This window comes from Vipera berus (assembly GCF_964194415.1).
Source record: "Vipera berus genome assembly, chromosome: 3".
Taxonomy (NCBI): Eukaryota; Metazoa; Chordata; class Lepidosauria; order Squamata; family Viperidae; genus Vipera; species Vipera berus.
Genome location: NC_138204.1, coordinates 207,310,146 through 207,598,503, shown reverse-complemented (window position 1 = coordinate 207,598,503; position 288,358 = coordinate 207,310,146). Strand labels below are relative to the sequence as shown.

Here is a 288,358-nt window from a genome sequence, read left to right as displayed (position 1 = left end):
ATATATTATATCTATATCTATTATATCTATATCTATATCTATCTATATCTATCTATCTATCTATCTATCTATCTATCTATCTATCTTTCTCTCTATATATATATATATACTGTATATATAATAGATATGGATGGATGGACGGACGGACAGACAGATAGATACATAGATAGATGATGGATGGGTAGATAAATGATAGAACAAAAACGAAAAGTGAAGTTTCTTCTCCTTCTCCTGGTGATTTTATGGACATGTCCATATCATATATTTTTTCAACTAAGATGGACTAACATAATTAGTCTTCTTGTAACCTAGCCTTTTAAGCATCACATTGTAACATTTAGAATAGAATAGTCACACTTTTCAGTGACAATACAGAAGAAATACTAATCAGTGTGGTTGCAGGTCTGTCTGATTTTGCTAATGTATCTGCATCTCTTTCTCTTCCCCACATGCACATAGATATTCTAATTAGGGTGTAAATTAAAATTCTTTAAGGTGCAAATCACCTGATTAAAATAGCATTAAGATATGTCATCAGAGAGCAGTAATTCCAGAAATCCTCTTGGATTAAAATCACGTTATTCATATTATTAATTATTTATCTAGATCGCAGACTTTTTTTATTCATTTGTTGATTGAGCGAGTGATACATGTCATTAAGTTAGTATGGAATGTCAGCAACACCTCCGACAGATTGTCTCTAAATACTCTGCCTCAGTCTGGACCTTCAGATCTTCCAGTAATGCTGTGGTTTGCCCAGTAGCTGTGAGTAACTTATATGGCTGTCAGAAATGGCCATAAGGAAGGCTGAGTGCTGAAGAATTGATGCTTTCCAAGGAAGGAAGGAAGGAAGGAAGGAAGGAAGGAAGGAAGGAAGGAAGGAAGGAAGGAAGGAAGGAAGGAAGGAAGGAAGGAAGGAAGGAAGGCAGGCAGGCAGGCAGGCAGGCAGGCAGGCAGGAAGGAAGGAAGGCAGGCAGGCAGGCAGGCAGGAAGGAAGGAAGGAAGGAAGGAAGGAAGGAAGGAAGGAAGGGTAGTCAGTCAGTCAATCCTAAAGGAAGTCAACCCTGACTGCTCTTCGGAAGGACAGAGAGTTGAAACTGAAGCTGAAAAACTTTGGCCACCAAATGAGGAGAAAAGATTTCATTAGAGAAGACCCTGATCGTTGGGAAAGATTGAAGGCAAAAGGAGAAAGGGACGGCAGAGGAGAAGATGGCTAGACAGCGTCTTTGATGCAACGAACGTGAATTTGGTCAGACTCCCGAGAGGCAGTGGAGGACCGGAGGGCCTGGCGTGCTGTGATCCACGGAGTTGCGAAGAGTGGGGACATGGTTTACTGACCGAACAACAACAAAAAGCGACTGCTGCTGTAACCGAGTCCATCCACCTGGCCTTGATACGTTGCATCGTCATCATAACCTCTCCAAATTAAGCTTAGCCAGCTGAAGTGTTTGGATTATTTCTGCATCAAATGGCATAGTTTGTTGTAATGGTCTGTGGGACCGGCCTTGGGAGAGAGGAAGAAGAGCTGAGGCCTGGAGAATGGTCCAATAAATGAAAACTCAGTCTAAAGAATTGGGGGGCGGGGGGGGGAAATGGAGAAAGCGTCTCAGAAGGGAGCCCCTCTAATTTTCAGGAGAGTAAAAATAAAATAAAATAAAATGGGAGGGGTACTTTCAAACTTGCAAGAGTCTACTAACGCAACCTTATGACAGAGTTAGTGCTCGTGGTTGTGCTTCCGGTCTGAGCTACCTCAAAGGCTAATATTTGTTGGTGTTGTGTGTTTTTTTTGTTTTTAAAAAAAAGGCATTTCAACTTGTGCTACCCGAAGAAGTAAAGCCAGATAGCAGCACTGCTAAAAGATCTCAGACTACTGGACATTTGGTTATCAGCATGCCAAAGGTGGGGCAAAGATTGAACAGAGATATTAAAGTGCAGTTTCAACTTTGACCTATTTGCACAAATATCCTCCTTTGCTGCCCGCCCTCCCTCCCTCCCTCTCTCTTTCTTCTTCCTTCCCTTCCTTCTCCTATCCCTCCCTCCCCTCCATCTCCTTCCTTCCTTCCTTCCTTCCTTCCTTCCTTCCTTCCTTCCTTCCTTCCTTCCTTCCTTCCTTCCTTCCTTCCTTCCCCCACCCATCTCCCTTCCTTCTCTTACCCCTCCCTCCCATCTCCTTCCGTCCTTCCTTTCCTTCCTTCCCCCACCCATCTCCCTTCCTTCTCTTACCCCTCCCTCCCATCTCCTTCCGTCCTTCCTTTCCTTCCTTCACCCACCCATCTCCTTTCCTTTTCTTACCCCTCCCTCCCTCCCACCTCTTTGCTTCCATCCTTTCTCCCTCCCTCCCTCCCTCCCTCCCTTTTTCTGAATTTGTTCTGAAATGTGATTCCTTATCCAAGTTGTATGTAGCCAACTTCCTTCAAGTTTTCGCCATCTGTCTTGTCTTGCTGGGTCCCTCATTAATTCAAGCAGTGCATCTGCAGTGACAGGTTTGCAGCCTCATCAATGGCTGGAATCCTGCCTGAATTTTATTCTTTTGAGCAACATCCCGCTTCTCCAAAACAAATTTCATTTAAAATCCATCCCTATTAGTTTCAGAAGAACCACTCTGGCAAATCGGTGTGAGCACTTTAGCATCCTTTGCAGAGATTTTGAAGATTTTTTCCCCCTGACAATTGAATATTAATCCCAGTTGATTTATATTCTGGCTTTTCATCTTTAGGAGGAAGCTTATTCCATTTTTTCCCCTACATTATCATGGGATGTGTATATTATTTTCCATCCAGAAAATAGGCCAAAAATCCCAAGGGAACGCGTTGTGATGAAGCAAGTCTCATGGAGCGTTTTCATTAGCATTTATACCCTCAGAAGGTCTACCTTTGGGAAATCATTGATGAATTACAGGGAAGAAATTGTCAATACCGTTTTTTCTGCTTATTCATTTGAAAAAGTGTTTTAAGGACCATGTATGGCCAACTAGAAGTTCTCCTTTAGCACACCGGAATTTTCTTCTACTTTCTTAGGATCCCATTCTTGACTAGAATCTTGTTGAACGTACAGTTGAATTTAGAGTTATGTCATTTATTTATTTATTATTAGGTTTTTATCCCATGTTTATTACTTTATAAGTAACTCAAGGTGGTGAACATACCTAATATTCCTTCCTTCTCCTATTTTCCCCACAACAAAAACCCTGTGAGGTGGGTTGGGCTGAGAGAGCACGACTAGCCCAGAGTCACCCAGCCGGCTTTCATTCCTAAAAATAACAGAACAACAGAGTTGGAAGGGACCTTGGAGGTCTTCTAGTCCAACCCCCTGCTCAGGCAGGAAACCCTATACCATTTCAGACAAATGGCTGTCCAGTCTCTTCTTAAAAACCTCCAGTGTTGGAGCATTCACAGCTTCTGGAGGCAAGTTGTTTCCAGCCCAAAGTCATCCAATCAGCTTTCATGCCTAAAGTGGGATTAGAATTTATAGTCTCCTGGTGATTGGCCCAAAGGCATCCAATCAGCGTTCATGCCTAAGGTAGGACTAGAACTCACAGTCTCCTGGTTTCTAGCCCTGTACCTTAAATATTAGACAAAAATAGCTGTGTTCAAAAGGGATGATGCTAAAATGGGGAAAAAAACATACAGTAGGCAGCGAGGCTGCATTGTGAAATCAGCAGAATTTTAACAAGGACGAGATTTTGAATATAGACATCATTCATTCATTCATTCATTCATTCATTCAATTTTTATAGCCGCCCAACTCAACCAAGTGAATCTGGGTGACTTGCAGTTCTAAATTATTATTTTTAGCCCAGTCTTGCTTCTAGAGAAAAAGCCAAGGAACGAGAGAGATAGTAGCGATGCCACAGAAGGTCAAAGAATGCCAAAAAGCAAATCGTTATTGCTTCAGTGATTATAAAAAGGCCTCTGGTCGTGTCAAATCATGTCCAGCTGTGGAATGCCCTTAGGAAAATGGGAATCCCAGCGTATCTTTTCATCCTTACAGAAAATGTACACACAGGGCGGCAACATGGCAGAATTACCTTGTTCTGTGTTGACAAAGGAGTAGTCAGGGCTGTATATTCTCTCCTCTTATTTTTGCAACCTACACGCTGAATGCCCTTATATATATTGTGGGAAGCCAGATTGGGAGAAGATAAGAATAGCATTACAACCGAAGGAAGAAACATCGATAACCTGCCCGATAGTGAAGACTTCACTTTCTCAGGGTCTTGCGGAAGAACAGGGTAGAACAACGGCTAATGACCCTCTTTTACCAGTCTACTATAGAGAGCGTCCTCCTGTACTGCATTGTGGTTTGCTATGCTGGCTTGACAGCCGTGGATAGGAAAGTATTACAGAGGGTGGTGAGCACAGCACAAGACATTGTGGGCTGCCCCCTGACACCACTGGATGACCTCGCCAGGGCTCGCTGCCTTGGAAGAGAGAGGAAAATTCTCAGGGACGACTCACAACCTTGACGGTATCTCTTTACTCTCCTACCATCGGGTAGGAGATACAGGAGTATAGCCAGCCACACCAACAGGCTGAAAAACAGCTTTTATCCATGGGCTGTTAGGCTTTTGAACGGGAAATAATTTTATAAACTTTATGCATGATTGGCTTGCGAGGCTGGTGCGTTGTGCAATTAGCTCACACGGTGTAATAAGATGGAGGGTTTGTGTCACTGTGAGTTGGGGGTGGGGGCACGAAGGGAGGCTCAGCCAATCTCAATGTATACATGGTTGTACTTTGACAATAAAGGTTCATTCATTCATGATAGAAGTAGTCCTTGTTTGGTGACTGCCATAAATAGAATACCCTATGCTACTAGGCTTGAAATTCTTGGCTTGGGTCGCTTCCAACCTTGCGGTCAGACTTAGGTTTTGCATACAAAATTGTACAGAGTAATGTTTTACCTGTAAATGACTTTTTTTTAAACTTTAATCGTGATGTAACGCATGCGCACAACCGCTTTAAACTTAATGAAAGCTGACTGTAGACTCACTTATCGAAAATTCAGTTTTTGTAACAAGAGTTGTCAAAGTTTGGAACGCCTTCCTCCGTTAACATTCACAGTTTTAATTCTAACTGAATTTCTGTAGACCTCACTCCATATTTAAGAGGTCCCTAAGGGGGCATGCATAAGTGCACTAACGTGCCTTTTGTCCCGGTCACATTTATTTTTTTATTTTTATTTTTTCATTTTGCTGGTTGAATTTGTAATTTTCATTTATGATTCCAAAAATTAGATAGATAGATAGATAGATAGATAGATAGATAGATAGATAGATAGATAGATGATAGATAGATAGATTTAACAACCATTGATAGTTACAATGGTTATGAATGGTGATAAAAAGGGAACTTTGTGACTAAGCTTCATATTTATGATTGTCGCAAGTCTTTAAGGCAAAGGAAAGCTGATCATAAGTACAGTCATAGTTTCACTTAGCGACTGCTTCAATTTATGACGTAGGAAATGAAGCCGAAATTGGGCTTTGACAAAACTGGACAGGAAGACAACTGACTCAAGAAAGGTTCCTGTGAATACAATGGACAGCCAAGAAGATCAGTTAAGGGTCTGAGTACACAGGTATCCAAATAGAAAATGTGGACATTTTGAATAGGTTATTGATCCAGATTCTTAAAAATTAATACCGGAAACACTGTCCCACATATTTGCTTTTTTTAAAAAAAAAATCTTCTGAAGGATGGTGTCTGCTAGATAAATAGGATTTCTACTGTTTAATCTGTCATTTTTACTTGGCATCTTCTCTCTGAGTTTTCTTTGATCTTGTCACAAGATCCGTCATTGTGCAAAAGCTGTATTTCTCCCTATTTCCAGTTTCTAGTCTCCATTTCGTCTTTCTTTGGGTTTAAAACTGTATTTTTTTGCCTTTCTGGCGACTTTGTGGTGCCAGAGATTATAGAGAGAATAAATTTCTACATCAGTTAAAGGAAAGGTCTTTTATGTTTTCCAGACAGACTTCTGTTAAGCCTGAAAATTAATATTCCTCCTTGTCTCAGAGGAAGTGAAAAGGGCAGAAAAAAGTCGTAGATGAATAGAACTAGGCACTTTTCATCATTCAGCAAACCAAAAAAAACCCCCAAGATTTTAAAATTTGTGCAGGGAGATATGCTTATATATGTAACCACAAAGCCAATCTAATATTTGCGCCATTCTTGTAAGCATCTTTAGGACTAGGTGAAAAGCAGTATTGGAACAGTTTTTTGCACTGTTTTATTAACTCAACTTCTATTGATTACATGTGAATGAGTTGCTTTATAAGATCAAAGTAATGATTTTTTTTAGTTGAACCCTATTTTTTTAAAAAAAAGAGTATGCCAAATTGTAATTGGGACTTATTCATTGGATGAATGTGTTCATTGCCAATCCAATGGAATTTCCTATTGACTTCAGTAGAAAAAATAATTCACAAAGTAAAACTCTACCAATTGAGAAACTGAACTTAGGTCAAATCTGTACCCTGTTATTTTGGGAAAGTGCCCACTGTAGAGTTCCTTCCTTCCTTCCTCCCTCCCTCCCTCCCTCCCTCCCTGAAATATTCTATAATATGAATATTCAATTCAACTGTTTAGTACTTCTGGAAATGATTATTAAATTTGTAGTCTAGATCTGGAGAATATTCTACCAGATATAATTCAGACTTAAATAATTTTCATTTTAGTCTGTATTATAAAGATTTTTCAACCAAATGGAGGAATTCAAATTTCTGAAGATTTGAAACGGGAAAGCGTTGAGCATTTCTACGAAGGTCTGACTGAAATAGGTGCCTCTAGAGTGGGTTTAATTCTGGCTAGATAGCATTTTATATACTTTTAATATACAAAGAATTTGGAAATAATTTTGGAATCATTACATGTTATAGTGTGCTGTCCCACTCACTCACTCACATAACAATGTTAATTTAGTGTGTTTATTAATATTCCCCAGCAATTCCCTTCACCAAAACCTCAGAATTGTCCCAGTTAAGTCCAGCCAAAAGCAGACCAATGCTAGCCCATAGAGCAATGGCTAATGAGTCCACAAGTCCCTTGAAAGTTTTCCAAACAAGACAAATCCACCAGGCAAAATTAAATCCACAACACAAGAAGGTTCCCAAGTTGAGAAAAGTCCAGAGTTCACAAGGCACAATCCAAAGTCAAGGCACGGCGTCAATCCAAAGCAAGGCAGGAATCACAACAACCAGGAAACACACAGCTAGGAAATGAACATATTGTTCCCAGCATCATCACCTCCATCTGTCAGCTGTGCTAAATAGCCAGCTTCTGGTGCAACCCACCAAGAAGGATGAGGCTGCCTCCTCGCGAATAGTCGGGATGACCTTCGCTGCTCCTGCCTTTTCTCTGCCCTACGTGTTCTTGGATCAGGTGCAGAAGGCAGCTCTTCTTTCCCCATTTGAAGCCTCAGGGCTGTCCTGCTGCAGCTATGCTTAGGCCAAATCCCTCTGAGCCAGCTGGCCATCCAGTTTCTCTCCCATCAACCACCCCCACGGACTTGGACTCACAGCTCCTGCCTCAGAGCCATTGCCCAATTCACCTTCTATCATTCCTGGGACTCGCTCATCCTCCAAAATGACATCCGGAGAGGCATCTGGGCAAGTCTCGGGGGGGGGGCAGTCATCACATATATGTAATAAATTCAAATATACCTGTTTGGTGGGGATGGAGTATCGTTTCCTGTACTTGTGCACTCAGATGTTCTTTTCAGTGTTTGGTTTCCTTCCCAAATATTGCTTGCTTAACAACATTTTATTCCAGTAAGATGAAAGGTCACATTAAGTAAAATATTTGTGTCTCCATTCCCCCACCCCCGTTTTGCTAAAAGCTGCAACAAAATAAGGAAACCAAATTGTTATTCTCCCCCAGGTGAAAGATGTGGTAGTAACTAGCCCCAAAGCATCCATTTCTGAGAAAACATTGGATCCCAGGAAACTGCAAAGAAATCTAAGAAGGTAATAGTGATTTTTTCCCCCTCTCCTTTAGCACCTCAATTTCACCTCAAGCTGAAAATAGAAGATATATTGGCAAATATGGTCAACCTAAGGCAGTTTTGAGGAAGAACAATAATTGTAAGGTTGGTTATTATGAAACAAAGTTTTACCTGAAGAGTGCTGAGCAACAGTTTGTCCATTGGGAACCTGTGTAAAATTCTCTGCTTCCCTGCCTGAGTTAAGAAAGTTCTTACAACTGTAGGGAAACTATTATTTTTTTATTGTTTCTTCACCTTGTTATTGATTACAAATCCCATTTCCCTCTCTTCAGGCCAATATTGAATTTTCTGGAAAGGGTGTTAGATTAGGGTGGGCAACACATCACACATAGGGGTTGGGGGCGTCAAGACAGTAAAAATCACAGTAAAAAATCACCTCATCACAGTAAAAAATCACCTCATCACAGTAAAAATAATAGTCCTCTGAATGAAACAAAAAAAATCAGTTGAATTCTTTATTTAGACTAGTGAAAGCCTAGCCTAAAGTGGGGTTTGCTCTCTGTTTGTGTATGAGTGGTTTGCCCTGTCAGGGAGTGTTGTTAGCTTGTTTGTCTGAATTGGTAATTCCTTGATTGGGGAATATTGTTTATTTCTAGATCAGGGGTAGGCAACCTTGGCTCTTTTATGACTCGTGGACTTCAACTCCCAGAATTCCTGAGCCAGCCATGCTGAGGGGAAAGGGAGAGGTTTCCAAGCTGAGCCATGCTGGCTCAGGAATTCTGGGAGTTGAAGTCCACGAGTCATAAAAGAACCAAGGTTGCCTACCTCTGGCCTAGGCCTAGGCCGCTTTATTACTTGTGGACTTCAACTCCCAGAATTCCTGAGCCAGCCATGCTGAGGGATGTCACTTCGTGTTTTTTTAGTTTTGCCAGCTTCGCTCATTTCTATCTGTACATTTTCCCCTGCTCTCTGCACCTGTGTTACTATCTTATCATGTAACCATACTGACTCTCATATGTCCAGCTATGTTATGGTTTCAGACTGTTTTGTGCGCATGCCTAGAAAAAGTTACTCACAGTTACTTCTTATTTTTCTCTTCTGCCTGATGAGAGAATGTAGTCAGTTTAGGTCTTTTGTTTTCTCATTAAAGGTTTTACTTGTTCCGCAACAAGGGAAAAGGGAGAGGTTTCCAAGCTGAGCCATGCTGGCTGAGGAATTCTGGGAGTTGAAGTCCACGAGTCATAAAAGAGCCAAGGTGGCCTACCCCTGGCCTAGGCCTAGGCCGCTTTATGACTCGTGGACTTCAACAGGTTGCCTACACCTGTTCTAGATTGTTGGTCTAATATTGAACTTGGCATTGATCTCTGCTTATCTAGGTGTTGATTGCTGGTGAGGAGGTGTTTTGGTCTTTTTGTTTCAATTTTTCCTTTCTGATTGTCTCTTTTGAACGGTTTGGAGATGTTATTTATCTCGATGTGCCTGTTGTTGGCTTTTTTCCAAGTGAGACACTTATTTATTTATTTATTTATTTATTTATTCATTCGGTTTATATACCGCCCTACTCCCAAAGGACTCAGGGCGGTTTACAAGGCAACATTTAAAAACAACTCATGGATTCCATGCTGTGTCCTGAATGCCAAACTATGACAACATACTGTATATTTTTTAAATTATGCAAAGTAGGTAGAATCTCACAAAACCTCATGGGAGCAATCATTCTTCTAGTTTTAGCTATCTGGTGTAATTTGGGCCATTTTTAATGCTCCAGTATTTATAGGAATGAGATAGCCAGGGGCATCACATAGGTCACTCCACTTGTGGAAGCTACTTGGCTGACCCCTTTCTTCAGTCTAAAGTACTTGCTGTAAGGTGGACTAATAGTTGCAGTCTCATTTCAGATGTATTTTAATATTCCTGCATTCAGTCCTCTGCTTTCCTTCGTCCTGGCTCTTGTTGCAAAATTGTGAAAAAGGAAAGGTGGTCTAAAATATATATATAGGGACGTGGTCTTTGCATGCGTAGCTGACTTCTGCTTGCAGTAATTTTAACTCTTCAAAGTTCTTTGCACAATCTAATTTAGTGGAAGCAATTTTGTGGGATTTATAATGAATCGGAGTGGTTGTAATGCACTTTCAGATGTTAAGAAGGTTGAATAGATAAGTACCAAAGAGCCCACTCTTAATTAAAGGCATGATAAAAGTATCCAGCTGTTGTTCTGATGGGAGACTGTGGAATTTCACAGCATCCCATAATCTGCAGAGGATGATTTCTTAAAGGCCTATTAAACAAATGCTCTGGACATGATATTGGCATGCGCTAACATTAGGGATAATATTCAGGGTCCCATTTTCAACATAGGTTGAAAATGTTTATTTGTTTGCATCTTCAGCTAGTGGGGAGTTAGTAAAGGTAAAGGTTCCCCCGCACATGCGTGCTAGTCGTTTCCGACTCTAGAGGCCGGTGCTCATCTCCGTTTCAAAGCCGAAGAGCCAGTGCTTGTCTGAGGACGTCTCCATGGTCATGTGGCCAGCATGACTAGATGCCAAAGGTGCACGGAACACTGTTACCTTCCCACTGTAGTGGTCCCTATTTTTCTACTTGCATTTTTTACGTGCTTTCGAACTGCTAGGTTGGCAGAAGCTGGGACGAGTAACAGGCGCTCACTCTGTTACGCGGCACTCGGGATTCAACCCGCCAAACTGCTGACCTTCTGATCGACAAGCTCAGCGTCCTAACCCACTGAGCCACCGCGTCCCTTCAAGTGGGGAGTTACCGCTATGCAAAATATCGACTATAATGAGACCAAAAGCCTCATTATATAGTAGCAACTTTCTGTATTCCTAATGTTGAATATTGGTCCCTCACTGGTTTTTTTTTGTTACATATGCAATAAACTGCTTTTGTCTCCATATTACAGCATAACATTATTATCTGCTGGGCTCCAGAGTAACAAACAAACAAAGAAGGAGTTGAGATCACTAAAGGGAAGAATGATTAATAAGCTAATTCAGAGTCACAATACAGTTTTTGCAAATGTCTCAGGGAGACAGCAGTTAATTACTTTCCAGGGCTGATAATTTGTACAGCATTTTCTATAATATTAAATTCACTTTATCAAACAGCTTAATAGCAGACCAAGACCTAGCTATAGAGAGATAAAAAGAGAGAGAGAGAATAATCTCCCTGACTCACTAAAAGCCAAGCTAGATACTACTTTAATTGCATGAATTTGGCAATCACTTACATTTTTATTATATAACCCTAAGTAGCTTCCTTAGGAAGACTGAGCAATTTCTAAACTGAAGCAGAGACAGAGGTTAAAAAAAAGAGAGATGGAAAGGATTAAAGAGAAGATACTGGAGAGAAACAGTTCAAATGGTGGGAAGATGTTTCAACTTTCTTTCTAATTACTTATTCCTTCAAAGTCTCAGCATTAAATGAAGAACATACTTCTAACAATTCTCACTATTTGTGGTGGGGGAGGGAGAGGAAAAGAGGGAAGCTAGCACATTTATCGTGCATTTTCAGCAGGTAACAACTGAACTCTCTTAAGCCTCAACTATGCTGACACAATTAGTCTTAAAAAGATTTTCAGCAAAGTTCCCACAGGGTAGAAGTGACTACAGTCCGTATCTGCAGAAAGATGATTATATTTCCCATAGTTGGGAGGGACACATTCTAGGAAAAAAATCCCTGCAGGACTGTTACAAAATAAATAGAACTAGTTATCAAAGGAATCTTTTTCCAAATGTTAAGCGTCCATGGGAACAAGGAAGGGGGGAAATTAAGAGTTTCAATTTTGTTTTGTTGAAGCAGAATAAGAATCGGCTGACTTTGTAAACCAGGAGTCTAAAGTGTTTGATTCTTCAATTTCTTTCAATGCTGCCCACCCTTAACCCCTTCCCCATGCTTGGCAAAAGAGGAAAGTCATTTGGTGAAGTTCCAAGGACTTGAGATATGTGTGTGTGTGTGTGTCTGTCTCTCTGTGTACACGTATGTATATGTGTGTATCTCAAGTTTCAGAAGTGTCAAGGTAATGATTTAGATAATTTGTATGTACTAAGGAAGCAGCAGGAAGGTTGTGCACGAACATTCGCAAACACTCCCAAGCATGGTAACTGTGTACATTTGTTACACAGAAGGTTAGGACATGTGAATTTTAAAGTGCTGCAGAGGATGCCAGACCTAGCTGAGGGACTAAAAATTAAAAAAATGCAACACATATTTAGATTGTGCTATTTGCAGGGAGTCAAAGTCTAAGGTGTATCCTGTAAAGAAGTGTTGAAGGAAAAGTCTTCATCAGGGTCCAGTCCAAGCCGGGAATAAACAACATGGCGACTGCTTTAGAAAGAAGGTTGCAGTTTATTGAAGAGGAGAGCCAGACAGAAAGATGGTTCTGGTAGAAAAGAGGGTGAGCACATGTAGGGAGTGGGTTTTTATACCCTCTGGAGCCTTTTGTTTGGAATTGTTTCCTGTTCCTGTTTGAGGCTTTGTATTTCCTGTGTCACGTATTCTGACCTCAGTCTGGGTGTGTCCTTTGGCATCTGTGAGTTAATCCTATTATGTCCTGTCTTAAGAGTTTGGGACTCCTTTCCCAATTTTGAACCAATCAGTGGTTCCGTGTCCAGTTCTCACTGTTGCTTCTTGGCCCACATATAGGTTTCTCAAGAGACAAATAAGATGGTCTGGTATGCCCATCTCTTTAAGGACTTGCCACAGTTTGTTATGATCCACACAATCAAAGGCTTTAGCATAGTCAATGAAGCAGAAGTAGATGTTTGTCTGGAACTCTCTAGCTTATACTGTATACTGTCGCCTTGCCTATTTAACTTATATGCAGAGCACATCATGAGAAAGGCAGGGCTAGATGAATCAAAAGTTGGAATTAAGATTGCCAGAAGAAACATCAACAACCTAAGATATGCAGATGATACCACTCTAATGGCAGAAAGTGAAGAGGAACTAAAGAGCCTCTTGTTGAGAGTGAAGAAGGAGAGTGCAAAACTTGGGTTGAAACTAAACATTAAGAAAACCAAGATCATGGCATCCGGCCCTCTCAATTCCTGGCAAATAGATGGGGAAGAAATGGAGGTAGTGACAGATTTTATTTTCCTGGGCTCCAAGATCACTGCAGATGGGGACTGTAGCCAAGAAATTAAAAGACGCTTGCTCCTTGGGAGGAAAGCCATGGCAAATCTAGACAGCACACTAAAAAGCAGAGACATCACCCTGTCAACAAAAGTGCGTATAGTCAAGGCTATGGTCTTCCCAGTTGCAATGTATGGCAGTGAAAGTTGGACCATAAGAAAGGCTGAGCGCCAAAGAATTGAAGCCTTTGAACTATGGTGCTGGAGAAGACTCCTGCAAGTCCCTTGGACTGCAAGGCGATCAAACCGGTCAGTCCTGGAGGAGATCAACCCTGACTGCTCTTTAGAAGGCCAGATCCTGAAGCTGAAACTCAAATACTTTGGCCACCTAATGAGAAGGAAGGACTCACTGGAGAAGAGCCTAATGCTGGGAAAGATTGAGGGCAATAGAAGAAGGGGACGACAGAGAATGAGGTGGCTGGATGGAGTCACTGAAGCAGTAGGCGTGAGCTTAAATGGACTCCAGAAGATGGTAGAGGACAGGAAGGCCTGGAGGAACATTGTCCATAGGGTCGTGATGGGTCAGACACGAGTTCGCAACTAACAACAACAAGAAGAAGAGTTTGGGTGGGATATGTAGATTTTAGGTGTCTTTGTCTTCCTAACCTTCTAGCTGGAGGGCTACAACCTTCCTGAATGGATTATCACACTGCATTTCTACAGAGCTAGTTTCTGCTTGGGGGAGGGAGACTTGGGGCTATTAAGAAAAACTGGGCATGCTTTTCGGCCTCTTTAAGATCCTTTAAGGAAATATAATATTCTGCCCTTTTAATATTTCCTTCTCTTGGGGGAGGGGCTGATTTCCCACAGAAGAAAAGCACAAGGCAAACTAACAGGGTTTTGCAGTTTGTGCACGCTGATTTAATTGGTCCTATGGCACCCTCTCTTGGAGGAGCGAGATATGTACTAATCTTAGTAGATGATTATACTTCCTATACTTCCTATACTTCCTAGCAGTTTGTGGTCAAACATTGTAGAACATTGTAGAATTGGGTATGTCTAGTTTAATGAAGAGAAGGGCAAGGGGGGACATGATAGCAGTGTTCCAATATCTCAGGGGCTGCCCCAAAGAAGAGGGAGTCAAGCTATTCTCCAAAGCACCTGAAGGCAGGACAAGAAGCAACGGATGGAAACTAGTCAAGGAGAGAAGCAACCTGGAACTGACGAGTTAGAACAATTAAACTTTGGAACAATTTGCCTCCAGTGGCTGCTCCAACACTGGATGATTTTAAGAAGACATTGGACAGCCATTTGTCTGAAATGGTGTAGGGTTTCCTGTCTGAGCAGGGGGTTGGACTAGATGACCTCCGAGGTGCATATTATTATTATTATTATTATTATTATTATTATTATTATTATTATTATTATTATTATTATTATTATTATTATTATTATTATTATTATTATGGTAAAGGTTCCCCCACAGATGCATGCTAGTCGTTTCCAACTCTAGGGGCCGGTGCTCATCTCCGTTTCAAAGCCGAAGAGACAGCGCTTGTCCGAGGACGTCTCCGTGGTCATGTGGCCGGCATGACTGGACGCCAAAGGCGCACGGAACGCTGTTACCTTCCCACCGTAGTGGTCCCTATTTTTCTACTTGCATTTTTACGTGCTTTCGAACTGCTAGGTTGGCAGAAGCTGGGACGAGTAACAGGCGCTCACTCTGCTACGTGGCACTCGGGATTCGACCCGCCAAACTGTCGACCTTCTGATCGACAAGCTCAGCGTCCTAACCCACTGAGCCACCGCGTCCCTATTCATTATTATTATTACAATATAAAGCAAAAACAGAGCAACAAGACTAACAGCATTGAAACTAAATAAACTTGGAAATGAAGCAGCCACAAGCATCGTTAGTTAAAAGTCCAGGAGGATCTGGTGATTTTTTTTTAACCAATGGAGAGAACTGGAAAGCAAACAAGCAACCTCTCAGGAAGGAAAAAAGCAGAGCGCAACTTACAGAATTCCTTATTGCTTCTAAGGATCTACTTAGCTGATCCCTCTGAAAGGGAGGCTTTACAGCCCTCTCTAAGCAGTTGGCAGAGCCAGCATATTGCCCACAACAATCAGGGTCTTCATTTTACTGACCTCAGAAGGATGGAAGGCTTGAGGCATCCTTGAGCCGGTCAGGATTGAACTGCTGGCAGTCGGCAGAATTAGCCTGCAGTACTGCATTCTAACCACTGCGCCACCACAGCTCATCGTTATGGATATTGACAGGTTTTCCTTGCTTTGCCTTGGTGACCTGTGGCCCGAAGCACCTATCATCCCCTTCCTGATTCTGATTTACCTATTCTAACAATATAAACGGAGTAGCAAAACGAGCCCCAAATGTACATACTGATATTAATCTTGGATTCAGTTTTCTGTAGATGATTAGGTTATGTGAATGGTCTTCATGCAGCAAGAGCGCTTAGACTTATATACCGCTTCACAGAGCTTCACAGCCCTGTCTAAGCAGTTGACAGAGTCAGCCTATTGCCCCAACAATCTGGGTCCTGATTTTAACGACCTTGGAAGGGTGGAAAGCTGGGTCAACCTTGAGCCATTCAGGATCGAACTGCTGGCAGTCGGCAAAATTAGCCTGCAATATACCGCATTCTAACCTCTGCGCCATCACGGCTCAGTAATACAATGTAATACAGTGTAACTCAGCAATCATGTAACACAATGACAGCTTTGGGTTCAAGGACGTAGGTGTTCTGGTTTTTTTTTTACTATTTGCATCTCTTTCTTGCCTCACAATTTTTGTTAGGCAGCCATAGTATTATTTGTTCCATTCTTAGTTCTTTGCAGATTTAATCACTATTTTTCACTTGCCCAGAGCTGGAAAAAGCTTAGCCAGCATTCTTATGTCATCTGCTGAAGAGCAGAATCATCGTGTCCTGACCACCATCAACCGTAGCAGAACCTAATATAAGCAGTTGGGCAGGCCACCTTCTGAGCAAGCAAAAAGTTGGACGCGAACATTACACAGGTAGTCCTTGACTTACGACCGCAATTGAGCCCCACATTTTGTTGTTGTTAAGTGAGACATTTGCTAAGTGAACTTTGCCCCACTTCACGACCTCTCTCGCCTCAGTTTTTAAGTGAATCACTGCAGTTGATAAGTTAGTAAACCCGGTTGTTAAGAGAACCTGGCTTCCCCATTGACTTTGCTTGTCAGAAGGTCGCAAAAGGGGATCACGTGTTCTTGGGATACAGCCCACGGTCATAAGTACGAACCAGTTGCCAAGCATCCGAATTTTGATCGCACGCTCGTGCGGGATGCTGGAAAGGTCGTCCCTGTGAAAAAAAAGGTCATAAGTCACTTTTTTTCAGGACCGTTGTAACTTTGAACGGTCGCTAAACGAACTGTTGCGTTTGGAAGAGTACCTGGACAGGGGAGAGTGGCGTGCTACGGGGTCGCAAAGAATTGGACACAACTTAGCTGTTCAGCAACAACAACAACAACAAAGGCAAGCCATTAAAACCTGCCTTCTTTACTTTAATCCTGGTAATGAACGCGAATTCATTTAATTTAATATTGGTAACCAATTCCGTGCCACTGGATCCAAAACATCCCCAAGCAGCATATTAAACATTTCCTGTGGGCTCCTTCTTTTGATGAAGCAGAACAAACTTCTATGGGAAGTCCGGTTCAGCAAATCTCTTTTTTTTCCTCCTCTTTAGAAAAGAAAAAAGAAAGAAAGGCCTTAAATGGCCTTTTCAGTGGCAGCGGTAAGCTGGTTGAGGAAGAGGCTTCAAAGAGGCTTAATGATAACACACACAACGCACACTTTTTGCAAAGAGTTGGGAAGACAGCAGCCCTTTGCCTTTGCGGAGTGGCCATTTTCTGTCATTTCCAAAACCACGTTATTAAAGACCTTAATAGCATGCGAGCTCTAGTTCTGGAGCTTTTAAAAAACGAATACTCCTCAAACTTTCTGAGCCTGTAATTTCTCACTAAAAGCCAAACTGGTGGTTACGTTAATTGCATGAATTCAGCAGGCATTATGTTAATAGCAACACTGGGGAAACCTGAGCAACCTCCGGGCTAGGTGGGTGGGGATAAAAATAAAATAAAATAAATATATATGTGCTTTTCTTCTTCTCCTGGCCATCTCTCCTTTCTTCCCACCCCACAAAAAAAAATAATATCTCTGAAAAGCCTCCTTGCATGTCAATGGAAACTTCCACTGATATGGCTGGAGGTTTTTTTTTTTTTTAAAAAAAATATTTTCAAAGTAAGTATTGTTAGTCCTCTTCTTCCAACCATTCATTTAACAACCTTTCAAAGTTACAATGGCACGGAAAACAGTGGCTTATGACCAGTTCTCACACGACCTTTGCAACATCCCCATGGTCACGGCATCAAAATTCAGCCGCTTGGCAAGTGATTCATATTTGTGACGGTCGCAGTGTCCCTGTGTGTGTGTGTGTGTGTGTGTGTGTGTGTGTGTGTGTGTGTGTGATGTGATCCCCTTTTACGACCGGCTGATGAGCAAAGTCAGTGGGGGGAAGCCAGATTCGATTCACAACCGGGTTGTGCAGAGATTCACTTAAGAAGCCAAGGCAAGGAAAGTGGCCAAATGGAGCAGAATTCGCTTAACAACTGCCTCGCTTAGCAACAGAAATTTTGGGCTCGGTTGTGGTCGTACGTAGAGGACTGCCTGCACTTTCCAGTCAAACCTATTGGTAATTATCTGGTGTCTCCCATCCAAGTTGAGACCAGGGCTGAGACTGTTTAGCTTCTCAGGAACAGCCTGTTCGAGAGAAGTTGCTGGCTCCTAATCTGACATTCTGCATATAAGTAGTAATCTTCTTCACTTATATGGGTACGTTCAAGGAAGTTGGAATTGATTGATTAACCTTTCCCCCCACCCCCCAAAAAACACCTTCCTTTGTTTCCTTGAACATGGCAGCGGCAGATCGCCAAGGAGATACGGCACAGGGCTGGAAGTCAGGTCAGGAAAGAAAGGCAATTTCTGGGGGGAACGAGAATTTCTTTCCTTACCTGCCCCGCTTGTTCCGAGGCCGCTTTCTGCTCAGCCGCGTTGCTCTTGCCAGTGGCCCGACCACCCACTTCAGCGCCCTCCCTCCCCAAGCCTCCAGCGCTCCATGTTATGTACTGGGCTTTTGGTACCACACCACGTGCGTTGCTGGAGAGCTAACAGCTCTCCAGCAACCCAGACAGGACGTCTCCGGTCCTGCAATTGGTCAACCTCAGGCGGCAAGCATGGGTTCAATCTGATTGGTTGCTACCATAGGGTTTGGCTATATATTGTGGTGGGGTGCGCCCCAAGTCCTAGTACAGTTCCAGCTTGATTAAAGAATGAGTTTCTCTGTACTCAGCTGTGTGTCTTCATTCCTGCTCACCAGAGCCCACGACTTAACACTCCACCTGCCACACTGGTGGCTCTGTAGGCAGAGCTGAGAAGTTCTCTCCTCTGTCAGAGAAGAGAACTTCGCCGCTCTGCCCGCAGAGCCACCAAAGCTGTAGCTGAATGGGCAGCTGAGGGGGGAACCTGCCCCACTTGTTCCGAGGCCGCTTTCAGCCGAGCCGCATTGCAGCAGAAGTATTGGGCGCAATGCGCGAGGTGGCAAACAGCCGCACCATGCCGAAACCGGCCGTTTGCCGCCTCCTTAGCAATGCCGCTGTCATGAGGCTGCGAAACAAGCCGGGCGGCAGTAAGAAACCAGTATACCGGATCTCCCCTCCCCTACTCCGCCTGCTGATGGAGGGCTGACCTGGTATTCACAGTGAGCTGCGGAGCCCCAGAGTGTGCCGGTCGAGGGGCCGGCAGGCTGTGGCTGCTGACGGACACAGTTGGTCCCCGTGCCCTGGTCCCTGCCTCACCTTGCCTTGCCCTGCTGCAATGGCACCCCTACCCTGTGCCCTGCCTCTCCTCGTCTCACCCTGCAGGTTGAGCCTCCTGCCCACCTTCCCACCCGCCAGGGAACCCTGCCCGGCCCCCACAGGCGTCCCTCCTCACGAGCAACATCGAGGTGGCCACGGCCACACCGGCCATGCCCACCCAGTCTGCCATGCCCACTGCAGCCACGCCCACCCGGCACCCAACGATAAATAAGTGGGGTTTGGGTTGGAGTTTGGGCACTCGGTCTCTACAAGGTTCACCATCACTGGTCTAGTCTCTTCTTAAAAACCTCCAGTGATGGAGCGCCTACGTTTTCTGGAGGCAAGCTGTTCCACTGGTTGATTGTCCTCACTGTCAGGAAGTTTCTCCTTAATTCCAGGTTGCTTCTCTCTTTGATCAGTTTCCAACCATTGTTTCTTCTCCTGCCCTCTGGTGCTTTGGAGAATAGTTTGACCTCCTTTTGTTTGTGGCAGACCCTCAGATACTGGAAGACTGCTATCATGTCTCCCCTATTTCTTCTTTTCTTTAGACTAGCCAAACACAAGTCCCGCAGCTGTTCTTCCTATGTTTTAGTCTCCAGGCCTTTGATCATCTTAATTGCTCTTCTCTGATTTTTTTCCAAACTCTCAACATCTTTTTTGTGATAGATGATCAAAATTGGCTGCAGTATTCCAGGTGTGGTCTTACTAGGGTTTTATAAGGTGGTACTAATACCTCACATGATCTTGATTCTGTGCTTCTGTTTATACAACCCAGGATGGTATTAGCTTTTTTGGCTGCTGCTGCACACTGCTGGCTCATAGTCAAGTGATCGTCCGCTAGGACTCCGAGGTCCCTCTCACAGTCACTGTTTTGAAGCCAGGTCTCGCCCAGTCTGTATTTGTGCCTTTGGTTTTTCCTGCCTAAATGTAAGACTTTGCTTTTCTCCACACTGAAACTCATGTTGTTGGATAGGGCCCGTTGTTCAAGTTTGTCAAGATCTTTTTGGATCCTGAGCTTGTCTTCTGGGGTGTTGGCTACTCCTGCCAGTGTGGTGTCATCTGCAAATTTGATGAGTTCCCCTTTAATTCTCTCATCTAGTTGAAATTTCCCAGTCTCCCTTCCAAATATTTGCCAGGCTGCCCCCTGCTTAGCATATTACCTAGAACTAAGGAGGAATTTCCTGACAGTGAGAACAATTAATCAGGGGAACGATCCAACCTGAGGAGCTCGGCAACCAGACTGTATTTGTACGACAGTTGCAGCATCCCAGGGTGGTGTGATCGCCCTTTCCGATCTGCCTAATGGCCTTCTGACAAGCAAAGTCAATGAAGGGGCTAGATGACTGCACCAGTCACTTAACAGCTGGAGTGGCTCACTTAACAACTATGGCCAAAGGCCACAAAATGGGGCACGTCCCACTTAACAACTGCCTTGCTTAGCAATGGAAATTTTGGGATCAGTTGTGTTTTAAAGAGAAACCCATGCAGTTGCTTTGCCCAATGCCCTCCCACTTTTTGCTTCTTCCAAACAGCTCTAGGCAGGATTTTTTTTTCTCACAGAGGCCACAGCCCATATTTCGCTGCTTGGAAGCTACCTGAGCATCAGGCAAGAAAAAGGATTCTGCACCCGATATCCCCAAACCGTTGACGAAAATGACATGTAAGAGAGGAAACACTTTTGGGGGAAATGGGGAAAAAATTTTGTGGGGGGGAGGGCAAAGCACGGAGAGAAAGGGGTTGGAAAGCACATTGTTCCTGTTTGGAACGTGGCTCAATATCCCAAAACAAACAAACTCACTTGGAATTCCAGCAACAAAGTTTTATTTTAAAAAGAAGCGTTTGCAAAGGCTTGTGGAGCTGAAACCCACACATGAGTTCAGTCACACCTTACGGAGCTGTTTGACACATTTTTATACCCTATCCGTGACGCAGATTCCCCCCTCTCCTATTGCACTCAACGCCCCTTCCCTAATCATCCGATAAACTATCCGGACCGCCTAAAAACCACTGTCCCTCTTCCCATGTTCCAGGAAGCCCCTTTGTGCACATCCTATCTATCACCATCTAATTTTCTGTTAACAAAGCTCGGCTCCGATAGTGATTTCCGCATTTCCTTTCCTTGCCGTTTAGGTTAGCTGGCGTTTTTCAGCTTGTCACATTTGTACTTGTCAACTTTTAGATGAGATAGAGAGACAATCGTTATTACTTAGGATGTCCAGGTGGGGCTTCTTCTAATGTCCTTTAGACTCATTAGAAATTTCTGAATAATATTTTATTCCTTTCATTCCTTTCCCTTCCCTCCACCTTTTCCTTCTGCACCCCATTCCCTTAGTTCAGTGGTTGTAAGGCTGTGGTCCGTGGAACCTCTGTGTGTGTGGGGGGGGGCAGTGATGCCGTCATCACAGGGGGTCCGCGAAGGCTTGAAGAAATGTTGTGGTTTAAACCTCGAATTAGGTTTTGGTGGCCTGTGGCCCCAAAAGGTATTTAGGTGGGTCTGTGATGGAGAATAGGTTGAGATGTCAGCTATGAGGACAGTGTCAGAAGTAAATGCATAGTAACGTGGTTCCAGCAGGATTTGTTTTGGCTTTCGTTTGTTTGCCAGGAAACTGTCCTACTATCAAGGCTAAACATCTCAGAGCAAGGTATGTTTCGGTGAATGCAAGATAGGAATGTAAATTTAACAAGCCTAATGTAATTTTACATCAGACAATCTGCCATGGTAACATCTCAGCAAGCCAATAAGTGGGGACCTGCATTATACTGTAAAGTTATAACTTTCCAGCTTCCAGTCTTTGCTTACTCATCTCCCCAGTTTCATCAAGCCTAGCTTACATGCTGTTGAATACTCATTTTAAGCAGCATAAGTAGACTCAGAATTAGACACCTCTTTCTACTGTCTTGGCAGGAAACTTAATATTATATATTCAAGATGGACAGTACTTAATATTTTATTGTTATGTATATGTAGGGGAGGGACGCGGTGGCTCAGTGGGTTAGGACGCTGAGCTTGTCGATCAGAAGGTCGGCAGTTTGGCGGGTTGAATCCCGAGTGCTGCGTAACAGAGTGAGCGCCTGTTACTCGTCCCAGCTTCTGCCAACCTAGCAGTTCGAAAGCACATAAAAATGCAAGTAGAAAAATAGGGACCACTACGGTGGGAAGGTAACAGCGTTCCGTGCGCCTTTGGCATCTAGTCATGCCGGCCACATGACCACGGAGACGTCCTTGGACAAGTGCTGGCTCTTCAGCTTTGAAACGGAGATGAGCACCGGCCCCTAGAGTTGGAAACAACTAGCACACCTTTACCTTTATATATGTAGGGGTGTGGGTCTTTACATATGTTGCATATACTATGTTTTAGGTGTGTGTCTTGTATGTGTTTCACTTTGAGAGCGGGCAACTAAATTTCATTTTTGATGTGTGCCGTTGTGCCCACAGTAAAAAAATGACAATAAAGTTTATCTTGTCTTGTCTTATCAGTTTGTAGAGTTCAAGGTAGTTAACCATATCTGAAGACAATCTCCAAAATTATCGGAGTGAATAGCGGTAGAATTTGATTTTGGTGGCAATTTTTTAAAAAAAAAAAGGAATTAAAAACACATCCTGTTTTAAACTCTCGTGCTATATCTGGACTAAGGATGAGCTTCCAGTTAGACTTGTAAAAAATGGCCTTACTCGGAAATAAAAGGCAACCAATGTTCTTAGTGTTAGTTCTTAAGAAGAACATGAAAGGAAAATCGGAGATTGAGAAGGAAAACGTAAGAAACAGTAGCAGTGTTTGCCCCTTAGGAGAGAAGGTAGAGGAGAACCTTTATCTTTATCTTTATCTTTATTAGACTTATATACCGCCCTTCTCCCGTAGGACTCAGGGCGGTTCACAAGGTTTTTAAAATAACAATACAACAATTACAAAAATTAAGAACAGTTAAAATAATTATATTTAGACCTTGAATAAATATAAAACCCCAATTAAAATCCAATTAAAACCCCAATTAATACTCTCAGTCCAGGCCAGAAAGCTCAAAGAGCCAAGTCTTCAGGTCCCGGCGGAATGAACAAAGGTCAGGGGCAGTCCTAAACTCTGCGGGCAGCTGGTTCCAAAGGGCAGGCGCGCCCACAGAGAAGGCCCTCCCCCTGGGTGTTATCCGCCGGCAATCTTTTACCGGCAGTACCCTCAGAAGACCCTCCCTGTGGGAGCGCACAGGATGAAGGGAGCTTGATGCCGGCAGCAGGTGTTCCCTCAAATATCCCAGACCCAAGCCATTTAGGGCTTTATAGGTCATCACCAGCACCTTGAATCTCACCCGGAAGGCAACCGGAAGCCAATGCAGCTCGCGGAGCAGAAGTGTTACATGGGAGTATCGGGAAACCCCCATCACAACCCGCGCGGCTGCATTCTGCACCAGCTGAAGCCTCCGAGTGGTCCTCAAGGGCAGCCCCATGTAGAGAGCGTTGCAGTAGTCCAATCGGGAGATCACGAGCGCATGATAAAACCATATTCAGCCTCCTACAGATCTTTAATAAAACCATATTCAGCCTCCTACAGATTTTATACACCAGAAATGAGCAAAGTGATAATTAGAGATGAATATTATCAAAGAGTTCTCAAGATGCCACTTAATCATCAGAATGCATTTCTAAAGCTCTGGGGAGAACAGTGGAACATCTTGACTAGAGAACATCTAAAATTGTGCTGGGATTTCTGCAGCAGCTCTTGATAGCTGAAATCTTTCCTGTAGCAATAGCACTTAAGACTTATATACCGCTTCACAGTGCTTTTACAGCCCCTCACTAAGCGGTTTACAGAGTCAGTATATTGCCCCCCCCAAAAAAAAAAAATCTGGCTCCTCATTTTACTGACTTCGGAAGGATGGAAGGCCGAGTCAACCTTGAGCCGGTGAGATTCGAACTGCCAAACTGCTGGCAGCCGGCAGTCAGCAGAAGTAGCTGGCAATACTGCATTCTAACCAGTGCGCCTCCACAGCTGTGCCACCATAGCTCGTATCCTGCTGATAGCAATACATATTGGAAGGCTTTTTTTCTGAATCTGATCTGTTTTATATTAATGCAGATTAACGTCCTCTTGTTTGTTTCTTTGCTTACTATTGCAGAGACGAGGGTCTGGAGATGTTGGAAGTGGATCCTACCAAATATTCCTTCCCTGACGTGACAAATATTGTCCATAAAAAGGGTTGGATGGGACAAGGACCTTTAAGGCTTCCACAGCCCAAAGTTGTAGACACCGAGAACTTGAGCTTTGAAGATAACCCAGAAGTTCCACCTTTAATTTAAAGAACTAATAGTGAGATAGCTTCTTTTCTGGTTAGAACATCATTAAGGTGCACAACTTTTATCTAGTATTCCTCTTTAATACACATACACACATTCACCTCTTCACTATTCTGGTCGCTGGTGGAAATTGAAATGCTTGCCACAATTTGTATCCAGCTCTGTTAAATGGTATGTCAGGTCAGGATTATTCGCATCCTGTTTTAAAGTGTTTTCTTTCTTCAAGCTTGTAGGAATTGTTGCTGGGACGAGGGTATCTATCGCAATAGTTCCTGGTTTCAACACGGCAACCAACCAGGCGATTAAACCCCTGCTCCTTTTGCAGGCAGGCAGGTAGTGTGCATGATGCACATGAAAAAGGAATGGGCCTTTGAGTGATCAACTGCACCCTCAACTACGAAGGCAGCAGTCATTTCCGTGAACCGTGCAGAATTCTTTTTTCTTGCCTGATGCTCAGGCTGAAATTAAGAATTGTATCATTACTCTTTGTAGTCAAAGGTCATCACAACAAACAGCAGTGAGCATTCCTGAAGATTTTTTTCCCTAGACCAGGGGTAGGCGACCTCGGCTCTTTTATGACTCATGGACTTCAACTCCCAGAATTCCTGAGTCAGCTATGCTGACTCAGGAATTCTGGGAGTTGAAGTCCATGAGTCATAAAAGAGCCGAGGTCGCCTACCCCTGCCCTAGACTATGATTCCAACAAAACGTTGGAGAAACCTACACAAATAGAGCCAAAGGAAGGAAATGTAAATAAATTTAGCAGGTGAATGCCATGCTTTTCTTCCTTGTGGGTTCAAACCCTTTAGTTTGTTTCCTCACTCCTTCCATTTTTCCTTATCTCAATTTTAAACAATTTCTATATACACAACTTTCTTCCTTTTTTTAAATTTTAAGCATGTTAACTACAGTAGAGATGAAGGAAGTGCCGGCCTTCTTTATGCCGAGGACACTTATTAACTACATTAATAATTTCTTCCTTTTTTTTATTCCTATCATCCTATCCAAGTTAACTCTTAATAGCTCAGTTAAGATATAGCCCTTGTAAGCAATACCGACAGCATTTTTTCCCCCCATTTCCAATACAGCCTTTACTGATTTACCTTTCTGGCTTGAAATATTGGGTCTCATTTTTGCTAGAATTGTATGCCTGGAGCCATCTCACTTTAAAGCTACAGATATGGTTCATGTTATCAAATGTTCTCCTGAGTTCCAGAGAAGGGTTGTAAGATGGTATTTGTAGGCATCCATGTAGAAGGAAGCGTTGGCCTAGAACTGCACCCGATTATACAGGCCCTCCACCTTGAAGTTTGAAAGACAGATGTTACCACTTCAATGAAAGGCAGGAAACCAAAAGACAAAGTGTTTGTGTAAAGTATTCACGTACCAAGCAGCGTATCTTTTCTACAGGAAACTTATTTTTTCTATATTGGAGGTGAAAATCTATGTATCCGGTATGGTAGAGCCAGGAATAAAGATAATTTTGAGTTACTGCAGCAACGTCGTTCTTTTGAAATTTGTGCGTTCTTGGGGATTCGGGGGAAGGTTTCCAGGATGCAGGACCTGCCCTTTTTATCGCTTTCACACAAGGGTGACTGCACCACTTCTGAATCGTCTTTGGGCCCATCGTATCGCAGCTGAGTCTGTCGATTTTTCAGCTCAGCTGCAGATCAACACAAAATGATGAATCCAGTTTCCAGTTGAGGGGCTGGAGCTGTGTGGAGCTTAGATAACAAGCTATTTTCCTTGGGTTGGAAATGTTGGCTTATCTTTCTACCTGGCTGCTGGTTCTGCTTCTATGCACACACACAGGCGAAACGTAACACACAGAGAGGCCCAAGTTAAACTATCATAGTATTGTAGCATTATTATTATTATGGTTCACCACACGGTCAGCCAGATGATCAAACTGGATTTTAAATTTTTTGACTGCCTCTCAAGTCCTTCCCGAAGGCCTGGGATAGGCAGGTGTGGATGTCTGATGGTGTTACAGATATCACCGCAGGATGTGAGCTGTTCCATGTAAAGCTGCATTTTGCAATTGACTGGTGGCAAATTTGTCAACACCGATGGTGTTCAAGTGGTGCTCCAGTTGTTTTGGGAATGCAGCCGATGCCTGTTTACTATTGAGACTAACTTTGCTCGCTTTTGCCACAGTCGTTCTATTTCCATTTGCAGGTCTTTGTATTTTGTTACCTTCTCCAGGTCTTTCTCTTCTCTGTTGCTCTCTCCAGGTACTGCCACATCCACTTATTTATTTTTTTTGTCTTACTGACAGTTGTTAAGTCTGGCATGTTGTTGTTGTTATTGTTGTAGATATTGTTATTTAATCTTCAATTTGATTCACAGTCTGGGACTGGTAAAAACCTAACAGTTCAGGTCCTAACGAAGGACCTGTTAAGAGCTGTTAAGGTAAGATCTGAGTATACAGATATTATTATTATTATTTATTATTATTATTATTATTATTATTATTATTATTATTATTATTATTATTATTATTAATTATTGCACAGTCAGCCAGATGTTCAAACTGGATTTGGCATTTTAGTCTACCTATCGAGTCCTTACCAAGGACCTGGGATAGGCAGATGTGGATGTTTGATGGTATCACAGTTGGAAGCAGTTCCTAGTAAGGCCACCTTTTGCAATTGACTAATGGCAAATTTGTCAATGCCAATGGTGTTCAAGTGGTGCCCCAGTTGTTTTGGGATTGCACCCAAGGCGCCTATTAGTATTGGAACTACCCTTGCTTGCCTTTGCCACAGTCTTTCTATTTCTATTTGTAGCTCTTTGTATTTTGTTATCTTCTCCAGTTCTTTCTCCTCTATTCTGCTGTCTCCAGGCACTGCCACGTCCACTATCCAGACTTTTTTGTCTATTATTATTATTATTATTATTATTATTATTATTATTATTATTATTATTATTATTATTATTAATTTGTAATACATTGAGCAGAGGCATGGGGCCTTGCTGATGTGACATCTGCATATTTTGCAGACTCCTTCAGTTTTCAACAATTAGGTGCTTTAAATAACACACACAACAGCCAGAGATGGAAGTATGGCATTGTTTGAATTATTATTGAGAAATTTCCTAACAGCGAGAACAATTAACCATTGGAATGACTTGCCTTCAGAAGTTATGGGTGCTCCATAACTGAAGACTAAAATGGTATGGGGGGCGGTTTGGACTAGCAGAGCTCCAAGATCCCTTCCAACTGTATTATTCTATGTTCTATAAGACGTAAGGTATTAAATGGAACACCGCTTGAACCAGCCCTGTCACTGCCCTTAAAAACCAGATCTCCTAACAACATACATTACACCCGCTCTGAAATTCTGTACCTTTATAGAGAAATGACCTCCCCCCCAAAAAAGATTTTTTTTTAATAAAGGGTGCTATAAATTTGGATCACCTCAAAATGGGGCATGTTTTTCAGCCTGATGTGTTTTCTGTGGCAAGCATGAATAAAGGTCAATGAGGAATGATTTATAGTGTTTTCTTAGTGGTGTCCTCTACAAGGATCTCTTCAATGGATCTATATTCCCCTAACACTGGATTTATTACTGGCAGTCTGTGAGGTGACTCAGACCTTCTCTGAGATTTGCCCTTGAAGGGGTAGTTGGGGAAGTTGGCAGGTCGTTTTGAAAAGGGTACTTAGCTCACGGAAAGATAAACGTGATTTTTATGCTGAAGGATATTGCAATCCCTGGATGACTTCATTTTCTAAAAATAGCCATCGAGTAAGAGTGGCAGGATTGGATTAACAAAAACTAAGGACAAATTAGCTGACAAATTGGTTTGTGGGGAAAGAAGGGGTGGGGGGGTGTTGCTAAGCCTTATCTTGGGCTGTGTTTTTAACCTAATGAGAAAAATTGCAGGCAGTACATTAAACATGGAGAAATAACAGCTGTAGAACTGAAAAACACAATAACAAACCCGCAAACATCAATAATTAAAGACAGCCCAATTAAAAGGCCAACCAAGAAAAAAAAGGAACGATTTAAAAGAAACAAGAAATACAAATCAAAAACTAAAATGGCCATCCAACTCACACATAGCTGATTCCGGATGACTTACAGCAGTTAAAAATCTACCCCATGAAATGGCATAGGGTTTCCTGCCTGAGCAGGGGGTTGGACTAGATTGAGGCAGGCTATAAAGAAAGATACAAAGAATACATCAAAATCCTGCGTGTCATAAATGTGAGGTAGGACACAAAAGTGAGGCATGAAGAAAAATGCGTGTATTAGTTAGAAGAAGAACAAGGAAATGGAAAATGTCAAACCACAAGTTCACCTGAGGGTCACATTTAGTAAGCTAGCACACAGTTCAGTTGCAGCTAACCACATATGTCTCACTTGTAGCTAACCACATACATGGTACAGGAAAACTAGATGCTAGCAAAGAGACAAGGTTGCAAAACAATTTAGCAATGCAAAGAGGGGCTAAAAATGAGCTAGAAGGGGGCCTGTAATTCATGTAACCAATCAGAGCTCATAAGTTACATTTCCGTGTTTTGCTACTTTTGGAGACTATATATGTACTTGCTTTTCCATGACAAGGTGTTCAGACATTGCCTTTGCTTTTTGCTCTGAACCTTTTGCGCAAAATAAACCAAACTTCTTTTGATTCCGAGGTCTGAGTCTCTTGATTCTGCAACAAGATGACCTCCAACAACTTCTTCTTCTTCTTCTTCTTCTTCTCCTTCTTCTTCTTCTTCTTCTTCTTCTTCTTCTTCTTCTTCTTCTTCTTCTTCTTCTTCTTCTTCTTCTTCTTCTTCTTATTCTTATTATTCTTATTATTCTTATTATTCTTATTATTCTTATTATTATTATTATTATTATTATTATTATTATTATTATTACATATAAAGCTATATATATAAAAGAAATCCACATCCCATTCCAGTAACAGCACAATCAAATCAACCATTTAATTGGTTCCATCTCTATTCAGGATCTGCCATATTTTAAGGCCTTTCAGAAAAGCAGGGGGGTGGGGGGGCAACCATACCTTTGAGACAATGATATTCCAAGAAGAGGGCCCTTTTTCGTGGTCCCACCAGATGTACATCCCTAACTAATGGGACCCGTAACATGCCCTAGCCGGCTGGGTGGATGTAATAGGGAAGTGGCGGTTCTTCAAATAAGCTGGCCCTAAGCCAGGTAAAGGGACGCGGTGGCTCAGTGGGTTAGGACGCTTAGCTTGTCGATCAGAAGGTCGGCAGTTTGGTGGGTCGAATCCCGAGTGCCGCATAACAGAGTGAGCGCCTGTTACTCGTCCCAGCTTCTGCCAACCTAGCGGTTTGAAAACACGTAAAAATGCTAGTAGAAAAATAGGGACCACTACGGTGGGAAGGTAACAGCATTCTGTGTGCCTTTGGTGTCTAGTCATGCCGGCCACATGACCACGGAGACGTCCTTGGACAAGCGCTGGCTCTTCGGCTTTGAAACGGAGATGAGCACCGGCCCCTAGAGTCGGAAATGACTAGCACGCATGTGCGGGGGAACCTTTACCTTTACCTTTTAAGCCAGGTAATGTTAGATGATTAGTGCCAGCCATTGGCAGTTCCCCAAAAGGGTCATCAGATGGAGGCAAAGAGGCTTCTTTGCTTCCACTGATGAGCCAAGGGTCTCGGACCCGACAGCCCCATTGGTGAGAGAGTTTTATGGTCAGGGAGGGACCAAGACCCCCCATAAATACCTCTGCACCAGGGGCTGCTCTTTGTTCTAGTCTCCTTTTCTCCTTCTAGTTCCAGTTCTCCTCTCCTAGCTCTTAGTCCTTCTGTTTTAGTCATGTAATGCTAGCTTGTTTTGTTTTATTTTATTTCTCTCTCACATGCAGGCATGAATGCTTTCATGCCAAGTATTTCTTTCTCTTTGATCTATCATTGAATAAAGCTAATATGATTGCATCTCTGCGTGATGCCTTTACTTGGAAGCTCCTTTAACGATTCATCGTGAGATCACCTCACAAGTTGGTAGCCATAGGATGGTTTAAAGGAATGCTTCCAAGCCAGCCAGGATCTATGCCACAAGATGTCTGGAAGACCCGGCTCAAATCCACTTATAACAGATGGCAGGACTTCTCCTATCGTGACCAGAAGTCATCGATCAAAGACGGCGTCCCTTCCTACATCCAAGACTTCAGTCCCTGAAGCAACCTCAGCTGCAGATGAAAGCACAAATGGCCTTCATCCCGTCAGAGGATCCAGCAGAGCGTCTAGGACCCCTTCACATGTCTCTCTACAACTGAACGCCACAGAGGAGAGCATAGAAGGCTTGCAGACTGCCCAAGACTGCTCAGATGCTGCAGAGACGGACCTGGCTGAAACCAAACGCCGTGTGAGTAAGCTGACTTCACAGGAACGTGAAGAGCTGCTTAAAGAGATCTTTGCAATGCAGGGGAGGGGGGAGGCAGCCCAGGAAACAGCTCAGAAAGCCTCAGAACCCCTGGTGAGCCTTTCCTTATCGACCACGAGGCTTCCAAATATGGCGCCCGCCACCCTTAGTGACCCCAGGACCCCAGGGTTTTTGGTGCGAACCCCCCCGCCCAGCTGTGAGCTACAGCTTCCTGGGGCAAGCGGAAACAAGATGGCTCCGCCCACATGGTCTGGCACAGGAAACAAGATGGCGGCCCCCTGTAACCCCACACGGTCTAACAAAGACAAACATTTTTTAAGCCTGGAAAGCCAGCAGTCCCTGGGATCCAGCCGAAATAGCATGCAATCCCTGGCATCCGGCCAAAGCAGCATGCAAATTCCTGAGTTCTCCCCCCCACAAAGCCTAAAGTCCTATGATGACAATGAGGTCTGTCCAGCCAAAACTGTTACAACGGCTCTCCAGACAGCCATGCAAGCCCTGGCCACAGCCTTAGAGGCCAGCAAGACAGCGGCCCCAGCATCGGGGGTGCCCAGTCCCCCCCCCAGGCCTCCTATCCTCTCCCCAGGGCCTAACTGCCGGGGGGGGTCCAGCCTGGAGCCTCCCAACGATCAACCCCCGCGGCCTCCTACCTTCTCTTCAGGTCTTCAGGGCCAGCGATGGCAAAGCAAATCAGGCAATCCATGTGCTTGCAATTCTCAGGACCAAATGCCGGCTGGCAAATCTGGGCTCCGCCCCCCCAATGCCTTACAGGAAAAAGGGAAAAATCCTGAACAACGCCCTTCCCCGGATCACATGGTTTCCGGGCACGCCCATCTGGAGTTACTAAATAATCAACAAGAAAAAATTCCCTCCTTGACCACTAGAGGGATACCTACACCATTTATGTCTATGGACACTTCTGAAATGTATCAAAGAGGAACTGAACGGGACTTCCCCACATCAGCTAATCTTCCAAACAACTTTAAAAAACTACAACTTGGGGGCGAGAATTACGACAGTTGGAATAGAGACGTCCAGGTGTGTCTCTTAAAGAATGGGACTCTAGAGATGGTAATGAAAACTCCTTCTTTACCCTGGGAACCTCGAGAAGAATGGATGCATCGCCAGGCTTTCACCACGCTACTGGACTCTTTGGATGGCAACTTGTACGCCAGCATCCCAGATGGACTCAAGGCTGGTGAGGTTTGGCAATTATTACGCAATTTATTCCACAGCGATACCCTTGGTTCACTCACCAGACTCACATCTGAGCTGTACAACACAAAACTGAGGTTTGGTGCTAGTATGCCTGAACATCTCACAAAATTAAAGGCACTCAGAGCAGAACTAATACCCAGAAATTTTCCACTGTCTGATGCGAACATGGTTGCTATCATTCTAGCTTCCCTAGACAGGAGTTGGAGCAATTTCATTGTTTCACTGGAAGGGGCCAGGAGGGAAGACATAAATCTGTCCTACCTCACAGGGAGACTGATCGAGGAGGATAGAAGGAGACGAGATGCCGGAGAATACGCCAGAGTCACCACTCAGCAAGCCAGAAAGGGGCGCCACAACTCAGAGCAAATTAATGCTCTACTTAAGTGTTTCATCTGTGGCTCTGAGGAGCACCTCAAGAAAGACTGCCCCCATCAACATCAAGCCCCTAAACGTGGTCCCAATCAAGTAAGAGGCAAGGGGCAAGGAAGGGGGCGTGGCAGGGGCAAGGGAAATTCTCTGCATACTTGTTCCCTCACCCCCACAACAAAGGCTGATAGCTCCACTGACTTATGGTTACTGGACTCTGGAGCTTCTTCTCACATTACTAATATGAGTCAAGGTTTTAAAAGGTTAAAGAAAATTAACTCATCTGTCAAGGTTGCAAACGGTGATACTGCTTCAGTTGTTGGGGAGGGGTTTGTTTCTGTACCTGGTCTTGGGAAAGTTGAAGGTGTCTTGCACGCTCCCTCCATAGCCAACAACCTATTAAGCATTACCAAATTGTGTGACAATGACAAAGTGGAAGTTTTATTTCGCAAGGGGGGAGGTCATGTCACCCGGGACCAGAGGGTCATTGGAAATATTTCCATCATAAATGGCTTACCATATTTTTCTCCCAAGCCACCACAGCCTGCCCCAAGGCTTTCCAAGGGCAGTGTGGGCAAGGAGCCTGAATCTCAGCAGGCACCTACAGCACCACTCAAAGCAACTAGAGCCAAGAGGGTGTCAGTGGGGAAGCGGCTTCATGATAAGTGCGCCCACTTATTGCACAGAAGGCTAGGACATGCAAGCTTCCCTGTAGTTAAAAAGATGGGAGAGTTTGCTGAGGGAGTCCAGCTCAAGGACTGTGACGTGTTTCTGGACTGTGCCATTTGCAAGAAAACAAAGAGGAAGGCTGCTCCTATCTCAAAGGTGTCATTACGCAAGACTCAATACCTGTACCAACTAGTACATGTTTATTTGGTTGGGCCTTTCACACCATCCCTAGGAAAGAAAAAGTATTTTCTCACTGCCGTTGATGATTTTTCACGATACGGCCACGTGTATACTCTCACAGAAAAATCTGAAGCCTTTGACGCCATAAAGTCACTGTACAACTTCGTAGAGACCCAGTACAAGACCAAGATCGCACAATTGCAGAGCGATCGTGGGGCTGAGTTCATGTCTCAGAAGTTCCAGGACTGGGTAAGGCGTAAGGGCATCCGCCATTTTCTAACTGCACCATTCACCCCATCGCAAAATGGTGTAGCTGAGAAAAGAAATGGAATCCTGCAAACCATGATGCGTAGTCTGATTGCAGACGCAGGTGTCGCAGAATCATACTGGGGAGAGGCGGTCCATTACGCCAATTACACCTTAAACCGCACCTGGAGCAGTGTTGTGAACCAGACCCCATATTTCCTGGTTCACGGTAGGAAACCAAATCTGGCACATTTGCGTGTGTTTGGTTCCTATGCATGGGTGCACATCCCCAAGCAGCTGCGGAAGAAGGGGAGATCTGTTTCCCAGAGACTAAGGTTCTTGGGCTATGCTCCTGGTTCCAAGGCCTATCGTTTCCTGGCAGAAGGGGGCAGGCCTGTGACTTCCCAATCTGCCTCTTTCGAAGATGATTCCAATTGGACCCAGATCCACTCAAATGATCTGAGCCCATATGCCAACCGACCCAGCAAAGGCACACCGACCACGACATCACCTGAGACGACCACATACCCTGCCACCGACGAAAGTGAGGAACAAGACGAAGATGCGTCCAGTCCCATGGAGGAAGACACGCCATCTTCACCCCCAGCGACACCTCAGAGACCCGCGGAAGAAAAGAGCGGTGAGTGGCAGAAGGTAAGGAGGTCAAAGCGGTCCAACAAAGGGGTCCCGCCAAAGAGAATTGACATTGGCCACATCGCGTCTGTCAACAGCGTTGTGGTCACCCCAAAATCCTTCTCTGACATCCAGGAGCTGCCCATCGAAGAGCAGGAGAAATGGCAGCTCGCGATGGAGAAGGAGATGCAGAGCTTAAAGAAACTCAAAGTCTTCACCCCCCAGCAACCACCAAAGGAGAGGAAAGTCATTGGCACAAGGTGGGTTTACAAGGCCAAACCACTTGCCAATGGCCTCTACCTATATAAGGCCCGTTTGGTAGCCCAAGGCTTCGCTCAGCGTTATATGGAAGACTACTCGGAGACTTACTCTCCAACCGTCCAGGCAGAGAGCGTCAAGGCCGCCCTCGTGACTGCAGCCGCTCTGGGAGAAGAAGTCTTCCAATTTGACATCCAGACGGCTTACCTCCATGCCAACTTGGACCGGCAGATCTACGTGAGGGCTCCTCCTGGCTACCAGCAAGAAGGGGGAAATACATGGTTGCTTCACAAAGGGTTATATGGTCTTAAGCAGTCAGGGAAATTATGGTATGACTGTCTTAGAAAGAGTTTAGAACAAGTTGGTTTCCATACATCTCATGCAGATCAATGTGTTTTCACACGCAATTCCAAGGGTACCACAGAACGGGTGTTAGTTTATGTGGACGACCTATTATATGTAGGGCCTGACAAGGAAAGGTGTGATGAATTTGCCAAGGCCCTGGAAGAAAAGTTTACTCTGAAGTCTTTGGGGCGGGTTGACAAGTACTTGGGTGTGCATATTTTGGCCACTAAGGGGGGGTTCGCTCTATCTCAAAAAGAAAAGATAGAGGAATTACTGGCCAAATGCAAAATGACAGAATCTAATCCTACGCATAGCCCAATGCAAAGCGACTTTTACAACCACACCCATAAGGACGGTCCTGAGTTCACAGATAACACGCTTTACAGATCTGTGATTGGCTCCTTGCTATACATCAGCAATTGGAGCAGACCTGACATAGCTTTAGCTGTGAATCTATTGTCCAGGCACGTGGAACACCCAAAGGAATTCCACTGGACTGCTGTTAAAAGGGTGCTTAGATACCTAAAGGGCACAGCTGATGCTCTCCTTATGCTAGAACCAGAGAAGGGGAAGACGGCCCAGCTCTCCGCTTACTCAGACGCATACTGGGCTGGCGACACCAAAACTAGACGGAGCACTTCTGGTTTCCTCATATTGCTAAATGGCTGCCCAATACATTGGCATGTTAGGCAGCAAAAATTTATTTCTTGCTCCACGGCCGAGGCTGAATATGCCAGCCTGTCAGACACGGCCAATGATTTGACTTGGTTCAATGAACTGATAACAAGCATCTGGGCATCTCCCCCTCTGCCCATCCAAATTCTAGAGGACAACACTGCCGCAATTGCAATCTCGGAGGCTTATGCAGTAGGATCTAGATCTCGCCATATAGACATACGCTATAAAAATGTCAGGCAGCTTACCAAAAAGGGTTTTATACATGTTGAGCACTGTAATACAGCTGACCAGATAGCTGATCTGTTTACCAAGCCTGTTCCCATTGACCGGCACAACCTTCTGTGTAAGCGTTTGTGTTTGGCCTTCTGAATGTTTTCATGCATGTCTATGACACCTGCTCGCCCCTTACATACATTCACTGGTCCCTGTCATTGGCTGGCAAGAAGGGGAATTGTTAGATGATTAGTGCCAGCCATTGGCAGTTCCCCAAAAGGGTCATCAGATGGAGGCAAAGAGGCTTCTTTGCTTCCACTGATGAGCCAAGGGTCTCGGACCCGACAGCCCCATTGGTGAGAGAGTTTTATGGTCAGGGAGGGACCAAGACCCCCCATAAATACCTCTGCACCAGGGGCTGCTCTTTGTTCTAGTCTCCTTTTCTCCTTCTAGTTCCAGTTCTCCTCTCCTAGCTCTTAGTCCTTCTGTTTTAGTCATGTAATGCTAGCTTGTTTTGTTTTATTTTATTTCTCTCTCACATGCAGGCATGAATGCTTTCATGCCAAGTATTTCTTTCTCTTTGATCTATCATTGAATAAAGCTAATATGATTGCATCTCTGCGTGATGCCTTTACTTGGAAGCTCCTTTAACGATTCATCGTGAGATCACCTCACAGGTAAGGCTTTAATGGTGATAAAAGAGAGGAGCCCCTGTGGATTTTATTCCGCTATTGCAACCAACTATAGGGGCAGCATTCATCTCCGTTTCAAGATCCACTGAGCCAACACTATCCGAAGACATTTCAATGGTTATGTAGCCAGCATGACGTTGCGGAGCGCCATCAAAATGGTACCTATTTATATACTCGCATTGGCATGGTTTCAAACTGTTAGACGGGAGTTTACCCCATCACATGATGCTTGGGTCTCTAACCCGGGCTGTGGGCTTTCCAGCCCCCAAGTCCAGCGTCTTAACCGCTGAGCCATCACACCACCCTTAATGGTGATAACCAACTCCTTTATCGAACTGATACACAATTCAAAGCATCTATACCGCTTCACAGTCCTTTACAGACCTCTCTAAGCAGTTTACAACTTCAACATATGGCCACCCAACAATCTGGGTCCTCATTTTACTGATCTCAGAAGGATGGAAGGCTGAATCAACCTTGAGCTGGCCAGGATCAAACTCCTGGCAGTGGGCAGAATTAGCCTGCAATACTGCATTCTAACCCCTGCACCACCACGGCAGGAGCTGGAGTAGGTTAAATATATGTAGAGATTTCAAGAACAAGCAAATGATTCCAATATTACAACTCATTCAGTCCTGGAGGTTCAATTCAAGACGTTGCATATGAGGTTTTTAGCTCTCATACACTGTCAGATTAATACAGCACCTCTAATTTGCCCATGAACCTTTTGTCGACTTGGAAGGATCAGTTCATTTTTTCCCATTTTTCAAAGATACTTTGAAGTTTCTGTAGACAAGTCTAGCATCAGGGTTCCTCCAAGGAAAGCGTGGCACTTGCAGAAAGAAAGTCCTTTGTGGAAGCAACTGAGAAGCATTTCATAACTCTGAAAAATGTTGAAATCAATCTTTGCCGGTGGCATTGATTTTTTTTTCCCAACAGTACTTCGGAAAATACATTTTCTGCAAAAATGATGCTTCGGTGAAAGAGCTTTACACTGTCACAAAATCATAAGGCTAATTGGAAGGAGAACTCTATTCCAATCCCCATTCTTTTTAGCCATCTGTGATTTTCCTAATTAAACACATCCAAACTACACTTAGAATGCATTTTGTTTAAAAGAAACAAAATGAAGATATTAGCAAAAAAAAAATGCTTAGGATTTTAATAACATTATGGTACAACAGGGCTAGTTTAATTTGGGAAAAAAATGTGGAAGATACATTTTATTTTCATTGGGTTTTTTCTCTCTCTTCCTTATAACAATTCTAAGTTATATTTCCAATTCAAAGCAAATGTTGGCAGTGCAATCGAGAACTACCTGTAACCAGCTATATGGAAAGGGAAAGGCAATTATGATTCCATAAACCTTGGCAAAATGGGTATGTTTACTTCAGCACCTGATTTATTTCTAAATTTAGTAGGGCGCAGTGGTTTCGATCCTTTTGCTAATCACTTACTGATCCAGGTAACTATCCTTTTTCCTGAACAGGAAGAATGTGCAGGCGTTCTTGCATGGGCAACGTTGTGCGGATCTTCTTTCACAGGTTCTGCAAAGTTTATGACCGGAAACTGAACTGTGGCTGTTTTATTTTGACCCTTGGTTAGAGGAGAAACAAAGACCCATTCTTTTCCTTAGCTTGGTCCACAACAATTATTATTATTATTATTATTATTATTATTATTATTATTATTATTATTATTATTATTATTATTATTATTAACAACAACAACAACAACAACAATAATAATAATAATAATAATAATAATAATAATAATAATAATAATAATAATAATAATAATAATAATAATAATTTTATTTGTATACCGCCCTTCTCCCGAAGGACTCAGGGCGGTGAACAAGGCAGTACATGTTAAAAGACAAAATACAAAATTTAAAAGAGATTAAACCAAATGCCGACAACTCTTACAATAGGTTAAAACACTTTAAAAGTAATAAAAACCCAACCCCATCCCATCAGGCCAGGCCAGCTTGTTCGAATTGAGAACACCAGGACTGTTCGAATTGAGGAGAACACCACGTGCTGCCTTGCTAAAATGGTGGGAAAGCTGTCAGCAATTAGAGAAGCTGAGTTTATGTCCCTTTGCTTTTCTAAAATGGGCAGCCCTGCAATTTTTCCATCTGGCTAGGCTGGAATGTAGAATTAGTGCTGATGAAAGCGTCCCCTTGTGCTGTTCTCACATGCTACTTTAATCATTCTGCCTGTTCACAAGTGTCATCACTTCGGTGCAGCCTGGTTAGTGCCCTTTATGTATTCCTCTCCGTTTTCAGTTGTTATTTCCTCCAACCTTTTAACCTCTGTGGGAGCTGTCATTGCTATCATCTTATTCCTTATTAAACAGCAGTGAAAGCTGGACCATAAGAAAGGCTGAGCGCCAAAGAATTGAAGCCTTTGAACTCTGGTGCTGGAGAAGACTCCTGCAAGTCCCTTGGACTGCAAGGCGATCAAACCGGTCAGTCCTAGAGGAGATCAACCCTGACTGCTCTTTAGAAGGCCAGATCCTGAAGCTAAAACTCAAAGACTTTGGCCACCTAATGAGAAGGAAGGACTCACTGGAGAAGAGCCTAATGCTGGGAAGGAACAATGTTCCTGGAGGAACATTGTCCATAGGGTCGCGATGGGTCGGATACGACTTCGCAACTAACAACAACAACATTTTCCAATGGAGATCTGCCTGTTGTTCTTCTTCTAGAGGAGATGGAACTTCAAGAGAAGCTGCTGATCTCTTTGGCTGATGAGCTTAAGTTTCATTCCTGATATCAGGGAACAGAGGCAGTGCCCCCATCCCTGAAAAACAGCTTCTAAGGAACATCAATAGGAAAGGGCCACAAACCTCCCCCCTGCCTGAAGTCTGTTGGAGACACTAAATTGGCCAAAAGAAAGCCAGACTAAAGGCATCTACATAAAATGCAGCAGGGCGTCCCTTGTGTTTTTAATCGGCAGAATCTGCCAATTTCCCCCCACCCACCCCCATTTATATAAAGGATTTACATTCTGGTTTTTTTAGATGACAGTACTTCCTGAACAGCTTGGAGAGCTACAAAACACAGCGCAGTTCCTGAATTTGGGCGGCTGTTCTAAAAAAAGGCATGGCACAAAAAGAAAAAAAAAGAAGAAGAAACTAAAAGAATTGTGCAGGCATTAAGGATATTCCCCTTCTCCTTTCACTAGCAGAGTAACAGAATAATGGAATAAGTTGGAAGGGACCTTGGAGGTCTTCTAGTCCAACCCCTTGCTCAGACAGTAAATCCTGTACCATTCCAGACAAATAGCTGTATTTATCATGTAATGAGATGTAGCACCAAAAAAATACAACAAAAGGATTGTAAACTTAACATACCTCGGCTTACATCCAAAGTCAATGGGGGAAGGTAGATTAATTAATGACTCCTTTAACAACCGCCTTGCTTAGCAATGGAAAATCTGTTCCCAACTGTAGTCATAAGTCGAGGATTGCCTGTATGCTCTTCGGGGCAACTTCAAGATAGAAGATCTTCAACTTCCAGAATTTCCAAGACAGCTCCCAAAATTCTCAGGAACGGTCATGAGAAGTTCTGGAGTTGAAGGCCACACATCCAGACATTGCTCAAGGATGCTTTTCTTTCTCAAAGAAATTTATCTTATAGTCTTTACGCCCATGAAAAGACTCCGAGGACTCCTGCAGCTATAAATCATTAATTCTGATTCTTCCAGGTTTCAAGTTGTACATTTTTATCTGGAATTGCACTCTTACTTCCAGAGAGGACTGTTGAATATAAACACTAAGAGGATGTGATTCTTAAACTTATTGAGATCAAAGGAAAGCTCTACTTTGATTCAGGAGCTTTTGTTCTATAGTCTAAGACAGGGGTAGGCAACCTCGGCTCTTTTATGACTCATGGACTTCAACTCCCAGAATTCCTGAGTCAGCTCAATTATGGTCATAAGTCAACAGCTACTTGTATTGGCCCCTGTGCAATATGGGATGTGTGTGTTTGCAGTGGCTCAGCGGTTAAAGACTGAGCTTATGACAGCCCCTGTTCAAGACCCAAGCGCCACGTGACAGGGTGAGCTCCCGTTACTTGCTCCAGCTCCTGCCCACCTAGCAGTTTGAAAGCATGCAAATGGGAGTAGATAAATCGTTACCACTTCGGTGGGAAGGTAGTAATGTTCTGTGAGCCCTTGGCGTAAAATCATGCTTGCAGAAGTGTCTTCAGACAACACTAAGAAACGGAGATGACCATGGCCCCCCTAGAATTGGACACGGCAAGGGAAACCTTTACCTTCATCTTTATGCCGTTGGAAGTCATGGTTTATAAAGTTTTTAGGCGAACGAGGTTATTGCTCGGCCCATGAAAAGTCGCTGCAAACGACAATGCTTGAACTCAACACATGGATTAGCCCTTTGAGGTAGGCCAAATCAGGAAATAGATGAGAAATACGGGAACCCTATTTTATTGATACGGGCTGTAGTTTCAAAATCTTGAAAGCCTGGTAATATTTCCTCTTCCCTCCCTTCTTCTTACACCAAAGTGGAGTCGTGTTAAAAAAATTTCTGCTGCCTTTGCATTCCTGTTCCAAGGTCACGTCTGTGCTTCTCTGCCTCACGCTGCTATACTATACTGTGGCTGGTTCTTATTTTGGTAAGGTGATATACAAAGCCAGCTAATGCTGTTCCCCCCAGACACTGAACACAGAACGATGATAGAAGCGATATGGCTGGCTGCTGGATGCATAAGAGTTATATTGTGGCCTCAGCACAGTTCGTTATTTCCAACGGTTTTATTTTGTTTGCAGCCTAGAGTTCCTTCTGGGTTGATGGGCAGCAGTATGCATTTGTTTAATAAATCAATCAATAAAGTTGTCTTTCTGAATTTTGCAGCCGCCTGTTAAGGCAACAGCCTTCTGGAACAGGAGATAGAGCGGAAAGCTACCTTTGCCGGGTCCCTGAATTTAAACATAAATATCCCCACCCTTGTTCTGCTATCGGGAATTGTTCTTATCTTAGTAACAGCCGTGAAACCAGAAGACACACAAATCAATCCAGAGAGCAATAGAAATAAGGTAGCCCTCTTAGGCCTCTGAGCTTACACAAAGAAATGAAGCCAATAAATTGGCTGATCCATACAACAGCTGCCAAAGATCAATAGCCACCCCAGCTGTAAATTGTTGAGAACAGATTCTTAATCAATTGGGGGGGGGGGCGTGTCTCTGGAGTCTAGGATAATAACCTCTTGCACTGCAATCTGACTTGCTCTAATTCCTTTTGACATCCTAAGAAAAAACTACAACTGCTTTTTAAGAGTTTCTGATGGTGATAGATTCCCACCCTCACAAAGGTCAACCAGGGGTAGGCAACCTTGGCTGTTTTATGACTCGTGGACTTCAACTCCCAGAATTCCTGAGCCAGCATAGCTATGCTGGCTCAGGAATTCTGGGAGTTGAAGTCCACGAGTCATAAAACAGCCAAGGTTGCCTACCCCTGGCCTAGGCCAATCATGCCATTAAACATTGTTTTTAACCACCTTAATGGTTGCTTTCACAGCCCGCCAGGATGACCTGGACGTAATGTCTGGATCAGTGGTGGGATTCAAATAGATGAACAACCGGTTCTCTGTGTGGATGCCTTTTCCGGAAGTCCATTCTGGGCCTGGGCAACAAAAAATTAGCTACCGGTTCTGCTCAAGTGGTGCAAACTGGCTGAATCCCACCATTGGCCTGGATCCACCTTTGATTCAATCTCCCAAAAAGAGCCATTATTTAATTTTTAATACCCGGGCCGTTTCACACTAAAAAGCAGAGACATCACCCTGCCAACAAAAGTGCGTATAGTCAAGGCTATGGTCTTCCCAGTTGCAATGTATGGCAGTGAAAGTTGGACCATAAGAAAGGCTGAGTGCCAAAGAATTGAGGCCTTTGAACTATGGAGAAGACTCCTGTGAGTCCCTTGGACACCAAGGCGATCAAATCGGTCAGTCCTAGAGGAGATCTACCCTGACTGCTCTTTAGAAGGCCAGATCCTGAAGTGGAAACTCAAATACTTTGGCCACCTAATGAGAAGGAAGGACTCACTGGAGAAGAGGCTAATGCTGGGTAAGGTTGAGGGCAAGAGAAGAAGGGGACGACAGAGAATAAGGTGGCTGGATGGAGTGACTGAAGCAGTAGGCGTGAGCTTAGATGGACTCCAGAAGATGGTAGAGGACAGGAAGGCCTGGAGGAACGTTGTCCATAGGGTCGCGATGGGTCGGACACGACTTCGCAGCTAACAACAACAACAACAACAACAACCTGACCCTGGGACACTGCAACCATCGTAAATATGAGTCGGTTGCCAAACGTTTGAATTTTGATCACGTGACCATGAGGCTGCAAAAGTTGTGTGAAAAAAGGGTCATAAGTCTCTTTGTTCAGTGCTGTTGTAACTTTGATTGGTCACTACATGAAGCGTTGCTGAGACAACCTGTATCAGGATTTAAGAATAAAAAAATGAAGAAGCATGGATGATACCATCTCTGCCAGCCTGTACTCCCTTCTGGTCTTCAATTGTGTGGATTCATCCAGGTACCAATCAGAGCATTGTCCTGTTTTTTGAGTAGTCACTTCTCTATTCTGCACAGTTCTTGGCTTCAGTAGTAAAAAAAAAAAGGGGGGGAGGAGGAGGAGGAATTGGGCAAGTTGGGAAATGTAGTGGTGGCAAAGTCTTAAAATCACCTTGAGAGAAATCAACCTTGCACCCTTGTCTCCCCCCCCCAACCCAAAGCAAGTTCCTTATTTAGACGTGGGATTACCATCTGTTATTTTGAAATGGGGGAAAAACTAAAAAAGATGAAAGTCAATTAAGACTTGGCTGAGAGCATGGGGAAAGCCTACACCATGCTCCAATTCTCTTTGCCATCTGGCAGCCATGAGAAGTTGGCAAGGGACCATTTATTGATCTTGAGGAGAGCAACAGCTCTCGAGCGCGTTCTTCTCTCAACCCTGGTTCATCCTGTGAGCTATTTGAGAGCACCACTTAGACACGAGCATAGAAGCTGCAGTCCAAGGAATTGGGTGATTTCCTGATGGTCCAAGAAATCCATCTAGCTTGCATAATGCATATCTAGCTCCCACAGAAGTATTTGATGGGAAAAGAGATCTTGATTTCAGTCCTGAACCCTTGTTAGAGGCATTAAACAGACAAGGTCTGAGATAGTTAGGCGCCGTTGCAATGCCGCATAAATGAGCCAATGATCCAGCTCAATGATCACACACACTTGGCTGAACCATAATATGGATTATGGCTTAACACAAATCCAGGCTTATCATAGAATTGGAAGAGATCTGTGAGTTCAACAAGTCCAAGCCCCTGCACACTTTGAGATTTACTTTGAGATTTACTATCTCTAGTAGATTACTATCCGGCTTCTGTTTGAAGATCTCCGGTGAAGAGGAAGCCTATCTATGCAGTAACCTATTTGACTTGAACGTTCTTCAAGATGTTCTTGCTAATCTTTATAAAGGATAATCTTTATCCTTTATCCCATTAATCCTACTCTCATCCTCTGGAACAAGTCCGAACCTTATACCAGGGCTTTTCAACCTTTTCACCCATTGTACCACTTTCAGGATATGGCAACATCCGAGTACCACCAGTCGCCTAGCAAGGTGTCAAAAACTTGATGACCAAAAAAAAAAAAAAAAGGGAAAAAGTGATGAAGTACAGGTAGTCCTCGACTTACAACAGTTCGCTTAGTGACTGTTCAAAGTTAGAATGGCACTGAAAAATGTGCGCCCCAAGCCACAGCCAAGCAAGACACACCTGCCTGCCCACCCGGCGGCGCTCTTCCTCCTGTCCGAGGTTTTCATTGTTGTCAACATTTCTGTTGAGGATTGGCAGCGGGGGTGGGGTGGGGTGGGTCTTTGGTTTTTATTCCCCCCCACTCTGCTGGGTGGTTGCAGCAGGTTTTAGTCACTTCACATGACCCTGGGACACTGTGACCATCATAAATATGAATCAGTTGCCGAGCATCTGAACGTTAAATCCAAGACCCTGGAGATGCTGCAACATTCCAGCTGATTCATGCTTCTTCTGGGCTCAGAAGCGCCAGGATCAGCACCAAGCTCCAGCTGGATCCTGGCGCTGATCCTGGTGCTTCTGCTCAGCCCTGACAGCCCTGCAGCTCCAGCTGTCTCTCGCTCAGGCTTGTGCGGTGCTGCCACCGGTTCAGCTCATTCCCCTCCCCTGTTACTTTTCTAGGATGGTCGCATACCACCTGCCAGGTGCCAATGTACCACAGGTGGTACCCGTGGTACTGGTTGAATGGGATGTTGTCCATCGCTGGAATAATGTGTTGGTGTATCTCCAACCAATGCTGGTTTATCCAGTAAGCCATAGTTCATCAAATTAAATTTTAATGCAATGTGCAAATCAAGCCAGTTTCTCTCTTTCTCTGAGCTCAAGTTGGATTTCCTCTGTGGCCCTTGGATGAAAGACAGAAAGAATATTGTGTACTTGGTGTTCAGACTTAAGGGGTGACAAAGCGCATTCTCGTCTTTGTGTATCCTCTCAAGCATGCTTCCCAACTCCATGTGAAAGAATCTGAACCAAGGAAGCTAGGAAGATCACCAGCTGTGGACTCAAAAGAGTAAATGCTGCCTTCTTTGACAGGCCCTGCACTGAGCATCTGAAATGGGAAGATTGCCAGTTATAAAACATCTGTTCAAAAAACAGGCAAGGGAGCTGGAGAGAGGAGAAAGGATGCTGCTTAAGCTTGAACAATAATAACAACAATAATCATCATCATCATCATCATCATCATCATCATCTATGATTCATTTTATATTGTAGCAACTGTGTCTGGAATGGGTTAACTATTTGAAACTCTGGCATTATTTTTTTTCTTCTGGGTTCCTGGTATGTTTTCTACAGAAAGACAGGAGAGAATCCATCCATTTGAATTTACTAGACCTCTTTTCTATTTGGCTTAATAAATGGGTCTTCAATTTGTTTTGGCCAGGGGTAGGCAACCTTGGCTCTTTTATGACTCGTGGACTTCAACTCCCAGAATTCCTGAGCCAGCCATGCTGAGGGGAAAGGGAGGGGTTTCCAAGCTGAGCCATGCTGGCTCAGGAATTCTGGGAGTTGAAGTCCACGAGGCATAAAAGCGCCAAGGTTGCCTACCCCTGGAAGAGGGTATAGAGCAGGGGTCTTCAAACTTGGCTCTTTTATGACTCGTGGACTTCAACTCCCAGAATTTCCTGAGCCAGCCATGCTGAGGGGAAAGGCAGAGGTTTCCAAGCTGAGCCATGCTGGCTCAGGAATTCTGGGAGTTGAAGTCCATGAGTCATAGAAGAGTCAAGGTTGCCTACCCCTGGTTTTGGCAAATGTTCGCTGGAGATTAGGGGCAGAACTATCATATCTTTGCCACTAGGGGGCAACAGCTAGTTAATTCCCCCACCCCCCCCAAAAAACAAAGCAGGTTGTTTTTTTGAATGAGAGACCAAGAGGAAATCTCAGACAGATAAGATACAGATGGAAATAAATAAAAAAAAGAAAGTCCTAAAGCGAATGGCAAACCATCCCCATACTATTGCCCAAGAAAACTACACAAACATATTTATATAGGCTTCAGCAGCCCAAATCAACTCAAGGGAGTTTTTAACTTCCTTTCTCATAAGAGAATTAGAAATAGAATAACAGAGTTGGAAAGGATCATGTAGGTCATCTAGTCCAACCCCACCCACCCACCCAAGCAGGAGACCCTACACCATTTCTGACAGATGGCAGTCCGGTCTCTTCTTGAAAGCTTCCAGTGATGAAGAGCTGATAGCTGCGTAGCTAATTTGGAAAGCTAAGGTGAGCTGAACATAGCTTGCACTTGAAGGAGAGAATGCCAGAAAATCTCAGAGCAGTACAATAGATTGGGAGGTGAAAAAAAAAAGAAAACTATAGGTAGTCCCTGAATTAAGACCACAACTGTGCCCCAAATTTTTCATTGCTAAGCAATGAGTTTGGCCCGATTTTATGACCTTTTCTTGCCACAGTTGTTAAGCAAATCACTGCAATTGTTACCTGACCCATGCAGTCCTTAAGCGAACCCGGCTTCCTCCATTGACTTGGCTTGTCAGAAACCGACTGGGAAAGGTTATAAATGCAGATCATATGACCTTGTGCAACTGTCATAAAATACATGCCGGTTACCGGCCCCCTTGGATTTGATCACATGACCGTGGGAATGCTGTAACGGCCATGAGGGTGAAAAAAGGGTCACAAGCCACGCTTTTCAGTGCCTTTGAAACTTCGGACAGTCACCAAACAAATGGTTGTAAGTCAAGGACCACCTGTTTTGCTGAGGATGACAAGAGACCACCATTTGGCTCAGAAAAACCGCAGGATGTGTCCATGCAGTCACCAGGAGCCCATCAAGGAGCCCTAATATTTTGACACCCTAAAACAGGGGTCCTTCAACTTGGCCACTTTTAAGACGTGTGGACTTCAACTCCCAGAATTCTGGGAGTTGAAGTCCACACCACTTAAAGGTGGCCGAGTCTGAGGACCCCCCCCCTCCTAAAAATTTCACCTACCAAGAAAAGAGGGAAAACGCTTTTGATCCCAGAAAGGACGGAAAAGCTCAGAGACCCAGTAGATGCCTTTGCAGGGGCCTCATCTGCACAATTGGAAAACACACCCACACCTGGTGCGTGTATTTCGACCCCTAAAAATTCCACCTGCCAAGGTGTGTGTGTGTGTGTGTGTGTGTGTGTATATATATATGATTAAGTATTTGTCAAGGCTTTTTGAATATATATGTGTGTGTGTGTGTGTGTGGTGTGTATATATATATATGTATATATGTGTGTATATATATATGTATATGTGTGTATATATGTATATGTATATATGTGTGTGTATATATATATATGTGTGTGTGTGTGTGGTGTATATATATGTATATATATATATATATATATGTGTATATATATACATACATACATATACATATATATATACATATATATACACACACACACACACATAGACACTTTTGATCTCAGAAAGGATGGAAAAGCTCAAAGAGAGCCAGTTAGATGGTGGTGCGTTTCCAGGAGCCTCGTTTGCGCAACTGGAAAACAGCCCCCCCCCCCGCGTGTATCTTGGGGAGCATTTATCCACAGATTATCCACACAAACACACACACACACACCCAGCATCGTGAGAAGAGTCCGCGGGACCCACGCCGCCCATCCGATCCCCTTCCGGATGGAGAAGCCCCGAGCTTCCCTGCCTCCTTCGGCAAACGGGGTTTCTCCTCCCGACAGCCTCCATTCCCACGAGCTGCTTTCCCCCCCCCGCCACCCTCCCCCTCCCTCCGCCTGCCTAGCGGTTCCCCTCAGCCGGCAGAGACAGGCAAGCAGGCCGGCCGGCCGGGAGAAGGGATCCTCTCTCTCTCTCTTTCCCCTCTTCCACCCGCTTCCCCGCAACCAGCTGGTCGGCGGAAGGCAGCCGAGGAATCCCCCCCCTCCCGCGGGTCGCCCTCGCCGCCCAATTGCCCGGGGGCTTCCCCGCCGCGCCTAGACCTCGAGGGAAGCAGAAGGGGAGACGGGGGTGCGTGTGTGTGTATGTGTGTGTGTGTGGGGAAAACCCCTCAGCGGCCCCGACCCTGAGGGACGCTGAGCACAGGCGGCGGAGAGAGAGAGAGAGAGAGAGAGAGAGACGGAGGGAGGGAGAGAGAGAGAGAGAAGGAGGGAGGGAGGGAGAGAGAAAGAGAGAGGGAGGGAGGGAGAGAAAGAGAGAGAGAGATAGAGGGAGGGGGAGAGAGAGAGAGGGGGGCAGGGAGAGAGGGAGAGGGAGGGAGAGAGAAGGAGGGAGGGAGGGAGAGAAAAAGAGAGAGGGAGGGAGGGAGAGAAAGAAAGAGAGAGAGAGATAGAGGGAGGGAGAGAGAAAGAGAGAGGGGGGGCAGGGAGAGAGGGAGAGGGAGGGAGGGAGGGAGGGAGGGAGAGAGAGAGACGGCCTCGCGCGCGCGCGCGCGAAAAAAAAAGGGAAGACCCCCCACGCGGTTCCGAGAGCAGCCACGCCCGACGGTGAGGCGGAGCTGAGGGGGACGGCGTGGCGGGCGGAGGGGGGAGGAAAGCGGGTTGGCGAGTAAGAAAGGCGGCCGCGGTCCAGAAGCCCGCGATGCTCCCGCCTTCCTCCTCCTCCTCCTCCTCCCTCAGGGCCAGGCCGCTCGTCCAGGTGTGGCCGCTGCCGCCCTCCCGCCGGAGCTGATGCTCCCTTCGGGCCAGGCGGCAGCCCCGAGGAGGCCGGGGGAGCGCCGCTTCCCTCTCGCCTCCGGCCCCGCCCTGCCGCCGGGGACCCCCCGCCGCCCCGGCGGAGGGAGGAGGAGGGCTCGGACCATGGCCTGGGGCTCCCCCCCGCGGCCGCTCCTCCTCCTCCTCCTCGCCTTCCCGCTCTCGCTCACCCCGAAGGAGCCGGGCAGCAGCGGCAGAAGCGGGCCGAGCCGGCCAGGGGCAAGATGGGCGTGAAGTCCCGCAAGGCGGCGGCGGCAGCGGCAACGCCGACCGCCGACAGCCCGGCGGCCCCCGGCGAGGACCTGGAAGGCAAGACGGCCGGAGGGGAGCTGGCCTCGGCCGGGGACCTGGAGCAAGGCACGCTGGCTCTGGGCGCCTCCGGGGCGGACCGGGACGGGGCCCTGCTGCTGGAAGGGACGGGCCGGGAAAGCGGCGGGAGGCGCTCGGCGCCCGCCATCGGTTTGCTGGCTAAAACCCCGCTGAGCCGGCCGGTCAAGAGGAACAACGTCAAGTACCGGCGGATCCAGACGTTGATCTACGACGCGCTGGAGCGGCCGCGGGGCTGGGCGCTTCTCTACCACGCCTTCGTGTGAGTGGGCCGGGGGGGGGGGCGGCCGGGAGTCGGGATCCGCCTGCCAAGCACCTGCCTGACCTGAACCCGAGCCCGGGGGGCCGCTCCGCGGAGGGCGGCGTGGGCAGGGTGGCTGGCTGGTTGGTTGGTTGGTTGGTGTACGGTCTGTTCTGACGTTCCGGGCGCAAGAAACCCGAGTTGGTCCCCGGCGTCCGATGGGGAGCTGCGCTTTATCCTGACTCTTGTATGATTATAACCACCCTTCAAGAAACGCTCCGTCACATACCCAGGTGCACATCTGCATTCAGACATGCTTCGGACTGACAAGTGCATTCTCTCTCTCTCTCTCTCTCTCTCTCTCTCTCTCTCTCTCTCTCTCTCTCTCTTTTCCCCCTTCTCTCCTTTTTTTCTCCCCTCCATCTCTTCTGAAGAAGGCTGTGTTTACACCCCTTACCATAAAACATGGTTGACCACACTATGGGCTTCATTTGGGCTGACAAGTGCATTCTCTCTCTCTCTCTCTCTCTCTCTTTTTTTCCCCTTCTCTCCTTTCTTTCTCCCCTCCATCTCTTCTGAAGAAGGCTGTGTTTACACCCCTCTACCATAAAACGTGGTTGACCACACTGGGCTTCATTTGGGCTGACAAGTGCATTCTCTCTCTCTCTCTCTCTCTCTCTCTCTCTCTCTCTCTCTCTCTCTCTCTCTCTCTCTCTCTCTCTCTCCCCCCCCTTCTCTCCTTTTTTTCTCCCCTCCATCTCTTCTGAAGAAGGCTGTGTTTACACCCCTCTACCATAAAACGTGGTTGACCACACTATGGGCTTCATTTGGGCTGACAAGTGCATTCTCTCTCTCTCTCTCTCTCTCTCTCTCTCTCCCTCCATCTCTGTCTCCTTTCTCTCTCTCTCTCTTTCTCTCCCCTCCCCTCTTCTGAATAAGGCTGTGTTTACACCTCTCTAGGGTAGAACGTGGTTGACCATCCTATGGGCTCCATTTGTCTTGTGAAGATTACAATCCTCCTGCAAGAAAAGTCCCATCACATACCCTGGTGCACATCTGCATTCAGACATGCTTTGGGCTGACAAGTGCATTTTTCTCTCTCTCTGTCTCTCTCTCTCTCTTCCTTCTCTCTTCCCTCCCCTCCTGTCTCTTCTGAGGAAGGCTGTGTTTACACCCCTCTATGTTAAAACCTGGTTGACCATCCTATGGGCGCCATTTGTCTTCTGAAAGCTATTAGTTTCCTTAATTGATGGTTCGGTATTTAGGTATTTGGTTAGTTCAGGAAACCATGATGTCCTTATGGAGCATTTAGTGTGTTCTTAGAACAGGGTCTGGCTATGGTGAAGATGGCATGCTTTGAAATACATATGGCAGAACCACACCGATCCTTGGATTTGGGCAAAGATTCCTGGAATCTAAACTCGGAATAAGCATTCTACATATTTGGAAACCCCCCCTCAACCCCCACCTTTATTAGAAAGTGTATCCTATAGAAATTGCAAATCATTACGCTGAATCCCAATGGATGAAATGCTAGTTCAAGATGTCTAAGAAATTGCTTTCCCCCCCCTTACCCGAATAATAGATTGCTGCCTTTGGCAACGGAAGCACATGGTTTTTATTTGCTTCTCAAAAGCAGAGTGCTTGAGAAAAGACCAGGTGTGAGATACAAAGGTTATAATAATGCCCTGCTATTGTGGTCGCATGGCAATGAGCATGTTTTCATGAAAGTCTGAAGCACATAAGGTGATGTGAGGGATTTACCATAGAAACCGGGGGGGGGGGCGTTCAATATATCAGTGTTGCATTATCACTCCGGATTGAGCCCCTGGGCAACTTGTCAACAAAAAAAAAGAGAAAAAGAAATACATTGGGAATTTCCTAAGGAGCCAAGCCATACTGGTATGAATGAAAAATAACAACAGTAATAATTGCTTTCCATCATTTAAATCCAAAACAGTTTCCTCTTTTTTTCCTTTTGTTGTTGTTAGTTGCGAAGTCGTGTCCGACCCATCGCGACCCTATGGACAATGTTCCTCCAGGCCTTCCTGTCCTCTACCATCTTCTGGAGTCCATCTAAGCTCACGCCTACTGTTTCAGTGACTCCATCCAACCACCTCATTCTCTGTCGTCCCCTTCTTCTATTGCCCTCAATCTTTCCCAGCATTAGGCTCTTCTCCAGTGAGTCCTTCCTTCTCATTAGGTGGCCAAAGTATTTGAGTTTTAGCTTCAGGATCTGGCCTTCTAAAGAGCAGTCAGGGTTGATCTCCTCTAGGACTGACCGGTTTGATCGCCTTGCAGTCCAAGGGACTCGCAGGAGTCTTCTCCAGCACCATAGCTCAAAGGCTTCAATTCTTTGGCGCTCAGCCTTTCTTATGGTCCAGCTTTCACTGCCATACATTGCAACTGGGAAGACCATAGCCTTGACTATACGCACTTTTGTTGACAGGGTGATGTCTCTGCTTTTTAGTGTGCTGTCTAGATTTGCCATGGCTTTCCTCCCCAGGAGCAAGCGTCTTTTAATTTCTTGGCTACAGTCCCCATCTGCAGTGATCTTGGAGCCCAGGAAAACAAAATCTGTCACTACCTCCATTTCTTCCCCATCTATTTGCCAGGAATTGAGAGGGCCAGAGGCCATGATCTTGGTTTTCTTAATGTTAAGTTTCAACCCAAGTTTTGCACTCTCCTTCTTCACCCGCAACAAGAGGCTCTTTAGTTCTTCTTCACTTTCTGCCATTAGAGTGGTATCATCTGCGTATCTTAGGTTGTTGATATTTCTTCCAGCAATCTTAATTCCAACTTTTGATTCATCTAGCCCTGCCTTTCTCATGATGTGCTCTGCATATAAGTTAAATAGGCAGGGTGACAGTATACAGCCTTGCCGGACTCCTTTCCCAATTTTGAACCAATCAGTGGTTCCGTGTCCAGTTCTCACTGTTGCTTCTTGACCCGCATATAGGTTTCTCAAGAGACAAATAAGATGGTCTGGTACTCCCATCTCTTTAAGAACTTGCCACAGTTTGTTATGATCCACACAATCAAAGGCTTTAGCATAGTCAATGAAGCAGAAGTAGATGTTTTTCTGGAACTCCCTAGCTTTCTCCATGATCCAGCGTATGTTAGCAATTTGATCTCTAGTTCCTCTGCCTCTTCGAAATCCTGCCTGTACTTCTGGTAGTTCTCGATCCACATACTGCTGAAGTCTAGCTTGTAGGATTTTAAGCATGACTTTACTAGCATGAGAAATGAGTGCAACGGTGCGATAGTTTGAACATTCTTTGGCACTGCCTTTCTTTGGAATTGGAATGTAAACTGATCTTTTCCAATCCTGTGGCCACTGTTGAGTTTTCCAAATTTGCTGGCAAATTGAGTGTAGCACTTTTACTGCACTGTCTTTTAAGATTTTGAATAGCTCAGCTGGAATACTGTCACCTCCACTAGCTTTGTTGTTGCTCAGCTTTTCTAAGGCCCACTTCACTTCACATTCTAGGATGTCTGGCTCGAGGTCAGTGACCACCTCATTGTGATTATCTGGGACGTTAAGCTCATTCTTGTATAGTTCTTCTGTGTAATTTTGCCACCTCTTCTTAATCTCTTCTGCCTCTGTAAGGTCCCTACCATTTTGGTCCTTTATCATGCCCATTTTTGCATGGAATGTTCCCTTCATCTCTCCAATTTTCTTGAAAAGATCTCTGGTCCTCCCTATTCTATTGTTTTCTTCTATTTCTTTGCACTGTTCATTTAAGAAGGCATTCTTATCTCTTCTAGCTATTCTCTGGAATTCTGCATTCAATTGGGCATATCTATGTTTTTCTCCCTTGCCTTTCGCTTTCCTCCTTTCCTCAGCTATTTGCAAAGCTTCCTCAGACAGCCATTTTGCTTTCTTGCATTTCTTTTTCTTTGGGATGGTTTTGGTTGCTACCTGTTGTACAATGTCGCGAACCTCTGTCCATAGTTCTTCAGGCACTCTGTCTATCAGATCTAATTCCTTAAATCTATTTGTCACCTCTACTGTATATTCAACAGGGATATGATTTAATTCGTACCTGAGTGGCCTAGTGCTTTTCCCTACTTTCTTCAGTTTAAGCCTAAACTTTGCAAGGAGAAGCTCATGGTCTGAGCCACAGTCAGCTCCTGGTCTTGTTTTTACCGACTGTATAGAGCTTCTCCATCTTTGGCTGCAGAGCATATAGTCAATCTGATTTCTGTGTTGACCATCTGGTGATGTCCATGTGTAGAGCCGTCTCTTGGGTTGTTGGAAAAGAGTGTTTGCTATGACCATCGTATTCTCTTGACAAAATTCTATCAGCCTGTGCCCTGCTTCATTTTGTACTCCAAGGCCAAACCTGCCTGTTATTCCAGTTATCTTTTGGCTTCCTACTTTAGCATTCCAATCCCCCATGATGATAAGGACATCATTTTTTGGTGTTACTTCTATAAGGTGCTGTAGGGCTTCATAGAACCGGTCAATTTCATCCTCTTCAGCACTGGTGGTTGGGGCATAGACTTGGACTACTGTGATATTGAATGGTTTCCCTTGGATTCGAACTGAGATCATTCTGTCATTTTGAGGATTGTATCCCAGTATTGATTTTCCTACTCTTTTATTAACTATGAAGGCTACTCCATTTCTTCTGAGGGATTCTTGCCCGCAGTAGTATACCTGATGGTCATCTGAATTAAATTCACCCATTCCTGTCCATTTTAGTTCGCTGATACCTAAGATGTCGATGTTCAATCTTGTCATCTCTTGTTTGACCACGTCCAGCTTGCCTTGATTCATGGATCTTACATTTCAGGTTCCTATGGAGAAAAAATCTTTACAGCATCGGACTTTCCTTTCACCACCAGACACATCCACAGCTGAGCGTCCTTTCGGCTTTGGCCCAGTCGCTTCATTCTTTCTGGCGCTACTAGTGCTAGCCCTCTGCTCTTCCCCAGTAGCATATTGGACGCCTTCTGATCTGAGGGGCTCATCTTCCAGCGTCATATCGTTTTGCCTTTTGGTACTGTCCATAGGGTTTTCATGGCAAAGATACTGGAGTGGGTTGCCATTTCCTTCTCCAGTGGATCACGTTTTGTCAGAACTCTCTGCTATGACCTGTCCGTCTTGGGTGGCCCTGCACGGCATAGCTCATAGCTTCATTGAATTACGCAAGCCCCTTCGCCACAACAAGGCAGTAATCCATGAAGGGTTTTTTTTTTTTTTTTTTTTTTTTTTTTCCTTAGTAGCTAACTAATGAAGGTACAAATGGGTGCAAATGTTATCTTGTCAGGCTCCAAAGACAAATTTTATCTGCTTCCAGAGTCAAAAGATAATTGAAAAAGGTGCCTATTATGTTTATATTAAAGAAAATGCCATCCACGGAAATCTACATAGTCTACATATAAATTTACAGGCAAAACACAAGATTTCATTTGTGGTCAAACAGCTCGGGGGAAGAAGCTGTTCTGTTTGCAGTTTATCTTGTCTACTGCTATTGTATACGGAGGCTGTCTGTACTTATCATGGATAATTAGTAATTAAGTTGGGGTCCAGCTCTGAGAACTCAATACTGTATTAAAGATTCCTGCATCTTTTATACTTTTCAATGGGCACAGTGTAGGATTTTGGAGAAAGGAAGGTTGAAACCAAGCTAGGGCACTGTTTTTCAACCTTTGGCAATAGAGATTCTTCAGTGCTATAACTTTCTTCATCCCCATAATGTATACAAAGATGAAAACAGCTTTGATCCAGCAGTGCCTGGTAATCCATGTCTTCAATTGTGTGTTTCGTTATTCCAGGGTTTGTTTTTTAATGTGTGTGATAATTTTACATCAAGAAAGTGATGTGTCACCTAGGCGAGATATAAGGATTAGCAGATTAGAATTTGTTTCTGTGGGAGCAATTTATCTCAACCTGGAGCCCACGATCATGTGGCTTGCAGTTTTGGAAAAATGTAGTTCCAGCATGACCACAGAACTTAGTTCTTGGAGATCGGTTGGGTTCAGACATTGTGCTAAGGCAGGGGTCTTCAAACTTGGCCCTTTTATGACTTGTGGACTTCAACTCCCAGAATTCCTCAATTCTGGGAGTTGAAGTCTACAAGTCCTAAAGTGGCCAAGGTTGGAGACCTCTGCTCTATAGATCCAGTTATCCTGGTTTGACTCAATGCTGCAGACTTTCTCAACCAGTATTGTTTGGAAGTTGTTGGATTACCAGTCCCAGAATTCAAATGCTTATGGCCACAGGATGACTAGGAATTCTGGGAGCTGCAGTCTCAATAATTATGTATTTTATTTGTAAGATTTATGTTTCTCCAAGAGATATAAGGTAGTTGTCATATCTAGGTTTCATACATAGCATCCCCTCTTCTCACTCTTCCACAGAACAATTTCAGGGGATAAACAGAATAGAATAGAGCTGGAAGGGACCTTGGAGGTCTTCTAGTCCAGCCCCCTGCTCAAGCAGGATCACCTATACCATCTCAGGTAGGTGATTATCCAGTCTCCTCTTAAAAATCTCCAGTGATGGAGCACCCACGATTTCTGGGTGGGTGGGGGGTAAGCTATTCCAGTGGTTGATTGTCCTCATTGTCAGGAAGTTTCTCCTTAGTTCCAGGTTGCTGAGAGAGACTGAGAGAGTTGGCTTGGCTGATATTTGGTCCGTGAATTCAAGAGCAGAAGATGGAATTTGACCGTAGTCTTCCCAGTTCTTGACCAATGCGTAACTACTATATCACCCTGGCTCTCATTTGTGGGAGGCTAGATTGAAGTCAATGTATTATTAATGGGAGGATTATGGTATCCAACATTGTTTTCTCCCATAATTTGAATATGTGAAACTCAGTGGAATAGGTCATTAACCTAAGCTTGGATTGTTACTTGAGCTGCACTGGGTTTCAGTACTGGTTTTCCACTTGGCTGTGACTACTTGCAAAAGAAACAGCAGCCCCGATAGGATATAGGAGATAGCAATAGCACTTAGACTTATATATCACTTCACATTGCCTTACAGCCCTCTCTAAGTGGTTTACAGAGTCAGCATATTGGCCCCAACAATTTGGGTCCTCATTTTACCGGCCTTGGGAAGATGGAAGGCTGAGTCAACCTTCCTTTAGAGAGCTTCAGTCCAAACTGTTGAGAGCCCTGGAACAACTATGGCTAAATGGCCTTACTTCAAAAGACAATTGATTAGATCCATCCAGTAAATGTATGAATGCTACATCCTAACCAGAACATATCATAAAAGCATCCATATCAGAAATAATGCTCCATAAAATGTCCAAGAGCTCAGTAATACGCAAAGTGGATCAATGAATAGGTAATCCAGAAGACAGATCCTCTGGATTACCTATTCATTGTCCTAAACCTTCTCTGACCTTGTGTCCCCTCATTGTCCTACCGTAGTATGATCATGTTCACTAAGAATCCTAGCTTGTATAATGCATATGGAGGGCACCAAGTAAAGGCAAGTGACCAGGAGATATTAGAATCTTCTTGATATTATGACAGCTGGTGGACCTTCTCTGGACCAGGAGCTAAGTAGGATCAGCCTGGGCTAGTATTGGGGTGAGTGACCTACAAAGTATTAGCAGGGTGGGAGGCTACGTTGGAACCTGAAAAATTTTCCTGGAAGATGACTTTCTTGGTTTATGCCAAGGATACTACGTATATGTGTCCATGAAGTCACCAGAAGTCTACTTCAACTTGGAGAAGACTTTACCTTTCATGACAGTGAAGATGTTTTGTCTTGCTTGCCAGCATCAAACAACGATGCTGGCAAGCAAGACAAGACTAGATTTTTTTTCCACTTTCCTTTACACAGCTTTGTTCACACTGGCAATTTAAGTGAGAAGACATCTTTGCAAGATAGTTTGCATTTCTAATTAAAAGCTAAAGGTAACTAAAGGTTGTGCTGCACGTGAATTTAAGTATGAAACAGTCATTAATGGGTTGTTTTGGAAATCTTTGTTTTACGATTGAGCTTTTAACCAGGGAATTAGCATCTTTATGGGAGAAAAAATCTATGCCCTTCCATTTTTTTCAACTACCTGCTGATTAGCAGCACTTTTGCTATGAAAGTAATTAAGTTTGTTAAATAAACGATTATGTAATTGTATAAATGCGTACTCAAAAATAGGGTAACTCTGCTTTGTTCCTCCTTCCCCGTATGCTGCAGTTTCAATATATGCCTCTCTCATATCCAAAGGAGGACAGAAGATTATTAAAGAGAGATACAGCCTAAAATTAAGGAGAAATTTCCAGACAGAATAATTAATCAGTGGAACAGCTTGCCACCAGAAGTTGTGGGTGCACCATCACTGGAGATTTTCAAGAGTAATCAGACAGCTTTTTGTCCAAATTGGAATAGGGTCTTCTGCTTGAGCATGGGGTTAGACCAGAAAGCCTTCAAGGTCCCTTCCAACTCTATTATTCTAAATCAGATGTAAATGACATGTGGGAATGACCTTGAGGGGTGAAGGGAAGAGATTCTGACTAGGAAATAATCAGATAAAAGGAGGAGTTGCTCACAAATGCTTAGAGGGCAAAGAAAGTAACTTAATTGCCCTAACTCACACTGGGAGATTGGTAGTTAAGATTCTGTTAAATATAGTCTGACAATAAAGCAGAATTAACTCATTTGGTTATAGTTCCTGTCCAGTTTATTTGGGAGGGCGGACATCATATCACCAAACTCAAAAAATCCCAGAATTGAGGATCTGGATAAAAAATTGGGAGGGTGGGGATTTGCTCAGCCATACAAAGCAACCCAAAGACATATTTTAAGTCAAAATTCCATATTTCTTAATAAACCCATATTTTAGAAACCATATTGCAGTTATGTCCATCAAGATATTTAGTTTCTCCGAAATCACAAAAAAACCCACCCCAAAACAACAGATAGTCCTCAACCTATGGCCACAATTGAGCCCCAAATAGTTGTTGCTAAGTGAAACATTTGTTAAGTGAATGTTGCTTTCCTTACACAGTTGTTAAGTGAAGCACTGCAGTTGTTAAATTAGTAACATGGTTATTAAGTGAATCTGGCTTCCCATTGACTTTGTTTGTCAGAAGGTTGCAAAAAGTGATTGTGGGACCTCCAGACACTGCAACTGTCATAAATATGAGTCAGTTATCAAGTGTCTTAATTTTGATCATGTGACAATGGGGATGCTGTAACGGTCATAAGTGTGAAAAATGGTCATAAGTCACTTTTTTAGTGCCGTTGTAACTTTGAATGGTCACTAAATAAAATATTGTACGTTGAGGATTACCTGTATTGCCACCACTACTACTGTATTAAAAATTGGAATTTCTGATGTCAGATTCCAAAAATCCCTAATTAAGCAAAAATCCCATTTTTTGTTTGCCCCAGAACAGACGGTTGATTTATGAACATTAAATTTCATGCTTTCACTAGCATCTTATCTTACATAAGAAGAATAAGAATAAGAACTTTATTGTCAGTTTGAATGTACACTAATTGGCATACATTGAAATGCAATTTCATTGCATACATCTTTCAGAGGGTCACCACCTCTGATATACACTACATAAATATGAGAAAAGTAAATAAATACAGAATTATGTATATGCCCGCGTATATTATATGATACAGAGAAACCACAGTCTAGTTCGGGTTATGTATATACACATGCATGGTGAGAAAAATGAATCTTGCAAGTTTACCAGATGGATGGCATAGGGAACCAAGCTATTACAGAATTGGGTAGTCCTGCTATAAATACTTAGAAACCTCCTCCCAGAGGGGAGCAACAGGAAGAGACCATGCAGTGGGCGTGCGGGTCTCGTAACAATGATACAAGTGCTTACAAGCAGCATCCTGAATACCAGGAGTTCATCTTTTTGCCTCCTCCATCTAAAAAAACAAAACAAATTAACATTCTTCCTCTGCAACCATCACGATTTATGTGTATCAACATGTTCTTGCTGCCACTGTAACTTCTTGTTCTCTGTTTTCTGCATTCCCCAGTACTATATTGTCACTAGAGACAAAGTCTTATGTGCTGAAAACACCACCTTGGAGATTAAACTCTACAGGTCACAGCTAGAGGAGATGAGATCCCACTCCTGGTGCAAGCTTAATCATCTTGAAGCAGGATGAGATCATGCCTGTTTTGCAATCCAAGGAGAAGAATGAGAGAATCCTCCAGACAGCAGCTACCAATTACATCACATGTTGGAGAGGAACACCAGAGACATCCACATTTGTTTATTTTTTTCGTGTCAGAAGCATTGCAATCAAAATAAGGCGTACTAGATGACACACAATTTAAAATATAAAATACAAGAGTAAAATATGTACAAATTAAACAGCCCTTACCCAGAAACTAGCAACATTAATTGCATTCTGTCGTGCTGCCATGAGGTCCTCAAGTATACACTGATCGGGACACACAGGCGTTGTTGTCTGCATGTCACCACAGTCGCATAGAGCAGAAGTCACCAGATAGCCCCATTTGTTCAGAGTGCCCTGGATGTTGTACCCATCCACAGTCTATTCAATAGTATAGAGCTATGGTGGAGCAGTGGTTAGAAGGCAGAATAATAATAATAATAATAATAATAATAATAATAATAATAATAATAATAATAATAATAATAATAATGATGATAATATTTTTTATTTTTATTTTTTTTAATTTTAATTCCATTTATATCCCGCCCTTCTCTGAAGACTCAGGGCGGCTTTACAAACTTAGCAGTAGCCTTCATTCTATGTATATGCCTGCTTATTAGGGCTTTCACACACCCCCCCAAGCGGCATTATTACAAAGTCAGCTTAATTGCCCCCAACAATCTGGGTCCTCATTTTACCTACCTCGGAAGGATGGAAGGCTGAGTCAACCTTGAGCCTGGTGGGATGCGAACCTGCACTAATTGCAGGCAGCTGGTGTTACTTAAGGAGGCATTAGCCCACTGCTCCACAAAGGCTAATAATAATAATAATAATAATAATAATAATAATAATAATAATAATAATAATAATAATAATAATAATAATAATAAACCTTTATTGTCAAAGTACAACATGTGTACATTGAGATTAGCTGAGCCTCCCCCCGTGCTCTCTCCCCCCAACACACAGTAACAACAAACCCTCCATCCTACCACACCATGTGAACCAACTACACCACACACCGGCCTCCCAAGTCAATTCTGCATGAGATTATGTCCCATTTAAAAGCCTAGCAGCCCACGGATAAAAGCTATTTTTCAGCCTGTTGGTACGGCTGGCTATATTCCTATATAGTATTGCAGGCTAATTCTGCTGATTGCCAGTAGTTCAGTTCTCACTGGCTCAAGGCTGGCTCAGCCTTTCATCCTTGCGAGGTCAGTCAAAATGAGGACCCAGAATGTTGGAGGCCATATGCTGACTCTGTAAACCGCTTAGAGAGGGCTGTAAAGCATTGTAAAGTGATAAATAAGTCTTAAGTGCTATTGCCATCGTTATTCAATGATTTCCATACTTCCCAGCTTTCGTCAGACGCAGGTACCAGCTCCTCTGTTGGTGCCATCCAGTCTTGGTTCTTAGTAGTTTTCCATAGGTCCTCTTCTCTGCTTTTGAAATTCTTCAAGGTCTTCTGTAGATCTAAGGAAGATTTTCCTGGATTTTAATATCTGATGTGCTGGTTGTAACACTTCAGTCATCCTGGACCATAACCTGAAAATGGAAGGAGGTCCTCCTAAATTAAGTGCATAGCAGCCTCAATTTTTTGTTCATCCTGTACCTTATATTTTCCTTTATATCTTCTTTGGGTTATCTTTTTAAAGTCCTGTGACGTGAAGGACTATAGATTTTATTGACCTTGCTATTGATGTTTTGCTTGTGACTACTTATAGCAAGCAAGGAATTTTAACACTCACTCACTCTCTAAAATAAAATTTTATTTTACTTCTTGTGAGATGGTTCAGTTTCCCAAAATAGAGGGGGTGGGGGGAGAAGAGGGAGCTGAGTTCCCTAGCCCTATGTCTCAATGCTACAGGGTCATGTGTGGCATTATAGAACCTTTTTTTCACATTTTTTTCCCTTTCAATATGTCCCACCAGCCCCTCACCCCTCTTCTGGACTATAATATGCTCTATATTTCTTTATTCAGTATATCAGGAAGTTATACATTTCAAAATTTGGTCTCTACTGAAAGGATATGCTTACATACGGTATATATACCTCACTTTTCAGGAGTTAGTAAGTTTAATAGCCCAAGGCTCTTCTCCTGGACTGAGTCCACTAGTCCAGAGCTTTTCAAACTTTTCACCCATTGTACCACTTTTAGGATATGGCAACATCCGAGTACCACCAGTCGCCTAACAATGTGTCAAAAACCTGATGACCAAAAAAAAAAAGGAAAAAACTGATGACGTACAGGTACTCCTCGACTTACAACAGTTCGCTTAGTGACTGTTCAAAGTTAGAATGGCACTGAAAAATGTGCCCCCCAAGCTACAGCCGAGCAAGACACCTGCCTGCCCGCCCAGCGGCGATCTTCCTCCTGTCCGAGGTTTTCATTGTTGTGAGCATTTCTGTTGAGGATTCGCAGCGGAGGTGGGGTGGGGTGGTGTTTGGTTTTTATTCCCCCCCACTCTGCTGGGTGGTTGCAGCAGGTTTTGGTCACTTCACATGACCCTGGGACACTGTGACCGTCATACATATGAATCAGTTGCCAAGCGTCTGAATGTAAATCACAAGACCCTGGAGATGCTGCCACATTCCAGCTGATCGATGCTTCTTCTGGGTTCAGCAGAAGCGCCGGGATCAGCGCCGAGCTCCAGCTGGAGCCTGACGCTGATCCTGGCGCTTCTGCTGAGCCCTGACAGCCCTGCAGCTCCATCCGTCTCTCGCTCAGGCTTGTGCGGTGCTGCCACCGGTTCAGCTCATTCCCTTCCCCCGCGACCACTTCTCTAGGATGGTCGTGTACCACCTGCCAGGTGCCAATGTACCCCGTACCGCTGGTTGAAAAGCCCTGCACTAGTTGTATTTCTTCCCTTCAAGATTTATTTGCATAGTTTCATCATTAGTTGAGCATAATTGACCTGTGGAATTCATTATTGAGTGTGTGATGATTATCCTAACTCAGATGACATGAAGAGGGTTGGGTGAATTTATGAAGAAGAGGTCCTTGACGGATATTTTGAAGAGTCATCCTGCTTTCACAAAGGCTTGGCAACCTTTTTTGAAGGTCACATCTTCCCTGGGGGAGAGATGTTCTTTCATTCCCATATTGCCTCAACCGCTTGCCTTTTAGATGGACAAAAAGTTTTGGCCTGTTGAAGAATAAAAACCAAAAGAAGTGGAAACAGGCTGTAGAGAAAAAGGAGATGGTTCCAAGTCTCCCCAGTAGCCTCAGAGAGAACTGACTGGTATTCCAAGAAAATGAGTGGAAAAATCCAGATATAGCTGAAACCGAAAATTTTATTCCTGTTAAATGACTTTGAAAGGATGGGTTTTACAAAGTTCAGGTAGAAATAATGCATAAGTTTCATTTTTATGTTGCCCTTAAGCCTATTAGTTTAGCTTTTGTATATCTATGTTCTCTCTGCAAGCTCAGAATTGTGTTTGATTCAGCTGGGAAATTCTTTATAGCAGAGATCCTTCTAAATTAAGCGCAGACCAGCATCAATTATTTGTTCATTCTGAGCCTTATATTTTCCTTTGTATCTTCTTTGGGATATGTTTTTAAAGTCCTATGATGTTAAGGACTATAGATTTCATTGACCTTGCTATTGACGTTTTGCTTGTGACTACTCATAGCAGTCGAGGGATTTTAACACTCACTTGCTCTCTAAAATAAAATTTTATTTTACTTACTTCTTGTGAGATGGTTCAGTTTCCCAAAATAGAGGGGGGGGGGAAGAGGGAGCTGAGTTCCCTAGCCCTATGTCTCGATGCTACAGGGTCAAGTGTGGCATTATAGAAACTTTTTTCCCCCCACTTTTCCCCCCTTTTAATTTGCCAGAAAAGAGGAATCCTGTCTGTCTTCTGCACTGGGGCAGAATTATGTGCTCCGTTGAAGATAGACAACATAACAAAAAACTCTAAAGTGCACACTAAGGCAGGAGGTTTAGCTAGGAGGTTGTGTAGACCTAGACGAGTTCTGTAAAAGGAGGTTTGTAATTTCTAGTCTTTCTCCCTAAGAAATGAGTGTTGCAGCTAGAAAGAGCTTGAGCCTTTAGTAAATACCAAGTAGTAAATAGGGTGAACTTATCTTGTGCTCCAAATACAGGTCGACTTACGATCGCAATTGAGCCGCAAAATTTCTATTGCTAAGTGAGACGGTTGTTAAGTAACTTTGGCTCCATTTTACGACCTTTCTTGTAACAGGTGAGTAACTGCACTGCACTGTTAGTAACATGGTTGTCAACTGAATCTGGCTTCTCCATTGACTTTGCTTGTCAGAAGGCCACAAAGGACACTGTAACTGTCATAAATATGAGTCAGTTGCCAAGCATCTGAATTTTGATCACATGACCATGGGGATGCTGCAAGGGTCATAAGTGTGAAAAACAGACATAAGTCACTTTTTTGGAGCCGTTGTAACTTTGAACGGTCACTAAAGAAACTGTGGTAAGTCGAGGGCCACCTGTACTACATGCAGGTGAATTATATCCCTCCATCTCCTGCCTGCGAGCATCCAAGAGACATCGGATTGGTGCTTATGAGAAACAGAATATTTGGATTAAGCCAGGTCTTGGCCTGGTTCAGGAGTAGGCAACCTTGGCTCTTTTATGACTCGTGGACTTCAACTCCCAGAATTCCTGAGCCAGCATGGCTCAGCTTGAAAACCTCTCCCTTTTCCCTCAGCATGGCTGGCTCAGGAATTCTGGGAGTTGAAGTCCACGAGTCATAAAAGACCCAAGGTTGCCTATCCCTGGCCTGGTCCATCAGAGTAGCTCTTTCTTATGTGCCTCAAGAGTTTTCCTTTACCCATTTGCTGCTTTGCAAAATCTTTAATGCTCTAGGAATTTTCTTCCTATTCCGACAAATTCTTGGCGCCAGCCTCTCTTGCTTTTGCCTAACAGAGCAGTTGGTACATTGGCGAAGACCAGACATCTATCTTCTCAGATCAGGGGTCTTCAAAGTTGACAACTTTTAAGATTTGTGGACTTCAACTCCCAGAATTCCTCAGCCAGCATGGCTGGCTGAGGAATTCTGGGAATTGAAGTCCACAAGTCTTAAAGCAGCCAAGTTTGAAGACCCTTGGCCTGGACAGTTTCTTCTTGCTCTGGAGTCATTTCTGTGAATCATTTATGCTTTCCTGGGTCAGCCTAGCTTTCTTTGAAACCGGAGGGTTATTGGCTATTAACTGTCCTCCGCTTCAAGGCACATTGCCTTAAGCCACCTAAATTGATCTCGCTTCCTGCCGAAATAACTTAGGAATTATGAATGGCAAAAGCTCTGTTGCCAAGTCATAATTATGTATCTTCTGATGGAATTGTGATTGTTGTTTTTGGCTGTGTCTATAAGTATAATATTTATTGGTTTGCAAAAATGAAAATATAGGTCTGTTGACCGGATAACGAATTAATTTTCCGCAAAAGTATTTTTAGCTTTTGTATAAACTGGGGTGGTGGATTGCAGCAGAGAGGTAAGTACTCCCAAAATGACATGGAAGAGTTGCTTAGCCTTGGCAGGTGGTTGATGGATCACCCATTAAGAAGCAATACCACCCCCATCTTAAAGGTAAAGGTAAAGGTTCCCCCGCACATGCGTGCTAGTTGTTTCCAACTCTAGGGGCCAGTGCTCATCTCCGTTTCAAAGCCGAAGAGCCAGCGCTTGTCCGAGGACGTCTCCGTGGTCATGTGGCCGGCATGACTAGACGCCAAAGGCGCACGGAACGCTATTACCTTCCCACCGTAGTGGTCCCTATTTTTCTACTTGCATTTTTACGTGCTTTCGAACTGCTAGGTTGGCAGAAGCTGGGACGAGTAACAGGCGCTCACTCTGTTACATGGCACTCGGGATTCGACCCGCCAAACTGCCGACCTTCTGATCGACAAGCTCAGCGTCCTAACCCACTGAGCCACCGCGTCCCTACCCCCATCTTAGGAAGGAATAAAAATTTAGAGGAAAGCAACTGTGCACAATATGTCAGTTAGAGATGAAGGAAATGTAACAAAGCTTATTTAGACATAGATAGGAAGTTAGAAGATTTGTCGACAAGAAGAAAAGCAGAAGAAACTGCAAGTAGGGACGAGGACATGTAAAGTTGAAGCAAAATATAACTCTATAGGCCTGACACGTACGCTCAGGCAGGGTGCAACTCCATAGACAAATGGACTCGTAGACTAAACGCAAGGTAGAGCTCTAAAAAAAAGGTAATAGCTTTATGAAACGTTATTTCCCTATTTCTGGAAATCCAGTGTATAAAAGAACCTGCCATGTGGTTGCTCAGGGTCTCAGCTCCCAAACTGGACGGGGTCCCTTTTGCTGAAGCACTTCAATAAAACTTTTGCAAAAGTCCGTCTCTCGTGTCTGGCTCTGATTGGCTTCTGTGCCAGGCCGAAACAATTTTAGGACAACGTGGTGGCATCTGCCCACAGGGAGAAAATCGGGGCTCACCTTCTAGTTGTGATAGATACGGGATGGGGCAGTGTGTGGTAGAACACACTGATAAAAAGTGAACTTTTTGAGCTTTCTGTAGTCTTCAACTTGCAGCCAAAATTTCTCTTAGCAAAAACAGTTGTTAAGTGAGTTTCCCCCCATTTTGCGACCTTCCTTGCAGCAATTGTTACGTGAACCACTGCAGTTGTTAAGTTAGTAACATGGTTGTTAAGTGAATCTGGCTTCCCCATTGACTTCGCTTGTCCCAACAGGTGATCACATGACCCCAAGACACCACAACCCTCATAGATACATGCCCGTTGCTGATTGTCCAAATTTTCATCATGTGACCATGGAGATGCTGCAGTCGTCGTTAAACATGAAAAACAGTCCTAGGTCACTTTTTCCAGTACCGTTGTAACTTTGGACACTAAATGAGTGGTGGTAAGTCGAGGACTTAAGCTGAAAGGTTCAGAGTTATCGGTCTTCCCTGAATGTTTCAGCCCTGCAGAGAGAAATATCTGGATTAAATAGGTTCCCTGATTGATTGACAGTGACAAGTTGTTGTCAGCTCTTAGCAACCACATTGATAGATCTTCTCCAGATGGTCTGCTTACAGCCATCCATTTCGCTTCTGGTCCTGTCCCAGCATTGTAGACTTCTCCAGATAATTAGCTCTTTACATAACAGGTTCAAAGCAAGATGATTTGAATCTGGTCATTTGTGCTTCAAACAAAAAAACAAAAAACAAAAAAAACCCTCTGAATAGATATGCAGATGATACCACTCTAATGGCAGAAAGTGAAGAGGAACTAAAGAGCCTCTTGTTGCGAGTGAAGAAGGAGAGTGCAAAACTTGGGTTGAAACTAAACATTAAGAAAACCAAGATCATGGCATCTGGCCCTCTCAATTCCTGGCAAATAGATGGGGAAGAAATGGAGGTAGTGACAGATTTTATTTTCCTGGGCTCCAAGATCACTGCAAATGGGGACTGTAGCCAAGAAATTAAAAGACGCTTGCTCCTTGGGAGGAAAGCCATGGCAAATCTAGACAGCACACTAAAAAGCAGAGACATCACCCTGACAACAAAAGTGCATATAGTCAAGGCTATGGTCTTCCCAGTTGCAATGTATGGCTGTGAAAGTTGGACCATAAGAAAGGCTGAGCGCCAAAGAATTGAGGCCTTTGAACTATGGTGCTGGAGAAGACTCCTGCGAGTTCCTTGGACTGCAAGGCGATCAAACCGGTCAGTCCTAGAGGAGATCAACCCTGACTGCTCTTTAGAAGGCCAGATCCTGAAGCTAAAACTCAAATACTTTGGCCACCTAATGAGAAGGAAGGACTCACTGGAGAAGAGGCTAATGCTGGGAAAGATTGAGGGCAATAGAAGAAGGGGACGACAGAGAATGAGGTGGCTGGATGGAGTCACTGAAGCAGTAGGCGTGAGATTAAATGGACTCCAGAAGATGGTGGAGGACAGGAGGGCCTGGAGGAACATTGTCCTTAGGGTTGCGATGGGTCGGACACGACTTCGCAACTAACAACAACAACAATCTATTTGTTCGCTTCTTTATTTACTATTTTATTCTTTTAATTTGTATCCCCGCCTCTATTATTTTTTTTTTACAAATAACTCAAGATGGTGAACATATACAATACATCTTCTTCTCTCTATTTTCCCCACAACGACCTTGTGAGGTAGGTTGGACTGAGAATGAGTGACTGGCCCAAGGTCACCCAGTTGCCTTTCATGGCTAAGGCAGGCCTTGAACTCACAGTCTTCTGTTTTCTAGCCTGGTGTCTTAAGCACTAGACCAGGGGTAGGCAACCTTGGCTCTTTTATGACTCCTGGACTTCAACTCCCAGGATTCCTGAGCCAGCCACGCTGAGGGGAAAGGGAGAGGTTTCCAAGCTGAGCCATGCTGGCTCAGGAATTCTGGGAGTTGAAGTCCACGAGTCATTAAAGAGCCAAGGTTGCCTACCCCTGCACCAGACCAAACTGTTTGGTTTCTAAGCTAACCGTGGATTGCTCAGGAATCTTCTCCAAAATTGATGTTTAGAAGCACTGATACTTTTTCTATCCTGCTTCTTTAAAGCCCATAAAACGTCATGGGGAAAAACACTTGAGTGCATGAGTTTGTCCTTTGTAAGTATATGTTCTGTGTAAATATATCACATCACCTTGTAGCAAAGCCTAATAAGTAGCTTCGATACATTACAGATGGCATTGTAATACAGCTCTCTAGGGAAATAGCAAATAGCAATAGCACTTCCACCCCATAGTTTGATGATGATGGTAATGATGAAGATGAAGTGATTTGTCTCAGAATGGGACTAGATAACCTCTGGCCCTCTATATATGGATATAAGGAAGTGTTTATGAGCGCCATTGATTGGAGAAGATGGGAATGGAATTTTTCTACTGTCTCGAACACCGTCTGCCTTCTAATTCCTTTGTTAATTTATTATTGCTTATTATGCATTTATGCTTTTATCTATCTGTTAAGGAATTTATTGTGCAGAGGTCTCCTTGTGCTACCAAAGAGTTGCACAGACAAGGAAGGGCACTGAGAGCAGTAAAAGTCACACACAGAAATACACTGAGTTCTAAAAGCAAAAAGTATTTTACTTTGAGGTGGTGTAAAAACAAAAATGCACAGTCAAAAAATAAACAGTCCAAGGTCATAAACAATAGCAACAGTCCAAGGAGTAATCCAAACTACAAAGTCTTCTTACCGGTCCAGAGGTCAATACACAGTTCAGGTTTACAACAGTAGTAAACCAACAGCAGAGCAAAAACAGTAATAGTAGAGATCAGTGAATTCAGAGAGAGAGAGAAGCTACGTTCCTAGCTTCCTCTTATGGCCATGAGAACACTTACACACCCATTGGCCAATTAACTTCTTAAAGCCATAGCATTATGGTTAATATATTTTCAACCCAACATTGTAGGCTAACACCATATGCCTAACATTCTCCCCTTTGGGTAGAATAATATATAACTCTTACAATCTTATGCACATTCTTTCACAATTAGCATTGTGTTTCACAGCACTTTGTACCTTCGTAAAATGGTCTGCAATATTTACATCAGATGGACAATACTCTAACTGTATTAATTTATCTTTGACACATTGTCTGACATTTAAATAACGAAGATCAGTATGTTTAGATCTTGTTCTTACTGCAGCATTATTAGCCATCTTTATCGCAGCTTGATTGTCCTCATACACAATAAATGGATCATTTACATTTAAACCCATATCTAACCCCAAATAGTGGCTTATTTTCCCAAGATTTCTAATTGTGAATTTATTTTGCAATCTTGAAATGATAGTTTGTGCTTCTAACTCAGTTTTTGTTATTATTGCAATATCATCTGTGAATAATAAAATAAAAGATAATGCTCCGTTGTGTTCTCTTCTAAACAAACAAGGATCAGCATTACTGGCTACAAAACCTATTGCACTTAACTCATTAACTAAACATGTATTACACTCATAGCCTGATTGTTTCAATCCATAGAGGCTTTTCTTTAATTCCCAACAATCATGGTCTCTATCACTGGTCAATCCTGGTGGTATTCTTAAATAAATAGTATGTTGCAATGGAGCATGTAAATATGCAGTTTCAACATCTACATGATTAACCATATATTGGTTTTTAGCCGCCCATACTAAAGCTGCTCTTAAAGTAGTTGCCCTTAGACTGGGTGCAAACACTTCGTCATAATCCTCAGTAGTTTGGGCAAAACCTTGTGCAACCAAACGTGCCTTATGGGTTATAGTTCCGTCTACACCCTTCTTTAACTTATATATCCATTTACAACCTATAGCTTGCTCACCAGGTGGCAGTTTAGCTTTCACATAAACCTTAAGATCCTGCAAAGACTTCAACTCCCTGTTCATTGCAGCTTTCCATGATGCTTGTTCCTTTTCAGGATACATCCTGATCTCATCATAGTTAGATGGCTCTACACTAACTTGACATACTATACTAGCTTCATAGCGATCAGGTGGATGTCTGATACGCATTGAACGCCAAGGAATTACAGGGCTTTGAGTTTCTGTCTCCTTTCCTTCCTCTGATTCATCTATTATCTCCCCTATCTCCTCTTCATCTTTTATATTTACAGGAGATGTATTATCATTACTAGTTACGTTATCAGAGGAGTCCTCAAACACTAGAGGATCAGTATTAACAGTTACTTGCTCTAACCTATCCCAACCAACGTGCTCAAGGAATTTTGCACTAGCACTGTTATATACATTAGTTGTGCCTCGTTCCCAGAAACGATAGGATCTGTGATTAGCTTCGTAACCTACGAAGTATAATTGCCTAGCCCTATGTTGGCCTTTACTCCTGAGTTGTGCAGGAATGTGGACCCAAGCTGGGGTGCCAAATGTGTGCAGGTAATCAAGGTTTGGTCTTCTACCATGCCATATAGTATATGGTATTTTACCAGTAGAAGTATTAACAACTATATTCAGAACATGGTTTGCACATTTTGCTGCCTCCCCCCACAGTCTATCTGTTAAGCCAGAATCTCTTAACATCGTTCTCATCATGGCTTGTAACGTTTGCCCACGTCTCTCAACAAATGCATTATGTTGAGGCCTATATGGGGCTGAACGTTTATGCTCAATACCAGCTGATTGTAACATATCAACAAAACGCTTATTTGTAAATTCAGTACCATTATCAGTAATTATGCACTGAACCTTTCTCTTTGTTTTTCTCTCCACGAACTTCAGCCAGTTTGCAAATTGTTGGAAAGTATCTGCCTTTGACTTAAGCAGATAACAAAAACCATATCTAGAGTAGTGGTCCAATATACTTAAAATATAACATGACCCTCCTAAACTTGGTTTCATGGGTCCAATTAAATCAGCAAACACAACTTCCAAAGGTACAGTTGTTTTGAAGCCGTTTATCCTGTTTGCAGGAGTTGCCTTGCTCTTTTCCTGATTACAGGCATTGCAATTCAAATACTTACTACATGGCTTCAGTTTAACTCCCTCTACTAATTCCACTGTTTTACGTAGTGAGTTAAAGTTTACATGCCCTAACCGCCTATGCAATAAATGTATACATTCATCATGTGGCTTCTTGTTCTCACATATCGAGTTAGCTTTAACTGTACTAACCTGGTTACTTGTGAGAATGAATAAACCATTTTTCAAATTAGCAGTTACACAGGTTCCATTCCTCTCAATAGTGCATTGCTCCCCTCTGAATGTTACCACAAACCCAACCTTAACCAATTCCCTTACAGATAACAAGTTGAATCTTAGTTTAGGTATATATAACATAGGTAACTGTTCATCAATGCATGGACAATAGGAATTACCTTCACCAGAGGCCTTCATCCTCCAACCATTGGCCAGTGAAACATATTGGTTGCTGTTTTTCATATTAATAAACCTCTTTTTCACTTTAGTAATGCATTGTGAAGCCCCACTATCAACAACCCACAATTCATTATTTCTGGATGTTGGTTTACCAGAAATAGCCAAACCAATGCCCTTCTTAGCCTTCCCACTGCTATTTACATTCTGTTTTCTACCCTTTCTACAGAATTTGGCTATATGCCCTCTAGCCCCACAAGAATAACATTTCTTGACGTTGTAAGCAGTGGTGAATTGCTGCTTCTCTCGTGGCTGTGTCTCTCTCAGCTGGTCTCTGTCACGCCTTCTTCTGGACTCTTCCAGCAGTCTCCCAGTAATGTTAGTCAATGTCAGTTCCTCTCTGGTCAGGACTTCCAAAGAAGAAACATATCCATCATAACTCTCATCCAAAGATGACAGAATAATGTAGACCTGATGCAACTCTGAAAAAATCAGCTCCTTTTCATGAAGCTCTTGAAAAGTTGCCTTCATGTAATTTAAATGGGTCAGCATATCTCCATTCGTCTGCAGACGAGCCCTAAACAGCTTACGTGTAAGGTGTATATGTGCACCCACACTGTCACGAACATAAAGCCTTCGCAAAACATCCCAACACCTAGCAGCAGACTCCTCACCACGAATATGGACAAGCTGCTGGTCATTCAGTGTTAGTCCAATAATGCAAAGAGCTTTCTCATTGCTTCGTTTAAAGTTGTCTAACTTCTTTGCATCCTCTTCGTCATCTGGATCCCAAGCAGTAGTATCTGGTGGGTTATTTACAACAGCCCATAGTCCTTCCTTGCGCAAAAGCAAGCAGCATTTTGTGGACCAGGAAACATAGTTTGTCCCATCCAACCGGGTTATCCAGGAGATGCCTGACAACAGTTCCTGTGCCATTTTACACCAAATACAAACTCAGCTAGGAATACTGTGTGTACTTACTCTCAGTACAGGCCTGGGCCCATAACCAGTGTTAAGGAATTTATTGTGCAGAGGTCTCCTTGTGCTACCAAAGAGTTGCACAGACAAGGAAGGGCACTGAGAGCAGTAAAAGTCACACACAGAAATACACTGAGTTCTAAAAGCAAAAAGTATTTTACTTTGAGGTGGTGTAAAAACAAAAATGCACAGTCAAAAAATAAACAGTCCAAGGTCATAAACAATAGCAACAGTCCAAGGAGTAATCCAAACTACAAAGTCTTCTTACCGGTCCAGAGGTCAATACACAGTTCAGGTTTACAACAGTAGTAAACCAACAGCAGAGCAAAAACAGTAATAGTAGAGATCAGTGAATTCAGAGAGAGAGAGAAGCTACGTTCCTAGCTTCCTCTTATGGCCATGAGAACACTTACACACCCATTGGCCAATTAACTTCTTAAAGCCATAGCATTATGGTTAATATATTTTCAACCCAACATTGTAGGCTAACACCATATGCCTAACACTATCTATCTATCTATATTTTTATTTATCTATTTATATCTATTCCTCCTCCTCCCCCCCCTCCACCACCACAAACCCCACTACCCTCTAACACTGATGTTGCGTAGTTTGGGTCATGAAATGTTTGCCAGAAAACAACCAAGCTCAGAGAGCATCAAAACCCCTCATGTCAACCCTGAGCTACAAATATTCTCCTTTATTGGTATGGCATACTGCAATTATGATTACAGAGGTAGGTTTTTTTAAAAGAAAAGCATGTCTATCACAGATATCTGGGATTAAAGCATCTTTTCCCAATTTTTCCAGATGTTTTAAAGTTAACATGATATAGGTTCTCCTGCTTGAGCAGAGGGCTGGACTAGAAGACCTTCAAGGTCCCTTCCAACTTCTATATTCTATTCTATTCCATTCCATTCCATTCCATTCCATTCCATTCCATTCCATTCCATTCCATTCCATTCTATTCCATTCTATTCTATTCTATTCTATTCTATTCTATTCTATTCTATTCTATTCTATTCTATTCTATTCTATTTTCTATTCTATTCTATTCTGTAATTCTGTTCTATTCTATTCTAATTCTATTCTGTAATTTCTATTCTATTTTATTCTGTAATTCTGTTGTATTCTAATTCTATTCTGTAATTTCTATTCTATTCTATTCTATTTTATTCTGTAATTCTGTTCTATTCTAATTCTATTCTATTCTATTCTATTCTGTAATTCTGTTCTATTTTAATTTTATTCTATATTCTATTCTGTAATTCTGTTCTAAATTCTATTCTATTCTATTCTATTCTATTCTATTCTATTCTATTCTATTCTATTCTATTCTATTCTATTCTATTCTATTCTATTCTATTCTATTCTATTCTATTCTATTCTTCCCAATGAAAGCCTTTGGGAGATCATGAGCCAAACATAAAGGGTCAAGTACTACATGGCCATGGGAATTTCTGGGAGCCACGTAAAGCCTGCAGGCTGTGACTAGTTGCCTCTATGTTATAACTGAATACTAAAATATGTGTAATGGGGGGATTCTCGGGTAATGCTATTGTCCATGGCAATGGGGGCCTCTGGGGAAGCAGCAAAGAGAGATTTTCGTTAGGGGTGAGCCATGGAATGGCCCGACCTGCAAACTAATGGAATTTAGCTAGGCGTCTGGCAATGCCTTGGCCTTACCCGGCACCATAAAAATGCATTAGCAAAGACCTTTGCACTAGGTTCCTGTATCTGGTTTTTAATTATTGATGGTAGTACTTCAGGCAGCCTGGATAAATATTCGGCAATGGGCTTTGTAAAAGTAATGAATTCTCAGCAATTGAAGGCCACACCGCAGAGGTTGTGCTAGGAAAACCTTTTTGCAAGTGTGTGAGTGTGTGTGTGTGTGTGTGAGTGTGTGTGTGTGTGTGTGTGTGTGTGTGTGAGAGAGAGAGAGAGAGAGAGAGAGAGAGAGAGAGAGAGAGAGAGAGAATGCACATGTACGCAAGTATGTATGTCTGCACAGAGCATGGTGTGTCCTGATCGCTGCTGGATGCCTGGTCAGGTGTGCAGAAGACTTCTCCATGTCATGCCGTTGGGATGGATTTTGGAGCACTGCAGAGCTTGAAAAAGGGAGTAGGCAGGAATTTCTTTCTCCCATAGGCTTCCTTGTTTGCTTAGTTACCCATTGGGATCCCCATATCAAAACAACTTACCTTATGTCCGGCCAGAACTTGAAAATAACATTTAACGTAGCACAGTACCTAAACAAAATGGTTCAGTTGAGATCTGCATATGTAGGACTGACTGGGGTAGATTGCAAGGGCGACTCCGAAATACAATTTTATCATATTTTATCTGTATCTTAAATCATTGTACGCTATTACAATTTCATTTTAGATTGCATTTTATTACCATTTCATTTTAAGTTGTATTTTATTCTAATTCCATTTTAAATTGTATTTTATCAAATTCCATTTTAAATTGCTTTGATCAAATTTTAGTAACAATTTGTGCTGGAACTTTGTACTTTGATATGGCCCAAAGGCTAATCAATAAAGTCAATAAAGGTTGTTTGCTTAGTTCTGCCCCTCAATTCTCCTCCTCCTCCTCCTCCTCCTCCTCCTCCTCCTCCTCCTCCTCCTCCTCCTCCTCCTCCTCCTCCTCCTCTCCTTTTCTTTCTCTTTCTTCTCCCCCCTTCTTTCTTCTTTCTTCCTCCCTCCCTTCTCCCCTTTTCTTTACTGGTTGGCAAACCTTTCCTTCTGGGGTCCAATGATGACTTGTCATTTGAATTGAAAGTATTTTCTCCGGAGAAAGAGAAGTAGGAGTTTGGTAAGAAGAGGATAATTGATCCGCCATTTCCCAAAGGCCTTCATGTACAGTATCCTCCCGAGGTGACATCTGTTTGGACTCTTTCTTTGGAAGACATTGTTTCACCTAACATAACTTCTGACTTTAATTTTTACCATCATGATGTTCTTCTTCCTCTCTTGGTCATGAGCTGCTGGGATGGGAGGGCTTGACAGTCATACTAAAACCCAGTTCCAATCACATCACGGACTGACCCAAGCTATACATTTTACTATTTGTGTAGACGAATTTTGAACTCTGTCAAGATCGGTCTGGATTTTGAACCTATATTTCAAAATATAGGCGCGATCTAAAGACTTATCTCTTTGAACAAGCTGGCCTGGCCTGATGGGATGGGGTTGGGTTTTATTACTTTTAATGTGTTTTAACCTATTGTAAGAGTTGTGGGCATTTTGTTTAATCTCTTTTAATTTTTGTATTTTGTCTTTTAACATGTACTGCCCTGTTCACCGCCCTGAGTCCCTCGGGAGAAGGGCGGTATACAAATAAAATTAATAATAACAATAACAATAACAATAACAATAACAACAACAACAACAACAACAATAATAATAATAATAATAATAATAATGTTGAAGAGTACTGGAGCTAAAACGGAATCTTGGGGTGCCCCACTGCTCACTTCCCTCCATGTAGTTGTAGTACCATTGAGGACTACTCGTTGAGTACGTTTTGTCAGCCAGTTACAAGTCCATCTGGCGGTGATTTGTGTTGCAAAGACTTTGGATTTTTTTCACCCTGGCCTGAGCTTATCCCGTAATTCCAAATATCTTTTTCCTCTTTCTGTCTGGCACTGACCGAGCATACCTTGTTTTGCACCTGTCTGTATTTAGCTGATATTATGCTTTTGGCTAAAAAAAAACCTGTTCGCTGGTGTGAGAAGGAATGATGCATAAGCTTCTTACTACTAATAGCGTTGCATGAAGCTTTCCCAGCTCTCCAGATAGTTGGCCTTTTACTCTAGCTATCGTGAGCTATTGGGAAAGGGACAGGCTTAAAATCCATGTAGTGCTGGCCTTGGTATTATCTGCAATTTCCAGAGGAACATTTCTATCTTAAACCGGCTGTTATTATTATCAGTTTAATGAACTGTCTAGCTTCAATTCCCCTTAAGCAGTCTATGCATGGCTGCAAATACCATCCAGCTGTTGGAATTAAGGAAGCACCAAGTGACAGTAGCAGCATATCTGCTCATCCACCTCAAAAAGTCTGCTTCGCAAGCTTGCTATTTGATGTTTCTTTCCCCTTCTTTGGCTGTTTAGGTCCGATTGCAAGGAAGGGTAATTCTGTGATGTTCTCACTCAGCTTCCTTCCTTTGTGTTCCAGAGATGCAGTGAATATTTTCTTTTTTTAAAAAAAAAATAAGCTACTCTGATTATAGCTTGCGAAGTTCTTCAGCCTGGTAGGTCCCCAGTAGATTTAGCTGACCGTCAATAGGCCGCAGCATCTGCTGGTCAAGAAGGATGGCAAACTAACTAGAACATGCTAGGTCAAGAGAATGTAGACTAATAGAAAAGGATATTTGTAGCTCGGGGTTGAATTGTAGGGCCCTTGATGTTTTCTGAGCTTGATTGTTTTTTGCAGACGTTTCGTTGCCCAACTAGGCAACATCATCCATGTAAGAAGGGAGTGAGGTTTGCCATCTGTTTATATACAACTGGTTTGCCCTGTCAAAGGGTTGGGGGAAGTGTTCTTGGTAGTTCTTGATGAGGCTGTTATTTACTCTTTGATTGTTTGTCCGAGTAAAACCCTACTCTTACTGATGATGTTATTTAGTTGGGTAATTAAACGTCTGCAAGAAAACAACCAGGTTCAAACAGTAGACAATAGTATACAATCAGATGCATAGCTTCATATGACTTCGGAACTCAGGATTGCTAGGCTTCACACAACTGCCGTTCTTCATAGAGAATTTTGCAAATGGTGGAAGGATGGGCGGGGCATGTCCAGGCTCCTCCCCTCTTATTTTAGGGCTCATTCCTTTTTTTAAAAAACAAAACAAAACAAAACCAGACCTGATTTGGTGATTGCTCCAAATAGAAGATGCCCCTTGACACTTTGTACAACTGCTTTTATAAAGCAAAATACCAGATCCCGTAATAATATTTATTAGGTCCTTAAAACTGAAGGCAGCATAGAGAAAGAACAAAAAACAGCAGAGGATACAATACATATATTCAGTCGGAATTCAATCAGAATAAAATTGGAAGGGGCCTTGGAGGTCATCTAGTCCAGCCCCCTGCTCAGGCAGGAGACTCTATACTATTTCAGACAAATGACAGTCGAGTCTCTTCTTAAAGACCTCCAGTGATGAAGCACCCAAAGCTTTTGACAACAAGCTGTTCCACTGGTTAATTCTCTTCGCTGTTAGGAAATTCAAGCATCTAATTGTATTAGATGTTTTGGCTGCTGCTGCACCCTGCTGGCTTATATTTAAGTGATCATCCACTAGGTCCCTCTCACAATGACTGTTTTTGAGCCAGGTTTCGCCTAATCTGCACTCGTATCTTTGGCCTTTCCTGCCTAAATGTAAAACCTTGCAGCTCGAGGTGTGCTGAAAGTGCACCTTCTATCTCCAGGAATGCAGCAATTCTGCAGGAGAAATCCCCCCACCTGGGTCCATGGAAAAATTGTCTTCCATGAAACTGGTCACTGGTGCCAAAAAGGTTGGGGACTTCTGGTGCTAGAGGCTCCTGGTCATGCAGTGATTCCATTGGATAGAATTGGATAAAATATTTCAGGATTTTTGAAGGTAAGTATTTCCCCTTTTTGAAAGGGGAAATTCTTAAAATCTCTTAAAATCTCCCCCCAAAATTATCACTGTGACCTCAAATCCAAGTAGCAGAGTGGCTGGATTTCAGTGATGGTATATTAGTTTCTGTGATTGGAAGGACCAGTTTAAGGGATTTCTCCAGCTTTCTTTCTTTCTTTCTTTCTTTCTTTCTTTCTTTCTTTCTTTCTTTCTTTCTTTCTTTCTTCCTTCCTTCCTTCCTTCCTTCCTTCCTTCCTTCCTTCCTTCCTTCCTTCCTTCCTTCCTTCCTTCCTTCCTTCCTTCCTTCCTTTCTTTCTTTCTTTCTTTCTTTCTTTCTTTCTTTCTTTCTTTCTTTCTTTCTTTCTTTCTTTCTTTCTTTCTTTCTTTCTTTCTTTCTTTCTTTCTTTCTTTCTTTCTTTCTTTCTTTCTGGATGTCCTTCAAACCATGCTGCCCAAAATCAGCTGTTTTGCTATTAAGTTTAGCTGATGTGATCTCCAAATGTCTGAAGTGTTTCTGCCCCTGTTTAATTGAAACAATTCAACCGTCTAGCAGGTTTGGTCAAATCTCATCTGTTCTTTTTCCCATTGAGTCCTCCCATGCGGACAGGCAGGTCTTAGCAGAGAAAAGCTACAGCTTCTTTGTGTTTGTGATGTGCACTGACTTATTGACAGCCCAGTCATGCAGCCAGCTTCCACTACCTTCCTATGAACTGGTCTATGATTGTGGACTCTGGCGGGTTTTTTTTTTTAACTTGCCCTGTTTTCATGCTGTAGTTGGTAACTCCAAAACGGCACAATTGCTTGAATTTTCTTCTTCGTGTGAATGGATTGAAGTTCAGCCAGGAAGTGTAGAAGAAGAATAGGCTGTGCTGGAAGGTGAAGCTAAACATGTCATTAGTTTGGAATCGTTGCATTGCCACAAGAGATCCAAGTGCAGCCCCCAGTGAATTGCATGGACACTTATCTTACACCAACTTAGCTTTGATCATTAGTTGATTAGATTCTTGTGTATCGGGAGTAACATTAAATTCTCCTGGGCTTGGAACTCAATGAATGCTCTTGATTTGGTCACCACGATGTAAACAAGATGTTGAGACTCTAGAAAGAGTACAGAGAAGAGCAACAAAGATGATTAGGGGACTGGAGGTTAAAACATATAAGGAACAGCTGCTGGAATTGGGTATGTCTAGTTTAATGTAGAGAAGGACTAGGGGTGACATGATAGCAGTCTTCCAATATCTCAGGGGCTACCACAAAAAAGAGGAAGTCAAGCTCTTCTCCAAAGCACCTGAAGGCAGGACAAGAAGCAACGGATGGAAACTAGTCAAGGAGAGAAGCAACCTAGAACTAAGGAGAAACTTCCTGACACTTAGAACAATTAACCAGTGGAACAACTTGTCTCCAGAAGCGGTGAATGCTCCAACACTGGAAGTTTTTAAGAAGAGACTGGACAGCTATTTGTCTAAAATGGTATAGGGTTTCCTGCTGAGCAGGGGTTTGGGCTAGATGGCCTCCAAGGTCCCTTCCAACTTTATTATAAAAATTTTATTCATAAAACATGAAACTCAGTCAGCTGAACACTCAAATTGACTGGCACTAATGGTTGACACGGGTTGCTGCCAACATCCTAGGTATCAACCAGGTATCTCCTTAAAATGTAAGATGTTCCGAGTAGCGCAGTTTTTTGTAGCTTTGCTGGAGTTATTGCAGGAAGCTGCAATTTTGTCTGAAATGGTATAGGGTTTCCTGCTGAGCAGGGGGTTGGACTAGATGACCTCCAAGGTCCCTTCCAACTTTGTTGTTGTTGTTGTTGTTGTTGTTGTTGTTATTATTATTATTATTATTATTATTATTATTATTATTATTATTATTATTATTATTATTATTATTATTTGTGCCTGACTGTACATTGCGAGATAGGTAGACCTAAGAAGCTTTTGGACAGGTTTGTACTTACAACTCCAGGGAAGGAATCCTAGCAGCTCACCCACATTGTCTGAAAGTACATCTCAATCAGGATTGGCCCTGGGCAGTTTCAGATGATCAGACCTTGAGGCTAAAGGACTGAGCCACGGTCCCTTAGCTTCCCTTCCAGCATGCCAGTAGAGAAGTAAAACAGAAAAATTAATAATGTGTTTAGTTTCAGACTGATGCCATTCTTCCCATAACTTACGAGTGGTACAGGGCCAGCAGGCAAGCTTATAAGAAATTATATGGACTATTGATGCATCGTTGTTGCCTTTGGTTTATTAAATTCCGAAAACATAAATCCCGCAGGAGCTGGGCGGGCAGCTAAAATGAACTCTTTGCTACTAGGCAGTGTTTTTCCTTTGTGCATTAGAGCTTCTATTGCTCTATGATATGGCTGTCTTCCCTGTTTAGCAACAGAAAGCGTCAAACTCTTCATTGTGTAATCCCATTAATAGTGCATTAGTAAGATATTTCAGTGGTAACCTCAAATGGTTGGAAATGAAGAAGACTGCTGTATTTGCAGATTAAGTTTGTCTTGGACATATCGTGTAGGGCAGGGGTCTTCAAACCTGGCCCTTTTGTGACTTGTGTAGTTCAACTCCCAGAATTCCTCAGCCAGGCACGCTGGCTGAGGAATTCTGGGAGTTGAAGTCTACAAGTCACAAAAGAGCCAAGTTTGAAGACCCCTGATGTAGGGGGAAAAAAGAGAATTGGTTTATTTTTTAAAAAATGCCCAGGCTAGTCTCTGGTCTAGGGAACTCCTCATGGTCTCCCCTCCAAATTCTCCAGATTTGTGTATTAGTGTTTTGAGTACGGTGATGATGCTGACGCCTGTTTGGACTTTGTATGACTACCATGCCTGCTTTCATCAGAGGTTACAATCTACTTCCTTTCAAACTTTTGAAATCTATCTGCAAACTTACAAACTAAAAGACAACTTGTGACGACGTAGCTTAAATCGTTGGACCAAGGTTTACTCCTAGCTGTTGGTTGTCACAATCCACAGAACTGGCAAGACCAGTGAAATAATGAGCCACACTGATCTCAGGAACGTCTCTTTAATACCTGTTTGGGACATAATCTTGTCAGCTGTAATAGGAATTTCCCAATTTAAGTTATAGTGGGTTAATGAAAGGCACAGAGTCTCTCTGAAGTGCTTTTTCCTGGATTACTCAGCACCTGGACTGGGTCACCATTTCTGAGATAATCATTTGACTGGTTCTCTCGTCATCTTTTTTCTCTTTTTTTCCTTCCATTCCTTTTGGTCTCGGAGACCGCCAAGACAAGTCCCTGCCGTTTTCTGGGCAAGGTTTTTCAGAAGCGGCTTGCCATTGCCTCCTTCCTAGGGTTAAGAGAAAGGGGCTGGCTCAAAAACCACCCAGCTGGTGATTGTGACTAAGGCTATTGTGCCTAAGGCAGGAGTCGAACTCAGGTCTCCCGGTTTCTAGCCAGATGTTTTCATCACTACTCCCTTTAACCCTCTTCAAATCTCTAATGCTGGGACATGGAAGATCTGTGGTAATTGACTGGGACGGACCCTTGAGGAACTGGATCTTAGAGAACTGAATCTAAGAGGCGTGGTGGCGCAGTGGTTAGAACGCAGTATTGCAGGCTAGCGCCTGGAGTTCGATCCTGGCTGGCTCAGCACTTCCATCCTTCCAAGGTGGGTAAAATGAGGACCCAGATTGTTGAGGGCAATGTGCTGACTCTGTAGAGAGGGCTGTAAAGCACTGTGAAGCAGTATATAAGTCTAACGGCCATTGCTAGAGCTATCTATGTCTAGAATTAACTACATACATGGCGCTCAGCTCCATTTAACTTCAAAACAACCATGCGAGATCAGTTAGGCCAGGAGTCCCAAACCTACGGGCCGTGGCCCACTACCGGGCTGCGGCTTCTTGACCAATGGGCCGTGGAAATTGCTGGCCAGTGAAATTGCTGGCACTCACACTAGTGCCTGCAGCCCCATTTTCACATGCACGTGGGTGCAAACGGGGCCGCTAGCCCCATTTGCACATATGCACGCACCAATTTGGAAGCTGCTGTCCTTCCCTCTGGGCAGCGAGCCTGGAAAGATTGGAGACCTCTGATTTAGACTAAGAAATTGTCATTTTCCTCCCAAACTCTTAGAGAGCTGTCTGCCTATGTGAGGATGTAAAGCTGCAGCTGGCTCTAATCCTTATATCACAGTGATCTCCAGCTTCTTAGTACCCATGGAGCTTAAGAAAAAGCTGTTCACTCTTTTTCGTAGTTTGAGGTCCTTCAAAGTTGGAAATGCATACATCGTTTTACCTGTATTATCTTTGTAAACTAAGACAGCAGTATATAATGGTACAGTTATCAGAAATTAGGTCAAAGTTGATGGGGGTGTATTTGACTTTCACTCTTTCTCATTGTATATGGGCATGCCGGTTGAGTCATACCAGACTTTAAAATGTGGAAGACGCTACAAGCGTACCAAGACTTCAGTCTTTTTAAGAGAAATCATGTATGGTATCCTTTGTAAGCCTTGAAAGAGCCCGTTTAATTATAAATGTTGTCTTTGTTACCATGTCGTCTTTGATTAACTCTTTGAAAACTGTAGTTTGCAGATTCAGATTTGATTTGAAGTTACGTTAAAAATGCAGCGCTTTATGCTTTACGTTCTCTGGCTTGTTGGAAAAATATTTCTCTTTTAATGTCCACTATAACAGAATAACGGAGTTGGAAGGGACCCTGGAGGTCTTCTAGTCTAACCCCTTTGCTCAAGCAGGAAACCCTATGCCATTTCAGATTAGTTTCCATCCATTGCTTCTTGTTTTGCCTTCTGGTGCTTTGGTAAATAGGCTGACCAGCCTTCTTTGTGGCAGCCCCTCAAATATTGCTATCATGTCACCCCCCCTAGTCCTTCTTTTCTTTACCGTGTTTCCTCGAAAATAAGAGCCAACCAGAAAATAAACTCTAGCATGATTTTTCAGGATGCTCATAATATAAGCCCCACCCCCGAAATAAGCCTCAGTTAAGATTGTCAGCCAGAGGGATGCATTTAGTACCGTATTTCCCCAAATATAAACCCTAATTGGAAAATAAGCCCTAATCCGTCTTTTGGAGCAAAAATTAGCATAAAACCCAGTCTTATTTTGGGGGAAACACGTGTAGACTAGCCATACCCAGTTCCTGCAACTGTTCTTCTTAAGTTTTAACCTCCAACCCTCTAAGTCAATATCTCTAAGTCAATATCTTGACTTACAGAAAATATACAAAAAATATATAAGAAGCATTGTGCTTACAGACCGTGTAAGATTTAGAAGATGCAGGTTTGCAGCCTGCCTGTGTTATAATTTGTATTAGGCATTTTTATAATTGTTTCATAATTGTATTTGTAAGTTCTTTGCAAGTGTTCTGGCACTGTCTTGTGAGCGTGGAACATTTTGTACTGCTCTGAAATACTGTAAGCTCCTGAGAGTGACGTGTGTCTTAGAAGAAATCTCTAAATAAATAAATGAAGTAGATAACAAGCGTTATCTTGGACCAAAAGTGGTTTATAATGTTAATTTAATTTGCTGCCTCTTTGCCTTCTACTTATATCTCAATTAATGGGCTCTCATGTTCTCTTTTATTGTCTTAATTTTCGTTGCTTGCTGCTTTGTTTACTTTTTAAAAGTAGGGTGTTCAATAAATAAAAAAATAAAGTTTAGTAAGTAGTAAATAATAAATAAATTTAGTCAAGGATCAGAAAATGTATCATAAGATTGCAAATTCTCTAATCCAGTGGATTAGAAATTTGTAAATGTATTCATGAATGTATTCATGCCTGTTCTATTTGAGCTGCAAAACTTCAAATGATTACTAGATGGCAACTGTGAGATAGTGAAAGCACTTTGCTGACATCTAGTGGCCATTTAAATTGTTGTAACCCCATGTATGCAGGATAAAGCCCAAGTCTCTAAGTCAAAATGAGCCACTTTGCACTGAGCCTTCTGAGAACGTGGCTTTGATCAAAGGACAAATAATGAGGTTTCATGCTCAGCTAGGAACTTTTGGGATATTGTAAATAAAGAAACAGAGTTCCTTTTTGACTAAGATATCAGTTTAGGCTGATAGATCATGAGACTTAACTTTGTATCACAAGGCCATTTCTCTTCTGGTTGATCGATAAATGTCAGGAGTGGTACAGGATAAGCAAAAAAGGGATTGTTCAGAATAGCGACATTCCTTACTTGTGGGCATCAGACTTAATAATATTTGAACATAGAAAAAGTCTGTGGAGTTTTTTGTGCTCCCTGAAATACAGTGGAAGACAATATTTGTAGCTCAGGTGGAACTGCGGAGTCCTTGGTCTTCTCTGAGCTTAAAACAACAGCCCCACCAACGCTGACAGAGCAAGCCACTTGTATATAAACAAAGAGCAAATGCCACTTCTTTGTAACACTGATAATGTTACCTAGTTTGGTAATGAAACGTCTGCATGAAAACAACTAAGGTCAGAGAGCACCAAGCACTCCAAAGTTAAGAGAGCACCAAGAATTCCAGACTTCATCCCTGAGCTACGTACATTCTCTATTATTGGATAGAAAAGATTTTCTGATGTGGTCCTTCAAAGGGTAATGATTCTTCCTGTCATTGAATGAGGACCCAGATTGTTGGGGGCAATTAAGCTGACTTTGTAATAATGCCGCTTGGGGTGTGTGTGAAAGCCCTAATAAGCAGGCATATACATAGAATGAAGGCTACTGCTAAGCTTGTAAGCCGCCCTGAGTCTTCGGAGAAGGGCGGGATATAAATGGAATTAAAAATAAATAAATAAATAAATAAATAAATAAATAAATAAAATAAATAAATAAATAAATGTTTCTAACAAAGTCAGAGGCACGTCATGCCTACAGTTCACTTCTGCTGTGTGAAAAAATAAAAAAGGGGAGATTGAAATATGAATAGCTTAATCTGAAGACTCATTACATATGCATCACCTGCAGTTTAATAACAATGACGATGATGTTGGAAGGGGCCTTGGAGGTCATCTAGTCCAACCCCCTGCTCAGGCAGGAAACCCTATACCATTTCAGACAAATGGCTGTCCAGTCTCTTCTTAAAGACTTCCAGTGTTGGAGCATTCACCGCTTCTGGAAGCAGGTCTTTCCACTGGTTAATTGTTCTAACTGTCAGGAAGTTTCTCCTTAGTTCTAGGTTGCTTCTCTCCTTGATTAGTTTCCCTCTGTTGCTTCTTGTCCTGCTCTCAGGTGCTCTGGAGAATAGCTTGACTCCCTCTTCTTTGGGGCAGCCCCTGAGGTATTGGAAGGCTGCTATCATGTCACCCCTCGTCCTTCTCTTCACTAAACTAGACATACCGAATTCCAGCAGCCGTTCCCTATATGTTTTAGCCTCCACTCCCCTAATCATCTTTGTTGCTCTTCTCTGTACTCTTTTCTAGAGTATCAACATCTTTTTTACATCGTGGTGACCAAAACTGGACGCAGTATTCCAAGTGTGGCCTTACCAAGGCCTTGTAAAGTGGTATTAACTCTTCACGTGATCTTGATTCTATCCCTCTGTTAATACAGCCTAGCACTGTGTTGCCTTTTTTGGCAGCTGCAGCTGGCTCATATTTAAGGGATTGTCCACTAGGACTCCGAGATCCTTCTCACAGTTGCTACTATTGAGCAAGGCACCCCCTATAATTATCAGACTATTTACATGTCCAGGTTCTGTAGTAGAAGGGTGTGTGTTGGTAGGAAGTTTTAGAGAGCATCTGCTTTTAATATACCCTCTTTGCTCATGAGACAGTGCAAGATAGCAGTGTGTTATTACTCCTTATGACTTTGTTTTTCATTTTGGTAGTTTCAGCCTAGATCACGGGTGTCAAACGCGCAACGTCAGGTGACGTGTCGTGACGTATCGTGACTTTTTTTGCCATTGCCGGCAATGGGGTGCGCGCAGTTTCGCTATGATGCATCTGACCCGTGGGCCGGCAGTTTGAGTACCTACAAGTATTATGTCATTTGCAAATTTGGTTAAGAATGCCTTCTGCTTGTCATTCTGACCAAAACAGAACCGCTCACAGATTTGATGAAGAACCACTGAACATTTTTCAGTCAACTGTGAATCCACCTGAAACTGCAGTGAAGTTATTTTGATGCAGCCGGTTTAATCTGTTTGTTAAACCAAAGATTATGGAATCTCAATATTTGCAAGACCTGAAATACTTTGTTGTGATTCAGGGTCAGCCTGTGGGTTCGGCAGTTGGGTCGGACGACTCAGAGGAGGAGGGGGGTGTTGAAGAGCTTGCTGATGAGAGCCCTCAGCCAGGCCCCTCCCACCTGGTCACGACGGAGACCCAGCTGTGTGAGCCTGACAGCGTGGATGAAGATGACCCACAGCTGGCCCTGTTCAAGGACGCCCGACGCAGGAGGCAGTCAATCAGGAGTAAACAGAGGAAGGCAATGGGGCACCTCGGAAGGAGGCAGAGAGCGGCCACGCCCTGAACTGTATAAAAGGGGAATGCGTGGGAGGGCTGGTTTGCTGAAGGCAACCGCTTGAATAGTTCCTGTTTCATAGCTCCTGTTTCATGGTTGGTGTCTTGTTTTGCCCTGTTTTATGTTAATAAATTTGGCAGGCTTAATTCCAGCCTCTTGCCGTTTGTAAAGGGGTTGTCCCTGCCTTTTCTGCAGGGCCGGTAGCAGGCTGGTACAGAAAGTACTTCATGGCATGGGAGTGTTAGTTGAGTAACAAGGAAGGAAAAAGTGGAGGGAGGAAGGAGAAAGGAGAGGAGAAAAGAAAGAAGGAAAGAAGGAGAAAGAGAAAAGAAGGAAAGGAAAAAGGAAAGAAGGAAGGAAGGAAGGAGAGAAGGAAGAAAAGGAAAGAAGGAAGTTATCATGGTACAGCTTTCTCCCTGGGAGGCTGATTGCTTCATAATCTAATTTCAGTTCTTTCTCTGGTTTCAAAAAAGCTGCATATCTTTGTTTTCCTGGATGTTCCCTTCTCTCCTTTGTTTCCAGATCATCTACTATCATGACAGGGAGAACATAGATTCACGGTCCTGGCTAAGAAAACAGTAGAGCAGGACCATGTATATTTATTTTTCTTAAAGCTTTTCCCTCCAAACTCCTCTGAGCCTAGTTGGGTCATCTAGTGGAAACATCTGGGAAGAGAGGCAGTGTTGCTTTCATCCAGTGCCCTGGCTGGCATGTGACACAACCATTTGGCTTATTGAATCTCCAGTTCCCTAACTCTACTACGCTGTCACGTTGCATTAGGCGACTGCCTTTGCTTTTGCCCTGAAACTTGCTAACTTTTGAGTGGGTTGCTTTTCTGTTGATGTTGTTTCCTGCTGTTGCTGTTTTCAAGGTCAAGACTTTGCTTCACCAGTGGAGGTGGGGCGGAGGGAAACCTCTTCGTGACTAGATCCTGGTGAGTTTCCTTATTTAGTGCTGCCTTGAGATACATCGTAGCCTAGGAGAAAGACAGCGCAATCCTCTGAGGCTAAACCTGCCACAACCCATTCAGAGTAGTCCTCACATTCCGCCCCCCGCCCTCCCCGGCTGCTGCAGATATGTCCTTCGAAGTTGGCACTCCAAAGACGGAGCAACCGCAGCCTATATGATGTGGCTCGACATGGGGCAAATAATGAGGAAACTAATTTTTGTCCCGGAGGAATGATAAATATGTTGGGTGGGGGGGGGTGTCACATGCTGCTGCGGTTTAGGCCTGAAGCTGAGGATCACAGCTAGAGCCAGAACGCAACTAAAATTTAGTCCAGGGGTAAGGAACCATGGCCCTTTTATGACTTGTAGACTTCAACTCCCAGAATTCTTGAGCCAACATGTGGACTTCAGCTCCCAGAATTCTTTTTTTTTCTACAAGTTTTATTGATTTTTAATATTTACATATACATATATTTGTGAAACAATATGGTGGTTGGGTAATTAAAATAAGAAATAACCATTTGTAAATAGTTCAGGTTACATCAATAGAGATGCCCTCTCTACTTTTCCCTTAGTGATTACATAATCAAAATAAGCAAGTTAGTATATTTCTAGTTATAACCAAGTCAGTCAACAAAATTCAAAATATATTTTCACTAATACATATCAATATCCTATTTTTAAGTTTTATCTAATTGCAATAGAATATTCTTGTATAGCCTATGGTATATAGAAAAATTAATTTTGGGTGACCCACAATTCCCTATTTCAATAAAGAATAATTCTTTTGTCTACAAAACTTACATTGTTCATTACGAAACATTCATATGTTTTACCATTAAAGTCTAATTTTCATCTTAACAAATCACCAGTTACTAGAAATATATTTTTTGCCTTAACCGTTCAACAATTATTAAAATGCTGTCTTTTATATATAAAATTCTAGATTCTGTACTATAGTTCAAAAATAGCCACTGGATATTCTATAAGGCATCTTAACCGTACATCAATTATTAAAATATTATCTTTTGATATATCATTCTAAATTCTATAATATAGTTTGGAGTTATATTTCCTTTACAAATCTAAAAGCTAAATGTAAAATCAGTGATATTTTTTTAGAGATTCCCCTTAATCCATAGAGAGATATTTTTATAGTCTTATCTTTAAGAATCCCAAAAGAGAAACAAGTTCAATCTTTTAAATCTAACTCTTGCCTTCCTTTTGTGCCAATCATGCTTTGGTCTTGGTATCTTTAAATTCTCAAATGTATCTTCCTTTCTTCCTATACCCTTTATCTGAATTCAGGGAGTGTATCCAAATGTCAGTTTTGCAAGAAACATGTCCCCTTTGTAACCCTTGTATTTTTGCTTTAGTAGTTCAGTTTTTGGTGGTTGATATAATATAACTGTCATTAAATCAGTCAAATCTTTTTGTTCTTCCAGTTCTATCTGGGTTAGGTAGAAAGTAGTAGCTGGTATTGTGTTGGTCATTTGATTAACTGAATTCTCAATATAGTGTATTTGAAGGCCTTTAGTGTCTTCACTCTTGGTGTTGCTTTCTTCAGCTGCTGTTGCTTTTTTGCTTGTAAGTTTTGTAGTTGCTATTAAAGTTTCGACTTTAAGGTTTTCGGTAGGCCGCTTTTGTTGTTCTTTGAAATCTCCTGTTTTAGTGTTAGTTTCCACTTCTTCTATTTGGTTTTGGGTTATCTTTTCCTCATTTAAGGTTAGAGTTTGACTTGGTGACTTTAAATTGTCAGATTTTTCTTGCAACTTGGCTTTAATTTGCTTTGTCATTGCCAAGATCGTGTCCAGTATCAGTTTATGATCAAGTGGCGGGATGTATTCATCCATTTTGTTGTTATTTACAGTTAAATCTTCCATGGAGGCTGTTTTAATAATAGTCAAAGATTTTCCACCTCCTGAAGAGTTGTATTCAGTGCCAGGTGTTCCCACACTTATCTTCAAGGACAGCTCTGTTATTCAGACAACTTTCACAACAGAAAAAGGAGATTTACTTGCTGTACCAGGTTTCGCCACAAGATGTCATCAATAACATAAAACATGCAATGTAAGAGGGTTTTTTTCTTTTTCTTTTTCCAAATTATTATAGAACTTTTGTAGAATTAGTCCAAATTTTTTCTTTAATTCACAATTTAAAGAGAGAATAGGATAGTGAGACCCCAGCAACAAATAGAAGCTTTTTAGTAAAAACAGCTGAAATTGCTTAGATTCTTTGCTGCATTAATTGGATTTCTTTAGGAAGATGATTAAGGGAATAGGAAAGGTAAAAGCTCACCCAGGTCCTCCAGATTGCTTCGTAGTGCTAGGTAGTATTTTTGGCTTTCGGCAGGGAGCAGTTTAGTGATCAGCCATCTTTATGGCCGATCTCTTCTTCTTCAGGCCAAAGGAGATGATCCCGGAGTCCAGCAGAGGGATGCTGCCTTTCTGCGATCACAGGGAAGTCCTCTTGGTAATCGCCCCTCCAGGGTGATTTTTGACCCTTTTCAGGGTCCTCTGAACAAGAAAGAAACAGGTGGCAGGAGACAGACTGTCTCTGCACTTCCGGAAGCACCACGCACGCGAACCGGAAACCAACTCCCAGAATTCTTGAGCCAACATGTGGACTTCAACTCCCAGAATTCCTGAGTCAGCATGTCTGGTTCAGTAATTCTGGGTATTGAAGTCCACAAGTCATAAAAGAGCCATGGTTCCCTACCCCTGATTTAGATAGAGATTTATATCTCATTTTTTACCCCCTTACAGGAGCTCAAGTAAGCTTACATAAGCTTCCCCCTACATTTTATCTCCACAACAACTCTGTCAGGGAGAACGAATAATCCATGGTTATCCCAAGAGTTTTTGTAGCTGAAGGTGGACTTAAGCTTAAAGGTGGACTAGAAGACCTCTAATGCCCCTTCAAAGCCTACGTGAGTGCCCCACACACTGGAGATTTTTAGAAAGAGATTGGAGAACCCTTTGTCTGAAGTGTACAGTGTTTCCTGCTTGAGCAAGGGGCTGGACTAGATGATCTCCAAGGTCCCTCCCAATTCTGTTATTCTGGTACTCTATGTTCTGCCTCTTCAATCTTAGCCCACCACCTTCACCACTGTCCCACAAGTGCCTCTTTTACTCTTCCCTTCCACTTCCTTCCACATTTCTGAATTGCTCCTTCCTTGCAAGGGAGCTTCCAGCCTCTGCGTTTTGCCTTTTCTCCTTCCTTCTAATTGTTTTTTTTTCACAAGCAGTGCAAATTTGGGATGAAGTGTGCTGGCAGAGCGTAAGCAATGTTAGCATAGTATTTCCAAAGGCTCAAAGAACTTCATGTACATTATCACCGTATGCATGCGGCGTTCAGATGGTCAAAATTAAGAATGAGATGACGAGAACAGGGTGTCTACAATCCTTCCCCTTCCCCCCCCCCAAAAAAAAATCATGGCAGATGAAAAGCTTGAAGCTAAGACACTCCAGCTTCTCACAGAGAAGGAGTTCCGGCATCCTCCAGATGACCATCGTGTGTGAATTAAGCCTAGAGCTACCAGTTAAGTGAGTTGTGCATTGTGTAAGTATCAGCAATTGCTTGAGGCCCTGAAGCACATAGCAAAGATCCTTAGCAGAAAGAAAAGAGGGTGAGCTTCAGCTGCTGGAGTTGTGAGAGGGAATTTGCACTTCTGTGCAGACAGAAGCCAATCAGCTGTGACTGCATCCCTCCACGCAATAAAAATTCTCATCTAGCCATATCTTGTATATGTCAGAAAGCTTTAATAGACTGAAGTGAGCTAATACATTCCTTAGTCACAAACATCTATGAATTTTGTCATTGTGATGATTCAATCCATTTGCACGCTGATGTCATTGTACGAATGATATGAATCGTAGTGGAAATTTAGGGTTGGCCGCATGGAAAATAAGTTGAATCCAAAACTGGTCAGCTGAACTTTCACTGTTCAGCTGCTTTTTCAAATCTTAATTTCCAAGTGAATTTCGGCTTGTCCTTCTCCTTTATGAAGTGGGACATTGTGTGTCTCTCCGTATACAAACACACCCAGCAAAGTTTGCAGAAGGGCATGTCTAAGGATGTCCACTGTGGGGCAGTGGCTGGTTGGGGCTTTTGTTGAAGAAATGTTGTAGACTCGAAGGGTGGAAATTAATGCAGTTCACTTCTCAATGTCCTCCCCTCACAGTATACAGTATACCTGTAGCCAAAAACTGCTGAAAACCTGCAGATGAAAATTGGCCAGATGGATGAAATGTGCAATCTCAGGTTACTTTGGGAGCCACAAATTGAAAAAAGGGGACATGTGCTACCAAAGGGATATTGGTTGCCATTGTTGCCTTCAATTTTATACCAATGCATGGGAAAAAAAAATCTTTGCACCCAAACAACTGTACACAGTGAAGACTTTCTACCAGCCTGAAAGTCAGGACAAGAAACAATGGATGAAAACTAATCAAGGAGAGAAGCAACCTAGACCTAAGGAGAAATTTCCTGACAGTTAGAACAATTAATCAGTGGAAAGACTTGTCTACAGACGTTTTGAATGCTCCAACACAGGACGTTTTTAAGAAGAGATTGGACAGCCATTTGTCTGAAGTGGTATAGGATTTTCTGCCTAAGCAGGGGATTGGACTAGAATAAGGGTAGGCAACCTTGGCTCTTTTATGACTCGTGGACTTCAACTCTCAGAATTCCTGAGCCAGCCATGCTGAGGGGAAAGGGAGAGGTTTCCAAGCTGAGCCATGCTGGCTCAGGAATTCTGGGAGTTGAAGTCCACAAGTCATAAAAGAGCCAAGGTTGCCTACCCCTGGCCTAGGCCTAGGCCGCTTTATGACTCGTGGACTTCAACTCCAAGAATTCCTGAGCCAGCCATGCTGAGGGGAAAGGGAGAGGCTTCCAAGCTGAGCCATGCTGGCTCAGGAATTCTGGGAGTTGAAGTCCACGAGTCATAAAAGAGCCAAGGTTGCCTACTCCTGGCCTAGGCCTAGGCCGCTTTATAACTCATGGACTTCAACTCCCAGAATTCCTGAGCCAGCCATGCTGAGGGGAAAGGGAGAGGCTTCCAAGCTGAGCCATGCTGGCTCAGGAATTCTGGGAGTTGAAGTCCACGAGTCATAAAAGAGCCGAGGTTGCCTACCCCTGGACTAGAAGACCTCCAAGGTCCTTTCCAACTCTGTTATTCTATTCTGTTCTGTTCCGTTCCGTTCCACTCCACTCCACTCCACTCCACTCCACTCCACTCCACTCCACTCCACTCCACTCCATTCCATTCCATTGATGATTAAGAATTTATAGAAGGTAAGAACAGTCTTACTAGTTACTCTTTCCTTTCCAGAAATATGCCTTGTAGCATTTGGCTGTGTGCTTACTGGTGGAAAAATGATTTTGGTCATTTCTATTGTGCACTTTAGAGGGACGCGGTGGATCAGTGGGTTAGGATGCTGAGCTTGTCGATCAGAAGGTCGGCAGTTTGGCGGGTCTAATCCCGAGTGCCGCGTAGCAGAGTGAGCGCCTGTTACTCGTCCCAGCTTCTGCCAACCTAGCAGTTCGAAAGCACGTAAAAATGCAAGTAGAAAAATAGGGACCACTACGGTGGGAAGGTAACAGCGTTCCGTGCGCCTTTGGCGTCTAGTCATGCCGGCCACATGACCACGGAGACATCCTCGGACAAGCGCTGGCTCTTTGGCTTTGAAATGGAGATGAGCACTGGCCCCTAGAGTTGGAAACGACTAGCACGCATGTGCGCGGGAACCTTTACCTTTACCTATTGTACACAGACACAATTAAGAGGAATAGAGAAGCCTCCTTATCCCAACTGAATTCACACACCATGCTAAGCTATAATAATGTGTGTGTGCAAACCTTGGATTATGCTATAATGTCATATATATGAACAAAGCCAATTTTGGCTTCAATAACAAGCAGTGATGCAAAACATCATGAGACAATGTGGTAATCCAGTCACAGTAATCCACTTCATCCAAAGTACATAACTTTCATTGGCTTCTGTGTCACATCGGATTTTCCAAAGAATGTTGAGGGCTTCACTCCAAAAGTGTATGCAACCAGGAGGAGGGATTTCAGGAGACAGAAGGCTCCTACAGGACTGAAAACATTCATGTTACCTTGCAGTCCACTTCCCAACCCTAAAATAGAAAATGAGCGGACAAGGATTCAGGAAGCCCTGAAATAATTGCTGGTGGACCACATGGGTTGCATCTGTTCCCTAGTTCAATATAATCTTATTTAGTCTATAGCCCTTCAGATACTGTCCATAGGGTAATTGAGGCCTTTGAACTATGGTGCTGGAGAAGACTCCTGCGAGTCCCTTGGACTGCAAGGTGTTCAAACCAGTCAGTCCTAGAGGAGATCAACCCCGACTGCTCTTTAGAAGGCCAGATCCTGAAGTTGAAACTCAGATACTTTGGCCACCTAATGAGAAGGAAGGACTCACTGGAGAAGAGCCTAATGCTGGGAAAGATTGAGGGCAAGAGAAGAAGGGGACGACAGAGAATGAGGTGGCTGGATGGAGTCACTGAAGCAGTAGGCGTGAGCCTAAATGGACTCCAGAAGATGGTAGAGGACAGGAAGGCCTGGAGGAACGTTGTCCATGGGGTCACGATGGGTCGGACATGACTTCGCAGCTAACAACAACAACAACCTTCAGATACATTGATCTTAAACATTTCTAGCTGGGTATTATAAAAATGATGCTTGGGCTAGACCAGTGATGGCGAACCTTTTAGAGACCGAGTGCCCAAACTGCAACCCAAAACCCACTTATGTATTGTCGGGTGCTGGGTGGGTGTGGCCCATTGGGTGGGCGTGGCTGCGGTGGTAACGGTAGACTGGGTGGGACTAAAAAGTTCAATCAATCAATTCCAACTTTGCGAGATCTTTTTTTCCCCACGAGAATTTGAAATTGATTGATTGAATTTTTTTCCCCGCATACAGCGGTGGAGGCCTAAAGCAAAAAGGTTTTATAAAACCCAGCTGAAGGCCTAGGACTGGGGTGACAGCGTGCATGCCCACAGAGAGGGCTCTGCGTGCCACCTGTGACACGCGTGCCAGAGGTTTGCCATCACAGGGCTAGACCAACCATGGGAATTTCCAGATGTGTGGGCTTCAACTCTTAGAATTCCATCATGACCCTTGATGAGAATTCTGGGAATTAAAGTCCATACTCCTGGAAATTCCCAAGGTTGGGAAACACTAAGCAAGAGTGACTTATGAACTCTCCAGAGTTTCACAATGGGAGGCCTTGGTCCTTCCTGGAGAAATCAAGGCCTAAGCATGAAAGCATTGCTTGCAAAATGGGGGCTAACATTAAGCTTCAGCCTGGCTGTCTCTGGAGATTCTCAGTCATCCAGGTCATGGTTGTCCCAAAAGTGCTTTTTGCAAAAGGCAACTGGACTTTCTTTGTTTTTCCTTGAAGACATTTCACTTCTCATCCAAGAAGCTTCTTCAGTTCTGACTGAAGTGAAGTCAGAACTGAAGAAGCTTCTTAGACGAGAAGTGAAATGTCTTCAAGGAAAAACAAGAAAGTCCAGTTGTCTTTTGGAAAAAGCACCTTTGGGACGTCACCCTGTGTGCTGATACAAGTCACTTGCTAAAGGTATAGTACCATTTTGCATGAGAATTAGCCTCTCATGCCGTCATCAAACGCTGGTAAACCTTGAGCAGGGATCTTTAAAACATGGTAAATTGTGTAATTAAACATTTAGACTAGACTAGACTAGACTAGACTAGACTAGACTAGAATAGAATAGAATAGATAGACTAGACTAGACTAGACTAGACTAGACTAGACTAGACTAGACTAGAATAGAATAGAATAGAATAGAATAGAATAGAATAACACAGTTGGAAGCTTGGAGGTCTTCTAGTCCAACCCCCTGCTCAGGCAGGAAACCCTATACTATTTCAGACAAATGGCTGTCCAATCTCTTCTTAAAAACTTCCAGTGTTGGAGCATTCAGAATGTCTGGAGTCAAGTTGTTCCACTGATCCATTGTTCTCACTGTCAGGAAATTTCTCCTTAGTTCTAGATTGCTTCCCTCCTTGATGAGTTTCCATCTGTTGCTTCTTGTCCTGCCCTCAGGTGCTTTGGGGAATAGGTTGTCCCTTTCTTCTTGGTGACAGCCTCTCAAATATTGGAACACTGCTATCATGTCACCTCTGGTCTTTCTTTTCATTAAACTAGAGTCTTATTACTCTTCACTGTTCATTTCCAATTCCCATGGAGACAAGCACTGTTTGTTACCTTACCCCTTTCTTATAGACAGGAAGCCGAGTTATAACAGGCACCTGTCAAATTGGAACCACACAGCCCAGTTGAATGGGTCCTTTGACTTCCACTGTTGCCCAACTTTAGATGGAAATAAAGAATAAGGGCTTGGAAGAGGTGTACTAATCTGATCCTTGTACTCCTTTTAGAGGCAAATGGACAGTCGGTTACTGCCGATTTCCTTTCTACTGTAGCTGTTGTGCTTCTTTCAATTTATGGCTAGTTGAAAGAGCCCGATTGATAGGATTTTGGTCTGCAGGTGACAGTGTGGTCCGTAGGTTCTTGCTGTTGGAGACTGTCTTAGGAAACAGTCAGAAGGCACACCACTTCAAACATTAGTTTATCTTTTTCCACTTCTACTGTCGTAGATTTCAAGAATCTGTACAATAGCAGAGTGAGCTGGTAGAAATACCAAGGCCGAAGCTATAAAAAATATTAAGGGTTGAAATTATACTGGGAAAACCTATCAAATATTCCGAAAGTAATATGACTGGGTTTTTTTTTGGTTTGTTTGTTTTTTTGTAGAAGGGGATGTTCGTTAAAATTTGTGGGTTACTCGACTAAGTGAGAGAATTCCCAGTTGACCTTGGCTGATCTTGGAAGCAGGACCACTTCTATTGAGTATGTGGAGGGTAGACCGTTGGGAAACCTGAGATCTTAGTCAAGATTTGGAGGTTGAAAGCATCCTGGAATAAGGTGGTTGCAACAGCTCTGCGGTTTTCAGGAGCTGAGTTGGATTCAAGGGAAGGTTTATCTTTCTTCCTTTATTTGTCAGCATCGTAAAGTTGATAGATGCCTTTGGCAGAATCTGTTCTGTTTTTATGCCCGTACTTGTTATTCCCAAATCCAAAAACGCTTTTACAAACACATCTGTTCTCACACCTGCTGTTATTTTCCCATCTCCACCCCTGTCCTTTGCTCATCCCTTCAGTCAATTTCTCTTTCTGCCCTCGACCGGTATCCTTCAACTCATTTCTTTCCTGTTCAGTTTTTAAATTAATACACATAACCCCTGTTTCTCCTTCTCCACTTCCTTCTCGGACATCAGAAACTCAAGCTCTGACATAAAGAAGATCCAATTTCCTCTTGACTGATATACCCTGTCTCTCCTAATGCAGCTAACTGCATTTGCTGCAAATTAATCCAATTTGCAGAGACGTGTTTTATATGACCTAATAGGCAGTTTCATCCTAAGCTTCTTTAACCAAAGTCTATTTAAGTGTAGTGGGCTATACTGACAATAAGCGGGAATAGGCATTATGGGATTAGGCCTTTGAACTATGGTGCTGGAGAAGACTCCTGCGAGTCCCTTGGACTGCAAGGCGATCAAACCGGTCAGTCCTAGAGGAGATCAACCCTGACTGCTCTTTAGAAGGCCAGATCCTGAAGCTGAAACTCAAATACTTTGGCCACCTAATGAGAAGGAAGGACTCACTGGAGAAGAGCCTAATGCTGGGAAAAGTTGAGGGCAAGAGAAGAAGGGGACGGCAGAGAATGAGGTGGCTGGATGGAGTGACTGAAGCAGTAGGCGTGAGCTTAAATGGACTCCAGAAGATGGTAGAGGACAGGAAGACCTGGAGGAACGTTGTCCATGGGGTCGCGATGGGTCGGACACGACTTCGCAGCTAACAACAACAAGGGATTATGCTGTTAGGAGAAATAGCAAATCCCTCTGAGATGCTGGAGTTGACTGTCTTGCTTAACAGAATAACAGAGTTGGAAGGGACCTTTGAGGTCTTCTAGTCCAACCCACTGCTTTGGCAGGAGACTGTCTATACCTTTTCAGAAAAATGGTTGTCCATTTAGTGTTGGAGCACCCACAATGTCTGGAGGCAAGTCATTCCACTGATTAATTGTTCCGACTGTCAGGAAATTTCTCCTTAGTTCCAGGTGGCTTCTCTCCTTGATCAGTTTCCATCCGTTGCTTCTTCTCCTGCCTTCAGGCGCTTTGGAGAATAGGTTGGCTCCCTGCTTCTGAGACTGAAACAAAGATCCATGATGTTTTGTCCTGGTCTTCTTTGGAGACCCTCTCAGCCTTTTCCCACAGAGCTTGTTCTATGGAAGAATTCTGAGAGAAGCCTTCACTTATTGTCGTGACCAAGAGTTCTCCCAGGCTAGATACATCTCCATGCAAACCATGCAGGCAGAACAGTAGTAGTAGCACACAAAGACTTCTATGCCGCTTCACAGTGCTTTACAACCCTCTCTAAGCAGTTTCCAGAGTCAGCCTATGGCCCCCATCAAAAAGACTTCACATTGGGTCCCACCAGGCGGTCTTCCCAAATGAGCTCTGCAGTTTGGATTATGGGCAGTTTTATAGTGCACCGAAGGATCTTTCATGGTCTCTGAACAACTTCCTAGGCTGGACAGCTCCTTCCCAAGTTACACTGAGAAAGGCAGTGATTTGGAATATCTCCCTTCTCTCTTTTGGCCCCTCCTGACTATTTCCAAGCTAATAAAAGGCTCACACAAGCCAGGTATGAGAGAACATGTATACCGCTTTATACCGCACCAGTGAGGCCACACTTGGAATACTACATCCAGTTTTCGTCACCACAACACACAAAAGGTGTTGAGACCCTAGAAAGAGTGCAGGGAAGAGCACTAAGAGACTGGAGGCTAAACCATATGATGAACAATTGAGAGAACGAGGTATATCTGGTTTAAGAAAGATAAGAACATGACATAATAGCTGTCTTCCAGTGCTGGAGAGGCTGTTAGAGAAGAGAGGAGTCAACCTATTCTCCAAAGCACCTGAGGGCAGGACAAGAAGTAACGGGTGGAAGATCATTTAAAGAGAGATCCAATCTAGAATTAAGGAGAAATTTCCTGTTAGTGAAGATAATTAATCAATGGAAGGGCTTGCCTCTAGAAATTGTGGGTACTCCATCACTGGAGGTTTTCAGGAAGAGACTGGACAGCTATTTGTTCAGAGTGGTATAATGTCTCCTACTTGAGCAGGGGGTTGGTCTAGAGCAGGGGTCTTCAAACCCGGCCCTTTTATGACTCATGGACTGCAACTCCCAGAACTCCTCAGCCAGCATGCCTGGCTGAGGAATTCTGTGAGTTGAAGTCCATGAGTCATAAAAGGGCCGAGTTTGAAGACCCCTGCTCTAGAGGACCTCCAAAGTCCCTTCTAACTCTGTTATTCTATGTTCTGTGTTCCTGTGCCTTGCCTTTTCCCTCACACCTCTGAGTGATAAGAACTGGTGCAATGGTTAGAGTGCAGCATTGCAGGCAAGCTCTGCCCACAGCCTGGAGTTCGATCCTTGGCAGGGCTCAAGGTTGATTCAGCCTTCCATCCTTCTGAGGTTGGTAAAACGAGGACCAGATTGTTGGGGGGTCAATATGCTGATATTATAAACCTGTCCAGAGAGTGCTGTAAAGTCCTAGCGAGGGGTATTTAAGTCTGAGTGCCATTGCTATAAGTGGATCGGCACTGACTTTCCATCGGATCTCCCGCTGGCCAACGGCTGAGAGAGACCAGCTGGTCGAAAGCACATACCCTTTCCTGCCGTGTCTGCTTTTCAGCAGGCAGTGTGCTGCAGAAGCCGTAGACTATTGTGGTATAAAGTTTTAGGCCCTGAAGGCCACATCAAATGCTTCACCAGGCCTTCCACGTTGTTACCTTCGGAGAATGCACTGGTTGCTGAGTAGAAAAGATTACGTATGAAGCTTTTTTCCTTCCACTGAACATAAATTACTGTGGATCGTACTGAGAGACTGGAAACCAGGCAGGGGGACAGGAAGAATTCAGCGGGCGTAAGAAGGGACAGAGAAATTTCCTAACAGTGAGGACAATTTACCAGTGGAACAGCTTGCCTTCAGAAATCGTGGGTGCTCCATCACTGGAGGTTTTTAAGAAGAGACTGGACAGTCACTTGTCTGAAATGGTGTAGGTTCTCCTGCATAAGCGGGGGGGGGGGTGGACTTGAAGACCTCCAAGGTCCCTTCCAGCTCTATTCTATTCTAGTCCAAGGTGGGGGTCACGGGAGGAAATATTTGAGTGATTCAGCTTTAATTGACTTGTTAGAAGCCGCCCTGGGAACTTCTGCAGTTTTGAAGTTTCTATAGGATTATGTTTTTCACTCCTGACCAGGATTAAAGATGTACTTTGAAATCTGTGCAGGCCTCTTTTCTTGAGTTTGCCAGCTAAATGAGCCATAATAGGCATAAAGGAAATTTGTTTTTAGAACTTTAGGGAATTAGTTCCCTTAAATAAAGCAGTTCATCAAAAGAACTTCAGTCAAGACGCCATGATCTTCTTGCTTATCTAAGAGTCAAACAAAGATTCATGATGCTTTGTCCCAGTCTGCTTTGGAAGATCCTCTCAGACTTTTTCCCACAGAGCTTGCCTTATGAAAGAAGATTAAGAAGAGACTTGGCCAAAAGTTCTCCCAGGCTAGATACACCCATTGCAAGCCATGGAAAATCCTACAACTGTTCAGGCACGCTGTCAAAAAGACTTCATGTTGCACACTAAGGGATCTCCCAAAACTTTCTGAAATCTCTGTAGCTGTTGCTTCTTGACTTTGCCAACTAGATGACACTTAAACAGGCACAAAGGAAATTTGGTTTTAGGACTTTAGGAAATCAGTTCACTTAACATTTTATTATTTTTTATTTTTATTTATTTTATTTTAATTCCATTTATATCCCGCCCTTCTCCAAAGACTCAGGGCGGCTTACAAGCTTAGCAGTAGCCTTCATTCTGTGTATATGCCTGCTTATTAGGGCTTTCACACACACACCCCCAAGCGGCATTATTACAAAGTCAGCTTAATTGCCCCCAACAATCTGGGTCCTCATTTGACCTACCTGGGAAGGATGGAAGGCTGAGTCAACCTTGAGCCTGGTGGGATGCGAACCTGCACTAATTGCAGGCAGCTGGTGTTACTTAAGGAGGCATCAGCCCACTGCTCCACCAAGGCTATTAGCTAAAATGGGGGGGGTCTCCAAATTTGGCAACTTTAAGACTTGTGGACTTCATGGCTGGCTCAGGAATTCTGGTGTCAAGGTTCCCACAAAGACGAATAAAGCGGAACTCCGAGGCTTGAAAAGCCCTCAAAGAACATGTTTATTGGTTACAAAATACCCGCCCGGTCAAAAGTGAAACCAAGTCCGAATATACAAATAACAATTACCTAATTACAAAGTATAACGTCCCACCCACAACACTATGCAAGCAACTACGTTCCCCAATACATTCATTTGGCGGGCTTTTTTTACACAACACCCAGTCCTTGGTCGCAGCAGTAGTAGATGACCTTGGTTCCCATGGGATAGAACAGGGGTCTTCAAACTTGGCCCTTTTATGACTTGTGGACTTCAACTCCCAGAATTCCACAGCCAGCGTGCCTGGCTGAGGAATTCTGGGAGTTGAAGTCCACAAGTCATAAAAGGGCCAAGTTTGAAGACCCCTGGGATAGAAGATTATTTTGACTAACTAAGCACCTGGGCAACCCTTCCTCCGGTCTATGTGGCAAGCTAAAATGAGAAGAAAAATGTCTGCAGCCATGCTTATTGTAGAGTTGACATTGTAGAGTCGAGATGAAGTTCATGAGTCTTAAAGTTGCCACGTTTGGAGACCCCTGAGCTAAAAGAACCCAGGGAAATGGCAGATCTTGTTTCTTCCAGTAAAAACCGTGCGATGCAGCTTGCCAAAAAGGTGGCCATTGGGGTCCCCTGGAAGTTAAAAGTGAGCAGAAATTCATGATGGTGACGCAACATGCTTGGAACCTAAGATGGCCTGTGGCTTTTCTGGTCCTTCCTTAGACTGTGAATTATAACAGTGGGTGGAAGCTGCTCTTGATCACGTTCAGTGCAAACCTGTGTGTGATATGATATGGCGAGCCATATTGGTCTAGTGCAGGGGTAGGCAACCTTGGCTCTTTTATGACTCGTGGACTTCAACTCCCAGAATTCCTGAGCCAGCCATGCTGAGGGAAAAGGGAGAGGTTTTCAAGCTGAGCCATGATGGCTCAGGAATTCTGGGAGTTGAAGTCCACGAGTCATAAAAGAGCCAAGGTTGCCTACCCCTGGTTTAGACAATCCTTCAGTTTATCTCACTTATTCATGCTGCCCAATACAGGTAATCCTCGACTTATAACTGTTCATTTAGTGACTGTTTGAAGTTAAAAGGGCAGTGAAAAAGGTGACTTATCACCATCTTTCACAGTTATGACCTTTGCAGCAACCCCATGATCATGTGATCAAAATTTAGACGCTTGGCAACTGGCTCATACCTATGACCGTTGCTGTTTCCCAGGGTCACGTGATCCCCTTTTGCGACCTTCTGACAAGAAAAGTCAATGGGGAAGCTAGATTCACTTAAGAACCGGGTTGCTAACTTATCAACTGCACTGATTCACTTAACAACTGTGTCCAGAAAGGTCGTAAAATGGGGCAAAACTCACTTAACAAATGTCTCACTTAAGAACAAAAGTTTCCGGCTCCATTGTGGTCGTACGTCGAAGACTTGCACTGAAATAGTCTTCTTGAGCTAGCGGTGAACCTAGCCATATTATCTGGCTCTGCGGGTCCAAAATAACACCAGCTTTTATTCTGCCCTTTCCACAAAGAGCGCTAAACATCCAGCCGGTGGGGATACAGGCTGTAATTGAGCTGTCATTTCTGTCACTTGCCTAAATTGGGCTCCTGCATGGTTCCTGTTCAAGATTCAAGGCCATTTTTAACAGCGGCTGACAGCGTGTGACCTTTCTGCTTACTGTCCACCTTTTGATGGAGTGTCCCCTTCTCCACACGTCCCTTTCGGTTATATGAACAGCCCCTCCAGCAGATATCAGTGGCGTGTCCTTTTCCGCAATCTTATTTTCCCCAGTGCAAACACAGCTGAAAATTGCAGCCACCTGCGGGTTCTGAAGAATGAGAACAGGGACTTTTCCCGTGGAGAAGCTCAATTAACGCCATGCATGATTAGCAGCGGTTCAAGTAAACACCCGATTTAGAGAGCGATGTGGCAGCTGACCCTTTCCCCTGTGGGGCCCATCAAGAAAATCCATGGCATTTCCTCTACAGGGATCAACCTTTAATTTTGAGCCTAGGCATCTAAATATATCTGAATGAATCTAATATCACACACACACACACACGTACACACGCTCTCCAGAAATGGAAAGTAGAGCCAATAAGGAGCATTTGTATTATCTGATTTCAGACGCGCATAATAAAACCTGCTTCAGTGTTTTATCAAAAAGAGATAGGGCTGGCCCAGCATGTTTGTGGCTTGAAACGAATAATAATAATTTGTTTCACGGATTAATTGTTCTAACTGTTAGAAAAATTTCTCCTAGGTTGCTTCTCTCTTTGGTTAGTTTACCCCCATTGCTTCTTGTCCAAAGAACAAGATTAACAGAATAACAGTGTTGGAAGGGACCTTGGAGGTCTTCTAGTCCAATCCATGCTCAAGCAGGTCCTATACCGTTTCAGACAAATGGCTGCCCCATCTCTTCTTCAAAACCTCCAGTGTTGGAGCACCCACAAGAACCGTGGTGGTGCAGTGGTTAGGACACAATATTCCAGGCTAACTTTGTTCATTGCCAGTACTTCGATCCTGACCGGCTGGAGATTAACTCAGCCTTCCACCCTTCCGAGGTTGGTAAAATGAGGACCCAGATTGTTGGGGGCCATATGCTGACTCTGTAAACCGAGGGCCATAAAGCTGTATGAAGCGGTATATAAGTTTAAGTGCTATTGCTGTTGTGTGGGCAAACATTCTACTGCCTAATTGTTCTCATCCTTAATTCTAGATTGGATCTAGAATTAGTAAGTTTCCACCCATTGCTTTATACCCCCAACAATCTGGGTCCTCATTTGACCTACCTGGGAAGGATGGAAGGCTGAGTCAACCTTGAGCCTGGTGGGATGCGAACCTGCACTAATTGCAGGCAGCTGGTGTTACTTAAGGAGGCATCAGCCCACTGCTCCACCAAGGCTATTAGCTAAAATGGGGGGGGTCTCCAAATTTGGCAACTTTAAGACTTGTGGACTTCATGGCTGGCTCAGGAATTCTGGTGTCAAGGTTCCCACAAAGACGAATAAAGCGGAACTCCGAGGCTTGAAAAGCCCTCAAAGAACATGTTTATTGGTTACAAAATACCCGCCCGGTCAAAAGTGAAACCAAGTCCGAATATACAAATAACAATTACCTAATTACAAAGTATAACGTCCCACCCACAACACTATGCAAGCAACTACGTTCCCCAATACATTCATTTGGCGGGCTTTTTTTACACAACACCCAGTCCTTGGTCGCAGCAGTAGTAGATGACCTTGGTTCCCACGGGATAGAACAGGGGTCTTCAAACTTGGCCCTTTTATGACTTGTGGACTTCAACTCCCAGAATTCCACAGCCAGCGTGCCTGGCTGAGGAATTCTGGGAGTTGAAGTCCACAAGTCATAAAAGGGCCAAGTTTGAAGACCCCTGGGATAGAAGATTATTTTGACTAACTAAGCACCTGGGCAACCCTTCCTCCGGTCTATGTGGCAAGCTAAAATGAGAAGAAAAATGTCTGCAGCCATGCTTATTGTAGAGTTGACATTGTAGAGTCGAGATGAAGTTCATGAGTCTTAAAGTTGCCACGTTTGGAGACCCCTGAGCTAAAAGAACCCAGGGAAATGGCAGATCTTGTTTCTTCCAGTAAAAACCGTGCGATGCAGCTTGCCAAAAAGGTGGCCATTGGGGTCCCCTGGAAGTTAAAAGTGAGCAGAAATTCATGATGGTGACGCAACATGCTTGGAACCTAAGATGGCCTGTGGCTTTTCTGGTCCTTCCTTAGACTGTGAATTATAACAGTGGGTGGAAGCTGCTCTTGATCACGTTCAGTGCAAACCTGTGTGTGATATGATATGGCGAGCCATATTGGTCTAGTGCAGGGGTAGGCAACCTTGGCTCTTTTATGACTCGTGGACTTCAACTCCCAGAATTCCTGAGCCAGCCATGCTGAGGGAAAAGGGAGAGGTTTTCAAGCTGAGCCATGATGGCTCAGGAATTCTGGGAGTTGAAGTCCACGAGTCATAAAAGAGCCAAGGTTGCCTACCCCTGGTTTAGACAATCCTTCAGTTTATCTCACTTATTCATGCTGCCCAATACAGGTAATCCTCGACTTATAACTGTTCATTTAGTGACTGTTTGAAGTTAAAAGGGCAGTGAAAAAGGTGACTTATCACCATCTTTCACAGTTATGACCTTTGCAGCAACCCCATGATCATGTGATCAAAATTTAGACGCTTGGCAACTGGCTCATACCTATGACCGTTGCTGTTTCCCAGGGTCACGTGATCCCCTTTTGCGACCTTCTGACAAGAAAAGTCAATGGGGAAGCCAGATTCACTTAAGAACCGGGTTGCTAACTTATCAACTGCACTGATTCACTTAACAACTGTGTCCAGAAAGGTCGTAAAATGGGGCAAAACTCACTTAACAAATGTCTCACTTAAGAACAAAAGTTTCCGGCTCCATTGTGGTCGTACGTCGAAGACTTGCACTGAAATAGTCTTCTTGAGCTAGCGGTGAACCTAGCCATATTATCTGGCTCTGCGGGTCCAAAATAACACCAGCTTTTATTCTGCCCTTTCCACAAAGAGCGCTAAACATCCAGCCGGTGGGGATACAGGCTGTAATTGAGCTGTCATTTCTGTCACTTGCCTAAATTGGGCTCCTGCATGGTTCCTGTTCAAGATTCAAGGCCATTTTTAACAGCGGCTGACAGCGTGTGACCTTTCTGCTTACTGTCCACCTTTTGATGGAGTGTCCCCTTCTCCACACGTCCCTTTCGGTTATATGAACAGCCCCTCCAGCAGATATCAGTGGCGTGTCCTTTTCCGCAATCTTATTTTCCCCAGTGCAAACACAGCTGAAAATTGCAGCCACCTGCGGGTTCTGAAGAATGAGAACAGGGACTTTTCCCGTGGAGAAGCTCAATTAACGCCATGCATGATTAGCAGCGGTTCAAGTAAACACCCGATTTAGAGAGCGATGTGGCAGCTGACCCTTTCCCCTGTGGGGCCCATCAAGAAAATCCATGGCATTTCCTCTACAGGGATCAACCTTTAATTTTGAGCCTAGGCATCTAAATATATCTGAATGAATCTAATATCACACACACACACACACGTACACACGCTCTCCAGAAATGGAAAGTAGAGCCAATAAGGAGCATTTGTATTATCTGATTTCAGACGCGCATAATAAAACCTGCTTCAGTGTTTTATCAAAAAGAGATAGGGCTGGCCCAGCATGTTTGTGGCTTGAAACGAATAATAATAATTTGTTTCACGGATTAATTGTTCTAACTGTTAGAAAAATTTCTCCTAGGTTGCTTCTCTCTTTGGTTAGTTTACCCCCATTGCTTCTTGTCCAAAGAACAAGATTAACAGAATAACAGTGTTGGAAGGGACCTTGGAGGTCTTCTAGTCCAATCCATGCTCAAGCAGGTCCTATACCGTTTCAGACAAATGGCTGCCCCATCTCTTCTTCAAAACCTCCAGTGTTGGAGCACCCACAAGAACCGTGGTGGTGCAGTGGTTAGGACACAATATTCCAGGCTAACTTTGTTCATTGCCAGTACTTCGATCCTGACCGGCTGGAGATTAACTCAGCCTTCCACCCTTCCGAGGTTGGTAAAATGAGGACCCAGATTGTTGGGGGCCATATGCTGACTCTGTAAACCGAGGGCCATAAAGCTGTATGAAGCGGTATATAAGTTTAAGTGCTATTGCTGTTGTGTGGGCAAACATTCTACTGCCTAATTGTTCTCATCCTTAATTCTAGATTGGATCTAGAATTAGTAAGTTTCCACCCATTGCTTCTTATCTTACCTTCAGGTGCTTTGGAGGATATGTTTGTTCTGTACCAGCCTACTACTGGCCCTGCAGATAAGGCAGGGACAACCCCTTTACAAGAAGGCAAGAGGCTGGAACTAAGCCTGCCAAATTTATGGACACAAAAGCAAACAGAGCAAAACAAAACACGAACCATGAAACAGGAGCTATTCAAACGGTTGCCTTCAGCAAACCAGCCCTCCCACACATTCCCCTTTTATACAGTTCAGGGCGTGGCTTCTCTCTGCCTCCTTCCGAGGTGCCCCATTGCCTTCCTCTGTTTACTCCTGATTGACTGCCTCCTGCGTCGGGCGTCCTTGAACAGGGCCAGCTGTCGGTCATCTTCATCCACGCTGTCAGGCTCACACAGCTGGGTCTGCGTCGTAACCAGATGAGAGGGGCCTGGCTGAGGGCTCTGCGGAGCCTCAATACTATCCTCAGCAAGCTCTCCAACACCCCCCTCCTCCTCCTCTGAATCGTCCGACCCAACTGCCGAACCCACAGGCTGACCCTGAATCACAACAATGTTGACCCCTCTGTTCTTTGTGGCAGCCTTTTAGACATTGGAAAACTACTATTGTATGAACCCTAGTCCTCTTTGCTAGACTAGACATCCATCCGTTTTTCATATGTTTTAGCCTCCAGCCCTTTAATTATCTTCGTTGCTCTTCTCTGCACTCTTTTCAAGAGTTGGATTGCTTTCTAGATAACAGCTTCTCCCATTCTTTGAACAGAAAGCTGAGCAGAATGTTAGTTGAAGGCTAGCTCGAGAAATAGACTAGAGACTACGTTAGCATAAAATTGAAACTTGATTTTTTTTCCCTTTTACGATTTACTGGAGTTGGGGGGAAAAAAGAAGATTTGGAACTTTGTTATTTGGAACTTGTTTCCTGCAGTGAGAATTCTTAATGCACAGAGATGGAAAGATGCATCAATCCCCGCAACGGAAGAATGAGTGGAAAAAGCAATGGAGTCTGTAGAGATGGCAAAATTGATGGTTAGAGAAAAGTATATATATTAAATTTTGTCTATGGAGAGTCTCAATCATCCAGGTCATGGTTGTCCCAAAGGGGATTTTTCCAAAAGACAACTGGACCATCTTTCCTTTTTTTCCCCTTTGAAAATGGATGAAAAGCAAAACATTTTCAAAGTCCAGTTGCCTTTTGGACAAAGCACCTTTGGGATAGATCTAATTTTGTTTTTACCTGGAAACCACTTCTGGATTTGTGCTCAGGACAAAAATAAAAAAATGAACTTTTGACTTTGAGTTTATTATTATAGAAATGGCTAGCACTTGTTAAGTCGGTAACAGAAAAAGTTGAAGCTGTAATTTTGTTTTGTATTCTACTGCACTGAAAAACATTGGAAGTCAATGCTTTTTTCCCCCCTTTCCCCTATTTTATTTTATTCCTTTCCTTTCCCTTCCCTACTTTCCTACTATTTTTTTATTTTCATTTGTATTTTATATCATGATAATCTTAATAAAATTCTGGGAAAAATAAATAAAAATAAAAGACACACTGGAATAGCACACAGCTCCCCCCCCCAAATTCTTGCTGCAACAGCTTCCTGAGTTGATTACCCACTCTGTCTGATAGAAGCAGGCTAATTTTAATTAATTAATTAATTATTACATTTATATCCCGCTCTTCTCCGAAGACTCAGGGCGGCTTACAAACTTAGCAGTAGCCTTCATTCTATGTATATGCCTGTTTGTTAGGGCTTTCACACACCCCCCCAAGCGGCATTATTACAAAGTCAGCTTAATTGCCCCCAACAATCTGGGTCCTCATTTTACCTACCTCGGAAGGATGGAAGGCTGAGTCAACCTTGAGCCTGGTGGGATGCGAACCTGCACTAATTACAGGCAGCTGGTGTTACTTAAGGAGGCATTAGCCCACTGCTCCACCAAGGCTCTTTAATCCTAGAATCCCAGAATTATAGCACTGGAAGATACTGTGGGGTCCTTGGTGCTCTCTGAGCTTGCTTGTTTTCATGCAGACATTTCGTTACCAATATATAAAATGAGAGTGAACATCACTCCTTACTAGCACTGATGATGTTGCCTAGTTTGGTAACGAAACGTCTGCAAGAAAACAACCCAGCTAAGGGAGCACCAAGAACTCCTGGTTTAACCCTGAGCTACACAAATTCTCTTCTGTCAGAAGATACTGTAGAAATTATCTACTCCAACTTCTTTCACAAGAATTGGATTCTACTAGATCAGAGGTCTCCAACGTTTTGGGCACCAGGGACCGGTTCCATGGAGAGAGGTTTTTCTGTGGACTGGAGGGTGCGTGGTTTTGTGTGCTGCCTGCATCCCATGGATGGGGCTTTGGTTCTTTGTGTGGCCCAGTTGCTGGCATGCTGTGGTCTGGTACTGGTCCACAGACTGGGGGTTGGGGACCCCTGTGCTAGATGGTCTTAGACAGTTGGCCATCCAGCTTCTGTCTGAAGATGTTGTGACTCAGGGTCAGCCTGTGGGTCCGGCAGCCGGCTCAGATGTCTCGGATGACTCAGATGAGGGGGAGGAGGAGGGTGTGGAAGACGAACTGGCTGATGACGGCTTGGAGGCTTCGCAGAGCCCCCAGCCGGGGCCCTCTTCTCAGCTGCGTGAGCCCGATAGTGCGGAGGATGATGACCCACAGCTGGCCCTGTTCAAGGACGCCCGACGCAGGAGGCAGTCGAGCAGGAACAAACAGAGAAAGGCTGTGGGACTCCTCGGGAGGAGGCACAGGGAGGCCACGCCCTGAACTCTAAATAAAAGGAGTGTTTGGGGAAGGGCTGGTTGCTGAAAGCAACCCTTCCGTTTGAGGATTCAAGTTCCAGTGTTTTTGTTTCTTGTTCTGTTGTTTGTGTAATAAATCTTGGCAGACGCTTTGCAGCCTCAGACGCTCTCCAGTCTCTACTGTTTGAACAGGGGTTTGCCTTATTGCAAGGCCGGTAGCAGGCTGGTTCAGAACAGAAGACTGCTAGTGTAATATTATGTGGACAATAGACATCTAATGAAACCATGACTATATTAAGATCATCTTGGTGTCGTTATGACGCATTGAATGTTTCCTTTCCCAACACTTCCTGTTGTGATTCCTTGCCAGCCAGTGGATCCGGCAGCTGAGTCTAAGGAATCAGATGAGGAGAAGGAGCCTGGAGTGACATCAGAGTCAGAGGAAGGCTCTGAGGAGCTCCAAGACTTACAGTCTGACGAGGAGCCTGGCCCCTCTACTCGCGCTCAGGCTGAGACACAGTTGTGCTAGGAGTCTGAGTTGGACAGTAATGAAGCACAGCTGGGAAATATCCAGGATGCACGAAAGCGCAGGCAAGAAAAGAGAGTAGGACAGAGGAATGCAATGGGGCGGCTCCAAAGGCAAAGGAGAAGGCATTAGGAAGCCACGCCTTGGCTGAATTATAAAAGGGATGGTGTGGGAGGTGCTGGTTGCCAAAGGCAACTGTTTGTGTTGAGGATCAAGTTTCTGTGGACTGTGTTTGTTTGCCTTGGACATTGACTCAGGTCTGTGAATAACAAAAGGGGTTAGTTTTTCTTGGGGTTCCTGCCTGCTTGTTGGAAGAGGGGTTTCTCCTTGTGAGCGTAACAAGGACTCACATTGGCTAGGACAGAACACTTCCAGTTTTGTCTCATTTTACGGGTTTCTCACCACGGTTGTTAAGTGAATCACTGCACTTATTAAGTTAATAACATGGTTGTTAAGTGAATCTGGCTTCTCCATTGACTTTGATTCTCAGAAGATTGCAAAAGGGGATCACGTGAGCCCGGGACACGGCAACCGTCATAAATATGAGTCAGTTGCCAAGTGTCTGAATTTTGATCACGTGACCATGGAGATGCTGCAGTGGTCATAAGTGTGAAATGCAGTCATAAGTCACTTTTCCAGCGCCACTGTAACTTCAAATGATCACTAAAAAAACTTGTTATAAGTCGAGGACTACGGTAACTGTACTCTCATCCCCATGTTGAAGGCGGTGATTTTAAGAAATTGCTTATTATTCTGAACGTAGCTGGATGATATAAAAAGTATTCTGCCAAAAAGGGTGTCTCTTTGCATCCAGTTTGCCTCTCCCACGTGGTGGCCATGAGTCACAGCCCCATCAATAACAACATTTTTTGTATGTTGCTTGCTTTAGTTTAAAATCCGGCTGGCCAAACTTTGAAGTGAAAACACAATTTGAAGTTCAAATTAAAAGAGAATTGCAAGCAATATCGCTTCCTCTGCATGCGTTTCCCCGAAGGGAGCCGAATTTTCAGTTCCCCGAACTCTCTCGAAGCTTCTAAGAAATATTGTGGCTTTGCAGAGTATCTTGTAACAACATCTTGCTGAGTGGAGCTAGACCAGGGGTAGGCAACCTCGGCTCTTTTATGACTCATGGACTTCAACTCCCAGAATTCCTCAGTCAGCATAGCTGACTCAGGAATTCTGGGAGTTGAAGTCCATGAGTCATAAAAGAGCCAAGGTTGCCTACCCCTGAGCTAGACAAACATTTCTCGAATACATGGCTTGCAAGTTGCTTCCAGATGGACATTTCTTGGTTCATTTGGCATATTCAAATCTTCCCCATTCCCCCCTCTCCCTATTTTTTTTTTAAAAAATACTATATCGAACCATATCTTGGAGGTTGGCTGGGGAAGAAAAGCTAAACATTTCTTTTTTATTGTTTTATTTTATTTCCTAATCCTTCTGCCCCAAATGTTCTCATTCACCCATGCAGCACGCATGACATTTTGTTCCCTACAGTACTGGATGAGGTTACACTTTTTGAAGTGTGATTTTTAACTGACGGAATCAGGATGTACAGTATGAGGAGGAACTCAGATACTGTTTTGCTGAACATTCAATCTGAATTTGATTATATTAACAGAGGATATGACAAGTTTGAGAAGAGATGGGCACAGCAGATGCTGGAAGATTTGTGCATGCAAAAAAGGGTATTCTTAATTCCACTTTGTGATTAATTACAGCTGCAATTCCAAAGTACATACTGATTGTACAGATTTTCTTCTGGCATCAGTAAAGAGCCATGGCTGAATCTGAATTCGGATAAGAAAAAAAAACACCTTTGCTTATAAACTTGGTAGCTGCCTGCATTCAACTAACCAAGAGATTATTTTTTACATTTCTTTATTTGCTCCTCAAAAGACTACATTACAGGTAGGCCTCAATGTACGAACACATTTGAGCCCAGAGTTTCTGTTTCTGCTAAGGGAGACATTTGTTAAGTGAATTTTGCCCCATTTTACGACCTTTTTTGGCCACGTTTGTTAAGTGAATGACTGCCGTTGTTAAGTTAGTAATATGGTGGTTAAGTGAATACGGCTTCCCCATTGACTTTGCTGGACAGAAGGTTGTTAAAGGAGGATCACTTGACTCTGGGACACTGCAATTGTTGTAAATACGAATCAGCTGCCAAGTGTCCCAAATTTTGGTCACATGACTGTGTGGATGCTGTAATGGTCTTAAGTGTGAAAAACGGTCATACGTTGCTTTTTTCAGTGCCATTGCATCTTTGAATGGTTGCTAAGTGAACTCTTGTAAGTCAAGGACTATCTGCATGTGTCTATTCCATCTAGGTATCTATCTGACTGTCTTATCGATCAATCATAGGAGTACAATGAGTATTATAGCCTAGGGCCAGCCATGTTGAGGGGAAAGGGAGAGGTTTCCAAGCTGAGCCATGCTGGCTCAGGAATTCTGGGATTTGAAGTCCACGAGTCATAAAAGAGCCAAGGTTGCCTACCCCTGGCCTAGGCCTAGGTCACTTTATGACTGGTGGACTTCAACTCCCAGAATTCCTGAGCCAGCCATACTGAGGAGAAAGGGAGAGGTTTCCAAGCTGAGCCATGCTGGCTCAGGAATTCTGGGAGTTGAAGTCCACGAGTCATAAAAGGTCCAAGGTTGCCTACCCTTGGCCTAGGCTGAGGTAGTCTGCCATCTGAAGCTCTTTTGGGATTTCAGATGAGGTGAGAACAAATATTGTGACATTTAGTTGATATTCAGGAAGGTTTTAAGGAGAGAAATGGAGATTTTAAACCTTTTAGAACAGGGGTCCCCAACCTGTGGGCTGCGTGAAGGGATGGCCAGTGCATGCACACACGCCCGTGCACTCACTCCCCCCTCACACTAGCGGTGAGCAGCCTGCCAGCACTAGCCCCACCCCCAAGCATCCCACCAGCGCTAGTGTTGCCCCGCCCCCAAGCATCCCACCGGTACTAGCGTCGCCCCGCCCCTGAGTGGGGTAGTACATGAAACCCCGCCCCCTCTGGTCCACAGAAAAAATGTTCTCCATGGAACCGGTCCCTGATGCTCAAAAGGTTGGGGACCTCTGTTTTAGAAGCTTAAGACAGCTGTGTTTTTCCTTAGAAAGTCTGAAACTACTTTCTCTAAAATGCTTCTCAACTTGCTAGATGCAGCCTCATTTCCAGCCTCTCTATCTGTCCATCGATGCACGCTCACATATCTATAACCTGTGCAAGAAGGGTGGGTTTTTGTGCAAATTGGGGCATCTAAAAATTAAGAAAAACGAAAACCTAGATGAGGGGCCCTTTGTGTTTTTCTGAGCTTGGTTGCTTTCTTGCAGATGTTTCATTACACAAACTGGATTACTTCAACAATCACTGATGATGCTAGCTGAGAAGCATTCTAGAGAAAGGAGTTTCAGACTTTCTAAGGAAAAACACAGCTGTCTTAAGCTTCTAAAACAGAGGTCCCCAACCTCAGAGGTCCCCAAGGAACCTTTCATTTCAACCCTGAGCTGCAAATATTCTCCTTTATTAAAAACCTAGGTTTTGGGCATAATGGTATTGTCTTATTTAAATTGTGTGTGTGTGTGTGTGTGTGTGTGCGTGTGCGTGTGTGTGTGTGGTGGGATTAAAATATCTTGTTTATCTTTGCAACAGCATGATTCACGATCCAGATATTATATTTGTGGAATAGATAGACCTCGAAATAAGGGTATTGCAAGTGGCAGTGAGTGTTTTTGCTCATGATGCACGTAGAAAGGGATGAATCAAGAATTATATAAAGTACAAAGTCACTGTGTACTGCCTAGCTTCTCACGTCTCGCAAAGGGGAAAAAAAGGCTTCTTTGATACATGGCTCGTACAACAAACCATGTTTTAAAAAAACGTGGCTTATTTTTCAATCAGATGATAAGACTAACCATTTGAATACTTTCTATGTTTATGCACAGAGTGAGCCCCCCCAGCCCCCAGACTAGAATGGGGCATATGTAGTTCAGTCAATTCCCAGTGATTCCAATAAAAGAGGAAAAAAACTTGGGGCAGAAATGATAGAGATACTGGTGTATCTCCTTTTTTTCTCCTTTTATTGGAATTACCGGGAATTGACTAAGCTACATATGTCCCATTCTAGTCTGTGCAGCAGGCTTCATCTGCATAAAGGCCAACGTAGATTGGTTGACAATTTAATCCTTTTCTTTTTCAAACTTTAAGTATGGCTGATGAATTCTGGGGGTTGATCTACCCACATCTTCAAAGTGGCCAAATTTGAAAAACACTGGTTTAATGTAACGGGGTCTAGGCGCACTTCCTAGATATGGTTAAAGTATGTTTTGTCTTGCACAAACTGCCCACAACACAGTTTCAACACAGGATAACAGGGTTGGAAGGAACCTTGGAGGTCTTCTAGTCTAACCTCTGCCCATGGTAGGGGACTCTATACCATTCTTGACAAATTAGGGGGCTGGAGGCCAAAACATATAGGGAACGGTTGCTGGAATTGGGTATGTGTAGTTTAACGAAGAGAAGAGTGAGGGGTGACATGATAGCAGCGTTCCAATATCTCAGGGGCTGCCACAAAGAAGAGGGAGTCAAGCTATTCTCCAAAGCACCTGAAGGCAGGACAAGAAGCAACAGATGGAAACTAATCAAGGAGAGAAGCAACCTAGAACTAAGGAGAAACCTCCTGATGGTTAGAACAATTAACCAGTGGAACAACCTGCCTCCAGAGGTGGTGAATGCGCCAACACTGGAGGTTTTTAAGAAGAGACTGGACAGCCATTTGCCTGAAATGGTATAAGGTTTCCTGCCTGAGCAGGGGGTTAGACTAGATGACCTCCAAGGTCCCTTCCAACTACTACTTCTTCTTCTTCTTCTTCTTCTTCTTCTTCTTCTTCTTCTTCTTCTTCTTCTTCTTCTTCTTCTTCTTCTTCTTCTTAATTATTATTATTATTATTATTATTATTATTATTATTATTATTATTATTATTATTATTATTATTATTATTATTATTATTATTATTATTATTATTATTATTATTATAAATGGTTGTCCAGTCTCTTCTTAAAAACCTCCAGCGATGAAGCACCCACAACTTCTGGAGGCAAGGAGTTCATTGTTCTCGCTGTTAGGAAGTTTCTCTTTATTTCTCGGTTGGATTCTTCCCCTTTACTCTTCAATAAGCAGTAGCTTATTTTTGGCAGGGGAAAAAACTTCCCCCCAGAATACCTAATTTCCAATTTAGCTTGGAAGTTGCCCATCCCAGTGCAAATCTTATTTTTTGGGGATGATTGCTCACTGCTATCGAAATACAACTTTCCGCCTACAGCCCTAACACCGGCTTCTTTTTGTGCAGTTTAAGTGTGTTTGTTTTCCTCCGTCGTTTTTTTTGGTTTGCCCAGGTTTTACCTCTGACTCATCCAGGCTCCTCTTGCACTTGTCTTCTCAACCAACCCTGCAAAATTTAGAACAAAACGAAGCGCATCATCATCACACAGGGCTGCAAAACACAAGCCCCAATCTCAGTTGCATAACCTGCAGAGGAAAGCGGTGTTGCGAGCCGTTGTAGCAGGGGAAGAATGTTTTCACAACCGCCTTCCTGGAACAAAATGTAGCTGGATGAGAAAAGAGCAGAAAGATATTAAAGGGGGACAAAAAAAAACCCAACAACAACAGTCAGCCTAAACAACTCAGCTTGAAAAATAATGCCACAGTTGCAGCATAATCTGGACGATATTATGATATTTCCAGACTTGGCAAAGCTAGGCAAAGAGTTAGAATTATTCCTTGATGTAGGTAACAGTAATGAACTTGTATGACAGTTTTTGTATACAAGTAGTTGTTTTCAACTTAGGGAATTCAGGAGTTGCATTCATGGTAACCTGGTTACTTGAATTAGCCAGTTCCCTAGCCACATAGCAACCACAATGTCAGGTTTCCGACATATGGGCTTTTCAAGTGACTGAGGCATTGCTTACCTTAAAAGTCCTTTATTAGCCTAATACACCGGCAAATGCTTGCTCGGAAAAAGCTGGAATCTGAAACCTCCGCCCCTTGCACAATATATTAAAACACAATTCTTCCCCTTTCTAATTTTGTCATTAATCATATTCTCCAATTAATTTAAAGAATCAGTTTCCCTTCCGTTAGAAGAACCGCCAAAGCCTAATCTTCTTTAGGGAGACAAATGGCCTTGAAAGTGCATTCCTACTCTTCCCTCCTCCCAACTTTAAACTAAAGCAATACCCGTCTTAAAGCAGGGGTCTTCAAACTTGGCCCTTTTATGACTTGTGGACTTCAACTCCCAGAATTCCTCAGCCAGGCACGCTGGCTGAGGAATTCTGGGAGTTGAAGTCCACAAGTCATAAAAGGGCCAAGTTTGAAGACCCCTGCCTTAAAGCAATACACAAGTTTAACCTATGAAATAGCTACTTCTTCATCTCTTGTCAAGCAATAACATTCGATGTTAGCAGCGTTGACACACACAGGGCTGGGCTTGAGTAATATGTTAAACCACACATAAATCCCCCAAAATCTGAGATTCCCCTCCCGTTAACCAAACTCAGCATGCTGGACAGATAGATCTCGAGGGATGTTAGCTGTCTGTCAGAGTGTGTTGTCTGAATACGGGCAACATGTAACATGAGGAAAAGGTCCTCCACATCTCAGCCAGTCTGATGTTAGAAATAGGCAGCAGAAGGCTTGAGGGGAGAGGGTGAAAGTGATGGTGGCCATTTATGTTCTAATTTTAACATCCCTAGTCTGTGCCAAAGTTAGAGCATGCCTTTTGTGGTCAGAACCTAAGGTAAGAAATATGTGAAGCTTTTTCTGAAATTTGATAATGTTCCTGATCTATGCAGGAGCATGCCAGCTCTGACTGCATTTAACGAGAGTGTGGTTTTACGATAATTTGCCTAGACCTTAATATTGACTTGAGCTCTGCTGATATGTAGCTGTAATCCGGTGGGCATATTGATTTCAAGGTATGGAAAGCTTCTTTCCCCTCATTCGGTCTCCCAAACCTTATAGCAGTCACCTAGCATAAATTAAGCAAGTCACATAACTTTGCAAAACAATTCAGAGCGGGGAGGAGAGAGAGGGAGAGATCATATATGTCTGTTGTTACATTTTGGCTTGTCTGACTTGTTTAAGGCTGCCGGTGATGTTAAGAAGCAACTGATATAAGAACGGCAAATTGTTAATAAAGGAAACTTTTCATTTAGGAGACTTGGGTTACAAACATCTGTCCACACTGTACTCTACGCTTCTACGCAGACATAAGATCTCATTTGCCATTTTAGGCAGGCATTAGAATGCATTGAATTATGTGTCTTTTACACATGCACGAAATGTATAAAACGCAGGAGATATACGTGGGCAAATCCCTATTTGGATCCCACGTGCCGAACCCCCCCAACTTCATTAAGTGTCAAAATAAAAATACAGGGAAGCAGAAAAAATGTTTAAAGAAAAAAGGCAGATCTGGGAAAAAGCAAAACAGAGTGTAGAAAAAAGGGGAAGAAATATATAGACAAGAATAGCTTCCCACTTTCTTCGGTACAGATACAAGTACGAAATCCAATAACATTTGGATTTAATGGATACAGTATTCTGTTTTAACGGACTTTCCCACAGTTAATTAAATTAGGCATTTCAATGGATTTAAATTTAAGTTGAGGATTTCAGGAGAGCCAGTTTGGTATAGTGCAGGGGTAGGCAACCTTGGCTCTTTTATGATTCATGGACCTCAACTCCCAGAATTCCTGAGCCAGCGTGGCTCAGCTTGGAAACCTTTCCCTTTCCCCTCAGCGTGGCTGGCTCAGGAATTCTGGGAGTTGAAGTCCACGAGTCATAAAAGAGCCAAGGTGGCCTACCCCTGGCCTAGTGGTTATGGCATCACCCTACAAAGTAGGGGATGTGGAGTTTTAGTCCTGCCTTAGGCATGAAAGCCAAATGGATGACTTTGGGCCAATCACCAGGTGACTGTGAGTTCTAGTTCCACCTTAGCCATGGAAAAACCAGCTGGGTGACTTTGGGCCTGCCACTGTCTGTCAGCCTAATTCACCTCACAGGGTTGTTATTGTGAGGAAAATAGGAGGAGGAAGACATATTAGGGAGGTTCGCCACCTTGAGTTATTTGTAAAAAATAATAAAGGGAAGAAAACAAACAAATTACTGAAATATGGGCAGGAAAAGCATGACAAAATTCAGAAGAAGAAAAGGCGCTAAGGTAAATACGGCTGATGTTTACACTGGGGATGGTACTCAAGCTCAGTCAAACTGTTTGATATGGAAAAGTTCAGATTCCACTTTGCTGTGCATCTAAATAGGCAGTTCTGAGCAGAACTGAGCACTGGATTGACGTGATATTGATTTGCATATCTTGTTCCAGAACTAAAATGAAATATGCATTTCCCAAACTAGGATGCAAAAATACTAAGCAAATCTTTAACAAGATTACCCAAAAGATGCACCTTCCCCTTTCCAATACATTTTACTACTATGCCCTCATTCAAATGTACAATGTCTGTGCACAGACAAGGTTTAATTAAAAAAAATACATTATGCTGTTGTTGTTAACTGCAAAGTCGTGTCCGACCCATCGCGACCCCATGGACAATGTTCCTCCAGGCCTTCCTGTCCTCTACCATCTTCTGGAGTCCATTTAAGGTCACGCCTACTGCTTCAGTGACTCCATCCAGCCACCTCATTCTCTGTCGTCCCCTTCTTCTCTTGCCCTCAACCTTTCCCAGCATTAGGCTCTTCTCCAGTGAGTCCTTCCTTCTCATTAGGTGGCCAAAGTATTTGAGTTTGAGCTTCAGGATCTGGCCTTCTAAAGAGCAGTCAGGGTTGATCTCCTCTAGGACTGACCGGTTTGATCGCCTTGCAGTCCAAGGGACTCGCAGGAGTCTTCTCCAGCACCATAGTTCAAAGGCCTCAATTCTTTGGCGCTCAGCCTTTTTGGCGAGAGACTAAAACTATTTCCTCCTCCTCCTCCTCCTCCTCCTCCTCCTCCTCCTCCTCCTCCACCCAGACTGATATGGATTCCTTGGCAAGAAAAAGATGACGTACTCAATCTTAAACATTGGTTAAGAAAGCACAATTGAATTCACATCATAGGGTGTGCCCAAATCGTATGATAGCTTAGCATTGTCAGCATGCTAGTGGCTGGATTCCCACAAAACAACTATGCCCAATCTCATTTTATCCCTAAAAAAAGACCCTACATACATGCCTTCAATATTTTTATCATGGCTAGAAACACAGTTGTCCACCGCTGCACCTTAGGACTTCTGCAGTTCCACAAATAAACGAAAGACGGAATTAATTTCTAAGCATTATGCTATTCTCTGAAAAGATATGCAGGTCATCCTCAACTCACGACCACAATGGAGCTTAATGTTGCTAAGCAAGACAGTTGTGTATTTTACCCCATTTTGCAACCTTTCTTGCCACAGTTGTTAAGTGAATCACTGCAGTTGTTAAGTTAGTAACATGATTGTTCAATGAATCTGGCCTCCCCGTGGACTTGGCTTGGCAGAAGGCCACAAAAAAGGATCTACATGACTCCGGGACACTGCAACCGTCATAAGTTCATGCCAGTTGCCAAGCCTCTGAATTTTGATTACGTGCCCATGGGAAAGCTGCAGCCATTGTGAAAAACAGTCATAACTTTGTAACTTTGAACAGTCACTAAATGAACAGTTGTAAGTTGCACATTTAGAGATTTGGGATAGCATCAATTATTTCTAAATTATGTTTTTCTAAAACAATCTTGCTTCCCGTACTTAAAAATCTTCCCCTCTCCCCTGTTTTCCATAACAGGAGCACCTGGTGTTTTATGTCAGGTGTCTTCTTTTATCTTGAAACTTAACATTAAGAATTAAGAAAACCAAGATCATGGCATCTGGCCCTCTCAATTACTGGCAAATAGATGGGGAAGAAATGGAGGTAGTGACAGATTTTATTTTCCTGGGCTCCAAGATCATTGCAGATGGGAACTGTAGCCAAGAAATTAAAAGACGCTTGCTCCTGGGGAGGAAAGCCATGGGAAATCTAGTCAGCACACTAAAAAGCAGAGACAAACAACAAAAGTGCGTATAGTCAAGGCTATGGTCTTCCCAGTTGCAATATATGGCAGTGAAAGTTGGACCATAAGAAAGGCTGAGCGCCAAAGAATTGAGGCCTTTGAACTATGGTGCTGGAGAAGACTCCTGCGAGTCCCTTGGACTGCAAGGTGATCAAACTGGTCAGTCCTAGGGGAGATCGACCCTGACTGCTCTTTAGAAGGCCAGATCCTGAAGTTGAAACTCAAATACTTTGGCCACCTAATGAGAAGGAAGGACTCACTGGAGAAGAGCCTAATGCTGGCAAAGGTTGAGGGCAAGAGAAGAAGGGGACGACAGAGAATGAGGTGACTCCAGAGGATGATAGAGGACAGGAAGGCCTGGAGGAACGTTGTCCATGGGGTTGCGATGGGTCGGACACGACTTCACAACTAACAACAACTTCTTTTATTGTGAGCTTGTTTTCCAATGGAGAAATCTTTGTACCTACTGGAAATCAGGATTAGATATGTTAACATCCTTGTGCTATCCTAGCAGTTCGAAAGCACGTCAAAATGCAAGTAGAAAAATAGGGACCACTACGGTGGGAAGGTAACAGCATTCCGTGCGCCTTTGGCGTCTAGTCATGCCGGCCACATGACCACGGAGACGTCCTCGGACAAATGCTGGCTCTTCGGCTTTGAAACGGAGATGAGCACCGGCCCCTAGAGTCGGAAACGACTAGCACACATGTGCAGGGGAAACTTTACCTTTATGTTAACATCCATTCAGAAGTATTTCCCATGTAAATTTTGCCTGCTATGTATTTTGATGGGAAAGTCTCCCTTTCTTAGGAAGGAATGGATTCGGGTTTTTTCTGTAATAATCTGTATAGAAGTGGGTAACATTGCAGATGCCTCCTTGTGTGCTGAGTCTCCCTGCTGATGAGTCACAGTTAATTACATAACCATACTGTAAGTGAATCAAATTAGGAAAAAATGAAATCTTCAGAACAAAACAACCAGTTTGCTGAACAGACAAGTTTCATGGGGGATTTAATAATGTACCTTAGACCTTCTTAAAGCATTAATTCACATATATTGCAGATAAAGTGGCAAGCAGGTTTGGGGACAGTGTTGCTTTTTCCTAGTGTAGGTCATAATAAGGCTGCCATGTCCCTTCAAAGCTCCTAGGATCTAGGGGAAATTAAGGGCAATAGACACCTTGCAAGGGAATCGTCATATTGAGGCTGAATGTTTCAGCACCCTGGACAGAGCACTTAGTAGGAAGGAACTGGATGTTTCCTTGGAAGACTTGAAGATGATTTGAGGAAATTTCTGAATAAGGCTGGGTTTCTGAACCTGGGTTTCAGGTCAAAACACCAAATTAAATCAGACGGTAGCAATTTAGTTCTGTTCAGAAAAGTGACTTTGCTTTCTGTACATCAACATTTGTGGTTTAGGTGCCCAAATCTGTCTTGAAAGTTTCCCAAATGAAATCACTCATTGACCCAAAGGTGCTTTTGAAAAGGCAGCTGGACTTTCTTGGTTTTTTTTCCCCTTCAAAACATTTAAACTTCTTTAAAGCTTCTTCAGTTCTAATTTTTTTCAAGGGAAAACCCCCCAAGAAAATGTAGTTGCCTTTTCAAAAGCACCTTTGGAAAAACCATGACCTAGTTCAGGGGTAGGCAACCTCGGCTCTTTTATGACTCTTGGACTTCAACTCCCAGAATTCCTGAGCCACCATGGCTGGCTCAGGAATTCTGGGAGTTGAAGTCCGTGAGTCATAAAAGAGCCGAGGTTGCCTACTCCTGACCTAGTTGATTGAGAATCTCCATAGATCAGGGGTCTTCAAACTTGGCAACTTTAAGACTTGTGGACTTCAACTCCCAGAATTCCTCAGCCAGCCATGGCTGGTTGAGGAATTCTGGGAGTTGAAGTCCACAAGTCTTAAAGTTGCCAAGTTTGAAGACCCTTGCCATAGACAATCCCTCATTGAGTTGAATACAGCTGACCATTCATGTCGGATCAGTCCCAATTGGCCAGGCCTATAGTTGCCTTAGCAAAATATAGAGGACTTGTGTAAGCTGGTTGATTTGACTGATGATGCTCGTGCTATCATTGAGAACGGTCTGCATTTTTCAAAGATTGAAAAAGATTTTCAAAGATTGAAAAATGCAGACCATTCTCAATGATAGCACGAGCATCATCAGTCAAATCAACCAGCTTACACAAGTCCTCTATATTTTGCTAAGGCAACTATAGGCCTGGCCAATTGGGACTGATCCGACATGAATGGTCAGCTGTATTCAACTCAATGAGGGATTGTCTATGGCAAGGGTCTTCAAACTTGGCAACTTTAAGACTTGTGGACTTCAACTCCCAGAATTCCTCAACCAGCCATGGCAGTATGAAGTAGGCAGTATGAAGTAGGGGCACAAATGGACTAGGATTGTGGAGCCTCAGGTTCAAATCCTTAAGTCAGTCAAGTAACTCAGTGGGTATCTTTGGGGTAGTTACTGTTTATTCTCAATCTACTTTAAGCTAGAGGGTGGCTGTGGAAAGAGTGCAGAAAAGAGCAACGAGGATGGTTAGAGATCTGGAAGCTAAATAATATAAAGAATTGTTGCAGGAATTGAGTATGTCTTGTTGTTGTTAGCTGCGAAGTCATGTCCAACCCATCATGAACCCATGGACAATGTTCGTCCAGGCCTTCCTGTCCTCTACCATCTTCTGGAGTCCATTTAAGCTCACGCCTACTGCTTCAGTGACTCCATCCAGCCACCTCATTCTCTGTCGTCCCTTTCTTCTCTTGCCCTCAATCTTTCCCAGCGTTAGGCTCTTCTCCAGTGAGTCCTTACTTCTCATTAGGTGGCCAAAGTATTTGAGTTTCCACTTCAGGATCTGGCCTTCTAAAGAGCAGTCAGGGTTGATCTCCTCTAGGACTGACCGGTTTGATCACCTTGCAGTCCAAGGGACTCATAGGAGTCTTCTCCAGCACCATAGTTCAAAGGCCTCAATTCTTTGGCGCTCAGCCTTTCCTATGGTCCAGCTTACATTGCAACTGGGAAGACCATAGCCTTGACTATACGCACGTTTGTTGACAGGGTGATGTCTTTGCTTTTTAGTGTGCTGTCTAGATTTGCCATGGCTTTCCTCCCCAGGAGCAAGCGTCTTTTAATTTCTTGGCTACAGTTCCCATCTGCAGTGATCTTGGAGCCCAGGAAAATAAAATCTGTCACTACCTCCATTTCTTTCCCATCTATTTGCCAGGAATTGAGAGGGCCGGATGCCATGATCTTGGTTTTCTTGATGTTAAGTTTCAACCCAACTTTTGCACTCTCCTTCTTCACCCGCAACAAGAGGCTCTTTAGTTCTTCTTCACTTTCTGCCATTAGAGTGGTATCATCTGCTGAGTATGTCTAGTCTAGTGAAAAGAAGGACTAGGGTTAACATGATGGCAGTGTTCCAATATTTGAGGGGCTTCTCAAAAGATATGGGGGTCAAACTATTTCCCAAAGCAACTCAGTATTAAAATATCCCTCCAGAAACAAATTATATAACATATGGGCAATATCTAAAAATCATTCCACTTCTAATTAAAAAAAAAAGAGCTGAGCAAATCAATCAACAGGGCTTATTCCTGCCCGAAACGTTTGGGGGACCTGACAGGCCTTCCATGCCTTTTGAAAAGTAAACAGAGTCAGAGGCATCTGAATCTCCAGACATAGATCACCACCAGATGGATTCGTAAGAGGCTGCCCAACCACACTCAAGGTGTAGTCCTTGATGGAAGTGCACCTACATGGAGGGGAGTATGCAGTGGAGTACCCCAAGGCTCTGTCCTAGGCCCAGTACTCCTCAATATCTTCATCAATGATTTAGATGAGGGAATAGATGGGGAACACATCAGATTTGCAGACAATACCTAGTTGGCAGGAATAGCTAACATTCCAGAAGATTGGCTTAAGTTACAATAGGATCTTGACAGACTTGAACACTGAGCCCTATCTAATAAAATGAAATTCAATGTAGAGAAAAGTAAGGTTCTACACTTAGGCAAGAAAAATCAAATTTACAGGTATAGATTAGGTGAAACTTGGCTCAGTAGCCGTAACTGCAAGAGGGATTTTGAAGTTCTAGTGAACAATCAGTTAAATATGAGCCAGCAGTGTGCTGCAGCTGCCAAAAAAGCCAACAAAGTCCTATGCTGCATTAACAGAGGGATAGAATCAAGACCATATGAAGTGTTAATACCACTTTAAAAAACCTTAGTAAGACTACACTTGGAATATTGCATCCAGTTTTGGTCACCACAATATAAAAAAGATGTTGAGACTCCAGAAAGAGTGCAGAGAAGAGCAACAAAGATAATCAGGGGACTGTAGGCTAAACATATAAAGAATGGTTGCTGGAATTGGGTATGTCTAGTTCAGGAGTAGGCAACCTTGGCTCTTTTATGACTTCCAGCCATGCAGGAATTCTGGGAGTTGTAGTCCACAAGTCATGAAAGAGCCAAGATTGCCTACCCCGGTCTAGTTTAATGAAGAGAAGGATGAGGGGTGACATGATAGCAGTGTTCCAATATCTCAGGGGCTGCCACAAAGAAGAGGGAGTCAAGCTATTCTCCAAAGCGCCAGAAGGCAGGACGAGATGCAATGGATGGAGACTAATCAAGGAGAGAAGCAACCTAGAACTAAGGAGAAATTTCCTGACAGTGAGAACAATTAACCAGTGGAACAACCTGCCTCCAGAAGCTGTGAATGCTCCAACACTGGAAGTTTTTAAGAAGAGACTGGACAGCCATTTGTCTGAAATGGTATAGAGTTTCCTGCCTGAGCAGGGGGTTGGTCTAGAAGATCTCCAAGATCCCTTCCAACTGTGTTATTCTGTTATGTGGGTTTAAAATTGAGATATCCTTGTATCCTTGCATTCCTGGAAGAAAGGTGAAATATTAATGCTTTAAATAAAGTAAATCACTGATTTTGCAATGGTGGTCAATACAGAATGTAGTAAGAACATCTGTAAAGAATGTATATGGTATTGGCTTCTCCATTCCCATCAATGTTTTGTTTAACCATAATGTTTATAAATATTTCTTGTGCCAAAATCTCTTGTTCTGTCTTATGGTTATAGATACTCCCTCCATTGATTAGCAAGAAGATCAGAACATCCTCAGAAATAGTTGCTTCTATTGTCATTATGTCCATGGAGATTCTCAGTCATCCAGGTCAGAGTTATCCCAAAGATGCTTTTTTTCATGAGGCAACTGGACTTTCTTGTTTTTCTTTGATGATGATGTTTTGCTTCTCATCCAAGAAGCTTCTTCAGCTCTGACTGGATAATGGGGAATGGAAGGATTTATACTCCTTGCAGACAGCTGGTTGTTTGCATTCTTTTAGAGCAGGTGTCTTCAAACTCGGCCCTTTTATGACTCAGGGACTTCAACTCCCAGAATTCCTCAGCCAGCGTGCCTGGCTGAGGAATTCTGGGAGTTGAAGTCCATGAGTCATAAAAGGGCCGAGTTTGAAGACACCTGTTTTGGAGAGTCACTGATGCTCCTGGAGGCTTATCTGTGTCTACAGGGTCACCTGAGTGGTGCAAATGGGTGTGGAGCCTTCTTGGAACTGCTCAAAGGACCACGTTGTAGACTGGAGAAAGATAATATTGTATCCTTCCCCCTCTGTTGAGAGAGGTCTGTTCAATTTTGACACAGATGGCCTCTTTGACCCCTCTTTCAAGCCAGCGGTCCTCTCTGTCCAAGATGTGAACTTTGCTGTCATTATGGAGTTCAGTGCAGGAAATACTTCCAGTCAGATTGTGAGGACAGCACAAATGTTACTTCACTTGAGCAAAATTAAGCAGTTATGTGTCAGTCTCTGAGCTTTTTCTTAACTGGAGTTCCCAGGCTGGTTGGAAAAATTACTTTAATTGTATGACCAAAAAGATGAGAGAATGAGGTTTTCCACTTACAGGTAATCCTGGACTTACAATCGGTCATTTAGTGGCCATTCAAAGTTACAATGGCACGGAAAAAAGTGACCTGTGACTGCTTTTCACACTTACGCTCACTGCAGCATCCTCATGGCCGTGCGATCAAAATCCGGACGCTTGGTTACATTGTGCAACTTTGTCATGAGTGTCCATCTTGCTGTGCTTACAAGGAAAAGCAAGACTTGCAACCTGATGGAAAGAGATCCATGCGTAAAAGATTTCTAATCTTTACAAGCCAGGCCGTAATGACTAGGTCCAAAGTTCCCTTTTTCCACAAGATTCCTGGGGTGGGATCTTAAGTTACCGAGTCTGCTAAGTAAGTTCCAGGACAAAGTTGCTACACAGAAATAGGGAGAGCCGAAGGAAGCTCTGGAAAAGTGGAGAAGAAGTCATTTCTTGCCGTAATTACATCTCCCTGGGACTGCTCTAAATCAGGACTGGGTTAGGAGGCCCACGGGAATAATTTCCAGACAGCTTTCTCTAAATAATTGGAGCCACCATAGCAGGAAGCCTTATACCCAAATGAAATGCGCAGCTAGCTTCTGACTTGTCTGTTCTTGATAGGGATGGCAAGCCATGAAAGAGAACAGAAGGCAATAAGATGCAAAATTAGATTAGTCCCCTGTGTCCCGGATAAGGAAAATGTATTATCACTGAAATATGGTTGTTTTGCAAAGAGTTTTATCTTAGCCAGGAAAAGCCTGTTATGTCCAACGCATCCTTGGCTGAGATTACAATTGCTGATAGGGATGACCTGATTTGCTGAATCTGATCATTGGCAGAGAATTTGCAAAGGGGTTTCAGGGAATTCTCTGAAGGATCCTTTGATGAGAAAATGTAAGTCCTTAGGGTGTCTCTTCAGTCCTCTGGAGAATGAAATCAGATCCTTCCCCACTCGCCAATTTTTTTTTAAAAAAAGAGAGAGCATTTGCTGTGTTCTCTTTGTGATTAAGAAGTATTGTTTTCAATTGGCCTTCTGGGCTATGTTGCTCCTTTGGCTCTGCTCAGTAGGAATGCTGACAAATGCATCTCAACAAACCTGCAAATTGCCTACTATAAATAAATCAATAACCAGTAAAGTGAAACAGAGAGTGAGATACTATTGAGTGGAGGCCACAGCATCCTGCTGTTGGCCTGGGACTAACAACGGAATTAAATTCTGCTGAGAGAAACCTTTCAAGTCCTAGATGACTGGCCACCCACTGGCCTTCATGAAACTAAATAGAAGCATGGATCTAGGGCCTTAAGGATTGGAGATTTGACCACTGATTACACTTAATCAGGTTGCTCATTTGTATCTGGTGCTTTCCAGCAATGCAAGATTTCTGTCAAGTCAGAATGCATCCATGATTGACCCTAGACAAATTGCTTCTATATCTAGAAACATCAGCCAAATCCCTCCCTTTGTAGTTAAACGCACGCATGCATGCATTTGTGTTGGAAGCACTGAGATGCTTCTGGGGTGAAAGGATTAGCCAATGATATCACCACTGCCCAGGGGACGATCGGTTGCGAGCTCCTTTCACGTCCCCATTAACTGCCCATCAAAGTGGTACCTATTTATCTGCTCGAATTGGCACATTCTCAGACTGCTAGATGTGCAGGAGCTGGAGCGAATGATGGGAGCTCACCCCATCGCACAGCAGCACTGAGGACTCGAACACAGGCTTGCTGATTGTCAACCCAGGGTTCTAACAACGTGAGCCACCGCGCTGCTGCAGTTGAATAGCAGCAGAAGAGTTTTCTGGAAGTACATTATCTCATTGGAAGACCTTTCCTAAGCAGCAATCTAGCTAAGGGGAAGAAGGGAATGTAGCCAAACCTATGGGATCCTTGGTGCTCTCTGAACTTGATTATTTGCTTGCAGACGTTTCATTAGCAAACTAGGTAACTTCATCAGTGCCAAACCACCAAGCTCAGAGAACACCAAGGAGGCCACTGTTCAACCCTGAGCTACAAATATTCTCTAAACCAGGGGTGTCAAACTCAATTTCATTAAGGGCCGCATCAGCATTGCAATTGCCCTCAGGGGGCCGGGTGGGTGTGGCCTGGGTGGGCGTGGCCTACTGGGTGGGTGTGGCTAGAGTGCGTATGGCCTACTGGGTGGGCGTGGCCAGCTCTACATCATTCGCATCAAGGGTGCCTATGGGGGCCTGGGCAGGAGTGGGACAGATCTGAGGGTCTCTGGCAGAAGGAGGGTCTCTGGGCCAGGGCCAAGACAGTGGGGGCCGTTCCCTCACTGTTTCCAGGATGGCTTCGCGGGCCGCATGAAACCACTTTGCGGGCCGGATCTGGCCCTCGGGGCCTTGTGTTTGACATGTCTGCTCTAAACCTTCTTCCAAGTTGTGGGGTCAAATCTTCTAGGGTGTAGGAAGATGACTTACCCACCCAGACTTGTAGGGACAGTAACTAGATAAACTGGGCACCTAGTCCGGTTTCAAAGCTACTCTTCCTTGAAGGCCTAATTGCCTTCTTAATTCCTTGGATCACTCTTCGACTTTTGTGGCCTCTATTTTTTTTTCTCCTTTCTTTAACCCGAAACACCCAGCTACGTTTTCCTTTGCTGTGGCGTGTGGTAAACCCGTAAGCAACATTTTAAACATTTACATTTGGTCCCAATTTGTGTTGGTGTGCAAGTTGTAATCTGGTTACAGCCTCAGAAGGCATAGAGCTCTGCAAATTGGCCGTCGGCTGCTGGGTTTAAAGCGCACTTGTGTTCCTTGGACAGTAAGAAGAGAGAAAGAAGCTTTGCTTCTATGAAACCCTACCGAGATGATAAAAAGAAAGCATTGGTAGATACTCTTCCTGGCGCCAATGGCTGCAGTAGCAACTTGGGTGATCTGATTGAGTGGGAAGATCCGGTGGTAGAAACCCACCTGTCTTACTGTGCACTGTACAGATGAGATTCCGTAGGCCTGAATCCTTCCCCTTTTGTACTCATGTGGAGTTTTGTATTCCTTTGGAATTCCATAGAAAACCTAGACTCCACAAGAGATAAATCAAGCATGAAAGACTTGCGAACTTCAGGCTAAAGCGATTGGTCCAAACATTTGTGGTTCCGATTAAAGGAGAATAGTTGTAGCTCAGGCTGGAAGTAAGGGGTCCTACCTGCTCTCTGAGCTTAGTTGCTTTCATTGCCCAAACTAGGTAGCATCATCAGTTGCAGCTTGGCTATCCTGGATCTCTGTGATTAAAGCATCTTTTCCCAACTTGTCCAGATGCTTTGGAGTTAACATCTGACAGATCTGTGTCTCCGCCATGGCCAAGGAAGCTTTCTTGGTTAAAAGGGGGCACAGTGGGACAGTGGTTAAAGATGCTGAGCTTGTCAGCTGGAAGGTTGAGAGCCCGGGTTGCTTCATGATAGGGTGAGTTCCCATTACTTGCCTCAGCTTCTGTTCACCTACCTCAGTGGTGGCGAACCTATGGCACGTGTGCCATAGGCGGCACTCAGAGCCCTCTCTGTTGGCACATGCACGCTACTGCCGCCAACAGCAGGTCCATCAGGCTGCCACCACCGCCCGGAGCAGGAGCCCCGGCCAGCACAAAGGAGGAGAAGCGGCCGATTAGCAAGCTCGAGTAGAGGTGGTAGAGCAGAGTTCACCAACCATTGGTCGATTGGTGGATTAGAAGAAAAGAGAGGGGGAAGCATTTTACATGTGTACATAAGCGCATGGGGCCGCGAGCACCCACATGCTGCAAATGGCGGGCGGCTAGTGCCTGCGTGATACTCACTAGCCCTGCCCCGTTCTTGCATGGTGCAGTACCTTGTATCTGCACCCCGCGGTGCGGTGGCGGCCATTTTTGCGCCTTGTAGCACGGTGGCCCATTTTTGCGCCCCCAGTTTTTGCATGAAAGAGGCGGCACTCAGAGCTGGCTCCCTGCCACCCCCCCCCCGAGGGCACCACAATGCTGATGCGGCCCTGGCACTTTGTGATACATAAGTGGGTTTTGGGTTGAGGTTTGGGCACTCGATCTCTAAAAGGTTTGCTGTCACTAACCTAGCTGTTCCAAAGTATGCGAATGCAAATAGATAAATAGGTACCACTGGGGCTGGAAGGCAGCAGCATTCCATGCATTTTAGTGTTGTTGTTTTTTCTCATTAAATTTGTATACCGCCCTTCTCCCGAAGGACTCAGGGCGGTGAACAGGGCAATACATAATAAAAAACAGGATACAAAAATTAAAATGTAATTAAACAGCAATGCCCGTAAATAAATTAGTACACATTAAAAAGTTAAAACCGATTTATAAAACCCAACCCCATCCCATCAGGCCAGGCCAGCTTGTTCAAAAAGGAAGGTTTTGAGATCGCGCCGGAAGGAGCGAAGGTCGGGGGCCGTCCGAAGCTCAACCGGTAAACGGTTCCAAAGGTCAGGCGCACCCACAGAGAACGCTCTCCCCCCTGGGGGCCACCAATCGACATTCTTTGATCGGCAGCACCCTGAGGAGGCCCTCTCTGTGGGAGCGCACTGGACGGAGGGAAGTTGACGCTGGCCGCAGGTGTTGCCGTAGGTAATCCGGACCCATGCCATGTAGGGCTTTGTAAGTCATTACTAACACCTTGAACCTCACCCGGAGGGCAACCGGCAGCCAATGCAGTTCGCGGAGCAAAGGTGTAACATGGGAGTATCGGGAAACCCCCAGCACAACTCGCGCGGCTGCATTCTGCACCAGTTGGAGTCTCCGAGTGGACTTCAAGGGCAGCCCTATGTAGAGAGCATTACAGTAGTCTAGACGAGAAGTCACGAGCGCATGAGTGACTGTACGCAAGGCATCCCGGTCTAGATAGGGTCGCAACTGGTGCACCAGGCGAACCTGGGCAAAGGCCCCCCTAGTCACAGCTCCAATATGCTCTTCTAAAGAGAGCTGAGTGTACAGTCTTGTTGGTCACATGACCACAAAAACGTCTTTGGAGATAACACTGGCTCCCTTGGCTAAGAAACGGAGATGAACACTGTCCCCTAAAGTCAGACATCTCTACCTTTAACATTAGATAACAATATAGCCAGTGGTGGGATTCAGCCAGTTCGTACCAGTTCGGCAGAACTGGTAGCTTAATTTTTTTGTTACCTAGGCTCAGAATGGACTTCCGGAAGCGGCATCCACACAGGGAACCAGTTGTTCACCTATTTGAATCCCACCACTGAATATAGAGCTATCTTTCTACCGCTTGAATCTTTTCAGTACTTTGTTTCCATTGATTTCCAGGAGATCTCGCAAGGTATTTTGGCTTTTACAAATGAGGAGGAAAAAAATAAAGTCAACATTAAATTGTACCAGGAGATGCCACGTGGGTCTAATCTCAGGGCACGGGAGAAGGCACAACTTAATCCAATTAGCCTGCATGTTGTTTTGTAACTGATTATCATCTTTGATTTAGGTCAGGGGTAGGCAACCTCGGCTCTTTTATGACTCATGGACTTCAACTCCCAGAATTCCTGAGTCAGCTATGCTGACTCAGGAATTCTGGGAGTTGAAGTCCATGAGTCATAAAAGAGCCGAGGTTGCCTACTACCCCTGATTTAGGTGAATGTAAAAATCTGTTTCTGTGGTTTGAATCGGAGATAAATGGAAATGCATCAGTAATGAAGCTAAGACATAATTGAAGTATTTCCCATTAAGAAATCAAGAGTGAGTTTATTCTGAAAAGCAGACAGCAGGCTTGCCGTAATTGAGAACCCACATTCTTCTTCAAGAAACCACTTGAATTCAAGATGCAATTTATAGCGTGAAGGGTTTGTGTGGTTCTTGGGATACCATTGGGGAGATTAGCTGGGACAAACATTTTCTAGATCCTATTCATCAGTAAGCCTCACCGCTACCAAAGGTGGTCGAGAACACTTTGGAATAAATTGCAAAACATTCGCTTCATAAAACAGGGCCTTGAAGATTCAAATTACCCCATTTCTGACTTTCCTTGATGAAAACCCCTCGTCTTCCTTTCCTTTTGCTTCACAGTAAGAGGATGCCATTAGATTTGAGAAAACACACAGAATCCGTGTTCTCATTCAAAATGTTTACAATAGAATTGCTTACAATACATGTAGCTCAGGGTTGAACTCTGAAAGTCTTTGGTCCTCTCTGACTTTGGTTGTTTGTTTGCAGATATTTCATTACCCAACTAGGTTACATCATCAGTAGACAGTGCACAGCATCCTGATCCTACTAATTTGATATTATAAGTTAGCTTCTTACATTCTTCAATAAAGATCAAGATCACGTGAAGTACTAATACCACTTTACAATGCCTTGGTAAGGCCACACCTGGAATACGGCATCCAGTTTTGGTCACCACGATGTAAAAATGATGTCGAGACTCTAGAAAGGGTACAGAGAAGAGCAACAAAGATGATTGGGGGACTGGAGGCTAAAACATATAGGGAACGGTTGCTGGAATTGGGTATGGTGTGGTAGGATGGAGGGTTTGTTGTCACTGTGTGTTGGGGGGAGAGAGAGAGTACAGGGGGAGGCTCAGCTAATCTCAATGTACACATGTTGTACTTTGACAATAAAGGTTTATTTATTTATTTTTTATTTATGTGTAGTTTAACGAAGAGAAGGGTGAGGAGTGACATGATAGCAGTGTTCCAATATCTCAGGGGCTGCCCCAAAGAAGAGGGAGCCAAGCTATTCTCCAAAGCACCTGAAGGCAGGACAAGAAGCAACGGATGGAAACTAGTCAAGGAGAGAAGCAACCTAGGAGAAACTTCCTGACAGTTAAAACAATTAACCAGTGGAACAACCTGCCTCCAGAAGTGGTGAATGCTCCAACACTGGAAGTTTTTAAGAAGAGACTGGACAGCCATTTGTCTGAAATGGTATAGGGTTTCCTGCCTGAGCAGAGGGTTGGACTAGATAACCTCCAAGGTCCCTTCCAACTTCTTCTTCTTCTTCTTCTTCTTCTTCTTCTTCTTCTTCTTCTTCTTCTTCTTCTTCTTCTTCTTCTTCTTCTTCTTCTTCTTCTTCTTCTTCTTCTTCTTCTTCTTCTTCTTCTTCTTCTTCTTCTTCTTCTTCTTCTTCTTCTTCTTATTATTATTATTATTATTATTATTATTATTATTCCGGAGCAAATAGTCTTCAATCTGATCTGAAAAGGCATTTTTTTACACCAGCATTTTTCAACCTTGAAAGTTTTTAAGATGTGCAGACTTCAGTTCCAAGAATTCCCCAGCCAAAATGTTTTCTCTATGTGTGTGTGTGCTTGCGCTTTAAACATTAAGACACCTATTTTACGCCGTCCTCTAAATAGGTTGACTTTGTCCTGTCCCTCGCCATTTGGTTAGTGTACTTTCCCAGTTGTGTGTCAAACTTCACATTTGCCTTTGAGCTGAAGGTACATTTCTTGCACATCTCTGTGATATAACTATACTTACGAATGAGTGAAATTTCTCTGGGGTTAATGTGCTAAGGAGGAACAAGAAGTGAAGTAAGTCCCTGTCGCATCTTTAAGGCCTGGGAGCGCAAGCTTTTATAGAGCAGGGACAGTTTCATCAGGTGTGTTAATATTATTTATTTATTTATTGCTAAAAATGCGAGAACTGTGTTCAGCACAAGAGATTTATTGGATGAAGAGCTGTGTTGCTTTATGGTGAATATGGAGTCACAGACTGATTGCATGGTGCAAATGAAGTCTACTGTATTTGGGGAGTCTGCATCAGAAAAGAAACTATCGGTAATGAAATGAAATGGCAAGGAGAAACTCAAAAATTCTCCTCTCCTCTCTCCCCATCTTCCATCTTCTCCTCCTCTTCCTCTCCTTTCTTTCTTTCTTTCTTTCTTTCTTTCTTTCTTTCTTTCTTTCTTTCTTTCTTTCTTTCTTTCTTTCTTTCTTTCTTTTTCTTTCTTTCTTTCTTTCTTTCTTTTTCTTTCTTTCTTTCTTTCTTTCTTTCTTTCTTTCTTTCTTTCTTTCTTCCTTCCTTCCTTCCTTCCTTCCTTCCTTCCTTCCTTCCTTCCTTCCTTCCTTCCTTCCTTCCTTCCTTCCTTCCTTTCTTTCTTCCTTCATAGCTGACTCAGGAATTCTGGGAGTTGAAGTCCATGAGTCATAAAAGAGCCGAGGTTGCCTACCCCTGGACTAGACCCAACTGTTTTCTTGGCATGATTTCAGATGTGGTTTGCCAACGTTTCCCAGCTGCTTTCATGCCTAGGGTGGGAATAGAACTCACAGCCTCCCAGGTCAAGCCCGCTGCCTTCACCATTACACAAAAACACCCTCTCAATCAATTAATTAGAATAATTAATATAGTCACTCGTCTCGCATCAGTGACTCTAAGCAACAAGCCGAGTGTTAACACCTGAAACAGCAACTCAATATAAAAATATCCCTCCACAAACCAATTATATAACATACGGGCAATGTCTAAAAAAAAAAATCATTCCACTTCTAATCCAAGAACATGAATTAAAACAAATCAATCAACAGGGTTTGTTCAACCTCCTGGCTGAAAAGTCTTGGGGGAAGGGACAGGTCATTCGTGCTTTTTGAAAAGTAAACACCAAGCGGGGTCATCGGATTCTTTAGAGATGGATGTTTCATGGGCTAGTTGCTGTAACTGAGAATGCAGAACACCTGGTCCTAGAAGAGAAAGCTGCCTAACAGTAGAGCATGCTAACTCTGCCCGGTTCTAGTGTGGTGAGCTGGCACAGTTGGAGACAACGGTTTCACAAAATTCCTCAATTTACAACAGTTCACTGAGGGACGATTCCAGGTTACAATGGCACTGGGGAAAAAAGTAGCTTAGATCGTTTTTCACCCTTGGACTTTTTGCAGCATCCCCAGGGTCACGTGGTCAAAATTGGGGTGCTTGGTAACTGGCGTGTACTTATGCCAGTTGCTGTGTCCCGTGGTCATGTGATCAGCGACCTTCTGAGAGGCAAAATCAGTGACCAACCACCTTACTAACTTAACTAACTTGACTAACTCACAGGTCTGCAACCCGCGGCTCCGGAGCCGCATGCGGCTCTTTCAGCCGTCTCCTGCGGCTCCCAGTCCTCTGCTATGTGTAGTCTCCCCCCCCCAAAAAAAAAAGTGGGACTAAAAAATTTCAACCAATCAATTCAAATATGCAGGGTAGGTGTATATCTCGCCTTGGCTCCACTCTTGAAACCCTGTTCTGCACCTGTCCGCATGTACGCGCATGCACACACATTTTCTTGTGGCTCCCAGTTTTTCCTTTTGTGAGGGAACCGGTTCCGAGTGGCTCTTTCACTGTTTCAGGTTGCTGACCCCTGGACTAACTTAATCACTTTAGGCAGGGATTTGCCTAAAGACCAAAATGGCAAAAAAAAAATAAAAAAAGCTCATAAAAGGGGGCAAAATTCACTGAACAGTTATCTCACTTAGCAACAGAAATTTCGGGCTCAACTGTGGTCATATGTTGAAGACTACCTGGGATCTCTCCTGTGCCGTGCTTGATCAGCGATAACCAGCACCTTAAATTGGAAGTCCATTGAGAACCGGTTCCTTTTGCCGAACAGCAGCATTACTTAATTGCAGCATGAAATGCCCTGTGCCCTGAATTCTGAATCGGTTGCGACTTTTAAAAAGTTTTACAATACATTTTGACTTTAATCCCCCCCTCCCCCACCCCTATCCAACCCTCCCTATCCCTCTCCCCCATTCCCTCCTCCCCCCCCCCGACTTCCCAGAGCTAAATACAGGGTATAAAATCGAAAAACAAAGGTAAACACCCCTATGTTATCCAATAATAAACTATAAATTCTATCTCCCTCTAGCTCACAGAATGAATACAAAGAACATTAATATTACAAATAAGGTAAAAAAGAAAAAAAGGAAAATTTTCCACCTGCTATTTGCATTCTCCCACTTTCATCTACTCTTTACATTCTCCCACATTTCTCTAATTTCCAAACAAATTCTCCATTACGCGCCAAAAGCGCCTATCTCTGTTAACCTAATAATCTCCAACCAAACTAAACAATGATCAAAAATAGTTCTTACATGTACCACACCAAGTGTCTCGCAGTTCCTAATCATCCTTGAGTTCGAATAGAAAAAGTATAAAAAGAAGGTTTAGGCAGTCTCTAAAACAGCTTATTGTTAATTAGGAGCTTGCGTACCCATTCTTAGTTCAACACATACTTTAAGTCCATAACCCTAATATCCTTTTCTAGAAAGCAAATGACATCAATCTTAAATTGTGTAAGATATAAAAAAAAAAACTTTCTTTCTCCTCTATAATAATTTTACTCCATTGACATTCTAATTTAAAAATTTAGTCAGCAATCTTAACACCCCAAAACTTTTGGAGCACATCTGTCATGACCCCCAAAACTTCTTTAGACCGCTCCCCTCCCCCATCTTCACTATAAGCACGCTTTGGAAATTCCATAACTTTCTGCTGGTCTTGCTCTTGCTCTCATCTCGCTCTTCTTAAGGCGGCACGCGTCTTCTTCTGGCCTCCTGCAGCATCCGATGAGACTGTAACTTGATCCCCTCCAACACCATTGTCCTCTGTCTGTCTATCTGCAACATCTTGAAGCTTTCCCACTCCGTATCCTTTTGCAGCTTCCAAAAATGATAGGGGGGCTGCTTTTAACACATTGCTATAAAAATCACGTGCCTGAGCCACAGTAACCAAACGATATCTTTTACCTTCGTGCGTCGCCACCAATCCGACTGGAATCTCCCATCTAAACTTAATATCACGTTTCTTAAGTTCCTGTACTAGAAATGCAAAATCTTTCCTTCTCCTTAGGATCTTTGGAGGGATCTCTTTTAAAACCAAAACTTCTTGCTCAGCCACTATCAATTTAGTATCATAAGCAGCTTGAATGACTTCATCTCTAATTACTCTCTTTGTAAAGTAGACCACCACATCTCTGGGTAACTTCCTCTGTCTTGCAATCCATGAATTTACACGAAAAACTTTGTCCATATTTCCCTCAATTTCAGATGCTGGCTGGCCCAATACCCCTTCCAGAGCCTCAGAGATCAGCTGCTTTAAATCTTCTTTACCATTCTCCTTTAAACCCCTGATTCTAATAGCATACTGCATCTGATGATACTGAACAAGGCTCAAATCTCCGTCCATCGTATCCCTTATATTTTCATTTTCTAATACTTTTGCTTCTAATATAGAGTTCTTTTGACTGAGATCCTCCACTTTTACATCCAGCTGTTGCACACATTCAGCTACAGATACAACCATAGACAAAATGTCCACCCTCATTGCTCTCAACTTCTCTTCCATCTTCTTCTCCAATTTCTCCATTTTCTCTTCCATTTTCTCCTCCAGCTTTTTCAACTTTTCATCCATCATATCAGACATCAATTGTGCATGCTTTCCAAGAGCATCTTGTAAATCCTTAAGCGTCAATACCGGGGGAGATGCAGGAGGAAGCAAAGCTCGCAATGAGGTCTCTTGCACCAGGGAAGACCCCGCATTCCGAAGAGCTTTAGAAGTTTTAGCCGCCATCTTCCCCCACTTTCACTTATTGCGCACTTTCACTTTAAAGCTATAAAATCCATTGAGCTAGAGAGTAAAAATAAAGAGTCCACTTCACCTTGACCTCCTGTACCGCTCTGCCTGCATCTTGATAATCAAAAGTATTTCCTTTTGGCAGGGGTGGTTGCTAACGCCTGGCTCTGCTCCTTTCAGAGCAGAGGCGCTGCGCAGCTCGGAGCAACCCAGGCTTCGGGGGGGCTCATCCTTCAGCCGCCCAAACTCTCAGTTCAGGCGACCTCGGAGAGCTCAACCCCTACCTGGGGCCTCACCCCCTCCTCTTCTCCCGAGGAGGGGGCTTCAAATCCATCTAAACAGCTGATCGGCGCTGTTTACGATGGAAAAACACAGCTGCGGAGCGGGCAGCCCGAAAACGGCTGTCTTCGGCGTCGCGTCGCCACCGGAAGTCCTGAATCGGTTGCGACTTTTGAATGCTGTTCAAGAGCACCCTCCAACTTCAGCTGGAGGTATAAAACAGAATAGAATAACAGAGTTGGAAGGGACCTTGGAGGTCTTCTAGTCCAACCTCCTGCCCAGGCAGAAGACCCTATATTCGTGGAGGCGAACCTACGGCACGGGTGCCACAGATGGCACGCAGAGCCCTTTCTGTGGGCATGTGTGCCGTCGCCCCAGTCCTAGGCCTTCAGCTGGGTTTTATAAAATTTTTCTCTTTAGGCCTCCGCCGCCGTGTGCAAAAAAAGAGAAAAAGTTCAATCAATTTCAACTTCTCGCGGGGAAAAAAAAAAGATCTCGCAAAGTTGGAATTGATTGATTGAACTTTTTAGTCCTACCCAGTGTGCCGTTACCACCACAGCCACACCTACCCAATGGGCCACGCCCACCCAGCCCCCGAAGATATATAAGTGGGTTTTGGGTTGCAGTTTGGGCAGTTGGTCTCTAAAAGGTTCGCCATCACTGCCATATATATATACCATTTTGTACAAATAGTTGTCCAATTTCTTCTTTATAATCTCCACCCACAACTTTTGGAGGCAGGTTGTTCCACTGATTAATTATTCTAACTGTTAGGAAATTTCTCCTGAGTTCTAGGTTGCTTCTCTCCTTGATTAGTTTACATCTGTTGCTTCTTATCCTGCCTTCTGGTGCTTTGGAAAAGAAATTGACCCCGTCTTCTTTGTGGCAGCCCCGGAGATATTGGAACTCTGCCATCATGTCACCTGCGTGCATATTTACAGCAAGATGCCTATCACACTGTGATTTATATCTCATTGGTAAAAATCTACATCTTCAGTAAGGATTCCAGATGAATAATTCCAGGCTGCAAAAAGATGCAAATATATCCAAGTACTCTTCCTGCTTAATTGCTGTGACTTTAGAGCTGGTCCAACAGCCTGATCTTCCAGTTCGTTTGCATGCCAGGAGCATTACTGTTTGATGAGCTACCATTAGGCAAATTGGAAAACTGCTGTCAATTAATTATCTGTAGATTCAACACTGTGGTTTGCTTTATGATTAGGTGATTGTATGCTTAGCATTTTTATTAAAGGACTCCTGGTTTTTGATCTTGGCTAGACTTACTAGAAACTTTGGTACCCAAAATAATTTTGTTTTAAAAAAAAATCACAAAACCTTTACAATATAAGATGGCTCCACACCATAAAAGAGCAGAACTGATATAGAGGTATTCCTGATTTTAATGCAAGTTGACCCTTTTTTTTTAAACGATGCATTGGATATGTTAATGGAGATAAATAATTCAAGGTGATGGACATACCTAATACTCCTTCTTCCTCCTATTTTTTTCATAATGCCAACCCTGCAAGGTGAGTTGGGCTGAGAGAGAGTTATTGGCCCAAAGTCACCCACCTGGCTTTTGTGCCTAAAGCGGGACTAGAATTCACAGCCTCCTGGTGAGTGGCCCAAAGTCACCCGGCTGGCACTCGTGCCTAAGACAGGACTATAACTCATAGTATCCTGGAAATTGGGCCAAAGTCACCCAGTTGGCTTTAATGCTTAAGGCGGGACTAGAACTCACAGTCTCTTGATGATTGGCCCAAAATCACCCAGTTGGCTTTAATGCTTAAGGCGGTCTCTTGATGATTGGTCCAAAGTCTCCCAGCTGGCTTTCATGCCTAAGGCGGGACTAGAACTCATAGTCTCTTGGTGATTGGCCCAAAGTGCCCCAGCTAGCTTTTGTTCCCTAGGCAGGACTAGAACTCATAATCTCCCTGAGGATCGGTGTGGAGAGAAAATCAGGAACACCATAAGCACCATAGTCATCACACAAATAACACAAATTATATAATTTGTGTCATATTATGGTGATGCCATGATGGATGCCATCATGGCTCATACCTCATTCTCTATGGATAGATTTTGAAAATGCATTGAAAAAAGGCTGCACTATAATTTCTTCTTGAAACTCAAATACTTTGGCCACCTAATGAGAAGGAAGGAATCACTGGAGAAGAGCCTAATGCTGGGAAAGATCGAGGGCAATAGAAGAAGGGGACGACAGAGAATGAGGTGGCTGGATGGAGTCACTGAAGCAGTAGGCGTGAGCCTAAATGGACTCCAGAAGATGGTAGAGGACAGGAAAGCCTGGAGGAATGTTGTCCATGGGGTCATGATGGGTCAGACATGACTTCGCAACTAACAACAACAATAATTTCTTCATCAGTCTCCTTTACTTGGTTATGGTTGAGCTACAGTGACCACACTGCTGGGGGTAATGAAGGCTGTCCATCACATCAGGAGGATATTCGATTGGAAACAGCTCTACTGCAGAGAAACATAGTTTTCTCACCTTGTTTTTAATGCTGCTGAAACAAATTATTGCATCTGTAGGAAGCTCCAACATTTCAACTCAGATCATTAATCTATTTAATGGACTGTAGCTTGCACATCTGGTTCCTGCTTCTGTGGATATTCAGAAGCTGACTTGAAGATGTTAAGAACCGAAGCAAAGAAAATATGGGCTGTAGCACTAAAAAGTGAGCTTTTGCAAATAAGTATAGGAACTTAGAAATATTTTTTGTGTCCATTATTGTATCTACGTTGGTTTGGTTCCAGGAGACGATTCTCCATATTTGTTACTTGCAATGTCTATTAGGCGACGCTAATGAGAGGATGAGTTGCAATTCACCAACATCTGGACGTGTTCACTTGTCCTCAGCCGAGAAAAGTTTCTCAAAAGTTCTCAGATAGAAATCTTTTTTTGTTTTCCGTGTTGATCGTTCATGGGAGTTTCTTCACCAGAAGCTTTGGATTTTTTTCCCCAAAAGGCAACTGGATTTTCTTGGGGTTTTTTTCCCCTTGAAAATGTTTTGTTTCTCATCTAAGAAGCTTCTTCAGTTCTGAATGAGAAGCAAAGTGTTTTCAAAGAAAAAAAAACCCAAGGAAGTCCACTTGCCTTTTGGAAAAGCACCTTTGGGACAAACATGACCTGGATGCTCGGGAATCTCTCTAGATCAGACATGTCAAACACAAGGCCCGGGGGCCAGATCCAGCCCGCAAAGTGGTTTCATGTGGCCCGCGAAGCCATCCTGGAAACAGTGAGGGAACGGCCCCCACTGCCTTGGCCCTGGCCCAGAGACCCTCCTCCTGCCAGAGACCCTCAGATCTGTCCCACTCCTGCCCAGGCCCCCATAGGCACCCTTGATGCGAACGATGTAGAGCTGGCCACGCCCACCCAGTAGGCCATACACACTCTAGCCACGCCCACCCAGTAGGCCACGCCCACCCAGGCCACACCCACCCGGCCTCCTGAGGGCAACCGCAATGCTGATGCGGCCCTCAATGAAATTGAGTTTGACACCCCTGCTCTAGATGGACCTATTATTGAACTACAGTCCTTTTCCACGTGAATCTGCCTTACTTCTTGATGTGGCCGGAAAACTCTCTTTGGAACGTCTACAAATAATTTCTGGTGGTTTGTCCTCCTCCATCTGCTACTCGGAATTACACTTTCCTAGAACTTGAAGTTTCCAATTAGCTATTTTTGGCTAAATAGCTGTTGACAGAGCTCTTTTCCATGAGTCAACCTCAGTCTTGAAAGATAATCTAAACTGGTGGTCCTCACTGATAGAGCAGTAACTTTCTAAAAGTATTACACTTGGTCCAGTGATGAGATTCCCAACCCATTCAACCAAAGTAACCAAGCTTATATAACTTATATATGAGTCCTTCGGGAATAGGGCGGTATATAAATTCAACTAATAAATAAATATAAAACCTAGTACAGTCCTAGGCTTGAATTTACAGAGGGATAGAACCGAGATCATGGGAAGTGTTAATACCACTTGGCAGGATCAAACTTGGAATATTGCGTCCAGTTTTGGTTGCTACAATATAAAAAAAGATTCTAGAAAAAGTGCAGAGAAGAGCATGGAAGATGATTAAGGAACTGGAGGCTATGTTTTTATGTATTGCCCTGTTCACCGCCCTGAGTCCTTCGGGAGAAGGGCGGTATACAAATTAAATTATTAAATTAAATTAAATTAAAACATACGAAGAACTGCTGCAGGAATTGGAAATGTCTGGTTTAATAAAAGAAGGACTGGGATGACATGATAGCAATCTTCCAATATCTCAGGGGCTACCACAAAGAAGAGGGAGTCAAGCTATTCTCCACAGCACCTGAAAGCAGGACAAGAAGCAACGGATGGAAACTAGTCAAGGAGAGAAGCAACCTAGAACTAAGGAGAAACTTCCTGACAGTTAGAACAATTAATCAGAGGAACGACTTGCCTCCAGAAGTTGTGGGTGCTCCAACACTGGAGGTTTTTAAGATGAAATTGGACAACTATTTGTCTGAAATGGTATAGGGTTTCTGGTTTGAGCAAGGAGTTGGACTAGAAGACCTCCAAGGTCCCTTCCACCTCTGTTCTGTTAAAATGATCTATTTTATACTCCTGCTTCATGAAAATTAGGGCTAACTTTCTTTTTGGCAAGGCCAATGGAACTGCTTCATCCCAATCCTCAGGAATGCAATACTTGCATTCAGTGCTTTTTTTGTAAAAAAAAAAAAAAAGGTGCCGGAACTCACACACGTCATACAACCCGCCTTGCCTACCCTATAAGGTTTACCTTTGTAGTTGAAAAAAAAACCCTTCAGTTTTTAGTGTATCTAAAAGTCTAGGATTTTGTTCAAGGTAAGTTTAATATTATTAATGTTACCATGCACAAATCCATTGAAAAAAGGTGCCGGAACTCCATTTCGGTGCGTTCTATGACCAAAAACGCCCTGTTTGCATTCTGTTTTGTCTACACACCCCAAAGGAAGGAGTGTGGCTGTATAATTAAGCCGGTCAGAATATAGAAGCATATATATAGAGAGAAGAGGGATGCCATTCTTGATCAAACACTTGTCCCAGCTTAAGAAACAAGCCAGTACTGGACAGCAGTGGAAGGTAAAGTGACTTAAGGTAAATCATAAAGTGATTTATCAGATTTTGTTTTAGTGTGTTACGGGTTTGCAAATCACACTTTATACTTAATGTCATGTGTGAACCCAGCCAGTGTGGTTTAGTTATTCAACCAATGAAAACAAAGCATAACTAATTTAGATAATGATAGATAAAGAAGCAGGTTAGCCCAGCCCTTTGGATATCAGTTAGTTTGTTGGCATCTTTATGTACTGTAAGTCTAACACTTGGGATTTAGATTGCACTGTTGTTAGCTATCTAACTCAGGGGGTCTTCAAACTTGGCCCTTTTATGACTTGTGGACTTCAACTCCCAGAATTCCTCAGCCAGCCATGCTGGCTGAGGAATTCTGGGAGTTGAAGTCCACAAGTCATAAAAGGGCCAAGTTTGAAGGCCCCTGATCTAAAGCAAGTGTCTGTTGGTGTCCTTAATGTTTTCTGAGTTTGGTTGTGTTTCTTGACTTTTAAATGGCAGAAGTAGAAGTAGATGTGATCAAGGAAGGAGACCAATACCCAGAACATCTCCACCCTTGCAGCCAATATCTAGATAAATGGGAAAGAACACCAGATAAACCATCAGTCCCACCCTGTCATCTCTCAAGATATTTCTAGTAGTGAGGAGGTTATAGATTTATTTATTTTTTTTTATTGAAAAGTTTTATCATACATTTTATCTTTAACAGTCCCCCCTCCCCCTCCCCTCTCCCTCCCTCCCTACCCCTCCCCCCCTCCCCCCCCCGACTTCCCAGAGCTAAGTACAAGGTATAAAAACAAAGAAAAAAACGATCATAAACATCCATATGCTAACAACCATAAACTCTAAAATCTATCACTCTCTGGCTCATATAGGATAATACAAACACTATTAATATTAAATATATATAGAGAAAAAAAGGAAAAAAAGAAAAAGAAAAGGAAGACTTATTCAAATGCTACATGAAACTTTTTAGTCCTATATTTGTTCTGGATATACTCAATCCATTTTCTCCATTCCATAATATAACGTTCTTGCGAGTGATCTTTCAAATAAGCCGAAATCTTTGCCATCTCTGCCAGGTCAGAAACCTTTAAAGTCCATTCTTCTGTAGTCGGCAGTTCCTCTTTCTTCCAATACTGACCTATTAAGAGTCTTGCTGCCGTAATTAAATTCAACATCAGCTTAGTGTCCACAACCGTAGCATCTGTAATTATTCCCAACAAAAAAAGTTGCGGACAAAACTTTATCCTTTGCTTGAAGATCTTCTGCATATTCCACCAAATTTTTATCCAAAAAGCCTTGACCTTTTTGCAAGTCCACCATATGTGAAAATATGTTGCATCTTCATCGCCACACCTCCAGCATTTAGGCTGATAATTCGGATACATACTTGCCAGCTTTTTAGGATCTAGATGCCATCTATAAAACATTTTATAAAAATTCTCTCTTAAATTCTGAGCTTGTGTAAATTTTACGTTCCTCACCCAAATCTTTTCCCACGTGTCCATTGTAATAACTTCTTGGATGTTTTGGGCCCATTTTATCATACAGTCCTTAACAAGTTCTGTTTCTGAGTCAATCTCTATCAATGCAAGATATATCCGTTTAATATGTGCTGGTCCCTGATTTCTAATTTGCTTTATCAGATTTTCATCAGTCATTGTAAAACCAATTTTCTGGTCTTCTTTCCACCTGGCCCGTAGCTGAATATATTGAAACCAAGTTTGAACAATCTTCTCATCTCGCAAGAGGCTATATGATTTCAGACACCAGACATTTCTTAGGTTATAGATTTAGTTTGGCAAGATTATGTCCATTAGGTATAAGCAACTAAAGGACTGAACCTCTTTGGATTTTCACTGTGTTGTCTCTGGGCCCCACAAGAAATGAGGTTGTTCTCTGACAATTCACCCAAACTCATTGTCCATCTAATTTAGATTGTTGGGATTCCCCCTTCCAGCTAAGACCAAGGAAGTCAACAGAGGAAGTCAATTAATCTACGTCCCAGTGGAAAATCCTTTCACTGCCAAGCCATCTCCACAGTTGTGTGTTCTCCTGTCCTCTACAGGGACCTACTAAAGCTCATTCTTGGTTTGCAGCTGCATTGCATCAAAAGGCTAATGACCTTTTAGTTGTCATAACTTGTAGTAATTACTTTCTTTTGGCTGGATTTGTTTGACTTCCCAAGGAATCTGATAATCCCACAGCAGCAGCTCGGGGTGGGCCAAGTGAGGGAAGACACATAACCGAATCTGATAAAGAGCCGTACGGTCACTGTGGTTTCTCTTGTACATTAATGGATTATTGATTGAAATAAATCAGCTTTGGCTGCGACGATACATTTTGCTGTGCTTGTGAAAACAGAACTGCTTGTGTGACTGTCAGTCTCCATAATAAATGGTTTTCCAAAAGGCATTCAAAGTCAGTTTTTTACCCAGCTTGGATAGCTTTTCCTACACATGTAGGAGACTGGCTGAGCCAGGGGGGAGGTGTCAAACAGAAACTTAGTCTAGAATTCCTACCTTGTCTAGTTTCACCCAGCTGCAAAGCATCAGTCTGATAAGATACCTGTGTATAGGCTTGCGCAGTAAAGCAGCTAGTTAAACTTTCTAAGTGTGGGTCTGATTGTTTGGGACAGACAGACCAGTTGATTAGGCGGGTGCAGTTCATAGCTGACGTCTTTTTTCTTCATTCGTTATGTTCTAGTTTTTTGTCCAGGAAATTGTAAATGATATTAAACAATAAGCCAGCAAACAAACCCAATGCACAATTCTTCAAAAGTAGGTTCTGTTTTTTTAGAGGTAATTTATTCCCATGTAAGTTTGCACAGGACGTCACTACTAGCATATCACTTCTTGATGAATGTTTCTCAGTACTTTAAGGCAGGGATGTGAAAGGGTCTTGTCAAATTTGTCCACCGACTCACAGTTTTACCAGCTATGGTAGCAGAGAGTTTGTTATTGCTACAAACATGAACATAAGAAAAGTACTCAAATAATTACTTTTAGAAGAAATTAGCGTAGAAAAATTGTAAGGGGGAGTAGAAATAGTACCTCAGCTGAGAGTTTAAGGCAGGGGTGTCCAACCTTAGCAACTTTAAGACCTGTGGACTTCAACTCTCAGGATTGCCCATCCAGCCATGCTGAGAGTTGAAGTCCACAAGTTTTAAAGTTGTCAAGGTTCAATGTTTTGTGGCAGCTTGGTTGACCCACCCATCTCTAGTATACTGATAGGTAACATGACTAGATGAGCTAATTCTACTACTTTAGCATCTTAATAGAATTTTGCAAGTCTGAAGGCACAAAATTCCCACCATCATTTTAACCACCTGATCTTCAGAGTCCAATTTTTGCTTCCATAGGGTGCCCATTGCTCGTACAGTTCCAATTTTTGTAGGTGAAGGCCAGGGGTAGGGAACCTTGGCTCTTTTATGACTGGTGGACTTCAACTCCCAGAATTCCTGAGCCAGCCATGCTGAGGGGAAAGGGAGAGGTTTCCATGCTTAGCCATGCTGGCTCAGGAATTCTGGGAGTGGAAGTCCACGAGTCATAAAAGAGCCAAGGTTTTCCTACCCCTGGTGTAGGCTCATCATGGCATCTTTCCAAAGCCTTTATTGCTATCTTGCCAAGTGCTAATCTATGCCATCTCCTGATGGTTCCTTAACTGTTGACAGTCTTAAAAAGCTGTTCACCACTTTAGCTCTAAGGCGGATTGCTGTACTGGTTAGCGTTAGCCTCCTTTATGTTTAATCATAATCCTGCTTTTCAGAGTGGCCCTTATCTTTCATTATTAAAACTCGCAGATGATTGGCAAGATCAGAATATTGATTGACCTTTGGATGCTGCAAGCTGCCCTAAAGGCAGCTGGGTAGCAGAACGCCCCACATTCAGTCACACAATTATGAGGGAGGTGACCATCATAACTTCAGATCCAGATTGTAAGTCTCCTTTTTTGGGTTCGGCGTAACTTCAAACCATAAAGGATCAGTCATAAGTCTTAACTTACAGTAGTTCATTTAGTGACTGTTCAGAGTTACAACAGCACTGAAAAATGTGACTTATGCCTGTTTTCCACACTTACGACCGTTGTAGCATCCCTATGATCACGTGATCAAAATTCAGACGCTTGGCAACTGGTTCATACTTAAGACCGTTGCTGTGTCCCAAGGTCACGCGATCCCCTTTTGCAACCTTCTGACAAGCAAAGTCAACGGGGAAGCCAGATACTCTTAACAACCGGGTTCACTAACGCATCAACTGCAGTGATTCACTTAACAACTGGAGCAAGAAAGGTCGTAATGTGGGGCAAAACTCGCTTGGCAAATCTCTCACCTGACAACAGAAGCTTTGGCCTCAGTTGTGGTCGTAAGTCGGGGACCATCTGCAGCACACAATAGAGCAGAGGTCCCCAACCTTTTGGGCACCAGGGTCCAGTTCTGTGGAGAGAGGTTCTTCCACGGACCGGAGAGTGTGTGGTTTTGTGTGCTGCCTGCACTCCCCCCGGATGGGGCTTTGCTTTTTTGTGCAGACCGGTTGCTGGCATGCCGCAGCCTGGTGCCGATCCACAGGCCAGGGGTTGGGGACCCCTGCAATAGAGAATAAGAAATGAGGTTAGACAGAGGAACATATGCAGAGTGGGCAGTAGGGATGCTACTGTTCTGTACCAGCCTGATACCGGCCCTGCAGAAAAGGCAGGGACAACCCCTTTTACAATAAGGCAAGAGGCTGGAATTACGCCTGCCAAATTTATTACCACAAAAACAAACGGAACAAAACAAACCAAGAAACAGGAGCTTTAAGAAACATGAACTATCCAAGCGGTTGCCTTCAGCAAACCAGCCCTTCCACACATTCCCCTTATATAGAGTTCCGGGCGTGGCTTCTCTGTGCCTCCTTCCGAGGAGCCCCATTGCCTTCCTCTGTTTACTCCTAATTGACTGCCTCCTGCGTCGGGCGTCCTTGAACAGGGCCAGCTGTGGGTCATCTTCATCCACACTGTCAGGCTCACACAGCTGGGTCTCCGTGGTGACCAAGTGGGAGGGGCCTGGCTGAGGGCTCTCATCAGCAAGATCTTCAACCCCCTCAGCAAGGTCTTCAACACCCCCCTCCTCCTCTGAGTCGTCCGACCCAACTGCCGAACCCACAGGCTGACCCTGAATCACAACAGCTACCAAGAGGACAAGCATGAAGATTTATTGGTGGCAAACTTCCGATGGATAATGAAGATATCTCGTCTTTGCCAATAGAGACTAGATAGGAGCCTAATACAGCAAAAATGTTCCATTTTCATGGTTGCTCGACATCCATTTCCCAGATAAAAATAGGTTTGAGTCCAAGAGAGGAATGGCAGCTCAAACTGATTTATGGTCTAAGTATCAGCAGCATTTCTCTTGCAGCTATATTACCTGTCAGAGATTGACGATTCCCCTGAATTATATGTTCACCGGTAAACCAGGGCTTCTGTTAAGTGCTTGTAAAATTATCATGTGGGCTGGCAAAGCTTCCTTTGGCTCTGGGTCCACATTAGGCATTCGGTAGCACCAGGCCTGGTGAGGTAGACTCGGCTAAGAATGGTTGATTAGTCAAGAGTCCACCCAATAGGCCTCTATGCTTGACAGTGGACTCAAACGTGGCTTAAATGTCCTAGTCTAGAGGTCTCCAACCTTTTCGATTTGGTGGCCCGGAAAGGGAGGCAGGCACTGCTATGTGCATGCATGCAAAAATGAGTCCCATGCGTGCGCGCACAAATGAGCCACGTGTGAGCGCATGCACACACACAAACGGCCGCACGCAAGCGCGTGCGCACATGCAAATGGGGCTACGTGGGCGTGAGTGCTGCAAATGGGGTGGTGCTAGCACCGGCGGGATGCTCAGGGTGTGTGGGGTGTGAATGCACACGCATGTGTGCATGCACTGGGCATCCCTTCACAGTGCTCAAGTGGCCGCCACGGCTCAGAGGTTGGGGGACCCCTGTCCTAGTCCACAACTAACTCATTGCTACATCGTACTGTAATAAACTGTCCAGCAACAATGGGCAATCAAGGTGTCTTGTGTTCCAAAAGGGTTCTAAGCTGCCATCTTGCAGACTCAAACCTGCACCTTTATTGAAAAGGCAAGTGAATTTTATTTTACTTTTACCCATATTTTACTTTAAGAATAACAGCCAACAACTCCAAATTGTGCTTCTCCACAAGTTTCAGTACATGCAAGAGGGAACACTGGAAAATTGCAGGTAATGAAATATTAATGAGACCAGTTATCTAATCTTCTCCTGGGGATTTGACAGATGAATTTATTGCAGGGTAGCATTGTGCTGTCACTGGAGTTTTATAGCTCCCAGATGAACAGCTGGATTCATTTAGTGGGCTCGGCTGAAACGTGGTTGGTTTGCTTTGGGTTTAGTCAAATGTATGAGCCTGGCAAGGGAATAATGGGAAGACGTTCCTGTATCAATGTAAAAGTTTCATACTGGTTAGAGCAGGGCTCTTCAAACCTGGCCCTTTTATGACCTGTGGACTTCAACTCCCAGAATTCCTCAGCCAGCGTGCCACGCTGGCTGAGGAATTCTGGGAGTTAAAGTCCACAGGTCATAAAAGGGCCAAGTTTGAAGACCCCTGGGTTAGAGTGTGGGCTTGAATTGAAGCTTGAATATTCTCATCAGCTATACGCAGCATCTCACTGGGTGATTCTGTCTAGTATACTGTCGAAGTTGACTTTATAGGCATATAATGGAGAATTCGTAATCTTCGGTGTGCCACGAGTGTAGAGAAGAGCAACGAAAAAACTGGGTAAGCTTCTCCTAAAGAAGAGAAGGCTAAGAGGAGACTTGCTAGAAGTCTTTCAATACCTGAAGGGATGTTACCAGTGTTTTGTTTTTTTTTGTAAAAGAAAAAGGTGCTGGAACTCACACATGTCATACAACCCGCCTTGCCTACCCTATAAGGTTCCATCCCAAAAAGGTGCCGGAACTCCATTCTGAGCGTTCTATGAGAAAAAAAGCCCCGGATGTTACTATTGGGAAATTGGCAGCCAGGGTGGAAGTGGGGGTCAAGTGAGGACCTAGCTTGGAATCCTTCTGTAGTCGCAAGCAGCATAAGCTTTACCTTCCCACCCCTAGCTCCGTGAAGCCTTGTGTAGTTATTCCAAGGGGAAGACAAGCAGGCTGGTGGCATTTTTGTAATACAGGTGGTAGATAATAAAGGTATTGAGTTTTATTATTCATGAGCGGCTTTGGTTGCATGCTTCTTATAGGGCAGGGGTAGGCAACCTCGGCTCTTTTATGACTCATGGACTTCAGCAAGCTGACTCAGGAATTCTGGGAGTTGAAGTCCATGAGATATAAAAGAGCCGAGGTTGCCTACCCCTGTCATAGGGAAAAGGGCATGTGTTTACTCTCTGCAGTACCTAAAACTAAGGGAAGAGCCAACAGGTATAAATTTTATAGAGGGAGATCCAGACTTAGAAAGAATTTACTAAGAGATGTTAAATGGTGGAACAGCCTGTCTTTTTTAGTAGTGGGGGATCTACCGTTGAATCAATTTCATCTGACCTTCATGTATGGACCTGGTCTTTCACACCTAACAGGTGCCTGTCTTCCATTAAGATGATGACTTGGCTGCAAAAATCCAAAACAAGATGGCAGCAATCAAATATAACACTCCACCCCACCCCCATTAAGTCTTATTGATCCTTTAGTGCAGGGTTCTTCAAACTTGGCCCTTTTATGATTTGTGAACTTCAACCCCCAGAATTCCTCAGCCAGGCATGCTGGCTGAGGAATTCTGGGAGTTGAAGTCCACAAGTCATAAAAGGGCCAAGTTTGAAGACCCCTGCTTTAGTGATTTGCAATAGTGGGGAGTATCTGTAGCTCAGTTGTAGGAGGAGGATGAAGGCCACAATCCCAAATCGTTAATCTCTACTCACACTGACACCAAACAGCATCAGTTCGATTGGAGCAACACAAAAATCATTGGCCAGGCTACCACCCACCTCGCTTGTGAGTTCATCGAAGCAGTTCCATCAATAGACACATTGACCTACAACCAACCTACAAATGCCTCAGAATCCAAATCAACCACATAGTCAACCAGAGACAGCGCCAACCTTCAACCAACCCACGCAAGCCCCCCTTTCCCCTCCCACCAGCACTTCCCCTCCCATTGACCCTGACCTTATGTAACCTCCCCATGACAAGAGCCATCACAAGCCTCTCACTGATGACTCACACCTGACCCATCACAAGACCCTCACTTGACATATCCACACCTGAAGCCCTCATAAACAGAAGAACACTGACCCTGACATCCGCCAAACTCTGCTGAAGATATTACCTAGCCTGGTCATGAAACGTTCAGAAAGCAACCCACAAGCTTGGAGAATGAACTTTCACCCTCATCCTTTAACGACTATTTGGATATCTGCAGCCTGGATCTTAACAATAACAACACAACAACAACAATAAAAAAGTTGGAAGGGACTTTGGAGGTCATCTAGTCCAACCCCCTGCTCAGGCAGGAAACCCTATACCATTTCAGACAAGTGGCTGGCCAGTCTCTTCTTAAAAACTTCCAGTGTTGGAGCATTCACCACTTCTGGAGGCAGGTTGTTCCACTGGTTAATTGTTCTAACTGTCAGGAAGTTTCTCCTTAATTCTAGGTTGCTTCTCTCCTTGACTAGTTTCCATCCATTGCTTCTTCTCCTGCTTTCAGGTGCTGTGGAGAATAGCTTGACTCCCTCTTCTTTGGGGCAGCCCCTGAGATATTGGAACACTGCTATCATGTCCCCCCTCATCCTTCTCTTCGTTAAACTAGACCAGGGGTGTCAAACTCAATTTCATTGAGGGCCGCATCAGCATTGTGGTTGCCCTCGGGGGGGGGCATGTGGGTGTGGCCAGGGTGGGCGTGGCCTACTGGGTAGGCGTGGCTGGAGTGCATATGGCCTACTGGGTGGGCGTGGCCAGCTCTACATCATTGGCATCAAGGGTGCCTATGGGGGCCTGGGCAGGAGTGGGACAGATCTGGGGGTCTCTGGCAGAAGGAGGGTCTCTGGGCCAGGGCCAAGGCAGTGGGGGCCGTTCCCTCACTGTTTCCAGGATGGCTTCGGGGTCCACACGAAACCACTTTGCGGGCCGGATCCGGCCCCCGGGCCTTGTGTTTGACATGTCTGAACTAGACATTCCCAATTCCAGCAACCGTTCTTATATGTTTAATCTCCAGTCCTCTGATCATCTTTGTTGCTCTTCTCCATACTCTTGTAGCCTTAATTTCTGTTACGACTGCTAAGAAAGCTTGCAAAGAATTAGCCCCAGGGATTGAGCTTTACTCCCAGGCGTTGCTTTCCTTTTCTTTTAGACCACTTGTGTTTGATTTTGCGCTCATTTTGATAGCACTGCTTTCACGCTGCAGAAAACAAAATGAAGTCATACAGCAGCCGTGTCTTGCCTTCCCATCTGCTAGTAGCTGGTAGGACACGCCAGGTTCACCGCTTCATGGAAGAACATGAAAAACAGGAATGACATCATTCGTGAACAGCATCAGTATTTTAGCAATGAATGGCTCTTCATTACCACCTGCCTGTAGCACTTGATGCGTTTTGCTTGTCCTTCCTTCTGGAAGACAGTCTAACTTATTATTATTGTTATTTTTTACCAAAGGTATGACCTCTGTAGCTCATGAAGCCTGCAATTTCCAGCTGTTAATCTTGCCTCAAGGTTCTTGAGGGGGGCCCCACTTGCAATAAGCACGGCAGCTTTGCATCTGGAATGCCTTGGGTTTTTTTCCCCCATCTGAGATCAAAAATGATCTTTGATTACCTCGTTTATCTTAAGCAGCATGGTCTCTAGATGTTTGTCTGTAAGAGCGGGGCAGAGGGGGTCGAACTACACCTTATTTTAAAACTATTTCTGGCAGCTGCATCTTGTTCTTTTGTTTGACAGTAAATATAGGGAGCCCTGAAACAGGCAAAATTACCCTTGTTGTGATATGATGTCAAGTTTTCCGACCTATGAGCTTTTCAAGTGACTCTGAGGCATTGTTTACCTTAAAAGTCGTTTATTAGCCTAATACATCGGCAAATGTAGATTCAAGGTGCTGGTAATGACCTATAAAGCTCTAAATGGCTTGGGTCCGGATTATCTAAGGCAGGGGTAGGCAACCTCGGCTCTTTTATGACTCATGGACTTCAACTCCCAGAATTCCTGAGTCAGCTATGCTGACTCAGGAATTCTGGGAATTGAAGTCCATGAGTCATAAAAGAGCCGAGGTTGCCTACCCCTGATCTAAGGGAACACCTGCTGCCGGCATCAACTTCCCATCGTCCTGTGCGCTCCCACAGGGAGGGCCTTCTCAGGGTACCACCAGTTAAGGAATGCCGGTGGGTTATTCCCAGGGGAAGGGCGTTCTCTGTGGGCGCGCCGGCCCTATGGAACCAACTTCCCACAGAACTCAGGACTGCCCCCGACCTTCGCTCATTTCGCCGGGACTTGAAAACCTGGTTCTTCGAGCTGTTTGGCCCAAACTGAGGGGTTTTAACTAATTTAATTTAATTGGGTTTTAGTTTAACTTCAGGGACTGTAATTTAATCATAGTTTTAACTGATTTTAGTTTGTATGTTATGTATTTTAATTTTCCCTGTAAGCCGCCCTGAGTCCTACGGGAATAGGGCGGTATATAAATTTAAATAATAAATAAATAATAAATAAATGCTTGCTCGAAGGAAGCTGGAATCTGAAATCTCCGCCCCTTGCACAATATAATTAAACACAATTCTCCCCCTTTCTAATTTTGTCATTAATCATATTCTCCAATTAATTTAAAGAATCAGCTTCCCTTCCGTGAGAAGAACCGCCAAAGCCTTATCTCTGCACTAGACCACAACAACAACCTTCTGAGGTGAGTTGGGCTGAGTGAGAGAGACTGGCCCAAGGTCGCCCACTGGCTTCCATGGCTTAGGTAGGACTTGAAGCCATTGTCTCTTGTTTTCTAGCCTAGTGCCCATTGATCTATTCACTTAGCAGTTATTTAGTGTGTGTTTTATTTATTTAGTGTGGCAAGATTCCTGTCTACAGGTAAGCAACAATAAACATACCACTTTGATCAGCTCATCGAGTTGTTTCTGATTCCCTGAACTTGACATCAGTAGTGTGTTACTCTGTAAGCAAAGGAGACCCTCCCCCCCTCAACTTAGTGTCAGATGTGGGATATTAACGTTGAAAAGTAACCATGTAGGAAGATCACCTTAATTGATTTTTTTTTGGGGGGGGGCTAATGTGTACATTTGACAATAGCCTCATCTCAACTGAACGATTCTGGAAGTATTTGGACTGCCATCTGTCAGAAATGGCGTAGGGCAGGGGTCTTCAAACTTGGCCCTTTTATGACTTGTGGACTTCAACTCCCAGAATTCCTCAGCTAGGCACGCTGGCTGAGGAATTGTGGGAGTTGAAGTCCACAAGTCATAAAAGGGCCAGGTTTGAAGACCCCTGGTGTAGGCTCTCCTGCTTGAGCGGGGAGTTGGACTAGATGACCTACAAGGTCTCTTCCAACTCTTTTATTCTAATTCTAATTCTATTTTGACACGTTCATTCAGAAGAAATAAAAAAAAAGGGTTATAACGACCCATTTGGGGTTTCGGAAGAGAGCTAGTGTGATGTAGTGTTGAAGTTGTTGAACGAAGACCAAGGTGTGATGATGAGGTTATCCATTCAATCATGTCTGACTCTTGACGATTCTATGGGCCAGATCTCTCCATATCTTTCAATCTTGCCTTTGAGTTGTTCTATGTTCTGATTGGTGTCCAGCCATTGTGTCCAGCCATTGTGGTCTTGGGTGGCCTGGTTTCCTTTTACCACTAACACAGAGGTCACTGAGCTTTTTGTTTTGGTGGCCCAGAAAGGGAGGTAGGCACCATTACGCACGTGCATGCACACACAAATGGGACATGCATGTGCAAACAGGCCACACACAAGCGCATGCACACACACAAACGTGACTGCGCAAGCACAAGTGCCACAACTGGGGCAGTGCTAGCACCAGCGGGATGCTCGGAGCGGCACTAGTCTGGGAGTGACGCTTGGGGCTGGGGCTGCATTAGCATTAACGGGATGCTCGGGCGGCACTAGCATGAGTATGGGGGTGAGTGCATGCACACACGCGCATGCACTGGCCATCCCTTCATGCGGCCCGTTGGCCAAGAGGCCATGGCCCGGTAGTGGGCTGCGGTCCACAGGTTGGGGACCCCTGCACTAACTCTTCCAAATCTGCTTGCTTTTTCCGGTGAATTCCCTCGCACGACATTGCCAAAATAAGTGAGAACACCGTCTTGTGATTTTGCCTTTTACTGACATGTCTTTCGTTATGTGCTCTAATACTGGCTTGTTGGTCACCTTTGCTGTCCAAGGAATACGCAGGAGCCTTCTCCAGCACCACAGCTCAAACAAGTCAATTTTCTTCTTGTCTTGCTTATTTATGTTGTGATTCAGGGTCAGCCTGTGGGTTCGGCAGTTGGGTCGGACGACTCAGAGGAGGAGGGGGGTGTTGAAGACCTTGCTGAGGGGGTTGAAGATCTTGCTGATGAGAGCCCTCAGCCAGTCCTCTCCCACTTGGTCACCACGGAGACCCAGCTGTGTGAGCCTGACAGTGTGGATGAAGATGACCCACAGCTGGCCCTGTTCAAGGACGCCCGACGCAGGAGGCAGTCAGTTAGGAGTAAACAGAGGAAGGCAATGGGGCTTCTCGGAAGGAGGCAGAGAGAAGCCACGCCCTGAACTCTATATAAGGGGAATGTTTGGGAGGGCTGGTTTGCTGAAGGCAACCGCTCGGATGGTTCATGTTTCTTAAAGCTCCGGTTTCTTGGTTCGTGTCTTGTTTGTTTTTGTAGCTATAAATTTGGCAGGCGTTATTCCAGCCTCTTGCCGTTTGTAGAGGGGTTGTCCCTGCCTTTTCTGCAGGGCCGGTAGCAGGCTGGTACAAAACAATTTAAGGTCCAACTTTCACAACCATGGGCGGCTGCAGGGAACACAATAGTGGGGACTAGCCTACATTTGGTTGCCAGAGTTGATGTCCTCACTTTTCCATATTCGGCTCGTGTTCATCAGTGCTGTGCGACCCAGCGCAATCCCATGTTTTGTTTCTGGGCTGCATTTTATTGTGCCCAGGACATTACTCCTGGAAATTGTCTAATAAAGTTTGTAGTTAGCTTTCCCAAATTATGATTTGCATGGTAGAAATCCAAATACAGCCTTTGTCTTCCTTTCTGGATTCCTTCAATTATTTTTAGCAGCTTTTTCAGTGTTTTCTTAGTCACCAAAACAATGAACTTGTGCTAATTTCAAAGTGTAAAAAGTGATCATTCCGAATTGCTTTTTAGATGATTCTTGGGAGAACCAGCCAACAAGGCAGTCCTTTGAACTAGCACTTCGTAGCCTGAAGCAACCTATTCTTCTCTAAGCCAACAGAGGCCTGAGTCACCATTGAGCTAAGCCATAATTTGCTTAATCATGATCCATTGTGTAAACCACACAGCTGGTTGGAATCACACCAGACAAAACAGTTCAGAGCCTGTCAGATTTTGCTAACCCAGAGAGTGTTTCATTTGATTTTGACTTCACAGATTGGGTAAAAACAGCCCATTTCAGTTTGGAAATCCTGATCAATGACTAAGCAATTTCTGTGAGCGCCTGTTACTCGTCCCAGCTTCTGCCAACCTAGCAGTTCGAAAGCACATAAAAATGCAAGTAGAAAAATAGGGACCACTACGGTGGGAACAGCGTTCCGTGCGCCTTTGGCGTCTAGTCATGCCGGCCACATGACCACGGAGACGTCCTCGGACAAGCGGCTTTGAAACGGAGATGAGCACCGGCCCCTAGAGTCGGAAACGACTAGCACGCGTGTGCGGGGGAACCTTTACCTTTACCTATGTTCTGGATTGCAAACATCTGAAGAACCACTTGTTGGCAGCAAAGAGATACAACGGTGCTAATTAATTCTTAGCTGCCATCTACTGTTTATCTGGAATTTTGCAGCCCAGATCGGAGACCCCTAACTAATTCTGCTTTGTATAAAGGGGCCCAAGATTTAATTTTTTTTGTGTGACATGGGACCACCGGTAGCAAAGCTGTAAATTAAGTGGCAACTAACAGAGCAGGATCGAATCTGCTGAGATTTGCAATACAAGACATTAACTGAACATTAAGAGACTGCTGACTTTCCAGAAATTTGGCCTGCTCAGCTTCCTCCATAGAGAGGTGGTTGTGTAAATTGCGAAGTATAAATTAGATGAAATACCGTGTCTTGCAGGGACGTAGACGCTGTTGAGTTCTGCAGAAACTTCCATTAAATGGGTTTAGCGAAACTTTGCAGGGTGCGCTTTCTCGGCCTCTGCTTGATCAGGATATTAATATTTCCCTTACGTGTACCCATTTTCATATCTGCATTCAGATCTTTATTTTACATCGCTTCGGAGGATATCTGCAGGGAGTTAATGGAAGCCTCGTTCAGAAAGAGGCTCCCTTAATTAAAAAGAATGAGAAGAAATAGCAACACACAACAAGTCGGCACCTTTACGTTCCCCTTCTGATTCTTCTCGTTAGTTTCTCATTCCTGCTGTTCTCTCCAGTTGCTAATTCTGAGAAAACAATCTGATGTGGAATTTGTATTGGGGCAATGCTGTCAGGGCAAGTCCTCTCAAACACAGGCAAATGACTCCCAAAAAGCAAATGCAGTTCTGGGCTTCATCAACAGAGGGATGACGTTAAGACGATGAGAAGTAATAGTACCTCTTTACACAGCGCTAGTGAGGCCACACTTGGAATACTGCACCCAATTCTGGTCGCCACGATTCCAAAAAGACGCTGAGACCCTATAGTAAGAGGGCAGAGAAGAGCAGCAAAGATGATACAGGATCTGGAGACTAGATTGTATAATAAATGGTTGAGGTGTCAACGCTGCTAACATCGAATGTTACTGCTTGACATGAGATGAAGAAGTAGCTATGTTAAACTTGTGTATTGCTTTAAGACTTGTGTATTGTTTTAGTTTAAAGTTGGTGGGAGGAGACCCTACACCAGGGGTCTTCAAACTTGGCCCTTTTATGACTTGTGGACTTCAACTCCTACAATTCCTCAGCCAGCGTGCCTGGCTGAGGAATTCTGGGAGTTGAAGTCCACAAGTCATAAAAGGGCCACGTTTGAAGACCCCTGCCCTATGCCATTTCTGACAGATGGCAGTCCAAATACTTCCAGAATCGTTCAGTTGAGATGAGGCTATTGTCAAATGTACACATTAGCCCCCCCCCCAAAAAAAAACAATTAAGGTGATCTTCATACATGGTTACTTTTCAACGTTAATATCCCACATCTGACACTAAGTTGAGGGGGGGAGGGTCTCCTTTGCTTACAGAGTAACACACTACTAATGTCAAATTCAAGGAATCAGAAACAACTCAATGAGCTGATCAAAGTGGTATGTTTATTGTTGCTTACCTGTAGACAGGAATCTTACCACACTAAATAAATAAAGCACACACTAAATAACTGCTAAGTGAATAGATCAATGGGCACTAGGCTAGAAAACAAGGGACAATGACTTCAAGTCCTAAATCAAAGACAAACAGACAAGATAAATAAATAGAGAGGTTGGGAGGGAGGGAAGGAGGGAGGGAGGGAGGGAAGGAAGGAAGGAAGGAAGGAAGGAAGGAAGGAAGGAAGGAAGGAAGGAAGGAGTAAGTAAGTTAATTTTAGGAAGGTCCTCCTTTAGCCTCTTTCCCCCACAAAGGATTCAAGGTTATTTAGTCATTTCACTCCTTCCTTCAACTCAACTTCAGATTCCACCAGAGCGTCGATTGCTAAATTAGCCAATTTCCTGGAGGTGTACAGTCTAGTGAACCACAAATGAAACAAAAAGGCTAGATTCACAGCAAACATAAACCTAAGCAAGTCTAATTAAACTGCAGCCATCTAGCTAACCAAAATAAAAACAAAATTGTACCGAAATCGTGTCTGAATTCACCCAACACATCGAAGAATTTTAAACCCAACATAACAAAGCACATTTTCTGTATTCACCCAGGCTGAATACACCCAAATAAATATACCATATCATTGCTTAAAAGGATGGGCTGATTTATATTACTCGACAATGACAACTACACACCAGCTAATGCCATATTAGCCTAATCTAGATGGGACTGAGAAACTCAAGACAATGTAAGAAAAGTATAGCTGGCAATGCTAGTCTAGTCTCATCTCGATTAATCTAATCTAGTCCATTCCTGTTCTATTCTGTCCTGTCCTGCTCTACTTGCAAGAACCACAATATAGGTAGGAGGCAGTTTTAAACGTGACAATTGTCAACGCTGCTAACATCGAATGTTATTGCTTGACCTGAGATGAAGAAGTAGCTATTTCATATGTTAAACTTGTGTATTGCTTTAAGACTTGTGTAGTGCTTTAGGTTAAAATTGGTGGGAGGGAAGAGTAGGAATGCACTCTGAAGGCTATTTGTCTCTCTAAAGAAGATAAGACTTTGGTGGTTCTTCTAATGGAAGGGAAGCTGATTCTTTAAATTAATTGGAGAATATGATTAATGACAAAATTAGAAAGGTGGAGAATTGTGTTTAATTATATTTTGCAACCCCTTCACGGATTACTGCCTTGTCGTGGCGAAGGGGCTTGCGTAATTCAATGAAGCTATGAGCTATGCCGTGCAGGGCCACCCAAGACGGAAAGGTCATAGCAGAGAGTTCTGACAAAACGTGATCCACTGGAGAAGGAAATGGCAACCCACTCCAGTATCTTTGCCATGAAAACCCTATGGACAGTACCAAAAGGCAAAACGATATGACGCTGGAAGATGAGCCCCTCAGGTCGGAAGGCGTCCAATATGCTACTGGGGAAGAGCAGAGGGCTAGTACTAGTAGCGCCAGAAAGAATGAAGCGACTGGGCCCAAGCCGAAAGGACGCTCAGCTGTGGATATGTCTGGTGGTGAAAGGAAAGTCCGATGCTGTAAAGATTTTTTCTCCATAGGAACCTGGAATGTAAGATCCATGAATCAAGGAAAACTGGATGTGGTCAAACAAGAGATGACAAGACTAAACATCGACATCTTAGGTATCAGCGAACTAAAATGGACAGGAATGGGTGAATTTAATTCAGATGACCATCAGGTATACTACTGCGGGCAAGAATCCCTCAGAGGAAATGGAGTAGCCTTCATAGTCAATAAAAAATTAGGAAAAGCAATACTGGGATACAATCCTCAAAATGACAGAATGATCTCAGTTCGAATCCAAGGCAAACCATTCAATATCACAGTAGTCCAAGTCTATGCCCCAACCACCGGTGCTGAAGAGGATGAAATTGACCGGTTCTATGAAGCCCTACAGCACCTTATAGAACTAACACCCAAAAATGATGTCCTTATCGTCATGGGGGATTGGAATGCTAAAGTAGGAAGCCAAAAGATAACTGGAATAACAGGCAAGTTTGGCCTTGGAGTACAAAATGAAGCAGGGCACAGGCTGATAGAATTTTGTCAAGAGAATACGATGGTCATAGCAAACACTCTTTTCCAACAACCCAAGAGACGGCTTTACACATGGACATCACCAGACGGTCAACACAGAAATCAGATTGACTATATGCTCTGCAGCCAAAGATGGAGAAGCTCTATACAGTCAGTAAAAACAAGACCAGGAGCTGACTGTGGCTCAGACCATGAGCTTCTTGTTGCACAAGTTTAGGCTTAAATTAAAGAAAGTAGGGAAAAGTGCTAGGCCAGTCAGGTATGAATTAAATCATATCCCTGTTCAATATACAGTAGAGGTGACAAATAGATTTAAGGAATTAGATCTGATAGACAGAGTGCCTGAAGAACTATGGACAGAGGTTCGCAACATTGTACAACAGGTAGCAACCAAAACCATCCCAAAGAAAAAGAAATGCAAGAAAGCAAAATGGCTGTCTGAGGAAGCTTTGCAAATAGCTGAGGAAAGGAGGGAAGCTAAAGGCAAGGGAGAAAAAGAAAGATATGCCCAATTAAATGCAGAATTCCAAAGAATAGCTAGAAGAGATAAGAATGCCTTCTTAAATGAACAATGCAAAGAAATAGAAGAAAACAATAGAATAGGGAGGACCAGAGATCTTTTCAAGAAAATTGGAGAGATGAAAGGAAAGTTTCATGCAAAAATGGGCATGATAAAGGACCAAAATGGCAGGGACCTAACAGAGGCAGAAGAGATTAAGAAGAGGTGGCAAAATTACACAGAAGAACTATACAGGAATGAGCTTAACATCCCTGACAATCACAATGAGGTGGTCACTGACCTCGAGCCAGACATCCTAGAATGTGAAGTGAAGTGGGCCTTAGAAAAGCTGAGCAACAACAAAGCTAGTGGAGGTGACAGTATTCCAGCTGAGCTATTCAAAATCTTAAAAGACGATGCAGTAAAAGTGCTACACTCAATTTGCCAGCAAATTTGGAAAACTCAACAGTGGCCACAGGATTGGAAAAGATCAGTTTACATTCCAATTCCAAAGAAAGGCAGTGCCAAAGAATGTTCAAACTATCGCACTATTGCACTCATTTCTCATGCTAGTAAAGTTATGCTTAAAATTCTACAAGCTAGACTCCAGCAGTATGTGGATCGAGAACTACCAGAAGTACAGGCAGGATTTCGAAGAGGCAGAGGAACTAGAGATCAAATTGCTAACATACGCTGGATCATGGAGAAAGCTAGAGAGTTCCAGAAAAACATCTACTTCTGCTTCATTGACTATGCTAAAGCCTTTGATTGTGTGGATCATAACAAACTGTGGCAAGTCCTTAAAGAGATGGGCATACCAGACCATCTTATTTGTCTCTTGAGAAACCTATATGCGGGCCAAGAAGCAACAGTGAGAACTGGACACGGAACCACTGATTGGTTCAAAATTGGGAAAGGAGTCCGGCAAGGCTGTATACTGTCGCCTTGCCTATTTAATTTATATGCAGAGCACATCATGAGAAAGGCAGGGCTAGATGAATCAAAAGTTGGAATTAAGATTGCCGGAAGAAACATCAACAACCTAAGATATGCAGATGACACCACTCTAATGGCAGAAAGTGAAGAGGAACTAAAGAGCCTCTTGTTGCGAGTGAAGAAGGAGAGTGCAAAACTTGGGTTGAAACTAAACATTAAGAAAACCAAGATCATGGCATCTGGCCCTCTCAATTCCTGGCAAATAGATGGGGAAGAAATGGAGGTAGTGACAGATTTTATTTTCCTGGGCTCCAAGATCACTGCAGATGGGGACTGTAGCCAAGAAATTAAAAGACGCTTGCTCCTGGGGAGGAAAGCCATGGCAAATCTAGACAGCACACTAAAAAGCAGAGACATCACCCTGTCAACAAAAGTGCGTATAGTCAAGGCTATGGTCTTCCCAGTTGCAATGTATGGCAGTGAAAGCTGGACCATAAGAAAGGCTGAACACCAAAGAATTGAAGCCTTTGAACTCTGGTGCTGGAGAAGACTCCTGCAAGTCCCTTGGACTGCAAGGCGATCAAACCGGTCAGTCCTAGAGGAGATCAACCCTGACTGCTCTTTAGAGGGCCAGATCCTGAAGCTAAAACTCAAATACTTTGGCCATCTAATGAGAAGGAAGGAGTCACTGGAGAAGAGCCTAATGCTGGGAAAGATTGAGGGCAATAGAAGAAGGGGACGACAGAGAATGAGGTGGCTGGATGGAGTCACTGAAGCAGTGGGTGTGAGCTTGAATGGACTCCGGAGGATGGTGGAGGACAGGAAGGCCTGGAGGAACGTTGTCCATAGGGTCGCGATGGGTCGGACACGACTTCGCAACTAACAACAACAAATATTTTGCAAGGGGCGGAGATTTCAGATTCCAGCTTCCTTCGAGCAAGCATTTGCCGATGTATTAGGCTAATAAAGGACTTTTAAGGTAAACAATGCCTCAGAGTCACTTGAAAAGCTCATACATCGGAAACGTGACATGAGGGAGCTAGGTTTATCTATCCTACAGAACAGAAAGACCAGTGGGAACATGATAACTCTCCTCCAGTACTTGGGGGGCTGTCATATAGAAGAGGGGAGTGACTTATTCTCCAGAGGACAAGAAATAATGGGCGGAAGCTTATTAAAGAGAGAAGCAACCTAGAAGAGATATTGAAAACAGTTAATCCACGGAATACCTTGCTACCCGGAGTTGTGGATTTTCTATCACTGGAGGTTTCAAAAATGGACTGGATGACCATTCGATTGGAATGGTATGAGACTCCTCTCTTGGGCTGGACTAGAAGACTTTTGAGGTCCCTTCCAGCGTTAACGATTCTACGGTCTAATGACCCACGAACCCATTAACAGTTTTGCAGAGCACACGAGTGAGTTGAGGTCAAGCCGTCGGCATCAAAGTTCGTTTGGAGAAAAAGGGGTCAATTTGGAGCTTCCTGGCTCCAAATATCCCAAGCTGAGTGGGGAAGTTGCAATTTAATTGTAATTATTTACAGTTTCCAAACACCTACATGGATGAAGTGGGAATTCCCCCCCCCCACTTTCACACAAAAAAGAGCACAGGAAGACTGCTGGATCCCCAAAACGGTTTTGGGTAACGAAGGAAAAAGTTTAAGAAGCTCGGTGTCAGGGGAATACAGCCTTGCTTTCTGTTATTTTGATTTTTTTATTGTTATTTGAAAAGCTTCCCTCCCTCTAATTTATCTTTCCTTGTCTTTTATCAAATGGGTTGGCAGGAGGTAATTTGTAGTTCCTTGTTTATCATGCTTCCAATATTGTAGTCTTCATTGTATCAGAGGTAGTCCTTGAATTCCGACCTGTCATTTAGTGACTATTCAAAGTTCTGACGGACCCCCTCCCACCCCCCCACCCCCAGGGTTACTTAGAATCCAGATTTGAAGTTTTGACCACCCCCACTCAATCACATTTTGGGCACTTGGCAACCAGCCGGCTTTTACAGCTGTTTGTAGCGGCCTGCAGTCACACGACTACAATTCCTTGCCAAAATGACCCGTGGCTGACAATGGATTCACTTAACGACACTGTTCACATAATGACTGTGATGTTCGTTTTATAACCACATTTGCTTTACGACTGTTGCAAAAAAAAAAAGGTCGTAAAATTGGGCTGGATCACATGGTAACCTGCTTCATGGCCAGCCTGACCTACGATTGTAATTCCGGGCTGAAATACAGTTGTAAGTCGTGGACTTCTTGTATCTCTGTATCTTGCAGTGGAGCAAAACTAGCCCACACCAACTTTGGATTTGGGGATAAGGAATGAACAAAGAGCAGCATCGTGAAGCATCTTTTCTTTCCTTTAATTTTAAGGCTGCCCTCTAAGGAAGGATGTTGTCCAACTCAGCACCTTTTTGTTTCTCCAAAAGGCCTCTAGGACACGCAAGAGGAAAACAACCAAAGAAGAATTTTGCTAAGCACCTTTTTCCAATAGGTAGTGCTCTGTTCTGTGGTCCTCTGCGCTACGGGAACCTGGAACGTTGCCTGGAAGTCCAGCTTTACCAGCAGCCACACTAGTTACACCTTATATTTATGAATGGGCTTTCATGGATATAATGTCTTGGAAAGAACCGCAGTATTTATTCTGCATGCCGTTTTCCCCGCCGACTTGATTCATTTCACACTTCGGATGCCAGTCATCGAGCAAATTAAGTAGCGTGGCCTGTAAATTTGTGAATCAGTCCTTAGCAATAAAAGAACAGTGATAAATTATTAGTTTTGCAAAGCTCACATTCATTAGAGACCTTGTACCGAGAGAAATCTGGAAACGGCTCCCTAAGTTTTAGCCTTAATTAGTTGCTTCGTCTGGTTTTTTTAGTCTTGTCTTTTATTTTTTCAAAACCCATCTCCTCCCCCTCCCCCCCTCCAACTTGCTTGCCTGTTTGCTTGCTTAGACAGGGTTTAAGTTTGTAGAAGGCCTTTGAACTCTGGTGCTGGAGAAGACTCCTGCGAGTCCCTTGGACTGCAAGGTGATCAAACCAGTTGGTCCTAGAGGAGATCAACCCTGACTGCTCTTTAGAAGGCCAGATCCTGAAGTTGAAACTTTGGCCACCTAATGAGAAGGAAGGACTGACTGGAGAAGAGCCTAATGCTGGGAAAGGTTGAGGGCAAGAGAAGAAGGGGACGACAGAGAATGAGGTGGCTGGATGGAGTCACTGAAACAGTAGGTGTGAGCTTAAAGGGACTCCAGAAGATGGTAGAGGACAGGAAGGTCTGGAGGAACATTGTCCATGGGGTCGCAATGGGTTGGACACGACTTCACAGCTAACAACAACAACAAAGTTTGTAGAGGGGCTATAAAGTTAGCTTTTTAGCACTGTTGTAACTTCAAATGGTTGCCGAACAAACTTTTGTTAAACAAGAACTACCTACTAGTTACAGAGGTTACTGAGGTCTTTGACAAGTGTGATGAGTTTTGGAGCACCCACATATTGCACACCTGAACTTTCAGGGAGAGCGCAGTCTCGTGAGATTAGATACATTCTCTAATTCTTACATCTTGGAACAATCTGTGCACAATATCTCTGTTACGCCAGGATTCACTTTGCTTATCTGCCAGCAGACCGCACTTTCTTTTGTGACATTGGTATTCCCCTAAAATACACACGTGAATTTATGTACATTTCATAGCCTATATGTGTTGTCACGGCTTTTAAAATTGCAAGCGATGGTGCAACGTTCTGAGTTTTTGATGCTTAAATGACTCCCAGTTTGTGGACAAGTAATTTGATGCTCAAGTGATTTTTTGATGCTCAAGCTTTTGATGCTTAAGGGAGGTGAATTTGTTTTTTTATGCTCAAATGAATTCCAGTTAAGCTTTTGATGCTCAGATGATTTCCAGTTTGGGGACTAGCATGAAAGATACAGATTAATTGAGAGGCAGCGCAGTTTTCTCACTGAGATGATAGACGAGGTCTAAAGAGACGGAAGTTCAGAACAAACTTGCAACTTTTTTTTGTTTTGCCTTTTGATTGAATAAGGAATAATGGAAACAAAAACATAAGAGCAATAGGTCTTTCTAAGCTCCTGGATAAGAGGCAGAATATAAAATCTAAGCAGTGAATAAGATAATAGGAAAAAAATATTGGACCATGTGGCTTCTATTCCTACTTAATGTAACATGTGGGTCCATTGGTATCTATGAAGTTCTCTGTGGGAGGGGGACAAGAAATGGTTGTAGGGTCCTTGGTGCCCTCTGAGCTTGGCTGTTTTCTTGCAGATATCTCATTACCAAACTTCTTCTAGTTGAGTATCCACGTCCAACATGGAATGCTGCCATCCGGGACTCAACCCAGTTGGCAGAACCAGGTCTTGAAGCTCTTACAGAAGACCAAGAGGATGAGGGCAAACCTCAACTTGAAGGACAGAAAAGGACTTTCTCCTGGATCCTGCCAGCTGGAATTCCTTGGCTGATGGGATCTGTAACTCTCCCCACTTCTGGAGAAAGAGGTGGGATGGTCTAATCCTGTGGGGGGGGAGAAGATTCCCCAGATAGCCGGGATCCGTATCATGAATTGGTTTAAAGGTGATAAACAACACCTTAAATTGGACCCAGAAGAACAGCAATCAATGCCATTCATGCAACAGCAGAATTACATGGGCTACCCTGGGGGGAGGGGGTTCGTAGAACTATCCAAGCAGCTGTATTTTGCGCCAGCTGTTACTTTTTTTAAAAAAATTCCATTTATATCCCACCCTTCTCCGAAGACTCAGGGCGGCTTACAAGCTTAGCAGTAGCCTTCATTCTATGTATATGCCTGCTTATTAGGGCTTTCACACACCCCCCCCAAGCAGCATTATTACAAAGTCAGCTTATTGCCCCCAACAATCTGGGTCCTCATTTTACCTACCTCGGAAGGATGGAAGGCTGAGTCAACCTTGAGCCTGGTGGGATGCGAACCTGCACTAATTGCAGGCAGCTGGTGTTACTTAAGGAGGCATTAGCCCACTGCTCCACCAAGGCTCTACTTCCAAATACTCTTCAAGGGTAGCCCCATGTAGAGCACATTGCAGTAGTCCAAACGCGAGATGACTAGGGGATGAGATAAGCACAGGGACGCACAATCCAGGAAACGGTTGGATAATTGTATAGTTATGTAAAACTAAAACTCATCAAATTCATTAGAAGAGAACCAACATTTTTCAGAGGCTGGTTTCGCACACAACCGGCACAGTCACTCAGTAATTGGGTTTGTTTTATTTTGGATTAGCACGCCCCATGTACCCAGCCACCATGGTTTGTAAATGATGGTTTATGACTTAGCATACAACACAAACCTAGTCTGTGGCTTACTTAGGAAACTAATTAACAAGGTGGTTTTGCAATTCCTTTCCTGGAATACTGGCTTGTTTGCTGATGTGTATGTTACTGCTGTTCACCAATTACTTGGAAATGATTAACAGTAGTTATATGCTAAAAACAGCTTAATGACTGGGGGGGGGGGAAGCCAGCAGAAGGAATGGATTGTTCAAACTGTCTGAAACATAGTAGACCAGAAATGATTATATAGGAGAGGTGCCATAATTGATTTCCTGCTTGGTTATTCTCTAAAACCACTTACAAATACTTATTTTTAAATTTTTGTCTGTTTTCAAAAATCGGTGCTGATCTAGAATTTTATAAATTCATGCTTCCTGCTGATACAAATTGAAATCTTTTCTGCAGCTCTCTTTAGTTAGTTTTATAAGGCTGGTCCTTTCTCTTGTTCTAAAGTGTATTGAAATAGTCTTGTTACACCACCGTGATAGATTAATTAACTGCTTAATTAATTGATTGGTTAATGCATGCCTATGCTACTTTTCAGCCATGTCTTACAGGTAGTCCTCGAGTTATAACCATAATGGTCGTAAAGTGAGCCAGTCAAATGATCAAGCCAATGTTCCAGTCTTTTCTTGAGGTGGTCATTAAGTGAACCCATGGTTAGCTGTGGGACAGTTTTTTTAAAAACAAAAACAAACCAGAAGTAAATGGCTGGCTGTGGAATTCTGGGAGTTGAAGTCCTCAGGTCTTAAAGTTGCCAAGGTTGGACACCCCGGCTTTAAATGGACACCTCTGATTTTAATGGGGTTTATCTCTATGTGTCTTTTGACGCTTGATTCCTCATAATGACAGCCTTCCAGAAAGTGACTAGCATTTTTTTAAAAAAAAAAATTGGCTTGATCCAAAAATGTCTGTAGTTTCCCAGTTTGAAATTGTGGTTGAAAATTGTCTTGTCTGGTTTTGACCCTCTGGATCCTTACAGAATCATTCGGCCTTTTAGGTATTCGAAATATCTGTATTAGAAGGATTTCCTAACCCACTATTTCTCAACCGTGGCAACTTGAAGAGGCGTGGACTTCAACTCCCAGAATTCCCCAGCCAGCACAGCTTTTTTTTTGTGAATATCCATTTTGCGATTGATTCAGTTATAGCTAGCCGTAGTTGGTTTCTACTGTCTTGCGCACAGATGTACAGGTAGTCCTCAACTTATGACCACAATTGAGCCTAAAATTTCTGTTGTTAAGTGAGACATTATAAGTGAATTTTGCCCCATTTTTTTTGAGCCAGTTCTTGATTGAATCACTGCCATTGTTACATTAGTAACATGGTTGTTCATTATAATCTTTATTGATTAGCCCGTTGGCCATATCAAGGTCCAGAGTTGCAAACACACGTTATACTAAAATGCAGTAAAGACAATTTAGAATGGAATTGGTTAAAATACAATTTAAAATAAAATAGAAATAAAATACAATTTAAAATGAAATTGGGATAAAATACATTTTTTAAAATGAAATTAGAATCAAATACGGCAATTTAAGATGTAGATAGATAAAAAAATGATAAAATTATATTTCACTATTCACTATTAAGGGACGCGGTGGCTCAGTGGGTTAGGATGCTGAGCTTGTCGAGCAGAAGTCGACAGTTTGGCGGGTCGAATCCCGAATGCCGCGTAGCAGAGTGAGCGCCTGTTACTCGTCCCAGCTTCTGCCAACCTAGTAGTTCAAAAGCACGTAAAAATGCAAGTAGAAAAATAGGGACCACTACGGTGGGAAGGTAACAGCGTTCCGTGCGCCTTTGGCGTCTAGTCACGCCGGCCACATGACCACGGAGACGTCCTCGGACAAGCGCTGGCTCTTCGGCTTTGAAACGGAGATGAGCACCGGCCCCTAGAGTCGGAAACAACTAGCACATGTGCGGTATTTTGTAATTTTTTCCAGTTCTTTTTCTTCGACTCTGGCATCTCCTGGTACAGCGATATCAATCAGCTGTATGCTTCGGATCTCTATGACTGCGATATCTGGCATGTTGTGTTCCAAATGGATTATTATTATTATTATTATTATTATTATTATTATTATTATTATTATTATTATTATTATTATTATTATTATTATTATTATTATTATTATTATTATTATTATTATTATTCTTTAGAGTACCAGAAATCCTGTAGGATTTTACCCTCGTAATTCCTTACAGCAGTTCTTTGGTGGGGTGGCTCATTTGCTAAACTAATACAGGTAACAACTGTCTTTTAACATTTGAGTACTTAAAACGGGGAAATTCTCAGCGTGACTAAGTTCCGGTTTGTTTGATTGTCCTAATTTAACCCCTAAAGCAGAGGACACCAAGCAGCAACTGCTTTATTTGAATAATGGAGAATGTGTTTAGCCTCAGCTGACCTCTTGCAATGACCTTTCAGATTTCTCTGCTCACTTTGGGCTTTAGCCACAACTGTTTACATTCTTGGCTGTCCCAGGGCTGGAGGACAAGATGTTTGTTCTCCTGCTGTAGCCAAGGCGGGCTCTTCGGTTGTGTTAGACCACAACTTGCTCTTCTAGTTGATTACAGGAGCTGTAGTCCAAGACTTTGGTAGGGGACCAGGTTGGAGAAAATAGGGTAATCTTAAAGGTAAGCTATGATACACACACAATGACGTTCTTGGGACTTTTGACCATCTTTGGCCAAGCCAAGGACCGAAGTATCAATTCTCTTCTGTACTTTCTGCTAGGTTGCATGAAATCAAAACAGATAGCGCTCCCCCCTTGCCCCCAGTGAATCCTCTGGGGCCTGGAGAAGCTCAGCTTTTGGCCAAAACAAATAACCTCTAGAACTGTGTCCTTGAATCTTTTCCATAGCTGTAGGGAAGGATCATGAGTTCGCATAGTTCTTTGCAGTCCATGAGAATTAATTGGTATGAATAGAACAATTGGCAACTGAGTGCTGAGAAAATGTCTTAAGGTCAGCTGTCTCCTGGCAAGGACCGGCAGCGCCGGTCTGTTCAGCACCGAGGGACGGTTCTGTAAGATGATGGGACCTAAGGCCCCAATTAAAGCTCTGCATTCTGGCCTCCCAAAGGGCGGATTGACTCGGCGCTAATGGAAAGGGCAAATAAGGTGGCTAAATGGACATCAGGGGAGACCATCCACCTCTAATGAAAAGAGGGAATTACCGCTGACGTAAGACTGCTGTTGGTTCAAGGCATAGGATGCTCTGCCGGCAGTTCTCCTACATGTGTAAAATTGATTCATTAATCAACTCTTGTCTGAATGAAATCTCTGAGCAATTGTCCCGATTTGTTAGCAGAACTCCTCCAGATCCAGGCCAGCTTGTTCCATTTCATCCACAATGGTAGGGTCAACCTAGGGTTAGAAAAGGTTTCCATCAGCAGCAGGAAGGAAGGAGGGGAAGGAAGGGAAGGAAGGGAAGGAAGGAAGGAAGGAAGGAAGGAAGGAAGGAAGGAAGGAAGGAAGGAAGGAAGGAAGCTTCTTTCATAAAGGAGCTGTCTCAGGAAGCTGATGAAAATCAAGCAGCCAACTGATGCTGGAGCCCAAAATTGGATATGATTAAGAAAAGTGAATCAAAAATGATTCAATCTGGTCCCTTTCAGATGTGTTGAAGTACCAATTCTACTCTGCCTTTTTATGGCCAGTGGTAACCTGATGATCTGGGGATGACAGTTCTTCACATCTAAAGCTTAACAAGTTTGAGTAGCTTGGTCTAGCTGAATTTCACTCTAGCTGTTCCAAAAATAAATAAATTCAATAATGTATTTGATTCTGTCCATCTGTTTTACCCATTTAGTTATCTTCCCCCCCAACTTTGTCAATTGTAATTATTTTGTTCCTGAGACCATCTTTTTATTTCATCTGCCTATATCAGACATGTCAAATTTGTGACGTCACGTGACGTCGCGCGACGTCTCGGAACTTTTTCCCATTGCTGGCAATGGGATGGGTGCGGTTTCTCCGTGGCGCTCCGGCCCGTGGGCTGGCAGTTTGACACCCCTGGCCTATATGATCATTGCTGATCATTGCTTTAAGAGCAGGGGTCTCCAAACATGGCAGTTTTAAGATTTGTGGACTTCACCTTGCAGAATTCCTCAGCCAGCCATGCTGGCTGGGGAATTCTGGGAGTTGAAGGCGACAAGTCTTAAAGTTGCAAGGTTTGGAGACTCCAGCTTTAGAGGAACGATGCCTTTTTATTTGATCCAAGATTGGAAGTCTTAACTTGGCATTCTTAATCTCATTTTCCAGATCCACAATTCCAAAGCAACTGTCTTTCTATTGCTTTTTTCAACACTTTTCAAAGAGTGCAGTAGAAGAGCAACAAAGGGGATTAGGGCACTGAAGGCTGAAACATGAAAAAACAGTGGCAGGAATTAGATATGTCTAATTTAGTGCAAAGAAGGACGAGGGGGGTGTCACATGATAGCAGTCTTCCAACATCTAAGGAGCTGCCACGAGAAAGAGTGGGGTGAGTCTATTCTCCAAAGCACCTGAAGTCAGGACAAGAAGAATGGATGGAAACTGATCAAGGAGAGAAGCAACCTAGAACTAAGGAGAAATTTCCTGACTGTTAGAACAATTAATCAGTGGAATAATTTGGCTCCAGAAGTTGTGGGTGCTTTGTCACTGGAGGTTTTTAAGAAGAGACTGGACAACCATTTATCTGAAACGGTATAGACTGCAGGGGTAGGCAACCTTGGCTCTTTTATGACTCGTGGACTTCAACTCCCAGAATTCCTGAGCCAGCTGGGAGTTGAAGTCCACGAGTCATAAAAGAGCCAAGGTTGCCTACCCCTAGTATAGAGTCTCCTGCCTGAACAGGGGTTGGACTAGAAGACCTTTAAGGTCCCTTCCAACTCTCTTATTCTGTTAATCTGTTACTGTATACCTTCACAACTATACATTACCACTGGAAAATCCATTGTTCTGAATGTTAAAAGAACCTCAGGCCAAAGTAAAGGAGAAATATTTTCCACTTCTTTAAAAAGCAAGAAAGCCATAATACGAGGGCACTTCCTAAATTTTTAATTTCTACTTCTCCATGCTGGTTTGAAATTCTGGAAATTGTCATCCAATATATCTGAAGGATCTTAGGATGGGAAACCCCCCCTATCTTAAAGTACATTTCATTTCAGTTCTGCTGCATTGGGAAATTTCAAGAAGTGGTTTATTATCCCTTATGCTTAGGGAAATGCTTAGAGAAATTGCCCATCACTTCAGCTGAACAATACCCATTCAGCTGAAAAATGCCAGAGGTGAGTTGCAGAGATTGATTAAAAGGGAGTATGGAAGTTGTGAACATCATTTGGATTTTTGTCCTTATTCTTTGTTATAAATAGGTCATTTATTAGCTAAGTGTATGAGGCTAAAATGGCATGGGTAATTTCTGGCTGAGGATATTGTAGGAATTAGCCAAGGGTAGGCAACCTTGGCTCTTTTATGACTCGTGGACTTCAACTCCCAGAATTCCTGAGCCAGCATGGCTCAGCTTGGAAACCTCTGCCATTCCCCTCAGCATGGCTGGCTTGGAAATTCTGGGAGTTGAAGTCCACGAATCATAAAAGAGCCAAGGTTGCCTACCCCTGAACTAGGCCATTACTTTGTTTGGAATGCAAATCCAGCAACTGTGATAAGGAACTTGGTTTTAGAGTTTAGCATCTTGGGTGAATCCAGTTATTGATCCAGTAGTTCTTCTAGGACAGACATGTCAAACACAAGGCCCGGGGGCCGGATCTGGCCCGCGAAGTGGTCTCATGTGGCCCGCAAAGCCATCCTGGAAACAGTGAGGGAACGGCCTCCACTGCCTTGGCCCAGAGACCCTCCTTCTGCCAGAGACCCTCAGATCTGTCCCACTCCTGCCCAGGCCCACATAGGCACCCTTGATGCGAACGATGTAGAGCTGGCCATGCCCACCCAGTAGGCCGTACGCACTCTAGCCACGCCCACCCAGTAGGCCACGCCCACCCAGTAGGCCACGCCCACCCAGTAGGCCACGCCCACCCTGGCCATACCCACCCGGCCCCCTGAGGGCAACCGCAATGCTAATGTGGCCCTCAATGAAATTGAGTTTGACACCCCTGTTCTAGGAGATGATTATTTGTGGGAACACCCACAACAGAATTTAGAGTCTTGTATATCTTTTGAAACTAACATTTCATTGAAGCCAGTGGTGGCAACTTTAAGATTTGTGGACTTCAACTCCCAGAATTCCCCAGCCAGCATTCTGGCAGTTAAAGTCCTTAAGTCTTAAAGTTGCCAAGTTTGGACACCCTCGTTTAAGCATAAACTTTTGTGAGCTGCAGGTCACTTCATAAGATAAAAATAATACATCTATTAATTTCCAAATGTATTCCAGGCTGTCAGTGTTGGCAACAACAGTTTAACATGAATCTCTTCCTACAAAGCATCCAAAATCACCCAAGAGGTGAAGATATATTGGCATAAAATTTGCAAGGCTGATTTGTAGATACACATTCTGAAATAGTGGCTGCAGAGCAGAGGCCCCCAACCTTTTGAGCACCAGGGACCGGTTTGGTGGAGAGAGGTTTTTCCACGGACTGGAGGGTGCATGATTTTGTGCGCTGCCTTCATCTCACAGATGGGGCTTTGCTTGTTTGGGCAGCCCAGTTGCTGGCATGCTGCAGCCCGGTACTGGTCCATGGACCGGGGGATGGGGGCCCCTGCTGTAGAGTACATCTCTAGTGGAGAAGATTGACAACAGGTGTGGTTGTTTAATTTACTCTCTGTGGAGTCCTTGGTGCTTTCTGAGCTTGGTGGTGCTCTCGCAGGCATCTCATTACCAAAGTAGGCAACATCATCCATGCAGTTTCATTAGTTTGGTAATGAAACATCTGCAAGACCATCACCAAGCTCAGAGAGCACCAAGGACCCCACAGTTCAACCCTGAGGTACAAATACAACAACAACAACAACAACAACAACAACAATAATAATAATAATAATAATAATAATAATAATAATAATAATAATAATAATAATAATAATAATAATAAGAATAAGAAGAAGAAGAAGAAGAAGAAGAAGAAGAAGAAGAAGAAGAAGAAGAAGAAGAAGAAGAAGAAGAAGAAGAAGAAGAAGAAGAAGAAGAAGTTGGAAGGGACCTCTGGAGGCAGGTTGTTCCACTGGTTAATTGTTCTAACTGTCAGGAAGTTTCTCCTTAATTCTAGGTTTCTTCTCTCCTTGACTAGTTTCCATCCGTTGCTTCTTTTCCTGCCTTCAGGTGCTTTGGAGAATAGCTTGACTCCCTCTTCTTTGGGGCAGTCCCTGAGATATTGGAACACTGCTATCATGTCACCCCTCACTCTTCTCTTCATTAAACTACACATACCCAATTCCAGCAACCGTTCCCTATATGTTTTAGCCTCCAGTCCCCCAATCATCTTTGTTGCTCTTCTCTGTACCCTTTCTAGAGTCTCAACATCTTTTTTCCATCGTGGTGACCAAAACTGGATGCAGTATTCCAGGTGTGGCCTTACCAAGGCATTGTAAAGTGGTATTAGTACTTCACTTGATCTTGATTCTATCCCTCTGTTAATGCAGCCTAGCACTGTGTTGGCTTTTTTGGCAGCTGCAGCACACTGCTGGCTCATACTCTCTTCTATCGGTAATTTGCTATCTGTTGATATGGATCAGGGGTCTTCAAACCTGGCCCTTTTATGACTTGTGGACTGAGTCTTCGGAGAAGGGCGGGATATAAATGGAATTAAAATAAATAAATAAATAAAATAAAAGTCCACAAGTCATAAAAGGACCAAGCTTGAAGACCCCTGATAGGGATGGATGTGCATCCCCATCTCATGCTTGTAATGGGCTTCTCGAGGTAGCTTGGGATGCCTTTTAAATGGAGGTGCTTTAGGATAGAGCTGGGGAATTCTGGGAATTGAAGTCCATACCTCAGAAAAACTGGAAGAAAAGAATCATTGTCTAGTAGCCATTTCAGGCGGGGAAAGATTCATTTTGCAACCAGTTCTGGTAGCCCTATCTCCATTTTCACAAATTCATGTGACTTTATTACAAATCTAAAGATCTTCCTTCATAACATCATCTTGTTCCCATTTCTATGAAAAGTACTATTTCTGAAAGCTGCTCCACAGTTTCCCTTAGTGGGGTAGGGTTGAATGTTACATTTTTAAATATGAAGCAACATATAGGAATAGTGATCACTTACAAAGTGTTTGGAAAATGAAAACCAACTGACTTCCTGTATTTCAGTGAACAACTACTATTATAATTAATTCATACATTGACTCTTGGTTAATTTATTGCACTTCAGTTTTAAAACTGAAAAAAACCCCTCAATTTTAGTGAAATGTTGGGGCACAATACTGTGTTTTCCCTGTTAAATTGATCCAGCCATTAGTTAGACACTTTAAAAACAAAACTCCATTTTGCATGCACTAAATTTCCCGATCTTTCTCGAAGTTTGAAAATACATTTCAGCTTGGCTGAGAGCCAGGCAAATCTGACCTATTTAAGACTGCTAAGTGATGGGGAAGTGAACTCTTCTTTGTACAGTTCAACGTTGCTTCAATGGATGCAGATTTTTAAAAAGCTGAAATGCATGTATTACATTTTTTGTGTGTGTATAAATCTGGAAATCTCTTCAATATTTCACCTGCTGTGGAAAAGAAGCAGTATCATCTTCAAAAAGTCTTCCGTGAAAATAGCCCTCAGTGCCAAACAACTGAGAGAGATTTTTAATTTGTTCATCCATCACAATTTTTAGTTGGCACCGAATCACAAAAGAAGTCATGTTGAACGACAATACTCAAAGGAAACTAGAGCAATCTGGCTTCTCGCTTTTTTTTCAGATTTTAAGAAGATTCTACTTGCTTTCATAGCAAATACAATAGAGTTGGAAGGGACCTTGGAGGTCTTCCAGTCCACCCCACCCATGCTTGAGCAGGTTATCTGGTCTCTCTTTGAAAGCCTCCAGTGATGGAGCATCCACAACTTCAGAAGGCAAGCTTTCCCACTAGTTGATTGCTCTCACTGTTAGGAAATTCCTCCTTAGTTCCAGGTTGCTTCTGTTCTTGATTAGTTTCCATCCATTGTTTCTTGTCCTGCCTTTTGGTGCTTTGGAAAATAGTTTGACCCCCTCTCATCTTTGTGGGAGCCCCTCAAATATTGGAACACTGCTGTGGTGTCTCCCCTACCCCTTTTGTTTCATTAGACTAAAAAGGTAAAGGTTCCCCCGCACATGCGTGCTAGTCGTTTCCGACTCTAGGGGCTGGTGCTCATTTCCGTTTCAAAGCCGAAGAGCCAGCCCTTGTCCAAGGACGTCTCTGTGGTCATGTGGCCAGCATGACTAGACGCCAAAGGCGCATGGAACGCTGTTACCTTCCCACCGGAGTGGTCCCTATTTTTCTACTTGCATTTGTACGTGCTTTCGAACTGCTAGGTTGGCAGAAGCTGGGACGAGTAACAGGTGCTCACTCTGTTACGCGGCACTGGGGATTTGACCCGCCAAACTGCTGACCTTTTGATTGACATACCCAATTCCTGCAACTGTTCTTCGTATGTTTTAGCCTCCTGTCCCCTGATCATCTTTGTCGCTCTTCTCTGCACTCTTTTTCCAGAATCTCAACATCTTTTTTGTACCGTGGTGAGCAGAACTGGATGCAGCATTTCAAGTGTGGCCTTATTAAGGCTTTGTAGAGCAATACTAGAAATTCATGTCATCTTGATTCTATCTGTCTGTTAATGCAGCCTAGGATTGTGTTGCCTGTTTTGGCTCCCCCCCCCCCAGAGAATGGTAACCTTGATATTTTATCTTTGTAAGGGAGTGTTACCATCAGACACTGGTTCTAGAAAAATAAGGAGTTCATCCCACATTCCAGGGGTGGAGAAAGAACGCCCTTGTGACCAACAGAATTTCCGAAGCCGAAATATTTGGCCAGATGTTTTTGTGCCTGGGAGACTCGGGGAGAATTTTTTTGGAGGCAGAAACAGGGACATTTCTGGTATCTGTTTAACTTAAAGCATTTCCTCTGAAGACTTGCATTTCGATAGACTCAAAATAGATCTGTTTTATCCCTCATATGTAAAGTTTGGGCTGATCTTTTATGCATGGTCAACAGTGTGCTGGATAAAAGCCAGTTCAGTCTTCCAGGTCAGGGGTCTGCAACCTTGACAACTTTAAGACTTGTGGACTTCAGCTCCCAGAATTCCTCAGCCAGCATGCCAATTCTGGGAGTTGAAGTCCACAAGTCATAAAAGGGCCAAGTTTGAAGACCCCCACCCCCTGCACTAGAGTGACCAAAACTGCCAAATTCAGTGATCTCCTTTGATATTCCTTTCTCTTATGGCAGCGGTGGGGAACTATGGCCCTTTTATGACTTGTAGACTTCAACGCCAGCTAGGAATTCTTCGCCTTATGGTAAGGGGGTAGGCAACCTTGGCTCTTTTATGACTTGTGGACTTCAACTCCCAAAATTCCTCAGCCAGCGTGCCAATTCTGGGAGTTGAAGTCCATGAGTCATAAAAGTGCCATCCCACCTTATGGGATGAATTCAGCAAAAGATCTGGTGCCTGTAAAAGCTCATTTATTTCTCTAGTGGACTTAATTCTGAGATTAAACCCATTTTGGCAAACTGAGCAGAACCTCATGAAGTACAGAGGGGATTGTCTTGCCTCAGCAGTTGCACAGAAGATGATTGATAAGTCATGCCAGCATGGGACATATGCTAACTGGCTGAGTTACTGGCATGAATCATATGCCTGGTGGCTTTTTTGTTTTTTTTTTTGTTTTTTGCTCAGGTGCATATGGGAAAAGAAGAGCAATTGTTTTCGGATTCAAGCTATCACCTAAATAATAATTTATGGGCTTGTTGATTCATCCACTAAAAATTTCAGGGTGTGCTTAATTGAACAGGTTCTCCAAGCCAATTTCTTAATGTTGTACCAGAAATGCTTTGGCTTCCTCGTGAGTTATATATGCAGTCTGAAATTGTGGGCTGAATGAAATGTTCCAATCACAAAAACGTACAGATAAATTGAGAGGGAATCGCCATCAATCCCATTTTAAAGCCCTAGATGTGAGAAGAGATCCGTTTTTTCAGAGCAGTGGAATTTCACAGATGAAACTGAGATCTGTATCTAAGTTGGTCCATTATTCAAGTTCTCCAGGAATGCTGCATTGACTCCTTCCAGGATTGGTTCAGCAAGGGACTGGAGACTAAAACATATGAAGAACAGATGCAGGACTTGGGTTTGGCCACTCTAAAGAAAAGAAGAAATAGGGGAGACATGGTAGCAGTATTCCAGTATTTGAGGGGCTGCCACAAGGTAGAGGGGGTACCAACTTATTCTCCAAAGCACCAGAGGGCAGGACAAGAAACAATGGTTGGAAACTGACTAAAGAGAGAAGCAACCTGGAATTAAGATGAAACTTCCTAACAGTGAGAACAATTAACCAGTGGAACAGCTTTGCCTTGAGAAATCGTGGGCGCTCCATCACTGGAGATTTTTAACAGGAGACTGGACATTCACCTGTCTGAGACAGTATAGGTTCTCCTGCTTGAGCAGGGGGCTGGACTAGAAGACCTCCATGTCCCTTTCAGCTCTGCTCCTATTCTGTTCTGTTGTGGTCCTGGTCCTGGTCCTGGTCCTGGTCCTGGTCCTGGTCCTGGTCCTGGTCTTGGTTCTATTCTATTCTATTCTATTCTATTCTATTCTATTCTATTCTATTCTATTCTATTCTATTCTATTCTATTCTATTCTACTCTACTCTACTCTACTCTACTCTACTCTACTCTACTCTACTCTACTCTACTCTACTCTACTCTACTCTACTCTACTCTACTCTACTCTACTCCTGTTCTATTCTACTCTACTTCTATTCTATTCTATTCTATTCTATTCTATTCTATTCTATTCTATTCTATTCTATTCTATTCTATTCTATTCTATTCTATTCTATTCTATTCTATTCTATTCTATTCTATTCTATTCTATTCTATTCTATTCACTCTACTCTACTCTACCCTATTCCTATTCCTATTCCTATTCCTATTCCTATTCCTATTCCTATTCCTATTCTAGACCTTAGAGGTCTTCTAGTCTAACCCCCTGCTCCAGCAGCAGACCCTACACCATTGGTTAATTGTTCTAACAATCATCCTGATCTTCTTCTCATCTCTCTGTTTGCAAACCTCTGTGCAGAATAAAAATGTTGACTGGCTTAATTCAGTCATTTTAAACTGAGAACTTTACCCTCTCTTGTTTCAAGGAGATAGGATGCTATGCCAAAGATAAACAAATCCCAAACCAACCACACTTAAACTTTTAAAACAGTCCTGACATATTTTGGAAGCTCAGCGTGATGTCTTCAGCTTGGTACATCCTGTTCTGGAAGAGCTGTCATCCATTTCCTAAAAGCTCATAGTCTGTGACTGATTTCCAGGAAGGAGGGGCCGCTGAACTGTCCATCGCCTACATAAAGAGTCCGAGCAGGGATGGACGCTTTGGAATGCTTTTAAAATAACAACACAGATAATCCTCGACTTAATGACCATAATTAAGCCTTGCAAATATAGTTTTAAGTCATGATGGTTGTAAAGTGGATCATCATGCGATCTTTGCTGTGCTGGTCATTAAGCGAAAGTTGCACTCATAAAGCAAATAGCGTGGTTGTTAAGCAGATCCATTGTTTGATAGAACAGAATGGAATGGAATGGAATGGAATGGAATGGAATAGAATAGAATAGAATAGAATAGAATAGAATAGAATAGAATAGAATAGAATAGAATAGAATAGAATAGAATAGAATAGAATAGAATAGAATAGAATAGAATAGAATAGAATAGAATAACAGTGTTGGGAGGGACCTTGGAGGTCATCTAGTCCAACCCCCTGCTCAGGCAGGAAACCCTATACCATTTTAGACAAATGGCTGTCCAGTCTCTTCTTAAAAGCTTCCAGTATTGGAGCATTCACAGCTTCTGGAGGCAGGTTGTTCCACTGATTAATTGTTGTATCTGTCAGAAAATTTCTCCTTAGTTCTAGGTTGCTTCTCTCTTTGGTTAATTTCCATCTGTTGCTTCTTGTCCTGCCTTCAGGTGCTTTGGAGAATAGCTTGACTCCCTCTTCTTTGGGGCAACTCCTGAGATACTGGAACTCTGCTATCATGTCACCCCTCGTCCTTCTCTTTTTAAAGCTAGACATACCCAATTCCAGCAACCGTTCCTTATATGTTTTAGCCTCCAGCCCCCTAATCATCTTTGTTGCTCTTCTCTGTACTCAGAGTCTCAACGTCTTTTTTTTACATCGTGGCAACCCCTGAGATACTGAACCACGGCTATCATATTAAAGGCTGGTCTTTTCCTGAAACTGAAAGTAAACTGCTGGTTTCTGACAAAAAAGTCATAAATTGTGGTCACGTGACTATGGGTGGGGGGGTATTGCCAATGACCATTCCTGTTTTCATTGGCCTCTTACAAGAATGGGGAAGAGCTGATGTTCTTAATCTTGAGTGACCTTGTGGGTCTGACTTACAACTCCCATCCTTGTGGCCAGTGATCAGAATGTCCCAAGTTTAATCTCTGGCCACTTCTAGAAAGGATGGGGTGGAAATTGTTTCTATTGATCTACTTGGCTGGTGGACCAGTGGTCAGCTGTGGTCTGAGAAAGTGTTTGCAGTGGTGCTGAATATCTGTAGCTCAGGTGTAGGATGAGGGTGGAGGTTCCTCCTCCGATTTCGTGGGTTGGTTTCTGAGCATTTCATTAGCAGGCTAGGTAACATCTTCAGAGGAGTTTCGGGGAGGCCGTTGTGGCGTCTACAGCCAATATATTACAGAATTAGAGAATAATAATAATAATAATAATAATAATAATAATAATAATAATAATAATAAAGTTGGAAGGGACCTTGCTTTCTTTTTATCTCTGAAATATTATGGGAGCTTATTTTTGACTCATATGAATGACACATGCATTCCAGAGCATTCCTTGAGTGATGCAGAAGGAGCAGAATGAAGCTTTGTTTGGACTACGTATCTGACTGAGTCATCTCCTCCTTGGACGATCAATGATCCAAGCAGTCATTCATTTTTAAGTCCTTCCGTCTGTTCTAAAGGAGGCTGCAAGCAGTCACTTCTTATCCCTTTCCCATTGCTGCTCTTCTGGTTATGGATGGGAATAAGAATCTATGACGCAACATGGGTATGACATCATGACCGACAGTATTAGGGTGGTTGAGTCATTCTATCTCTTTCCAACTTCCTCCACATAGCAATAACACTTAGACTTATATACCACTTCACAGTGCTTTACAATTCCTCTCTAAGCAGTTTACAGAGTCAGCGTATGGCCCCCAACAATCGGGGTCCCCCTTTTACTCACCTGGAAAGGATGGAAGGCAGAGCCAACCTTATGCCCATCAGGATCGAACTCCGGGCAGCTCGGCAGAATTAGCTTGCAATACTGCATTCTATCCACTGCGCCACCACAGCTCACCCACATAGTTGTGGAAATTGATTATGTGCCATCAAGTCATTGCCAACCAATTAACGGTCATATAGGTAGATTTTCTTCATGACAATCTGTTCCTAGCTTGGTCTTTCAAGTCTTCCCACAGTGCAATCTGACCAAATCCATCCACCTTGCTCTCTGTTGTCCTCTTCTCTTGTTCCTTTATCCTTTGCCAGAATTGGAGTCTTCTCCAGAAAACTATGTCTTTGCATGTGTCTGAAATAGGATAAAGGAGTTGGAAGGCACCTTGGAGGTCTTCTAGTCTAACCCCCTGCTCAAGCAGGAGACCCTGCATCCTGCCAGACAAATGGCTGTCCAGTCTCTTCTTAAAAGCCTCCAGTGATGGAGCGCCCACAACATCTTTGTCTGAAATGGTATAGAATTTCCTGCCTGAGCAGGGGGTTGGACTAGAACAGGGCTTTTCAACCTTTTCACCCTTTGGACCACTTTTAGGATATGGCAACATCCGAGTACCACCAGTCGCTTAGCAAGGGGTCAAAAACTTGATGACCAAAAAAAAAGGAAAAAAGTGATGAAGTACAGGTAGTCCTCGACTTACAACAGTTCGCTTAGTGACTGTCCGAAGTTATAATGGCACTGAAAAAAGTGCCTCCCGAGTCACAGCCGAGCAAGACACCTGCCTGCCCGCCCGGTGGCACTCTTCCTCCTGTCCGAGGTTTTCGTTGTGAGCATTTCTGTTGAGGATTGGCAGCGAGGGTGGGGTGGGGTGGGTGTTTGGTTTTTATGCCCCCCCCCCATCTGCTGGGTGGTTACAGCAGGTTTTGGTCACTTCACATGACCCTGGGACACTGACGGTCATAAATATGAATCAGTTGCCAAGCATCTGAATGTAAATCACAAAATCCTGGAGATGCTGCAACATTCCAGCTGATCAGCGCTTCTTCTGGGTTCAGCTGAAGCACCAGGATCAGCGCTGAACTCCAGCTGGAGCCTGGCGCTGATCCTGGTGCTTCCGCTCAGCCCTGACAGCTGTGCAGCTCCAGCCGTCTCTTGCTTAGGCTTGTGCAGTGCTGCCACCAGTTCACCTCATTCCCCTCCTCCGCTACCACTTGTCTAGGATGGTTGCGTACCACCTGCCAGGTGCTAATGTACCACAGGTGGTACCTGTACCACTGGTTGAAAAGCCCTGGACTAGAAGACCTCCAAGATCCCATCCAACTCTTACTATTATTATTATTATTATTATTATTATTATTATTATTATTATTATTATTATTATTATTATTATTATTATTATTATTCATCACACAGTCAGCCAGATGTTCAGACTGGTTTTGGCATTTTTGTCTACCTATTGATCCTTAACCAGGGCCTGGGATAGGCAGATGTGGATGTTTGAATTGAATTGCCTTTTGCAATTGACTGATGGCAAATTTGCCAATGCTAACGGTGTCAAAGTGGTGCTCCAGTTATTTTGGGATTGCACCCAAGGTGCCTATTGCTATTGGTACCACCCTAGCTTGCCTTTGCCACAGTCTTTCTATTTCTATTTGTAGCTCTTTGTATTTTGTTATCTTCTCCAGTTCTTTCTCGTCTATTCTGCTGTCTCCAGGCACTGCCACGTCCACTATCCAGACTTTTTTTGTCTTTCATATCAACAATTGTTAAGTCCGGGTTGTTATGTGGCAGGTGTTTGTCTGTTTGGATTCTAAAGTCCCAGACCAATTTTAACATTTTCATTTTCTATGACTTTATCTATTTTATGGTCCCACCAGTTCTTGCTTGCAGGCAAATGATATTTCTTGCAGATCTTTCAATGCACCATTGTTGCTACTTTGTCATGCCGCTGCTTGTAGTCTGTCTGTGGGATCTTCTTGCAGCAGCTTACCAGGTGGTCCACTGTTCCTTCAGCTTCTTTGCATAGGTTACACTTACTATCTGTTGCTGTCTTCTCAATTTTGACTTTGTATGCATTTGTCCTTAAGTCTTGGTCTTGAGCAGCCAGAATTAGCCCCTCAGTCTCTTTCTTCAACTTGCCTGCTCTTAGCCATTGCCAAGTCTTGTTATTATCTGCGTCTCCAGCTTTTTTTTTAATGTACTGGCCATGTAGTGCTTTGTCTTCCCATGCCTCCATTCTCTTCTTCATTTGGTCTTTCTTGTAGGCCAGTTTGGTCTCTCCAGTAATCAGCAAGCCTTACTGATATACTAACTTCAGTGCATCTTCATCATTGTCCTTCCGATATTCTTCCAAAGCCATTTTTTCTTCTTCAATCATCTGATGTACTTGCAACATTCCACGCCCACCTATTTGCCTTGGTAGATAGTCTGTCAATGTCACTGCATGGATGAAGCGCCTGATCCATTGTCATTATTTTTCTGGTCTTCCTATCTATTGCTTTTAGTTCTGCTTGAGTCCAGTCCACTATTCCAGCTGTGTATCTAATGACTGGAATTAGATACACAGCTGGAGTAGTTCCAGTCATTAGATACACAGCTGGAATAGTGGACTGGACTGGACTTAAGCAGAACTAAAAGCAATGGATAGGAGGACAACAACAACAACAACAATGAAAACAGATTGCCATTTGGAACACAACACGGCAGATATCGCAGTTGTAGAGAACCAAAGTGTACAGCTGATTGATATCGCTGTACCAGGAGATGCCAGAGTCGAAGAAAAAGAACTGGAAAAAATTATGAAATACCGCAACCTGGCCATCGAAACTGCACGATTATGGATGAAACGTGTAACAGTGATATCCATTGTCATCGGGGCACTGGGAACTATGTCCAAAAACTTTGCAAAACACATCAAGAAATTGCAGCTTCCTGCAATAACTCCAGCAATGCTACAAAAAACTGCGTTACTCAGAACATCTTACATTTTAAGGAGATACCTGGTTGATACCTAGGATACTGGCAGCAACCCGTGTCAACCATCAGCGCCAGTCAATTTGAATGTTCAGTTGACTGAGGTTCACGTCTAATGAATAACAACAACAATAATAATAAACTGCGCTACTCGGAACATCTTACATTTTAAGGAGATACCTGGTTGATACCTAGGATGCTGGCAGCAAACCGTGTCAACCATTAGTGCCAGTCAATTTGAGTGTTCAGTTGACTGAGTTTCATGTTTTATGAATAAAAGTTTTATAATAATATAATAATAAAAATAATAAAACAGGTGCTTTGGAGAATAGGTTGATCCCCCCCCCCATTCTTTGCTGCTGTCTCTCAAATATTGGAATGTTGCTATCATGTCATGTACCATAATTTGAGTCTAGTCCTTTATGCCTTGTATGAGAACTGATTTGTTCAGTGGTTCATTTGCTTGATTTCTTGGCTGTCCCAGGAATTTTCAGGAATCTTCTCTAACAACATATTTAAAAAGTGTAAAGCTATGGAGAAAATAAATCACAGAGAAATGGGTGTAGCTAGGGGCCTGTCATAAGAATATGAAAAACTATTGGCAGGCACTTTGGCATCTACCTAAAGCTGAAAGCAATTATTTTCCAAGCACAGTTCTCTTTAGCAAGATTTATTGAGAAGAAATGGATGGGGTTACAAGAATTCTGGCAACTCAACTATTTTGGGGACCAATATATCCCAAAGTCTGCTGATATAGTCTTCCCCCCCCCCCTTGTGTATTGCCTTTCTGTGAACTAGCAAACTGGTTGATCAATGCAGAATTAACATTGTTTATTTATATAATTGTTCCCCAAATCCTTATTAGTCTAGGAATAATCCATTACAAGTACAGTACACCAATTTCTGTGTGCAGGTCTCCAGTGGACTGTGTCATTTCAAAATATAGCGCTGGGGAGAATGGATTTGTTCTGCATCAGGCAAACGTTTCCTTCACAGTTTCCTTCTCATTGTTGGTAAAATCACCTTTGCTGCTTAGCAAAAGCCTTTTGTTCTTAAGACCTTAATTATTGTGGCCTGTGGATTTGTATTGTTGTTGTTAGCGAACTCGTGTCCGACCCATCACCACCCCATGGACAACATTCCTCCAGGCCTTCCTGTCCTCTACCATCTTCAGGAGTCCATTTAGGCTCACGCCTACTGCTTCAGTGACTCCATCCAGCCACCTCATTCTCTGTCGTCCCCTTCTTCTCTTGCCCTCAACCTTTCCCAGAATTAGGCTCTTCTCCAGTGAGTCCTTCCTTCTCATTAGGTGGCCAAAGTATTTGAGTTTCAACTTCAGCATCTGGCCTTTAAAGAGCAGTCAGGGTTGATCTCCTCTAGGACTGACCGGTTTGATTGCCTTGCAGTCCAAGGGACTCACAGGAGTCTTCTCCAGCACCATAGTTCAAAGTCCTCAATTCTTTTGGCGCTCAGCCTTTCTTATGGCCCAACTTTCACTGCCATACATTGCAACTGGGAAGACCACGGCCTTGACTATACGCACTTTTGTTGGCAGGGTGATGTCTCTGCTGTTTAGTGTGCTGTCTAGATTTGCCATGGCTTTCCTCCCGAGGAGCAAGCGTCTTTTAATTTCTTGGCTACAGTCCCCATCTGTGGTGAACTTGGAGCCGTGGATTTGTATACCAATCATAAAAATGGGAATGGCAGAACCTGAAGGCAGAGTTAAAAAGAGGGATCAGCTTAGAATCCTTACAAGCGGACAAAGTCCAGCCTTCCTTGAATTTGTTTGACCCGTATCTAACTCCAAGCAGGTGCTAACCGTAAATTGAGATTCTTACGCATAAGCTTTTAGCAATAAATAAGTTTAATTGAACCTTCATGGGTGGGCCAGGTTTTTCACAGCTGACACCGGCATTTCTTTTAATGGGCTGTAGGCTCCCTGTCTGACCTGACTTCTCTTTAGCTTCCTTTAATTAAGAAAAGCGAAAGAGAAGCAAGTGTTTTATAAAGCAAAACTCCAAGCTTCAATGTAACCTCCATTTCCAAAAAAATGCTTTTTTGGGCTCTGTTCTAGATTCAGGAAATGGTCTTAAAATCTATATATTTAAAACGTGATGGTCAATAGCAGTTATTCTGGCTGGTTTGGAAGCGACTACAGGTCATTCTTGACTTATGACCAGAATTACTGTTGTAAATCATTTTAACCGTAAGTCGAGGCATCACATGACTGGACCCAAATTTTCAACATTTTTTGCATGCAGTTGTTAAACAAATGTGGCCATCATTAAGTGGGCACAGTGATCTGAACACAGCAATCATTATGTGAATCAATTCTCCACATTGGGTGGTGTTTTTTTGCCAGAAACTGGAAGTCAATGTCAGAAATAGGCAAAAAAACCCCACCCCATCGTAAATAGTGGTCATGTGATTGCAGGTTGCTGAAAATGGCTGCAAAACACCTAAAATTTGATCATGTGACTGTGTTTCTCTCTCTCTGTGTGTGGCCATCATAACTTTGAAAATGGTTGTTTTAAGTAGCTCTTTTTTTGGGTGGGGGGGACTACCATAACCTTGAACAATCATTAAACAACCACATAAGTTGAGGATTAGCTGTACCTGTCCAGAAAATAAAAGAGACAAAGAACAGCTGAGAGTTGATTAGAGCAGGGGTCCCCCATCCCAGGTCCCCCAGTTTGCACCCTGGCACTGAACTGCAGCATGCCAGACAGAAACTGGTCCGCACAAACAAGCGAAGCCCCATCCATGGGATGCAGGCAGCACGTAAAACCACATCCCCTCCGGTCCGTAGAAAAACCTCTCTCAATGGAACTGGCCCCTGGTTGAGGCCGCCGGATTAGAGAACATCTTTGGAGATTGTAGAAGCTTGCCATCTAATATATTGGTATGACACACTTTCAGTTGGGCAGTGACAGCGCTCATAATAAGGTCAACCTATTCTGCAAGTAGATAAATAGGTACCACTGTGGGGTTCCGTTCACCTCGGCGTGCAGTCACGCTGGCCAGATGAACACAGAAGTGTCTTCAGACAACTCTGGCTCCCTCAGGTAAGAAATGGGAGATGAGCACCAGTCGGATATGACTGGACAGGGGAAACCTTTACCTTTTTATTCTCCAAAGATGAATGAAAACATACCAAGAAGAGAAGCAACCTAAAACTAAGGAGATATTTCCTGACAAGTGAGAACAATTAATCGGTGGAACCGCTTGCCTTCATCTGTCCAAGCTGCCTGTTCTATCAAGGAAAGCCAGCTTGATTTTTATGGCTCATTTGAACAATATAATACATTGAAACAGCCCTGCTTGCTATAATAATGCTCTCTGCTGGAAGTTTGATAAAACGGTCTGCATTACGCAATGTCAAGATTTGAGGAGGAGGAGGAACAGTCTGAAATATTAGCCTATCAACTAAGAGAATGGGAGCATGTTATATCCCATTGAAAATTATTGCTGCTCAGTCCAGCTAAATGTTTCAAGAAACTTAGCAGATCTTTTCCTGGAGAATGCTGATAGCTTCTGCTAAGGGCTTCAGTTGAAATGAAGCTTTATTGTCAAAGTACAACTATGTGTACATTGAGATTAGCTGAGCCTCCCTTTGTGCTCCCACCCCCCAACACACAGTGACAACAAACCCTCCATCTTACTACACCATGTGAACCAACTACACCACACACCGGCCTCCCAAGTCAGTTCTGCATAAAATTTACAAAAGTTCACAAAAGTTATTTCTCATTCAAAAGCCTAACAGCCCACGGATAAAACCTGTTTTTCAGTCTGTTGGTGTGGCTGGCTATACTCCTATATCTCCTACCTGATGGTAGGAGAGTAAAGAGGTACCGACCAGGGTGTGAGTCGTCCCTGAGAATTTTCCTCACTCTTCCAAGGCAGCGGGCCCTGGCGATGTCATCCAGTAGTGTCAGGGGACAGCCCACGATGTCTTGTGCTGTGCTCACTACCCTCTGTAATACTTTCCTATCCGCGGCTGTCAGACCAGCATACCAAACCACAATACCATATGAGAGGACGCTCTCTATAGTAGACCAGTAAAAGAGGGTCATTAGCCGTTGTTCTACCCTGTTCTTCCGCAAAACCCTGAGGAAGTGGAATCTCTGTTGGGTCTTTCTGGCCACCTGGGTTGTATTAACTTTCCAGGTCAGATCTTCACAGAGGTAGACTCCCAGAAATTTAAAGGAGGAAACTCTCTCCACACAGTCCTCCCCGATGTAAAGTGGGGCAGGTTCCTCCTTTTTTCTCCAGAAGTCTAGCACCATCTCTTTCATCTTGCCGATGTTCCGGTGCAAGTTGTTGTTACTACACCATATGGATAGTTTTTGTACCTCCGCCCTGCATGCTGTCTCATCCCCACCTGTAATGAGACCCACCACAGTTCAGTTCGAGCTCCCTGTAAAATACTGATTTTTTTGTACAAATGGCTGTCCTGCTTTCTGTGTTGCTGATCAACTGCTTATTGGAAACTCTTTACTGAACATTAAATAAAAGACTTTTTTGTCTAAGTATAATAAATCGATTGTTGCAATGTACAAGAATAAATTGGAGTTCTGATGACGGGAAGACCAATGTATGGCTGATGCAAATTCACCTTCAAGGTGTGAATCAGCTGCTATTCCTCTACTGCTCATAATCCCCGTTAAACAAAAAAAATAGCAAAGACTCACACGTGAATGTGCAACAAAAGGAGTCCCTGTGGATTTTACTCTACTAGTCATTGCCGACTCTAGGGGGTTGTGCTCATCTCCATTTCAAGGTCACTGAGCCAGTGCAATGAGAAGACATTTCCATGGTCAGAACTCTGTTACCTTCCCACCAAAGTGGTACCTATTTATCTACTCGCATTTGTCTGCTTTCGAACTGCTAGATGGGCAGGAGGTGCAACAGGAACAGGAACTCACTCCATCACGGCTCTAGGGTCTCAAACCTGTGGATCACATGAGCCTGGCACACTGCAACCATCGTAAATAGGAGACAGTTGCCAAGCGTCTGAATTTCAATCATGTGATCATGAGGTTATTGCAACGGTCATAACCAAAAAATAGTCATTAGTCACTTTTTTCAATGAATGTCCACTAAACAAACTGTTGAGGACTACCTGTAGTTTGTGGTTCACCATGTTGTGAGACTCTAGACCAGTGATGGCGGCGAACCTTTTCGAGACCAAGTTCCCTAAACTGCAACCCAAAACCCACTTATGTATCATCGGGTGCTGGGTGGGTGTGGCCCTTTGGGTGGGTGTGGCCAATTTTGTGGGCATGGCCCATTGGGAGGGCGAGGCTGTAGTCGTAATGGCAGACCGGGTGGGACTAAAAAGTTCAAGCAAGCAATTCCAACTTTGCAAGAACTTTTTTTCCCCATGAGAAGTTGAAATTGATTGATTGATTGAACCTTTTTTTTTTGTACATGGCGGTGGAGGCCTAAAGCGAAAAGGTTTTATAAAACCCAGCTGAAGGCCTAGGACTGGGGCGACAGCGCGCATGCCCACAGAGAGGGCTCTGCGTTCCACCTGTGGAATCCATACCATAGGTTCGCCACCACGGCTCTAGACAGTGTTGGCAGGTTTTATGAACCAGGCGACCATCTAGAAATAAAATATAACTTTCTTGCTTGGACATAATCATATATAGGGTATACACACAAGAATCACATTGCATTGACCTTGATTTCAGTGTGATGCATGAACTTCACAATTAAATGAAAGATAGTACACTTTTACAGGCGCTGATTTATTTATGAGCCAATATGGTTTTTTCTTTCATTTGTTTATTTGACTGTGATCTGTTGTACAAGCTATCATGGCCCAGGAAGAACACTTAAATAGGTAGATTCTTTTATACGTGATAATTGCAGCAGTATTGTTAGACACAGGAAGACGGAGAAATATTGAAATGCCCACCACTAAGGAGTGGTTTGTGAAGATGGCTGTCTTTGAAAAGATGGTAAAAGCTGACCTGTTTGGTCAAGGACAAAATGATAAATACCTTTTATAAAAGACTGGAAACCTTTTATAGGTTTTTGCTGAAAATGGAAATAAGTGAAATGGTGATTTCTGGATTTGATGACTGAAAACGGATTAAATAAAGGGATGAAGAGATTATTGCACAGTTAAGAAGGGCAGAGGGATAATGGGTTTGTTTGTAATTACTGTAAAAAAAGGCAGAGGTTGCTTCTTTAGTTATCTTTATTTCCCCTTTATTTAACTTTATTGTTTTCTGCACTTTTTCCTTTTTCTCTCTTTTCTTTATATATTTTTGAACTTGTCTTTCATCTATGCAAACTCTCTCCCTCTCTGTCTCTCTCTTTCTCAGATAGATGATAGATCGATCAATAGATCGATAGATAGATTGATAGCTGGATAGATGGATAGATAGACAGACAGACAGACAGATAGATAGATGCACACACATGCACACATACATACATACATCAGACCACACATACACACAACTAAATAGTGGTTAATGTCTATGGAGATTCTCAGTCATCCATGGTTGTCCCAAAGGTGCTTTTTCAAGAGGCAAGTGGATTTTCTTGTTTTACTTTGAAGATGTTTCGCTTCTCATCCAAGAAGCTTCTTCAGCTCTGAAGTAGTGGTTAAGTTGATAACGCTCAAGCATTTAGCCAAGAAAAAACAAACATCTTGCGACTTAGTGAGAAGAATGAACCTACCCACTAAAATGCAGCACTGCATGAGAACTAGACAACAGTAGTGGTTAAAGGCACTGGATTAGAAACCCAGAGATTGTGAGTTCTAGTCCCACTTTAGACGTGAAACCTGCTGGAGGACTTTGGGCCAGAAGAAGGCAAGGGCAAAGCATTTCTGAAAATGCTGCCAGAAAACTGGAGGGACCTGTCCTTATGGTCACCAGAACTGATTCCCAAGGGCCCACATAAGCACCCATAGACACACAACCCCCTCCCAACAATAGTTTATTTACTCATCTACATACAGTATGTAGGCTCTCCAAAGCTCTGTCCACCAGCTGAAAAATTCTAACATTTGCATGTGAAGGCATTTCTGGAAATGGCACACAGATAAAAAATGACCCCTGTCCTGGTCATTACTCAATGAAGCAATTTCACCAAGTCATAAAGCAAATTTTAATGGCTGCTGTCATGGTTGGAAGAAAGAAAAGTTTCACCTTGATGTTTGGAAAGGAAGAGAATAATTTAGAATATCTCCTTCCTGATGTACATTTCAGGGTACAGCTGGCAAATATCTCTCTCTCTCTCTCTCTCTCTCTCTCTCTCTCTCTCTCTCTCTCTCTCTCTTTCTCTCTTTGTGTGTGTGTGTGTGAGAGAGAGAGAGAGAACAGAATTCTTTCTGAAATCCACCTTTGCGCTCTCTAAGAGATGGAAGTTGCAAGTTTATATAACAGTTGCTGATTTATTAAAGTCTATTAAACTTTTGCCCATGGGCCAGTTTGCTTTTTGTCTATGTCATAACAGATGGAAGGCATTGTATAGATATACTTGGGGGGGGGGGGCAAAAAAGGAAAGAAAAAAAAATAATCCTGACTTATAAGCAAAAATTTAATAGACACTGGATTTCCCTTATGTGCATGCTGTTTTAGCTTATCAACCTATTTTTCCTCACTGGCCCAAAGCAAAATTATTACATTCATTTTTATATATTTACTGTTGTGTCCTAGAGGTTTCACAACATCTTTTGTAACTATTCCTAGAGGGAGGGAAACTATAAAACATCTCCCTCACCCTTTTAGAAGAAAAAAAAACACAATATAAAATTTCTCCTTTCCTATTCTCCAAAATGGCTTCAAAAGCTTATTTGAAATATTACCCAGCACAGGGGTGACTTTTAGAAAACTGTCTTTGGCTGAGCCCACACTCAATTTAATTTCATTTAAATGTGCAATTAAATATGATAAATAAGGATGCTCTTATCACATCAAATTTAATTAAATATGATAAATAGGGGGTACTCTTATCACATTAACAATAAATAACTTTCCAAGGTTTTGGACAGAACCCAACAGCTAAAATGATTCTGATCTGAACATGGCGGTTTGCTGCCTCCCTGTGGCTGAAGAGAATCATTTCTTTTTAAAATGAATCTGTATGAAATAAGAATAAAGAGGGCATAAGGATGTCTATGGAGATTCTCAGTCATCCTGGTCACAGTCAGTGCTTTTTTTGTAAAAGAAAAAGGTGCCGGAACTCATACACGTCATACAACCCGCCTTGCCTACCCTACAAGGTTCCATCCAAAAAAGGTTCCGGAACTCCGTTCTGAGCGTTCTATGAGAAAAAAAGCCCTGGTCACAGTTATCCCAGAGATGCTTTTTCACGAGGCAAACTGGACTTTCTTGTTTTCCTCTGAAGCTTCTTCAGATCTGACTGGAGGGGGGGGAATCTTTCCAATAAATAAATTCTTCCATTCCCCACCCTCCAGTCAGAGCTGAAGAAGCTTCTTGGGTGAGAAGCGAAATGTTTTCAAAGAAAAATAAGCAAGTCCAGTTGCCTCGTGAGAAAACATCTTTGGGAAAGCATAAAGGATGCTTCCCAGTCTTTTAGTTTCATACGCTGTTCCTCCCTTTCGTGCATGAAAACCTTAATAGTTCTTTCTAATTAATGAGATCCAGGCCTGCCCATAACTTAAAAATTATAGGATTATGAGCCAATTATAAAAGACCCGAATTGATCTGCAAGGCAGTCCCCGACTTAGGACTGCAATCGGGATTGCAAAATTCATCATTAAGTGGCATGCTCATTAAGCAGAAGCATTATAAGACTGCCTGCGATTTTACGACCTTGTTTGCTCTGTTCATTAAGGGAGACATGATGGGGTGGTGATTTGCAACCATCCCTTCCAGTTTTCCCATCGACTTTGCTTATCAGAAACTTAACAGGGAAAGTTTAAATAGTGATCGTGAGACCCCAGGACACTGCAACTGTCATAAATGCAAACAGTTGCCAAGTGCCTAGGTCAAGGGTAAGCAACCTTGGCTCTTTTATGACTCGTGGACTTCAACTCCCAGAATTCCTGAGCCAGCATGGTTCAGCTTGGAAACCTCTCCCTTTTCCCTTCAGCATTTCTGGCCCAGGCTGAGAGTTTTAATTGGGGTTTTATATTTTTATTTCAGGGACTAAATTTAATTATTTTTAATTGTTTTTAATTTTTGTAGTGCCGTTTTAAACACCCTGTAAACCGCCCTGAGTCCTACGGGAAAAGGGTGGTATATAAATCTAATAAAATAAATAAAATAAAATAAATAAATTCTGGGAGTCAAAGTCCACCAGTCATAAAGTGGCCTAGGCCTAGGCCAGGGGTAGACAACCTTGGCTCTTTTATGACTCATGGACTTCAACTCCCAGAATTTCTGAGCCAGCATGGCTCAGCTTGGAAACCTCTCCCTTTCCCCTCAGCATGGCTGGCTCAGGAATTCTGGGAGTCGAAGTCCACGAGTCATAAAGTGGCCTAGGCCTAGGCCAGGGGTAGATAACCTTGGCTCTTTTATGACTCATGGACTTCAACTCCCAGAATTTCTGAGCCAGCATGGCTCAGCTTGGAAACCTCTCCCTTTCCCCTCAGCATGACTGGCTCAGGAATTCTGGGAGTTGAAGTCCACGAGTCACAAAAGAGCCAAGATTGCCTACCCCAGGCCTAGGTCACGAACATGTGACCGTGGAGATGGTATGAGGGTCACAAATGCAATGACCAGTCATAAATCACATTTTTCAGCACTATAGTAACTTCAAACAGTCATTAAATGAATGGTTGTAAATAGAGGACCATGCATACAGGTAATCCCTTCATTTAATATGCTTGAAAATGGTGAAAAAGTGAAAAATTCTGGATATAAATGTACATTAGTCTAAGAGGGATATGTACAGTATTTTAAGTAGTATACTATCTTCTTATTTCTTTTTCTTTTCTTTTTCTTTTTTCTTTTTCTCTTTTTTTAAGATATGAGAAATGTAAAAGTGTTGGGATGGCCTGTATGAGGAAAAAGACTTAAATGCTTAAGTGTAATGAAAATCTTAACCAGTAAGAATGTTTTATTATTTTTTTTTACATAATCACCTTAATTGTCAACGTTTGCACATTAAATAAATGGTTGTAAATAGAGGGATGCGGTGACTCAGTGGGTTAGGACACTGAGCTTGTCGATCAGAAGGTCGGCAGTTTGGCGGGTCGAATCCCGAGTGCCGCGTAGCAGAGTGAGCGCCTGTTACTCATCCCAGCTTCTGCCAACCTAGCAGTTCGAAAGCACGTAAAAATGCAAGTAGAAAAATAGGGACCACTACGGTGGGAAGGTAACAGTGTTCCGTGCGCCTTTGGCGTCTAGTCATGCCGGCCACATGACCACAGAGACGTCCTCGGACAAGTGCTGGCTCTTCGGCTTTGAAACGGAGATGAGCACCGGCCCCTAGAGTCGGAAACGACTAGCACGCATGTGCGGGGGGACCTTTACCTTTTTTTAAATAGAGGACCATGCATGCAGGTAATCCCTGACTCACAACAGTTCATTTAATATGCTTGAATATGGTGAAAAAGAAGAGAAAAATTCTGGAAACTAATTGATATTGATTGTTTTTTAAATATAAACCCAGACAACATTATGTTTAGCAAATATTAATGTTATAATATGATTATGTAAAAAAAATAACAAAACATATTTTTAATGACCGTTCAAAGATATAACGCCAATGAAAAAAGTGACTTATGACCTTTTTCCCCACTTACAACCATTGCAGTGTTCCCACGTGATTAAAATTCAAATGTTTGGCAACGGACTCATATTTATGACGGTTGCAGAGTCCCGGGGTCACATGATCCCCTTTTGCGACCTTCTGACAAGCAAAGGCAATGGGGAAGCCAGGTTCACTTAATAGCCCTGTTACTTAACAACTAGCAGTGATTCACTTAACAACTCTGACCAAAGAAGTCATAAAATGAGGCAAAACCTATTTAAGATGGCGGACGTGCGGGCGGCCGTGTGAGGTTGAGCTCTGCAGGTCCGAGAAGATAGGCGTCTTGGGAGCCCCTCCGGGTTTTTTCATTTGTGCCCTGGGTTGGGGGAAGTGTGGCAGCGATGAGTCTGGCACTTGGTTGGGTCTTCTGCTAGCTTGGCCGGCGTTCCGCTGGCTGGCTGTCTGTTTGCTGCCTGCCGAGCTGGTTGTTGCGGAGTTTCCTGCTATGTCGGGCGGTCCTTTCGGCTTCTTCGGCGGCGTTTGGAGTTCCCGGCGGCCGGCGGCGGCGGTGCTTCGGCGGCGACGACGGAGCTGTTTGCGAGCTGTTTTGGCCCATTTTTTTTTCGATCGATCTGCCTCTGCCTTTGCCTGTATCGACGACGCTTTTGGTCCATCTTAATGGCGACGACGACGGTGGCGGCGGCGGCGTTGTTCCCGGGCCGTTTTCGGGCCACTTTATCATCGACTGCTGTGGTCTGGCCTGCTTCTGCCGTACCGTTTGTCCCGCTACCGCCTGGGCCTTTTTGGCCCGCTTTCCATCGGTGGTGGCGGTGGCTTTCCCCGGATTGTTTGCGGCTTTGGCGGCGTTCCGGTGGTAACGGGGATGGCGGCGGCGTCCATAGCGGCCCAGCGGCAGCGGCTCCGATGACTCAGCGATGGCGTTATGGCCGGCTTGCCGGTTCCCCGGTTGGTTCTGCATGTCCCAGATGGGTTGGCACCCCCTTTGTTCCTGATGGCCCCGAAGGTTCCTGGGCTAGCCGGTTGACCCCGGTGGAGCCCAGTGGAGACTTGTGGACCTGGGTCATTCCGAAGGACCCTGGAAGACCGGCGCTCCCCAACACACTTGTTGTGACCTGGCTGGTGTCTCGGGATTTCGAGGGGGCTCCGGGGAACTTAATGGACCTGGGGGAGTCAATCTTTGTTGACCACAGTCTGGAAGGCCCTAATAATTATAGAACTGAGGGCCCATGGAGTGGTGGTCAGTTACTACCTCTGGGAATGGCGGAACAACGGGGGACTTGGCCGTTAGCAGACTTGACGATGTTGGTTTGTTATCTGGTTCTATTTCTGCCTTTACAATTGACTATGCATTGCCCTTTACACTATACCCCCAAAGGACTCAGAGAACTCTGGGTATTAGCCATCGTGAGAGGATGGCTTGAACTTACATCTGCTGCCCCTAGAGGTGAGAGCTCTATGGGGCATGCTATACCCAGAGCGGTTGTTCCAGACTACCATCCCCCTGAGATTTGGCTCTGCGGCCGTCGTGAGAGGACGGTGGTAGGCCTACCCGGGAGGTTTATCCAGCTGAGTGGCAGCGGCTGGACGGAGGCCTGGGACACCTATCTATCCTCTGAACAGATCCTCCTCATGGACTATTATCTATGGACTGCCTGCGATCCGGACTGCTTTTTATGCCTCCCTTTAAATATTCTTCCACGGACTTGTTCGCCCTCAGGGGTGCTCCCCCTTCCTGGGTGCGACCCGCCTTTCTAGCCGATTATAACCTCGAGGAAGGGCCTATTTATTGGGACCCTGAGAGTTGGCTGGGCACGGGTAGGGGCCTTCGACGTAGACCTAACAAGAGGCCCCTGATTATTTTTTTGTCTAAATTTTTTAGGGGGTTAGGGAGGCGGGAGGGTTCTTTTGGTTGTTTGGATAAGGGGGGAGATCCAACAGCCTCTGTTCTGGCTAGTGCCGATGTAGATCGCAGGGGGGAGGAGCGGGGGTCGGTTACCGCCGGGGCTCCAGGGCTGGTCGTGGGGCTACCTATTCCCACGACATCAGGGAATGGCAGCAGATGTAGGAGCAGAGGGCCGTATCGATCTCAGGGAAGGCCTCTCCACTGCTTACAAGCGGTGGGGCACTCCGACCCTCTGGCTCTGCCCCAAGGTCCCGGGAGTGAGGGTGTGCAGCCTCCCGAGCTCCGGCTGGTGTATTTGAACGCCAGGTCTGTCTCTAATAAGGCTCCTCTCGTCCGCGACTTGGTCGAGGGTGAGCAGGCGGACCTGGCTTGCATCACGGAGACTTGGTTGGGCCCAGAGGGCGGGATTCCTCTGGTTGACCTTTGCCCACCAGGTTTCCGGGTGCTGCACTGGCCTCGGGCTCAGGGTAGGGGTGGGGGTGTGGCTGTTGTTATGAGGGAGACCTTGTGTCCGCGGGAGGCCACCGTTCCCCAGATAGTCGGGTGTGAGTCTCTCTTTCTGAGATGCGGTCCTGGTGCGCAGTTGGGCTTGCTGCTGGTGTACCTTTCGCCTAGTCACGCAGCAGCAGCCCTGCCTGAGCTGCTTGATGTCCTCTCTGGGTTGGTGATTGAGTTCCCGAAACTTATAGTTTTGGGGGACTTCAATCTACCATCGCTGGGAGGATCATCTGAGTTGGCTCGGGAGTTCATGGCTTCCATGACGGCCATGGACCTGACGCAAGTAATTTTGGGACCGACTCATGAGGGAGGTCACACCATTGACTTAGTTTTCTTATCTGGACGGTGGTTAGATGATCTTGGTGGGGGCTCTCCAATTATTTTGCCCCTGTCATGGACCGATCATCATCTCCTGCGGCTGGTCTTCCGTTTTGCCACCCCCCGCCGTGGGTGCATGGAACCAATTAAATGGTACCGCCCCAGACGCTTAATGGATCCCCAGAGGTTCCAGGCGGCGCTGGGGTCCCCACCTTCCTCCCTTGCTCACAGCTCGGCAGATGCCTTAGTGGAAGCCTGGGAAAGGACGGCCACTGAGGCTCTTGACCGAGTTGTACCCCTGCGGCCCCTGACCCGGTGCAGATCCCGTCGAGCTCCATGGTTCTCTGCGGAGCTCCGGGAGATGAAGCGTCGGAGACGGGGCCTAGAGAGCGGTTGGAGATCCAGCCGATCCGTATCTGACCGATTGCGACTAAGAGCCCACATTAGGTCTTATCTCGCTGCGATAAGGGCGGCGAGGTCTAACCACTTCGCCACCCTTATCGCGTCCGCAGATAATCGCCCGGCCGCCCTGTTCAGGGTGACTCGCTCCCTCCTAAATCAGGAGGTGAGGGAGGATCCCTTGCAGGGTCGTGCCGAGGAGTTTAACCAGCATCTGTCGGACAAAATCGCTCGGATTCGGACCGGTCTGGACTCTGACTGGGCAGAGTCTGGCGATCAGGACACGGGCGGTCTTGTCGATACCATCTGGGATGATTTTGATTCTGTGACTCCGGAGGAAGTGGACAGGATCATGGGGAGGCTGAGCACCACCACATGTTTATTAGACCCGTGCCCTTCCTGGCTGGTATATGCAGCCCGGGAGAGGACACGCAGCTGGTTCCAGGCAGTTATATCGGCTTCTCTGAGTGAGGGTAGCTTCCCCGCCGTCTTGAAAGAGGCGGTGGTGAGGCCTCTCCTCAAGAAGCCTGCCTTGGACCCAGCTGTATTGAACAACTTTCGTCCTGTCTCCAACCTTCGCTTTCTTGCGAAGGTTGTTGAGAGTGTGGTGGCGCATCAGCTCCCTCTGGTCCTGGATGAAGCGGATTATCTAGACCCGTACCAATCGGGTTTCAGGCCCGGGCACAGCACGGAGACGGCATTGGTCGCGCTGGTGAATGATCTCTGGAGGGCTCGGGACAGGGGATATTCCTCTGTTCTAGTCCTATTAGACCTCTCGGCGGCTTTCGATACCATCGACCATGGTATCTTGCTGCGGCGTCTCAGGGGACTGGGAGTGGGAGGCACAGTTTCACAGTGGTTCTCCTCCTATCTCCAGGGACGTTCGCAGTCGGTGTTGGCAGGAGGGCAGAGGTCGACCGCGAGGTCTCTCGTTTGTGGAGTTCCTCAGGGGTCGGTCCTCTCGCCTCTCCTGTTCAACATCTACATGAAACCGCTGGGTGAGATCATTCGTGGTTTTGGAGTTGGGTATCATCAATATGCTGATGATACCCAACTTTTCCTTTCGACCCCAAACCACCCCAGTGATGCCCTCAACGTGATGTCCCGTTGCCTGGAGGCGGTTTGGGTCTGGATGGGGAGGAACAGACTTCAACTCAACCCCGACAAGACTGAGTGGCTTTGCATATCTTCATCCCGGGTTCATTCGGACATTCCACCTTTGGCTATGGGGGGTGAACTATTACCCCCCGTAGATAGGGCTCGCAACTTGGGAGTCCTCCTAGATTCACGGCTCACCTTGGAAGACCATATAGGAGCTGTGACTAGGGGGGCTTTCGCCCAGGTTCGCCTGGTGCGCCAGTTGCGGCCCTATCTTAGCCGGGATGATTTATGCACAGTCACTCATGCGCTCGTGGCCTCTCGTCTGGACTACTGCAACGCTCTTTACATGGGGCTGCCCTTGAGGACCACCCGGAAGCTCCAACTGGTACAGAATGCAGCCGCGAGAGTTGTGTTGGGAGTCTCCCGATACTCCCACGTTACACCTTTGCTCCGTGAGCTGCATTGGTTGCCAGTTGCCTTCCGGGTGAGATTCAAGGTACTGGTAATGGTGTTCAAAGCCCTCCATGGCATGGGGCCGGAGTACCTTAGGGAACATCTGCTGCCGGCATCAAGCTCCCTGCGCCCTGTGCGTTCCCACAGAGAGGGCCTCCTCAGGGTGCCACCGATCAGAGAATGTCGATTGGTGGCCCCCAGGGGGAGATCCTTCTCTGTGGGCGCTCCGGAGCTGTGGAATCAGTTACCGGTAGAGCTCCGGATGGCGCCCGATCTTCGCTCCTTTCGTCGCGATCTCAAGACATTTTTGTTTGTACAAGCCGGCCTAGCCTGATGGGGATTGGTGGGGTTTTTTATTTTTTGTATTCTTAATTTGATTTTTGGGGTTTTATAATTGTATATTAATTGTTTTAACTTGGGCAATCATTTAATCTCTTTTTAATGTTTGTATTTTGTATTTTACTTTTGCCCTGTGAACCGCCCTGAGTGCTCAGGGAGAAGGGCGGTATAGAAATATTATTAAATTAAATTAAATTAAATTAAATTAACGACTGTCTTGCTTAGCAGCAGAAATTTTACACTCAATTGTGGTTGAAAGTCAAGGACGACCTGTATTTTGGGGGGACACGATGATAAAAGCTCTCTCTTTCTCTCTCCTTCTGCCTCAACCCTTTTTAGAGAATTGCTGACAAGAAAGAACACCTGACAATATTTCGTTTCCCTCTTCTTTCTCCCTCCAGATTTCTGATAGTGCTGGGATGCTTGATTTTAGCAGTGCTGACCACTTTCGGAGAATACGAAAAAGCTTCTGGATATTGGCTGTTGCTTTTGGTAAGCATAGGTGGGCTTATACCGGTTTCTTACCGCCGCCCGGCTTGTTCCGCGGCCTCATGGCCGCGGCATTGTGCAGGAGGCGGCAAACGGCCGGTTTCGGCATGGCGCGGCTGTTTGCCACTTCGCATATTGCACCTAATGCTTCTGCAATGCGGCTCGGGCGAAAGCGGGCGTGGAACAAGTGGGGGCAGGTAAGGAAAGAAATCCTCGTTCCCCCCCCCAGAAATTGCCTTTCTTTCCTTACCTGACTTCCAGCCCTGTGCCGTTGCTCCTTTGCAATCCGCCACCGCCGCTGTTTGCAAGGAAACGAAGATTTTTTGGGGGGAAAGAAAAAAGGTCAATCAATCAATTCCAACTTCTCGTGAAAGATCACAAAGCTGGAATTGATTGATTGACCTTTTTTCCCCAAAAAACCTTTCGTTCCCTTGCACGCGGCAGCGGCGGCGGATTGAGAAGGAGAAACGGCACGGAGCTGGGGGTCAGGTAAGGAAAGAAAGGCAATTTCTGGGGGAAACAGATTTCCTTCCTTACCTGCCCCACTTGTTCGAAGGCCGCTTTCCGCTCAGCCACGTTGCTCTTGCCAGTGGCCCGACCGCCCACTTCAGCGTCCTCCCTCCCCGAGCGTCCGGCGCTCCACCTGCCACTTTGGTCAGCCTGCCAGCCCCCACCTCAACACCCTGCTCAGCACAGCCACCCCGGGGCTGCAGGCCTGGCACGGGAAGGGCACGTGCCCCACCCTCCCCCCACCATGCAGGGTAAGGTTGCCGTGCCCTCCCCCGTCCAGGTGCCCTCACCTCCCCCAAGAGTTGTTTTTTTTTTACTAACCTGCCTTTCAGCTGCATTCTGTTTCGCCGTTTGCTTCTCAGCCTTTGCCGCGTGTTTGTGGGACTATGGGTAAAAAAAAAAGTTCCATCAGACTTTCTAACTTCTTGAGATCTCGTGAGAAGTTAGAATGTCTGATGGAACTTTTTTTTTTTTTACCGATAGTCCCACAAACACACGGTGAAGGCTGAGAAGCGAATGGAGAAATGGAATGCAGCTGAAAGGCAGGTTAGTAAAAAAAAAATGTTTGGGGAGGCGCAGACGGGTGCAGCAACCTTACCCTGCGCGGGTATTGATGCAGGTTGCTCATGGACGGGACCGAAGGCTTAGGGCTGGGGCGACAGACCTTTCCAACTCTGTTATTCTGGTAAAACTCAAAGCCAGTCAATCTTGCCAAGGCTTAATTGGAAGATTTTATAATCTAGTGTAGGCGGCAAAGAGCAATTTGAAATGGCTAGCTAGAGGATAAAACAATGCAAATGTTTCTGCTGCAGGAATGCATTGATTAAGCACTGTTTTAATGGATCATTCTTTTCCAAGACGTTCCAAGCCCTAGAGGGTATTGAGTGCCGTAGATGATAAAGAACCATGCGTAAAACCTTTGCGTGAATGGGCAAATTTGCACGAGCGAGCAGCCTCTAAAATTGGCCATGTAGCTTTGCCAAAAGAAGCATCCCCATCTAACGGACATTGGCTGTGTCACCAAGACCCCGTGGACAGCCTCCTCTATTAATGAAATTGGGGGTTAATTGGACATTTTAAGAAGAAAAGAGCTGGCGGGGGCCACTCTGTAACTGCCAAAGGTCCACTCTTCACTCCCCTAGCCTCTCCAGTCAATAAGATCGAACGGTCACCTCTGTTCATGCCCTTGGAGAGCTATTGCATTAGAACAGACAGCCCTGGACTTAGCAGTGTTTCTTGAAGTAAGGAACATCCTTGCTTTCCTGCAGAAGTGGGCAAAATATATCAAAATCTAAACGTCCTGACTCTGAAAGACTTGTTCCAATCTTGTTGGAAATGCTCCGTTATTGGAACCAGCACCCCAACCTTACTGGAAATGCTGTGAGGTCAGAATCAGTCAATTCAACCTTACAGGAATTTTTCCTGGAAGGATTCCATTGTTGGAATGGGCTATCCCAGCTTTAACGCCTTGAAATGGGCTCTTTTGAGACTGGACCACTTCTGCTGGGGTCTGTGACTCTTCCCGTGACTTTCTCAAACCTTGGAATAGAACATATAAGGGCCGGAATCTTTCAACCTTTTCCATAATTTTAGTTTCCAAAGCAAAATAGATTTATTTTATTCATGGTAGGCTTGTGGGCTCCAGCAAAGTCTGGGAACAAGTGATCTTAACATAAGTCTCTGCAGAAGGGGGCAAGAAGAGGCAAGGGGTCCAAAACCACATCACTACGCCTTAAGTACTAGCATGTGATGTTACTAAGCACATGCGAAAAGGTAGCGCTTGCGTCCTGACATCATGAGTCACATCTTGCAAAGAAACCTAAGCCTAGAGCAGTGATCTGGGATGGATAATGGATGGGTCCATGATACAATTATTCCTTATATCTTATATTTGGTCACCATGATGTAAAAAAGATGTTGAGACTCTAGAAAGAGTACAGAGAAGAGCAACAGAGATGATTAGGGGACTGGAGACTAAAACATAGAAGGAACGGTTGCTGGAATTGGCTATGTCTAGTTTAATGAAGAGAAGGACGAGGGGTGACATGATAGCAGTCTTCCAATATCTCAGGGGCTGCCCCAAATAAGAGGGAGTCAAGCCATTCTCCAAAGCACCCGAAGGCAGGACAAGATGCAACAGATGGAAGCTAATCAAGGAGAGAAGCAACCTAGAACTGAGGAGAAACTTCCTGACAGTTAGAACAATTTACCAGTAGAACAACCTGCCTCCAGAAGCTGTGAATGCTCCAGCACTTGAAGTTTTTAAGAAAAGGCTGGACAGCCATTTGGCTGAAATGGTATAGGGTTTCCTGCCTGAGCAGGGGGTTGGACTAGATGACCTCCAGTCCCTTCCAACTTTATTATTATTATTATTATTATTATTATTATTATTATTATTATTATTATTATTATTATTATTATTATTATTATTATTATTATTATTATTATTATTATTATTATTATTATTATTATTATTATTATTGCCGTGTTGGGAATCCTCAACATAGTTGAATTTGCTTTGAAAAGGTCTTCCCCCAATTTGGGATCTTTTAGAGCAGGGGTTCCCAACCCCCCCGGGCCACTGGTTGCTGGCCTGCCATTAAGCAGGTGGCACAAGTGAGCATAGCCCTATCCATGCATATGCAAGAACCAGGCAGTAGGCAAAACCAAAGCCTTCCACAGAATCAGTTCCTGGCGCCCAAAATGGGGGTGGGGGCACGGTTCTAGAGCCAGTTTGGTGTAGTGGTGAAGATGCTGGCTTAGGAGTCAAGTAATTATGAGTTCTAGTGTCACCTTAGGCATGAAAGCCATCTGGGTGACTTGGGCCAATCACTAAGAGACTTTGAGATCTAGTCCAGCCTTAGCAATGAAAGCCAGCTGGCTGATTTTGGGCCGATCACTAGGAGAGGGCGAGTTCTAGTCCCACCTTAGGCTTGAAAGGCAGCTGGCTGACTTTGGGCCAATCACCAGGAGACTGTAAGTTCTAGTCCCACCTTAGGCATGAAAGGCAGCTGGCTGGCTATGGGCCAATCACCTGGAGAGCGTAGGTTCTAGTCCCACCATGGCATGTAAGCCAGCTGGCTGACTTTGGGCCAATCACCAGGAGAGTGTGAGTTCTAGTCCCACCTTGGGCATGAAAGGCAGCTGGCTGACTTTGGGCCAATCACCAGGAGACTGTGAGTTCTAGTCCCACCTTAGGCATGAAAGGCAGCTGGCTGACTTTGGACCAATCACCAGGAGACTGTGAGTTCTAGTCCCACCTTAGGCATGAAGGCCAGCTGGCTGACTTTGGACCAATCACCAGGAGAGTGTGAGTTCTAGTCCCACCTTAGGCATGAAAGGCAGCTGGCTGACTTTGGACCAATCACCAGGAGAGTGTGAGTTCTAGTCCCACCTTAGGCATGAAAGCCAGCTGGCTGACTTTGGGCCAGTCACTCTCTCTCAGCCCAACCCACCTCACAGGGTTGTTGTGAGGACAGTAGGAAGAGGAAGGAATAGTAGATCTGTTCATGGCCTTCTAATATGTACATATAAGCAAACTTTTCTGTGGAGCTACCGCCCCCACCAACTCTAGGCAGTGGCTTGGATGGACCCATTTGTGAAACATTCCGCTTTCAGCAAGATTCTCTTTATCCAAATAATTTATTTTGAGCACCTAGAGTTGTTTTATCGAGCGATAGACTCCTCTCAAAATTTTGTTATTGCAGGGTTTCTTCCCCCCCCCCTCCATGTTCTTTCTGATAGGAAACCTTCGCCATTTTCATCTTCGGAGCAGAATTTGCCTTAAGGATCTGGGCAGCTGGCTGCTGCTGTCGCTACAAGGGATGGCGTGGGAGACTGAAATTCGCCAGAAAGCCTCTCTGTATGTTGGGTAAGCCTGTGACGCTTTAGATGTCCCTGCTTCTTTTCCGAACAGGAGTGGAAAATAAATCAGCCGCAGCTTTCTTCTTGCTCAGGAACACCAAAATAGACTCTAATGCGGTAATGAACCTCCGCCATCCATCACTCTTAACTAGAAAAGTTAGCACAAAGTACATTTGAGGTAGAAAACCATGTGAAAACAATGTATTTTAAAGGCCGTTATATAAATAGAAGCATTCAGTTGTGGCTTGGATGCTTGATGGCCATGTTGCCACTAGATGGCACTCAAGGACGGCCCAAGTTGAATTATAATTTATATCTATCTATCTATCTATCTATCTATCTATCTATCTATCTATCTATCTATCTATCTATCTATCTATATCTCCCAGGTCTAATGAGATAAGTGTTTATTTCTTCAGTGTGATTTGTATACTAACTTTTCTCCAACTGAAGATGACATGTACATAGCATTGTATATCACAACAAGAACCCTGTTTGGTGGTGTGGAAAGACAAAACTACCCAAGGTGATGATAAACACCTGTTCCTCCCTTCTCGGCCCTCCCCCATCATCAGGACAACCCATTTGCCAATCAAACAGCAGCTGCCAATCAAGCTCCCACATTGGGCAGGCAGATTAGGGGGAGAATAGAAGACAGAGAATCAACAGAGCCCAAAGTCCAGGAATAAAACTAAACAATGGACAGAATAAACACCACCACAGCCACACGGAGAAGAAGAAAAATGGAAAAAAAGATCATAGCAGGAAAAACTGAGTCACGAGAGGCATTCCTTTCTCCCTTCAGCTAGAGCCATTCTTTGGAACAGGAGAGTCCAGAAGGCCAGCCAAAAATATACAAGCAAAAAGGTGGGGGGAAAAAATGGGGCAGAACAAAAACAGAACAGAAAGCTTAAAAAAAAAATCAAAGAGAGTTCGAACTCTGTAAAAAAAAAAGCAGCATAGTTCTACACAATAGGAATATGTGGAGTTTGCAACCAAAGAAATGTAGGGGTTCTGCAATGAACAAACGCATTAGAAGTAAAGGCGTTGAAATTGGATGATAAAGAATGTAGTTATAGGAAAAGGAGTGGCATGACCTGGGGGCGGAGTTAAAAGAGGGATCAGCCTAGAATCCCTAGGTAGGCACAAGTGAATTAAGTCCAACCCCCCCTTGAATTGTATTGACCCATATCTAACTCCAATAGGTGCTAAACATGAGTTGAGAAGGTTCCTGTGCATATACTTGAGTAGCAATACACCAGTTTCACTGACCCCTCCACAGGTGGACCTGGCCTTTCGTGACCAACCCTGGCATAGGTAAACAATAGAAAAATAAATAGTTCAGTTATAACTTTAGTAGAAAGATATGTAATTTCTGAAACAGTTCAAGGCATTTATAATGTACAATTCTCATGCTTTTGTCGTAGCGGGTGGTGGGTGAGGAGCTTTCCTTGTTTAGTAAAATAAATATTTCCCCCAGTCATTGAAGGGAGATAACAACAAAGCCGCCCAATGAGGTTCCAGAGCTGTGTTTGGACTCAATTTTAAACACCCCTGCCCTTCCTTTGAAGTCTAGCAGCTTAATAATCACACCAGCTCTGATCTTAGGGGAAAAAAATGGGATTCCCACTTGAAATCCAATGATATTTGGTTGTTCCAGGTGCTAGCGGTGTGCCGCAGCTGCCAAAAAGGTCAACGCCGTCTTGGGCTTCCTTCGCTCCAATTTGCCATGTGAAAAGCGAAGCCACTTCGGTTCACATTTGTGATATGATTCGTCGGGTTGAGCTGAATCGCTTCCCGTCAGAGTTCAGTTTGGACTGTCGAATTGATTCTGCAAAAGCGTACAAAATCCTGTTCGGCCACCCAGTTTAGGCTGTCACTGACTTTTTGCTAATCTCCTCTGCCGTTAAATGGACAGCCATAATAAGTCGATATTGATGAAGTCTTGAAGATGTGTAGTTGATATTATCGTCATCCTAAAATGACTTATGCACATAAAGCTGCAAACAAGGAAACTAAATGAACCTGAAACCTATTTTATTTTTAAGTTTCCCGAAGATGTGTAGAAAGCCTATTTGTCATTGTTCCCTGTGGATACCATCTCGATCTGGGGTCTTCCAACCTGGCCCTTTTATGACTTGTGGACTTCAACTCCCAGAATTCCTCAGCCAGCGTGCCTGGTTGAGGAATTCTGGGAGTTGAAGTCCACAAGTCACGAAAGGGCTGAGTTAGAAGACCCCTGATCTAGATTTTCTAGCCCCACAAATGAGTCCTGGATCTTCATCTTTTCTTTGGTCAAGATTTGTTTTCGATCTCTCTCCCCAGATATCTTTGTACTGATTGCCTCTGTCCCAGTGGTCGCTGTTGGCAACCAAGGCAATGTCCTAGCTACATCTCTGAGGAGTCTCCGCTTCCTCCAGATCCTGAGGATGCTGCGTATGGACCGCAGAGGTGGCACCTGGAAGCTTCTGGGATCAGCTATTTGTGCACACAGCAAAGTACGAAGGGAAATGATAGAAGAGGATATTTGCAGCTCAGGGTTGAAATGAGGGGTCCTTGGTGCTCTCTGAGCTTGCTTGTTTTCTTTCATTACCCTCCTAATAAAGGATTAGGAATTAACATTTGTATTAGTGAATGAACGATAAGCTCAGACAACACGCTTGTTAAATAAATACTATTGAATTGTATGAAAAAAGGTTAATAAAAAACTTTACAAAAAAAGAGATAATCTCTAGTCATGCAAAAGAGAATGAGAAGCATCAACAACTGTGTAGATGAGAAGACTTGTGAGGATGCCCTGCGCACAGTCACTCATGCGCTCGTGACCTCCCGATTGGACTACTCCAACGCTCTCTACATGGGGCTGTCCTTGAGGACCACTCGGAGGCTTCAGCTGGTGCAGAATGCAGCCGCGTGGGTTGTGATGGGGGTTTCCCTATACTCCCATGTAACACCTCTACTCCGCGAGCTGCATTGGCTTCCGGTTGCCCTCCGGGTGAGATTCAAGGTGCTGGTGATGACCTATAAAGCCCTAAATGGCTTGGGTCCGGGATATTTGAGGGAACACCTGCTAGCTCCCTTCGTCCAATGCGCTCCCACAGGGAGGGTCTTCTCAGGGTACCGCCGGTAAAAGATTGCCGGCGGATAACACCCAGGGGGAGGCCTTCTCTGTGGGCGCGCCTGCCCTTTGGAACCAGCTGCCCGTAGAGCTCAGGACTGCCCCTGACCTTCGCTCATTCCGCCGGGACCTGAAGACTTGGCTCTTTGAGCTTTCTGGCCTGGACTGAGAGTATTAATTGGGGTTTTAATTGGAGTTTAATAGGGGTTTTATATTTATTCAAGGTCTAAATGTAATTATTTTAACTGTTCTTAATTTTTGTAATTGTTGTATTGTTATTTTAAAAAACCTTGTGAACCGCCCTGAGTCCTATGGGAGAAGGGCGGTATATAAGTCTAATAAAGATAAAGATAAAGGAGAGGAGACTTTCTCAGGTTCTTGCCCAAAGCAACTCAAACTCTTGGGACAACCCTTACTGGTCAGGGTGAATTAATTAGTTTGAATGTTTCGTTGCTTATCCAAGCAGCTTCTTCAATCTGACTCTACCTGGATGGCCGAGAATCGTCATCAACTTAATTTAATTAGCTTAAATTTGGACTCTCCTGGTCTGGTTGAGTGTTTTCCTTTCGCTTATGGCCTTCTGTTCCCTCTTAGGAGCTCATCACTGCCTGGTACATCGGGTTCTTGACCCTTATTCTCTCCTCATTCCTGGTTTATCTGGTGGAGAAGGACGTGCTGGAGAAAGATGAGGACGGGAAAGAGACGAAAGAGTTTGGGACCTATGCTGACGCTCTCTGGTGGGGACTGGTCAGTATCAACAATGATCATGCTGATTGGAGGTTTTGTTTCGGATCTTTCCTCTGAATAGGGCAGAATCCTTCTACACTGGGGATTTGCATTTCTCATTTAGTTGTTGGATGTTGCTTGTGTGGGCTGTGCTCATGCCACATTGCTGAACCAGGTCAGTTAGTTCTTGTTGTACAGTCTTCTAGGCGTGGGTAATGTTGGTGCTGATGATTGTGGGTCTGTGGGTTTATGATTGGACTGACAGTGGACACCCAGATAGTCAGTGATCTGGGTGGTATTAGTTATAGGTAGAGGAAGGGGAGGAAGGAAGGAGTAGGGGGTGGATGGGAGGGAGGGAGGAAGGGATGGAGAGAGGGAGGGGTAGGAGAAGGAAGGAATGAAGGGGCAGAGAGAGATAGGGGAAGGAAGGAGTAGGGGATGCATGCATGCATGCATGGGCAAGAGGGAGGAAAGGAGAGAGGGGTGGGAGAAGAAGGAAGAAGAAAGAAGGAAGGAAGGAAGGAGTAGGGGATGGATGGGAGGGAGGAAGGGATGGAGAGAGGGAGGGGTAGGAGAAGGAAGGAAGGAGTAGGGGATGGATGGGAGGGAGGGCGGAAGGGATGGAGAGAGGGGTAGGAGAAAGAAGGAAAGGAAGGAAGGAAGCAGTAGGGTATGGGAGGGAGGGAGGAAGGGATGGAGAGGGAGGGGTAGGAGAAGGAAGGAAGGAAGGAAGGAAGGAAGGGGCAGAGAGAGAGGGGAAGGAAGGAGTAGGGTATGGATGCATGCATGCATGCATGCATGGGCAAGAGGGAGGAAAGGAGAGAGGGGTGGAAGAAGAAGGAAGAAGAAGGAAGGAAGGAGGGAAAGAAGGAAGGAGTAGGGGATGGATGGATGGGAGGGAGGAAGGGATGGAGAGAGGGGTAGGAGAAAGAAGGAAAGGAAGGGAGGGAGGAAGGAAGGAGTAGGGGATGGATGGGAGGGAGGCGTAGGAGAAGGAAGGAAGGAAGGAAGGAAGGGGCAGAGAGAGATAGGGGAAGGAAGGGGCAGAGAGAGAGAGAGCTAGGGAAAGGGGGTGGATGGATGGATGGTTGCATGGGCAAGAGGGAGGAAAGGAGGGAGGGGTGGGAGAAGAAGAAAAGGAAGGAAAGAAAGAAGGAAGGAAGGAAGGAAGGAGAAAATTTTACCGTCTTGTGTGAAAACAAACTTGCCAAATGACTTTTCTGCCCCGCACTCCAACAGACTCAAAATCTTACAGAGAATAATCAATGTCCAGGGCGTAGTTCCTCGTCCTCAGGCTTACCAGTCAGGAGAAAAGAGGCAGTGTCTGGGTGTGGAAAGGGGCCTCTGGAAATGCCAAGGAGTCATTCGTCGTGCCCGTTTGCTTTGTCTTTCTTACAGACTCTCCCAAACATTCTCCCCACAGATTACGCTGGCAACCATCGGCTACGGTGACAAGACACCGAAAACGTGGGAAGGGCGCCTGATTGCAGCGGCGTTTTCCCTTATCGGAGTTTCGTTTTTTGCCCTTCCAGCTGTAAGTTTCATCGACGACCTCGGGAGATCAGGGTGCCATTCCCGAAATCTTGCTTGCAATTTCTCAAGAGGTTCATCCTCTGAAAATAAAAGGGCATCCGTTTCTGTAATGGAAAGATGCCTTTAATGAACCACGGGTTTGGACTCATAGCCACCACGTTCGCATAATGACTACTGCAAAAAAAAAACCACATATATTTTTTTACCTGTTCTACCACCATTATACTATGCAAGCTCCATTACAGTCATAATGTAAGTACGGCCTGTTTATCCTTACACAGGACATGGGTAAACAAGCAGAAGGAACTAGAAATCCTAAAACAGGGGACCTGTTAACGTATCGCCCAAACGTAGTGAGCGGGAGACATGTTTGGAATATCGAACTCAAGGTCTATGGAGATTCTCAGTCATCCAGGCCATTGTTGTTGCAAAGTCGTGTCCGACCCATCGCGACCCCATGGACAACGTTCCTCCAGGCCTTCCTGTCCTCTACCATCTTCTGGAGTCCCTTTAAGCTCACACCTACTGTTTCAGTGAATCCATCCAGCCACCTCATTCTCTGTCGTCCCCTTCTTCTCTTGCCCTCAACCTTTCCCAGCATTAGGCTTTTCTCCAGTGAGTCCGTCCTTCTCATTAGGTGGCCAAAGTATTTGAGTTTCAACTCCAGGATCTGATCCAGGCCATAGTTATGCCAAAGATGATTCTTCACGAGGCAACTGGACTGTCTTGTTTTTCTTTGAAGAATTTTTCGCTTCTCATCCAAGAGCTGACGAAGCTTCTTGGATGAGAAGTGAAACGACTTCAAAGAAAAACAAGGAAGTCCAGTTGCCTCGTGAAAAAGCATCTTTGGGATTGAATTCCAAGGGATACTTGTTAGTCCTAAGAAAAGGGAAGGCAGAACAGAGTGAAGAAATTGACATTCTTGACTGTGGAAGCACCAACAACAGCAGATGGTGATACAAGTGTCCCACATGGCTTGTATTATTCTCACTATAGTTTTTACGAGCATTCCTAGTGTCAAATCTCACGTTTCTCCAGACTTCATTGGACCATATTCAGCTTCTGCTGTCCTGAAAAATTAGAAGAAGCTAGATTCTTACTCTTTGTTATGTGGTCACCTGGAGGAAGAGATTTTTGCATCCTACACTTTCCATGAAGAAATATTTCAAGCGTTGATTTGTTCATCTTGCCTTACAGGGCATTTTGGGTTCAGGACTGGCCCTAAAAGTCCAGGAACAACATCGCCAAAAGCACTTTGAAAAAAGAAGGAAACCAGCAGCTGAACTCATACAGGTTGGCATGTCCTCTTTTCCATAACATGTGGTGGGAAGCGTGCATAACACCCGTGCCTCTGAAAGCCATAATGTGGAACAGGGTTCTCCAAACTTGGCAAGTTAACTTGTGGACTTCAACTCCTAGGATTCTTCAGCTGGCTTAAAGTTTTAAAGTTGCCAAATTTGGAGACCCCTGGTATAGGAGAAGAGCAGGCAGAGCCTGGTGGGTGGAGTCACGCGAGTCATCAGCCTAGAGTCTTAGTTCTTCAAACAATCGAAGTCCAACCCTCTTGAATTTTGTTAACTCTTTATCCAGTGCCAATTTAGTGCTGAACGTCAGTTGGCTAGCTTCTTGTATATAGGCACGAACAATAAATCATCTTACCTGGAAATCTGTGTTGTCCTGATTTTTCATGCCTGACATTAATCTTAGTAAGTTGGCACTAGAATTCCGCACAGCAGAATGCAAGAGGGGTTGCACTTAGACCGTCAGTGGGAATGTAATGACTTTAGGCTGATGACTCGCTTGACTCCACCTCTCAGGCTCTGTTCGCCTCCTTCCTATAGGGCAGCGGTCTCCAAACTTTCCTGTCTTGTGGTCTGGTGGCGGAGGGGAGCTGGTGCAGGGGGGATAGGGGATGGTTCTGTGTGTGCCTGCTGCTTGTGCAAACAGAGCTGTACACACTCTCGCGCTTGCCCGCAGCTTGTGTGTCCCGGTTCCAAATGGGCCGTGGCCTGGGGGTTGGGGACCCCTGCTCTAGGGGCTCACTGATCTCCGATCTCTTTGCTGAAAAATCTCAGGAGCAGCCGTATGGATTTCAGACCCTCTTTTCATGGGTTGCTGCACACTGCAAACTTGATGCTCCTCGGTCATTCTAGAGGTTTTTTTTTTTTCCCTCCCCCAAGTTTGGAGAAAGGTGAAAAAGGGAAGAAATCCGTTTCTTTTTTTTGTGTGTGTGGAAGTAGGAAGAACTGCGCTGGGAACAGAATGTATCTTAGCTCCTTTTGGTGGCCCCTGAAAGCCAAATTCTACAACAGGTCAGTGTAAGCCACCTTCAGAGAGGGATCTACCTGTTGATAGTCCTTGAGCTCCAAGTTCAGGAGAAGACGCTTGGGACTGAACAGACAATAATACCCTGATGCATCATATATCTGCCCTACTTTTCACCAATGTGCCCTGAAGTCTCACTGTTCTGAACCAGCCCTCTTCTCGCAACCCCTAATTAAAAGAAGAGTCTGGAAAGCGTCCAAGGCTAAAAGGCTTCTGCCAAGATTTAATTACGCAGTTAACAAAAACACAAGAGCTTGTCTTCTCAAGCGGAAAAGTTGCTTTCAGCAACCAGCCCCTCCCCAAACACTTCTTTTATAGAGAGCTCAGGGCGTGGTCTCCCTGTGCCTCCTCCCGAGGAGTCCCATAGTCTTTCTTTGTTTGTCCCTGCTCGTCTGCCTCCTGCGTCGGGCGTCCTTGAACAGGGCCAGCTGTGGGTCATCATCCTCCGCACTCTCGGGCTCACACAGCTGAGAAGAGGTCCCCGGCTGAGGACTCTGCAAAGCCTCCAAATCATCATCAGCCGGTTCGTTTCCCTCCTCCCCCACATCTGAGTCCTCCGATACATCGGAGCCGGCTGTCGGACCCACAGGCTGGCCCTGAGTCACAACACTATCCCGCACCGCAGGGCCCTTCCCCCGGGTCTGCCGATCCGGATGCGGTCGGGATGGGAACTGTTCGTGAAAAGCAGTCACCAACGCAGGGGCATGAACGGCGGTCGCGTCTTCCCATGTGAAGTCCTCCGGCCCGTACCCTTTCCACTCGATCAGGTACTGGAAGCGACCTTTCAGCCAGCGGGAATCCCTGATGCTGGCGACCTCGTACTCGGGGGTGCTGCCTCCATCACGAGTTCCTGATGGTGGAGGTTCCGCCTGGCGAAGTGGACAGGCCGGTCGTTCGGGGACCAGCAAGGACCGATGGAAGACGGGGTGCACGCGCAGGGAACGTGGCAGAGTTAAACGATAGGCGACCGGGTTGATGACGGCCTCGACTGGGAACGGTCCAAGGTAACGGTGGTCCAGCTTCCTCGCCGGCCGAGTGGATGGCAGGTTCCTGGTGGACAGCCAGACCCGATCCCCCACCGATAGTGGAGGCGTATCCCTTCTCGACCGATCGGCGAACCTCTTGTAGTCGGCCTTGGCCTTCTCCAGCTGCCGTCGCACCAACCGATGGATTGCCTGTAACTCCGCCATGAATTCGTTCGCTGCCGGCTCCGGTGAGTCCACGGGAGAAAGGGGGAAAAACCGGGGGTGATAACCCACGTTGGCCAAGAACGGTGTCATCTGCGTGGAGGTGTGCTGCGAGTTGTTAAAGGCAAACTCAGCTATGGCCAAGTAGTCCACCCAATTGTCCTGCTGCAGGTTAACGTAGCAGCGCAGATACTGCTCTAAAATGCCGATGACCTTCTCGGTACCCCCGTCGGTCTGAGGATGATGCGCGGATGAGAGGCAAACCTTAATGTCCAACGCCCGCATCAACTCCTGCCAGAAGCGGGCTGTAAACTGGGCCCCCCTATCGGAGACGACTCTATCGGGAAGGCCGTGCAGCCGGAACACCTGTTGGATGAACATGCGACTAGTGGCGCGAGCTGACGGTAAGCCGCGACAGGGGATGAAGTGCGCCATCTTGGTCAACATGTCCACCACCACAAACACTGTCGTGAAGCCGGAGGATGGGGGTAGATCCGTCAGAAAGTCCATGGACACAGCCCCCCAGGGTCTCTTGGGCGTTGGCAAAGGCTGCAGTAAACCAGGCGGGGCCCCTGTCGCTGACTTGGCCTGCCTGCATGGGACGCAGGAGGTGACATAAGACTGGACATCGTGTCGGACTCGGGGCCACCAGAAGGTACGGGAGACCAGGTTCAGAGTCTTGAACAGGCCAAAATGCCCCGCAGCCGGGTTATCATGACATTGGCTGAGGACGAGTCCCCTGAGTGGCCCTCCTGGAACATAGAGCCGGTCACGATAATACAGGAGTCCATCCGTGACCGACCAAGGCGAATCTGGCCCCACCTCTTCCTTCCGCTGAGCCACCCACGCCTCCTGCTGCTGCGCCTCCCGGATCCGAGCCCGTATATCCACCGGCTCCCGCACCGCAGCAAAAGACTCGACGGGGATCACTGTCCTGGGCGGAAGCTTGTCTTCCACTCGGGTGTACTCGGGCTTCCTGGACAGAGCATCCGCTCTCTGGTTGTGCCCGCTTGGTATGTACCGCACCCGGAAGTCAAACCTCGCAAAGAAGAGGGACCACCGGATCTGGCGTTGGTTCAAATTCCGAGCGGTCTGCAGGCTTTCCAGATTCTTGTGGTCCGTCCGGACCTCGATCTGATGCCGCGCCCCCTCCAAATGATGCCTCCAAGCCTCGAACGCTGCCTTGATGGCCAGCAGCTCCTTCTCCCAGATGGTATAGTTGCGCTCCGAGGGGTTCAATTTCCGAGAGTGATACGCGCAAGGGAAATGGGTACCGTTGGGCGTCGCTGCCTGGAGTAACACGGCCCCAATGGCAATGTCGGAGGCGTCCGCCTCCACGACAAACGGCCGTTGCGGGTCAGGATGCTTCAAGATGGGCTCCTTCATGAAGGCGTCCTTCAAAGCTTGGAACGCCTGTTGTTCGGGGGCGTTCCACTGGAACCGAGTCTTCTTCTGCAGGAGCCGGGTGAGGGGGGCTGTCAAGGCAGCAAAGCCAGGGATGAATGTCCGATAGTAGTTGGCAAATCCAAGAAGTCGCTGAACATCCTTCACGCGACGCGGGGGTTGCCAACTCTGCAACGACTCAACTTTACTTGGATCCATGGCGATGCCCTCAGGAGAAATGCGGTGGCCCAAGAAATCAATGGTCACCTGGTAGAACTGGCACTTCTCCAACTTGGCAAACAGCCGATGTTTCCGGAGGCGCTGCAGGACCTGACGGAGATGCTGATGATGCACTTCACGCGACGGGGAGTAAATCAGGATGTCGTCCAGGTAAATCACTACAAACTGGTCCAACAGATCCCGAAAGATGTCGTTCATAAAATGCTGAAACACAGCGGGGGCGTTGGTCAGGCCAAACGGCATCACCGTGTACTCGAAATGTCCATAGCGAGTACCAAACGCTGTCTTCCACTCATCACCCGGCCGAACCCTGACGAGGTTGTAAGCTCCACGCAGGTCCAGTTTCGTGAAGATCTTAGCCTCCCGGAGTCGGTCCAAGAGCTCAGGGATGAGGGGCAGCGGGTAGCGGTTACGCACCGTGATAGCGTTGAGTTTCCGGTAGTCACAGCAAAGCCGTAACTCGCCCGACTTCTTTTTGACGAAGAGCACGGGCGCAGACACTGGCGAGGACGAGGGCCGGATGAATCCACGAGCCAAGTTCTTTGTCAGGAAGTCCCGCAATGCAGCCAACTCGGGCTCCGACATGGAGTACAAACGCCCCACTGGGAGAGGCGCATCAGGGACTAGGTCAATGGAGCAGTCGTAGGGCCTGTGCGGGGGTAATTGGTCCGCCTCTGACTCGCTGAACACGTCAGCAAAGTCGGACAGTACGGGAGGCAAGGAAACCCCTGAGGAACCCTCCACCTGGCCGGCACAGATATGGCGGGTGTGGTCCACGCACTGCAAACTTGGGAAGGTGACCAAGTTCTGAGACCAATAGATCTGTGGATCATGCGCCCGGAGCCACGCCAGTCCCAAGACCACGGGGAAGTGCAGATCCGAAGTGACGTAAAACTGAATGGCCTCCACATGGGTACTGATGGCCATACACACGGGTTGCGTGGCGGCCGTGATAGGCCCGGACAGGAGCACTCGACCATCGATGGTCTCCACAAGCATGGGCGGATCCACCGGACACTGGGGAACAGCCCATTTGGCCACAAAGGCCGAATCCATAAAGTTAGTGGTAGCCCCAGAGTCAATTAAGGCATGGACCGGAATCCCCTCTGGCTTGCCAGGAAGGATCAGTCGTGCCTCCAAAATCAAATGCCGTGGAGGTTCACAGGCACCGTCGGAACGGCGTCGCTCGGCGTGGTCGTTGTGGGTCGCCCGATCTTTCACACCGTCTAGATCGGGCTCGGGCCGTTTCCCGATAGCAAAGCAGGGGACTTTCTCGGGGCAGGCTTGGTCACTGACGCCCGCTGACGCTTCTTCGGGCAAGAAGCAGCCAAATGTCCAGGGTCCCCACAGTAAAAACACAACCCCTCCGATCGTCGTCTGTCCATTTCCGTCACCGATAGACGGGACCTGGCGGCACCCAGCTCCATTGGCTCCTCCCTCTGGACTGGGGGCTCACGCACAACAGGGGCGGCAGGGGTCTGTGGGGTGGCACGGCGACTCTTACGCTGCTGCAGCCGGGCATCGATCCGCAGACAAAGATGGATCAGCCCATTCAGGTCTGAGGGAATGTCCACGCGGGCCAGCTCATCCAACATCTCCTCTGACAAGCCATCCTGAAAGGCATCCACGAGCGCAGCCTCATTCCAGGCGGAATCCTGGCTAAGCAGCCGGAAATCGCTGATATAGGCCTGTAGGGGGCGCAGACCCTGCCTCAAAGCTTTCAGACGTCGGGTGGCGGTCTGCGCCTTAATCGGGTCCTCGTACATGAGGCGCATATGGTCACAAAACCCCCCAAAGTTATCCAACAAAGGGCTAGGCTGTGCCAACAGAGGCGTGCCCCAACGAGCTGCATCTCCCGACAGAAGGCTCAACACGAATCCCACCTTATCTCGGTCAGTGGGGAAATCAGCTGCTCTCACGCTGATATAAAGCTGGCATTGTCCCAGGAAGGCAGGAAACAGTTCTGGTTTACCAGCAAATTTATCCGGCATAGCTATCTGACATTTCCTCCTGGGTGGGGGGGCAGCATGTACCTGAGCCTGCAGTTGTGCCACCTGAGTGGCCAGCAAGGTGAGTTGCTGGTTGAGCTGGGCATTCTCGGCAAGAAGCTGCTCCATCGTAGTATTAAGGGGTGGGTGGCTGAAAGCAAACTGTTCTGAACCAGCCCTCTTCTCGCAACCCCTAATTAAAAGAAGAGTCTGGAAAGCGTCCAAGGCTAAAAGGCTTCTGCCAAGATTTAATTACGCAGTTAACAAAAACACAAGAGCTTGTCTTCTCAAGCGGAAAAGTTGCTTTCAGCAACCAGCCCCTCCCCAAACACTTCTTTTATAGAGAGCTCAGGGCGTGGTCTCCCTGTGCCTCCTCCCGAGGAGTCCCATAGTCTTTCTTTGTTTGTCCCTGCTCGTCTGCCTCCTGCGTCGGGCGTCCTTGAACAGGGCCAGCTGTGGGTCATCATCCTCCGCACTCTCGGGCTCACACAGCTGAGAAGAGGTCCCCGGCTGAGGACTCTGCAAAGCCTCCAAATCATCATCAGCCGGTTCGTTTCCCTCCTCCCCCACATCTGAGTCCTCCGATACATCGGAGCCGGCTGTCGGACCCACAGGCTGGCCCTGAGTCACAACACTCACTTGGCTTTGCTGGATGGGAAAAGGGTGATTGTAACAGCCTTCAGTGCCAGATGAAGCATCAGTAACAAACCAGATTTTGTCTCTTGCATTGCTGAGTATTTAGTTGATTAATACTCAGTCCTTAGATAATCTGTAATCCATAAGCACTTGTTTATTAGACATAGCCATTGCTTCTTTTGCCCTTCCTAGGCTGCCTGGAGGTACTACGCTACTAATCCCAATAGGATAGATCTTGTTGCCACGTGGAGGTTTTACGAGTCTGTTGTATCCTTTCCATATTTCAAGTAAGTTCCGTGCATTCCTTCGGGTCAGTGTCTCAACTTGGCTTATTTGAAGGGTCATCTAAGCCAAAGCTGGAGTGGAGGGCTTTGTAATGGGGAGAAGCTTTGTAATGGGGAGGGGGGAAACGTGTTGTTAATCCCTTGCAGACTCTTCCTTCAATGCCTTCTTGCTACTTGAGGCTTATGGGAGTTCAGGTTTAGCATGTCTAAAGGACCTCAGTTGGGAAAATATTTTACATTTTAACAGTGGATTACAAAAAAGGACGTTCAGACTTTGGGAAAAAGTGCAAAGAAGAGCAACTAAGATGATTAAAAGCCTGGAGATTAAAACATAGGAAGAACGGCTGCAGGATTTGGGAATGGCCAGTCTAGAGAAAAGGACCAGGGGGGACGTGATAGCAGTATTCCAGTGTTTGTGGGGCTGCCACAAGGAGGAGGGGGTTAGTTTATTTTCCAACACATCAGAGGGCAGGAGAAGAAACAATGGATAGAAACTAACCAAGGAGAGAAGCAACCTGGAATTAAGGAGAAGCTTCCTAACAGTGAGGACAATTAACCAGTGGAATAGCTTGCCTTCAGACGTTGTGGGAGCTTCATCACTCGAGGTTTTTAAGAAAACACTGGACAGCCACTTGTCTGAAATGATGTAGGGACTCCTGCTTGAGCAGGGGGCTGGACTAGAAGACCTCCAAGGTCCCTTCCAGCTCTATTCTATTCTGATTCTGATTGATTGGATGGGCTCTTTGTATGAGGATCCTTATGTAGTCAAAACACCATGGTGGCTGGATTGTGGATTTATATGGTTAAAGAAACATAAACACAACTTTGGCATGAAACTTTCTAAGCAGGGATCTCCAAAGAAATCAGTGAATAACAACAACAACAACAACAATAGAAGAAGAAGAAGAAGAAGAAGAAGAAGAAGAAGAAGAAGAAGAAGAAGAAGAAGAAGAAGAAGAAGAAGAAGAAGAAGAAGAAGAAGAAGAAGTTGGAAGGGACCTTGGAGGTCATCTAGTCCAACCCCCTGCTCGGGCAGGAAACCCTATACCATTTCAGGCAAATGGCTGTCCAGTCTCCTCTTAAAAACTTCCAGTGTTGGAGCATTCACCAGTTCTGGAGGCAGGTTGTTCCACTGATTAATTGTTCTAACTGTCAGGAAGTTTCTCCTTAGTTCTAGGTTGCTTCTCTCCTTGACTAGTTTCCATCCGTTGCTTCTTGTCCTGCTTTGAAGTGCTTTGGAGAATAGCTTGACTCATAGATAGATGGATGGATGGATGGATGGATGGATAGATAGATAGATAGATAGATAGATAGATAGAGATAGATAGATAGATAGATAGATAGATAGATAGATAGATAGATAGATAGATAGATAGATAGATAGATAGATAGATAGATAGATAACCTTTATTGTCATTTTTTACTGTGGGCACAATGGCACACATCAAAAATGAAATTTAGTTGTCCGCTCTCAAAGTGAACATATACTTGACACATCTAAGCATACTATATATAACATATGTATAGACCCACTCCCCTACATATACATAACATATACATATTAAATGCTGTCCAACTTGAATATATAACAAGGAGGAAGCTTGAGAATTCACAAGGTTAGTTCTGTGTGGAATGAAACAACTCCATGGAGATTCTCAGTCATCCAGGTCATGGCTGTCCCAAAGGTGCTTTTTTTCAAAAGGCAACTGGACTTCCTTTGTTTATGCTTGAAGACCTTTTGCTTCTCATCCAAGAAGTGGACTGAAGAAGCCTCTTGAATAAGAAGTGAAACACCTTCAAGCAAAAGCAAAGGAAGTCCAGTTGCCTTTTGAAAAAGCATCTTTGGCTTTTTTTTTTAATCCCATTTATATCCCGTCCTTCTCCGAAGACTCAGGGCGGCTTACAATTTTTAAGCACAAACCAATGTGCTTAGCAATAGCCTTCATTCTATGTATAGGCCTGCTTATTAGGGCTTTCCCCCCCCCCCAAGCAGCATTATTACAAAGTCAGTTTATTGCCCCCAACAATCTGGGTCCTCATTTTACCTACCTCGGAAGGATGGAAGGCTGAGTCAACCTTGAGCCTGGTGGGACTCGAACCTGCACTAATTGCAGGCAGCTGGTGTTACTTAAGGAGGCATTAGCCCACTGCTCCACCAAGGCTCTTTTAAAAAGAAATGATACGTTTTCATCAAATAGAGGACAACAATAAAAATATATCAGTAGATATACTGAATATCCCTTGTGCACAGACAAGATAGCAGATGTGATGACTGTGGAAAGTCATTCTTCCTATCCCTACAGTTTTATGTCTTCATTGAGTTGTTACAAAGTTCAAACAGTCACACGGTGACAATGCACACAGTCATAAATTGCTTGATGGAGGGTGAGGTATCAATGTGACATAGAATAGAATAGAATAGAATAGAATAGAATAGAATAGAATAGAATAGAATAGAATAGAATAGAATAGAATAGAATAGAATAGAATAGAATAGAATAGAATAGAATATTGCATTGCCCTGTACACCGCCCTGAGTCCTTCGGGCGGTATATAAATTAAATTAAATAAATAAATAAATAAATAAAATAGAATGGAATGGAATGGAATAGAATAGAATAGAATAGAATAACACTTGGAAAGGACCATGGAGGTCTTCTAGTCCAACCCCCTGTTCAGGCAGGAAACCCTACACCATATCAGACAAATGGTTGTCCAGTCTCTTCTGAAAAAACTTCCAGTGTTGGACCATTCACAACATCTGGAGGCAAGTTATTCCACTGATTAATTGTTCTAACTATCAGGAAATTCTTCTTTAGTTCTAGGTTGCTTCTCTCTTTGATTAGCTTCCATCTATTGCTTCTTGTCCTGCTTTCAGGTGCTTTGGAGAATAGCTTGGCTCCCTCTTCTTTGTGGCAGCCCCTGAGATATTGGAACACTGCTATCATGTCCCCCTCGTCCTTCTCTTCACTAAAGTAGACATACCCAATTCCAGCAGCCATTCCCTATATGTTTTAGCCTCCAGTCCCCCAATCATCTTTGTTGCTCTTCTCTGTGCTCTTTCCAGAGTCTCAACATCTTTTTTACATCGTGGTGACCAAAACTGGTTGCAGTATTCCAAGTGTGGCCTTACCAAGGCATTGTAAAGTGGTGTTAACACTTCTTGTGATCTTGATTCTATTCCTCTGTTAATGCAGCCTAGCACTGTGTTGGCTTTTTTGGCAGCTGCAGCACACGGCTGGCTCATATTTAAGTGATTGTCCACTAGGACTCCAAGATCCATCTCCCAGTTACTACTATGACTAATTACACATAAGGACAGGAGTTCCCAGAATAAAAGCAGAAATGATGTATGAGTAGTATCTCTATTGGCTGACTTTGCGAAGCCACGAAAGATCCATGAGCATCATTTGTACAGCATGCAAAGCTTGGTTAGTTTTAACCTGGTTTTGCTTTATTGTGACTCCACCTCTTGTGCAAAGTGAAAAACCGTTGGACTAACACAAACTGGAACGCATCATTCAAACCCATCTCATTTTTAATCCTGTAACTGGATTAAATATGATATGCAAATGTAGCCACTAGGTGTCAGAACCGATAACGCTAATTTCCTTTGAAGTTTTAATGTCCTATTTAACGTCTCTTCTTTCTCATTGCTTTTCTCCCGCTGTTTTCTCTCCCTTCCATCTTCCCGAAGGAAAGAACAAGTGGATGGCACCAGGTACGCAATTCCGATCTCCAGTCTGGTTGGTGTTTCTTTTAAGACAGCATCCTTTCCTCATTCCTTCGGATGAGTTACGGAGGTGGGGGAAGCGACGTCTGAGACAGCGTTCACCAATTTTAAGGCAGACGTATCAGTAGAACACAACACAGGCAGTCCTCGAAGTTACAACCATTCCTTTCGTGACCAGTCAAAGTTTCAGTGGCACTGAAAAAAAGTGAATTATCCCTGTTTTTCACGCTTACGACCGTTGCATCAACCCTCCCCACCCACCCCCCCGACATAGTTACATGATCAAAATTTGGACTCTTGGCCACCAGCTCATATTTATGATGGTCACAGTGTCCCTGGGTCATTTTTTGCGACCTTCTGACGAGCAAAGTCAATGGGGAAAGCCAGACAACTGCAGTGATTCACTTAACAGTGGTGGCAAGAAAGGTCGTAAAATGAGGCAAAATTCACCTAACTGCTTGTTTAGCAACAGAAATATTAGGCTCAGTAAATATTAGGCTGTAGGTCGAGGACTTCCTGTGACTTTAGAAGAAATAAGGAAGTAGTGGGATAAAGGAAGGTGAAAAGTTAGAGAAAGGTGAAGGATCTGGTGGATCCTTCATGGATCCTGTCCACGAGGACAGAAAGAGAAAGACACAGGAGACTTGCTCTGCTGGGGGAGCGTCTTCCTCCCTCTGTCTGCCTCAGACGAGGGCTATTTTTATCCTTTCTGTGGGGAATTTAGCAAATGAGAACAACCAAGTTCTCACTTCAAGATCTGAGAAACCACGAAGAAGCTGTCAAAAGAAATGGGGGGGTGGGAAGAGAGAGAGAAATGTACATATCCTGTCTCCTCCTTGGTCTGAAGAGACACGGAGAAGAAACAGGAAATACTTTAGCCTAGTGATCAGTGGAAGGCAGGCTCTCTGGATTATAATGGAAACAAAAATGGCTTCCTTAAGGGACCCGATCTGGCCACATTACCAAGGTCTGGCAAACCCAAGTGCTGGAATTGCAGATTATCCCAATGTCTCAGAGGTAGCCTCCTCCTTTGACATTCCACATTCTTATTTTGAAAAAGAAAAGGCCTAAACTAAAATCTGGCAAGAAAGAAGAGAAGTATTAAGAGAGCCAGTTTGGTCTAGTGCAGGGGTAAGCAACCTTGGGCTCTTTTATGACTCGCGGACTTCAACTCCCAGAATTCCTGAGCCAGCTGTGCTGAGGGGAAAGGGAGAGGTTTCCAAGCTGAGCCATGCTGGCTCAGGAATTCTGGGAGTTGAAGTCCACGAGTCATAAAAGAGCCAAGGTTGCCTACCCCTGGTCTAGTGATTAAAGTGCTGGCCTAGGAACCAGAAGACGGTGAATTCTAGTCCCACCTTAAGGCATGAAAACTAGTTGGGTGATTTTCAGCCAATCACCAAGAGACTGTGAGTTCTAGTCCCACCTTAGGCAGGAAAGCTGGCTGGGTGACCTTGGGCCACCATCAAGGCAAGGTGGCAGTCATACCTAATTCTCCTTCCTCCTCCTGTATTTCCCATAACAACATCTCTGTGAAGTAAGTTGGCCTGCCAGAGAGTGACTGACCCAAAGTCATCCAGTTGGCTTTCATGCCTAACGGAGGACTAGAACTCTCTGTCTCCTGGTGATTGACTCAAAGTCACCCAGCTGATTTTCATGCCTAAGTCAGGACTAGAACTCACAGTCTCCTAGTGATTGACTCAAAGTCACCCAGCCAATTTGCATTCCTAAGTCAGGGCTAGAACTCACTGTCTCCTGGTGATTGACTCAAAGTCACCCAGCCAATTTGCATTCCTAAGTCAGGACTAGAACTCACAGTCTCCTGGTGATTGACTCAAAGTCACCGAGCTGATTTTCATGCCTAAGGCAGGACTAGAACTCACTGTCTCCTGGTGATTGACTCAAAGTCACCCAGCCAATTTGCATTCCTAAGTCAGGACTAGAACTCACAGTCTCCTGGTGATTGACTCTATTTAAGATCCCTCCCTCTTAAAGAAAAAAGAACAGAAAAACAGGAGTGTGTGTGCACACACTGAGCCATTTCCCCCCCCCCATCATTTCAGTGGCCAATTTAAGGGAACAAAGCTGTTGTTACTCACCTGATGTACACCAGGAAGGACGAACTAGATTTAAAATGAGGGATGAAAAAGAAAAACCAAACGTTGATCCTTTTCCTTATCTTTTTTAGCCAAAAGCTGGGTCTCTTGGATCGTGTTCGTGGTAGCAATCCTAAAGGAAAGCTGTTTACTCCTCTGAATGTAGATGTAATTGAAGAAAGTCCTTCCAAAGAGTCTAAGAACATTGTCTTAATTAACCGAGAGCGATTCCGTACTGCCTTCCGAATGAAAGCTTATGCATTCTGGCAAAGCTCAGAAGGTAAACAAATTCATTCTCTCTCTCTCTCTCTCTCTCTCTCTTTCTCTCTCTCTCTCTCTCTCTCTCTCTCTCTCTCTCTCTCTCTCTCTCTCTCTCTCTCTCTCTCTCTCTCTCTCCCTCCCTCCCTCCCTCCCTCCCTCTCCCTTCCACCCTTTCTTTCTGTGTGTGTGTGTGTTTCTGTGTGAACCTTTTTAGAATGTAATTGTGGGAGCAGGAGTGGCAGAACCTGGGGGCGAAGTCAAAAGGGAGCTCAGCCTAGAATCCCTACATAGTTAATTCATCTGCTTAGTTTCTTTTGCTGGCTTTCCTTCTGAGCTGAGTTGAAACGGACCACTGCACTCTTTTCCTAATATAGGTGGTCCGTGACTTACAGCCACATTTGCAAGCAGAACTTCCATTGCTAACAAAGCGGCTGTTAAGTGGGCTGTGTCTCTTTGGTGACCTTTTCTGCCATGGTTGTTAAGTGAACCACAGTAGCTGTTAAATGAATCATGCAGTCCTTAAGGGAATCCTGCATTCCCCATTGACTTTGCTGGTCAGACGTTGGCTGGGGAGCCTGGGAAATGGTGATCGTGTGACTCTGTGGCGCTGCAGGTGCCATAAGTAGGTGCTGGTTGCAGGTGCTTGAATTTTGACCATGTGTCCATGGGGATGCTCCAATGGTCATAGGTCTGAGGACTGGTTGTGAATCACTTTTTTGAGCGCCACTGTAATTTTGAATGGCCTCTCAATGAATGGTTGTGAGTCAAGAACTACCTTGACTCGAATACGTTGATTTCTAGTTTTTAAAACTAGGACTTTTAAGACCCACACTTTTAAACCTGAAGAGTATTTTTTCAGAGCATCACAGCTGTACTCATTGGCTGACCTATTAGTAACACAATCGTTCTATTGAACCTTGATCTTTTGGAATGAAATTCGGGATTCAAGCGTTCTCTTCAGCTTCAAATACCAGCCGTGACTTTTATATCTGATTTAGAGGAAAATAATGTTTAAAGAACGTGGTGGAGTGTGGTGCATTATCTTTGCTAGTAGATATTACATCGCTGCAGTGGAAATGTCATGGCAGAGGTGTGAATGAGGAATCAGGCCATTATTAGAGAAAGCCATTTCCAAAACAAATACCGTAGCCACATTCTGTACTGCTTTAGAAGACAGGGCCAAGCCTAATGGCCTTAATTAAAAAAGGTACCTATTTTGATTAAACCTGGCGATAAACCTCTTGATAGGAAGACCAGTTTGACAGCAAAGGCTTGTTCCTTAATGGGATTTTTCTCCCATTCCGATGTTTTCAAGTAGGACTTGGAAATCCCATCTATTGTGGATGCTTGGGCTTTGAATATTCATCCCTGAATGGTTGGTTACAATAAATCATGTAAGAAACTTACAGTCTTTTGTCCCTCCCATGCTGCTAACTCCAACTAGCATGATTCAAGGTAATGGATGCTGGGCTTTGTAGTTCAGCAATATCTGGAGGGCTATTTGTTCTCCACTCCTTAATTAGATGGACCACTGTGCTTCCACTTCTAGGATTCTAAGCCATCTCACAGTTCCAGAGAAGATGAAAAGAATGCATTTCAACATCTAGTCTTAAGACATGTACCAGCAATCCTCTAGTTATGACCCTAATAGAGCCTCTCCATTATGGTCATGGGTTGTAGCAGTTGTATAACAGGCGGCTAGCTTTTTGGAGCCATCATTAAGCAAATGCCATGGTGGTTAAGCAAACCGAAGATTCGCTATGGGGACAGTTTTGCTGAAAACCAAAAATAAGCTCCAGTTTGTGGCAAGACCATCATAAAATATGTCCACGGAGATTCTCAGTCATCCAGGTCATGGTTGTCCCAAAGTTGCTTTTTTAGGAGGCAACTGAATTTTCTTGTTTTTCTTTGAATATGTTTCTGTCATGGTTCCGACAGATGAAACTCTTCAAAAGAACCTCGAGGCATTGTTTACCGGTACGTTAAAGGATCTTTTATTCAAGTAGGATAATATCGGCACTTACATAATCGAAGTCAAAAACTGAATTCCCTTCCCCTGGGCACCTAGTATCAAAGCACGATTCCCTCCTCCAATTAACAGTCATAAATCACATCCCCCAATTAGCTTGAAGCCCAGAGCTGATAAATAATTGGCGGGCTTCCTCTCCAGCTCTCCAGCCCGCCAATTATTTATCAGCTCTGGGCTCAGTAACCTTGATTCTCTCGCTAGGTTTAGTGTTGTTATGTCTACCTGGACTCTCATTCACATCCCCCCTTCCCAGCATCATCTAACTCTAAAAGCGGAAGGGAAAAAGATGGCTACATTTCCATGTGTTGTCAATGCAAAAACATCCGATGTTAGCAGCATTGACAGTTTCGCTTCTCATCCAAGAAGCTTCTTCAGCTCTGACTGGATGGCCAGGTCAGAGCTGAAGAAGCTCCTTGGATGAGAAGTGAGACATGTTCAAAGAAAAACAAGAAAGTCCAGTTGTCTCCTAAAAAAACCACCTTTGGGACATCGTAAAACATGTTACTGCGGGATGCTGCAAATAGCTGTAACTGTGGCCATGTTCCTGAACACTTGAAGTGTGTTTGCTGCAGGGAGAGGATAACCATTGGAAGTTCAGATCTGAGTCCTAAGCCCCCTTTTGCAGGTAGCTCGTGTCTTCAAACAGTCACTAGGCAACTGACTGCAAGTTAAGAACTTCCTATACTCAATAATGCCACTTTATATGCATATGAAGAATAAGTGGACTTGATAATGCTTATGAATATTGTTTCCAAACCAGCCAAAAAAAAATCATTCAAAGTTCTCATTAGTGAGTTGAAGAATTCTTGCACTTGCTTTACTACCAGGTGCTGGAGGAGTGTGTAAGTGTGTGGATCTCTTCTTCTAGTCTGCAGTCCCCTTAGTTTCTCAAAGATAAGTGCTTTGAACTGGAAGATTTGTTGAGAATGAGACACTTGAGTCTCAAGAGTGCAAAGCTCTTATGTGCAAATGCACAAAGTGAACGAATCACTCTTTACGTCGTGAGCTCCATTTTCCAGGTTCACGTAGTTGAACTGCAACCTGTTCCTGGCTGTCTGCATAACCACAGAAGAGGAGGGAAAAGAGAGAGCTGAGGGCAGCTTATAAAGCAGCCACATCATTTCTGAAAAAATGAGGCGGCCGCTTTTAATTGTCCAAAGAGGTGGGGGGTTTTTTTGGTCATGTTTTGGTCATGCCTATTGTAAAGCATCTTTGTTGAAAAATGCCTACAGAAATATTGGAAAGCATACAAGGCCAAGAATGGTACCTTTGCTTTTTTCAGCAATAAATAGTTCCAAAACACTAGCAGAAAGAAATTTTCAAGCAATGTGGCAATAAGGTGGAAAAAACGCAGGGACGAATTTTTTTCAGGAAATTGGAGGACAGAATTTGACAGAATACTTACTAGCTTCTTTTCCTGTAAATCAAACGGTGGGTACCCAGAATAGTTTGGTACATTGAATCTAACAAATTATTATTCTTAATTTTACTACTGGGACTATGAAATAGAGAGTGTTCAGGATCCATGATTTTGAATGATTCCAGCCTGAATAAGATGTTTGAATATTGTAAGAGCTAATTTACATTGTTCTAATCTCTTCTGCATCTGGATTATCTTATCTGTGTTCATCTGGTCCTTATTTTAGATGCTGGAACTGGGGACCCCCTGGCAGAAGACAGGGGATACAGCAATGAACTCCTTATAGAAGACCTTATCCCCACACTGAAGATGGTCATCCGAGCTGTTAGGTAAACCTTGGGCTGCTTACAATATTGCATATCTATGTGTGTGTTTAAAAATCAGTTTACAATTTTGGAAAAAAAATCAGTTCAGCAATGCTAAATTACGTATCTTTCAAGCAGTTGCAATCAAGAGAGCTTTGCCAGTCTCTAGCTTTCCAGATGTGTTGGTCTTCAGTTCTCATCTTCCCCCTAGTTGGGGTGAGAGTCAGGGCTTTTTTTCTCCTAGAACGCTCAGAACGGAGTTCCGGCACCTTTTTTGGATGGAACCTTGTAGGGTAGGCAAGGCGGGGGTTGTATGACATGTGTGAGTTCTGGCACCTTTTTCATTTACAAAAAAAGCACTAGTGGGAGTAATAAGTTGCAACAGTTGATATAGAGTACACAACTGAAAATCCAGCAACATTTGATTCCTTCTTTATTGAGGGTCAAACACATGAGGAAGTATTTTGGGGTAAGTAGTGGGCAAGTGGGGGTGCGTTGGCCTAGTGGTGGTTAAGATCTGGGCTTGTCAACTGGAAGGTTGGTGATTTGAGACCTGAGCACCGCACAACAGGGTGAGCGCCCGTTACTTGCTCCAGCTCCTGCCCACCTAGCCTGCAAATGCGAGTAGATAAATAGGTACCACTTCGGTGGGAAGGTAGCAGAGTTCTGTGTGCTTTGGTGTATAGTCGTGGCGGCCGCACGACCATGGAAGTGTCTTTGCACAATGCTGGCTCCCTTGGCTAGGAAAAGAGGTGATCCCCATCCTCTAGAGCAGAGGTCCCCAACCTTTTGGGCACCAGGGACCAGATCCATGGAGAGAGGTTTTTCCGCAGACCGGAGGGGGCATGGTTTTGTGTGCTGCCTGCATCTCGCGGATGGGGCTTTGCTTGTTTGTGCAGCCCGGTTGCTGGCATGCCGCAGCCCGGTACTGGTCCACGGACTGGAGGTTGGGGACCCCTGCTTTAGAGTTTGACTCAACCTTTTTTTATTTTTAGTGGGCAAAAGTGCACTTGAGTCCAGAGTCACTGGACAGTGAGATTGGTAGCATATAAATCAATAAATAATAATCCCCCCACATAGCACTGCCTTCATGTGGTTGTGGGGTTTGTGTGCTCTGAAGAAGAAGAGAATTATGCCAGAGGTTCAATCATACTGGACAGGTCTCATCAGAGGAGTCAGACAAAGAGTGTCGCTCCCATAAAAATGTACTGAGATATAATTTAAAGAAATCCATACTAGATCGGTCATTACCTGGGTCAACAAAGACCACATTAGGTGGAGGAGTTCCTGGACCTCTGGTGACAAATGAGCTAGAACAACTGTTGGTTGAGCAACCAGGGCCACCAGCTGCAGGACTGTTGGAAGAAAAAGTCACAAATATACAAAAGGATCTCCCAGAAGAAGTAGAATGACTATGGCAAAAGAAAGCAAAGGTAGTACTAATAGTAATAGGAGCACCACTAAACACCATCGGCATTGACAAATTTACCGTCAGTCAATTGCAAAAGGCAGCTTTATTTGGAATAGCTTACATCAGGGGTGTCAAACTGCCGGCCCACGGGCCAGACGTCTCACTGGGAAACCGCACCCAGCCCATTGCTGGCAATGGGAAAAAAAGCTCTGATACATTGCACGACGTCACGTGACATCACGAATTTGACATGTCTGACTTACATCCTTCAAATGTCAACTTCTGCCTATCCCAGGTCCTTAGGAAAGACTCAATAGGTGGACAAAAATGCCAAATCTAGTCTAAACATCTGGCTGGCTGTACAGTGAACCACAACAATAATAATAATTTGATCTTAAAATAGGTTATGTCATGTTCCAAACCTTGCTTACATAATAACACAACTACCCCAAATGGCTTGGACTACAGCCCAGATGCTTCCAGCACGGTTAGAAGTATGTTACAAAGTAGAAACATCTGTTTGGGCGCATTTGAAGCTTGAACCAATTTAAGTTCAAAATGCCGTTGACTGGTTTTGTGACATTAAGTACTAATCTAATTTCTTTAAATAATTAGATTTTACTTTAAATGGCTAGAGAGACTGTATCTGCTGATGTCCTCCTTACCTGCTTCCTGCTAAGAGTAGCTAATTTGGAAAGCGTAAAGAGAAGAATTTTTAACTCTAATCCATTATAAATGGAATTAATCAAACCTGGGCTAGATTGTGTGCCTTTGTTATAGCCCATTAAATTAACTCCCATTTATTCCCAGTGGCTTGTAAAAAAACTACTTAAGAAGGCTACATTAAGCTTGTTTTGAAGGTTTGACTTGAAGAGGATTTAATGAAATCCATGTCTTTGAATCAGATGTATTCTATGCATCAAATGTGATGCTTTTAAATCGATTTGATAGTTAATAAACATTTCTGATCAGTTTGGATCTTCCCAGTCAAAACAGCAATGTGAATTAATTGTAATAAGATTTTAGCTAGATTCCCATAGTCTTATTGCTTGATTGAACCTTCTAACTATTAATGGGAAATCTTTGTCTGTTTTTTATTCCCTCTCTTATTGGCTATTAATTACACTTTCATGTAATATTAGTAAGGCTGCTGTTTTTAGTATTATCATTATTAATTTATCCTCGGACAGAAGTCTTAATATTTGACAAGTATTTTATATGAGTGGTTACTGTTGCAAATAGCTGATTTTTTTTTATTATTTCAAATGGTTTTTATGATTAGATTGTATGTTTTGGGTGTTTTCAATCAACTAACAGAGTGGATATTATAATAGTTGGTTATTTATTCCTGTCAGAAGCATCACAGTTAAAATAAGGCATTTTTTTTAGGAGACAACATTTAAAATCTAAAATGCAAGATTAAAATATGCGCAAATTAAACAGCTCTTGCCCAGTTGATTATATCAGGGTTTTTCAACCTTTTCACCCATTGTACCACTTTTAGGATATGGCAGCATCCGAGTACCACCAGTCGCCTAGCAAGGTGTCAAAAACTTGTGACCAAAAAAAAAGGGAGATAAAATGATGTAGTCCTTGAATTACAACAGTTCGCTTAGTGACTATTCGAAGTTACAATGGCACTGAAAAAAGTGCCCCCCAAGCTACAGCCGAACAAGACACCTGCCTGCCCAACCACCTGGCGGTGCTCTTCCTCCTATCCGAGGTTTTCATTGTTGTGAGCATTTCTGTTGAGGATTGTCAGCAGGAGTGGGATGGGGGGGGGTGTTTGGTTTTTATTCCCCCCCCCACTCTGCTGGGTGGTTGCAGCAGGTTTTGGTCTCTTCACATGACCCTGGGACACTGTGACCGTCATAAATATGAATCAGTTGCCAAGCCTCTGAATGTAAATCACTAGACCCTGGAGATGCTGCAACATTCCAGCTGATCAGCACTTCTTCTGGGCTCAGCAGAAGCGCCAGGATCAGCACTGAGCTCCAGCTGGATCCTGGCGCTGATCCTGGCGCTTCCACTGAGCCCTGACAGCCCTGCAGCTCCAGCCATCTCTCGCTCAGGCTTGTGCGGTGCTGCCACCGGTTCAGCTCATTCCCCTCCCCCACTACCACTTTTCTAGGATGCTCACGTACCACCTGCCAGGTGCCAATGTACCACAGGTGGTACCCGTACCACTGGTTGAAAAGCCCTGGATTATATAATATATATTATGTATCGTAATTATAATAGTTGATAGAAAGCCCCATTTCAAAATTATACAGTAGTCCTCAAGTTACAACTATAAATTGGGACCAAAATTTCCATTTTTAAGCAGGGCAATTGTTGAGGGAGTCAAGCCCAATTTCGCAATCTTTTTGCTATGGTTGTTAAGTGAATCACCACAATGGTTCAGGGAATCATGCCGTCGTTCAGCAAATCTGGGTTCCCCTCAGTGATGTGGTGTTTCAGAAGCCGGCTGGGATGTTTGCAAATGGTGATCACATGACCCTGGGGATGCTGCATAAATAAATATGTGCCAGTTGCCAAGTGCCAGAATTTTTCATCACATGACCACAGGGAACACTGCAATGGTTGTAAGTGCAAGCATTGGTCATATGTCACTTTTTTAGTGGTGTTGCAACTTTGAAGGTCCACTAACCAAATGGTTGTAAGTTGAGGACTACCTGTAAATGCAGCTAAGAACTGAAGTTTCTTAGAGAAACAACCACAGAAGTCAACTTGGCACAGCCACACAGTGATTTGCCTATAGATGCAGAGGATATGAAACATGAAATGTCATCCATCCAACTGAGGCAACTATGCAAAATTTAGTCCTGCCTTAGGCACGAAAGCTGGCTGGGTGACTTTGAGCCAATCATCAGGAGACTGAGAGTTCTAGTCCCGCTTTAGGCATGAAAGCCAGCTGGGTGACTTTGGGCCAATCACCAGGAGACTGAGAGTTCTAGTCCCGCCTTAGGCATGAAAGCCAGCTGGCTGACTTTGGGCTAATCACCAGGAGACTGAGAGTTCTAGTCCCGCCTTAGGCATGAAAGCCAGCTGCCTGACTTTGGGCTAATCACCAGGAGAGTGTGAGTTCTAGTCCCACCTTGGGAATGAAAGGCAGCTGGCTGACTTTGGGCCAATCACCAGGAGACTGAGAGTTCTAGTCCCGCCTTAGGCATGAAAGCCAGCTGGGTGACTTTGAGCCAATCACCAGGAGAGTGAGAGTTCTAGTCCCGCCTTAGGCATGAAAGCCAGTGGTTCCAAGTTCACATCTAAACATGATTGGGGTCCTAGCATGCATGGGAATTCCATGAGCTTCAAGTCATCTCCACCCTCTGCTCAGCTGATGTAAAGATGGAAGATCAGGGTTTGTTTCATCACTGGAGGTTCATCACTGGGTGTTTTTTAAGAAGAGACTGGACAGCCACTTGACTGAAATGATATAGGGTCTCCTGCTTGAGCAGCGGGTTGGACTAGATGACCTCCTGGTCCCTTCCAGCTCTATTCTGATTGATTGTATCTGAATAACTCATTCGGAACCACTTTTTCTGCTGCTGTTTCTTGCACTAGGATTCTACAGTTCCGCCTGTATAAGAAAAGATTCAAGGAAACCTTGAGACCTTACGATGTAAAGGATGTGATAGAGCAATATTCAGCTGGACATCTCGACATGCTTTCCAGAATCAAATACCTTCAAGCAAGGTAAGAAGAGGGCATGGCCCCACTCGTAGACTAAACATGCAAGCTCTGTTGACTGAGAGTTTGGCCTAGATCAGGTCATGGCATTGTCGTTGCAAGCACCCCTACTCAAAGGGTGTCACTTTGTAAGAAATTGATGGCTGTGCAACAGACTCCATCAAGGGTCTGAATTTTTATCTCAGGCTAGTTAGGCTTTGTGTTCACGTAACATATTCAGTCATACGAATTAGAAATCTTAGTTTTATTCTATGTGGGTTTTGTGTATTTGTGCGTGTAGCTTAGTATTTTATGTACACCTAAGTTGGTTGCTTAGCTTATCATTCAGTGGGTTACGCAGATCCAGACATAAGTTAATGCAGGAACCAAGTTAAGAGTTCCATGGAGACGGGACCTTATAAAATCCAGTGATTCAGTCACTTAATAGATTATTATGTGTTGCATTATCTATCTATTAACTTGTGAAGGCCACCCAGTGAAGTCAAGGCAGAGAAGATAGATAGATAGATAGATAGATAGATAGATAGATAGATAGATAGATAGATAGATAGATAGATAGATAGATGTAGGTAGGTAGGTAGGTAGGTAGGATGGATGGATGGATGGATGAATAGATAGGTAGGTAGGATAGATGAATGGATGGATGGATGGGTGTGTGCATAGAAAATTTATAGGCTGCCCATGTTACCTCAAGGTAACTCTAGATAGATGGTAGGTAGGTAGGTAGGTAGGTAGATAGATAGATAGATAGATAGATAGATAGATAGATAGATAGATGTAGGTAGGTATGATGGATGGATGAATAGATAGGTAGGATGGATGGATGGGTGTGTGGATAGAAAATTTATAGGCTGCCCATGTTACCTCAAGGTAACTCTAGATAGATGATAGGTAGGTAGGTAGGTAGGTAGATAGATAGATAGATAGATAGATAGATAGATAGATAGATAGATAGATAGATAGATAGATAGATGTAGGTAGGTAGGATGGATGGATGGATGAATAGATAGGTAGGTAGGATGGATGGATGGATGGATGGATGGATGGATGGATGGATGGATGGACGGACGGACGGATGGATGGGTGTGTGGATAGAAAATTTATAGGCTGCCCATGTTACCTCAAGGTAACTCTAGATAGATGATAGGTAGGTAGGTAGGTAGGTAGATAGATAGATAGATAGATAGATAGATAGATAGATAGATAGATAGATAGATAGATAGATAGATAGGAAGGAAGGAAGGAAGGAAGGAAGGAAGGAAGGAAGGAAGGAAGGAAGGAAGGAAGATTTTTGCTAATGGCAATTTCCTTCTTGCAAAGAAAATCTTTCTTTAAATTGGTGCCTCCATATACTCTTAAGTTTGTGCAGGGCGTTGGATTATTCCATTTTAACCAACATGCCTACTAGCGGTAGTCCCAGTGCTGGCTGGGGAATTCTGAAGCCCACACGCCTTAAAGTGGCCAAGTTGTACAGCATGTCATATGACTAGATCCAGGAGTCCTTATGTTCTGTTTTTATCTCTTTCCAGAATAGATATGGTTTTTGCACCTGGGCCTCCAACTACTCCCAGACACAGAAAATCCCAGAAGGGAGGCACATTTCCTTACCCTTTGCAGCAGTCTCCAAGGTGACATTTTTTTGGGGGGGGTGTGCCACTCAGTGAAAGCTACATTTACATCATTTTCTCCCTGGGGCCATGGTGGAGCAGTGGGCTAATGCCTCCTTAAGTAACACCAGCTGCCTGCAATTAGTGCAGGTTCGCATCCCACCAGGCTCAAGGTTGACTCAGCCTTCCATCCTTCCGAGGTAGGTAAAATGAGGACCCAGATTGTTGGGGGCAATTAAGCTGACTTTGTAATAATGCCGCTTGGGGGGGGGGGGCGAAAGCCCTAATAAGCAGGCATATACATAGAATGAAGGCTACTGCTAAGCACATTGATTTGTGCTTCTTAGATTGTAAGCCGCCCTGAGTCTTCGGAGAAGGGCGGGATATAAATGGGATTAAAATAAAATAAAAATAAAAAATTCCCCCCTTTTTCCCCCTTAAGTACCAATGTAATGTGGACCATAGATATACTTAAGGCAGTTAGAAATGAAAAATGTCCATTCTGATATCTTAAATCTGAAAATCCAAAATACCTCGTCCAGTCTTCATCCGAGGAATGTTGCTTTTCATCAACAAGCTGATCTACTGAGATTGATTTACTGTCAGATACAAAAGCAAAATTTGGGACACTTTTTATTTTTATTTCGTTACTACATTTGTTTCCTGTCCATCTTGCTACAAGGCGACTCTGCACAGCTAGTCCTCGACTTACAGCAGTTCCACTTAGTGACTGTTCAAAGTTACAGCGGCACTGAAAGAACTGACTTATGACCCTTTTTCACACTTACGACGATTGCAGAAATCCCCACGGTTACGTGATCAAAATGCAGAGGTTTGGCAACTGACTCGTATTTACCACGGTCGCAGTGTCCCGGGATCCCCTTTTGTGATCTTCTGACGAGCAAGGTCAATGGGGAAGCCAGATTCACTTAACAACCGTGTTACGAACTTAGCAGCTTCAGTGACTCACTTAACAACTGTGGCAAGAAAGGCCATAAAATTGGGCAAAACTCACTTACGAAATGTTTCATTTAGCAACAGAAATGTTGGGCTGAATTTGGTCGTAAGTAATACATAACTGAATTTGCACACGTGTAGAACAACTAACCAACTCACAAGTTCCCAACTTTCTCCAACTCTTGATAATTTGGAATAAACGGTTTCTGCATTAAAATTAGAATTCACATACCCCAAAGCTTCATTTTTTTTTCTCAAGCATGGCTAATTTTTCTTGACGTATACCGCATGAGCCCAAGATGTGATATTCCTACAATGTACAGATAGTCCTCAACGTATGACCACGATTAAGCTCAAAATTTATGTTGCTAAGTGAGAAATTTGTTAAGTGAATTTTGCCCCATTTTACGACCTTTCTTGCCGTGTTGTTAAGTGAGTCACTGAAGTTCTTAAATTAGCAACTCAGTTGTTAGGTGATGCTGCCTTCCCCATTGACTTTGCTTGTTAGAAGGTTTTAAAAGGTGATCACATGACTTCACATGGGACACTGCAACCGTCGTAAGTACGAGTCAGTTGCCCAGCGTCCGAATTTTGATTGTGTGACCCTGGGGATTCTGCAATGCTCATAAATGCGAAAAATAGTCTTAAATAATTTTTTCAGTGCTGTGATAACTTCAAACGGTTACTAAATGAGTAAGTCGAGGTTTACCTGTAACGATTTTAATCCCACGGAGGGCAAAATTGTATTCATTTGCCTTTGATTTTTGCACAGGCCAAGAAAGCACAGTAATTCTGCAGAATAATAAGGCTTCAACACGCACAGGGGCAATTGTTACATCCCAAGTAACAGAGGTTGACCATCCATTCAGTAAATCCTCCTTTGAAATGACCTGCTGTGTAAATAGATTGTGAACTAGAAATATTTGTCGGAAAAATTTCTTATGTTTTTTGCCTCTGTGTAAAATGGAACCTTTTTCTATTTTAGGAATGAGCCATTCATAAGTAAAGCGTCTGCAGATGATTCCGAAGACCAAAGCATGATGGGCAAATTTCTCAGAGTTGAAAGACAGGTATGGAACGCCCAGCAGCTTGCATCCACCTTTTTCTCCTTTACGACAAATCCGAAATGTTGTGCTGAGCTTTGACCTTTGTGATGAGCTCGAGAGAGGTCAATTTTCACTTGCTCTTAGTTTGGAAAGCCAACTGCAGGTAGTCCTCCGATTATGACCACAATGGAGCCCCAAATTTCTGTCGTTAAGTGAGGCATTTGTAAAGTGAGTTTTGCCCCATATTACGACTTTTCTTGCCCCAGTGAATCGCTGCAGTTGGTAAGTGAGTAACCTGGTTGTAAAGTGAATCTGGCTCCCCCCATTGACTTTGCTGGTCAGAAGGTCGCAAAAGGGGATCACGTGACCCCAGGAGACAGCAACGGTCATAAATATGCCAAGCATCTGAATTTCGATCACCTGATCATGGGCAGGCTGGAAAGGTCATAACTGTTTTACTTTACATTTTTTCACTTTGAACGGTCCCTAAATGAGCTCCTTGTATTTATTCCAGCTGACTTCTGATGGCTGTTGTCTTTCAGGTCCACGACATGGGGAAGAAGCTGGACTTTTTAGTGGACATGCACAAGCAGCATATGGGGCAACTGCAGGTCCAGGTCACCGACGCGTGTCCTTTGAAAGACGCCCCATCCCCGGCTGAGGATAACCGGTTCTCTGAACTGAAATCCATCATCTACAAATACTCCAAGCCTTCCATTCATGAGCTGTCTCCAAGCTTCCATCACGTTCCCATAAACAAAGTCCCTCCTTTTGGCTTCTCCAGCCAGGACTGTGGCCACCGCCCCTTTTCACTGCCCCTGGGTGAGCAGAACTCAGGCCAATGGCCATCCCTGCCCTTCTCCGCTGCCTACTCAGAAAGGCCCACAGTCCTGCCAATACTGACTTTCATGGACCCTCGGGTTGCCTTCCAGTCCCCGCCGAGAGAGCTCTGGAGCCCCCATTCGGACAGAGTATCCCCAAGACAGAGGCAAAGCACGACAAGGGACAGTGACACCCCCTTATCCCTGCTCTCGGTCAATCACGAGGAACTTGAACGTTCCCTGAGCGGGTTTAGCATCTCTCAAGACAAAGATGATTTCCTGTTCGGCCCAAATGGCGGAAGCAGTTGGATGAAAGAAAAACGCTATTTGGCTGAGGGGGAAACAGACACGGATACGGACCCTTTCACCCCCAGTGGCTCTATGCCTCTGTCCTCCACGGGGGACGGGATTTCAGAGGCAATATGGACTTCTTCAAGCAAGCCAATTTAATCTTCTCTACGGGGGTGGGACGCGGGAGGGTGGAGAACTGGGCTGGCTTTTACTTCTCCTGTAAACTTAAACTTTGTATATCTTACAGTACATGCCCAAAGCTTCCTCCCTCAAAAGCGAAACCACCACACCCATTCCTTCCACCACCGATGGCTGTTTCTGCATGCTGGGTGTTCGTGGACTTCTTTCTCCACCATTTCACACAGTTGGGCAATGCAGTTCTGCTGCTGCTGCCAAAACGAAGTGGCTAAGATTTGCGCAGGGTTTTGTTTTGTTTTTCTTTTTTGCATGACTTTATGCTCTAAAGGACACAGGGAATTTCCTCCATGATTAAAATCATGAAAAAATAATAAGAAGAACAACGCTATTGCTTGATAAGTCAAGGGTCAGATTGATGCCAGGGCTAAAAACACCGCAAACGTGGAAAGATTACAGGCTGCATCTTTGTGAGCAAAACAATCCTTATTTCTAGAATGATGCCCTTGGTGAGGTGTGCATGCATTTGCATCATTCCTCTTTGGAATTTTAGCTGTTTTCCCTCTTGGCCGTCCATTTTGTTCTCTCCCATGCCGTCACACTAGGCCGATTATTTCTGTTCATTTGACCTCTTTGCTCCTGCACCTATGTAAGAAACCAGAGAATATAACACATTCCACTATCCAGAGAATTGAAGTGTTTTTCTGCATAACTTCGCATGTTGATGATTTCTATAGAGCTTAGGCATGCTTAATCTGCTTTGAATATTGTCTTCACTCATCATCTCCATGATGTCCATGGGTCAAAGTCCATGGGTCAAATGAGCGAAATGTCATTTCTGATCTCTTTAAGTTTCCTTGAGTTAGGCAAGTTTTGAAGTCAATGTTTTAACTGATGATTGTTGGCCTTCACACAGCACTTCTGTCATCAGTATAGCGAGGGCCACGTCATGCTTGTCCCTTTATGATGGTCATCATATCTGTAACACTTAACAACATTAATCTCTTCCTGAATTATGATGAGAGATGGGTCACTAAGACATAGTTTGGTTATCTCTCAGCTGCTTATAGAATGACATCTACGTACTACTCTTATTCCAAAAGCAGTGTTTCTCAACCTCAGCAACTTCAAGATGTATGGACTTCAGCTCTCAGAATTGGGGAATCCGTAGAGTTGAAATCCACACATCTTGAATGTCTATGCAGATTCTCAGTCATCCAGGTCATGGTTGTCATATAAATCCTTCCATTCTCCACCATTCAGTCAGAACTCAGGAAGCTTCTTGGATGAGAAGTGAAATGTCTTCAAGCAAAACAGGAAACTCCAGTTGCCTTTTGAAAGAAAGCTTCTTTGGGACACACCTCTGGAAGTTGCCAGGACTGAGAAACATTGCCTTACAGGGTTTCAATATACAATTTACTAGACTGAATCGTGGCTGGGGAATTCTGGGAGTTGAAATCCAAACTAAGGTTGAGGTATTGCCAAGGTTGAGATATACTGTCCCAGAGGCTTTCAATATACAATTTGATGATGATGATGATGAGGTTATCCATTCAATCATGTCCGACTCTTGGTGATTCTATGGGCCAGGTGTCTCCACATCTTCCAGTCTTGCCCTACGTCTTTGAGTTGTTCTATGCTCTGCTTGGTGTCCGCTTTGATGGTGTCTTCCACCCTTTTCTTTGACGGCCTGGTTTCCTTCTTATCACTAACTCTTTCAAACATAATTACTTTACTTTCTCCAGTGAATTCCCTTGCATGACCTGGTCAAAATAAACGAGACACAATTTTGTGTTTTTTCCTTCTAGTGACATGTCTGGTGTTATGTTCTCCAGTACTTGCTTGTTAGTTACTTCTGCTATCCAAGGAATACGCAGGAGCCTCCCCCAGCTCAATTTTCTTCCTGTCTTGCTTAATTAAGGTCCAACTTACACCACCGTAGGCACCTACAGGATAATACAATTTACTAGACGTAACCATGGCTGGGGAACTCTGGGAGTTGAAGTCCACACGTCTTATAAAGTTGCCAAGGTTGAGAAGCACTGCCATAAAGAGTCGCCATTTGAACATATAATCTAATCCAGGATGTTTCCACAGTCAAAGAGCATCCCAGATGTTTGCAGGGTTCCATTTTAAATAGCTTTCTAGAAGGTTGTATTCACAAATGAAGAGGTAGAATCTCCTTGGGCTTCCCTTTCCTTTCTGGAAGTTTTTTCCTTTATTGATCACTGGCCAGGAAGCAAGGCAACTCTTCAATTTTCCTCCCCTGTGTTGTGATTCAGGGTCAGCCTGTGGGTTCGGCAGTTGGGTTGGACGACTCAGAGGAGGAGGGGGGTGTTGAAGACCTTGCTGAGGGGGTTGAAGATCTTGCTGATGATAGCCCTCAGCCAGGGCCCTCCCACTTGGTCACCACGGAGACCCAGCTGTGTGAGCCTGACAGTGTGGATGAAGATGACCCACAGCTGGCCCTGTTCAAGGACGCCCGACGCAGGAGGCAGTCAAAGGAGTAAACAGAGGAAGACAATGGGGCTTCTCGGAAGGAGGCAGAGAGAAGCCACGCCCTGAACTCTATATAAGGGGAATGTCTGGGAGGGCTGGTTTGCTGAAGGCAACCACTCGGATGGTTCATGTTTCTTAAAGCTCCTGTTTCTTGGTTCGTGTCTTGTTTGTTTTTGTAGCTATAAATTTGGCAGGCGTAATTCCAGCCTCTTGCCGGTTGTAAAGGGGTTGTCCCTGCCTTTTCTGCAGGGCCGGTAGCAGGCTGGTACAGAACACCCTGGAATTCATGTACTTGCTTGTAATGAGTAAAACCTGACTCCAAATGAAGCAGAAGCACAGTTCCCCAGATGTGATACGCTTATACACAGGTAATCCTCAACTTACAACCATTAATTAGTGGCCGTTGAAGTTCCAACGGCACTGAAAAAAGTGACATGATCATCTTTCACACTTACAACCATTGCAGCATCTCATGGTCACATGATCAAAATTCAGAGGCTCTGCAGCTGACTCATATTTATGACAGTTGCAGCGTCTCAGGGTCAGGGTTGAGCGGACAAGCAAAGTTAATGGGGAAGCCAGATTCACCTAACGACGGTGTTCCTAACTTAACAACTGTGGTAAGAAAGGTCATAAAATGGGACAAAACTCACTTAGCTATCATCTTGCTTAGCACCGGAAACTTTGGGCTCAGATGTGCTCGTACGTCAAGGACTACGTGTATGTGAAAGGTTTCCTTATTAAGGGAACAAACATTCAATCCAAAATTGTGGAAACCTTTTGGGAAAAGTGTATTTTTGAGGTTTGATGGCTAATAACATCACTTTTTTTTGGAATAGTACCATAAAACTATGTATCAATGGAAAGATGATTTAATCAAGAATGTAATGCAACAAAGTTTGTTCAATTATCTGTATTCTATGAAAATTTATAGCCAAATAACCAGAAAAAAAGGAAGCACAACTTGCTTAGGTTTGATATCAGGTAGGTTTCTTTCATCTGATTGTAGCCAATGAGCATGAGTGTTTAGGGAGCCAATCGGCTGTCATCTTGTTTCAGCAATGAGCCAATCAGAGCACAGTAGGGTTCAGGTATTGATGTCGTGTATTGAAGCTGAGAGGAGGACATTTGTCAGTGTGTTAGGTGATCACTATCAAGTGGGTTGGGGGTTTGTTTGGTGTTCTTTCATTTAGTGAGCTCGTAAAACGTAATAAAATTAAAGTAATGGCGCAAAGAGTTGACTGGTTGCTCAGAAAGTGATGTAAAAGAGCCTTGGTGGAGCAGTGAGCTAATGCCTCCTTAAGTAACACCAGCTGCCTGCAACTAGTGCAGGTTCGAGTCCCACCAGGCTCAAGGTTGACTCAGCCTTCCATCCTTCCGAGGTAGGTAAAATGAGGACCCAGATTGTTGGGGGCAATAAGCTGACTTTGTAATAATGCCGCTTGGGGCGGGGACGAAAACCCTAATAAGCAGGCCTATACATACAATGAAGGCTATTGCTAAGCACATTGATTTGTGCTTTAAATTGCAAGCCGCCCTGAGTCTTCGGAGAAGGGCGGGATATAAATGGGATTAAAAAAAATAGTATTAAGTGAACAAGGCTACAGTTATAAAAAAATTATAGAAGAAAAATCGGTGGAAACTTTACCAAAGGTGGCATTTCTAGTGTATGCTTTTCCCAAAAGGTTTCCACAATTTTGGCCACTACTATAGGGCTAGGATAGGGAAATTGCTTGCTCAATAATTGCAGGGGTATATAAAAAAAAATTCAGAATACTAGTTGTCTGCAAATTAAATATATAATTCTTGATCTTTCTAACAAACATTAAGAGTGTGTGATGTGATGAGAAGTGGGCAAATGCAGTTTTAGGCTGCATCAGAAGAAACCATGGTGAAGTCACTTGTGACATGATACAAAAATGACATGAATCATGTACTTGCCCTATTTTACACCAGCTGGCTGGATAGTTTCAGGTTGGAAAAGACCAGGTCTACACATGAAGGTCCAATTCAACTCTTTTATTTCTAAAATCCTATGCACCAGGAATCTTCTCAAATAAGTGTTATCGCCTGCTTGGAGTTAGATAAAGGTCCATAGAATTCAAGAGAGGTTGGACTTAGTCTGCTTGTGGCTATGTAGGGATTCTAGGCTGATCCCTCTTTTAACTCCGCCCGCAGTTTCTGCCACTCTTTTACAGACATACATACAATAACTGTCCCCCACCCCCTGTGGATGCCCTTACATCAACTAACTGTATATGTTCCAATCCTGCCCACTGACAGTGTCATTGTGTTCTTCTTTGACCCAACTTCTCACTTGAAGTTCTTGGCATGTATTAAGAGGAAATGAAGAAGGTCCAGGAAACTAATCCAGGGTTAAAAACAAAATCCAATGAGCAGAGATTGACAGGTTTGCACATGGTGGCTACAAAAGTCTCCTAGAGAAGGTCAAGACTTGGTGTCTCTCATCCGAGAATGGAGGAAAAAAAATAATGCATATTAAGTTATAGGAAGGCTACTTTTGACTGAATATGAGAACAAAATCTCCTATCTATAAGGGAGTTTGAAGTCAGTGCCAAGGACCCAGAAAGATGCTGAGATCTCCTTCCTTAAATATCTTAGGAAAAGTACATCTCCCTTGTAATGTTGCAGGGAGGTGCAACATTCACACTCCCACATGCTCCAAGACACCATTTTGAGCCTGAATTTGAACTACCGCACAGCCCAAGTGGATAAAAGCTGTGAGTCAGCCATGTGACACAGCCGCTAAAAGGAGAAATGTGTTGTTAGGTTGCATCAAGACAAGCAAGCTTTCCAAAGAATATGAGATAAATATTTGCCTCTACCTTGGTTGTGATTCTCTCCAGGAGAGATGGAGGGACAATTGTTGGTTTAGCCTTGTGAGTAACAGATTGAATGGATATATGATAGCACTTCCAAAAATGTTATGTGGGTATCTGACACAAATAGTTCTTTTCCTCTCTTAAAGCCCTACACAAAATCATGAACATGTCACTGTCTGTACATGACCCAGAAATATAACAGCCCTCTCTTTATTGGATCCTGAGCAGATGTTGGATTCCACCCATATTCCATCCAATGATTTCTATAATGTAGTGCAGAGAGTGGTATGTGGATGTCTCCCTCTTTGCATCTGAAGCCATCTTTTAAATGTGGAAGCCATTACAGGAGGCACCTTATGTCAGTCGCGAGCTATGAGGAGTCAGGGTTAGATAAAAAATGAGTACAAGTTTATTCCATGAAGGGGATACTGGCTCAGCAGTTAAAGGCACTGAGCCTGTCATTTGGAAAGCTGACAGCCCAGGTTTGAGACCCAAGTGCTGTGCAATGGGGTGAGCTCCTGTTACTCACCCCAGCTCTTTCCAACCTAGCAGCTTGAAACCATGCAGATGTGAGTAGATAAATAGGCATAACTTCAGTGGGAAGGTAACAGCATTGTGTGCACCTTGGCATATCGTCATGTTGGCTACATGATCATGGAAGTGTCTTTAGACAACACTATCTCCCTCGGCTAAGAAACAGAGATGAGCACTGTCCCCAAAAGTCGTACACAACTGGGCAGGGGAACCCTTTATCTTTACTTTTTATTCCATACATATAAGAATTCAAGGTGTTGGTAATGACCTACAGAGCCCTACATGGCATGGGTCCGGAATACCTTGGGGAGCACCTGCGGCCGGCGTCAACTTCCCTCCGCCCAGTACGCTCCCACAGAGAGGGCCTCCTCAGGGTGCCACTGGTCAAAGAATGTCGACTGGTGGCCCCCAGGGGGAGGGCGTTCTCTGTGGGCGCGCCGGATTTATGGAACCATCTTCTGGTCGAGCTCCGGATGGCGCCTGACCTCCGCTCCTTCCGGCGCGATCTCAAAACCTACCTTTTCGAACAAGCTGGCCTGGCCTGATGGGATGGGGTTGGGTTTTATTAATCTGTTTTAATCTATTTTTTTAATGTGTTTTAACTTATTCATGGGCATTTGTTTAATCATTTTTAAATTTTGTATCTTGTTTTTTAATATGTATTACCCTGTTCACCGCCCTGAGTCCTTCGGGAGAAGGGCGGTATACAAATAAAATTAATAATAATAATAATAATAATAATAATAATAATAATAATAATAATAATAATAATAATAATAAACAAGGATCTGATGGCCTACTGTTGGTCAAGCCAAATTGGCGGTAGATAAGAATCAATGGAATTCAAGGAGGGCTGGACCTAGATCTTTTGTGGGAGCGAAGGGACTTCAGACTGATGATGCACTTGACACCCCCCCCCCAAGCTCAGCCTGATCATTTCCTACTTCTTCATCTCTAGAGATGTAGGCAGGTCCACTTAGCCCTCCATGGATTCATCTACCCCAGGGGTGTCAAACTGGCAGCCCACAGACTGGATGTGTCACATGCAAGTCACACCCACCCCATCTCCACAAAGGCAAAAAACATCAGGATACGTCAGGACACATCATGTGACGTGATCATGTTTGGCACCTGTGATCTACCCTATCCCCTGCTACTATGAGCTCTGGGGCAGTAACTGAGATCTCACAGACCTTGATATCATTGTGCAAATAACTCAATGATGGTCCATTTTTTAGGAATTCGAAAATAGCAAAACACAAAACGATCAATGCATTGTAAAGGCCTTGCAATGTATCAACAAAGAAATGGATCTCTTACCTTCAGATTAAGATGAAAATTAGCCTCCTAGAAGTATCCTCACAGCTCTTCAGTCTCTTTTTATCTTTTGCATATCCAAACACAGGCAAAGGGCTGAGGAATGTTTACATCGCAACTTGGTGCATCCAGAAGAATGAAAGCTACAGCAGATCCTCTGACATTTTTTGCCTTCCAATCACTGAGAAGACAAAAGGAACAACATTGCTAAACTTTCAGTCAGTGTGAAATCCAAAATGCAACGTTTCTTTAAATAAAATAATTATGGTAAAGTATTTCAAATACCAGGCTCTTCAAATTCTAAATTTCTAAATTATTCTCTAAATTCTTCCATTATACTGTAGTTACAATTCCTTAGGGTTTAAAAGGGCTAGGTTTATTCCTGAATTTCCTACTTAAAGCCAGTTATAACTCATATTTTTGTGCCTTGCTCACTTAAAAAAAACATTTCTTCTTGCTTATCAGGTTTTGGCTGATAAGGGAACATAACCTGTGTACAGGTGACCTTTAGGACTGTTCCTAATATTATTCCATGAAATTTTTAAATGATACGTGTCATTTACATTTCAGCTCCGTTTAGCATTTTAACAACTTTAATCAGTTAGTTTCAACATACGGATGTATATACTTACTGTACGTTATGCAAATAACTGTTCTTACCTGGTTTTTTAAAAAAATTAAATAAAAAAATTACATTCTGCTTTTAAACACACCTGCACCAATGATTAATAAAACAGTGGACATTTAAGTTACTTGCAGTTTAGAGGGATTTTGTAAATATTACACAACCAAGTAGGGAGACTTCGAAGAACTGAGCATCTGGATTTTCTTCTGCACTTTTTCTCCGGGAAATGTTCAAACCATACACATTCCCTCTGTGTATTTCTCTCTCTCTCTCACCTGATAATGGAATGGAATGGAAAGGAAAGGAACAGAATAGACCTGGAAGGGACCTTGGAGGTCTTCTAGTCCAGCCCCCTGCTTGAACCTATACTATTTCAGACAAGTGACTGTCCAGCCTCTTCTTAAAAACCTCCAGTGATGGAGCGCCCACAATTTCTGAAGGCAAGCCATTCCACTGGCTTATTGTTCTCACTGTTAGGAAGTTTCTCCTTAATTCCAGGTTGCTTCTCTCTTTGACCAGTTTCCAACTATTGTTTCTTGTCCTGCCCTCTGGTGCTGCAGCCCCTCAAACAATTATGAGAGTCCATTATATGAATGGGTGCTTTTATATATATACATATATACATATATACATATATACATACATACATACATACATACATATATATATATATATACATATATATATATATATATATATACACATACACACACACACACATATATATATGTGTGTGTGTGTGTGTGTGTGTGTGTGTGTAAATTACTAACAAAGAATTAAGGGAGACTAAATAGTTAAAGTATTTGACATACACACACACACACACACACACACACACACACACATATATATATATATATATGTAAATTTTTTGGCTTGCTAACAAAGAATATATATATGACGGTGGGTTTCTCGGTACTCTCTGAACTTAGCTGGTTTTTTTTTGGAGACATTTCATTTTAGAAATGAAAAATCATTAGTGCTAGAAGGGAGAGGAGCAAGCCACTTGTATATCAACTCAGAGCAAATCCCACTCCCTTCTAGCACTGATAATGTTACCTAGCTGGGTAATGAAACGTCTGCAAGAAAACAACCAAGCTCAGAGGGCAGCAAGGACCGCACAGATTGGCTGTGAACTTCATATATTCTCTTTTATTGGTTATACAACTATGGGGCACTGCAAAAAGTTGTAAATGCAGACCAGTTGCCAAGTGCCCAAAATGCCATCAAGTGACCATGTGGGGAGGGGGGAAGGGGGGGCTTTTGGAAGTTGTAATCTGGGCTTAAGTAGCCCCAGGGAGGTCAGTCTTAACTTCAAATGGTCACTACGCAACCGGTCGCAAATTAAGGACTACCTGTATATTTTGTGTGGATATTACCTCAGACATTCTCTCTCTGGAGAAGGAGAGGATAACCAGAAGTAAAGACAGGGGCTCTGTGGGGAAGAGATGAAAAGCCAACTTTGGGGACAAATTGCCCTGGAGAAAATCTTTGTGTTCATTGACAGCTGACATCAACTTGATGGCAGCCAATCCAACAAATAATTAAATATATTGGGAACAATAGTGGCTATATACACGGGGTTTACATTCTGATGTTTGTTATTCCAGATTTTTCCCCCACAATTCTTTGTTGTGTTCATTTCTCTACTTCCTGCAATCCTCCCCGGCCAAACCCACATTTGAAAACCTGCCCCCCCCAATTCAATGAAAAACGTATTGTAGTTTTGCGGTGTTTTGTGATAATAAAACGTTAGCAGCGAGCAGCAAGGCCGTAATTGTTTTTCGTTGTTACATTGATTTACTGTATGTGCATTGAGGGACATTGTCAAGGAACCAAAGGCAATATTTATTGTAACAATGGTTAGGAAATCTTCTCGCTTCTTTCTAAACTGTCAGCCAAAACCACCGAATAATTGGGCACAGCCACCATAGTCTGTGAATCTGTACAACTCTGTTTACACACCATCATTATACCTCAAGTGTTGAAACTTTAGAATACAGAATATAGAATACTGCGTAAGGGAGTTAGGAAAACAAGCAGTTCAGATGCTGTTGTGATTCAGGGTCAGCCTGTGGGTTCGGCAGTTGGGTCGGATGACTCAGAGAAGGAGGGGGGTGTTGAAGAGCTTGCTGAGGGGGTTGAAGATCTTGCTGATGAGAGCCCTCAGCCAGGCCCCTCCCACCTGGTCACGACGGAGACCCAGCTGTGTGAGCCTGACAGCGTGGATGAAGATGACCCACAGCTGGCCCTGTTCAAGGACGCCCAACGCAGGAGGCAGTCAATCAGGACTAAACAGAGGAAGGCAATGGGGCACCTCGGAAGGAGGCAGAGAGAAGCCACACCATGAACTGTATAAAAGGGGAATGCGTGGGAGGGCTGGTTTGCTGAAGGCAACCGCTTGATTAGTTCCTGTTTCATAGCTCCTGTTTCACGGTTGGTGTCTTGTTTTGCTCTGTTTTATCTTAATAAATTTGGCAGGCTTAATTCCAGCCTCTTGCCGTTTGTAAAGGGGTTGTCCCTGCCTTTTCTGCAGGGCCGATAGCAGGCTGGTACAGAACAGATGCAAACTGAAGACTTTCCTCCCCAGTTAAAAATTATTCTGTTTTATTTCCAGTAACCACCTAACTCTACGCAGTTCAAAAGCAAATTTAGCTACTTTTTCTTTGCTGTTTCACAGTGTATTTTGTGCTTCGAACCAGCGCACTTTCTTCCCTCCCTTAATAGAATAAGAGTGGGAATCACTTCCTTGATTCCTTCCTCTCGCGCTTGGCTGAATCATCCCTTGTCTCTTGAATTAAAAAACAAGGAAGTTAAATTTATAGCCCTGAGAAAGTGCTCTGCGCTCATTCATTTGAGCAGGGCTGTCATAGATAGTGCACTGTTCATCTCATAAGGCTTTGTGGGGTCCCTGGATGAAATCAAACAATACCGCAATTTAGCAAAACACTGCGGAGCGCAACAGGGAAGCTATCAGGGCAAAGCTGGGAATCCTGCTGAAAGTCAGATGATCTACTCATCCAGACATCAAACCGTCAGGACAAGGGTCCAGAAACTGCCTTTCTTTCTCAGTTATAAGGATTCGTAATTATCCTGCTTTGTTCCACGGGGAGATGACAAACAGGCCGTCAGTGATAACTGAAACCTTCAAGGGGGTATCTTAACAGTGACAGATTTGCCTTCCAAGATATAGTTTAGATAGCTTAAAAGAGCTTGATCAAAGAATATTGTTTGGTCTGGGATGGCACCCACCCCACCAACAAGAGCAAATGGGGTAAGGCGGGTGGTGGTGGTCCTCAAACGTGGCCACTTAAAAACTTGCGGACTTCAACTCCCAGAATTCCCCAGCTGGCTACAGAGCAAAGAGTAACAGAGTTGGAAGAGACTTATTCCTACCTCCTGCTCAAGCATGAAATCAGGTGTAACTCAGCTAACAGTCGCCTGGCTTAGCAATGGAAATTCCGCTCCCGATTGTAGTCATAAGTGAAGGCCGCAAAAGGTGATCCCGGGACGCGGCAACCGTCATGAATATGAGTCAGTTGCCGAGTGTCTGAATTTTGATCGCGTGACCATGGGGATGCTGCATGGAAAAGGGTCATGTCATTTTTTTTCCTCCAGTGCTGTTTTTTTAACTTCAAATGGTCACTAAACGAATGGGTGTAAGCTGAGGCCTACCTGTATACTGTTATTCTAAAAATGCGGCAGTTTCTCCCGAGATGCTCATGGCCTACAGAGGCTCCCAACCCCTTCTGTGATATGGATGGTGTGTCTTCACGTTATGTTTAACTCCCAGAAACTATATAGATAGGCTTTGTCTGTGAGGGCCTGTCTCTAACCTGTTCTTTCAAATCTACCAACAGTGCACACATCTCCACTGTAACTGGGTCCATTCCTTGTTGCTGGCCATGTTTCTCCCTTCCTTCCTTCCTTCCTTCCTTCCTTCCTTCCTTCCTCCCTCCCTCCCTCCCTCCCTCCCTCCCTTCCTTCCTCCCTCTCTTCCTTCCTCCCTCCCTTTTTTCCTTTCTCCCTCCTTCCCTCCGTCCCTTCCTTTTTCCTTCTTTCCTCTCTTCTCCTTCCTTCCTTTTCCTTCCTCCCTTCCTTCCTCTTTCTTCCCCTTCCTTCCTTCCTTCCTTCCTTCCTTCCTTCCTTCCTTCCTTCCTTCCTTCCTTCCTTCCTTCCTTCTTCCTTCCTTCCTTCCTTCCTTCCTTCCTTCCTTCCTTCCTTCCTTCCTTCCTTCCTTCCTTCCTTCCAACTGCTGCCTTAACCATTACACTCAACAGGTTTTCCTTTCTTGTGGAAACTGGAGAGGGTGGTAGAATGTTGGATTACGTCTACTCGGAATCATGAGCTTACAAGGATGTGAACAATGTTTTGGAAGTAAAACAAAGCCATGGCATTGAAAACCCTTTTTTTCCCCAAAGTCACCATCTGACTGTCCAAAGTGATGACACGCAGGGACACTGTCTCTTTAACCAGTGTGGAAAAGAAGCTACACCATCCTATTTTCCAGGGAATGGAATAGCTGCCAACTGGTTTCAGGTCCCATTGAGAGACTCACTCAAGTTGGTGCCACAAGGATTTTGTCTCGCTTGGCAGGTATCCTTCAAAACTTCTTCTGCATCCTTTTGGGCAACTTCCTTTGCTCAAAGACAACCTATTTTTTCTTCTTTTAGAAGATTATCAAACTCACTGCTTTTCAGCCTGGTTCTCTTTCATCCAGTGGTTGTCCTGCTGATAGACGACGTGTGCAAGAATTTGTCAACGCCAGCTCACAGCCGCTAAGCCAGGTAAGCTGAAACTGAAAAGATTTGAAGATAGGATAGAAGAAGAAGAAGGGTGAAAAAAAGTTCTAAGCCAGCACGATTTCAAAATAAATTAGCTGTGCCTTGAAAGTTCCCCAGATTCTAAATATGTACCACGGAGACTCTTAAAATATTTATTTTTGTTTATATTTCCTACTTCTTAGCTGCCTGTCTGCCTTGGAGTGGAGCTCTGGGAGGTGAACATTTTAAACAAACATGCCCAAAGAGGTCGATTTGAACACTACACCTTAAATTCTAGGATCTGTTGAGTTGAAATAAAATAGAATCATATTCTAGAAATGAGTTGCTGATACTTCTTTCCATCTGCCTTTTTTTGAAATGAACCTGAAATGGTGGCTGGTGGCCTTTTTTTTTCTCCCCAGCTTAATATCAAAATAGGACAGATCAAAATAAGACAGGAAAATTGGCAGAGAAGATTCTTCTTACTACGTTGTTTACTATAATTTCTTTGCTTGTTGAGGTCTCCATTCAAAGAGAAGCATTAAATGACTAGGAAAATTTTTGAAAAATCACACATACTTCTAAGTCAATGTTAAAGGTTGATTTAATAAAAAAAACAACAAACAAGAATTAAAAAGCAAACCTTTTACATTTTGAAATAATTCTCTAAAAATAAATGATTCCAGAAATTGAATTATTAATAATTTCAAGAAATAATTCTCTTGAAATGAACAATAATTTTCTGGCTTCTTGAAATAATTTTAAACTGGTCTTAATTTTTATAGAAGGGTTTTGGGAGAAAAACAGCAAACTTTTGAAGTCTTGCAAAATTTCAACCTGAAATATATAAAGAATGTTAAAGCTCATAAAATTAAATCTTATTGGTTTAGAAGTTTTTGGAAGTATAAAATGTCTGCTGCTGATTAAAAGGCTGAAAAATTAATTGTATTTGTTTCTGAATAAAGAATGGGTTTGAATAAAATAATTTATGTTGGATTCCCTATAGTAAAATATGTAGTGGCTTAAAATGTTCTTCATTTAACAATAACACAAAATGAGATGATTTGTATGTCTACCTTTTAAATCTATATATGTTTACTGGAGGAGTAAAACATGTTGCGCTCAAATAAGGATGCGAAAATAGCTATCAAAATACCAAATGGGGTTTGCATTTGACACAAAATACACTTAAAATGTATTTCTAAAAAACAACAATTGGCTAGGGAATTCTGGGAGTTGAAGTCTTAAAGTTGCCAAGGTTGGAAAACATTAGTCTAACTCCATAAGAAATCCCTATAGCAGTATCTTTCTCCTTCATTGTCCAGAATTGTTTATCAGAAAGTCTAAATGAACTTTGAGGACTGCTCATAAGTCCCTATCTTATAACTTCAAACATTCGCGTCATAACTTGAGGACTATCTGTATCATAAAAATAATACAATTTAATGATCTCTTTGTGATTTCAAGAAATTAGCCTTGGTAATCTTTTCAAGTTTTGTCTTAATAGGAATACTTTGGGAGATTTTAAAATATATTTTAGTACCCATGGCAATCTTTAAGTTAATTGCAATGTCCCTATTGTGATGGGTAATGGGATTGTGTGTCTTGATCCGAAGTTAAACCACTTGGAGTAATTTATTCACTTTGGGAAGTAATAATAATAGAAGAGAATAACAGAGTTGGAAGGTACCTATTTATTTATTTATTTATTTATTTATTTATTTATTTATTTATTTATTTATTACGGTATTTATTAATTTAATTTGTATACCTTGGAGATCTTCTAGTCTAATCTCCTGCTCAAGCAGGAAATCCTATACCATTCTTGGACAAATGGTTGTCCAATCTCTTCTTTAAAATCTCCAGTGATGGAGCACCCACAATTTCTGGCAATTTGTTCCGCTGATTGAATTGTTCTCACTGTCAGGAAATTTCTCCTTAGTTTTAGATTGAATCTATATTGCTCTATAGTTTGTATTATATCCACATCTGTCTTTATAGCTTAATCAATAATATGCCAATTTAGTATAGAAAAGGAGGAAGGTAAATGGATACAGGTGATATGCAACAGAGGTTGTGCGGAGGCTGATTTCAGGAAAGAGTGTTGGCGAGCCTGACTAATATAGTTGCAATATCACAGATATGTGATATACTTCCTGTAAAATATGAGTATTGTTTTCCCTGCGCCCTGTGCGTTCCCACAGAGAGGGACTCCTCAGGGTGCCACCGATCAGAGAATGTCGATTGGTGGCCCCCAGGGGGAGATCCTTCTCTGTGGGCGCTCCGGAGCTATGGAATCAGTTACCGGTGGAGCTCCGGATGGCGCCCGATCTTCGCTCCTTTTGCCGCGATCTGAAAACATTTCTATTCGAACAAGCCGGCCTGGCCTGATGGGGGATTGCTGGGGTTTTTTATTGCTGTATTTTTGGGGTTTTTATAAACGTATTGTATTAATTGTTTTTAATGGGCAACTAAACTAAACTAAAGCCTTAGTAAGGCCACAGGTGGAGAGCACTGCATCCAGTTTTTGTCATCATATTGCAGGATTTGGGTTTGGCTAGTCTAGAGAAAAGAAGGACCAGGGGAGACATGTTAGCAGTGTTCCAATATTTGAGGGGCTGCCCCAAAGAAGAAGGGGGTCAATTTATTTTTCAAAGCACCATTGGGCAGGACAAGGAACAATGGGTGGAAATTAATCAAGGAGAGAAGCAATCTGGAATTAGGGCAAAATTTTCTAACAGTAAGAACAATTGACCAGTGGAACAGCTTGCCATCAGAGGTTGTGGGTGCTTTATCACTGGAAGTTTTTAAGAGAAGACTGGACAGCCACTTGTCTGAAATTGTAAAGGGTCTCCTGCTTAAGCAGGGGGCTGGACTAGAAGACCTCCAAGGTCCCCTCCAGCTCTATTCTGATTGAAATTTAGCTATCATTGCAAGATATAAGAATGCAAGTCGTGTATCTTGCTACTCATCAAACTGTGGTTATGGTCACTAAAATCTATTTTTCTGCAGTGTTATTACTGCTAATGCCAATTTGCGTTTAAAACTAATTCAATGATAATTCATTCCTATCTTTGCCCTGTCTAATTTTGGAGTACAGATTTGGCACATCACTTAAAAATCCAGTGGAGATATCTGTGTGCAAAAAGAAAAAAAAATGGACTTATGCATCCTCTTTGTATTTTTACAGTTATTTATATATCCATCTCCCATGTGGTTTGATGTACAGGTAGTTCTTGATTTATGACAGAAATGGAGCCTGTTCAATATAATTGTCAGTTGTGATGTCATGTGATCAGCCTGTTTTTGGGAACTTTTTTGCAGCGTCATTAAGCAAACACAGTGGTTGTAAAGCAAACACGGCAGTCATTAAGCAAATCCATTGTTCACTTTGGGGTGTTTTTGCCACAAAAAAAAAGAAAAAAGAAAAAAAGAAAAGAAAATGGTGGTCTTTGGTCAAAATGTTGTACAGGTAAATTGTGGTCATGTGGACACAGGGAACTGCAAATGACCGTAAATGTGGGTCAGTTTTTGAGTGCCCTAAATATGGTCATGTGACAATGGGGGGATTGTGGGGCGGCTGTCGGAACTGGATCATAAGTATCTTTCGGGGCGTCTATTGAAACATCAAGCAGTTATAAGTCGAGGACTAGCTGACGCTGGAAGACAGGAGAAAGAGGCACAGCCCAGATAGTTGTCTGATAAAAGAAATTTGAGTCTGAAAGAAAAGGGATGGAGAAAGTGTCTCAGAGGAGACTTCCCCTACTTTTCAAGAGAGTAAAGGTGACGGCCTGGAAGAGCACTTTCAGACATACAACACTCTTTCAAAGGAGCCTTACAATAAAGACAGATCTGGCCCTTCTGTCTTTGTGCTGCTTGTATGGACTCCCTTGAAAGGCTAATATTTGGGTGAGCAACTACTGCTTTGGCATATGCAAAAAGAAGATAAGGTCAATGAATACGAGGCAAACCCAGAAAGAGGTGGAGAGACCACATCGAAACAACAACTAACAATGGTTGAAGCTGCCAGAAGAGCAAGAAGCAGAACTTGGTATCTCCCTTGACACAACCTGCCTCCAGAAGCTGTGAATGCTCCAACACTGGAAGTTTTTAAGAAGAGACTGGACAGCCATTTGTCTGAAATGGTATAGGGTTTCCTGCCTGAGCAGGGGGTTGGACTAGATGACCTCCAAGGCCCCTTCCAACTTTACTATTATGATTATGATTATGAGAAGAAGGAGAAGGAGAAGGAGAAGGAGGAGAAGAAGAAGAAGAAGAAGAAGAAGAAGAAGAAGAAGAAGAAGAAGAAGAAGAAGAAGAAGAAGAAGAAGAAGAAGAAGAAGAAGAAGAAGAAGAAGAAGAAGAAGAAGAAGAAGAAGAAGAAGAAGAAGAAGAAGAAGAGCTTTTATTACTCAAAGGGGAGGACCCTGGTCATCTTACCCTAAGGTTCTGCCAACAAATGTAACAATATCTTGCACAGTCAATTGCTTTTGTTTAACATGTCTCTCAGCTAGCCTTGGCCTCCCCAGAGCGCCCCATGCTATTCTCTCTCTAATTTCCTATTTTATTTCCATAAAAGATTGAAAAAGTGCTGGAAACTTTCCGGTCCTCAAATGGTTTTCTCTTTTTCAGGGGCATCCATGGGGTGGGATGTGTGTCAAAAAAGCCAAAAGGGCCTATATATAAAGAGGTTGGGTTTCATAACCAGCATTGGACTCTTTTGACCCTTCTCCACAAGTGCCCTTACTCTTTGGCCTTTTAAGAGTTTTTCTTTCTTTCTTTCTTTCTTTCTTTCTTTCTTTCTTTCTTTCTTTCTTTCTTTCTTTCTTTCTTTCTTTCTTTCTTTCTTTCTTTCTTTCTTTCTTCCTTCCTTCCTTCCTTCCTTCCTTCCTTCCTTCCTTCCTCCCTGTTGTCTATTTATTTCTCATTTTTTTCATTTTGATTTATACACCACCTTTTGGCCCGTGGGATATTTAGGTTAGCGAATGAAATAAAATAATGGATTTTTGAAAACCAAATAAAAGCAGTCGAAAGGTCTGGTCTTAACTCCTTTCCTGAAAAAAAAAAATAAAAAGTGCAGATTAACTTTACTTCCCCAGAATATGAGATCCTTCTTTAAAATGCTTGCAGACTGTTTTCATGAACAATTCATAATATTCCAAACTGGGGAAATGGTTCAGTCAGATCAAAATGCTCAGAACATGACTTGAACAGACGAGAAACATCTTCTGATAGACAGATTCATTTTTCCTGGCGATAGAACTTCAAAGACATCTTCTTTGGCCTTTATCTTTCATTCATTCCCAAATGCCCCAATAATTCAGACTTGGATAATTGTCCTGCCAAACAGAGAGGCTATTTTGCAGCAGCTAGAAAGCAACCTGACCAGGGATTTTATTTTAATCATGCCTTTTGATCTGTGAATCCATTGTGCCCTGATGATAGCTTAAGAGCAACTTAGCTGTCCTTCGGAGATCCAGGGATATAGATGATTGCTTCAGATCTGAAACTGATTCATGCAGAATATCCCTAAAGTGATTATCTTCTTTTTTCCCCCCATGTACAATTACTAGTCTGCCTTCAGCAATCTTTTGCTGTAAAAGGATTATCTTTGGTGTATGATGAAATGAAGGTTGATATCTTCGCTCTGGTGTGGCATGGTGTGGTGCTGTGCTGTGCTCAGCATAGCAACTGGTGAAGAGATGCAGGAGAAGATCCTGTGGGTTTTCTGGATTGGGAAAGAAGGAATGTTCCAACTAATTTAACATTAACTTATTTGTACGTATGTATGTACGCTGCGAACTCCACCTGGGTGTCAGGAAGGGCACCTGGCCAGCAAACACTCAGCTCCATACAGTCACCCCAACGATATCCCAAATTAAGTGATTACAGAGTTTTAAAAAGGGAGTATATGTATTAAATTTGGATTGCTAACAAAGAATTAAAGGGAGACTGATATAGCTATTTCAAGCTTCTTTGCTTTCATCAGCCAGCCACACCCTTCTGAGATTCGAACCTGGGCTGCTTTGCACATTAGGCAGTTGTTTTAACCTCTAGGCCACAGGCTCTTAAGTTTATGTATATGTTTATGTATATGTATATGTGTATATGTACTGTACCTCTCTAAGATTGTAAGCCATCCAAAGTTACTGTACACAGTGGTAAGATGGGCAGCCAATAAATTTTACAAATATAAATGAATGAATGAATGAATGAATGAATGAATGAATGAATGATTTGCAGACATTCAAAAGGCATCAGCTTGGGAAAAGAGGAAACTGGGGGGTAATGTACGAATTGAATTGAATTGAACTTTATTTGGACAAATGTAATTTGACACACAAGGAATTTTTCTCCAGTACAGGAGCACTCAGTGTACATGCAAAGCAAAATAATAATAATAATAATAATAATAATAATAATAATAATAATAATAATAATAATAATAATAATAATAATGCTATCTCTTTTCATTGCAGCAGTGTTTCCGTTAATGGAATAATAAACAACAGCCATTTTGCTTAAGACTTTTCTGTCAGATTCACTGTCTCTCTTCTCTTTCTCCAGATAATTTCTCAGAAAAGCAGATTCCAAAATGCCATTGTTTTCCCTGCGTGGTGGTATTAATTTATTCATCATCTTTTTATACTTCTGCTTTATATCTAGCTTAGGTAAGTAACAAGCTATGGCTGTGTTTTCACAATAGAGTTATGTTGTGGGCTCACAGAATACATATTTTTTCTTTTAACCACCCTGCAATCCCTTGCCTCACAAAATATTGAATCACAAACTAGCCAAAAGCGGTGGGCTAAACCCACATGCTACATCGAGGGGAAAAACTAACCAAGATTAATATTAATGAAATTGGAACATTGGACAAATGTAGTAGCTGAAATTTTCATTTACCTGGTGTAGTGTTCATTCCACCCCCTCAGCAAATTGTATTACGAACGCCATAATTTTGATTCCGCATCTAATAAAGTACTGTTTTCAAACAAGATATTTTATACACTATCATTATTTTTTTAATAGAGAGGGACATAAAGGACACATTTTCTCAGGAGTCTATTTTTGAAATTGATATCATTTTGTTTTTGTAGCTGCAAGCACAAAGAGAGAAAATAAGAAAGAAGAGCGAGTTGTTGTAATGGCTACCGCAGGTAAATTCTTCTCAGGGAATTCATTTCCTCCTTGTCTTTCTGCAGGCTTGTTCTGAATTAGAAATGGCAGAATTGTTGCAAAGATGGGAGAACTAGACAATAATCAATAATAGCTTTGTAGGAAAATTAGGGTTCCCTTTGACATTGCAAGCAGACTGTAAATATTTTTGTACAGCTGCTTATTGCTCTTTTTAATTCTTGTCTGGTAGTCATTCGAGGCCATTTAAGGATTTGAGATGACTTTCCCATGAGCAGAAACAAAATTTATTCTACCAAATTGATTATGGGATTACTTACTATATGACTAAGTAGTCAGTAAGAAATATGCAGCCAGATTTACAAAATCTTTAGCTTCGCTGACCTACTTTAGTGATCTGTTATTTCTGGTTTTATACATGAACATTTGTACCTTCACACAAACATATACCACTTGTGTGTCTATGAACTAAATAGATAGGCACTTTTGTGTTTGTGAGTGTATGTTTGTGTGTATGAATTAAATAGATAAAAATAGATAGACAGATGGACAGACAGATGTTTGATAAGACCAGATCCGATATGTAAATGACACCTTTGTCATAATAAAAACCAACTAGAGAACACACACAAAACCATCAACATCTTCAGCGGTATAAAATTGACAAGGGAAGGAGAAAACAATAGCAGACTTATATACTTCTTCATGGTGCTTTACAACCAGTGGTGGGATTCAGCCAGTTCCTACCAGTTCAATAGAACTGGTAGCTAAATTTTGCTGAGTTCGGAGAACCAGCTTAATGCACAGTGCTTCTGGAAGTCCAGTCTAGGCTTCGGAGGTCATGAGAAGGCCTCCCAGGCCTAGAATGATCCACTGGAAGTGTATGGATGCCACTTCCGGAAGTCCGATCTAGGCCTCGGAGGCCTGGAGGAGGCCTTCTAGGCCTAGAACAACCTGCCGGAAGTGCATGGATGCCACTTGCAGAAGTCCTTTCTAGGTCTCCCAGGCCTAGAACGGCCTGATGGAAGTGCATGGATGCCACTTCCAGAAGTCCATTCTAGGCCTTGGAGGCCCAGGCCTGCATCCAAAAAGACAGCCAGTTGTTCAGGTATTTGAATGCCACCACTGGGATTCTCGATCCTTATTTTATTGACCTTGGAAGGATGGAAGGCTGAGTCAACCTTGAGCCGGTCAGAATTGAACTGCCAAACTGCTGGAGGAGAAATGTCAAAGTAAAGCAAACAATGTTTCATGGCCATAGTGCAAACCCTTTTCTACGTGCATGCTGACATTGCATGCTTGCCCTGAATGGGTGCAAAGGTGAATATGAGCCAGTGGCCTGAGCATCTGAATTTTGATCACATGACCATGGGGATGCTGCAATGGTCGTAAGTGTGAAAAATGGTCATAGGTCATTTTTTTCAGTGCCGTTATAACTTGGAACAGTCACTAAATGAATGGTTGCAAATCAAGGACTATATGTATTTTTCCTTTTTCAGAGCTCCCTGCAAAATTGGTTGATCTGGCAGCGCTGAACCTGACGGGGATGGTAAATGGCATGCTAAACACCGCTCTCAGAGGTAGCTTCTCATTTGACTACTTTTTTCTCTTTGATAAGTCACATTCAACCAGCAGACAAAGAAATAGGAAAAAGAGAAATGCATATGAAGTGAAGCCATTGGCCAAAAACCTGCTCTAACCTCTTGTCCTTACCAAGAAAATATAGCAATAGCAATAGCACTTAGACTTATATGCGGCTTTACCATGCTTTACAGCCCTCTCTAAGCAGTTTACAGAGTCAGCATCTTGCCCCCAACAATCTCGGTCCTAATTTTACCCACCTTGGAAGGATGGAAGGCTGAGTCAACCTTGAGTCAGTCAGAATCGAACTCCTGTCAGTGGGCAGAGTTAGCCTGCAATACTGCATTCTAACCACTGTGCCAACACGGCTTCTATACAATGTAGACCAACTTCCAAATGAATGTAAAATAACTCTGTTATGTTTTGACATTTCAAAGTTAGAAATCTGATGGCATCACTAGGAACATGACAATATTTAAAGAATGCATGCACTGCACCTGCAAGCCCCATAAATGTTTATTTGCAAGCATTTTTGTGCTCCACATGTTTCCCTCAAATCTATCCCAGGTCTGAGTCCTATCTGTCAATTCTCCATCTCTTTCTGGGTTGCTGACATGGCAGTGTCTTTATTCTCCAGTCACCAGGGATTCCAGAGAATAAATTTTATCAGAACCTCGGGGAGTGAAATGTATTATGGATTCCCGTGGTGCCTAAATATTCACAAGTCATTTTAGTAACCATGCATAAGAGGGATAGAAAATTAGTTTCCATGCGGCTGTTAATTATGAGCAGGGTGATTGTTTTTAAATTGTACTTCCACAGGAACTAAAGAATTCTTCTCTTTGCTGAGCATTGTATCTTACAGTTCATATGCCTTCCACAAAGTGTCCATTGTCCTCTACAACAGTAAGTTAATGATAATTGGGACCTAATAGAGTTTTTGCTTCTTTGTGTGTTTGTTTATATCCTGTCTTTGTTAATTTTATAAGTACCGGTAATTCAAAGTGGTAAAATACCTAATACTCCTTCCTCCTCCAATTATACCTATGACAACAAATCGGTGAAGCAAGTTGGGCTGGCTCAAAGTCACCCAGCTGGCTTTTATGTCTATGGTGGGACTAGAACTTTCAGTCTCCTAGTGATTGGCCCAAAGTCACCCAACTAGCTTTCATACCTAAGGTAGGACTAGAACTCATAGTCTCCTGGTGATTGGCCTAAAGTCACACACCTGGATTTCATACGTAAGGTAGGACTAGAACTCTCCATCTCCTGGTGATTGGCCCAAAGTCATCCAACTAGCTTTCATACTTAAAATGGGATTGTATCCTGATGATTGGCCCAAAGTCACCCAGTTGGCTTTCACGCCTAAGGCAGTACTAGAATGCACTGTCTCCTGTTGATTGGCTCAAAGTCACCCAGCTAGCTTTTATGCCTAAAGTGGGACTAGAATTCACAGTTTCCTGGTTTCTAATCCAACACCTTAACCAAACTGGCTCTCTTATTCTTTTGGTGGATAAGATTTTATGTTCCATAATATTTTTTTCTTTGCAGTATCCAGCTTAAGGAACATAGATCCTACCAAGTTCTCTACCCGGTACTGCTATTGCTTAAACAACAGGACTAATGACTTAACAGGCAAGTTATGGAATAGGAGAAGTTCAAAAGAGAGGTAATTTTTCAGTCTTTAGTTTCATACAGGCAATATATTGGCACTAAGAGGTGGAAAAGTAAAAAAAAAGAAAACATTCTTCCTAATTGTTTCTTTTGTCTTATAAACCCAGTTAGGTGTTGGCATTTTTTGCTTGTTAAGAATAGAATAGATTTCCATAAACAATATATATCAACATTAAAGTTATTAGCATTTGATGAACTGAAGTCACTCGAAAATCACCATTACCATATTTTCTCCATGCAAAATAGATTTTCAAATGATCCCTTGGGGGGGGGAACTTGAAGCAATAATTTATTAGAAAATCTCATATGTCAGTATAGTAGTCCTACCCTGAGCTTAGGAGATCCGGTTCATAGCCTGCTATGAAAGAAATTAAAAAGAGAAAAAGTATGGTACAGCAGGAATTTACTCCCAACAAAGGAATGCCACATGTTTAAACAGCCTTGAAAACTTGAAACAGGTAGCAAGTTCTGAATCATGTAAATTAACCTTTGTGTTCAGTGATCCCACAACAGTTTATTTTCCAAGGTGAAAGTAGCAGGCTTAGTCCATAGGTCTTATGCAAACATGTTTATTGCAACTTGTCTTTTAGGTTCTTGAATCCACACTTTCATTGCTTTGACCTTAGAAAGAAAACTGGAATTCTGAACTTGGATGTTTGCTTGCAGTAACTTAGCAACAACATTGTTGTTGTTGTTAGTTGCGAAGTCATGTCCGACCCATCGCGACCCCATGGACAATGTTCCTCCAGGCCTTCCTGTCCTCTACCATCTTCTGGAGTCCATTTAAGCTCAGGCCTACTGCTTCAGTGACTCCATCCAGCCACCTCATTCTCTGTCGTCCCCTTCTTCTATTGCCCTCAATCTTTCCCAGCATGAGGCTCTTCTCCAGTGAGTCCTTCCTTCTCCTTAGGTGGCCAAAGTATTTGAGTTTTAGCTTCAGGATCTGGCCTTCTAAAGAGCAGTCAGGGTTGATCTCCTCTAGGACTGACCGGTTTGATCGCCTTGCAGTCCAAGGGACTCGCAGGAGTCTTCTCCAGCACCAGAGTTCAAAGGCCTCAATTCTTTTGGCGCTCAGCCTTTCTTATGGTCCAACTTTCACAGCCATACATTGCAACTGGGAAGACCATAGCCTTGACTATACACACTTTTGTTGGCAGGGTGATGTCTCTGCTTTTTAGTATGGTAACATCGCAAGGCGATCAAACTGGTCAGTCCTAGAGGAGATCAACCCTGACTGCTCTTTAGAAGGCCAGATCCTGAAGCTAAAACTCAAATACTTTGGCCACCAAATGAGAAGGAAGGACTCACTGGAGAAGAGCCTAATGCTGGGAAAGATTGAGGGCAAGAGAAGAAGGGGACGACAGAGAATGAGGTGGCTGGATGGAGTCACTGAAGCAGTAGGTGTGAGCTTAAATGGACTCCAGAAGATGGTAGAGGACAGGAAGGCCTGGAGGAACGTTGTCCATGGGGTCGCGATGGGTCGGACACAACTTCGCAGCTAACAACAACAACAACAACCAGGGTTTTTTTTCTAAAAAAAAAAAAGCTGCCGGAACTCAGAGGTGCTGTCACTGGGAGCGATGCTGGTGTCTGTAAGAACCCTCTCTTGCTACGGTGTTGCCGCCTGTCCTTTGAACCCCCTCCCCTGCAGCTTGAAGCCACAGGCCACGGGGATTCTGCTCCCCACAGCCGCCGTGGGGATTCCCCTCCCTGCAGTTGCCACGCCACAGCCCATGCTGAGCCCCCACCCGGAGCTGCTCTGAACCCCGACCCAGAGCTGTGTTCCTCATGGCAGCAATCTCTGGAGCTGAACAGCTGATGGCCTCCGGCACTGTCCCTGACACCAGCTGAAGACACCCCAGCCATGGAGCGCTACATCGGGCCATCCAGTGTCTCCAGTGCCAAACAGCTGATGGCCTCTGGCCCTGGCACTCGTTCACTTACTGCCCCGTCACTTCCAAACGCAGTAAGTGAGTGAGCAAGTGGGGTTTGGAAGCATTTAGAAGCGACGAGGCAGTGAGTGAGTGAATGAGCAAATGGCATTTGGAAGCATTTGGAAGCATTTAGAAGCGACGGGGCAGTAAGTGAGTGTGTGAACGAGCAAATGGCGTTTGGAAGCGATGGGGCAGTAAGTGAGCGAGCGAGCAAGAGGCCTTTGAAAGAGACAGAGTGGGGGAGAGACTGAACGAGGTGCCTTTGAAAGAGACGGAGGAGTGAGTGAGAGCGACTGGAGACTTTTGTGAGCAAAGTGTGAGTGAGTGGGGGGGGGCTTTTGCGAGCGAAGGGTGAGAGAAAAAGCCCCCCAAAAGGCTTTTTTTTGCTTGCAAAAAAAAAGGTGCCGGAATGCCGTTCTGAGAGTTCTATGAGAAAAAAAGCCCTGGTAACCACAAACACTGATGATATTACCTAGCTGGGTAATGAAATGTCTGCAAGCAAACAACCAAGAGCCTGGGTGGAGCAGTGGGCTAATGCCTCCTTAAGTATCACCAGCTGCCTGCAATTAGTGCAGGTTCGAGTCCCACCAGGCTCAAGGTTGACTCAGCCTTCCATCCTTCCGAGGTAGGTAAAATGAGGACCCAGATTGTTGGGGGCAATTAAGCTGGCTTTATAATAATGCTGCTTGGGGTGTGTGTGAAAGCCCTAATAAGCAGGCATATACATAGAATGAAGGCTACTGCTAAGTTTGTAAAGCTGCCCTGAGTCTTCGGAGAAGGGCGGGATATAAATGGAATTAAAATTAAAATCAAAATAAACATCCAAGTTCAGAGATCCCTCAAGAATTCCACCGTTCAACCCTGAGCTGTAGATATTGTCTTCTACGGGGAGAAAGGACAATATTGCGATGTCAAAATCTTTTCTCTTTATTTTCCTAGATTTTACAGCACTGCTGGTGGACATTGTGGGAAACTCCACCAGTTATCTTACTGAGATTTTCAAGTCAACTTCCATTGTGTCAGGTGAAAATTGTTGCTGTTTCTTTGGCTGGTTAATCTGATAACCCATTTATTCCATGCGACTAACTGAAGGAAATAAGGAAGAAGGGAATGTAGCTTAGGGAAGAACATTTGGCTGATGGGGTAAGAAGACCTCATCCCATCCCATCCATCTCTTAGCTCTCAGTTTCAATTTTAGTACAGTTTTTAATAATATTTTAATCTGTGTATTTTAATATAAGCTCCTTTGAATTCCAGGGAGAATGGCTTTCTATAATAGAATGAAGCCAGCATTTTTTTTTCAGTCCATAGCTCAATCCTTTAATTGTAGAAACCAATTGAAGAAAGCAATTTCAGGCAAACTTTTCAGACAAAAACCCTAACCTTCCCCCCAGATAATTTTCTTTTACATTGAAGTAATTATAAGTATTTTTTTTTGATCCCTTGGCATTAGCAGCATTTTGATTTTAGAACCTCAGAGAGCTAAGGTTTTTCTTTTTAAGGTTTTGCTATTTCCTTCCCTATGTGAATTGAAAATTATCTTCTGTTCGGATTTCAGTTCCAGTTTAAAGAATCTTAAATAAATTAACGAAACAACTATTTTCTTTCAGTGAGCCAGAGCAATGATACAGATTGCATCTACATTTGCGTCATGTCAGGACGAATAGGTAAACCTGAAACCTTTCTTTGTTCAGGAATGTATTGCTTAGAGTTGAACCCCATATATGTGTGTAGGTCTCTTCTTCTCCATCTCTCTCTCTTCCCCATCCCAGTTATGGGCTCCACCATTTTACCTAAGGGCAGGAATTGCGTATGTCTAGTTTATTGAAAAGAAACACTAGGGGTGATATGATAGCAGAGTTCGAATATCTCAGGGGTTGCCACAAAGAAGAGGGAGCCAAGCTATTCTCCAAAGCGCCCGAAGGCAAGACAAGAAGCAACGGATGGAAACTAATCAAGGAGAGAAGCAACCTAGAACTAAGGAGAAATTTCCTGACCATGAGAACAGTAAACCAGTGGAACAACCTGCCTCCGGGAGTGGTGAATGCTCCAACACTGGTGGTTTTTAAGAAGAGACTGGACAGCCATTTGTCTGAAATGGTATAGGGTTTCCTGTCTGAGCATGGGGTTGGACTAGAAGACCTCCAAGGTCCTTTCAATTCTGTTATTCTCTTAGCTCCAATTAAATACGTTTTTGAAAGCAGTGGCCTACTTTGCTCAACTTTGTGTTGTGCACCAATTACCTCCTTTCCTGGATAAAGAGGCCCTTGGCTCATTGACTCTCCCACTGATTGTCTCCCATTTGGACTATTGCAAAGAGGCTCCCTTTGAAAAAATATCCAGAAGCTTCACCTGGTACAGAATGCAGCTGCATGAGCAATCTTGGATGCTCCAAGGATGGCACTTGTAACACCCTTGCTGCATAAGCTGCACTGGGTGCTAGTTTGCTTCCAGGTCCAGTTCAAGGTATTGGCAATGACCTTTAGAGCCCTACCTGGCATGGACCTGTTGACCTGCAGAGCTCTCTTTGCCCCATTAGATCAACCTGTCCCATCCAGCCAGGGAGGGAAGGTATGCTGTGGATCCCATCAGTTAAAGGACTCCAACTGATAGGGCCCATGACGAGAGCTTTCTCTGTCATCTGCCCCCATTCTGATAAATATTCTCCCCCCAGAGGTGAGGTGGAACCCCATGATCCTGGTCTCTCGGAAATGCTTGAAGACGTGGCTCTGCTGGCTCACTTGCGGCCTACAGAGCAGCCTGAAGTCATGGGGCTAGTTAGCATCCTGAAGCCCCTCCCCTGCCCTTTTAGGCTATTTTATTCTTGTTTTTAACCGTTTTGTGTTTATGTTTGTTTGTTCACCGTCCACTCGCTCTATGAGGGAGGTCTATCTATCTATCTATCTATCTATCTATCTATCTATCTATCTATCTATCTATCTATCTATAATGTATTGGGCCTTGTTTTACTAAGTGTACCACTGGTTTTGAATGCTGGAAGGTTGATTAAGTAAGAAGCTGGCAAACGGCTCCCAGCTCCTCAGACAGCCCGTCTCCAGGGCTGCTATTGGCTGCCTCTAGGGCAGCAATAGGTTGCTTTAAACCTATTGGCCGCCACCTAGGGGCCAGGGTATAAATAGCTGCATTCACAGCCCTGTTTCCCACTTCAGTTCCTGCTCTTCAATAAAAGCATGTTCCTGCCTGAACTCACTCGCCTCGTCTCTTCATTCAAGAAAAGAAGCCAGTACACAACTCACTCACTCACTCACTCACTCACTCACTCACTCACTCACTCACTCACTCACTCACTCACTCTATCTATCTATCTATCTATCTATCTATCTATCTATCTATCTATCTATCTATCTATCTATCTATCTATCTATCATCCTCTATCCTCCCTCTAGATGTAGACCTAGATATACAGTAGATATACTGTAGAAGATAGATGTAGATATATATATATATATTGTTAAATTCTGCAGAGGTAGTGATATTTTTTTGCTCTGGATTATGGGAGTCCATGTTTTGCAACCCTGCAAACAAGCTCAGGTTCCTGCTCAGTGCAGTGGTCTTCTCCTACCTTCTTTAGGGCTCCCTATGCTTCCGGTTTCACCCCGCTTCTCCAGGATGATTTTTCAGGTCTTCCTTTTGGCGAAGGGAGTCAGGGCAACCTAAGGTAGAGGTCCTCAGCCGGCCTCTTCAAGCATTTCTTGAATTCCTTCAGGCCTCTTTATTGATTCGATGTTGACATATAGGAAAGGAACGTTCAAAAGGGGGAGCATGGGATGCTGTATATTTTGTTGGTTTCTCCATGGTGCTAGATATAAGGGTCACTGAGCCAAAAGCAGTGATGTCTTCCTCTCCCCACACTTTTTTTCTCTCCATAGGCAGAAATCTTACAGACCTATGGGAAGCCATAGAGAAGTCTCCTATAGTCAACTACACTTTTTCCGGTAACATATCAGATTTCTTGGGTGAGTATATGTGGCAGAAAGTAGTCTGGAGTTACGCAATGGAGGGGGCTTTTTCCCAGAGAGCAAAGGGACAACAGAACTTGGAGTATCTGGTGGGCAAGATCAGACCCTCCCTAGCAATTCAGAAACTTCTATAGTTATTGTTAGACGATTGCTTTAGTCTGGCAAGATTCTGTCTGTCAGCAAACAACTATAAAGCAGCTACTCAGAAGTAACTCCATGTGTCGCTCTCAATTCTTTGGGCCTAACATTATGTCCTGAATATGTTAATTCAGGAGAGAGAAATACTGGGCAATGAAAAGATGGATTAGAATAGTCCACAACTGCATATTCATTGGAGCCAGTTCTGACATGAGAGATACTGAAAGAGCAGACCCAGGTTACAGTTGTTGCATGCCATAAAAGATTATTACTTGCTGTCTTTTTTTTTGTAAACTACCAGGGATATACAAAATAATCTTTTATTTCTCAAAAGTTGAATAATTTGATCTCTATCTTTTAAAAAGTCCTTATATTAAAGTTTATTATCTGATAAAAACATAAAAAGAAACAAAAGAAAACTAAGAGAGGGAAAAACAAGGGTGCAGAAAGAAAGAAAGAAAGAAAGAAAGAAAGAAAGAAAGAAAGAAAGAAAGAAAGAAAGAAAGAAAGGAAAGAAAGAAAGAAAGAAAGAAAGAAAGAAAGAAAGAAAGAAAGAAAGAAAGAAAGAAAGAAAGAAAGAGAAAGAAAGAATAGTGACCTGACTTTTTTTCAATGCAGTAGATTACAAAAAGAATTTAAACCTCAGCTTTACACAGTTTTACATTTCTCCACATTTCAGGCCATTTCTAGAAGAACAAAACCATTCTAATCATCAAAACCTAAAATCAAATTTTAATTTTTTTCCAGTTTGAGCAAAAAGTCCAGAAGCTCACTATTTTCATTTTGGCCTCTGCATTTCACAGTTTGATTTGGGTGAAATATGCTCAGAATTTTACACAAAATTCTATATTCTTCCTTTTAGATAGAGAAATAAGAAAATGGAAAGAGGAATGAGGACAAGGAATAAGAACAAAAAGCAATAAACTTAGTACCACCCAGAAAATTAAAAATCTGGGCTAGACTTACCTAACTACAAAGATGATTTTCTGCAGCAAGTTCCTCTATTTTCTCCCAGATTTCTAGACGCTTTAATCACAAGTTCTTTGAGACTGATGGTCAGCTTTTTTTTTTGTCCCACCCTAGGTCCATATTTCATTCCTTGGTTTCCTCTTGAAGATCTGTTCATGTTTTAAAAGAACTTAGGTGGAATAGGAGGAGCTGAAAGAATGTGATTGTTATACACATGACGGAGGTACCCCAGTCCTCAGGAAATATATTGACAATCTAGCTGGCATGTAAGCTGATTTGAATCAGCCAGCTGTAAATGCTAGGGTTTGTAGCCTCCATACTCACTGTAATGTATTGGGCCTTGTTTTACTGAGTGTAGGATGTGGGTTTGAATGCTGGAAGGTTGCTTAAGCAAGGAGCTGGCTAACGGCTCCCAGCTCCTCAGACAACCCTTCTCCAGCGCTGCCATTGGCTGCCTCTAGGGTGGCAATAGGTTGCTTTAAACCTATTGGCCGCCACCTAGAGGCCAGGGTATAAATAGCTACATTCGCAGCCCTGTTTTCCAGTTCAGTTCCTGTTCTCAATAAAAGCATGTTGCTGCCTGAACTCACTTATCTTGTCAAGCAAAGGACCCAGTACACAACACTCACAACACGTCAACACTGCTCACATGCAGCCACTGTTTTTCCATATTCCATTTGGTAACAGCCATTAAGTTTTATCCCTCCCTCCCTCCTTCCCTCCCCCTCCCTCCCTCCATTTATCTATCATCCATCTCCCCCTCCCCCCGATATATTTACACTTTTCAATAAAATCCAATCCCTATGATTTATGTGGTGATTTGTGGACTACGAATGTTCACAAGATTGCTGATCTAATGATGGTGGAAGTATGGGAAGACACTTCCTGGACACAAGCTAGTGAATCAACATTACATTTTGTTTGGGGGCTGAACTGTCTGCTTTTCAGTATTTTATCATATCAACATTTAGCCTATTGGGCATGTCAAGTGGTATCCCTAGAGATCTAATATCCACAAATAGCCTTTATATATAATCGTGGGCAGGACTTTTTTTCTCACAGAACGCTCAGAACGGAGTTCCGGCACCTTTTTTGGATGGAACCTTGTAGGGTAGGCAAGGCAGGTTGTATAACGTGTGAGTTCTGGCACCTTTTTCTTTTACAAAAAAAGCACTGATCGTGGGGAATATCAAAGGCGCTTTTTCACGAGGCAACTGGACTTTCTTTTTTCTCTTTGAAGACGTTTCACTTCTCATCTGAGAAACTTCTTCAGCTCTGACTGGATGGTGGGGAATGGGTGGATTTTTATTCCTTGCAGACAGCTGGTCATTTGCATTCTTTTAGAGAGTCATTGATGCCACAGGTTTGTCTGTGTTGTCAGGGTCCCCTGGGTAGTGCAAATGGGTGTGGAGTTTCTTGGAACTGCTGGAAGGACCATGTTGTAGACTGGAGATAGATGATTTCGTGTCCCTCTCCCCCCAGTTGAGAGAGGGCTGTTCAATTTTGACAAAGATGGCCTCTTTGACCCCTCTTTCAAACCAGCGGTCCTCTCTGTCCAAAATGTGGACTTTGCAGTCTTCGAAAGAGCGACCTTTGTCTTTTAAATGCAGATGGACTGCTGAATCTAGTGCCAATGGGTTTGTTCTCCTATGTTGTGCCATGTGTTTATGAAGTGGTTGTTTTGTTTCTCCAATGTACGGATATGCACATGAAGCTGAAACATATTCCACAAACAGTAAATATGTTTAACATCTTTCAGCTCCAAAGGTGCCTAGCTGGCCACAGACCGATACCTTGAAAGAAGACCTGTTGTTGACAAAGCAGTCAAATTGGCCGAAGTCTGGAAAAGCAGAAGGATCCGAAGTTCCAGTGGTACAAGCTTCCTGGTGGCCGAAGACCAATGCTTCCAAAGAATCTGGTCCTCCCTCTGCTGAAACAACCTTGACAAGGTCTTCTCCTGCTTCTATAGAAATCTACAGCACTTCATTGAGGTTTCTGCCAGCTCATAGTGAGTCTGCATAGTCTATATAGTTGTGTGGTATAAATACTTCAACCAATCAGTTATAGCAGACATGTCAAACACAAGGCCCGGGGCCCGGATCCGGCCCGCAAAGTGGTTTCATGTGGCCCGCGAAGCCATCCTGGAAACAGTGAGGGAACGGCCCCCACTGCCTTGGCCCTGGCCCAGAGACCCTCCTTCTGCCAGAGACCCTCAGATCTGTCCCACTCCTGCCCAGGCCCCCATAGGCACCCTTGATGCCAACGAGGTAGAGCTGGCCATGCCCACCCAGTAGGCCATACGCACTCTAGCCACGCCCACCCAGTAGGCCACGCCCACCCAGGCCACACCCACCCGGCCTCCTGAGGGCAACCGCAATGCTGATGCGGCCCTCAATGAAATTGAGTTTGACACCCCTGAGTTATAGACTCCTCAAACCATCCCTGGCTTCATGCGGTATAACACTTTCACATTTATTTTAAGTGATTTTACTTGCTTAAGATAATTTTTATTCCAATCTTCCATTTTTCTAAGTCCTAAAACACATTCAGAATTGTGTATCAGTATATTGTGTGTGTGAAGACATCAGCCTAGAATTCAGGAGTCTCTAAGTTGTAGTCCTGCCCTTTTAGCCCTAGGAAAGAAGACCAGGACAAACCTCCTTCTGAACAAACTTGCCAAGAAAACTTGAGGGATTTGTCCACCGAGACTCCAAGAATTGGACACGGTTGAACACAAGAAAAAAGATTGCAAGATCATCTCAGGTTTATAGAGTTTGTAGCTTGCACAAACTAGCATGAGCATGGATTAAAAATGGGTTTGGTTGTACGTGTGGTTTACTGGTCAAAATGTGCCAGAACTAACACAGGCTATACTTTATCTTAGTAAAAAGTAGTATGAGAACTCAGCCACTTTCAGGGTGGACAGCAGATCTGACTATCTACGGGCCCATCTGATGAAGCCCATAGCTTGCAGAACATTGCATCTTGGAATGTAGAAGGAGTAAATGATAAAGTGTATGTACTGAACTGAAAGAAAAAGAGGAATTATCTTGCTGTGGAACTAAACAAAGGAGAGCTGTCATAGATCTGAATCAAGGTGGAGTCATTCTATGGAGCTGAACTAAAAAATATTGGCAGGGAACTGGAGGTGTATGTTTAACTGCAGTAGGACCATGCGTTCAAACCAATGAACCTTCTTCTCTCCCAAGAAAATTATCAAAAGACAAAAGCGCACCACATTTAATCTCCAGGAGCTGCAGACCTATTAAGGTAGACCATAAATGTTCCATAAAGCTCTGTTGATGTATGTTCTTTTTTTTTTCTCCAGCCCCAAGGATACCTTTACAAGCTAAGACCATCGTTGTGAAAGAGAATGAAGCAGTCCCTCAGCAGTTCACAATAGGGCAAAACTCTGCTACTTTGAAAAGTTCTCCGGGTCCTTCTACCCTGATCTCATCTTGGTTGCAGACAAATACTTCAACAGGATGGGACATTTCTCCCACCCAACCATCTCTATCTTCAGCTCCTTTGATCCAGTCAGACTTTCTGTCTAAGACCCGGCCAGTACCAAGTGAGCATTCAAAGTCTGGAAATATCCAACATTTCAGCTCTCTTGTTCATTGCCAAGTTTCCCAAGCTTTTCTTTTCCCTATTGTTTTGGTACCTTTAAGTCATTGTTGATCTCTGGAAACTGACTGGATAAGTCCCTGAAAGTTTCTTGGCAACATTTTTGGAAGCAGTTTATCACTGCTTGCTTCCTTTTGTTGAAAGAGAGGGACTGGCCTAAAGTCAGCCCGCTAGCTTTCATACTTAATACCGGGCTAGAACTCACAGTCTCTCAGTGAATGGTCCAAAGTTAGCCAGCTGGCTTCATCCCTAAGGTGGGTTTAGAATTCCTGATCACCTTGTATCTAGCCTGATGCCTTGACCACTACACCAGGGGTCTCCAACCCCCGGTCCATGGACCAGTACCGGGCCATTGCATACCAGTAACCGGGATGCACAAACAAGCAAAGCCCCGTCTGTGGGATGCAGGCAGCGCACAAAACCACACACCCTCCAGTCCGTGGAAAAACCTCTCTCCACAGAACCGGTCTCTGGTGCCCAAAAGGTTGGGGACTTCTGCACTACACCAAACTGCCTTTTTCCCCCCATTTGGTTTAACTTCACCCATTCACCTTCCTTCCCAACCACTGCTAGTTTCTTTTTTTTTACTATTCATATTTGCGATCCTCAACTTTTTGGGATCACACAATACATGGGACGATGTCACAGGGACAACCAAGTTTAGTTATTAGTTATAAACCAAGTTTAGTTATTTAGACATCTCTCAACTGAAAGGGCCCAACTCATGTAGATAAAAGTGGAGGAATTTTATTCCTTGAAAAACCTGGATATCAAATTAATCTCTTAATAATATATATGTTAACAGCAAACGCAGCATGAAGAAATGAATCCTAGACTATGCAAGTAAACTTTCCATTCAGCTAATTGCTCTTATTATTTTTTTAGTAAAACTTTTAAACCCTTAAGAATATGCACAGAAAACGTTTTTAAGAGAGGCTTTACTTCATGCAAGCAGGAAATCCTTTTAAGGTGTCTAAGCTTAAGAACCACACGTTCTATTTAGTTCAGATTTCCCTCCTATTGTTACTAGTGTTCTAGAATTTAAATTTCATTTTGATTAATTGAGATTGGCTGGGAACAGACTAATGATTTTGTTATTTAAAATTTTAGCAATGGGTGTTCCTTTTCCATTGGTTTCTCCATCTACAGAAGAAAAACCAGTCACCTTGAAGACCCGTCCTCCTTTTAGTAAGTTGCAACTGTTATGTGTCATATACTGCAGTATTCTATCTGTCACACCTTAACAAAGGATATTTCAGCACTTGAGAAGGTGTAGAAAAGGACCTTGGAAAACGTCTCTATGATCTTATTGCACCATTGAGGCCACACTTAGAATATTTTGTCCAATTCCAGCCATCATGATACAAGAAAAAAAAATGCTGCGGGTTTAGGACAACTCAGAATGGCCAACTCCATGGGACCACTTTCCATGGGCAACTTGCTTTGGGATAAGACTTACTCTACATTGAAGAAATGGTGGGATAGAAGCATTAAAGAAAGGATGCAGAAATGAATAAAGAAATGAATTCAACAATCCATTAAACTGAATTGTTGAATTGTTCTGTGGTGAGTTGTCTCGCGGCGAGTTGGATGCAACGAATTGACCATGAGAAAATGGCCATGGCGACTTGGCTGCAGTGAATTGGCTGAGGTGAGTTGGCCACATTCCAACCTAGAAAGAGTGCAGAGAAGAGCAACAAAGTTGATTAAAAAGGGTCTGGAGACTGAATAGTATGATAAATAGTTGAGGAGTTAGCTATGTCTAGCCCAGGGGTCTTCAGACTTGGCCCTTTTATGATTTGTGGACTTCAACTCCCAGAATTCCTCAGCTAGGCACGCTGGCTGAGGAATTCTGGGAGTTGAAGTCCACAAGTCATAAAAGGGCCAAGTTTGAAGACCCCTGATATATAATATTATAATCTCATTGGCAGGGTAGGTTGTGTGAATCCTTGCAGGATGCGTCCTGGGAATATGCTGGATACACCCTGTCTTCAAATATCCAGCATGCAAATGTCATGCTGACTGGGGAATTCTGGGAGTTGAAGTCCAGACTTCTTAAAAATTGCCAAGCTTCAGAAACGTTGTGCTTGACCCATAACTCTAGTCCTAGTGGGTACCTCCACTGTAACAGTGCAATTCACAATCCATCCTTGCTAATGTGTTGTCTTCTAATTCTCTTTTCAGTGACAGGAAACACACTCCTACCTGCCCTTGTGACACAAAGGCCTAACAGTGACAGCTTATCAAAGGTGAATTCTAGTAAGTATTTTCCTTTTGAGCTACCAAACACGGCATACACCTGGAGGACTGTTATGCTTTGTTCCCACAGCCTCCATGCATGGAAATTCCATTTTGATGCAGAAAATAATTGCTACGCACATCCCAGCTGCTATTTTCACCGCTCAAATTCCACATTTCATATTCATCCCTTTTGTCCTGAGCTTCGTGTTCATTCCTGCCTCTTCTTCTTTTGTTCCGAATCATCACGTGGGAATACTAAAAGCATTTCAATCTTCTAGTCCTTAAGCTTATTATCTGTGCCCCTGATATTCCTTTAAACTGGAGAGCTCTGCTTGTTTGAGATACGGCCTTGCTTTACTGCTTTTGAGCTGCAAAAGAAAAATGAAATTTTGCTCTCCGTGGATTATATGTTTTAGTTCAACCTGGCTCTGACTGCTAACCTGATTAACAGGACTTGAAGAAAGCAGACGGAAAACTTGCTGTACTGTAAAAGTTTGCAATCCCTTCCTTTAAAGGGCAAAAAAATCATGCCTGGTCCATATTTTATTTCAGAAGCAGGACCATTGGTGAAAGAAACAGAAGAACAAAGATAATATGCTAATATTGTAGGAGATTCACAAATGCTCACCTGAACATAAGACGCTCCTGTGCCAGTGTGTACCTCTGTTGTTCTAACAGGATATCTCTAGGAAAAAATGGGCAGGAGAAATTGCACAAACTTCAAGCAAGGTTTGAAGTATGTTCCCTCCATAACAAACTAGGATCTCAAGCTTAGGTTGAATTTAGTGGAATTGGCTGAATTCTCTGAACGGAAGAGGGGAGGCCAAAAGCTTGGGTATCCGATTTATTGTATAATTGCATTCTTCAAACCCCTGACCCTATTAGATCACATTCCCTTGAGGTTGTCTCTGCATGTTTGGGCCCTTTAAAACGGATCTTTTGAGTAGCATCTTCTCCCGCTCATCTCTTGGTCACAAAAGCACCCGGCGTTGCCAACAAATCGCCAGTCTTAACCTGGAAGATTCTATTTCAAGCAACAAATTGACTTGCAAGCTGAGCCTTCGGCTGCTGGCTTTCCTTATTTTTACTTTCCTTGGAATGGGCACATTTTCATCAGCAATGGCAGTTGGTCAAGTGCTGCAGCTATCTTGTCTGCTGGCACAAATGCAACAAATTTTAAAAATTATTGATTTATTAATTTATATCCCACCTTTATTATTTTTATAAATAGCTTGGGGAATGAGCGTACTCCTTCCTCATCCTATTTTCCTCACAACAACAACTCATGAGGTGAGGTGAGCTGAGACTGACTGGCCCAAAGTCACCCAGCTGGCTTTCATGGCTAAGGCGGGACTAGAACTTACCATCTCCTGATGATTGCCCATATTCAGCCAACGGGCTTTCGTGACCAGCTGGCTTTCATGCCTAAGGCAGGACTAGACCTCAGAGTATCCTGGTGATTGGCCCAAAGTCACCCAGCTGGCTTTCATGTCTAAGGCGGGACTAGAGCTCGCAGTCACCTGGTGATTGGCCCAAGTCACCTAGCTGGCACCACCTTTTGCTGCCATAACTGCAAACAAATGCTGACTACTTGGTGATCAATTCCTTTCATGCCTAAGGCAGGACTAGAACTCACAGTCTCCTGGGGATTGGCCCAAAGTCACTCAGCTGGCTTTTATGCCTAAGGCAGGACCAGAACTCACAGTCTCATGGGGATTGGCCCAAAGTCACTCAGCTGGCTTTCATGCCTAAGGCAGGACCAGAACTCACAGTCTCCTGAGGATTGGCTCAAACTCACCCAGCTGGCTTTCATGCCTAAGGTGGGACTAGAACTCACAGTCACCTGGTGATTGGTCCAAGTCACCCAGCTGGCACCACCTTTTGCTGCTGTAACTGCAAACAAATGCTGGCTGTACTTGGTGATCAATTCCTTTCATGCCTAAGGCAGGACTAGAACTCACAGTCTCCTGGGGATTGGCCCAAAGTCACCCAGCTGGCTTTCATGCCTAAGACAGGACTAGAACTCACAGTCTCCTGGGGATTGACCCAAAGTCACCCAGCTGGCTTTCATGCCTAAGACAGGACTAGAACTCACAGTCTCCTGATGATTGTCCCAAAGTCACTCAGTTGGCTTTCATGCCTACGGTGGGACTAGAACTCAACATCTCCTGGTTTGTAGCCTGGTGCCTTAACATCTAGACCAAACTGAATCACTTGCTGGGAATGCTGACTCCCTACAAATGAATGGATCTTATCTCCCAGAATCCTGGCAATGCCCATGGCTCAATTAGAGAGTTCTGGGAATCCAAATTTACATGCTTGGAGGATATCGGGTTGAGGACGATTAGAGTACAGGTAGTTGACCAGTCACTGTGAAGTTAAAACAGACCTCCCCCAAAAGGTACTTATTGTTCTGTCCCAGCCTATGTGAGTCCTTGCTATGCTCACAAGGAGAAACCCCTCTTCCAACAAGCAGGCAGGAATGCCAAGAAAAACCAACCTCTTTTGTTATTCACAGACCTGAGTCAATTTCCAAGGCAAACAAACACAGTCCACAGAAAGATCCTGAACATGAACTTTGGCAACCAGCACCTCCCACACCTCCCCTTTTATAATTCAGCCAAGGCATGGATTCCTAATGCCTTCTCCTTTGCCTTTGGAGCCACCCCATTGCATTCCTCTGTCCTACTCTCTTTTCTTGTCAGCGCTTTCGTGCATCCTGCATATTTCCCAGCTGTGCTTTATTACTGTCCAACTCAGACTCCCAGCACAGCTGTGTCTCAGCCTGAGTGCGAGTAGAGGGGCCAGGTTCCTTGTCAGACTGTAAGTCTTGGAGCTCCTCAGAGCCTTCCTCTGACTCTAATGTGACTCCAGGCCCCTCCTCTTCCTCTGATTCCTCAGACTCAGCTGCCGGATCCACTGGCTGGTGAGGAATCACAACACTTATGACTGATTTTTAATTTCTCACACCCTCTCCCCTGCCTATGGTTACACGGTTGCTTTTTGGGCTCTTGGCATTTGATTCGCATTTATGGCTGTTTGCAGCTTATAGTCATGTGAGATGTTTGACAATTTTTGCTGGTGTATTTGTGGTGTTTGCTTAATGACTCTGGAATTTTTTTAAACAACCATGGTGTTTGCTTCTTGACCACTACAAAATGGTAAAAATTGGCCACAAGAACATGGTGACTTGCTTAATGATTGCTCAGGGTTACGACTCTAATTCTGGCCTCAGATATGGTTATAAGATTATCTGCAACTGTCATGTCCTAGGACTGGCTGGTAGGCTGAATTCATAGTGTCATAGGTATTGCATAATATCTATGCAATTAAAAAATTCTGTAAGGTATGTTGATATAGATTATGAAGATTTAGGCTGAGGCGCAGGTCTGTCCTGCTTTAAGCACCCTGTGCTTCTTTTGCATTGAATGGACATCTTACAAATCATGCCTATGTGATTTTGTTAATTTTGCATGGATCCTATGGGATGTTTAAGTGGAGGTTGGAAAAGGAATGGTGGGTTGGATTTGGCAAGCTTATCAGAAAAAATAGGATCCAACCAACCATCCATAAGAGTTAAAGGGGCCTTAAAATAATTCAGAGCTGAATTTCTAATGTGAAATTTGAGCAGTCTTCTGTTTAGCCTTGGGTTGATAAGAGTAAAAATCCATTTTTTCTGCCAGTACAATATAGGGAGGTCGTCTTTGAAAACATGGGACAATGTGAATCAGGGCTGTTAAGGTTACAGTAATATTCTAATTAGGGATGCAGTGGCTCAGTGGGTTAGGATGCTGAGCTTGTTGATCAGAAGGTTGGCAGTTTGGCAGGTCGAATCCCAAGTGCCGCGTAGCAGAGTGAGCTCCTGTTACTCGTCCCAGCTTCTGCCAACCTAGCAGTTTGAAAGCACATAAAAATGCAAGTAGAAAAATAGGGACCACTACGGTGGGAAGGTAACAGCGTTCCGTGCACCTTTGGTGTCTAGTCATGCCGGCCACATGACCACGGAGACGTCCTCGGAGAAGTGCTGTCTCTTCGGCTTTGAAACGGAGATGACTAGCACGCATGTGCGGGGGAACCTTTACCTTTACCTTAATATTCTAATTGCCTAAAAATTAGCTCCACCAAGCTTAAAGTGTTTGTATAGGGGTTTATGAACAGAAGATATTATATTGCAAGGTTTAATTTGACTGGATTGTACCTATAATCCATGACTGGATTGCTGCATGATTTATAGAGTCAATGATTTATGTGATCTTTTATAGATTTATAGATCTTTTCTGTGGATAACTGGCTTGTGGAATAGACTCTGTTCTCTCTAAGAACAGAAGCAACAACTGGAGCAATTAGATTAATTCTCTCATATTGTCCTACTATTTGCTTTCAGTCTCAATAAGTAAGCATTTTGCAGGCCTTGGGTTTCATCCTGTTCTGTCCCAGTCTACATGAGTCCTTGTTATGCTCACAAGGAAAAACCCCTCTTCTAAGAAACAGGCATAAGAAAAAAACAACCCCTTTTATTCTCACAGACCTGAGTCAATGTCCAAGGCAAACAAACACAGTCCACAGAAACTCGATCCTCAACACGAACAGTTGCCTTTGGCAACCAGCACCTCCCACACCTTCCCTTTTATAATTCAGCCAAAGTGTGGCTTCCTAATGCCTTCTACTTTGCCCTTGGAGCCGCCCCATTGCATTCCTCTGTCCTACTCTCTTCTCTTGTCTGCGCTCCTGTGCATCCTGGATTTGTCCCAACTGTGCTTCATCACTGCCCAACTCAGGCTCCCAGCACAGCTGTGTCTCAGCCTGAGTGTGAGTAGAGGGGCCAGGCTCCTCGTCTGACTAAGTCTTGGATTTCTTCAGAGCCTTCCTCTGACTCTAGTCACTCCAGGCCCCTCCTCCTCATCTTATTCCTCAGACTCAGCTGCCGGATCCACTGGCTGGTGAGGAATCACAACACATCCTGCTCCCATTCCCTTCTTTGTGATTACTTGAAGCTCCTCGGAATTACAAGCCAACACCAAATACCAATCCTGTCTGCTTCGTTGATGGCCACTCCATGCCTGCATTGTGTCTGAGACCACTGTTCTGGAAGTACAACCTTTGATAGGAGTAAGGACACCCATCACTGTAAAAATCCAAAGACTGGAGATAGACATTTATTGCCCTCCTCCCCTGCCACATTTGGGATTTTACAGAATGTTCCAGTCCCAGAATTGAAAATGTCATTGGGGATCACTGAATCCAACTCTTTACTCAGTGCAAGGATCTAAATTGAAGCATCTCTGAATGATGTCAACCCATCCATTGTATGGAGTCCACCACCTCTTTCGATCATTGGTTACACTGTTGAACTGCCGTTAAAGCTAGGAAGCTTTTCTAACCGTCAATCAAACCTGTTTCCTGTAATTTAAATCTGATATGTGGTGTCTTGATCTTATCAGTTATGGTCAGCAAGGGATTGTGTGAGTTGCAACCCAAGACATATATACAGTAGAACATAAGGTTGCCTGCTCTTGACTTGGAAAATTAAATAGACCCTACAGATTCAGTGGATGCTACTTAAAATAATAGCAAGTTCTCTATCACACATTTTGTTTAAAAGAAAGATTCAGACATACATACAGTAATGACATACATACAGTAATGAAAAGCAGTCTATGAAAACCAGCTTCAACCCAAAAGGTCAACTGTGAGGAAGTGATCTTAAAGAGTTGGCTACAGGAAGAAAGTCAGGGGATAACAAAAAAGAAAAAAGAGGGGCTTTCACTTCTGACTTTTGAAGATATTTCTCTGAGACTTCCACCAGGACTAAAAGGCTGGTCAAAACTGGGAGATGAAAGCAGGAATTGAGAAGTCTTCTTCTAGGTGCTTGGACTGGAATAGCAGGTATACATTTTCTTCTCAACAATTTCCTTGTTCATTTTGGCTTTCTTCCACTGAAGCATATAACTTGATCATTGCTGGCACATGACTTTTTAATTTTAAACAGGTGATGAGGGATGGAGAGCTGGAAGAGAATAAGGCCATTGTCTCTGGAAGCGGCACAACCACGCCTGACCATCTCACCCCTGAAGTATGGGGAAATGATATATTTTTTTCTGCCTGGCTTCTGTTCAAGAATGTGACAGAAAATGGAGTGGCTTTGGGAGCAGGCATCTCCTCACCTACGGATAAAGCTGTCTATTTCTTTCTTTTGCCAGGAGAGATTCTTCTACAGGGTTGAGAGATGTTGAAGGCCCCACAAGATATTTCTTTGTTCTCCCCAGAGACCCCCTAAGCTTCAGATCTTTTGTTGTGAATGAACCAAATCCCACCTTGAAAAGATAACAGTCCAATACAAAAGGTTTCACATTCGTAATATTTTACTCATCATATTAAAACAAAGGAAATCTGTGTTTTTGTCATCATTTCCGGAACAACTGTCCTTCGTGTCTCTTCTGAGTATATGTCACCTGTATTGTAAGAACTACAGTTAGTCCTCAACTTATGATCAGAGTTGAGCCCAAAATTTCTGTGGCTAAACAAGACAGTTGTTAAGTGAGTTTTCTCCCATTTTACAATCTTTTTTGCCACAGCTTTTAAATGAACCAGTCCAGTTGTTAAATTGGTCATATTTAAGTGAATCTGGCTTCTCATTGGCTTTGCTTGTCAGAGGGTCACAAAGGGTGATCACATGACCCTGGGACACTGCAGTTGTCATAAATAAGAGTCAGTTGTCAAGTGCCTGAATTTTGATCATGTGACCATGGGGGAATGCTGCAACCATCATATGTGTGAAAAATGGTCACAAGTCATGTTTTTCAGTGTCATTTTAACTTCAAACGGTTGTAAGCCAAGGACTACCTGAACAGGCAAATTGTATTTGTGATTAAAAAAAAAAGAAAACAATAAATTGCTTGTGTTACTGAATGTTTTAAATAGGACATTTGCAATAGGAGAAAGTGGAAGTTGTAGATATCTGTTTGCTTTAAGAGAAGGAGTGACCAAACCTTACATTTTGGGTTTAGCTTCTGTTGAAAGAAAAATCTTCATCAGGGTCCAGTCCAAGCTGGCAATAAACAAAATGGAGGCTGTTTGGAAAGAAGGTTCTTTATTAAGTTGCCAGAAACTTCAGTGACAGCAGCTTTTTTCTAGGGTGGCTGACCACATGGAGCTGGGAGTGGTGGGTTTTTATACCTTCTTGGGCTTTTGTGTTTGGAGTTGTTCCTGTTCCTGTGGCATGAACTTTGACCTGAGATTCAGTGTGCCCTTTTTGTATTCTGATGGGGTGGGTTAATCCTATTATGTCCTAACGATCATGTCCTGCTTCTCTGGGGCTGTGTTGGATTTTTGGGTGAGGGGTTGGTGGTTCTAGGGGTCTTTGTCTTTCTAATCCTATCAGCTCCAAGCTTCCTGGCTCCAGTCTTTCTGAAAAGATTATCAAATCTGCATTTCTACAAAGTTGGTTTCTGCTTGGGACAGAGAGACTTGGATGGTGGATTCCGCCTAAGATTTTCTCCATTACTTTTTTGGGGAAATATATTCTGCCTTTTTAATATCCCCAAAATATTTCTTTCTCTCTCTCTGTGTGTGTGCTGTCTTCCTACACTTCCTACCTGTAGTTTGGACGGTAGTTTCCAATGCACACTTTGATACATTGCTCAGTTGAAATTAAACATAAAGGAAAAGTTTATGTTTCTGGTTTACTCAGAGTTCAGTTCACTCCCCGTTTAATTTTTGCAACAACTCTCTTAAGATAAGTTCATCCAAGGAGTGACAATCTGACCAAGGTCACACTGTTTGTTCTGTAGCAGACCTGAAATCTTTCTAGCCCCTTCCCTTGATAGCTTGTCAAGTAGTGTACATGATTCTTTGTCTTGAATTTGTTTTTCCTCTTCTGGTGTAATTAAATGCCATTTTGTATTCACGGCTGCTTCTGATAGCTCAGGCATATGTCGTCAGGCCTTCATTACATGGGGAGGCACTTCCCCACCTCTCTGATCATGTAACCCATTCAAAGTCATGAAGAATGCTAAGCACGATCCTGGGGGAATCAAATCCCCCATCCCAAGAGAAAAAGTTGAGTTTTGATAAGGCTCCTCTTCCAGGAGCAGAGAGGGAGAAGATGTGAGATTGGAGGAAGGTTCGGATACTTCCTACCTTTAAGGAGACATTATTTGGGTTACTGAGAAAGATCAGTTAGCTTACAAAGCTGATGAGAACTTGGGCTGCCATATGTTGCATGTTAATTTGGGAATCCCAAATGTGCTTTTTCAAAACTCCACTGGACTTTCTTCTTTTTGCTAGGAGGCATTTCGCTTCTTAACCAAGAAGCATCTTCAGTTCTGACTGAATAGTGGAGAATGGAAGGATTTATATTTCTTTGCCATCATCTGGTTGTTAGCACTCTTTCTGAGAGTAATTGAGACCACTTGGAGGTTTATTTGTGCCCTCAGGGTTACCTGAATAGTGCAAATGGGAACTTAGAATCTCCATAGACATTAATTTGGAAGGAAACCCCAAGTAGTTTAAGGGAACTTATTTATTTATGAAACTTAAGAGGAAAGTGGGTTGAACTAAATGTATGAGGAAAGTGCTTCTAAAGAGCAACCACTGCCATAAATGATGATTTTTTAAAAATAAAATATATTTAAAATGAGTTTGGAATGAATGAAGAAACCACATTTCTTCTCTGAGGTCCCGCAGAATCCATAATGGAGCAATTTTACAACTTACAGTAGTCCCAGAAATCTTCACTCAGATGTTACGTAAGAAGGTGAGCTCCCAGAATGGTTGTGTGTTGTGGTGTCGGCAACTTAAAACAAAACTCCAGAACATTGATTTTCTCTGTGCAAAAACATGTTCTTTCTTTAAATAAAAGTACTCAGATGTGCCAACAAATGTCTTATTCCACAACAGCAAAATGTCCATCCCATGGACTACTTTGGGATTACATCCTTTTTTCCCCTCTAGAATGCACACAGGTCATCAAAAAAGGCAATTTGGTGACTGTGCCACCCCTCACAGTTCAAAATCTGAATCCTTGCGTGATGGAGCTGTGCAAGTTTTATCAGCGGTGCTTCTGTACCAGAGACCGGAGCTACTCAAGGGATCACGCTATGAGGTAAATTTAAAAATGGTCTCATCTAAGTTCTTAGTCAGGAATCTAGATATTACGAGTTGTGCAAATTCTCACAAGGGACCTTTGTTTTGGTGAAGAGTTGAAGGAGATACTCCTTCCAAGTTGATGCTTGAAGCAAGAGAGCTCCATGCTTTTTAGAAGAAAATCAATCCCACATGTTAGTTTCTGGATCTTTATAGTCTGTCCTAAACTCTACTTCCTCCATCTTTTCTTATCAAGCTTTGGTGAGATTGCCACAAAACATGTCTTTTTCTAGCAGCAAGCTTTGGCTATCACCACTGGACATTACCTTCTCTTGCATGTTTTCACCCTGAGTCATCAGGAAACTTCTAGCACCTTCTAGAAAACCATGGTTTTCCAAACTACACCAGTGAGGCCAGGCTTATGTCACTTCGGTAATGGTGGATAATACCATGAAGATACCAGAAGTCACTGAGGAAGAAATGGCCCAAAGATGGTTCTGCAAAGGAAAATCCATCCTTCTGTTGAACCTCCACTACCTCAAACAGGCTCACAGCATATGAGGGAAGGAACTTAAGAATGTTTCCTTGAGATTATATTGAAATTTCTAGATAAATCGTAAGATATTTTGGCACCTGAAATTCTGAGTGTAGAAACCTGAGGAAGAGGACCAGAACACCAGCTGCATTTGGCAACTTGAGATTTGATTTTATGAGCTTAATACGATGAAAAGGCATCTTGTCAGATTTGATGAATGGGCATTAATAGAACAAAAGTGATTCCAGGTTAATAAGTAAAAATCAAGCTTCCTCAGCTTGACAGAACCAGGAAGATCAGGCAATTTCTTTGATCTGTTCAGACAGTATGGTTTGCAACGCAGTCCAAGTAAAACCAGTAAGAATTAATAACAAAACCATAAAATATATGAAGACAACCCAGTCCACCATCCATACTATCAGCTGGTAAGAACAGAATGTTATGATTGTGCAAAGAAGAAACAGCAAATACTCTATTCTATTCTATTCTATTCTATTCTATTCTATTCTATTCTATTCTATTCTGTTCTGTTCTGTTCTGTTCTGTTCTGTTCTGTTCTGTTCTGTTCTTTCCAGCTCTATTCTGATTGATTGTTCTCTGCTACCTAATATGTCTTCTGTCAGCTATATTCTGTGTGCAGCAATCAGACACCTTGGTTCATGTGTGAGAGAGATTTACAGAGGAGAAGCAACTGTTGACGGTTGTTGTCTACTCTCCTTATTTCCCATTTGAATACACAGCTAATTCTTAGCCTGGGAGAAAGATAACTAAATTTTGTTGCAGGGAGCTGTAAGATTAATGACCCCATTGGTTATTTTCTTCCTGGGCTTTTTTCCCCCCTTTTTTTGGTCTTTTCAGGGAGTGCAAAACAGCTAGATTTCTAAATCCAATCCTCGGTTCTGAATTTATCACCCAATAAATTTATCGTGACCTTAGCAAGGAATTAGCATATCGGCTTTCATCTCAGAAGCATAGGAGAAATAACAAGACCTCAGAGAGAATACAGGAAAAATAAAATGAACTTCTGTTCAAATAAAATCTATTGCGGAGTTAAAAGCAAAGGAAGAGTTGAAGCTGTGGTTTCAGTAGCCTTGGAGTAAGAATTGATTTGCAGAAGTCCTTAAGATGTTGTATTTCTGTACTATATTTTAGCAATGAAAGCAATGTTACACTCATGTTTGGAAGCCAAGTATGTTTGTTACTTTAGTCACAGACATCAGCTAAGGATTTCAATCCAAGAATACACAATTCAAAACACATCCTATTCATCTTTTGATTTCGTTTTGCATTTTAGGTACTGTGTTGAAAACTATCCATGGTTCTTTAAAAATGCAGGATTTATTTGCGAAAAGGTCAAGAGATCAACTTATTCTAAGAGTAAGTAAACATTCCCATCTAGTCTATTTCAGTGGGATTTTGCTCAATGCCCATTGGGGTTCAACGCGTCTTGGGTAGGATGGCACTATAATAGCATATCCTCCTAAGAACTCTACTAACGGGGTTACAGTAATAAACTATCCCAGACTTTTCTTTAGTTTTGCCACTTTCCACCAGCAGGTTTTGGCAGAAGAATGGGAAAATGAGAAGTGAGGGAAACCAATCTTAGTTTCCCTGATGGTTGTTTATGAGTGACTTGGCCCCTTTACTGCACTTTTGACATGTTCAAATCGTTGAAGTTATTTTGTAGAGGGAGAAGGTGGAGACCCACAATAGATCCAGGGAAGTATGAAAGTTCACTAAGTCTGCGGGACCCTTGGTGCTCTTTCAGCTTGTTTTCTTGCAGACCTTTCATTACCCAACTAGGTAATATCACCAGTGTTAAGTGAGAGTGGGATTTGTTCTCTCTTTACATATCAGTGACTTGTTCTGTCAGTGTTGGTGGGAGTGCTCTTGGTAGTTCCTTAATTAGGTTGTTATTTATTGTTGGATTGTTTGTCTGAGTTGGTAGCTCTTTCATTGGGGTGTTGTTTACTGCTTGATTGTTTTTCTGGAATTAATCCTGATGTTAATCTCTACCTATCTGGGTGTTGATTGCTGGTGTTTTGGTCTTTTGTTTCCTTTTTAGATTTTTTTAAAATTGTCTTTTTTGAATGGTATGTAGCTGTTGTTTATCTCTATTTGCCTTTCGATTGCTGATTCGTCTAAGTGTCAGGCTTCAAGAAATTCTCTATATTTTTGCACCTAGCTTGGTCTAGGATGCTTAGAGTTTCCCCTTTGAAATTATGATTAACTCTGTCCATGTTTGGTGCAATTAAGGAGTTTTCAAGAAACAAACAATCCAATAGTAAACAGCATCCTAATCACTGTCCAAGAACATTCCCACCAACATTGATAGGGCAAACTATATATATAAACAGAACGAACACCACTCCCTTCTAACACTGATGATGTTACCTAGCTGGGTAATGAAACATCTACAAGAAAACCACCAAGCTCAGTCAGCACCAAGGAACCTGATTCAACCCTAGCAACAAATATTCCCTTCTGTCTAAATATGAATTTCTTTCTCTGCATTGAATTGACCCTTCTTTTTTTTTCTAGCATTGAAACAGAAGTGCCTTAAATCTATTTGTAAATCCATCTGATTCTCCAAGAGAAATTGTTGAGCACAAGAAAACATGGAAGAAATCCATAGGTTTATTCCATTATCCAGTGCAAGAAACCACACACACACACACACACACACACACACACACACACACACACACACACACACACAAACACTAGTAACAGAAGAGAAAGAAGAGGATTTTCCTTGGATGGCAGGATCTTCTTGATTGCACAATGATTAAACAAAAAGTTAATAATGAATAGAATGTGACATTCACAACAAGAACCTTCCCTTAAACAAAAAGTTGTAATAATTATGGTTATGTTTCCTAAAGATTGTCCCCTAGTTTGTTAGTGAATGTAAATCAGTGGATTCTTAAGTGTTTGAAACATCAGTGAACCAAATTTGAATTAAAATGTAAGAATGACATACAATTGCATTTTGCAGTTCTGTCTTCACTTAAAAAAGAAATACGTAACAAGATTACTTTGTCTTACTTTGGGATGTCAAAGCTCAATTTAAGGTTCTTTCTTATTGATGAGTAAACCAGTTTGACCCTTCATCTTTACAGATCTACAGGACGGGTTGGTTTTATAAGCTTGGAATGTAAATGCTCGCCAGAAGGCTTTCCACACTGAAAGATGCTTAGATGCTTAGATACACCTTTTGGCCTTTTCATAACCAAAGTGAGAGGGAAATCTTGCACTTTATAAGGTTTTACAGGTAGTCCTCGACTTACATCAGTTCATTTAGTGACTGTTCAAAGTTACAAAAGCACTAAAAAAAGTAAGTTACAATCGTTTTTCACATTTTTTTGACAGTTACTGCATCCCCATGGTCACATGATCAACATTTCAGATGCTTGGCAACTGACTCATATTTATGACGGTTGCAGTATCCCAGGGTGATGTGATCCCCTTTTGTGACCTTCTGACCAGCAAAGTCAATGGGGGAGCCAGGTTCACTTAACAATCACGTCGTTAACTTAACAACTGCAGTGATTCACTTAACAACTGTGGCAAGAAAGGCTGTAAAATGAGGCAACATTCAACTTAAGAAATGTCTCACTTAGCAACAGAAATTTTGGGGTCAGTTGTAGTCAATAAGTTAAGGACAACCTCTATTTCACTTGCACTGTCTTCTCCTTTGAAAGTTTTTGGAAAGCAATTTCTTTTCTATCACACATACTAGAAATAATTTGAGGGGGGAGGGGAAACACAGGCCAATTTTTTGGATTTGAACCGTTTGTAGAAACCTCTCCCTCAGTGTTTGTTCTGAGGAACAAACTTGACAATTTTAAGATGATGGACTTCAACTCCCAGGATTCCCCAGCCAGTCATAGCTCATTTTGCTGTGAAAATGTCCTCTTTTCTTCAACCTTTGAGGCCCAGATCTGGTGGGCTGCCTCTTGAATATCCTTCCTCACATTATAAAAATTTCCCTCCTTTAAAATATTTTATGTTCTTCAAAAATGAAGAGGTCCTCAAGACTGTACACAAGCTTCTGTTTGGCTTCCCAAAGGCACTAGAAACCTATGAATTTGCAGTTCGTGTATATGCGTTTGAGTACACTTCCATGCATCCACAGCTAGGCCTCAACTTACAGTCTGTTGCTTAGCGATCAAAAGGGGACAAATGACTCCGATCCCTAGTTGATGACCATTGTTTGGGCACTCAGCAACATGGCCACAATGTTGGCTGTTTGCAGCATCCTGTGGCCACGTGACTGTGTTTTATGAAGGTTTTGCCAGAAACAGGCACTTCCTTCTGGTTTTCAGCAAAACATGTCATAGCAAACAATGAATTTGCTTAACAGTCATGGTATTTGCTTAAATACCATGACTGCTGAAAAACAACAACAACCTATTATCAGGTCGATCGTGTGGCTGACCTATTTAACAACCATTAAAACCTTAATGGGCAGATTCCATTAGGGTGATAACCTGAGGACTACCTGGCTAGAACTTGTGGGGTTCCCATCATTCTCTTGCCTGCCTTTCCGGAAAAATCTTCCCGATAGTAAGATCCGATACCACAGTGGAACAATCGACCTATGGAGGTTGTGGGTCCTTCATCTGTGGAGGGAAGAAATTGGATAGTGTCCTATCAAGAATCGTATCACTGGTTTTTCCTCAAAGAGTTAGTCTAAATGATCTTTGTGGTGCCTTCCAAAACTCCTCAGGTCTGTAATTCCATAATTCTATGGAAGACCCTTTCAATGTTTATTTTTTCAAGCCCTCCCGAGCTTTTCAGCACTCAAGAGATTTGGGGGTCTGTCCTATCGTCTAAATTTTCACTTGTCCCTCAACCATGAATGAAGCTGTTTATTAAGTTCTCGCTCACTGCCATCATCTGACTTTGCAGGAAAAGGATAACAAAGGAACAATTGTTTCCTTACAACAAGGCCTGTATTAGGGTAGCTTTCCGGAGCCTGGTTTGGGGGGGGGGAAGAAAACCCCCGACTGAATATAACCTTAAGCATATAAATGATCTATAATGTACACCCTTGATGCTCTAGGAATTGTGACCTGCCGAAATTTTAATGAAAGGGACGATTGAGAAAGGTTGAGTTTGGGTTGATGAAGAAATTAGTCACATGATCAAGGGGGGGGGCATAGCCAAAGAGGTATAAATCACTAAAGCCTAACCTCCTTAAGGCCAAGTTCCTCATTTTATCCTCCTTTGAGAAATACCCTTCAAGGTAAGCAATGTTTCCCATGCTTTAGGGTGGAAGGGTTTCTTAATCGGCAGTGAGTAAGTTATTAGCCAGTTATCTGAGCTGAAACCTGTGAACCTGGAAATCAGTTTCAGGAGAAATGGTAGCCCAACGTAATAGACACCAGCATACTGGCCAGGGCTACCAAAACTCTGCTGCCAAAATCTCCATGACCACTGGATGGC

General features: G+C 43.7%; 3 protein-coding genes and 1 long non-coding RNA gene across 4 annotated transcripts in view; 3 read left to right on the top strand and 1 right to left on the bottom strand.

The window, feature by feature from the left end:
- DNAAF11 (dynein axonemal assembly factor 11) overlaps window positions 1-24,217 on the top strand; it is a gene marked incomplete at its 3' end in the record, with an annotated part of 45,024 nt that extends 20,807 nt beyond the window's left edge. The window contains exons 10-12 of the mRNA XM_081323310.1: window positions 1,804-1,899; window positions 7,878-7,963; window positions 24,037-24,217. Coding sequence (XP_081179436.1) covers window positions 1,804-1,899; window positions 7,878-7,963; window positions 24,037-24,217 — 363 coding nt within the window. The remainder of the gene's footprint in view (window positions 1-1,803; window positions 1,900-7,877; window positions 7,964-24,036) is intronic.
- A 24,356-nt stretch (window positions 24,218-48,573) lies between these two features.
- On the top strand, window positions 48,574-237,554 carry KCNQ3 (potassium voltage-gated channel subfamily Q member 3; the record flags this gene model as incomplete). The annotated part of the gene is made up of 15 exons (XM_081323309.1): window positions 48,574-48,938; window positions 199,746-199,836; window positions 204,088-204,214; window positions 206,533-206,705; window positions 207,920-208,072; window positions 209,475-209,585; window positions 210,782-210,877; window positions 217,536-217,630; window positions 221,325-221,348; window positions 223,546-223,733; window positions 227,390-227,492; window positions 232,444-232,575; window positions 234,099-234,197; window positions 236,119-236,203; window positions 236,722-237,554. The coding sequence occupies 15 exons, from the start codon at window positions 48,574-48,576 to the stop codon at window positions 237,448-237,450; spliced, it is 2,571 nt and encodes an 856-aa protein (XP_081179435.1). The 3' UTR covers window positions 237,451-237,554.
- On the bottom strand, window positions 132,938-223,818 carry LOC308665371. The gene is made up of 2 exons (XR_014025892.1): window positions 223,740-223,818; window positions 132,938-133,035 (listed from the first exon to the last, which is right to left on the bottom strand). It is a non-coding gene; the product is annotated as an uncharacterized lncRNA (long non-coding RNA).
- A 5,048-nt stretch (window positions 237,555-242,602) lies between the features above and the next one.
- HHLA1 (HHLA1 neighbor of OC90) lies at window positions 242,603-284,292 on the top strand (the record flags this gene model as incomplete). Its single annotated transcript, XM_081323593.1, has 10 exons — window positions 242,603-242,666; window positions 257,108-257,167; window positions 258,644-258,724; window positions 259,548-259,631; window positions 260,277-260,360; window positions 263,273-263,356; window positions 263,944-264,000; window positions 266,224-266,310; window positions 282,241-282,391; window positions 284,202-284,292. 10 exons carry the CDS (start codon window positions 242,603-242,605, stop codon window positions 284,290-284,292), a joined length of 843 nt encoding a protein of 280 aa, XP_081179719.1.
- Between the last annotated feature and the right edge of the window lie 4,066 nt (window positions 284,293-288,358).